This window comes from Eleutherodactylus coqui, chromosome 1 (genome assembly GCF_035609145.1).
Source record: "Eleutherodactylus coqui strain aEleCoq1 chromosome 1, aEleCoq1.hap1, whole genome shotgun sequence".
Taxonomy (NCBI): Eukaryota; Metazoa; Chordata; class Amphibia; order Anura; family Eleutherodactylidae; genus Eleutherodactylus; species Eleutherodactylus coqui.
In genome coordinates, this window is record NC_089837.1 from 334,162,518 (window position 1) to 334,448,632 (window position 286,115).

The 286,115-nt window shown below is 44.2% G+C and overlaps 3 protein-coding genes across 7 annotated transcripts; 1 reads left to right on the forward strand and 2 right to left on the reverse strand.

Annotated features, from left to right (window-relative positions):
- Positions 1-21,823: 21,823 nt before the first annotated feature.
- On the forward strand, positions 21,824-94,013 carry RAI2 (retinoic acid induced 2). The gene is made up of 2 exons (XM_066575766.1): positions 21,824-22,128; positions 91,823-94,013. The coding sequence occupies exon 2, from the start codon at positions 91,936-91,938 to the stop codon at positions 93,601-93,603; it is 1,668 nt and encodes a 555-aa protein (XP_066431863.1). The 5' UTR covers positions 21,824-22,128; positions 91,823-91,935; the 3' UTR covers positions 93,604-94,013.
- A 2,696-nt stretch (positions 94,014-96,709) lies between these two features.
- SCML2 (Scm polycomb group protein like 2) lies at positions 96,710-172,343 on the reverse strand. Of its 5 annotated transcripts, none has more exons than XR_010786376.1 (15): positions 172,156-172,343; positions 152,171-152,263; positions 149,339-149,409; positions 143,858-144,092; positions 138,539-138,627; positions 135,621-135,864; positions 116,373-116,629; positions 114,451-114,574; positions 111,188-111,391; positions 110,735-110,917; positions 109,330-109,437; positions 108,075-108,359; positions 105,718-105,881; positions 101,347-104,070; positions 96,710-97,331 (listed from the first exon to the last, which is right to left on the reverse strand). XR_010786376.1 is itself a non-coding variant. In XM_066575733.1 (15 exons), the coding sequence occupies exons 3-15, from the start codon at positions 152,196-152,198 to the stop codon at positions 103,945-103,947; spliced, it is 2,118 nt and encodes a 705-aa protein (XP_066431830.1). In that variant the 5' UTR covers positions 152,199-152,263; positions 169,196-169,355; positions 172,156-172,343; the 3' UTR covers positions 97,355-103,944. The 5 variants fall into 5 exon arrangements, 4 of the variants coding, with proteins under 4 accessions (XP_066431830.1, XP_066431825.1, XP_066431851.1 ...); XM_066575733.1 differs by lacking the exon at positions 96,710-97,331 and adding an exon at positions 169,196-169,355 and having other exon boundaries at positions 97,355-104,070; XM_066575728.1 differs by lacking the exon at positions 96,710-97,331 and having other exon boundaries at positions 97,355-104,070.
- An 87,677-nt stretch (positions 172,344-260,020) lies between these two features.
- SMG8 (SMG8 nonsense mediated mRNA decay factor) lies at positions 260,021-272,553 on the reverse strand. Its single transcript, XM_066575779.1, has 4 exons — positions 270,931-272,553; positions 268,344-268,489; positions 264,705-265,586; positions 260,021-262,190 (listed from the first exon to the last, which is right to left on the reverse strand). Exons 1-4 carry the CDS (start codon positions 272,459-272,461, stop codon positions 261,993-261,995), a joined length of 2,757 nt encoding a protein of 918 aa, XP_066431876.1. The 5' UTR covers positions 272,462-272,553; the 3' UTR covers positions 260,021-261,992.
- Positions 272,554-286,115: the final 13,562 nt, after the last annotated feature.

The window sequence follows — 286,115 nt, forward strand, 5'->3', positions numbered from 1 at the left end:
GCGCATGCAAAATTTGCATGTGCAATATGCAGAGAATAGAACCAATCAATGGTTTCATTCTCATTCTACTTTGTGTGCACTTGCTCACCAAAGGGCCCCATAGAAGGGCCCCATACCTAAGGGTATGTTCACATGGTGGATTCTGCTGCATAATTTTTTCTGCTGAATATGCCTGGAGGAATGCAGCAGAAATTCGTGGCTACTCTGACACGACTACACACGTGGACTGAGCCCTGTTAATGGATTAAAAATGAGCCATACACACAGTATCACTGTAATCATCAGGCCCGTATAATTAGTTCCATACTGTCACTCAACTAAATTCCTGAGGCCAACATTACCAATAGTAACACTATAGAAGGGCCAAATAATCCCACAATACCATGATCACACACTATCATCACATAGAGATTAAAGGCCCATTTACGCTGGATGATTATCGCTAAAAATTCGCTAATCGGCGATCGTTTTAGCGATAATCGGTGCGTGTAAATGGGCGCAGGACACCCGCTTTTTGGGCACTTTTTGCTGATCCTTAAAATCAAGCTCACCTAAAAATCATCACTCACTTTTATCAGTCGTTCTCCACGGGGGAGGGCTGATAGCATTGTTTCCCTGTGGAGAACAAAGGATCTGAGCACAGATAATAGCCTGGGGCTATTAGCTGAGTTCAGGGAAAGCTTCATTTACATATATAATTGGTATTTAAGTAGCTGAGTAGCTACTTAAATACCAATTATTTTTTATGCAAAATAATCGCTCAAAGCTGTCACTCAAACTGTCATTTGAGGGATCTTTGAGCGATTATCTGCTCCTGTAAATAGGCCTTTATACAAACATATTGTCACTGAGCAAAGACCACTACAAAGATAGATCAATATTATCAATAAAACACTAAGTGAGGGCCAAATAATACCCCTAGGCTGTGACCACACACTGCCACCATAGTGTAACTGAACAAAACACTATACAAGGACCAATATTACCCCCCCCCCCCTCCCCATACAGTACATATAGCAGTATATACTAGGTCTACAGAAGCACTTTGCAGATCATATAAATGCTAACAGTACTATTATATCCAGTGATCAAAGGTGACATCTCGTCTGACAGGAGTCGTTCACTTTCTCTTTTTCTTCATCTGTCCCAGACCATCATAATGACTTCTCCCAGTAATACCATGTCTCTGGGAAATTTAACTCCTCAATTTTCCAGGGACCACAAACATTACAAACTTCCACATTATCTTCCCATCCATAGTGCCCCAAATACCGTAGTAGTAATGCCACCTGAGGTGACCAACACAGTAATAGATTCTCCCTTTTTGTGCTCCTTGTAGGTCCCACTTAGTAAATGACACTGTTCATGTTCCACACAAAATAAAAGTGCCCACACTCAATAATAAGGCTCCCCTTATGCCTTCACCCCAAATAGGCTGCCATTTAGTATTAATCCCCTCACAGGCTTCCATTCAGTAAAAATGGACCATATAGGCTCCACTCACATATAGCACCCCATATTGGCCCCCAGTAATAATACACACTCCGTATAAATTCCGACTGAGTAATAATGCCCCATATAGGCTCCCACTCAGTAATGATGCCCCTCACAGGCTCCACTCACCCTGTCATAAGCCCCCATTCAGTAATAATGCTCCATATAGGGCCCCACTTAGTAATTATCTTGCTCACAGGCCCCTACTCAGTAATCATAGCGCTTAGGATGTGAGTGCCGATGCCAGGAGAAGAGGCGGTGACACTGCAGCCTCTCATTGGCAGCAGTGATCACCTGTTTTTCTATGACATTATATATCACAAAAATCACTGGAACTGAAGCAGGCTGCAGTGCTGGATCCTGGCATGCGTGCCATGGGAGGAGGGAGGTGTCAGTACATTTCTGTTTATTGTTTTCATGCAGCCCCTGCTATTGGAATGGGGTTATCCAGTAACTGGATAACCCTTTGCGAGAGGGCCATTGTTTGAGGTAGCTAAGCCAAGAGCAGCTGCTAGGAGAGTTTCTATCACTGCAAAAACTCAACACTTGTGTTCATTACAGAGAGAGCGTTGACCTCAATGGGCGCCATGAAATAGAATACTTTACTCACCCTGCGTTGCTGCTTAAGAGAAATCGAACATTTTCTGCCAAATGTTTCTACAAATTGCAGCTAATCACTGGGGGGCCCACTAGCTTGACAATCAGCCTATTTTCAGAGGACCCTTCTAATAAAAATATATAGAAGTAGTTAAAAGAGAGAAACACCTCTAAACATGATGAATCAGACAATGCAGGATTAACAAATTAGCTCCTGTTTATGCAAAGTTATAAATACCAAATTACATTTTCTGTTGATTTTCTAAGGCTGTGTTCACATTTGCATTAAGAGGCTCAGTCAGTGTTTATATTGGCCTATGTCTTCTTGAAAATGGATCTAGCTCTCATGGATCCCTTATAAACAGAAGCCAAGATCGCACATTGAATTAAGCCTACATGAAAAAGCGTTCTGAGACAAAGATATTGATGACTTATCCTATGCCTGCCATAGACTGACTGCTATACCCCTTCATCATATGCCATGGACCCCTATAACTCCCACCCCAGAAGTGCCCCGAGCCCTAAAATCCCAAGCTCTGATCTACCACCCCTATCCCCCTATTCCTATTTTCTAATTGCTTTGGCAATACTGATGTCTTTTTAGTCCTGTCAATAAAGCTTCTTTGAATCTTTTATACAGAGACACATGCTTCGGTACGCCTATATATTTAATATCTGAATAACATTGCATAACTGTTTATACAGACTACATAATAATGAAAGGTCATTAGTGCATATATAGCTCAAACAACGTGGGTTTACCTGGATATGATGGATGGGCCTACATGTTTTGTTCAGAATATACCCTAAGAACATTGCATTTTTATGTAATTAGTATATATAAAAGTTATGCATTTTTATTCAGATATTACATGTGTGTAAGTGCTGTTACCTGGTGTTTTTGTTTATACTGTATTGTCATAGCCATGGCTTTTGTGCACCTGTGCATTTAGCCTATTTTCCCTAAATCCATTTCAAGGCTTTTTGGCCCAAAGAAAGGTGTCTTTTAGGCCTCATGTCCACTAGGAAATTCGGGCCGGCGCAGATTCTCCATGCAGAATCCCGCAGCAAGACCCTCCTCTCCCACGGACATGAGGCCTGAAAAAAGATTTAATTCACCTGTCAGGACACTGCGGGTTCCCGTTCGTTGCGGCCGGATCTTCTTTCCCTCTTCCCGACAGATGTGCTCGGCACACCGGCTACGTGCCGCGCGTATTCACCATGCACTCTTTTTTTTTTCTTTTTGAACTCCTGTTCTCCCGCGCCGGAGAGCAGAAATTCAGCTGCGGGTGTACCACGGGATCGGACGGCTTCCATAGGCTTCTATGGAAGCCTGCAGGAGCCGTCCGCGCGGGAGACTCGCAGAAAATGGAGCATGCTGCTTTTTTTCTCCCACACGTGAAAAAACGCAAATCCATTAAAATGCAAATTTCAATTTAATTGACCGTGGATGGCCAATGATTCCCTATGGGCGGAATCCGCAGTTCAATTTTGCTAGTAGACATGAGGCCATAGAGTTAGGAACCCACTAAGTTTCTAACTCTACCTCATCAATACCTTAGTCCCAGAAAACCTCTTTAACGCAACCTCTACAGAAAACACACTTAGATAACATTTTTTTTACAAAAACGCTTACCATTTGGTGTTGCTGGCAATACTAGCGGGTACTGTGTGACTGGCACTGTTAGGGCTTCTACCCACTAGCGGTTTTTTTTAATGCTGCGATATCGCTGCGTTTTTTCAATGGGACTTTATAATGTTAAAATCGAATGGCACAAAAATCACAAGTTTGTGTTTTTGCGATTTTTGTGCGATGCGATTTTAACATTAGAAAGTCCCATTGAAAAAAACGCAGCGATATCGCAGCATTAAAAAAAAAATGAAAATAGTGGGTAGAAGCCCTGAAACAGCAATGCAGGCAAAACTCTTTCTGTTTTATGCCTAGTGTAGGCCTGAGGGGGACATTACATCAGTTTCGGGCATATCCCCTGACTGGCACTAGAGAGAGGAGGATATGAGGTTTTTAGGGTGACTGTGAGTGTATGCTGCTCTCTATATTGTAATTTGAAATCTGAGACAATCTGCTGTTTTTCAGTTTTTACAATAGGTAGGAATCCTGGAATATCCACCTGATTTATGGCATATACTGTCAATATGGCATACATGTGCTAGTGGGGATGCCCCTTTTAATTTGTATTGCAGACCTTAGAGGTAGTAGAATTTGACAATGTGGCCCTTGGACCTGAAAAGGTTGTGCATCCCTGCTCTATTGTGTGAACCTGGCCTAAAGGAAATATACAAAGTCTGTTAAATGTCTACAACAGGCCTGCACAACTTGGCAGTGGGTAGACGCGAAAATTGAAATCAGCAAACCTCTTGGGGCCGCAGATAGGTTTTTAGCAGCTCATATTGTAAGTAAGCTACTGAAAACCTATTCTATACTGTAGTTTAATGATTAAAGTATTTTGCAAACCCCAGGATGCTCTGTCTGCCAGTGAATAGATATGAGCACTTAGACTCAGAATGTGCATGCAAGTTGTATAGAAACACTATTATTGTGCACACTGCTGCAATATATACTTAGGAACCTAAGAAAACCCCCAAGCAGAATCACATAAAACTTTTTACCCCACAATGCACTTAATGCAGCATATACACACGGCTCCAAATACTGTAGGACAGGTTGAAAGACTCTGCCGCACCGCCGCTCCAGAGGCCTTCAAGACCTTCCCTGACTTGAGTAACAGTCATGCAACTGGCGGCACGTTGCACAACATTCACTGTCATTCAATGAAAGTTCTTTATTCTGCAGTCATGTCACGCTAGTCGCCACTGCTGCTGGCCGCTAGTGGTAAAGTTTAGGCTAACCTCATAGTCATGCCACAGTCCGCCAGAAATTCTTAGCTGCGCTGCATGTGGCCCATGGGCCGTATACTATACAAGCCTGGCATACAAGAACATTATTGAAGGCTGTGATGGTTGCACTGTTATACAGCTAAATATCAATATAGATTTGCATATATTTATTTTACTCATTTCTATATTCTAAGCAAAGTGCAGAGATTGCCATCATTTAAATTGGCCTCTGTCCTCAGCCTGCAGCAGCGATAGTTGAAGATAATGATATAACTGCTGTGTTATTGTACTGCCACAGTAATTGTTGCTACAAGCATGATGAATATGGCCTGCAGCTTGGTACCTGGAGCACAATGCCCGGAGTGATGCTCATCTCTGTTACCAGCTGCTTTGTTACTGCTAGTACAGGTCACATAGAAGCTTGTGTTTAATGCTGTTCTAGACAAATCCAGAGAGAATTATTTCTGCTCTTATATATAGTAATAGAAATATAAACCGCTTGTTTACAATCAGAATGGGTTAACTTTCTCTTTTTCTACGCTAATGATGCTTTTGTCATTTTTGAAATTTTAATTTAATTTGGCTTTTCAGTGCTGCAAAAACACAGCCCTGCTTTCTTCAGTAAAAGGAGATTTTGAGTTTAGCATTTTTTTTCTTCTTCAAGGGATAATTAAAAAGACAAACCACTGTAATCAACACAGTAAATAAGTTTGGGTTTTGGAATAAATAGATACGAATAATGATATTGGTAAAACAAGAAGTTGTAGTAAGAAAGAATCATTGAAACATTCTACTACTATGATCAGCATATTCCCAAACGACCAATATTTCACAGCAGGTTTTATTTAATCTCATCATAAATCAGCTTATATGACGTTTTAACAACACGCTGTCAGTTAAAGAGAACTCCTCCTAAACGAGTGGGGGGAGATAGATGTAATAAAATAGCTAAATATTCTTCATGTCCATCCCCTTGACTGTCTACTATGATGGATCACTTTTCAGATTCATTCTATTCACGAAGAACCATATTCTCCCCTGGAAGGAATGTTTCTAGGGCACAATTCTGTCAATAATTGGGATGTGATGGAGCATAATCCCAATGGAGATACAATATGGGCCCAAAGAATTTTATGGGGTTTGTATTCGCATATCCATGTGAACATTAGCCTTGTAGCCATCAAATGTAAATGTGATGTCTTTGTGATATATCTTCATTGCCTTTCACTTATATTTATGGTCATTTTTACTAACATTTCCTACTGCTACATTGAAAATGTCACTAAGCTATTGAGGAATCTATTACTCTTAGATCTTGTGCCCCCAACTGTATTCTAGATCTGTGTGATAGGGATCCCAAATATGGTGGTAATTAGAGATGAGCGAGCGCACTCGCTAAGGCAAACTACTCGAGTGAGTAGTGCCTTATGCGAGTACCTGCCCGCTCGTCTCTAAAGGTTTAGGTGCCGGCAGGGGAGAGCGGTGAGTTGCGGGAGTGAGCAGGGAGGAGCGGGGAGGAGAGACTGAGAGAGAGATCTCCCCCCTGTTCCTCCCCGCTCTCCCCTGCTGCTCCCCGCCGGCACCCGAATCTTTAGAGATGAGCGGGCAGGTACTCGCATAAGGCACTACTTGCTCGAGTAGTTTGCCTTAGCGAGTACGCTCGCTCATCTCTATTGGTAATGCATTACTATGGAGGCACTGAATATGTAGTTTTATTTGTGCAAAGTCTGCATAAAAATGCCTCTAAGGTAGAATATAGAGCAACATGTAGCACACAAAATGTAACCATGTAAACTAGTGCGGTGCACAATATGATTATGCATGGTATTCTACAAGGTCATCTGCATGAGACTTTATTATGTGGCTTTATTTAGCACCTTGAGAACATAATTGTAAGCTCTGGCTAGGAATGGCTAATTAACACCTTCAACTCCCTGCTTCAGCCATGCTTATTTTCATAAGAATACACAGTGGAAGAATAATATATTTACATATTCATCGACATTCCTTAGTTATTTATGTGTTAATGTGCTAAACAGTGGATTTTATTTTGGCATACAAGTTATGATTTAAATAAGCCATTATAAAACACATCAAGAGAGCTAGCATGCTTGATGATGTTTTCCTGGATTAGGCCTCCTGCCCACACAGTGGAGTCCGCCATGGCACCCCCCAAAGACCCCATACCCACCTCTCTGGATAGGCTGCACGAGTCCCGTCCGGTAAGCCGCCGCACATGCGCAGTGCAGCGCATGATGCGCCGGCGGTGGGCGGTGACGCAGAATCATGCAATACTTCCGCTGTGCTCACAGTGGAAGTATCGTGTGACGGACGGCTTCCATTGACTACAAAGAAAGCCGGGCGTGAGTTTTTCCACTGCAATTAGAGCATGCTGTGATTTCTTTCACACTGTGGAATTCCATGGTGGTATTCCGCAGCATGAACATTAAAAGGCAGAAAGCTATTAGGTTCAATAGAACCTAATAGCTGCGGGATAACACTGCGGATTTTCGCCGCGTTAAATGTGGCAGAAATCCATCTGTGGGAATTAGCCCTTAGGCTTCCTTCACATGGGACATATTTATTAATCTTGTTTAGACAGAAAGAAGGTGCTTTCACATAGTGTCTGCTTGAAAAAACATGGCGTTTTTTGAGGCAAAAATGTATCCAGGTGATGTTAGTTTATAGGCAGTAAGGAAAAATGAAACGCAAAACATCGTGGGCTCTTTTTTCGTGACTTTTTTTACTTGTGTGTTTGTAAGGGGTTAAATACCCATGCATATACATCTGTGTGTTATTGCTGAGTTTTATATCTGTCAGAGAGGTCACATGACTGTTTTTTCCCTCTACTGTAACTTTACCACTGTGGATTAACAGGACCTGAGTTGCAGGTTCACTAGCTGATGGGCAGGGTATAAAAGGCAGGCTAACGTGTTAACTCAGCAGTTTTTGCAGAGAGCTGAGAGCCTTATGAGGTGTGATCTGCCCCACTGCTACTGGAGAGCTGGGTTTTCCTGTATCAGAGATAGTATGTAACTTGGATCTCTGGAGTGGCACTACCCAATTGTCCAGGCAAACGTCGGCTGCGGTTACCAACTGGAAAACTGAGTCATCACTGGGAGGGAGACCATATACAAGAGCAGATAGGCCGAAAGCCAGTATTTGGATATTCAAGTTTTGGTAGTGTGTAATTGTGACTACCATCACCCAGGGTCCTCACCAATAGAATGGACAGTTTGGAGTTCTTCACTATTCAGCCCCCCCCCCCCCCCCTACCCCAGAGGTACTGTGCTAATTATAATTTGATCAGGAGACAGTCACTGTATATTTCAGTTAGCAGATTTAGACAGGCTTCACACGGGCGAGAAAATAGTGCGAGATTTCTGTGTTGCAAGATGCACAAATCTTGCACAAATATGAACCCCATTCTTATGAATGGGGCCATACACATGAGCGATTTTTTTTATTATTGCATGGTTCTGCGATGTGGGAATCAAATTGCGGCATGTCCTGTCTTGTGTGTGCTCTCGCATTGCACCGCCTATTGTTTTCCTATGCAAACTGCACACGATGCAAGGACTCCCTTTAAAAACAATGGGAGAAACTCTGCGAACCTCCGCCACGGCCGACAGCCTCCTGCATCCCAAAAGTGATATGAGACTGTTTTCACATGAAATCACCTCGCATCCTCTGGGATTTCACATGTATGGTGAGGGCAATATTGTGTAGTTAGCCTTACTCATTTGTTTAATCAAAGTTCCTGCAAGTCTAAATTATTTCAGAGGAGACTTTTATTTTCATATAGCATCTGTGGAGGTATATGCCCCCGGCTAGGGTAAACCATTTATTGACTATGATAATTATACATTGCATAACCACATAGTGGCGAGGCCTGTTTACTCCTTAATAACCAACTATTTTTTTATTACCGTTTTTTCATTGTTGCATTACTAGATCCATAATATTTTATTTTTTCTGTCAACATAACCATTTTGAGGGCTTTTTATTGTTGTATTTTTTAATGGCATAGCTTTTGGGTACATATAATTAGAGATGAGCGAGCACGCTCAGACAAAACAGTTACCCGAGCGAGCATCGCTCTTCTCAAGTAACTGCTTACTGGTCCGAGCAGGCTTGGGGGGGGGGGGGGCGGCAGGGGTTAGCAGGGGGAGAGTGAGAGAGATCTCTTTCTCCCCTCTCTCTCCCCCCTGCTGTCACCCACCGCCCCCCCCCCTCCGAGCCTGCTCGAGTAACTGCTTCATCCGAGCGTGCTCACTCATCTCTACATATAATGTATTGTATATGGTTTATTAATTTTTTTAGGGGGATGTGGAAAGAAAAGAAATTCTGCCATTTGTTGTTTGGATTTCATTTTTATGGCATTCAGCATGCAAAATAAAAAATGATGTGATAACATTATTCTCTGGGTCAGCACAATTCTTGTGATATCAATAGAGATGAGCGAACGTACTCGTCCGAGCTTGATACTCGTTCGAGTATTAGCGTGTTCGAGATGCTCGTTACTCGTGACGAGTACCACGCGATGTTCGAGTTACTTTCACTTTCATCTCTGAGACGTTAGCGCGCTTTTCTGGCCAATAGAAAGACAGGGAAGGCATAACAACTTCCCCCTGCGACGTTCAAGCCCTATACCACCCCCCTGCACTCAGTGGCTGGCGAGATCAGGTGTCACCCGAGTATAAAAATCGGCCCCTCCCGCGGCTCGCCACAGATGCATTCTGACAGAGATCAGGGAAAGTGCTGCTGGTGCCGGAGCTGCTATAGGGAGAGTGTTAGGAGTATTTTAGGCTTCAAAAACCCCAACGGTCCTTCTTAGGGCCACATCTAACCGTGTGCAGTACTGTGGAGGCTGCTTTTTGCAGTGTTGCACTTTTTTCTTTTTGTATATCGGCTGTGCAGAGCATTGCGCCCTGCAGTAACTATACATAGTGCAGGGCCAGTAGTGGTGAGGCAGGGACAGAAGACATATATTGTGAGGCAGGGACAGAAGACATATATTTATTGAATATAGGCAGTGGGCCTTTGCAAAAACATTTGGGGAAAAAAATCTATTTGGGCTGCCTGTGACTGTCCTCAGTGCACTGGGTCTGTGCTGGGTGTAGTTGTCCTCCTAATTCATACGCAGCCTGCTAAGTGTTACAGCAGGCTTGCGCAAAATTATTTCCTGGCTCTGTGTTGCCTCTTACATCACCGCTGTATTCCTGTCCACAGTGCAACAGTCTGCAGTTATTTTACATACTCCAGGGCCAGTAGTGGTGACGCAGGGACAGAAGACATATACAGTGTATATAGGCAGTGGGCCTTTGCAAAAACATTTTGGGAAAAAAATCTATTTGGGCTGCCTGTGACTGTCCTCAGTGTTCTGGGTCTGTGCTGGGTGTGGTTGTCCTCCTAATTCATACGCAGCCAGCTAAGTGTTACAGCAGGCTTGCGCAAAATTATTTCCTGGCGTTCCGTAAGCGAAGTCAGCCTCCAACCACAGGCCAATAAGCAGCACATTTAATTACAGCGTTCTGTTTCTGCACTACTGGTAATACACCATGCTGAGGGGTAGGGGTAGGCCTATAGGACGTGGACACGGGCGAGGACGCGGAGGCCCAAGTCAGGGTGTGGGCACAGGCCGAGCCAGTGCGGTGGCCAGGGGTAGAGGCAGGGCCAGACCGAATAATCCACCGTTTCCCAAAGCGCCCCCTCGCGCCATGCCACCCTGCAGAGGTCAAGGTGCTCTACAGTGTGGCAGTTTTTCACAGAGACGCCTGACGACCGACGAACAGTGGTGTGCAACCTTTGTCGCGCCAAGATCAGCTGGGGAGCAACCACCACCAGCATGCGCAGGCATATGATGGCCAAGCACCCCACAAGGTGGGATGAAAGCCGTTCACCGCCTCTGGTTTGCACCACTGCCTCTCCCCCTGTGCCCCAACCTGCCACTGAGATCCAACCCCCTCTGAGGACACAGGCACGAGTGCCTACCGGCCTGCACCCACACCCTCACCTCCGCTGTCCTTGGCCCCATCCAGCAATGTCTCTCAGCGCAGCGTCCAGACGTCGCTAGCGCCACTGTTTGAGCGCAAGCGCAAGTACGCCGCCACGCACCCGCACGCGCAAGCGTTAAACGTGCACATTGCCAAATTGATCAGCCTGGAGATGCTGCCGTATAGGCTTGTGGAAACGGAGGCTTTCAAAAGCATGATGGCAGCGGCGGCCCCACGCTACTCGGTTCCCAGTTGCCACTACTTTTCCCGATGTGCCGTCCCAGCCCTGCACGACCACGTCTCCCGCAACATTGTACGCGCCCTCACCAACGCGGTTACTGCCAAGGTCCACTTAACAACAGACACATGGACAAGCACAGGCGGGCAGGGCCACTATATCTCCCTGACGGCACATTGGGTGAATTTAGTGGAGGCTGGGACAGAGTCAGAGCCTGGGACCGCTCACGTCCTACCCACCCCCCGAATTGCGGGCCCCAGCTCGGTGGTGGTATCTGCGGCGGTGTATGCTTCCTCCACTAAACCACCCTCCTCCTCCTCCTCCTACGCAACCTCTGTCTCGCAATCAAGATGTGTCAGCAGCAGCACGTCGCCAGCAGTCGGTGTCGCGCGGCACGGCAGCACAGCGGTGGGCAAGCGTCAGCAGGCCGTGCTGAAACTACTCAGCTTAGGAGAGAAGAGGCACACGGCCCACGAACTGCTGCAGGGTCTGACAGAGCAGACCGACCGCTGGCTTGCGCCGCTGAGCCTCCAACCGGGCATGGTCGTGTGTGACAACGGCCGTAACCTGGTGGCGGCTCTGCAGCTCGGCAGCCTCACGCACGTGCCATGCCTGGCCCATGTCTTTAATTTGGTGGTTCAGCACTTTCTGAAAAGCTACCCACACTTGTCATACCTGCTCGGAAAGGTGCGCCGGGTCAGCGCACATTTCCGCAACTCCAAGACGGACGCTGTCACCCTGTGGACCCTGCAACATCGGTTTAATCTGCCAGTGCACCGATTGCTGTGCGACGTGCCCACACAGTGGAACTCTACGCTCCACATGTTGGCCAGGCTCTATGAGCAGCGTAGAGCTATTGTGGAATACCAACTCCAACATGGGCGGCGTAGTGGGAGTCAGCCTCTTCAATTCTTTACAGAAGAGTGGGCCTGGTTGGCAGACATCTGCCAGGTCCTTGGAAACTTTGAGGAGTCTACCCAGATGGTGAGCGGGGATGCTGCAATCATTAGCGTCACCATTCCTCTGCTATGCCTCTTGAGAAGTTCCCTGCAAAGCATAAAGGCAGACGCTTTGCACTCGGAAACGGAGGCGGGGGAAGACAGTATGTCGCTGGATAGTCAGAGCACCCTCATGTCTATATCTCAGCGCGTTGAGGAGGAGGAGGAGGGGGAGGAGCATGAGGAGGAGGGGGAAGAGACAGCTTGGCCCACTGCTGAGGGTACACATGCTGCTTGCCTGTCATCCTTTCAGCGTGTATGGCCAGAGGAGGGGGAGGAGGAGGAGGAGGATCCTGAAAGTGATCTTCCTAGTGAGGACAGCCATGTGTTGCGTACAGGTACCCTGGCACACATGGCTGACTTCATGTTAGGATGCCTTTCTCGTGACCCTCGCGTTACACGCATTCTGGCCACTACGGATTACTGGGTGTACACACTGCTCGACCCACGGTATAAGGAGAACCTTTCCACTCTCATTCCCGAAGAGGAAAGGGGTTCCAGAATGATGCTATACCACAGGGCGCTGGTGGACAAACTGATGGTAAACTTCCCATCCGACAGCGCTAGTGGCTGAAGGCGCAGTTCCGAGGGCCAGGTAGCAGGGGGGGCGCGGAGATCAGGCAGCATGTACAGCACAGGCAGGGGAACACTCTCTAAGGCCTTTGACAGCTTTCTGGCTCCCCAGCAAGACTGTGTCACCGCTCCTCAGTCAAGGCTGAGTCGGCGGGAGCACTGTAAAAGGATGGTGAGGGAGTACGTAGCCGATCGCACGACCGTCCTCGGTGACGCCTCTGCCCCCTACAACTACTGGGTGTCGAAGCTGGACACGTGGCCTGAACTCGCGCTGTATGCCCTGGAGGTGCTTGCTTGTCCTGCAGCTAGCGTCTTGTCAGAGAGGGTGTTTAGTGCGGCTGGGGGAATCATCACGGATAAGAGTACCCGCCTGTCAACCGACAGTGCCGACAGGCTTACACTCATCAAGATGAACAAAGCCTGGATTTCCCCAGACTTCTCTTCTTCACCAGCGGACAGCAGCGATACCTAAACAATACGTAGGCTGCACCCGCGGATGGAAGCATCGTTCTCTATCACCATCAAAAACGGGGACCTTTTTGCTTCATCAATCTGTGTATAATATTCCTCCTCCTCCTCCTGCTCCTCCTCCTGAAACCTCACATAATCACGCAAAACGGGCAATTTTTCTTAGGCCCACAAGGCTCAGTCATATAATTTTTGTAAACAATTTTTATACGTTTCAATGCTCATTAAGGCGTTGAAACTTGCACCCGAACCAATTTTTATTTTAACTGGGCTGCCTCCAGGCCTAGTTACCAATTAAGCCACATTAACCAAAGCGATTAATGGGTTTCACCTGCCCTCTTGGTTGGGCATGGGCAATTTTTCTGAGGTACATTAGTACTGTTGGTACACCAATTTTTGGGGGCCCTCGCCTACAGTGTAATCCAATTAATTTTTAGCCCACCTGCATTACAGCTGACGTTACATCAGCTGTGTTGGGCACTGCAATGGGATATATTTATGTACCGCCGGTGGGTTCCAGGGAGCCACCCATGCTGTGGGTCCACACGGAGTTGTAACTGCATGTGTCCACTTCTAAAGAACCCCAGTCTGACTGGGGCATGCAGTGTGGGCCGAAGCCCACCTGCATTAAGCACGACATTACCTCAGCTGTGATGGGCAATGCAATGGGATATATTTATGTACCGCCGGTGGCTTCCTGGCACCCACCCATGCTGTCGGTCCACACGGAGTTGTAACTGCATGTGTCCACTTCTAAAGAACCCCAGTCTGACTGGGGCATGCAGTGTGGGCCGAAGCCCACCTGCATTAAGCACGACATTACCTCAGCTGTGATGGGCAATGCAATGGGATATATTTATGTACCGCCGGTGGGTTCCAGGGAGCCACCCATGCTGTGGGTGCACACGGAATTCCCATTGCGGAGTTGTACCTGGCTGTGACTATTTATAAAAAAACGCGGTCTGACTGGGGCATGCAGACACCTTGACAGAATGAATAGTGTGTGGCACATAGGTTCCCCATTGCTATGCCCACGTGTGCAGCTCCTGATGGATGTGGCACAGGATTGGATTTCTCATTGCTTCTGTACAGCATTGTGGGCTATCGCCCCGCCCCTTTTAAAGAGGGTCGCTGCCTAGCCGTGCCAACCCTCTGCAGTGTGTGCCTGCGGTTCCTCCTCATGGCAGACGCACTTATAAATAGACATGAGTGTGGCGTGGCATGAGGGCAGCTGAAGGCTGCGCAGGGACAGTTTGGTGTGCGCTGTGGACACTGGGTCGTGCGGGGGCGGAGGGGGTTGGGCAGCATGTAACCCAGGAGAAGTGGCAGCGGAGTTTCATGCAGGCAGTGATTGTGCTTTGTTGGAGGTAGTGTGGTGCTTAGCTAAGGTATGCATTGCTAATGAGGGCTTTTCAGAAGTAAAAGTTGTTGGGAGGGGGGGGGGGCACTCTTGCTGCTATTGTGGCTTAATAGTGGGACCTGGGAACTTGAAATGCAGCCCAACATGTAGCCCCTCGCCTGCCCTATCCGTTGCTGTGTCGTTCCCATCACTTTCTTGAATTGCCCAGATTTTCACAAATGAAAACCTTAGCGAGCATCGGCGATATACAAAAATGCTCGGGTCGCCCATTGACTTCAATGGGGTTCGTTACTCGAAACGAACCCTCGAGCATCGCGATAATTTCGTCCCGAGTAACGAGCACCCGAGCATTTTGGTGCTCGCTCATCTCTAGATATCAAGGTTATACAGTTTTTTGTATGTCTTGCTATTTCTGTACACTAAAAGCACTTTAAAAAAAACTGTTTAGAGTGTTTGCACATTCCAAGAGCTGTAGCATTTTTATTTTCCTCTTTAAGAGCTTGTTTTTGCTGGGTGAACTCTAGTCTTCATTTATCCAGTTTTTGATTGTATTTTATTCCAGTATTTTTTAGAGCCAAGATTAACAAAATCTGCAATTCTGGCATTTTTTGTCTATTTTTAACAGCATTCACCATACAGCATAAATAATATGTTAAATTAATTCTGCAGGCCAGTACGATTATGTCAATATCAAATTTATAAAGCTTTATTTAGTGATCCTGCACTGAGCAGGGGGCTGGACCCGATGACCCTGGAGGTCCCTTCCAACTCTACCATTCTCGGATTCTATGACTTATTTTCACACTTTAAAATATATATATATATATACCTTTTTATTGGTGCAATCAAAGACCCCGTGTGAAGTTAACCACTTCACACAGGCGAAGGTGATATCGGGCAGTGAATCGTAGCCCGATATTGCCCTCACCATCCATTTAATTCCCCAAGGATGGAATTGCATGCACTTTGCAAATGGTGCGATGCTGCCGCGTGCCCCATTGAACATAATAGGCGGGGCCATGAGAGAGCACACACAAGGTAGGTTATGCTGCAATTTGATGCGTGCATAACATCGCGGTGCCATGTGGGAGAGAAAAAAACGCTCATGTGTATGACCCCATTCAAAAGATTAAGGTTCATATTTGTGTGTCTCACAATGCACAAATCTCGCATGATTTTCTCGCACATTTTTTTCCTCAACTGTGCTTCGTGAGGGATAAGTTATACTTTACTGGTACCACTTGTAGATCCATATGTTGGTTTGATCGCTTCCTATTCCGTTTTTAGTAGTGAGACAGGCAAAATTAGCTATTTTTGGCACTTTTTTGAATTTTTTTTCATGGAGTACATTGTGTGGGTTAATATTCTAATTTACTTCTCTGGGTCAATACAAATGAAACAATACCAGATTTGTGGGGTTTTTTTGTTTTCCCAATTTTTTTACATACTATGTTTTTTAGACTTTTTTTTGTCCTACTATGGGACTTGAATATCACAACCTTTTATCATTCTTGTAATACACTGCTATCTTCAGTAGAGCAGGGTGTTATACAGCCTATGTAGCTCAGCCTTAGGCTGAGTTCACACGGGGCGGATTTGCCGCGGAAATTCCGTGCGGAATTTCGCCGCTGCAAATCCGCATGCGACCGCTAATCCCGGGATTAGCCAGCCATGTGGACGAGATTTCTCAGAAATCTCGTCCACACAGGACGGCAAATCCGCTGCGGCTAAGCCGGCAGAAGCCACTGCTGCGGCGCGGATTTGCCGACCGCAGCATGTCCTTTTTTTTCCGCTGCGGTCGTGCTCTCCTCTATGGGAGTGCCGGCCGCAGCGGCAGAGTGAGCGGCTGGGCCGCTTCAAAGCCGCTGCGGGTTTTGCAGCAGCGGTTCTCCCAGCGGAAATCTCGCGGTCTTTCGCTGCGGCCAAACCGCAAGATTTCTGCCGAGAATCCGCCCTGTGAGAACCCAGCCTTAGGGCTTATTCACACGTCCGTACATGTATTCAAATACTTGTTACTAGCACTATCTGCTTGAATAGTCCTTGAAAGTGAACAAATCATTGTAGTAGATAAACGATTTGGGGCCCTGGAAACCAACAGTACTATCAGGTTTGGAAATATCTTCCCTCAAGGGATAGCTTACTGGTTCCACGGGACCAAAATCGAACAAACTGACAGGGGATGGGGGAGGGAGATCATCCCGAAGGTAGAGGGTGAAATGGAAAATGTCAGGGTAGAGGTGAAGGAGGAGGGAATAAAGAGGAAAGGGGAAAGAAAAGAAGAAGGAGAAAAAGGGGAAAAGGAGGGAAGCACCCCATACGCCCCCTCCTTTATTTTTGGGGGGGAAAGGAGTATGGGAGAACATGCATATTTTTAATGTGTCTTCCAGTCCTATAGAGAAGCCAATGGGAAAAATCATGGACAAAAAGGCATACCACTGACCCAAAATACACAACAATGGTAGCAATGGAAAGACACCCCCAAAAATACACTGTTTTTAGTGCATTTTATATTTCAATATTGGCTCTAAGCTAACATTTGGCTATAGTGTTTTTTGAAAAAAAATATGAAAGAAAGAAGCCAGGAAAAACACTGCAAAAAGTGTTTTTCCTAAAAACACAGTGGGGATATTTATTGAGACTTTTACACCAGTTTGTGGCAGAAAAAAAATGGCAGAAAAAGGGGCATAGCTGGTCAGGGGAGCTGAAGCATTTATGGACAATTTATGCTAGAAACTGGCATAAATTATACAAAATAAGTGCACCATATTGGATCTGGTATACATTTCTGCATATGTACATAGACGAGCCGAGCTGTACACCTCTTTATACATTAGGCGCATTATGTGTCGGCAGAAATTATGTTAGAACTGTAAAACCACCCTAAGACCGCCTGCAGACAGCTGGGTCGGATCCCCCTGCAAGAATTCTCGGACCCGTGCCCATGCAGTAACTCCTTGTACTACTTTACACTGAAGATAGTTCTCAATGACACTGGCTGTATGTTTGGGGTTGTTGTCCCACTGCAGAACAAAATTAGAGTCAATCGAATACCTTCTATTTTTGAAAGAAGTTCTTACTTTCTCCCTACCTGCCTAAAACTTTTGCACTTCACTGTATATTGTACAGATATTCTGCAGCAAACTCCATTGTACAAATTCGGCAGCATGTACATTCTATGTGACCATGCCCTAGATTTAACATCTTCTGAAAGGACTTGGTATATCCTCCCAGTGTTTGTGTGGGTTTCTTCCATGTTCTGCAGTTTCTTCCAAAATATGCTGAGAAGGAAAACTGATTCTTATCAAATTGGCCCTAATGTGTGTCTGAAACATGAAAAACTAATAAAGATTTATTTTCATGCAATACTTCTATGAGAAACAAGGCGTTCCGAAGGATGTTGGTTTCCTGGGTATCTTGTCCTCAGGGCAATTTCCACTTAGGGTTAAAAAAAGAGCTCTGGTTAGAAGAAGTATCCAGTAAATATGGAACCAATTCTCACAGTGAAGATCTGAAAGGGAAAGTAAAATCAATCTTAACCCCTTAAGCCTAATGCCCACGGCCGGATTTCCACCACGTAAAACGCGTCGGAAATCCATGGCGTTTTGCCACAGCTACTAGGTTCTATTGAACCTAACAGCTCAATTTACACGCTGCGGAATTCCACCACGGAATTCCGCAGCGTGAAATTACCAGCGGCATGTTCTATTTGCCGCGGGCATACGCGCGGACGGCTTGCATTGTAGTCAATGGAAGCTGCCCGTCACGCTATGCTTCTGCTGTAGCACAGCAGAAGTATAGCGTGAATACGCGCCCTGCTGGCGCGTCATGCCGGACTTCGCGCAGTGGATCTGGAGGTAAGTATGAAGTCTTTGGGGGGGCGTCGTGAGGGACTCCGCTGCGGTATTCCGCTTGCAGAGCCCGTCACGGCCGTGTGCATAAGGCCTTAATGACACAGCCTTTTTTTCCTCACCACTTTCAAAAAATCTTACCTCTTTTATTTTCCCATCGAAGTAGCTGTTTGAAGGCTTTTTTTTTGCAAGACAACGTGTATTTTTCAGTGGTACAATTTAATGGATCATATAATGTACTAAGTGGAATGAAATGGGAAAAAAAACGCCATTCCATTATCTATGAAGGGGTCTTGTTTTTACAGTGGATTGCTGCAAAAATGACAAGATTACTTTATTTCGTTGCTCAGTACCATTACGATGACCCCAAATTTCTATCGTTTTTTTTTCCGCTGTACTACATAGAAAATAATTTAATTTTTTTCCAAAAATATTGAATTTTTTCAGACAGCAATAACTTTATTTCTCTGTCAATATAGCTGTGTGAGAACTCTTCACTTTTTCTTCCCCACCTTCGTGTAAAGATCACATTGTGATGTCCCTAGTGAAAGCAGAGGGGAAGATGATTTATGTAGCTCCATAAGACACTACTGCGCATTGCAGCAGAAAATCGCATGAACTAGAGGCAGCCGCGACCAAGGAAAGGGGGGGGGGGATTTAGTAGAGCCGCCGATAAATTCCCTCCCACCTCCCTTTTCCGGCAGCTCTCATAGGCTCCCCTAGAAGTCTATGGGACCGATCGGTGTATTCCAGCAAAAGATAGGTCAGCATAAAAGCAGCCGGACGGCGTTTTATCGTGGCAAAATAGGCGCAATAAAACGCTTGTGTGAAGGAGCCCCAAAGGTTATTTTTTAAAATTTACCCAGTTTGAAAAAAAACCTTTTTTTTATTTTGTAGAAGTGAAGTAAAATAAACCACACACACAGAATCATTGTAATCATCATGGCCCTTATAATTACCTCTATACTGTCATTTCACAAACCTCACTATTCCAACATTACCAATAATAACACTATACAAAGTGTTCCCGTCGACGCCAAATAATCCCGTCGTACCATGATCAGACACTACCGTCACATAGGGATTAATGCCAACATATAACACTATATGAGGGCCAAATAATACCACAATCAGACCTTAACCACATAATACCACCATAGTGTTGCTGACAAAAAGACTATACAAAGCACAACCATACCGCACACACACACACACTGACCATATAGGAGTATATAGTAGATCTGCGCAGGCACTTTGCAGACTGTATAAATAATTACACCACCATTACATCCAGTGATCACAGGTGACATCCCCTCTGCCTGGAGTCTTTTATTTTTTTCTTCATTCGCTCCTGGTCGCGTTTTCGTGCGGTGCAACAGAGAGGAAGGCTCCATAGGGAAACATGGGCTACAAAACCTCACGTGTTGCAGGCATATCGCCGAACCCGTGAGGTTTATGTGTCGGGTTGTTGCATGCTACAAAACATCGCATGTGTGATGGAACCCACAAGAAAGCATGGGCTTCACATACATGCGATTTGTAGCATTATAGCAACGTGACAAAATCGCTCGACTTTGTCACCCGTGTGAAGGAGGCCTTAGCGTGTATGCTAGGACAATCTTCCAACATACATGATAAGGCCGCTCTCACACAGACGTGTTTTTCTGCTGTTTTTAGTGCAGCGCTAAACGCTGTCAGTCACTACCATTGATTTCAATGGGGCTTCTCAGACAAGCGTTAGGCCTTCACACAATGTTTTTCAGCGTTTAGCGCTGTCAGAGGCTCCCATTGTCTTCAGTAGAGCCTCTCAGACTTCCTCGGGCAGCCGCTCGATTGCCGCGCTGGAAAGTGGAGTCAGTTCTATTTTTTGGCGTTTAGTGCAGCTCATCATACACAAAATGAAGGTAAAAGGTGGCAAAGCTTTGCGGTTTGCCGCACTTATGTGTGAGGGAGGCCTTAAAACGCAGAGTTTTTAGCGCTGCATTTTTCAAGCTCTGTCTGTTCTATTTTCATACGTTTCTGGGTTTTAACATACAATGCTTTGTCTATTAAATGAACGGGGTGTGTGCAGCGCTGCTGAAAACACGCTAGGATGGGGCTACCGCGATTTTTCAGTTCTGGCATTATCACCTCGCTTGGCTGCGTTTATAACTGTACTGAAAACGCTGTCAAAAGCGCTGCGTTTTTACAAATGCATCTGTGAGAGTAGCCAAGGGCCTCCCTTACACGGGTGCTTTTTTCCACTATTAACGCGCCATTTTCAGTGCCGCGCTAATCGCGGTATACCGCTCCCATTGTTTTCAATTGGGCCTCTCAGACAGCCGCTTGATTTTCAAGCGTAGTCTGTTCTACGTTTGACGTTAGGCGCACCTCATCTATGATAAGGTATCAATACTCTGCTGTTGGGAGCCTCCGCCAAAAGGGAAAGGAAATCGCTGCGCTTTCATAGAATGGTAGAGTTAGGCTGCCTGTCCACGGGTGTTGCAGTTTCCCGCGGCGGGGAATGCAATTCAAACCCCCCCATGGACAGGCAGCCTTAGAAGGGACCTCCAGGGTCATCGGGTCCAACCCCCTGCTTAGTGCAGGATCACTGAATGACCCCAGACAGATGTCTGTCCAGCCTTTGTTTGAGCACTGATGAAGGCCTGTGTGAAGGAGGCCTAAGTGTTATCCTTAGAGCGCCATTCACCAGAGGGAGATCTAAAGAGTGTCCCTTTAGCAGCAGCAGGGGGCTCCCTCTGCCAGCCCATCATCGTCCCTGCAACATGATCACTTAGTTCTTAGCTTGGTCCTGGTACTGTATGTATTGGTACTATATTCAGTCAGTAAGCTGGTGGGGGTTTGCTCCTACCTTGCTGCCTTCTGTACAAGCAGAATACAGGTGACTGCTCATGGCTGCAATATATATATATATATATACACACATACATATCTTGTTATTTTATAGCAAGATATATATATATATATATATATATATATATATATAAATATATATGCTGTACAAATGACATATATATATATATATATATATATATATATATATATATATATATATATATATATATATACACATATGTATAAGCCCATGAGCAGTCACGTATGTATATATATTTTATTTTATTTTTATTGTGATTATTTGCTTATGCCCGGTAGGTGGAGATGCCAGGCAGACAAGTGCCCGTTTCTGTGCCCAGTACCGGTTTTCGTGGCTGCTCGTCGCCCCTCACCTCAGTCCCGGCATGAGGTGAAGCAGTCACCTGTGTGACAGGACACATGGAGGTGACAGGACAAAGCCCCGAGCATGGACTCCTCATATATATGGGGGCATGAGGGGCCAGTATACGGCGGGCTGTGAGGTGACCGACATTGTCCACTACGTGAGGTGTGAGGAGACGCTCCACAAAGAGCTGTGTGAGGAGAGCTGCCGAGCCGGAGGAGGGAGACAGACGCCTAGGAGTCGTCACATAGACGGCCGGGCGGTGCCAGAGACACGGAGACAGGAGAGGGCGGAGCGGAGAGCGGCACACAGCGCAGCTACAGCGGGCGGACGGGCGGCAGCGCCGGGCTAATGGATGGGGAGCAGCCGTAGCACCGGCCACCGTGCTTCCTCGCAGGGCTTCCTGCCGGACGAGACACCCCTGAATTACTGTGAAGGGCCCGGCCAGGATACAAGTGCCAGTGCATGCCAGCTACGGAGCAGGTGAGACAGGGCACTGCCCACCCGCTGGCATATCATGGCAGGGGAGTTGGGGTGTTCTTCATGCATGTGACCGGGGTGCCGGCATCATCCCCGCCGGGAGGGCGAGGGAGGTGAGAGGAGGATCCGGCGGCTGTCATGTAGAGGAGGGGATGCCATGGATGGGGACCAGGAGCTGTGCAGATGTTACCAGGAGGGGCTGCAGCCGGCATGGCAGGGACCGTGCCCATATTAGCGGGCATTAGCTGGTGACTGGGGCAATAGATGCCGACGGATAAAATAAAAATGAATATTAATTAATGAGCTTAATTACAGAAAAATGTGCAAAATGAAAGCATTATTGGACAATTCTTCCTATGTGCAGCTGATGAGCCCAAGCCTAGCAGAGATGCCATATACTAAGCCGTGCCGTCCGAAAACCCACATACCCTCTGCTAAAAGTCATCCATAAGGGGTTAACGCGACCTATAGGGTGTGAGGGACCTCTCGCATGGGACGCAATCGCTGCGCTGATGCGGATTTTGTCAATTAGTGCGGATTTTGTTGCGTTTTTAACTGCAGAATTTTTTTTTGCATTTTTTTCGAATTGCGTAATTGGATATATTCTGTATGTAAGAAATCCGCAGCAGCAATTCCGCAATCTTTTCTGTTGCAGAAAAGAATCTTGCGTTTTTAAGTAAGAACACGTGGATTTTAACAGGTGCGGAGGGCAAGCCTATAGGGATAACATTGGGACGCAGATATGTCCGCGCGGACTAATTCCGCCCCGTGCTATAGGTCCCTAATAAGGTTGCACCGCGATGTGTCACCTGCAGCTACGTCCTGTACCTTCCACATCATGCATCCTGGGGGGATCACACGACCGACATGTAGCCAGAGACCCCCGAGGTGAAGAGGCTCTGATTGGTGGAAAATATTTTTCATTGGTTAACCCTTCAAACACCATAAAACTGTATATGATTGATTGAAGATGCCATATTTACCCTTTATTTAATATCGCCAGCCATAGATGGAATCATTGTTGTCAGTCATCTAAACCAGGTCCCCTCTTATATCGGGGCGATCGCCTTGTTTCTGTTTGCCACAAGCCCTGGTTATTGTCTGGTGAAGCTATGTATTATTATATGTAACACCTGGTCCTTTATTACTGGAGCTGGCCTTACTCTAATCCATTAATATAGGGTCCCCCAATATGGCGTCTATGCGCTGTCGGGATATGACAGCCCCAACAGTGGCAAACATGAAGTTGTGGTTTGCTGACACTTCTTATTACTGGAGCTGCTTTCCAATTCTTCTCCGTTGTCAATGTATCATTCTAGCACTCCATCCGTTACCGGCATGTGGAGCTATGGCATGGAACAATATGGCGAAATTCATTGGCATTATGCAGATATCTTTGTATGAATATTCCCAGAGGGCATTCTGATGGCGACAAATATAAAAAAGCTGACTGGATCCCAGAGAAGAATCCGCCAATCTCAGTAAACACAATGTCACAGTTGCTGGTTAGGATTTAGCAATGTTGCCAAACAGCTGCTGCCTTGTGCTGTCCCAGAGGTGTGCTTCTGACAGCCAGATATATTTGGCGGCTCCATAATAAGACGTGGGGTGAAGGGGACCGAGGAAGATGATTTCATTCACAGGAGTCATCAGATTTATTTATTAAGGTTGTCCTTACGTTCACAATGCAAATAAACAGTAGAACAATCATTACCAAACATTGTGTAGCAACTACAATGCTGTATTGTTTTATGCTAGGGTTGGTATGACATAGTGCCAAGAATAGGATGCCAGTTTGTGGAAAACTTGTATCAATGTAAGAGTCTAGTATTAGCAACTGCTAGGATCTAACCTCTAAGTACTTACAGTCATGGGAAAAACGAAGTACACCCTCCTTCTATGGTTTTACGTATCAGGACATAATAAAAAGATACATCTGGTCCTTAAAAGGTCTGAAGATTAGTCAATGTCAACCTCAGATAAACAATAGTACCAGACAAATTGCACCGTGTCATTACTTATTTAACAAAAACTAGACCAAAATGCGGAAGCAGTGCATTAAAAATTAAGTACACCCTTACTGTTTCCATATGAATTAAGAGGGTAAGTAGCAGCCAAATCCTGCTAATTAATTGCCTTTGATTAATTGATTATCAGCAAGTGTAACCACACCTAAAAAAGCAAATGTTTTGGCAGTTTGCTGGTTTGGAGCATTCAGGCATCTTATCACAAAGGAAAGACTTCGACCATTATGGTAGGGAAGCCATTTTTGCTGCCCATCAATCTGGGAAGGGTTATAAGGACATTTCCAAACAATTTGGAGTCCATCATTCCACAGTGAGAAAGATTATACACAAGTGAATAACATCTAAGACAGTTGACAATCTTCCCAGGAGTGGATGTTTTAGCAAATTCACCTCAAGGTCAGACTGTGTAATGCTCAGACAATTTGCAAAAAATCCCAAGAGTTACTTCTCAGAGTCGAAAGGCTGGAGTTAGCGTGTTACATGTTCAAGTTCAAGATAGTACGATTAGGCCGAATGCCCACGGACGGATAGTCGCTGCGGTATTCGCTATCAGACACCCCCGTCACAAATCCCGCAACAATAGCTGTCCATAGACATGCAATGTTAACAGATTCTCCCCTGCCCACGAACGGAAATCAACTGTGATTTTCCGCTCGCGGGGGACAATCGCAGCATGTTCTATTCATCGTGGAAAAACACGCGCACGGCTTCCATTGCAGTCAATGGAGGCCGTCCATCCTGTGATACTCTGCGCTGTGAGCACAGCAGAAGTATTACGGGAAATCGCGTCACCGCCCAGCAGCGGCGCGTCATGCAGAGACTTTCGCTGCGGATCCGGAGAGATGAGTATGGGGTCTCTGGGGGGCGCCGGGTCTGATTCCGCTGCAAGATTTCGCAGGCGAAATCCGACCCGGCCGTGGGCATGAGGCCTTAAAGAAGACAGAGCAAGTATGGCTTGTTTTAAAGGGTTGCCAGGAGAAGGTCACTTTCTAAAAAGAACATGGCAGATGGCTAAATTTTGTAGAGTTGCATCTGAATGAACCACAGTACTTCTGGAACAATGTCCTTTGGACAAAGGAGACCAAAATGCAGATGTTTGGCCATAATGCTCAGTGTCACCTTTGACAAAAACCAAACACAGCATGTCAGCACAAGTGCATCATACCAGCTGTCATGCACAGTAGTGGAGGGGTGATGATTTGGGCTTGTTTTGCATCCACAGGACCTGAGCACCTTGCAGTCATTGAGTTGACCATGAACTCCCCTGTTTACTAAAGTATTCTACAGTCAAATGTGAGGCCATCTATCCAAAAGATAAAGCTGGTCAGAAACTGGGTCATGTAAGGTGACAATGATCCCAAGCACACCAGCGAATCTACATCACAATGGCTGAAAAAGAAAAGAATCAAGGTGTTACAATGGCCCAGTCAAAAGTCCAGACCTCAACCCAATTGAAATGCTGTGGCAGAAACTCAAGAGAGCTGTGCATAAACAAATGCCGACAAGCCTCAATGAACTGAAGCAACGTTATAAAGAAGAGTGGGCCTAGAACGATGTGAGAGACCGATAAAGTCATACAGAAAACAATAGCTTCAAGTTATTGCTGTTAAAGCTGGTTCTACAAGCTATTGACTCTGGTGCATTTAATTTTTCACACACTGCTTCTGCATTTTTTAAGAGGAAGTACTTAGCTTTTCTCATGACTGTACCGTAGCTCCCACAGAAACTCTTATTTTTTTAAGGAATTTCTTTAAGGAATGGGCTGCTTCTTGTCAGTCATGGATTCCCTACCTAAGCAGGTTCTACAGCATCAATCCTGAGAACTGTCGTCTGTAGGACCTCATCATGCACCTTCCAGCTGCTACAGAACCCTGTTGTTAATGGGAAGCTTCATGTCAGCCAGTCAGTGATTGACGCTCTCCTGGCATGGGTACTCATACTTTTATATGATTTGGTGACCTTGGTATGTAGCTCTGTACAATTGTGGCCATTCACATTTGACGATGCAGACAATACATTGTTGTTCGGCTGCAGTTATTTTCCTTTGTGTCAAGTTGAAGACAATACAGAGAATTCTCAGTGCGGAGGTAAGGAACAGTGTAGCTTTGCCAGCGTCAGATGAAATAGAATTCCCTGGCTGTTTGGATCCGGCTGCATGTAGTGACGTTTTTGGCCTCCTTGGAGTTCAAGGAGGAAGTATTCCTGCATCTTGTATTGTGAGCAATGGGGGGCAGGTTATATGTGGTGCATCAGTAGTGAATTCAATGTGAAAGGTTGGAGAGGTGCTATGCATGATGTGGAGGGTAGTTTTGGTTGTGTTTCTAAGATCGTACAGAGAATTACCATAGATAGTGGATGTTGCTTTGATGTTGCGATAGCTTATAGAGCTACAGATGTAACTCAATAGAATAGTTGTCACTTTGTCTTCAGATGTAATTTCACAAAGCTGATATATTTCAAATACAATGAGGCTCATAAATCCATATGTTTCAGTCAATAAAGTACACAAATATAGTTTTCAGGAACACGCACCGATAGCCAACCTTTTTATTCCGCTGTTAGAAGAGGGCACGGTGACATAATTGTACATCATGCCACAATCAAATTGATCCGACAGATGTTACTGTGTGCCTGACAGCAGCAATCGTTCTAATCAATGCTTCAGTTTCTATTAGGCCCAATGTCCAAGCGCTGTTTTTAATTACAAAATCCGTGCGTGTTCCCTACGCGGGAGATCCGCAGCTCCAGAAGCCCATAGGGATGCATTAGAATCCACAGGGCAATTTAAAGGATGTGGATGTGGGGTTTTTTTCCTGGCTGGATTTGGACAGGTAAGAAAATGTCTTTTTTGTCCATGTCCGCGGGCACAGCTGATCAGATACTGTATATATGTTCTAATGTTGTTTCCTCCGTGTGTCCCAGTTTGTCAGGACTATTTGTCAAAGACTGATTGAAATTCATGTTGACATTTAAAAGCGTACCAGTCATTTCAGGTGATGTTTCAGAATAAGCTGATGTGTGTGCATGAAGATTAGCACGATTTCTCACCATTATATGACTTGCATATGAAATTTTCACCAGTTTCCCCCCATCTCTAATTCTCAGTTTTCCCTGTGCTGGTGGGTTGAGAAAACTGCAATGATGTCTCCTATACACTTCACAAATGGAGAACACCCTGCTGCATCTTTCTGCTAGGCTAGTCTCACACTACTAGGTTTGAATGGCAAAATCCACGATCGTCACCCACACACATTACAGAGATAGGACACGAAAAGCGTTTGGTACCGTGTTAGCCAGTAGAGCAAAATGTAATTAAGAGAAACCAATTAATCATGTAGATGTGATACCTTTTAATGGCTAACAAAAATACATGATGTGATAGCGAGCTTTCAAACCTCTCAGGGTCCTTTCTCAGGCTAAATGTAATAGATCAGAAGAGGTATATTATCTATCTATCTATCTATCCATCTATCTATCTACACATACATATATGTATGAAAAGGCACAGACATGGTGTGATTAATTTGCACTTAAAAAATACCTTAGCAGAATAAACAGAGGAATAAATACTTAATCAGTCCACTGATAAGGAATGTGATGATAAGAAAACATTCGCACATCCGCTCACATAAGCTGACAGAGAGGCCTTAGTCACACGGGCGTTTTTTCGCGCGATTTGCGGATCGCATGACGGATGCGCATCCGCAAATCGCGTGACCGGGGCCAAAAAAATCGCCCGAAAAATCTGCTCCTAGCCGCGTTTCATTAGAAACGGGCCGGAGCTGTCCAGCGCATTGAATTCAATGGAGTCGGCAATACATGAATGGAGCCATGAATTCATGAATGGGTGTGAGTGAGACCTGCCTCTGATTGGCTCAGCGCTGAGCCAATCAGGGGCAGGTCTGACTCACACCCCCTTCACACCCACTGCAGGCCGGCCGCGCTGAACTCCGTCTGCCGGGACAAGGTGAGTATATGTATTTTTTTTATTTTTACACATTTCTGGATGAATTGCAGGGAAGGGCTTATATATTTAAGCCCTTCCCGACAATTCATCGTGCGATCGCCAGCAGCCCATTGCTTTCAATGGAGCCGGCTGTATTGCCGGCTCCATTGAATTCAATGGGCAAACATCGTTCTTCTCTGCCACAGCTGTTACAGCTGTGGCAGAGGAGAATGATTTGTCTACTATATGTTCTCAATGGGGTCGGCGCTGATGCCGCCGGCCCCATTGAGCGCATATAGAGAAGAGAACAGGAATCGCAGATAGGTGCGATCTGCGATTTCTGTTCTATAATTTATTGGACGAGAGCGCATAAAAAGCGCTCATGTGTCCGATACCATTGCAAAGCAATGGTTTTAAAAAAATCGCCGGACGCATGTGCATGCGCAAATTGCGCGAAAAAACGCCCGTCTGACTAAGGCCTGATTGTGATTTCCACGAGCAGAAATTAAAGCAGCATGTTCTATTTTTGTGCAGATTCTGCACAGACAGCTTCCATTGAAGTCAATTGACATTGCGGATAGGTCGACTTCTATGGGTAGCATGTAACCTGATTGTTCAGTGAGTTAATATCTGTCTCTTAAGGTGGTTTTAGCAGTGAATTAAGATTGAATGCTCAGTGCAGGAGGCCGTAGGGGTGGTGATGGTGAGAAGGAGCCTGGAAAGTGGGAAAGAAGCCATTCTCTCTGCTGAAATGTACTGCAACATTTCTTATATTCGCCTGTATTGTTGATTGAAAGCTTGTTGAAAGTACAGTGCCTGTATAATACATTTCATATTTTGAGTAGAGGACTTCCATTGCTCATCATATTTCACTGTATTCTCTAGTGTTCCATAAATCGTCATTTCTAGGGCGTTCTATCGCAAGCATAAGATTATGACCTCCACTCAACACTGTGGCAGAATTCATTTATCTGAACTGTTGAAAGCTATGGTGTATGCATGCTGTCTCTGGTATTTATCTAGTGCAAATTATGTTCACCATGTTCGTGCCCTCCCATTTGATCATGTATATTTATTAAATACGTCTGTAGATCTGTTCCATTATGCCCGAGGAAGGACCCCAAGAGGTCTGAAAGCTTGCATTAACATCATGTATGTTTGTTAGCCATTAAAAGGTATCACATCTACAGGATTACTTGGTTTCTCTTGCTGGGAACAATCACATTTTGCTCTACTGGCTAACACGGTACTAAACCCCTGTTTTAGTGCATTATTTAGGACCCCTATTATTAAGAAATGCTAATACGTGCTCTGATGTTGAGCGATTATTCTGAGGATGGACAATTGGTGGTGATATTTTAGAGTAGCGCACCAATGAAATATTTGTGGAAAATAATTCTAACACAGAATAGCAAAATGCAATGCGTACTGGCTCCCCAGCTCAAGGATTTGTGTAGACTTTTGTTATGGTGATTAAACCCTGTTTACAGTGGTGCTCACATGGTGTAGTATTTGCCATGTGGAAATATGATTTTGTGTGTTGACTATGGCATGTGCCCGCGGGGTATCTATCTGCATCAGAGCACATTAATATTCCACACTGCTAGAAGTCATCCTGTCGGGGAGATCGTTTGGCACCATCTTTACACATGAACAAGAATTGGCTTGGCACGTCTGTGTAATATTTTATACATTTTTAAATATACCTTCTAAGGGGAAGTTCACACTGCGACGTAGGCCACCTGCTCACAAGCAGGTTTGAATTGTGGAATCCGCGATCGTCTCCCGCGCAAATAATCCACAGCATTCCGCACAAATTCAAAGCAGTGAAGAATCCGCATGTACACTCACACAGACGGACAGCAACTGCAATTTTCCGCTTGTGGAAAAAAAAAATTACATGATGTTCCATTTTTGTGCGGATTCCACTGAAGTCCATGGAAGCCATCCAACCCGCGGCCTGTCCACAATTGACATTGCGGAAAGGTCGCTGATTCCACGTCATCGTTACTAGATGATGCAGGAAAAGCAGGAGTTTTCTATAAAAAAAAAAAATCAGTACTGTGCATGTCCGACGGCGAGCCGTGCAGACCATTTGCAGTACAGATGAAGAGAAAGAAAGACTGGATGCCGCTGTTGCCAGGGTCGGGTTCCACTGTCGGTGCCTGCATGCGGAGTCCGGCTGTGCCGTGTGCTGGCGGCCTTAGCTCTTCGTTGAGTTTTCTGGGAGGGGGTTTCATTTGAATACCTGAAAATAATGTTCAAATGGAAACATTCACTTTAGTGAAGCAAACAGAGTCCATAGCGGAAAACTATTAATCCAACTTCCTCTGCTGGAGCTTTGGAGCCCTTCACTGCAGGATCCAACACTGCAACGTCCATTCAAGTGCGGTACTGCAGCTCAGTCTTGGTCAACCACTTATCCTTGGATAGACTGAGCTGCAATCGAGGTTTTAACAAATTACAGCAGTTCCCTTATACATGGTATAGTCAAAAATACAGATCCAGTGCTATGTGCCAATACTAGTGTCCTGTATTGACTCGAAGGACAGCATGGATGCACTACACAATGGTATGGCGCATGGCCTCTTGGGGACCCTGGAAAATGGATTTCAATTTTCTGTTGTGGCTTCCGTAAAAGAGAGTAAAACTGAATTGCAAAGTTGGAGTAGCATGTAAGAAGCAGGAATCCACTTTCTGTGTCTCCTAAATCCGGTGAGACCGGTGCTATGCCTAAAGTAAGGAAAACGTACTCAAAGTGGTCTCCATCTGCTATGATACATGCATGAGGCAGTTCTACAATGCAGTCCAGGGTGACGCTATCAATGTAGGACCGTGTTAGTGAACAATGAAGCACCAATTCAGTTCAGTGCAGATGCAATGCACATTACTAGTAAGAGTAGCACCCAATCACAAGTCAATGTAAATTTCGGCATGAACATGAGGCTTGAGTTTGGCACGATCTCCATGCTGGACCTGTACTCATTCCAGGGACTCTCAGGACAATTTAGTACCTGAATCTCCGGCAGATGACGGTAGATGACTTTCTCAATCATCTGCGTCTATCATAGCAGAAGGAGACTACTTTATAGCAGCGGTCCCACAGGTCATTGAGAAAAGCAGAAAGTGGATTTCTACTTCTGACAGGCTACTCTTCAATGTTGTGATTGGGTTTTACTCCCTCTCTCTTACAGAAGTAGAAGCACAAAATTGAAATCCATATTTGGGGCCCCCAGCCGCCTGTGTGCCATACCATTGTGTAGCATGTCCATGCCTTCTTATTCAAGTACACTTTTGTTATTTCCAAATAGGTCACCGGCACTGAGATATAGCGCTGGATCCGGCTTTTTGACTAGACCATGTAAATACCTTCTATGTGAATTGTTTCCTATACATGAATGAGGAAAGAGTAATAGGATAGATCAGACACTGGGACATTCGATTCCCCCGGCACATCCAGACGGCTCCACAACCTCTTCTAATTAACTGAATAGAGGTGCTTTACTCCCCCAAATTCCTACTATATATATTAGTCTTATTCATGGCAAAATCAATTTACTGCTACATTATGCAAGTGTTCTCTGTTATTGTCTACCTGGGTAAAACCACATGCAGTAAATGGCAGGTATAGAAAACCTTATACATATGCACAATGGTTGAAAGTAGAGGATTTCACAGTAGCCCTTCTAAACAGCTTCTAGGAGAAAAATACCTTATTCATAACATTGGTAACATTATCATCTGTTCTTCTTTTACTCAAAGAACTTCATATTAATTAAACATATTGGTTAGAGAGCGGGCGCTGCTCGTCTCTGCAAATAACCTCTTATCTTCGCTTGAAACATGGGAACTGAGATAAAGCTTAATGTTTAAAGCCCTTTTATCAGTGATTGGGATAAAAATTGCTGTGGATCCTGGTCTTGGAATCTTACAAATTAGGTTTCCATCTTTTATACCCAGGGGAATACCTGCCAACATTTAGAAGTTCAGAATGTATGTACTCCCCCTAACACCAATCAGTTCAGGACAGAGCCAATTGAGTAGCTGTGTCTCAGGAAGATACATGTGATTTTCAAGATCTCAAATATTTAGCATAGGCAGTTTTAGGATTGATATTGGGCACATTATTAGTAAATGGAGTAGGGGATCTATAATGTGTTTTAGTAATAGGCTGCCCTCACTCCAATACAATAGTGATTATGGGATATTAGTTACAGAGCTCTCGCTCACGACCTGAAGGCTGCAAGTTCAATCCCTGCATGGTTCAGGTAGCCGTCTCAAGGTCAACTCAGCCTTCCTAAGTCAGTAAAATGAGTAGCCAGTTTGGTAGGGGGTAATAAATAAATCACCTGAAAGCACTGCGGAATAAGTTGGCGCTATACAAGTAACGAGATTTAGTGTAACCAGTTGTACTAGGGGTGACCGTAATCCTTGTAATACACGTCAGCTGGTGCAGAATCACTTTTTGAAGATTGAGGGGTCACATTCTAGCTCCGAATTTCAACTAGGGGGCATTGTTTCTTTAGTTTAAAAAGGTCCCAAATTCAGTGTGTTTCCTGTGCTTTTGATGCCAACCCCCACCACTCTTTCAAAACGTGGGCAACGCATAGCTTTAGGGGGTGTGACCACACACAACCCATCAGATTTACTAAATTATAAGGCACAAACTCCAGGCAGGTTTAGGTTTCCATCTGGCATATGTAGGTGCCTCCAGATGTGACAAATGTATTAAGATGTGCATGCATATTAATATACTTGTGGCCGGAACGCCAGTGCATAGTTTACTTAGACCAGCATATGAACCCTCTGGTATCAAAATACTAATGACGACCTGTTTGTCCGTGTGTGCGTGAGTAATGAGTGGGTTTGTGAGTGACTTACATGCTCCGCCACTGATCACATGACGGTGACATCATCATAAGTCCTGTACGTAAATGGCTGCAGTCTGGCTAGGTATTCGTTAGTATTCAATAGCAACTGAGGCCACAGGGTGTTTGTAGTCCGCCCATAATCTGCACAAGGATGCAGGTCCTACATAGAATCGGAGCTATGGTGCTGATGAACCAAGAGTGATTTAGATGTTGCGACCATAATATGGGAGCAAAAAAAATCACTCATTTCACACCCGTCTGAAAGCAAAGACTGTGAATGCATTACATTAGGTTAGGGATTTCCAGGGCTGCAGTTTGTATAGGGGAATGGAGAATATACAGTACTATAACCCCCAGTTCATTCTGCCTGCAGAAATAGTTTAGCACAGTCCTGTGGTCTGGGCTATTTACCACACCCACTTGTCAATGATGACATGTTCGATACCTGTAACTCTCCACATCTCGCAGTTTTGTGCATGTTAATGTAGAAGATACATATGGTGGTACCTGTAAACTCTGAACACAATCATTATTATTTTTACACAGTTTTGTGTCCATAACTCTGCTTGCATGTGAGGTAAAAATATATTTTTTGGGGAAACTATTTCTATTTGTCACAAAGTTACATGAAGTTGGACATAGCTGTCAATAGCAAAGGAAATAGGTAGGGTTAGGGGTGCACTTACTTATTAAGGTGTGCATTTCCTGTGTTTTATAAGCTGTTACTTTTGAAACATTTCTAGATTATAACCAGATTTTTGGTCTTTTCAGTTCTGGTGATTTTATGAAGATGTGTGCATGTAGATATAGGCGTAAGGCTACCTACACACGGACGAGTGTGATGTTGGGCCGAGTTATTGCTCTCGCCAACGTGTGTTTTCATGCCAGTGCAAGGCTTTTTTCTGGCAAAAATGCCTCCCATCATGTCTGTGAATTAGCGATCCTCCGGCAGGGTTTTCAGGTGCGTTAGAGGATCAGCAAGGGTTTCCTTGGCAAACATGGCTTCGTACTCGCGTGCACATCGCATGCAATGTGTTTTACTTTCCCATTGAAAAAATATGCTATGCGTTCCGAGGAATGCGAAAAGACAGGACATCGCTCATGTGTATGACTCCATTCAAAAGATTGGGGTTCATGTTTACAAAAGTTTTGAGAGTCTTGTAACGCACCAAACTCATGTGAGATTCTCGGCCGTGTGAAACCGGCGTAAGTAATAATTATGAACTCTTCACCTGTTGGATTCTTACCTTTAGCAGGTATTTTGCGTCTAATTTCTGCTGGCATCACAGTTTTAATTTGTAAGCGTTTTTGATGGAAAAAAAAATAATAGCAATTAGAATGAAGGTGCCCGTGTGTATGAAGTGCCGAGTGCCTACCTGCTGAAAATATATGGCTACCGGGGCTTAGCATCATTTTTCATTTTGATTAAAATATGCCTCAAAAGCTGGATGGATGCAGGTCTTACCTTTCTTAAGATCTGACCCCATCCTGGGTGTATGCAATAGCTATAGTGGTTGTGACTATGGAAGCAGCCAAGCAGATATGATATGCTTCTGTAACTCTATTGGAGGTAAATGGAAGTTAGGCCGGTTTCACACCGCTGAGAAAATCGTGCGAGATTTGTACGTTGCGAGATGCACATCTCGCGCAAATATGAACCCCATTCTTCTGAATAGGTTTATATACATGAGCGATTTTTAAAATTTATTTATTTCCTTTCCTTCATGGCACCGCACTGCAATGCTATGCAGGAAAAAAATCACAGCATGTTTTATCTTTTTGCGATATCGCCCATTGTTTTCAATGGGGTAGACGTCAGCAGCGCCAGTTGAAAACAATGGGAGAATATCACGATCCTTCTTCGCAGCTGTGATAGCCGTGGCAGGGAATTCATTCAACCCCGCAGGAATGCAAGGCTGTTTCCACATGGCATCAAGGGGTTTCCCATGGATTGCGAGGGTGATATGAGGATGTGATTCGAGGATGTGATTCAGGCCCAATATCGCCCTCACCCGTGTGAAACCGGCCTTACAGAGACAGTTTGGCCCCCTGCACACAGGCGGAAATTCTGCGGCAGGATTTCCTGCAGAATGTCCGCCTGTGGAAGCTGCCATAGGATTGCATTAAAAAACGCAATCCTAGGCAGACGGCCGCGGTTTGTCTGCATGAAATCACACGCAGAAAACAAATCGCAGCATGCTCTATTTCTGAAATGTCACTCCTGGGCTGCCGTCCCCGCTCTGCGCATGCGCTGGCTGGCCAGCACATTAGAGAGCTGGAGCCGCGGGAGAAGGTGAGACCTGCACTGGTCCCTGCAAGGGGGCGGGTCGGGTCCCGCTGCGATAACTCTCGCAGGGGATCCGACATGGCCGTCTGCAGGCGGCATTTACCACAGCGAGCTACAGTGTTTCCACAGTTTCTGAGTTACAGACACAGGGCTACACTGTTTCCATAACCTCCATTCAGTTGTATCAGAGTGACAGTGACAGTGTAGCACACTCTACTTGATTGTTTACATACTTCAAGCCATCCTGGCTATGGCTTACAAAGGAGTATTCTCATCTTTGCAATGATGGGCCAAAATAAGAGTAGCACTTTAACCCCTTAGTGACCGGTCTATCGTGTTTTTACGTCCTGTATCGCCGGGCTGTGTATGAAGAGAGATTGCGCAGCGATCTCCCTCCATACATCGCAGCTGTGGGCTGTTTCTTACAGCAGACACCCAGCAGCAACAGCTCCAATAAGCTGTGCGGATCATTGGAGCCGTCAACCCTTTAACCCCTTGAGTGGCAGGTTTCCTACCACCCTGTCGTGCCCACCAGGGCAGGTTTTTTAAAATGGTCTAATCATTGAATTTCAACTAGTTTTGCAGTTGCGTCTCAAGAGCCATAACTTTTTCATTTTTCCATTGACATGGCCATGTGAGGGCTTGTTTTTTGCGGGACAAGTTGTGATTTTTTAAACAGGGGGGAGGAAAAAAAGAAATGGGGAAAAAAGAAAAAAAGGGGCCATGTCATTAAGGGGTTAAATAATGTATTAACTTCCTTCTCTGGGTCATTACGACGCACACGGATACCACATGTGTGATTGTATTTTTGATTTTTTACAAAGTAAAGGGAGACAAGTGTTTTTTTTATTTTTTTTATTATTTTTTTATTTTTTATTTTATTTTTGTCCCTTTAGGGGACTTCCACAGGGACCCATCAGGACCCCTGATCACATTCCGGGGGTCCGATGGTGACAGCCCTTTACATGCTGCAGTGACAGCCCTTTACATGCTGCAGTCACATAGACTGCAGCATGTAAAGGGTTAACACAGCAGAGATCGGAGGTTTTCTCTGATCTCTGCTGTAAGAGCTGGTACCTAGCTGTCCTCTGACAGCCAAGCACCAAGCTCTCCCTGCCACAGAGACCATCGGCTTGCTTCTGACAAGCCGATGGTCTCTATGGCAACTTATAAACAAAGCAGGACATTGCCGGCATGTCGGCAATATCTTCTTCTGGTTTTTCAAAGCCCTTGCTTTGTTCTCTGTGGGTCTGTGCAGGCAGAGCACAATGTCACAGCTTGTGGCATTGTGCTCTGCAGCTCCCATAGTGATACATAGCCCGGAAATCTTCCGGGCTATGTTGCTATGAGCAGTGGAGCTCGTCCCGGAAATTTTCCGGGCGTGCCACTCAAGGGGTTAAATGCCGCTATCAATTCTGACAGCCGCATTTAAATCCCGCGAACAATGAGATCACAGTGAGCCATATGGGTGTCATGGCAGCCGGCGGCCTTCTGAAGGACCCTTGGACTGTCATGGCAGAATGCCTATCAAGCTGACCCTGTGGGGTGGATAGACTGCCTGTCAGATCGCAATATGATGTATTGCTATGGCCTTACATGATACTGCAGGAGCGATCAAAGCATGGACTAAAAGAAAAAAATGAAAGAATAGGATCAATAAAGTTTTGCTATTTATTAAAAAAAAACAACCTTTTGCCATATTCATAATAAAAGAATCTAAATAATAAAGCAAAAATACATATTTGGTATCGCTGCGTCCGTAAAAGTCAGATCTATCACAGTAACGCATTATTTTTCCCGCACGATGAACATCGTTGAGAAAAAAAATAAACAACATCAGAAATGTTTTTTGGTTACCTTGTCTCCAAGAAGAAATGCAATAAAAAGCGATCAAAAAGTAGTATATATTCCAAAGAAGTACCAATGCAAACTGCAGGACTTCCCACAAAAAATGAGCCTTGGCACAACAATGTCGACGGATAAGTTAAAAAGTTATTGCGCGCAGAAGATGGCGGCAGAAATTAATTTAATAAAATTTAATATCTTTGAAAAAGTACTACAGGAAAAAAGCCCTATATAAATTTGGTATCGTAGGAATCGTACTGACCCATAGAATAAAGTTATTATCATTTATGTTGCAGTTTGTGCGCCGTAGAAACAAGATGCACCGAAAGATGGCGGAATGTCATTAGAATTTTGTTAACGTTTTTCAGTACATTATATGGTACATTAAATAGCACCATTGAAAAATACAACTCGTCCCGCAAGAAACAAGCCCTCATACAGCGACATCGATGGATAAGTAAAGGAGTTACGATTTTTTAAAAGGGGGGAGGAAAAAAAAAATGGAAAAAAAAAAAGCTTAGTCAGTTAGGGGTTAAACAAGAGTGGCGCTCTTTCCGAATGAAAGCGGCTATATTTTTTACATATTTATATCTTCTACGAGCCCCTGAAATGCAGACATATGCCGAAGAGAAACCACGGACTCTTGTAGATATGATACTTTGTAACGGCTAACAGAAGGTATCATATCTACCAGATTACTTCCCGCTCTACTAACACGGTACCAAACTTTTTCCTGTGGTCCCCCCGTTGAAGGGATGCAGCGTGTTGTGGTGATGACATATATCTGTTGCCCCCCGGGCTGCAGCAGGCTGATACATGAGAAGCTTGTGATCTGCTGCTTGTATTATTCAGCAGAAGTGTAAAGGAAGGAGCGCACAAGCAGGCGCTCTAAGTCTGCACGCACTGCTCTTCATCACATTCATAATTTAGCAGATATGCAGATATGTTTTGTCAGAAGAGTTCCACCCGGCTGGCTCCCTCGAGCTTCTGAACTGCCCATCTGAGACTGCGGCATCTGCGTGTAGATTTAGTTTCTCCCTTGACACCTATTACTCTTTAATGTACCAATTATATTTGCTGGGGCTTATTATGTAGAGTAGATATTTTAAATACTCAGTCGTGCTGCTGCAAAACTAGTTTGCGTGTTGAGAGAGGAAACATTGCAATCAGCGTGAAAGAACAGAACCTGCAAAAAGTATAACATTTAGAAACATATCACTGCTTATCTAGGAGATTTTAGTGAACGCACATACAGATCTCTGTAGGAGCACCAACACACAGGTAAGTGTGAAAAATACCATCCCGCACTCCTAGGAACATGCTTTATGAGCGCCAGAGCTTAATTTGTAGTCGGTGACTGGTTCCCTTTAAATTGGTTTTATGATAAAGACAACTTCTGTCTGTATGCCCTCATCACCTCCTAGAGGGTATTCCTCTCTGTAGAGCGGCACCTGCTGGCAGACCCCGTTCGTCCATGCAGTACACTGTTATGTATACCTATGCTACATTTCACCTGCATCTGGCCAAGCGTGGCTTCTTCCAGCAATAACATTCGGAAGACAGAAATTTCTATACTAAACACTGAAGAAGAGTCCTTAATTTTTGCGCAGTGTTCACAGTTTAAATCAACTAAAAGTTAAGAGACAGCAGAGATACTCTCTTATGGCCCCCTGCACACAAGCGGAAATTCCGCGGCGGGACTTCCCGCGGAATTTCCGCCCCTGGAAGCTGCCATAGGATTGCGTTAACAAAATCTTGCGCGGCAAACAAACCGCGGCATGCTCTATTTCTGTGCTTTGCGCATGCGCCGGCTGCCCAGCAGCCAGCACATGAAAGAGCCGGGGCCGCGGGAGAGGTGAGTGCCCGCACTGCTCTCTGCAGACGCTCGGGTCGGGTCCCGCTGTGAGAATTCTTGCAGCCGGATCCAACCCGGCTGTCTGCAGGCGGCCTAAATAGGTACATTCAGTGTGAACTGTTTTCTCCAAAGACTCAAAAGAGATCTAAAGGAAAGTTGGTATAAAGGAAACCTACCATGTTGGTCAAAAGAAAATCTACTCTTCTGCCATTCATAAACCTGTACAGGTATCTTACAGATGTTGTGCTCTCCCCCCATAACAGTCACAGGAGTTCTGCTCCCTTAGTAATACTGTAGGTTGTGCAGTTGTATCCCTCCAGACGGTAATCACAATAGCTAGGCCCATCTCATCACACTAAGCACAGCAGTCCCCATTCTCCCATATATCACTGGTAGCAGTCCCCCAAGTCCTAACAGCAATATTCCACTCTCTCTTCCAGAAATAGTAGTAGTGTTCTTCCTTTACTCAGGTAGTCACAACTGTTCCTTTCCCTCACCTTCTCGCTGCAGTCACTACAGTGCTTCCCCCTGGTTCCCCAGTAGTCACAGCAGATCGTTCCCAACCCCTCCCTACCCTAAGGCTGGGTTCACACAGGGCGGAATTGCCGCAAAATTTCTGTGCAGACTATCTGCACGGTAATTCCATGCGCGGCTTTTATAGCTTTGGATAAACCAGCAAAGTGGATGAGATTTGCAAAAATCTCGTCCACATGTTGTGGCCAAACCCCACGAAAACTGACATGTGGCACGGAATTCAAAGCCACGGCTTGTCAATTCTTTCCTAGTTTCTGTAGTGGCCTCTCTCCTCCCTATGGGGAGAGATTGCCGCTGCGTAATGCCGACGGCGAAACGTAAATGTCATTGGGACTTTCTAATGTTTAAAGCCCATCACACAAAAAATCGCAAAGCACAAACTTGTGATGCGTTGTTAACATTAGAAAGTCCCATTGACATTCGCAAAAAAAACCGCAAATGTGTGAGAGCCCTTAGTTGCGATATTAACCCTTTCCAATCCAATTTCTTTCCTTGTTTTCCCAGGGGGCTTACTCTTTTTCTGCTGTTATACAACGGCGCTATCTGCTGGCTAAAGCCAGTACTGCATAAGGGGACACGTTGGATAGGCTCAGACAGCAGAGACACTGGCAATATACAGTAAGAGAACCCCGACGGATGTCTTCCAACATTTGAGCTGTACAGCCTTAAATCATAATGTCTTCAGAGGTCAGACAGTGGATTGGAAAGGGTTAATTGTGGCTTGCAGTTGGAAAGGTCCCTAACACACTGCCAGGAGGCTTTATATGAACAGCATATTGCCCCATTACTGCTTATACCCGTTATCCAGAATGTGCCAGAATGAATGGGGCCACAGCTGTCGGTGAAACCCCGGGTTTATGCCTCTCGCACCCTGTGGAAGCCTAATTCACTAGATGACTTGAGTTTTTCAAAACTTTGTTTTAATGTTACAATAAGGCTGGGCTCACTCGGGTAGATTTGTATTGCGGGATTCCGCGATCGCCGTCCACGCGGGAAATACACAATAAAACATGGGCATTGAAAGGCATGCATTTTCGCTTTTTTGTTCACACTCATGGACATGAATTGCGTATTCTGCGAGCGCAAGAAGATTCGCCTCATGCTCTCCATACGCAATTAAAAATAAATCACCCTATGTTGATGTGATTGCTGCGAATCTCCTAGTGCTGTGGGTGGAGGTGGTCTATCTGTGGTCCCTAGAATATAATGACTTACAATGCTTTAGGACAGCTGACAGACATATTTTAGTCATTGGAAAGCTCCTTCATCTTCTGCAGTAAATGCAGTAATACACGGTTTAATAGGAGGAAGGAGGGAATAATTATGTTACAGGACCATTAAACCTTGGAGCAGTATGAATCAAGCAGTCTGTGTGTCACTATTTACCGAGCTACAAGAGGATTAACATGGCAATCTACCATAAATGTAGCTTTATTGTATTCAGTGCAGTGCTAGTACTAGAGAAATAGTCAGAATGAGCAGAACTCCCACCCCACAAATCACTACTGTGATGCATACTTGTATACGAATAGCATCCAGACCCCTTTGAAAGTCCCAAGTGGAGTCTGGATTACATAGATGATATATTTTCCAACAGTAGTCCAACCTACCGTCATACAGTAATGACCTGGAGTAATGGCCCCTTAAGATGGATCCATTATCGTTCCAAAAAGTGGGCGATCATCGTTCACACCAATACACCAACACAGGGGAAATGGTCTATGGACTGATAAAGCAAGAGTGGAACATTTTAGCACAAATACATGAAGAATACCTCATTGTGTTTGTGAAGCATGGTGGACGGAGCGTCATGGTTTCAGGCTGCTCTGATACTTCAGGGTCTGGATGTCTTGAGATCATTCAAGGAACAATGAATTCTAAATTGTATCAAAGTACTTTGTCGGAGAATGTAAGAGCATCAGACTGAAGAGATGGTGGGTGTGCAGCAAGACAGTGACCCAAAGCACAGAGTTAAAGGTCTGTCTAGTCCTAACAATTTCTCATTTGAACAAGTGAATGATGTCCGAGTTCATTCATTCTCTCGTGCGGCCTATCGCTATTTCAACCGAACGATTGGTGATTGAGCCAACAATGATTTGTATGCCTGCATAGAATGAACAATGAACGAAAAGCAAACGATTTATCATCCGTCATTCGATTATTGGCAGCGTTTACTCTAAACGATTCGTTCATTCTCGCTTGTTTGAATGATTTTTTTGAATGATAACACAGTGCAACAAATTTTTAAATGTTTTCATAACCGAAAGTAATTAATGTTTCTGTAAAATTAAAGCTGGCTGCACACAGCTGTGACGGGCTCCGCCGCAGAATATTCCGCGGCGAAGCCCGTCACGGCGCCCCCCAGAGACCCCATACTTACCAGCGGATCCGGCGTCCTGGTCCCGCATGACGCTTGACGTCCTGGTCCCGGCGTGACGCCGCAGCGTCATGTGACACGCCCACAGCGTCACAAGACACGCCCACAGCATCACATGACGCGGCCGGCCGTGTCATATGATGCGCCGGCCGCGTCATATGAAGCGGCGGCGGTGGGCGGAGAGGCGATTTCACGCTATGTTCCGCTGTGCTACAGCGGAAGATAGCGTGAGCGGACGGCTTCCATTGACTGCAATGGAAGCCGGCCACGCGTACACCCGCGGCAAATAGAGCACGCGTGAGGTCGGGTGATTTCACGGTGCGGAATTCCGCGATGGAATTCCGCACCGTGAGCATTGAGCTGTTAGGTTCAATAGAACCTAATAGCTGCAGGCAACCCGGCGGATTTTCGGAAATCCGTCTGTGGGAAGGAGGCCTAAAACCTGCTGATTACACTGGTAAAGCTGAATAATAGCAGCACGTCTCATTTTCTAGTTATTTAACCCCTTAGTGACCAAGCTTTTTTTTTTTTTCATTTTAGAAAATCGTAACTCCTTTATTTATCCATCAATGTAGCTGTATGAGGACTTGTTTTTTGCGGGACGAGTTGTATTTTTACAATCGTACTATTTAATGTACCATATAATGTACTTACCATATAATGTACTTAAAAACCTTTAAAAAGTTTTAAGTGGAGTATAAAATGAATAAACAAAATTCCGCCATCTTTCAGTGCCTCTTTTTTCTACTTTATTCTATGGGTCAGTATGATTACTATGATACCAAACTTATGTAGTTTTTTTTTTTTTTGCTGTACTACTTTTATTTTTTTTTAAAGACATTTAATTTTTTTCTAATTATTTTCTACTGCCATCTTCTGCGCGCAATACCTTTTTTATTTTTCTGTCAACATAGTTGTGCAAGGGCTCATTTCTTGTGGGACGTCCTGTAGTATGCGTTAGTAGCATTTTGGAATACATACAGCTTTTTGATTGCTTTTTATTGCATTTTTTCTTGGAGACAAAATGACCAAAAAAAAGCACATTTCTGGTGTTCTTAATTTTTTTTCGGACAACGCTCTCCGTGCGGGGTAAATAATGCATTATATTGATAGATCAGACTTTTACAGACGCAGCGATACCAAATATGTATTTTTGTTTCACGATTTTGATTCTTTTATTTAGTCTAACTAATGACCTGTAAAAACACAGTTCATTAATTACAACTTACTACTGGATGATCCATGGAAACATACCCTATATGTTACATAAACCTACCCTTATTGTGTTCACTCAGAACACAGAGGGTAACGGTTATTATTAATTAGCAAGGTTAATGATGAGCCAACTGGATTAATTGCATAGGCATATTTAAAAAAAAATACAATACAACGGCAATTGGATTACATTATTCCTCATAACTGTAAAACCTTACGTGGCAGAAAAAAAAACGGATATCATATTTGAATTTAGCGCACTAAAGTTATTGTAAGCCACCTATCTGCTTATCTGTTAGAAAAATTGTGTTGCACAGTGTAATCGTTTAGTGTAAAAGGGCCTTTACTCAACTAAAGAATGGTTAAAAAAGATATGTGTCTTGGAATGGTCAAGTCAGAGTTCTGAACTTAAAACTATCAAGTTTCTGTGGCATGAAGTAAAGAGGGTAGTGCATACAAGACATCCCAGAAATATTGAACTAAAACACATTTGCAGTGAGGAATGATCCAAAATCTAGATATTATAAAATTTAAAGATTTAGTTTTTTCTCCCTGTATTGTAGATGTTTGCTCATTGTGCTCAATAAAAGGCATTAACCGTAGAATTGTTTGTTTGTTATTGGGTTACTTAGATTGTGATTGTTTACAATTGTGTTTTAGATAGCAATGAGACCACGTTTTATTAGCAATCAATGCAGAAATCCATGCAAGACATCTATATTTACTTTAGGCCTCCGTCACACAGGCTTTGTTGCGTTTAAAAAAAAAATTAAAAAAAACTAGTTAAAAAACTTGAAAAACTAGTAATTGGTTCCAAAGCCCCCCAATATGTCAAACTAAAATAATAAAAAAAAACAGGGATTAAAGAAAATATGTGGATAATTAATAAAGATAAAGCAAGTTTTTACATATAAAGGCAGAAGGAGCTGCTGGAAGATGGTAAGTCACCTTCTATGTCTAGGACAGAAGCTTCTTTAGGGTCTGGTAGTTACATATAGCGTTACAGGTGAAGAGCAATACAATACATGGTACGCTAGTAGCGTACTGTACTATATGAAGACTACTAGACAGTCAATCCGTGACTGCGTGTACTTCAGTCAGGCCGGGCTCATATGGGCAAACGGAATTCAGTCTGTGAGCCTGGCCAGCAACCTTGTGTATCTGCTATTACTGTATTGCGAATGACTGTGGCGGATGCGGGTCATGCGCATTAGAGTTTTTTCCCCCCGTTTATTTGTATTTCCTGCACCGTCGCTTAATGATGATGCTAATTGCATATGATGATGTTAATTGCATATGGCTGCGAGTCGAACTGCCTCCATTGACATCAATGGAGGCCGTATGCATGGATTTCGCGGCAAAATACAGCATGATGCGAGTTTTCTTTTGCTCGCGGAACACACAATTCATATCTATGAGTATGAAACAAAAAGCGAAAATGCATGCCATTCAATGCCCACGTTTTACCTGTGTGAGCCTGGCCTAATACTGGGGTTTGACCAATGAAGTGCCTTAGATCCTGACTGTCTAAAGCCCCATTTACACAGGACGATTATCGCTCAAAATTCTCTCAAACAATGTCTTTTGAGCGATAATCGTTGAGTGTAAATGGTATCATCGTTTGCTTTTTGTCCGAACGATGATTTTTAGTTTAGAATAAAATCCAGAGAGCTGATAGCAGGAACCACATGCTCTTCTCTGCATACAGCACATGGAAGCTCATTTACATGCAATAATAAGCTGCTAACAGGCATTAGTGTCCATTAGCAGATTATGCAAAATGATCACTCAAAATTGTCATTCTCCCGATCTTTTGAACAAATTTTGAGTGATCATCTTTGCGTGTAAATGGGGCTAAAGACATTGTATGTTGAATCTGGTTTCAAGTTATAATAATTCCAGAACGACCGTTGTAGGATGAAAGTATTGTAACTGTGTATGATTTTCTTTCACTGGGACAGAGAATGTTTCTCATTGTAGTCTTGATCTTATCTATAGTTTGCTCACTTGGTTCCAGCTCGACCTTACACGTTGTCTGCTTAGTGTCATCTGACATCTGCAGTTTATAACCTGCTAAAACTGAAAGTGACTCCCTCACAAAACCAGATGTGACTCGCTGTATCAGTTTATGAGACGCGCTAGGCTCTGCTATAGTAACCTGTTGCCAAATCTGTAACTTTCAGTGCACGTTTAGCGGACCGGCATACAACATTCACTAGGGCAGTTTATAGGCCAACCATTAAAAAAACCTATCATTTTATTGTTTCCTCTATGTGCCTGCTGAGTGACTTTTATAAGTGATTCTACCAATGCATCAAACAGATCCATTTCCTGTCTGGCCCTACTCATAAACCAAAGCAAAATGCAGAACGAGTGTGACCGCCAAAATGTCACAAATAAAGTGTAACAGTAAGAATGGGCCCCAACCCCGCCTCACTCACATACAATGTATCAGAAGTGACAGTACGTATGCCGAAACATGAAATGTCAGCTCTGTTGCAGATTCATGCTGTGACCATTGCTGACAGTTCCAAATAAATCAATGCAAGTTTATAGGCTGCAAATGCCAGGCTATATGTATGTGCCATCCTTCAATCCTCATTATATGGGATGAATCTGGAGGTCATCTATATGGGGATCATTTACCTCCTTGGGAACAGCCTCTTCACCTAGATCTTTCCATCTGGATTCCTTGGAAAAGCCAGAAAATCTCCACATGCCTACCCAGATTTTTATTCACATCCTACAAGCTTACCTTTCCCAATAAAAAAAAGAGAAACAAGCCCAAGAGGTATAGAGATCTGCAGCTGGCCTGGGCAATTACAGTGTCCAATTACACAATATCTAGAAATGCAGATGTTTCCAAGCCTGCATCCACCTGCTGATTATGTGGTTCCGGTGAGGTTTAGGCTGCAGTCACACGCGAAAGAAATCCTGCGGAATGACCGCACGGAAAAAACGCGAGATTTCCGCAGGAGAAGCGCAGCTTCAAAACCCACTGCCTTTATCCGCGGATTTTGAAGTGGCTCGCCGCCTGCATTCTACTGCGGTCATCTCTCCCCACAGAGAGGACAGAGGTTGCTGCGGAAATGAAAAAAAAATTTGACGTTCCGCGTTTTCTTTCCGCGCCGCATGGCCATTTCAGTGCGGCTTCGCCGCAGCATGTGGGTGAAATTTTTGCAAAATATTGTCCACTTTGCTGGCTAATCCCAGGATTAGGAGCCGCAGGCGGAATTGCCATGCGGACATTCCGCACGGAAATTCCACGTCAATTCCGCCCTGTGTGAACCCAGCCTTAGCTTCAAGGAAGAGACTCACGAGGAGTTATTTTTTCATAGAGGAATCCCTGTGTGTCCCATCTCCTCATTGTATGCTGCTGATGCAGTATATTATAGGGGGATTCAAAAAGGAAAGCTTACAACATACAACAGAAATGACAAGAAACGATGCACTTTGCAGATTCAATGTGGGCGCCATTGGTGACACGGCAGATGGCAAGTCTGTAGCCCAGTTGTGCTCAGATGCTGCTCAGCATATCCTCGGTTATCCTCCGCAGCGGGGTTGAGTTGTTTTAGGTGGTCCAGTGTCACCAGCGGCCCCACAGGGAACATCTGTAAGGTACATGCTATGATGTGCCACACATTGCTCAGAGGGGATGCCTAGAAGTATGACATGTGATCGCTGGCGCTTCCTATTTCACAGCATACAGACGGGCAGAGGACCATCAGCACCGGAACAATGGAAGATTGAAAAGATGAGCAATGAGCACTTTCACACGGGCAACAATATTGCGCGATTTGACACGATGCGACAGTGCTATAAATCGCATGTTTTTCTATGGGTTCTTTCACATTACCAAAGTTTTTTAGGCTGCTACATTGGGAGAAACAAAATCATGGCATGCTCTATACAGCCGCGATTTGCGCTATTTTGCGCTATTATGTTTCCCTATGGAGCTTTCCTTTGTGTTGCATCGCATCACACGAAAGCGACAAGTTAGTGACAGGCACAGTCTTAATCTGTGCAGTAGTTTGGGAGAAACTTGCATGTTCTTAGTGGCACCCAAACACAGAACTAGTCCTCCATATTCATGACCTGCAGGCTATCTACACCCACCCCGTCCTCCAGCCAATGATTGGCAGATCTCTCCATGCACAGTAATAGGCAGACAGCTTAAGGGCCAGTGGGTAGTACTAGCCTGCAGCTCATGAATATCCACGACTGCTGTGATCAGTGTGACTGTCACTACTTTGTGCAAAAAGATGGAGACAGTCTTTTTAAGTTATGATAATAGATTTCTGCCATGCAACATACCGTAGCTCACATGGTACAAATTAACTAATCCCAGTCTCTCATTTAGGCCGGGCGAAAATAGGAACGCGCCATGTTCTATTTTACCACATATTACGGGTAATAGAGCCCTCTTGTCCTCTACGGGTGTGTACAAAAACGCTGTACATATGTGATTACTTTGCATATGTACGGTGTTTTTACACAACTTTGCTAAGAGACAGTAGAAGGAAAGTTAAAAAAAGAGAATAAGATGTTGGAGGAGGACAGCGTGCGTGAGATATGCTGTCATGCACAGGCGTTCGCCATCACAAATGCGGTGATACGCAGTTCCACAAGCTGGTAAAACGCAGAGATTTTTACCCATCATTTTACCATAGGGTCGTGTGGGCCGGGCCTTACTGGTATAATCTTATTTTTATTTTTTTGCCCCCAGAAAATTGAACCCCCACAGTGAAACGGCTGTTATTCTTAATATGTTTAGTAACCTATAGATGGGGCGGATTTCCAGCGGAATTCCAGTGGTTTGGCCACACCGAAAAAAACGTGGAAATTCTGCTGGAAAAGCACAGCTTCAAAACCCGTATCGGATTTTGGAGTGGTTCGGGTGCCGGCATACCGCTGCAGCTTTCTCTTCCCATAGAGAGCAGCGAGGCCGCATGCTGCATCTTCTGAATCCGCACCACATACGGATCTGCCCGGCTTTTCCTCAACGGATTGGCTGCCCTGTGTGGACAAGATTTTTGACAAATTTCGTCCGCATGGCTGGCTAATCCCGGGATTAGCGACCACAGGCAGATTCGCAGCAGTGAAATTCCTGCATCAAATCCGCCCCGTGTAAACCCAGCCTAAGGCAATAAAGGTACAGTAGGACGCCATATAACCGTATGGATGTTGTATTACAGCGCTATACAATGGGCAGTCTGTAATACAATTATGGAAATCTGCTGCAAAGATGGAAATCTGCTGCAAAATCTCCATGTGGACTTTGTTGGTGATTTTGCTACAACAGTATCTCGAATTGTAGGACATGTTTTCAATTTCAATATCTTCTCCATTAAGCCTTATCCACATATCCCCGCTGGACTGGATATTTGCTCCAGAGAGAAGCAGCGCTCACACCACCCTCATATAACTGGTGAGTTATCTCCTTCTAGACCTTCAGATTCCGACAGTGTCAAATACACACTGGGAAATACTGACTAATGCAAAACAAGCTTATGATATGAGCCACGGCAATAGGATCCTGACATGAGGATTGTGCGCCAAGTACATCAGCTCCGTAGGTCTCGTTCACACGTTTATTGAGGTACACCCTAAGTGGGTCCAAAACACAGAAAAACTCTAATGGAAAGATCTGCTTGTCTTCATGTTTTTTGACCCATTTCTGGTTTTGGTTTACAAAACACTGCAAATACTGCCATGTGAATTAGGCCTTAGGCTCAATGTCCACAGGCGGATCTTAATTATAAAATCAGCGCGGGAGACCCGCACCTCTAGCCGCCCATAGGGATGCATTAACATCCGCAAGGCAATTTAAAGCATGTGGATGTGACTTTTTTTTTCCCGGCAGGAAGAAATTGTAGCATGCTCCATTTTTCTGCGGATTCCGCAAGGACGGCTTCCATTGAGCTGCGTGCTCTTGCATTGTACCACCTATTGTTTTCAATGGGTCTGGTGGGAGCATTGAACCACGTGCTAGGTGCGTGCGATGCAAGCTGACAGCCGCAGCAGAGGATTGCTTCTTCTCCAAAGTGATGCAAGGCTGTTTTGCCATGAAAACACCTAGCATCCACGGGGATTTCATATTGATGGAAAGCGCGATATGGGGGCGGGATTCATGGTCCTATATTGCACTCGCCCCTGTGACGTTAGTTAGGCTGGTTTCAGACAAGCGTATGAAAATACATCTCTAATATGGATCCGTTTTACAGACGTGTTCCAAAAGACATTACGTCGTATCATCCATTCTTCATCCATATTTGCCTCCATATGTTTAATATTTTCTATTTAGCAAATAGTGATCTGTATTTGCCCCATAGAAAAGAATACAAATATGGAGGCAAACACATAAGATAACAGATCACAATGCATTGTAGAAATACATCTGTAACAAATTAGGCAGTGATCGGGTCTATAGATTTATATTAGCTCTTTATTACAGTCCCCTCCACACGGACGTACCGTAATACAAACACACTTCTAGTGTAAACCAGGAGTATTGGTTATAGAGGCTTGTTCAGTACGTGTGCCCAGATGATGTAGCAGTGATAGCTGGTTGGCATGTGCCCGGGTATTGTGCTCGTGCCACTGCTTATGCTGATGAGCAGGGACTGGAAGATTTCAGCCTGCGCTTCTGTCAAGGATGATTTGAAGGCTTTGTTTTCTGGAAGGCGTTTACAGCGAGCTAAGGCCAAGCATATCATTATAAATTATTAGCTCCATGGGAATACATCTTTAAATGTCAGGCTGATTTTAAAATTGTCAATTAGTGTTTCGCTCAGCATATTCCAGCTGTGTAACAATGTTGAAGGCATACAGGCTGAAATTCATTTGCGGCATCCACCAAAAATCTAGTAGAAGTGAAGAACAGTTTTACCCACACTGGAGTACTAATAATATGCCGAGTCCAGCATTACACAACAATACATGATAATAGCTTGTTGTTTATAAGCTACACTCTGAGTCTATTTGGGGCAAAATCCTGCTTATGACTGTTATTACCCTGTTTCCCTGAAAATAAGACATATCCTGAAAATAAGACATAGCATGATTTTCCAGAATTTTTGAGGATGCAAAATGATTTTTCAGGCTTTTTGAGAATGCTTGAAATATAAGCCCTACTCCAAAATTAAGCCCTGCTAACAGTTAATTAAAAAAGTCAATTTAAATAGTGTCCAGGCAGCTATACATGTAAAAAAGTTAAACCTTTTTGAACAAAAATTAATATAAGACACTGTCTTATTTTCGGAGAAACACGGTAGTTATTCTTTTGTGTTGATGGGTTTAATCCAAGGACATTTCCCTGATAGAGATGAGTGTTACCATTACCTCTACAAGTATTTTACTTTGTATCTTATTTTATATGTCATATTTCACATTTTATATTAGTCGTATTTTAAATGCATTTTTTTGATCACCATTCCCTAGATCATACCATAGTAACATAGTATGTTAGGCTGAATGAAGACAATGTCCATCTGGTTCAGCCTGCTTCAACCTCCTTGTTGATTCAGAGGAAGGCAAAAACCCCAAGAGGCAGAAGCCAATTAGCCCTTTGGAGGGGAAAATTCCTTCCCAACTTCATAATGGCAGTCAGAATAATCCCTGGATCAACCTCTGATAGTTCCTACCTGTCTGTAAGAGCCGGATCAACAACCCGCTGGTCACTTAATGTCTATATCCTGTAATATCATAGCGCTCTAGAAAGACATCAAGTCCCCTCCTAAACTCCTCTATGGATTTTTCCATCACCACGTCCTCGGGCAGAGAGTTCCACAGTCTCACTGCTCTTACACTAAAGAACCCCCTTCTGTGTTGGTGATGAAACCTGCTTTGTTTTAGACATAGCGGATGCCCTCTTGTCACCGTCGCAGTCCTGGGTACAAAACAGATCTTGGGAGAGATCCTTGCAATTTGACTTTATGTATTCATACATAGTTATTTGGTCATAGCCATCTTTATTCCACGGTGACTAATCCCAATTGTGATAGCCTCTCTGGGTATTTCAGTCCTCCCATTCCATTTATTAATATAGTTGCCATTCTTTGATGTTTCCTTTATATGTGGCATCAGCGCCTTTTTATAGACAGAACAGTGATGGAACAACAACAGTCCATCCAATTTGTTCTTCTTTGAAACGCCTGCTACAACCGCTGCCCTGAGCCTCCACTGATTTCACTGGGGCTTCTCAGACGAGTGTTTTAGCACAACGCTTCTAACGCGCGCTAATTGAATGCTGTATGTTCTATTTTAATGTGTTGCGGAGCTTCTTAACGCACCACATCACCCACTGCAAAGAGAAGTGCGTTAAAAACGTAGTTGAATGCATTTAAAAGCATTGTTCTAAAACGCTGTAAGATGCTGCAATTAAAAACACAGCATTTTTACAAACACCAATTTGAGAGTGGCCTAAGGGTGTTTTCACATATGCACTGGGGATTCCCTTTTTCTGCTCCTTTCGGGGAGCAGGAAAGGGGAATCCCCCCAGCTGAACAGTTCAGTATGTGGACGGAACCGAACAGCGTTGGGTGGACCCCATTGACTATATTGGGGTCTGCCCACTCTCTTTAGGATTGCATGCAGCGCTTTTTCTTCCAGTATTTTCAGCCAGATCTGCGACTGAACCTCCGGCCGGAAGTTCCCATGCAGATGTGATGGATGTTCATCTCTGATACATTTATTTCCATCAGCTGGATGCTTATTGACATAACATTATGGCTGATCGTTAAGGGCTCTCTCACACAAGCGTAATGTACCATACATGGTAACAAACCTTTTTTCACGCTAACATGCAATTATTGCATTGCCACAACATTTTTATTGTTCTGCCAGCAGAGCTTTATGAGGTCTTGTTTTTTGCGGGATGAGTTGTAGTTTCCATCGGTACCATTTTAGTGTTAGATACTTGAAGGAAACTCAACTCATCCAGAAACTCAGAAACATATTAAAATCATATTATAATTCATAAATATTAAAAAAGTGGTGGGCACCACTTCAGAAACCGTCTGGCACCTAACTGCGCCCTGAGGCCTAGAGCGTTGAGAAACCAACACACCCTTTTTAAAAAATCATCGATCGCAAGCACCTGAACATGACGGACAGGTCACACGATAAGAAGAGTAGAATAGCCAAAAACATAAGCACTAATATATTATCCAAATACCGCGTATAAATGACCTTCAAGTCCAGCATCATCTGTTAGAAAGTCAGCCTTTGTGACCTTTAGGGCTCTTTCACACGGGCGTCTTTTTCACGTAGAATAGGTGCGTCAAAAAATCGCGTCTAATAGAACCAATGGTTTGCTATAGAAACATTCAGATGAAGGAATATTAGACGCGCAAAAAGCTTGCACCTTAAAAAGATAGGAAATACGTGACTGCAGTGCTCGCATCTAAGGTCCGTGCTGCGTGAAAAGATAGGACCGGACCTATATTTAGTGAGCGCTGCGCAGGAGTCTCCATAGACTCCTATGGGAGCTGGAGTTAAGTTGTGTCCTACGCTCCGAAAAGAAGATTAGATGTCATTAGGAGGATTTCTGCCGACCGAGGGAATTCCAAACAGCAGCGGCGCCGCGAAACCCAGAAGCGCATTTTAAATGTCCCATTGTAAACTCTTGTTAGTTCCCTGTACAAAATTGCTGCCATACTGGGCAATAGGCCGCCTCACCACCAGCTCCACACCGGTAAAACCCTGCATGACTTACGCAGGCTTTTACGCATCAGTCGTGTGACAAATGTGATTGTAACTAACCTGTAGCGGGGTATACCTTTTACAGGTCCCAGGGTTTGATAGGCTGGCCTTTATGAAAGTGCCGGAGGCCTTGATCAGGCCTCTAGCTGCTATAGGAACCGCTTGGCGCTTCACAGTCATCTTTCTGGTTGCTGATGGCGATGGGTGACAGCGGGAGCACCCTCTTCTGTCAAACGCTTATATGATGTAAGAGGTTAAATGTCTGGGATGTGTAGTTTCTCTGCACCTGGCTGTTAGAGCAGGAGCCTGGCTGTCAGTAGATGTAAGGGCTTGTCCTCATCAACAGTTTGCTTTTTTTAAAAAAATGAAACAGCAAAATAGATTGCAACCGGATTTCTACTAGCTGCTTTACCAGGTCTTGTATGTTTGCATGGTCTCAGCAGGTGTGGAGATCTGTATATATGCTGTGACCATGTAGATGCACAAGACAAGCAGCTAGTAAAGGTCAATCCAATAACATTTCTGCTGCTTTGCCCACAGCAAACTGGAGAGACATATCGGGACAGATTTAGGAACTCTCAGTCACCTAGATTTTGGTCTGCAATACAAATTTTTTTAGTGTAAGGCTGGGTTCACACGGGGCGGATTTCCTGTGTTTTGCCGTGCAAGCCAAAGTCAATGTGTTTTAGCAGAAAGCTGTTCTCACAATGCGGAATATTCCATGCAGAAAAACCGCACATAATACGCAACAGTAAATGCGATAACCAACTGCACTTGTCAGCAATTTTGTTGCATAAGCGGATTGCGGAGTGTCTCATATTGTTTTCATTGGGGAGACCTCGCATTGCAGTTGCATGCATCTCACACGCCATGCAATGCCTTTCTGGCCCCATTGAAAACAATAGGCAATGCAAGGGCACCCCTATAGAGAGGGCATGCCATGATTTCTTTCCCACGTTGCACCGCAATGTGCGGAATAAAAAAAAAAAAATCGCTTATGTGTATGACCCCATTCAAAAGAATGGTGTTCATATTTGTGCATCAGATTTCGAATGTGGGATTCCACATCCGACCCGGTGCCCGGCCGGTGGCCCCTGTGGAGCCCTACTTGCCTGTCCACAGTGTTCTTCGTCAATAATGCGTATGTTCCGGCTGTCAAGCCGGCGCTCATGCACAGTGCAGATAATGTAGCGCCAACGCTAAGCGATGATGTGGATTCTGGGGCCTGTCCGAAGTGACAGCTGCAGATGGGCCGTGGATAGGACAGCTTTCATGGACTTCAAGGGAAGCCGTCCACGCTGAAATAGAGCATGCTGCGATTTTCCCTTTGCGAGTGGCAAATGGCAATTGATTTCCGCTCATGTGCAGGAAAAAGCGATTTTCTATAGCAGGCTATGGGCAGTATCTACTGCAATGCAAATATGCCCATGTGCATTGGGCTTAAAGGGGTTGTCCCGCGATAGCAAGTGGGGTTATACACTTCTGTATGGCCATATTAATGCACTTTGTAATATACATCGTGCATTAATTATGAGCCATACAGAAGTTATTCACTTACCTGTTCCGTTGCTAGCGTCCTCGTCTCCATGGTGCCGTCTAATTTCAGCGTCTAATCGCCCGATTAGACGCGCTTGCGCAGTCCGGTCTTCTCCCTGGTGAATGGGGCCGCTCGTGCCGGAGAATTGGTCCTCGTAGCTCAGCCCCGTCACGTGTGCCGATTCCAGCCAATCAGGAGGCTGGAATCGGCAATGGACATCACAGAGCCCACGGTGCACCATGGGAGAAGACCCGCGGTGCATCGTGGGTGAAGATCCCGGCGGCCATCTTGCTAAGGTAAGGAAGAAGTCGTCGCAGCGCGGGGATTCGGGAAAACACTAAACGTTTTTTTTTTTAACATATGCATCGGGTTTTTCTCGCACCGAACGGGGGGCCTATTGAAAAAAAAAAAAACACGTTTCGGCGCGGGACAACCCCTTTAAGTCTTCTGTAGCTCAAGGTTAAACAGCACTTCTGTGATTAGCAGAAGCTGCACAGGGTATTGCAGGAGGTGAGTGTACCGGCCCAGTGGGATGGAGCGCCCTGTTTGCTACATCAGCATTGTATGTGGCTGAGACAGAATGCTAATGTAAAGATGGAAAGCCTCAGCCATCAATCATGTAATATAGGACTGGATGACCGTAGTGGCAAATGGTATCATTAGTATCATTTCTGGGTAAGGTAAACTTGGACTTCCACACACATAAATGGATTGCATCCGATTTAAAAAACATGGCTGCTTTATTCCAAAAACAGCGCCCCTCTTGACCATGGGTTGTGTACGGTACTGCAGCTCAGACTCATTGGGACCGAAATAGCAGTATTTTCAGAAAAAAGCTGCCATGTTTTTATCAGATCTAAATTAGGGATGAGCGAGTATACTCGCTAAGGCACTCCTTGCTCGAGTAATGTGCCTTAGCCGAGTATCTCCCGGCTCGTCCCTAAAGATTCGGGGGCTGGCGCGGGGCGGGGAGCTTCGGGGGAGAGCGGGCAGGAACGGAGGGGAGATCTCTCTCTCCCGCCCGCTCTCCCCTGCTCACTGCCGCAACTCACCTGTCAGCCGCGGCGGCCCCCGAATCTTTAGGGACGAGCAGGGAGATACTCGGCTAAAGCACATTACTCGAGCAAGGAGTGCCTTAACGAGTATACTCGCTCATCCCTAGATCTAATGCATCCACTTTAAGTAACCTAATGCTTGAGAGATTGGAGTCTGTTGGAGAGACATGAAATGTGGGTTAAGTTCTGCTGATCGGAGAAGCACATCCCTCTGGATGATAGAGATCCGGTTATTCTGTGCAGCACGACTATTTCCCGCACATTTATGAAGCATGCTAAAGTACGTAGAAGAATGACATTGGATATAGTGCTGTTGAATAAAACACTTGTTTCTGATAGACCTGTCACTTCTCATGCCGCCTGGAAGCAATGTGCTGAGTTATAACACTTATCCCGCAGTAGGGGCCAACACTACAGTAGTTCTCCAAATGCCAGATGATTTTCCCACAAGCATTGCTGACATTTGTAACTTTGAAGTACTCACATTAGTCCCTAGTGGTCACAATCTAGATAATAGATATTTTAGAGGACCTAAAAGGTGGATTATGAGCGTTTTCTTTATCTGTCGAAAAGTTGATCTGCTTTGCTTGCAGTCATTGGCAATATTTGGAAAGTCATTTGTGTCAAACAGCAGATCTGCACCCCATCAATAGAAGAGCAGTCTAAGGGCTCCTTCACATGAGGGACCGACGCGTGCCCAAATTCAGCATGTTAAAAAAACGCGGCTAACTACGCACAAAAACATGTGAATCAAGGATTTTTGTGTGTACAAGTGCCGAGCTTAATTAGCACTAAAATTACCCATTCACAGCGCTGCTGTTTGGGAGTTCAGGGCCGAGAGAGATCACAGCAGCCCCAAAGTCCCGAACAGCAAGTTTAAATATACTGCTCTTAGCTCCTGTTAGTACCTGCGGGGCTGGAGGGGACTCCCTGAGGGAATCCCCCATAGTGAGAAGGAGGGCGGGGCAAAGGGGAGCCCCACCCCCTCTCTCTCCTTGCTATGGGGGATTCCCTCAGGGGGTCCCCTCCAGCTCCGCTCTCTCTCTCCACGCTGTGGGTGAATTCTCTATAGCGGCGAGAGAAGGCTTACCCGGCAGGAGTTAATTACACTGAGGGCTCAGTCACACGGGCGATATGTTCTATCTTTTGTTGGTGCGATTTTTTTTTTTTTGATGAACGCAGTACGAATGTTTTAACGCGTAAAAAACGCCCGTGTGACTGAGCCCTGACTGTCATTATGCCTTTTAGCTCTTAAACTACCCATTAAGGTCTGTGCTGCTACTGGGTAGTTTAAGGGCTAAAAGGCATAATGACAGTCAATGTAATTACCTCCTGCAGGGTAACTATTCTCTCCCCATTATAGGGAATCCCTCGTTCTCCATTTGCTGGCCGCCTTGCATAGCCTCCCATAGGAGTCTATGAAAACTCCTGCTCCTGGCGCAACAAAGATGGACCGGCTCTTTCTTTTTGTGCAGCACAGGATTTGAGTTACTGAATTTCAGTCACTTTTTGCTGGCAGAAAGCTTTTTGGGCGCAGCTAAAATTCCTCTGTCTACATGTTTCCATAGGAAACCATTGGTTCTAATAGGTGTCATTTTTTTTGGCGCGCCTACATTGCGTCAAAAGCACGCTTGTGTAAAAGAACCCCCTAAGTCAATCCAAGTCACATATTATCCACAACCTGTACAGCAGTGCCTTGCGAGAAAACATCACTCATGTGTATGACCCCATTCAAAAGAATGGCATTCATATTCGTGCCAGCCTTACAGTATGTTCACATGGTGGAATCTGACAGGCATTTTTCAATGTTGATTCCATCTTTGAAAAACTAAGGTGCAAAAATTCTGCTCCGTATTTTGGCACAGATTTAGACATGGATTTTACCCATGTCTCCTCTTATCATAGATCTGCTTGGAATTGCATCAAAAATTCAACATGCAGATTTTGCCCATTGATGGGGGTTAAATCCACATGTTAATCCAAAGCTAAATCTGCAACAGAAGTTTGTGGCCTAGACGTGAATTACTGCCACAATTTTTAGAAGTGGTATCCACATGGAAAAATTTCCAGCAGAATTTCCACCCGTGGCTGCTGCCATAGGATTGCATTAGAAAATGCAATCCTAGGCAGACGGCCGCGATATGTCCGCATGAAAACACACGCAGAAAACAAATCGCGGCATGCTCTATTTCTGTGCGGGTCTCACAGATAGCAGAGAATGAGGATGCCGGGAGCGGGTGAGCCGCAGGTCTCTGCAGGGGCACGGGACCGCATCCCGCTGCAGGACTTCTCGCAGCGGGATCCAACCCGGCCATCTGCAGGCAGCCAAAGACATAGAAAATTCTGCACTAAAATCTGCATGTGTAAATGGGGGCTATAGAGCAGAAATCTGCAACACCAGATTAAGCTGTGTCTCTAGGTGCACTTGTGAAAGGTCTCCAATACAGATGAAGCACATTGTAATACACTCATTGTCCAAACAAAAATCCTTCCCCTAGACCAAGTTGTCAGAATGGAGTGACACTTTCTCTGTGTGATTGTAAAGTTCATATAAGTGATTACAATATCAGAGCAAAAGGATCATTTATAGCAGAAAAATTAACTAGTTCCCTGTTGTACCGCCTCTAGCTTGGATGTGTGATGTAATTCGGGTGGGCATGGAGGCTCTAGTACCCTGTTGTACCACCTCTAGCTTGAATGTAAAATGTGATACAGACAGACATTGAAGCTCTAGTATCCTGTTGTACCACCTCTAGCTTGGATGTAAGATGTAATATGGGCTGGCATGGAGGCTCTAGTATCCTGTTGTACCGCCTCTAGCTTGGATGTAAGATGTGATACAGGCGATCATGGAGGCTCTAGTACCCTGTTGTACCACCTCTAGCTTGGATGTAAGATGCGATACAGGCGGGCATGGAGGCTGTAGCACCTGTTGTACCGCCTCTAGCTTGGATGTAAGATGTGATACGGGCAGGCATGGAGGCTCTAGTACGCTGTTGTACCGCCTCTAGCTTGGATGTAAGATGTGATACGGGCACATAAGTAACCTCTGAGTCTTTTTATAGGCCAAGGGTGGAACCACTTTTAGGCCTCATGTCAACGGGGAAATTCAGGCCGGCTGCGGATTCTTCATGCAGAACCCCGCCGCAGGTCCCTGCTTTCTCGCGGACATGAGGCCTAAAAAGAAGAATTACTTACCTGTCTGAACGCTGCGGATCTGTCCTCTGTCGCGGCTGGATCTTCTTTCTTCGGCCCCGCAGATGTGCTTGGCACGCTGGCAGCGTGCCACTCGCATAGGCCGTGCACTCTTATTTTTCTTTTGAACTCCTGCTCTCCCACGCCGGAGAGCAGAAATTCAGCTGCGGGTGTGCCGCGGGACCGGATGGCTTCCATAGAAGCCTGTGGGAGACCCGCACTAAAATGGAGCATGCTGTGGGTGTTTTTCCACACACGCAATGCTCGCCTCAGGGGAAAATGTCATCCGCAGTTATTTAATTACCTGCGGGTGTCCAATGCATCCCTATGGGGTGCGGATCACACGTGCGGGTGATCCACTCCAGATTTTAAATGTTATTTTAGCCGTGGACATGTGGCCTTAGGGCCTCAGGTGGCAAGACTGTTCATCTAGTCACGCCACAACTCTAATCATTTGTATATCTGCCTGAGAGGTAACTGCATGCAGGGTTTTACGGCAAAATGACAACTCCTTATAGGTGCTGATTTTTTTTTTTTACAAAGAGTGTAATTTAATGTAAAAACAAAAAGCAAAACAATAATCTCTCTCTCTCTCTCTCTCTCTCTCTCTCTCTCTCTCTCTCTCTCTCTCTCTCTCTCTCTCTCTCTCTCTCTCTCTCTCTCTCTCTCTCTCTGTATATATATATATATATATATATATGATTTTTTTTTTACTTTTAAAGTTTATTTTTCTGAAATATATATATTTTTTTATTTCACATATTTTTGCTTGTTTTATTTAGTCCTGTAAGGCAGTGTTCCCCAACTCCAGTCCTCAGGGACCACCAACAGGTCATGTTTTCAGGATTTCCTCAGTATTGCACAGGTGATGTAATTATTGTCGGTGCCTCAGACATTGCCACAGGTGTTCTTACTATAGGAGATCCTGAAAACATGACCTGTTGGTGGTCCCTGAGGACTGGAGTTGGGGACCCCTGCTGTAAGGGACTATGTGGTTGACTTACACCTGTCTGAGCGAGCCTTTATTCATACCGAGTTCTAGATTTGAGGTGTTGATTGTCCATCAGGGCAGAGCGGGGCGGTCGTACTCTGCATTATTAGTCCAGGAAAAGATACATTATCCACGGTAGAGTGAAATATGGTTAGTACTAAATGAAGTGTATAATTCTTGCCAGCTGAATTTAGCGCTTGCACATTTACGTGTCCTGGCAGCGTGCTTAATTAGAATTTCTGAAATGAGGATAACTTCCCTGAACACCTAGGCTTGTTGACACGCAGTCTGACTCTAGGATAATGCTGACTTTAACTTGGCTGATGTGAAAAAATGAAGCTCTAGTTATACCTCTTGTCAGCAGATGCAGTGGAGCGTAATGACAGTGGTGTGCCCCCTAGGGGCGCGAGCGCTGCATCACCAGACCGAGCATTAACAAGTTTACAAACACAACTGGTTTAGCTTTCCTCAAACAGCACATGCTTTCTTCTGCTCCATTCTTGTAGTCAGAGATTTGATCAGAATAAAGGGGCCTGAATACATTTTTTGGGGTATAATAACAAGAACTAGTCATGAGATTACTGAGAAGGGTTGTTATTTATTCCGATGCCCAGATTTGGAGTCGGAAGGAATTTTTCCATAAATGTATGTTTAGATGGTGGAATCCACTTTGGATTTTTTTCAAGTAGATGGGGGCTTGGGCAGAAAAGTGGCAAATGAGGTTTAGCACTGATACATGTAAGGTTATAGCCCAGACCTAAATCTGTGGTTGACCTGAAGAGCGCGCTACACACCAGATACCCTCACCAATCTAACAGATTTGGAGCACTTTTGCAAGGAAGAGTGGGCAATGATTGCCAAGTCAAGATGTGCCATACTGATGGACACCTACTCAAAAAGACTGAATGCTGTGATAAAGTCAGAGGATACATCAACAAAGTATTAGTTTTAGGGTGCGCATATTTATGCAACCACATTATTTTGTGGGAAGGGAGGGGGAGTTGCATCCTAAAAGATTTCAGTTTTGGTTTTCAATTAAATTGTACTTGGGACCAGGGGTGTAATACAGGGGATGCAGTTGCACCCGGGCCCAGGAGCCTTACGGGGGCCCATAAGGCCTCTCTTCTCAATGTAGGGAGCCTAGTAATATGAATAAAGCATTATAGTTGGGGGCCCCGTTACAGGTTTCACAGGTATTGTTATATTTTGTCTCCACCATGAAGAATGGGTGGAGACAAGATGAACCCCCCCAATTTTATTGACTGGCCTGGAGAATGGGTGGGCATTATCTCCCCTCCAGCCTCGTATCACTCAGCCCTCCGGCGCTGTGCCTTCCACCGGCTTCTGCGCCATTCCTCCCCCCCCCCCCCCCTCTGCTTCATTCCCCCAGGGGAGCGTTCCGGTACTGCGTTCGGCCGATGTCATTCCCCCCCACCCCCTGGCGTCCACTGCAGTCTCCCAGCTGAGCGGTCTGGTACTGCGGTGCTCCTGCTCTCTATACAACGGTACAATCAGGGGGTTCTGGCACGGGGACGAACGTCAGCCGCACGTCGCTGTTTCTGGGGGGCCAAATTTCCTAGCAGGACTGCTTACCCGGTTGAACAGCAGCACAGGTGTCGCGGCTGCAGGTGAGCCAGCCAACATGAAAAACTTTTTCCTCTGCTGCTTGCGAGACAACATCGGGAAGTCCACAGTGCAGGAGCCGGTACAGGGCAGCTTCCACCTAGCCCGCAGACAAGAGACCAGAAAATACATTATATTTACCTGTCCGGACTCTGTGGGGCTCTCCTTCGTGCAGGCAGGATCTTCTTTCTTCTGCATGGCAGATGTGCTTGGGACACCGGCAGTGTGCCAGGTGCATGTGCCGTGATGTTTTTTTTTTAAACTCCTGCTTTCCCGCGGTCCCGCGGCACGGGCCCAGTGACAGCTGCGTCTGTACCGCAGATCCGGGACGTTTCCATTGGCTTCAGTGGAAGACGTGGGAGCCGTCTGTGCGGGAAAACCGCACAAAAATGGAGCATGCTGCGGTTGTTTTCCCGCATGTGTGATTTGCATGCTGGCGGAAAATGATATCCGCAGGTATTTATTTACCTTCGGGTGCGCAATGATTCCCTATGGGCCCGGATTGCGCACATGGGTGACCCGCACGTTTTTTAACATTCCATTTTTGCCGTGGAGCAACTGGAGCAACCAGTGACAGGCTGCTGCTGCCAAGGCAAATTGGATCATGGGGTGCATCAAAAGTGGTCTAGGGGCACATGACAAGAACATTGTTCTGCCTCTTTACAAACCACACATAGAAAATTGTGTATAGTTTTGGGTATCGGTACTCAAGAAGGGCATATCAGAGCTTGAGCGGGTACAAAGCCGGACAACTAAAGTAATAAATGGAATGGGCGGACTACAATACCCAGAGAGGTTATCAAAATTGGGATTATTTAGTTTAGAAAAAAGACAGCTGAGGGGTGATCTAATAACTATATATGAATATATCAGGGGACAATACAGAGATCTCTCCCATGATCTTTTTTTACCCAGGACTGCGACGGTAACAAGGGGGCGCCCTCTACGTCTAGAGGAAAGAAGGTTTCTACACCCGCATAGAAGGGGGCTCTTTACTGTAAGAGCAGTAAGACTATGGAACTCTCTGCCTGAGGATATGGTGATGGCAATTTCACTAAAAGAGTTTAAGAGGGGCCTGGACTCCTTTCTTGAGTGTAATATGATATGTTATAGCCACTAGATTACTTCAGAAGGGGCGTGGATCCAGGGTTTATTCTGATTGCCAGATGTGGGACAGAAATTTCCCCAAAATGGTGATTTTTGCCTTTCTTTGGATTAGCGCTGGGGGTGTGTGTAGGGGGTAATAGGCTGAACGGGATGGCTGGATGTCTTTTCCAGCCTTAGCCTCTATGTTACTAATTATTTTCTGCTGATAATGGCAGGAGAGGTCCAGTCATTTGTTCTTGCCTTCCTCTTTGGCTGTGTATTATAATGCACTGGGTTCGCATGGACATTTCCTTCTCTCACCTAAACAATTCTGTGACGTTTCCTTCTGAACTCCATTATTTGACAGAAGATGGAAATGTTGTAGTAACGCTGGCTGATCCGTCCCTTATGTGAGCTCCGCAGTCACTACCCATCTGTGCTGCTCAGTATAGCCGGGCACAAGAAGACGGCTCCACCTGGGAACACAGATTTCAAGGTCACAGATTTCACTCGTAAACGGAAATCCACCTTAAAATGAGCCGTAGGAGAATTCTGTTAGTAGTCCTAATAATATCCAACTTGTTTGACCCTAGTTGGCTGTGTTATCTCAGGGGTGGCTGTAGAAAATGATTCTAAAATCTCTTTTAAAAATAATCCACCAGTTCCCATCGATCCACTACTTCCCAGTCCCATTATCTGTCAAAGATGGAAGGAGCAATCTTCAGACTACCCGTCCACAGTGCATTGGTAGTGTTAGGGGGTCTCATACAGATGGATTCCAATGACGGAATCCTTGATCACTGTCTGTGCAGGGAATCTACGGCAAATTGCACGCATTGCAAGGCATGAACTTTCAGTTTTTCCTTCATACTCGCGGATACAAACTGCGTATTCCGTGAGCGGAAGAAACATCACAGCATGCCTTATTTTACCGCAGATGGTCTCCATTGAAGTCAATGGAGGCCGTCCGACCCGCAGCCAAACATTTCCTGCAGCAATGGTGCGGGAAATGCAAGCCGCTGTGGTCATATGCAATACAGTGGAACCAGATATGCGGGGTGGCTGGGCAGGCTCACAGACGGAATCCGCTGCATCCACGGGTTCCACATGGATGACAAGGGCGATGTCGGGGTGTGATTCACAGACTGACAGCGCCCTCGCCAGTGTGAAGTCAATAATAACACAGCATGTAGTAACTGTCTACAAGCCCCTCCTGGTGACAGCTGCAGGCAGCATGTTACTGTATGTTTTACATCTATGTATGCAGCGGATTTGGAACTTTGCACCAGAAAATTAGACCCCAGACTGCTATAAAGGTATATTAACTTCTGCACTGTACACTGTTCGGGCATAATCTATACACAGAGTATTGTCTATGACTGGCAGCAGTGGGACCCTGTAGCACAAGGTAGTGACAGTCACACTGGTTACAATGATATGTCTGCAATGTGTATCTATGCAGTTGTTGGAGAGAAATTAGTATTTTAGGCCCAATGCCCATGGATGGATTACCACTGTGTAAATCGTGGTCAGACAACCGCCGCAAATTCCGCAGCAATGACCGTCCATAGACAGGTACAGGTGTATCTTGTCTACATCAGAAGCTAGGGGTTTGATAGCACTTAGCAGGAGGGAACACCCTTGTCAGGCCCCTAGCTGCCGAGTCGCTGCAGTCAGCACGCTTCAGCATTGCTGGCCGCGGCCGTTAACACACTGACAGCAGCCAGCAGGCTGTGGAGGGAGACGGGGAGACTAAGCGGCTGTCTGCCGCAGGCAGGCCAGATGGAAGTGGCCCATGGTGCTTTTGGTTCGTCCGGCGGAGTGAAAGCGGACCAGGGAGGACACTGCGCAGGCACACACACTTACAGCGCAGCGCTCAGCACAGTTCCGACGCTGAGAGGAAAGAGTCACCGTCTGGGTGTCCACAGGCTGCCGCCGGGAGGGACGAGAGAAAGTGCTTAGACATTGTGTAGGACCACCCTCCAAGCCATGCATCTATCGTTTCGAGCCTATCGGGGAGCAGGGCAGCACAGACTTCCGATATCTGCCGGCCACAGTCCATTATAGGGTGCCGGCAAGAAACCACAGCCAGACAAGATAACAGCAGACACGCGGGCAAAGGGCAGATCCAAGTACATATCGCACCCTGTCAGCAGCAGGGACGGGAGGGCCAGCGGGGAAAGTTACTGGCTGCATCAGCCAATCGGCACCTGTGGTCATCTGCAACCCGTCCTCTGTATGTCAAGCAGGCTAACCCATGTCTCCACCCATTCTTCCGGTGGAGACAAGATACACCAGTACCGTATCTCCTTCCCTCCAACCTGTGTCATGCCATCTCCCTAGGATTGTCTATTGGGTAGCCTTTACTGAAAATCTTGTGTAAGCTTTGGCTATGTTCCCCTTTGGGAAGCGGTGGTTATTTTCTTGAATACTTCCATGTCAGTGTAGGTATTGATGCCTCCAGGAAAAGAATAGAACTGATGTAGAAGTTTCACATTTTCATACCTCTTGCTCGCGTAGCTTCCATTTGACCTTGGCTTTGTAGCTTAACGGGCATATTGTTTTGCAAGCAGGTCGGCTTCCCTCCTGCTGGTTTCAGCTATCTGTAAATAAAATAAGATTCTTTCTCAGCTGCTGGAGCTGCTTAGTCAAGTTAGGAATAGTTGAACCTCGCATGAACTTGTGTGCTGTTTAGTATAACCTTCCAAGCACTGCCATAAAGTGCACAGTTATCTGAAAAATGTCGGCATTGCTACGCAGACAAGTGTATTCCCTGCATGCTTTACGTTTAAGAGAATGAAATAACCTGACAATGGACTATATGTTTGCCTGTCTTACAGTGCACTCTCCATGTTACATGTGCAAAACTTCAAACACCAATTATAGGGCTGCCAAAAGCCTTGGCTGCTTTAAATCTTGGGAACAATCAGATTTGGTCCCACAGGACATTCTGCCTGTTTACGGTCATGTACTTATTTTACTGCTTTGCGATGGACATGATCAAATCTGCTGAAATGCTTTGATCTGTGTTGTATATATTGGAGCTTTCAGTTATTCAAGTTCTGAAGGACAGTGTAGAAGCGGGGTAATTGGAGAAGAGTTGGATTAGGGGATGTGATAAGCCTTCCTATAGAGAGGTTTTTTCAGGGCAAACTTAAAAGTGTGTGTATTTGGGATTTACCTGATTGTTTGGGGTAGCGCGTTCCAGAGAACTGGTGCAGCTTTGGAAAAATCTTGGAGACACCAGTGGGAGGTTTGGATTAAAGAGGAATTTAGGGTGCTTTTACATGGAATGATTTATTGTTGGCACGAGCGAACAATGACGGAGTACGCTTGTTCATTTATACAGCCTGTTTATACAAATTGTTCACTTGCTATTTTTTCAGTCGGTCATATTCACTGTGTCAGAACAACTGAACAATCGGTATTTAAATCGAATGATCAGCGAATGAGCCAACAATGATTTTCACACTTGGCTGAAATGAACGTTGTGCAAAAAAACAAACAAATTATCTTTCATCATTCGATTGTTGGCTGCGTTTATACTAAACGATTAGCATTCAAATTCGAACAATCTAATTATTCTTCTGAATGATCAGTTTCAACACGCCTTTAGTTTAAAATAACAAGCAGAACAGAGATCATGGGTAGGCTATAGACAGAGATGAGCCGGGAGATGTAAGGTGCTGCAGCACTGGGGAGAGCTCTATGGATGAGAATGTTGAGTTTATATCGTATTGTATAAATGGACAGGCAACCAATGCAGTGACTGGCACAGCGTGGAGACAGCAGTGAAGCGGTTGAACAAAAAGGTGAGCATAGACAGTGCCTTTAGGATTAGTGTTGCTCTCTGTGATTGGCCAGGCAATAATCAAGATCGGGTCCTCCAGACCTAATTTTTAGCAAAGATCCACTGGAAATCAAACTACTAACAACCACTTGTCTGTATGTATGTGTGTGAGTGAGTGATTCTTATGCTCTACCCCTGGTGACATCATCACTCCACCCCCTGGTGATGTCCTACAAAACATATATATAACACCGAGTCTGACCGACAGACGAACATCACAGTTAGGACTCTTGGAAGGGGAGGACAAAAATAACAGACTGAGAATACACCTAAGCCGTTATCTCAGAAGACACAACTCAGCGGTCCTGACAGAAGACAACAACCTACTAGGGTTGGGACATCGACACAAAAATATTGATAGTCTACTAGGGTTGGGACATCGACACAAAAATATTGATAGTGGATAGTATAGACTATCGCTAAACAAACTGTCGATTATTGTAAAATATTGGTGAAAAACTATCGATATTTCGACTTTTTAAAATTCTGTATAAAAATAAAACAGGTCTAGGGTTAATAAAGCAACAAATCAACAAAAAAAATAGTTTTCTTTTGAAACTTTCAACTGTTGAATTTATTATTAACTTCTAACTATTAATAACATGAAAATATATTAAAGTCACAAATAAAAATAAAAAATTACAGATGAAACATAGAATTAAAATTAGGTATATGAAAAGAAATTTTTATCGTTGGCCCCAATAATCGTTATCTAATGAGCCAACAAACGCACTGAAACAAGGAAGCCAGAAGATGGCCGCTGGACCTGACGGGATGTGAGCATGATCTCTGTGTGTTTGTGGGGCTGCGTGCCCTGCATTTTTTCAAGTTGCCGCTGAGGGACCAACGGTCTCCATGACAACTTGTAAACAATGCAGGGCCTGGTAACGCGAACGCAGTGCCCCGAACGCAATTGTAATTGTGTTAGATGGGTCGCCTATCTTTTCTATGGGCACTGCGTTCGCGTTAGATGCTGAACACACGACATGTCGCATCTCGTTTTCTGGACGTGACCTTCGTGCGTTCAGCGCAGCCCTCCATCTTTCATTTAGAATGCATTGCCCACAGCCATCCCGTTAGACGCACGTGTTCAGAGCCTGCGTCCAACGCGATGAACAAGCATGTGGAGAAGGGGCCGAAGACCCCACTTCTTCTGAGAGTCGTTTTGCCTGGAGCAAACCTTATTGGTGACAGAGTGACCTCACACTTTCCAAAAGTTTCTAGAACTTGTTTATAAGTTCATTAGTGCCTCGAGCAAAACTACATCCTGTACAACACAAAGGAAAGGGCAGAATGTAAAGAAAGAACATCTGGTCACCTGACCACAAGACACGTTTCATCTTTGCAAAAATCGATATTATATCGCCTTAAACTATCGATGTTACCGATATATCGGACATAGCAATATCGATGAAAAGTATCGCCAAAGCGGTTTTCAATGTCCCGACCTTACAACCTACTACCACAGAGATCCGGTGGGCTAAATGACCTGTGGTGATGTCACTGCTGTGGGAGGAGCCAAGCTGTGTTTGTCTTTTGTGGTAATCAAGCTGCTGAATGGGATGTGCCACTAGAAATTGCTAGTCATTTTAGAAATATGAAAGTGTGTGTGTATATACCCCTTTTTCTTTGTTAGCACTCTAAAGCTTTTTAGTGCTGGGGTCCTAGATTCAAATCTCATCCAGGCCACCATCTACATGACAGATTGTTCTTGGTCAGATTTGAACCTACAACTCCAGCACTAGAAAGCAGCAATGGTAACAACTGAGCCACCACAGTTATCCATTCTGCTGTGGTCAAGTAGAAGAACAACAACAAGAATCTACACAAAGAGAATGTAAAAAAAATCCAAATTTTGCCCTTGGTCAGAGTTGAACCTACAACTCCAGCACTGCAAAACAGCATTGCTAACAACTAGGCTTTTTGTTACAGAGGAGGAGAACAGAAAGAATAAACATAAAGGGAACATTGGACAGATTTAAACCTAGAACTCAGCAAGGCAATGGTGCTAATAACTGAGCCAGCATGCTTGTTCTCCCTTCTCCTTCTACCTCTTTCTTTTTCCTCCTCCTCCTGGAGGAAGGGGGAATGGAGGGAAATAATAAGGAAGTAAAAGAAAAGCAGTAGTAGGAGAATAAGAATTATAACAAGGAGAAGAAAGAAAAGAAAGATGATAAATGAGACTCCTGCTTCTTCTACTTCTCCTCGAGAGAAGAAGCAGTAGGAGAAAGAAGGAAAAAACTTGGTGGCTCAGTGGCTAGAACTATTGGCTTGTAGTGCTAGAGTTTAACCCCTTAACGACCAGCCCATAGTGTTTTTACGTCCTCCCGAAGTGGGCTCTATTCTCTGAGGACGTAAAAACATGCTTCCTGCAGAGAATAGTGCCCCTCGGGCTGTGGACGTGACAGCTCCATGCTGTCGGTGTCCGCAGGTAGCTGACAGCATGGAGCTGTCATCCCGGGCTGTTCGGAGCCCCCCCCCCCCCCCCGGCATTGCGATCGGCGCTATGCAATGGATAGCGCCGATCGCAAAAAAAGTTAATAAAAGTACATAAAAGTTAAAGATTCAGCTGCTCTGATGGATCGGATCCATCGGAGCAGCTGAAATTACTCACCGAGGTCTGGCACGCTGCTCCCCGCTCTCCTGCCGCTCCGGGGCCCGAAGCCGGTCTTCTGCGCATGCGCGCCAGGCGGCATTACGTCAGCCGCATGCGCAGAAGGCCCGGCGGCGCGGGAGATTTAAAATCTCCTGGCTCCCGACTCCTGTAGGTAGCCGGGAGGCAGGAGATGTCAGCGGGGACTGCGGTGAGCGGTCCCCGGTACCGCGATCGCCGTTATCCAATGGTTAGCGGCGATCGCGAAAAAGTTAAAAAAAAGTTTTAAAAAAGTCAGTTTCACCTCCCCTCATGGATCCGATCCATGAGGGGAGGTGAAAATACTCACCCCCAGTCCTCAGCGGTGTCCCGATGTCCCGGGACCCGAATCCCCGTCTGCACATGCGCGCCCGATGATTGACATCGGGCGCGTGAACAGACGGGCTCGAGCCCCGGGAAATTTAAAATCCCTCTGCTTCTGGCTGCCATGTGTAGCTAGGAGCAGAGAGATTATACCGGGGACATGATCACTGTCAGCCAATGGATGACAGTGATCATGTAAAGTGAGAAAAAAGTGTAAAAAAGTTTTAAAAAAAAGTAAAAAAAAGTTTTTAAAAGTTTAAAAAGCGTACGTTTCATCTCCCCTCATGGATCATATCCGTGAGGGAGGATGAAAGTACGTACCTAAGGCCCCCAGATTTATCCGCGGACCTTACCACAGCTTCTGTACACGCGCCCGTCGCCAAAATGGCGGGCGCATGCGCAAAAGCTGTGGATTGCCAGGATAATTTAAATTCTCCCTGCTCCTGGCTACAAAACGTAGCCAAGAGCATGGAGATTTAATGGGGGTCCGCGGTGAGCGGTTCCTGGTCACGTGTTCGCCATTATCCAATAATGGCGATCACGTAAAAGTAAAAAAAAAAATTTGAAGTTTCATCTCCCCTCACTGATGCGATCGGTGAGAGGAGATGAATCTTTTTACCGGAGGCCTGCGTATTTGAATCCCGACGCGATCTTCCTCCGTGGACCTTCCAGGATTCTGCACATGCGATTGCCGGCAAAAAGCCGGACACATGCGCAGGAGTCAGGGAGCCCAGGAAATTTAAAATCTCCTTGCTCCCAGCGACCAACGGTCAGCGAGAGCCTGGAGCAGTGACGGGTGGCCTCGTTGAGCGGTCCCCGGTCACGTGATAAAAAGGTAGCGATCTACCTTAGGCCGGTCTCACATGACCGGATAGGAATGACGGATTCCGCATGCGTCTGATCCGTGGTAATACGCAGATCAATCGCATTGGATTACACAATTCCGCTCACATTAGCAGGTCAGAATTGCGTAATCCACTCGCAGAAAAGAGAACGCAGCAGGTTCTATTTTACTGCGGATATCGGCAACATAGAGCCCATTGTGCTCCATGGTCGCGGATATACCCGCAGCCCATACGCAACTACGTTGTATACGGGCTGCGGGAACCCGTGTCATCGCTAAGCGATGGTGCGGGAAATACAAACAAAGGTGTACTGTGCATGACCGCCTGTGTGAGTACGCAGTTATGCGCAGTACATTACGCAGCCGTACGCAGGGTCACAGCCGGGCTCACAGATGGGATCCGCTGTGGGCCTCCGCAAGCGGATTCCGCCTGCACCCGCGTGAGCCCGGCGTTATTCAGACCGCTACCTGTGATACGTATTTTACAAGAAGCCCCGGGAACGCTCGCTTTCCTGCAGTTCCAGGAGCACCTTGTTGAGCGCCTTCTGTGTGAGACCGCCGCACCTCATCAAGCTTACGGAGACTCACGGAACGCCACTTTTTACACCCCATACCCGCCACTGAGGTCATGAAATACCCCCAAAAAGCATGAGAGGAGGGGGGGGGGGATACCCGGTTTTATTGCCCCATGGGCCCATTCCAACCAGCCTCCGTAATTACCCCTGTCTTCGGAAATACTACACAGTTCACATTTTTACTTTTATCTAAGATTTGCGAACGCCAAAAAGGGCGCGGAGGGGGAGGGGGGAATTTTTAGGGAGTCAATCTTTATTCTGTACAAATAAGCAATGGGGCCTGGAATTTATTCAGTTGTGCCCTGAAATCCAACAGGTGTTCCGTCCTTTATAGGCCTTGCCATGCGTCCTGTAAGTAGATTAGGGCCACAATGGGTATGTTTCTGAACATGGGACAAACGGGGGTATCCATTTTGGGGTGAACGTCTTCATTCCTATGTGCACTGTACAAAAAAACTGTTTTTAAATTGAAAAAATTGCCAAAAAAATTGAAAATCGTAACTTTTTCCTTCTGCTTTGCTTAGATTCATTCAAATACTGTGGGGTCAAAATACGCAGTACACCCCTAGATGAATTCGTTAAGGGGTCTAGTTTTCAAAATAGGGGTCATTTGAGGGGGTTCTTTATAGTTTTGGCCGCTCAATGGCTCTTTAAGTGGGCAATGGGGCCTGAAATTTATTCAGTGGTACCCTGAAATCCAACGGGTATTCCTTTCATTGTAGGCCTAGCCATGGGTCCTGTAAGTCTATTAGGGCCACAATGGGTATGTTTCTGAACACGGGACAAACAGGGGTATCCATTTTGGGGTGAAAGCCTTCATTTATATGTTTGCTGTACAAAAAAAACTGTTTTTAAATTGACACAATAGCCCAAAAAATGAAAATCCTATTTTTTTCCTTTTGCTTTGCTTAAATTTATTCAAAAACTGTGGGGTCAAAATATGCAGTACATCCCTAGATAAATTCGTTAAGGGGTCTAGTTTTCAAAATGGGGTCATTTGTGGGGGTTCTATATGGTTTTGGGCGCTCAAGAACTCTACAAGTGGGCAATGGGGCCTAAAAGGACTTCAAGCAAAATCTATGTTCTGAAAGCCACCGATTACTCCTTTTATTTTGGGCCCCGTTGTGCATGCGGACATAAGATTAGGGCCACAATGAGTATATTTCTGAAAACAGCACAAACAGGGGTATCCATTTTGGGGTGTAAGTCTTCCTTCATATGTGTGCTGTACAAAAAAAGCTGTTTTTATAATGACAGAATTGCCAAAAAACAAAAATCCAAATTTTTTCCTTTTGCTTTGCTTGAATTTATTCAAAAACTGTGGGGTCAAAATGCGCAGTACACCCCTAGATAAATTCGTTAAGGAGTCTAGTTTTCAAAATGGGGTCATTTGTGGGGGTTCTCTATGGTTTTGGGCGCTCAAGAACTCTACAAGTGGGCAATGGGGCCTAAAAGGACTTCAAGCAAAATTTGTGTTCCGAAAGCCACCGGTCGCTCCTTTAATTTTGGGCTCCGTTGTGTATCCAGACATAAGATTAGGGCCACAATGGGTATGGTTCTGAACACGGGACAAACAGGGGTATCCATTTTTGGGTGCAAGTCTTCCTTCATATGTGTGCTGTACAAAAAAAGCTGTTTTTAAAATGACAGAATTGCCGAAAAAACGAAAATCACAATTTTTTCCTTTTGCTTGGTTTGAATTCATTCAAAAACTGTGGGGTCAAAATATGCAGTACACCCCTAGATAAATTCCTTAAGGGGTCTAGTTTTCAAAATGGGGTCATTTGTGGGGGTTTTCTATGGTTTTGGGCGCTCAAGAACTCTACATGTGTGCTATGGGGCCTAAAAGGACTTCAAGCAAAATTTCTGTTTTGAAAGACACTGACTACTCCTTTCATTTTGGGCCCCGTTGTGGACTCAGATATAACAATATGGCCACAATGGGTATATTTCTGAACACGGGAGAAATAGGGGTATCCATTTTGGGGTGTAAATCCTGATTTTCATGTAAACTATAGGAAAAAAATATGTCTTTAAAATGACAGATTTGCAAAAATATGGAATTTTACTTTTTCTCCTCTAAATTGAATTAATTCCTGAAAAAAAACTGTGGGGTCAAAATACTCATGACACCCCTCAGTGAATACATTAAGGGGTGTAGTTTTTAAAATGAGGTTATTTGGGGGGGTATCTATTATTCTGACACTCATGAGCCTTTCCAATCTCGGCTTGGTATAGGAAAACAAAGTGTTCCTCAAAATGCTAAAAAGTAATGTTAAATTTGTACGTCTCCTAAATAGTTTAAAAAAAACGAAAGTTTTTCCAATGTGCGCCCAAAATAAAGTAAACGGGTGGAAATATAAATCTTAGCAAAAATTTCTATATTATGTTTGCACATATTTAAGATATTGCAGTTGGAAATGTGAAAAAATGACGATTTTTTCAAAATTTTCCCAATTTTGGCGCTTTTAATAAATAAACACAATTTCTATCGGTGTATTTTTTCCGCCTAAATGAAGCACAACATGTGGCGAAAAAACAATGTCAGAATCGCTTGGATATGCAAAACCTTTCTGGTGTTTTTCCATGTTAAAGTGACACGTCAGATTTGCAAAATTTGGCCTGGTCATTAAGGCGCAAACAGGCTTGGTCACTAAGGGGTTAAGGTTCATGGCTGATTATGGACAATATCTGTATAGAGTTTGTATGTTCTTTTTATGTTTATTATTCTTTTCCATCTTCCTCTCCTCTGGAGAAGTAAGAATAAGTGTGGTGGCTCGGTTGTTTGCACTGCTGCTTTGCAGTGTTAGGCCTCATGTCCACTTGCATGCACAGATTCCACTGCTGAATCTTGCATCGGAATCCAGCTGTGCCTGGACGAGAAAATACAGTTCCTTACCTCTCCGAATCCAGCTCGGGTCTCCTCTGTCACGGCCGGATCTTCCTTCTGCAGCACGGTGGATGTGTCTGGGCACTGGCCTACACAGCACGCGCAGTGCCATTTTTTTCTTCATTCTCCTGCTTCCCCGCAGACCCGCGGCATGTCCACAATGTGCCGCAGATCGGACGTCTTCCATTGACTCTAATGGAGGCCATCCCTGCTGGATCCGCAGGAAAATGGAGCGTGCTGGATTTCTTCCCGCGTGTTCAATTCACACGCCGGGAAAGAAATTATTGCTTGCGTTTTGTAATAGTGAGACTGTGATGTCATGGTAAGGAGTGTATAATTGGGTGTCATCAGACTACAGATAGACAAACTGATTTGGCTTTCAGTACTAATAGGGGTTGTGTAGTTGGAAAAGAGGACCTAGAACCAAAGCCTGACAAAGCTCAACATTAAGATGAAGAGAAGTAGCAGAGTTGGTAAATGATACACCGAACGAGCTGTCAGCCTGGGTTCCCACGGGACACTTTCCCAGTGGAAATCTCACGGTTTTGCCGCAGCGAAAAAAACATGGGATAAGTGCAGCTCCAAAACCCGCAGCATGCTTTTCCGTTGCGGCCGGCTCTCCCATAGAGAGGAGCGAGGCCGCAACGGAAAAAACAAAATTGACATGCTGCATCCCAGGAATCCGTGCCACAGTGCCGGCTAATACTGGCTTTGCCGCGACGGATTGTCCGCCCCGTGTGGATGAGATTTTTGACAAATCGTGTCCACATGGCTGGCTAACCCTTGGATTAGCGGCAGGGAAATTCCATGGCAAATCCGCCCTGTGTGAACCCAGCCTCAGAGCGGTAAGAAGAAAATCCAGAGAGAGCAGTGTCCTGTAGGCCAGTAGACTATAGTATATATTGAAGAAGAGTGGCCTCCAGTATCAAATGTTGCAGAGAGATCCAGAAGGATCAGTAGAGTGTAGTCATTAGATTAAGGCCACTATCACACACAGTGTCAGCAAAATGCCGCGATTTTGATTAGTGCGTCCGACAGTGTTTTTTTGACAAAGTGTGTTAAAAAGCGCGAAAACGCAGCAAAATAGAGCAGACAGCGCTTGAAAATCATGGTGTTAGAAAATGCCGCGTTTGACCAGGTCTGCAAGGCCCCATGGAAATCAATGGGAGCCATATATTGTGATTGCCACGGCGTTCAAAACTCTGCAGTAACAAGCGCAGGTGCGACAGCAGCCTCAGCCATCAGGGTATCATCTGACACTTTAGTAAGGGCGTGTTCAGTAGAAATATAGAGCATGATAACCAGATTGTTGGGGGCCAGAAAAGCTTTATCAGAGAGATAGGTTATAGGCGAGAATAGACTTATGATAGGTTCCTATGGGACGGCTTCACCACGGAAATCTTGCAATTTTGCTGCAGCGAAAAACCGATTTCTTAGCCACGGTTTTTGGAGCATCTTCGCCGCATGCTTTTCCGTTGTGGCCGGCTCTTCCATAGATAGAAGCGAGGCCGCAACAGAAAAAAAAAAAAGAAATTGACATGCTGCGTCCCGGGAATCCACGCCACAGCGCCAGCTAATGCCGGCTTTGCCGCGACAGATTGTCCGCCCCATGTGGACGAGATTTTTGACAAATCTCGTACACGTAGCTGGATAAACCTGCGATTAGCGGCTGCAGGCGGATTTGCCGTAGCAAAATTTCACTGCAAATCCGCCCTGTGTGAACCTAGCCTAAGCGTTCCATGAGTTTGGAGATGGAAGAGAAACTAGAGACGTGTTGGTAGGTAGTGCAGGGTGGATTAAGATATTTTATTTTTTAGTAATGGGGATATGAATTAATGTTTAACCCATTAAGAACCAAGCACTGTGAATTTACGACGCTTGGTCCTGGACTTTAATCCCAGCCGATAGTAAATATACGGTGCAGGATTAAAGCCCCTCTTTTGCAATCAATCAGAAGCGGGACGGGTTGTCAGTAGTTTTAACCCCTTCTGCCTTCTCCTTTCTCTAGTATGCAGCGTTCAATGAGCACTATGCACTAGGAAGTGAAAGTGGAAGTGTTTCTTCCACTATGCGAGCTGGTGGTCACATGACCGCCGAGATTCTCTGGCACGGCAGAGCTGCAGGATCCTATCATTCCCTGATCAGCTTTGCCAGCGACTATTGTACAGTGGCCGTTATGGGTATTAGTGTATCTTGATGCCACCAGAATTACAGGTGGAGCCAAGATACAAGGAGTTTGACAGGGGGTTGACGCCCCCTGTTACTGAGTGGCTGTCCTGCATTTCAAGTCCTCGCCCTCACAGGTCCTGTAGCCACCGCGACTTAAGGGCGAGCACCCACTGGCGTTTTTTTACCTGCGTTTTGCGTTTTTCCTGCACAGGCATAGAGATAACATGTGTTCCTGTCCACTGGCGTTTTTTTTGCGTTGCGTTTTTAACATAGGAACTGTCAGTTGCATATGTGTCCTTATTTTTCTCCATGGAAATTAATGGAAAAGCCGCGAAAACGCCGCGAAAAAAACGCGGGAAACGCGGCGAAAACGCTGCGTTTTTTCCCCGCGGAAAACGCAAACGCCAGTGGGTGCTCGCCCTAAAAGTGGTGCTGGGCAGCGGACGAGGGCACGGAGGAACATGAGACTGTTCGGTCTGCACTCCGCAGTGCTGCTGTGCGAGGGAGCAGTGACCGGCGGAACGGCCTGAAAGAGGCAATCTCCGCCGCTCCTCTGCTGAATGGACTTACCAGGTTGTCCCGCATAGCTGCGCTGACACTTCACTCCTCAGTTGTCGGCTGCTGCTCTCCTACCTTACTCACTGTGACAGGCGACGTGCACAGCAGCAGGACTGGTAACAACGCTGAGGTCAGGACGCCAACAGGAGGAGCCGCCGCAGGAAGCGGCATGCTGGGAGACTGGTGGCGGGGAGAGCCTAATCAGGCCCGCCAGCAATCACAGCTGCGGGGTGCGCGGAGCTGAGACACTGCCGTCGGCTACAGGCACAGCAGGTGCGGCATGAATCCGGCGGGGATCATCACAGCAGGAGATGAGAGACTGCAGCCAGGGAGAGGCACAGCAGCACCGGCATCATATACTCCGGCGGTGCGTACAGGACCTGTGAGGGCGAAAACAGGGCACAAAAAGGGACAGCCAATCAGTAACAGGGGGCGTCAACCCCCTGTCAAACTCCTTGTATCTTGGCTCCACCTGTACTTCTGGTGGCGCCAAGATACAACAATACGTCATGGGGGACATAGATACCATGTTTCCCTGAAAATAAGACCCTGTCATATAAATTTTAGCTCCAAAAGAGACACTAGGTCTTATTTTCGGGGATGTCTTATTATACTCACCTAGCAGGCTTGGTCTAGGTCTCTCCTACTGCGGTCCGGAACTCTGGAGTACTGAGCCGCGACATTGATTGGCCAATTCTTAAATCCTGCCTCCAATACATGATGACTGTGATTGGTTCTTCAATCGATGCTCAGCCAATAATTGCAGCACTCCTTGAACTAATCGGAGCCATCGCTTCTTGGAGATGGGATTTCTGACTCCCGTAACCAGGAGGACCTGGACAAAGCCTGCTAGGTAAGTATTCCTTTTTCATGTAATGCAGCAGGGGTTATTTTCGGGATAGGGCTTATATTTCAGGCATCTCCCAAAATTCTTAAAAAATCTGGGTAGGTCTTATTTTCAGGGAAACAGGGTAGTAAAACAAAATTACAGAATCAAATAAAAATATATACATAAGAAAGAAAATAACCCAAAGCCGATGCCAACCAAGACAGTCGCCGTATGTGCCCTGTAAACCATATGTATATCAAAACATCAGAAACAAAATGAGGAACCCGTTCCCCGTCCCATTCTTTATTTTAGCGTAAATATACTAATTTAAAAAACAAACAAACTATAAATGTTAAATAAATAATTTTTCTTAAGCCTTTTACCCCCAATAAAATGCAGCAAAAATAATTTTGGTAGCTGAAAGCAAAAAGAATAGGGCAGTTGAACCACCACATAGGTAGAATCTCTAAAAGGTGTCTGGTCCTTAAGGGGTTAAGAGAGGCGGGAAATCTACTAGAGGATGGGTTGAATATTGTTGTGAGGTGACCGATGACATCTGAGGAGAGAGAGTGGGGGAGGTGTAAGAGAATAGGGTCACTAATGCAAGTAGTGGGGCCAGAGCAAGAGAGGAACCTGGAGATGGCTTCTGTTATTGGTCCAAATGCTGAGAGTGAATTAGAGGAGGTGCAGGTGAGAAGGGGCTCAAAGCTACTTGAGGATTGGGGGATTATTTCCTACCTATTGATAGTCAATTTTTTCTTTGAAATAAGTGACCAGGTCTTCAGCCCTTCAAACTGTCATAGGCGACTGCGCTTTACGGCTGAGGAGGGAGTGAAGTGTCACTCCCTTGGGATTATTGGGTAGTGAGGCTTGTTTGCCATGGTGAAGAACACAGTATTAAGTTCTGAGCATGAAATGGAGTAATGGAGGAAATCTGCTATTGTCTGTGATTTTATCCACAGGTATTCAGCACACCTAGAACACTGCTGAAGGAAACATGTTTAGTAAGGGAGGAGATTGCCAACATGGTCTTAGCCTGCGGCAGGGGGGTCAGAGTGTAGGGAAACTACTTGGTCGGGGGCACTTGAGAGTTTCGTTATGTTTGTCAGCTAGCTAAGGACAGAAGAAGGAAAAGATTGGGATCAATAAATTGTAAGAAGTCTATGAATTGCTGAGTATTAACAGCCTGTAGATTTCTGTGTGTCCTGAGAGAGACAAGAATACTTGATAGTAAAGGAAGTTGTGGACAGAGAACAGGAGAGAGGAACGTACAAGGTCAGAGATAGAACAAAGCCAAAAGTAGACAAACTGTGTGGGAGAAGCAGTAAGTTGTGAAAAGTCTAGGGAGGTGGTTGGTGTTAGAAACCGAGAGGCAAACTGGGAGATTGGATTGTAAGGGAAGATGTTAAAGTTACCCATGAGTGTTGAGATTTCATGAGATAGAAAATAGGGAAGCCAGGGGGCAGTATGATCCAGGAACTGGCAGAGAGGGCCCAGTGTGACCCAGGAACTGGCAGAGAGGGCCCAGTGTGACCCAGGAACTGGCAGAGAGGGCCCAGGGGGCAGTATGATCCAGGAACTGGCAGAGAGGGCCCAGTGTGACCCAGGAACTGGCAGAGAGGGCCCAGTGTGACCCAGGAACTGGCAGAGAGGGTCCAGGGGGCAGTGTGATCCAGGAACTGGCAGAGAGGGCCCAGGGGGCAGTATGATCCAGGAACTGGCAGAGAGGGCCCAGTGTGACCCAGGAACTGGCAGAGAGGGCCCAGTGTGACCCAGGAACTGGCAGAGAGGGTCCAGGGGGCAGTGTGATCCAGGAACTGGCAGAGAGGGCCCAGGGGGCAGTATGATCCAGGAACTGGCAGAGAGGGCCTTTGGGGCAGTGTGATCCAGGAACTGGCAGAGAGGGCCCAGGGGGCAGTGTGGTCCAGGAACTGGCAGAGAGGGCCCAGGGGGCAGTGTGGTCCAGGAACTGGCAGAGAGGGCCCAGGGGGCAGTGTGGTCCAGGAACTGGCAGAGAGGGCCCAGGGGGCAGTATGATCCAGGAACGGGCAGAGAGGGCCCAGGGGGCAGTATGATCCAGGAACGGGCAGAGAGGGCCCAGGGGGCAGTATGATCCAGGAACGGGCAGAGGGCCCAGGGGGCAGTATGATCCAGGAACGGGCAGAGAGGGCCCAGGGGGCTGTGTGATCCAGGAACTGGCAGAGAGGGCCTAGGGGGCAATATGATCCAGGAACTGGCAGAGAGGGCCTTTGGGGCAGTGTGATCCAGGAACTAGCAGGGAGGGCCCAGGGGCCAGTGTGATCCAGGAACTGGCAGAGAGGGCCCAGGGGGCAGTATGATCCAGGAACTGGCAGAGGGGGCCCATGGGGCAGTGTGATCCAGGAACTGGCAGAGAGTGCCCAGGGGGCAGTATGATCCAGGAACTGGCAGAGAGGGCCCAGGGGGCAGTGTGATTCCGGAACTGGCAGAGAGGACATGTTAGACTTAAACCAGTATGTCTTTCTTCTGCTAGAAGAGCATTCATGCTTATGAGGAGGCGTGCTGCATAGCTGCTTCGTGTTCCAGACCGGACACTATTTCTGTGTCTTAGTGCAGGCGCACGTGAGCGTAATTTAATAGGGTATTATGCGCTCTTAATACGCAGTGAATGGAGTCAATGAAAGTACATTGATTTTTATTGATCCACTCACACTTGCGTATATTCAATGTGCATAATATGTACGTAAAAAGAACGCGGCATGTTCTATTTTACTATGTATTATGCGCAATAGAGCCATATTGTTCTCTGTGGGCGAATTATAACGTTGCTAAGCGACAGAGCGGAAAATTATAAAAACAAAACAAGGAACACTGTCATGCGCAATCAAAACTGCTGCCATACGCAGTGATAGGCCAGCTCACACGGCGGTAAAACGCTGTACTATACATGCAGCGTTTTACCACACACTCGTGTGAGCCCGGCCTTAATCTTGCCTCTAGAAAAAAATGGACCAAAAAGGAATAATAATTAGAGTTGAGCGAACATACTCTGCCGAGCTTGATGCTCATTCGAGTATTAGCGTATTTGATGGTGCTCGTTACTCGAACGAGCATCAAATCGTGTTCGACCCCGCCCCAGTTTTTGGCCCCTCCCCACCGGAGAGAGACAGACAGACAGAGAGCGAGAGAACCAAATAAAAAATAAAAATGCTCGAGTCTCCCATTGTAGCCAATGGGGTTCGTTACTCGAGTAGAGCTGTCGAATTTTACGAAAAGCTTGACTTGAATAACGCGGACCCGAGCATTTGGGTGCTCGCTCATCTCTAATAATAATGTTATATGTTCCCAAAAATCAGATAAAAGACGACTAGAGCTCAGCCCGCAAAATACAAGACCTCATAGAGCTCTGTTGATGGAAAAATAACAAATGCTCTGGCTATTGGGATGAGTCAACACAAAAGCCAACCTTTTAAAGGGGTTCTGACACAAATCAGATTTTTATGCTTTAGCAGCCATTGTTCCCTGGTCTGCCTAATGGACACAGGGAACCCACGGTCAATGGCTGCTAAAGCATAAAAATCTTACACTTACCTTTGTTCCTAATGTTGTTCTGCAGCAGGGTCATCTCCCAGCAGGCTCCTCTCCCCCCCCCCCCCCCCCCCCGGGAATCCGCGCATGTGCAGTGGAGAGGTGCCCTATGACAGCAGCCAGGATGGGCCACGTCTCCACTGCGCATGAACAGAACTCCGACTTCAGCCAAGACGGACAGGCGGCCCACGGCAAGCACTGCTTGTGACGTGCTTGCTGTGGGCGGCCCGTCCGTTCACCTCGGAAGTGGCTGACGGACGGAGCAGAGCAGGAAGCGGTCATTTTGACCGCTCCTGCTCTGCTTCTAGAAGCCACCGAAGAAGATGCCCAACGGAGGGGACATGCCTGGCGATCGGTCCTGGCCAGGCAAGGAGAGTAAAAAAACGGGAATTTTTCTTACCGATAATTCCCTTTCTTGAAGGCATCATGACAGCATACACCTGGAGGTTGCTCACCTGCTGACCTGATGGGACAGGAAAAGGCAGAGCATAAAAGAAACCTCCCCTCCACCAAACACCAGTGTGTTCCAAATAACCACAGTGACAGAATACTTAAGCAGAAGGTGTGTTTTTGTTGACATCACACACCTCAGACAAAGAAACATAAGCATACACATTACCTCATGTGTTGGACAAACAATGGTAACCGTGTCGGTAGGGGGGGAAAAAGCCCGTATGCTGTCATGATGCCTTCAAGAAAGGGAATTATCGGTAAGAAAAATTCCCGTTTTCCCTTCGTCATCATGACAGCATACACCTGGAGGAATACCAAATAACTGGCATGGGCTTTTTTAGGGAGGGATTACCGCTTGGAGCACCTTCCTACCGAAGGTTGCGTCCTGACTACATTTAAAGTCCAGCCTGTAATGTTTAATAAAAGTATGGCCAGAAGTCCACGTGGCTGCGTTACAAATCTGCTCGATTGACGCGTGCGCTCTTTCTGCCCAAGAAGATGCCACCGCTCTCGTCGAGTGGGCCTTCAATCCTTCTGGAGGAGGGATGCCCTTGGCCTTGTAAGCCTCCTGGATGGCTCTCCTGAGCCACCGGGCGATCGCATCTTTAGGAGCGGCCCTTCCTTTGGCCTGCCCCTGAAATTGAAAGAAAAGTTTACCGGTCTTTCTGAAACTTTCCGTTGCCTCAAGGTACGCTAGTACAGCTCTTTTGACATCTAGATTATGGGGCTTCTGCTCCTTTTCGTTTTAAAATCTTGGCAGAAGGCTGGAATGACTATTGGCTGGTCTCTGTGGAAATCTGACAAGACTTTAGGCTGAAAGGACGGGTCTAAAGAAAATACTATTTTGTCTGGGTGAATAGTCATATATGGGGCCCTTCGTGAGAGGGCCTGGATTTCACCCACGCGTCTAGCCGACGTGACTGCCACAAGGAGGGCTACCTTATACGTCAGCAAGGCGATGGATAGATCCCTAATAGGTTCAAAAGGGGGATCGCAGAAGGCCTGAAGGACTATGGTCAGATCCCAGGGGGGTGCCGTAAGCCTTGTAAATGGATGCAATCTACTTGCCCCTCTAAGAAATCTCCTAATCCACCTGTGCTCCGCAAGCGCGAGATCAAAAAATGCCCCCAAAGCCGCAACTTGGACTTTGGAAAATCTAGGATTTTACGGATGTCTGGCTGATCTAACTGCTGGATGACCTGGCCTATCCACTCTGAGAATTTTTCCCAGACTTTGGAATAGATCTTTTTTGTCGAGGGTTTAAGGCTTTCACTAGTAGTGGAAATTACGTTAGGAGAAAGACCCTTCCCCAAGAATTTTACCCATTCAAGATCCAGGCCGTAAGCCTGAACTTGTGAACCTCCGGGTAAAGAAGAGGGCCCTGCAGCAATAGGTCGGGTCTTGGTGGAAGGTGGAAAGGCTCTCCTACTGACAGAGATCTCAGGAGGGGAAACCAAGGTCTTTTGGGCCAATAAGGTGCTACCAGAATTACTGACATGCTTGACCGCAGTAATTTCCTTAGTAGGAGCGGAATTAATGGTAAAGGTGGAAAAGCGTACGCCAAGTCCCAAACCCAGGGGTGAGAGAGAGCGTCCGTGCCCAAGGCCTGTTTCTCCGCGCCTCGGGAAAAGAGAAACCGGCACTTGGTATTTGCGCTTGACGCAAATAGGTCTATTTCTGGTACCCCCCATTTCGTCACGAGCAGGCTGAACACCTCGGGATGGAGTTCCCACTCTCCTGGGTCCACTTTCTTCCTGCTTAGAAAGTCCCCGACTGAATTCTCTGCTCCTTTTATGTGAAAGGCCGACAGTGACTTGGTTGTGAGTTCCGCCCACTGAAGGATCCTTCCCGCCAACTGCTGCAGTAGAGGATTCCTGCTGGTACCCTGGTGGCAAATAAGTGACACTGTCGTCATATTATCTGAAAAGATCCTCACATGCTTCATCAACTAAAAGCGATTGCAGGCTACGTAGGGATTTCCACACCGCATTAAGCTCTCTAAAATTAGACGAATCAGATCTCTCATGAGCGTCCCAAGTACCCTGTATATAACCGCCTTCAAAGTGGGCCCCCCACCCTTTGGCGCTGGCATCCGTTGGGATTATTATTGCAGGGTCCAGGAACCATTCAGATGCCCGTGACAGGTTGTCTGATGACAACCACCAGCGGAGTGAAGATCTGGCTTTAGCAGAAATAGAGATTGTCTGGTCGAGTGAGGACTGTAACTTGTCCCAATTCTGAAGGATTAGTGACTGGAGACCGCGACTATGGAACTGAGCCCAGGGAACCACGCCAATACACGAAGTCCTTAGCCCCAGGATCCGCATTGCGTCTCTTACTCTAGATTTTTTATAGAGAGTGGAGCATTCCTCTAAAATATGCTGTTTCCTTAGAGGAGGAAGGGACGAATTTTGGAGACTGGAATCCAGAATGACTCCCAGGAATTTTTTCCTGGTTTCTGGTTCCAAGTTGGATTTTAGATCATTAATAATCCAACCCAGGTCCTTAAACAGTTGAAGTGTGGAACCCAAGTGTGACCTCAGAATAGTCGGGGAATCTGCCACCAACAGGAAGTCGTCCAAGTAGGGGACGATAATAATCCCACGATTGCGCCAAAAGGCAACCATTTCTATCACCACCTTGGAAAAAATTTGCGGAGCGGAGGAAATTCCAAATAGGAGGCAAATAAACTGAAAGTGACAGATTTCCCCTTCCATTCTCAGCGCAAACCTCAGGAACTTTTGCGCGTTGGTGTAAATAGGGATGTGAAAGTAAGCATCCTTTAGGTCAATTGTAGCCATTACATTATCCCTGGCAATTAGGGGAGTTGCAGTTCTGATAGTCTCCATTTTAAATTTTCTATACTCAATGAATTTATTCAGTTCTTTGAGGTTAATTATTGTGCGGTGGGAGCCGTCTGGTTTGGGAACCAGAAAAAGGGGGGAATAAAATCCCTTCCCCTGTTCCTTTTTGGGGACGGGGATAACCGCGCCGAGATCCAGCAGGTTCTGTACACCTCTCAACAGAGCCTGCTCTAGGGCTGGAGACTGGATTAGGGTTACAATAAATCTGTCAGGGGGGCGAGATTCCAGTTCGATCTTGTACCCCTCCGCCACCAGGTGTAGCACCCACTCGTTAGTCGTTATGTTACGCCAACCAGTGGAAAAACGAGCCAGTCTACCGCCCACCGGGCACGAAGATGCGGGCTGAGGGATGATAATAAGAGTCTTTACCCCCTTCCACCCTTCGGATAAGACCATCTTCCGGTCTTCCCTTTCCCAGCGTATGTAGACGAGGGACGTGGAGTGAAGGGTCTTTTGGGCGGTCTGATGGCTGGCAGTCCCTGGTTCTTGTCAGCTGCTTTTTCCAGCAGGCGATCCAGGTCCGGTCCAAAAATGCGTGCACCCCGAAAGGGTAGGGCACACAGCTTGTTTTGGATGTTAAGTCCCCCGACCACTCCTTTACCCAGACTGCCCTTCTGGCGGCCTGGAGACTTTTTGGTCGATTAGGGACACAAGCTGATCCAGCCAGACCGCCATGGAGCGAGCCACAGAAGTGGCCGCGATATTGGATTTTATAATAAGGCTGGACGTTGACCAGGCCTTGCGCATGGTCACGTCCACTTTATTATCCAAGAAGTCCCTTAAGTGGGACATATCTTCAAATGGTAATGCAGACTTCCTGGACACCATAGCGATAGCCGCATCTACTTTCGGCATTTCATCCAGAAACGCCACCTCGTCTCCCGCAAATAAAAAGGCGCTCCTTGAACTCCCTAGGGATTAGCGGAGTCTCCCAATCCCACTCGTTCAGGATTAGTTGTTTGAGCGTGGCATTTACAGGAAACGAAGATTTCCGTTGTGGAAGCAATCCCGTAAACATATCGCGTGCGGGGTTGCTGCACATCTTCCTCCACCTGCATGGTTCTACGTACAGCTTTTAAACGTTGATCCATGTCAGCGGTGGAAAAAAGGTACTTTTTCTCCTCCTGCAACACTTCCCCAAGATTATCATACTCCAAATCTTCCGCCATGTCAGAGTCGGACTCTGACACAGCCGGAGCAGACCTTCGTGTAACCCCTGAGGGCCTAGGTTGGCGGTCCGAGAGGGAGGACTGAACTTTTTCCCGGACGACCGACCGAATTTCGGACATGAGGGAAGATTTTTCCTCCTGCAGAACTTTTGCAGAACAAACGGCACATAATGTTTTGGTATAGGAGTCGTCGAGTTTGCCAAGCACACTGGACACTTTTTACTCCTCCTCCCCTAGGTTTTTGAGTATCCCTGTCCCGAAATGACAAGGGGGAACTCTGTTAGTAAGGAAGTGTATGTAGTGCAGGTGTCTGTAGGTTGGCCCACTGGACCACTTACAGTTTGGAGATTCTCTGGGTCCTCTCTGGCCGACCTCCTGCGCTTGTGGGATCAACTCCTGTACTTAGGATCGATTCCCGGCGTGAAGACACACCAGCTGCTTCCCTGGTGTAGAGGCGCTTTAGAAATTTGAATCCGGCGCTAAGCCACGCCCACTTTCACGCTAGGCCACGCCCCCTTGCGGAGCGTCTGCCGTCACTCCCGGAGCTCCGCTGAGGCCACGCCCCTTGAGGAACGCTGCTGCTCGGCCCTGGACCCAGAGATGGCGGCCGCCGCCGAAATGACGGCCGCAGTGGTGCCGGCAGCCCGTACTTGGACCCCGGCCCACGCAGTCCCCGGAAAGCGCCCAGATGGGGTCCTTCCCACTGGGGTTGCCGGGGCTGCCCGAAGAAAAACGCCGTCGCTTCGCCGGTAAGTCCTCCTCCGGCATGGGACAGCGTCGCTGGAGCTCTGCCGTTGCTGTCCTGAAGGGACAGGAAAAACACTGGTGTTTGGTGGAGGGGAGGTTTCTTTTATGCTCTGCCTTTTCCTGTCCCATCAGGTCAGCAGGTGAGCAACCTCCAGGTGTATGCTGTCATGATGACGAAGGGAAATTTTTTTTTTTCGGGTCAGAACCCCTTTTAAAAAAGAAGTATGTTCTGTGTAAAAAAATTAAATTGCACAAAATACAACTGTATAAACCTGGTATCGCCTGAATCGTGCTGAGCCAGATAATAACGCATCACATTATTTATTTTGCACACTGTAAAAATGAAATCCAAAAAAGAAAATAGCAGAATTTTTTTTTCCTCCAATCCCTTAAAAAAAATTATAATAACAAAATACAACTTGCCCCACAAAAAACACCCTCATATGGCTGTTGATGGAAAAATTAAAAAGTTATGGCTTCTGAATTGTGACAATGAAAAAAAACTGAAAAATTAGTTTGTCATTAAGGCGCAAACAGGCTCCGTCACTAAGGCCACTCTCACCCTAAACGCTGTAAAACGCCTCCATTGATTTAAACGGGGCTTCTCAGATGACAGTTTGAATGCAGCGCTTTGAAACACAATCTTTCACCCATTGAAACGAATGGGAAGTGCTTTCAACACTGTCATACAGCGTTTTACCATGTTTTTTGAACGCAGCGTTCATTGCCAATGGGAGGGAAAATGAAAGCAGTGACGTCATCGGTTTCATCACACTGAACGCTTTACAAATGCAGCGTTTTTACTATCGCCTGTGTGAGAGTGGCCTAAGGGGTTAAAAAGCCACTTGTCGCTCCTGGCCAAGTTTACAAGGAGTCTGAAGCTTCCTGTGTGGTGCATGAACATAATCACATTTAATGCATTAGTTGCTACATTTAGTTCCACATTAAGGATATTCAGGCAGAATGTTGTGGAGTGTTCACAAAAGGCATGAAACATGTAGTGGGGTCTCATTAGATTCCGGAATAGGGTCTTTGTAATCCTCCCTTCTTTCGCTGCTCTTTTAGTTTGAACGTTTTTATTCGATTACCCCGATCACTCAGTCCTGTTGGCATCTTAAGGGCAAGTTGGTATTTTTGCTGTACAACAAAACAAATTTATAATCTTCGTGAATAAAACGAAAATTAGACTTTAGAAAAATCACCCATATCACTTGAAAGTGTCAATAAAAAGTATGTAATCTAGATGGCAAGGACATAAAAAAAGTGAACAGTTGAAATCAAGCATCTCCTCTCAACACCATTAAAGGGGCCATCATGTATATTCCCACATAATGTGACATTGAGTGGCATAGCGCCAACAGCCTGATGATGTACTCCTTGGAATCATCAAGAACCGGTTGCTGCGCTATGCTCAGTTAGTTGGAGGCTCCGGTGAAACATGGCAATATATTATATCTTGGATCTAGGTATATAAATGCAGACTGGGCTGCCCGGTGCTGCAGATTGGTATGGGCCCAGCCAATGATAGACAAGCACATAAATGACACTGACTGCAGTTGGGACTTGCTGTGAAATGATGTGATGTGTGGATTAGCGGTGAAGCTGGATTAGCATTTACTGAAGGTCATCACAGTTTTAGACAACTGACACTGAAAAGGTCACTAACAAGTTAAGGTTTGTTTCTGTTACAAGGAACGGGCCTGTCAGTATTGGTCTTCCGCATGACTCGGTGGTAACTACACTGCTAATTTGTGATGCGTGTCGAGTTTAATATGCCAACTCCTTCATTCCTCTGCGGCAGATGATTAAGATCCCGCAAGGGTTATTGTTCTGCTAGGAGAGCTTCTTGACAACACAGCCTTACCTGGAAGTGTAGACAAGCATCTCAAGTGATGAATGTGTACAGAATCATATAGTCTGCCATGGGGGAAGGAGCAGAGGCAACCTAGGAAATGAATAAGGGAAAGTACATTCCTAAATAACATACTACAATATGTAAAGCTTCTCACACTTTCTTTATTTTCATTGTCTCCAGCGTTTCTCCTCAATACAATAACACATACAGCCAAATTAATGAAGCTCATCAGCATCTGCAGCTCGCAAGGTTGGGGGGTTAGAAAAACAATGAACATATTATTTCCAGTATTGTATTATTATCATCCTACGGTACTTGTTCGTATGGTGTTGTCATAGCGATAGTAAATGTATATTATATAGCAAGTATACACTTGGGGGGGGGGGGGGGGGGAATCGAGCACTAGCAGTTGTCATTTTGCTGCCAAACTCAGCATGCAGTTCCATCTCAGGCAGATATGCAAATGATTAGAGTTGTGGTGTGATTAGATAAACAGTCTTGCCATCCTAGGCCCTAAAAGTGGTTCCACCCTTGTCCTATAAAAAGGTTCTCAGAGGCTCCTTGTGTGTAGTGGGCCTCTTTTTTATCTTCTGTAGAGCTCGTTTACCACTAGACGCCTCTACAATGCAATTGAAGAGATTTCGCCAAGTTAACAGAGTTTGAGAGGAGGTGCTTTATTGGAATACAAGAAGCTGGATGGTTGTATCGATGAACTGTCCGCCACCTGAGCCGCTCTGACCAGACTGTTAGGAGATCTTAGAACCAGTTGATATATGAGGGCAAACACACAAGGCAACTGGGCTCAGAACGCCCTCGACGGGCCACCGGTAGAGATGATTTTCTGATAGGCACAAGCAGCTCCAACTGCTTTGTTGTCCACCATCCAAACAGGTGACACCATTGTTACAGGTCCCTTAGTCTGTTGGAACCATTTCCAGGCGCTTGGCTGCAGGACATTTGGTCTTACAGTGCCCATGACATGTACTGCCTTTACAGTGGTGTCGTGAACAACTAAATTGGACTGCTATGGAGTCGAAACGGGTCGTCTTTAACAACAAATTCAGGTTTAGTTTGGGCCTGACGGGCGGGTATGTTTTTGTCTCGAGACCTAGGGTTGAGCCCCTCAATCCTGCCTTTGCTGTGGAGGGGCACACTGCCCCCACTGCTGGTTTGATGGTCTGGGGGGGCATTGCATACAACAATTGGTTACCCCTAGTAGTGGTACGGGAGACAATGACAGCTCAGCGGTATGTTCAGGATAATGTCAGCCACACACAGTGTGTCACAGAAATGCTTCCAGAACACTGCCACACTTCTGTGGTCTTCCTGGTTGGCAGATTTATTGCCAATAGAACATCTATGGGACCATCGGAGATTCCACCTTTGACAGCCTGCGAGTTTGCATGATCTAGAGGCTCAGTTAAAATCACAGAGGTAAGAAAAAATGCTCAAAGCCATAACTCACAGAAAAAGAGGCCAGGTACAAGATATGTACTGCAGGAAATGCTCAATCGCCATGTACCCTGATAACATGCAGTAAGCCAGACAGCTATATAGAGGAGTGAAAATGTTCAGGTGCCCGCTGATTGATCAGCCACTCAACTCAACCCAGGGTGGGGGAGAGGCGAGTGCCAACAGACCCAGCCCGCACCATATGAACCGATACCAAGGATGACCGCCATAGATATGTGTGCCACTGACTAAGCAGTGGATTGCCCTGCATTAATAAGTGTGCCACACTGGGCTCCTCCAGCATCTATAGCAAACTGCATCCATAAAAAACACACGCTGATAAATGCGGGTGTTAGTATTTTAGGCCCAAAACACGTAATCTGGCGGCCAGGCCACCACACGTACGCCAGAATCTATGCACTCTAACAATTAACTACATAAAATCACAGAGGTGAGAAATGCTCAAAGCCATAACAACAGAAAAAGAGGCCGGATACAAAATATGTACTACAGGAAATGCTCAATCGCCATGTACCCTGGTAGCATGCAGCAAGCCACATTGCAATATAGAGGAGCAAAACGTTCATTTGCAGACTGATGAGCAGCCACTCAACTCAACCCAGGGTGGGGGAGGGGTGACTGCCTATATAGCAATCTGGCTTATTCCATGCTTTGAGGTCAAATTGCGATTAAGTATTTCCTGCAGTATATATCTTGTATCTGGCCTCTTTTTCTGTGAGGTAGAGGGTCAGTTAAAGCCAATATGCAGTGATAGGCCTCAGGATACCATACAGAACCTGTATGCCTCCATGCCCGCCCGTATCACATCTTGTATGCAAGCTAGGGGTGATCCAACAGGGTACTAGAGCCTCCATGCCCACCTGTATCACATCTTGTATCCAAGCTAGAGGTGGTACAACAGGGTACTAGAGTCTCCATGCCCACCTGTATCACATCTTGTATCCAAGCTAAAGGCGGTACAACAGGGTACTAGAGCCTCCATGCCCGCCTGTATCACATCTTGTATCCAAGCTAGAGGCGGTACAACAGGGTACTAGAGTCTCCATGCCCACCCGTATCACATCTTGTATCCAAGCTAAAGGCGGTACAACAGGGTACTAGAGCCTCCATGCCCGCCTGTATCACATCTTGTATCCAAGCTAGAGGCGGTACAACAGGGTACTAGAGTCTCCATGCCCGCCTGTATCACATCTTGTATCCAAGCTAGAGGCGGTACAACAGGATATTAGAGCCTCCTTTCAAGGGGTGAGTTTTCTGCAATAAATTCTCCTTCAGCTCTGATATTGTAATCACTTACTAATATCAATATTACAATAACATCTGGAAGGTTTCATTCCATTTCGACAACTCCTTCTAGACGCTTCATGGTTTTTTTTTTACAATGAGTGTAAAGGGCACACTGATTCAGGACACGCTTCTGTCAGACAGGTCAATGGGAAATGGTATTAGTTGCTTTCACTAGGATTTATAAAATAATATTGTACAATTTTTGACAATATTTTCATCATTGCCGAGCGTCAAGGTAATGTGTGTCCTTAAAGGGGCTGTCTACTTGATGAGCTAATTACAGGAGGGAGTCCTGATTATGTGATCCCCGAGATTAGCTGTCATCACCAACCAGAAAAATAATGCAGGTTGCCTTAGTTTTTCTGAAGAGGTGTTTGCAGCGCCTGTTGAAGTCAGTTATCCATTAGTGCAATGTTTATGGATGCACTGCTTCTTTCAGGGGGGAGAGCTGCTCTTTTTGGTAGCATACAAGAGGGTGGTCTTAAGTATGGCATCCCCTTCTGTATCATCAATGTGATTTCACAGGGCATAAATAAAAGGGTTGTGAAAAGATGAAAGCTCTATTAAAAGGAAGAGTTCACGTAAAAACAATAAAAAGACATCATTTTGTGTGAAATAAAAGTCCTGCTCACCCTCGAGGAGGCCTAACAACTTATACATTTTGACTGCATTGGAAAATCTGCAAACTTGCTGTTGGAGCTATAGCAGTAGTAATTTCTGTTCTATGTGTGGTATAAGCAGCTAAAAGGTCCTGCTCATCACATACAGAACAAGACCTTCTGGGTCTGGGTGCAGGTTTACCTCAGACCAGGTCCTCTAGCTATAAGGGGTACAAAGGTGGCACTCGATACCGAGCCTTAAGGTCTCTCTATTACATAAAAAACCACCAGTATTATAAATGGCACATGGATGGTTAAGCCATATTACAAAACTTTTATTGGGGCCCCCTACATTTAGTTTCTGCCTGATATTTTAAGGTTCTAGTAATGCCCGTCTGCTAATGTTGCATCAATGGGCTTCTTCAGAGACCCAACGATGTAGAGGAAAGTTGTAGGGGGGCCCCCATGCTGAACTTTTTCATCTGGGCCCCTGAGCCTTTAACTACGCCTCTGCCTCAGACTGTTCCATCAACCCTGCAACAAAGCAGTTCTCATCTACATTATTATTGGGACTGTTTTTATATCAGGCATCAGCAGAGATATAGTGTAGCAACTAATTTTTTCACATGTTGCCTAAGATCCTGGCCATTCATTTTTCCTTGTCCTTGCCTGATTTTACAACGGATATCTAAGGTTTATGTAATGTTACTGTAAGATCAATTGTAGAGCTGTTGCTAGAATGCAATGGTAAACTGTGGTATAAAGCTTCTTGTTCTTTATACTTCAGTTTTCTATAACTAGTGCTTTTAAAAAAATCCCATATCATCTGGATTCTAACACTTTTTCCATTTTGTTTTCTTCTAAAGCCATTAAGAGGACGCATGGGTTCCCTGCAGAGCTGGATGGACTGTTGATTCCACAATGTCATGTAAACACTAGTAGCGGTTAACCCAAGATCAGTGGGAAAGCAGAAGGAAAAATGGAAGAACTCTATAAAGAAACACCAGACCTGCAGATGGACTTGAATAGCAATCCCTCCACTATTCCGAACAAACTGGAGAATGGGGTCACACAACTGATCACTGCAGAAGCCTGGAATATCAATCCTACAGGTCTGATGAAAAAAGCACTTTCCCCCCTTGTGACTGTGCCAGCTACCCCGATCCTTAACCCCTCATCTGAGTCCCAGAGTGGGGTAGCTCTGAAAGTGGCTGCAACTGTTCTTCAGCCTATTTGCTTGGGAGAGAGCCCAGTGGTTCTGCCAATACATTGGCAAGTTGCCGGTAGCACACCCCCTCAGATGAACACCAACAGCAGCAGCACACCCTATGTTATAACAACACAAGGTCCTATACCACTGCCGGTGCTTTTGGAGCAGCATGTTTTTCAGCACTTGAATTCCCCATTGGTGTTGCCTCAAGCACCTCCATGCCCTGGCTCGACCATCCAGAACCACCTCTTCCCAGGAACTACTACTACTACTGTTGGTCAACCACAAATATTAGACCAGAAGACTTCCAGTCCTGTACAGGAAACTGTACTTCCACAAGTCTTTCAAACACCAGGCTTTTCCGCTGTACTTCAAGATTTGTTTCCACCACCAAGTTTAGGAACACCTCCTTGTCATTCGGCTCCAGATTATGCCTCTGCTAATATAAACTCAGTTCCCCCTCAGGTCTTCAACTCCCCTTTATCTCCTTTAGTTCCACCTGCCACACTCCTCGTACCATATCCGGTTATTGTTCCCCTGCCAGTGCCTCTGCCTATACCAATCCCAATACCATTCCCAGTGCCACAGACTGAAAAGGACTGTAAGGGAAATGTGGACCTTCCTAAACCTACTGTTGAAATCCTTAAGATTTGTAAAGCCACCCAAACCACCCTAGAGAAAGAAGAGGTTAAACCTTTCGAATTCACAGCAAAAACTGAATTTCCACAGTTCCATCGACACTCAGTCATTAAAATTAACGAAAATGAAGCACTTGATCTATCACTGAAAACGGAGCCACTGGTTAATAATGAAACAAGTCCTGAGGTACTTCAGGAAGATGGCGTATTAGATCTGTCAGTCCCTGTGCACAAGAGATGTGCGAGCACCAGTACTCAAGTTGGTGCATCCGCATCCAGTATGTCTCAATGTGACCCTGTGAGTCCTTCAACAGGTAAGAACTTCCCTGCTACGTTTAACCCATCTGTAGTCCATAACGAGCTGACACAGAAACAGGACAGTCGTGTCATCTGCACCAACACAGCTGAGGTGTTGCGCCAACAAAAATGGGTTTCAGAGCCAAGCAGTAGAGCTAGTTATGAGCCGAAAATGTCCAACAATATTGAGCTGGTGAGTAGTTCCCAAACGGCAAAAGTCATTGTTTCTGTGAAAGATGCCGTTCCGGCCATATTTTGTGGCAAAATAAAAGGACTTTCTGGTGTGTCGACTAAAAACTTTTCCTTTAAGAGAGACTTGCCACAGGACTCTGTGATGCAGAGCTACGATATGAAGAGTCAGGCAGAAGCAAGGGAGAATGCCGATGCTTTACGAAAGCCAGTGAAAAACCGAGGCATGAAGCTAAAGAAAGTGAATTCCCAAGAGATACATATCCTTCCAATCAAAAAGCAGAGACTGGCAGCTTTTTTCCCTAGAAAATAGTAGTTGTCCAAATGCGCAGTCCAAAAAGGTGCTGCAAGAAACGTGGCGTTTACTAATGCAAAGACGAGGGATTCTTCTAATGCTGTCTTGTTGACACTTGGACTACAGAGACAGCAGTTTTTTATTCATTTTGTGAAGGTAAGAACAGAATCTACTCAGACAGCAAGTGAATACCTTTACATTTGTAATTTATTACATTGGGGAGAGCAATGGGAAATAGCTACAATATCTACTATGGTTTTTGTAACTTGTAATGGCCCACAAAACTTATTTTTAAGCAGATTGCACATTTTATGCAGCTTTTACTAGACTGATGGGTTGGCCAATGCGGTTTTTACTGCCAAGATTTACTTATATGCTGTATTTAATATGAATAGCTACATTGCATATTTAAAATAAATGTTCGTATGTGTTCATGATCCTCTGTCTTGTGCCTGTGTTATGTTGGCTGAAAAAAGGGTTAAAACTGTATATCTAATACTCTCCAAGCCAGGGGAAGCAAAACAGGATAATCGCATTTACGGTTTTTGCAGAGATTAGTGCAAATTAGTGCAGTGGCATAAATAGGGACTTGTGCCCGCTATTCAACAAATAAAACAAAAAATATACCTTGACACAGGGCGATCATCGCCCAAATTACTACAAGAAACAGCAAATTCGGGCGATAGTCATCCTGCATACAAGCTTGAGTAAACTTAGAGTAACTGCAATTTTTCTAAAATTTTGACCTATCATAGCAACATTTCAAAAGCTTTGATCAGTGGAGATCAGAGGGCTGAGACTTTCACTGATCGCCAAAATAAAGGAGCAGAAGCAGTCAGTTAAGTGGGTGATGTTCTGCTTGAAAACCTTGGGTCCAGGTATTCATGGACATTTTGCTTAGACATGTACCACCTCCCTAAACATCATTGGAGACTACATGGCATGGTTGTCTCTTTCAGCAGGATAATGCGCCATGCCACACGGCAAAAATTATTCGAGGCAGAGGAACATTTTTTGAGGAACATGACAAAGTTCAAGGTGTTGACTTGTCCTCCCAATTCTCCAAGGTTCTCTCAATCTCATCTGAGCGTCTATGGGATGTGCTGGAAAAACAAGTTTGATTTGTACAGGCCCCATCTTGCAAAAAATGAAATCTGCAGTGAAAATCCATAACATAAGTTGACATGTTGGGGTTTAAAATCTGCACTGCAGGCCAATTCCATGGTGATAATTTATGAAGGGCAAATAGATTTGGTAAATTCTCATCCACATTGCTGCTACCATAAATAAACACTGCGGATTTTCTGCTTGCAAATTTGCAGCGTATCCACCCCTATGTGGCTGTACCCTAAGGCCTCATGTCCACTAGGAAATTTGGGCCCATGCGGATTCTCCAAGCACAATCTGGCAGCGGATCCATTTTTTCTCGCAGACATGAGGCCTGAAAATTGATTTCTCTTACCTGTCCGGACGCAGCGGATCTTCCCTCCATCGCGGCCGATCTTCTTTCTTCAGCCTGGTGGATGTGCTCGGCACGCTGCGCGCATGCGCCGTGCACTCCTTTTTTTTTTTTTAAACTCCTGCTCTCCCGCGCCACAGAGCAGAAATTCAGCTGTGTGTGTGCCGCGGATATGGATGGTTTCTATGGAAGCCTGCAGGAGACCCGCAGAAATCTGAGCATGCTGTGGGTGATTTCCCGCACGTGTGATTCGCACGGCAGGGAAAAAGGACATCTGCAGGTATTTACTTACCTGCGCAAATTTTTTAATTATAATTGTCAGGTGGACATGAGGCCTAAGGGTGCTTAGAGAAGTATTCCCATCTTGTAAAGTGATGAGATATCACCAAGATATGCCAAATACTTTTTCCCTATGCAGTCTGCTTCCAGCTACCAGGCTGTGCAGGGAACAGGAGTGTGTTGTAGTAGATTGCACAGCTGGTGGATGGATACAGCACTAAATCAGTGTTGTGGCCTCTTTTAGTCTCAGGATTAGTGGAGGTCCCAGAGGTCAGTGAGTGAAAGCATATTCTAGCATTATGCCATCACTTTAAAAGACCCCTAGTAACCGTGCAGTGCCCTACTATAAGAGGTCATAATTAAGAAAGGAGTACCAGAATATGAAAGAGCAAGTTTAGGTCTACTCACACAGATCATGATCAGGGGTATATACGGAGTTAATTTGATCCAGAAATATTATCCGGCTGCCTTGGTGGAAGGAATTGGCTCACCCTCCATAAGGAAAAACTGGATGCGGTTGTCTAAGAGTATTTTTTCTCTCTTCTAAATCAAACAAACTGAACCGAGAAAGATTAAACTTTATCTCTACCTCCATGCAACTTTGTATGTTTAGTTCTGAAAAGCTGTGCCCAACTGTTGAACGCATGTAGGGTATGGCATACAGGAAACCTGGGAATTAGTACATATAAATATACCTGCTATTTCAGTGCCTTATCTTTCTCTGCCCTTCCCATCTGGTTTATTTTTTCCTCATTCTTCCTGCCCGAGTCCTTTGACAGATCCGGCTTGTTCAAGTATTACATGAAAAAAAAGAAGCCTTCTACATAAGCTCTTACCAGTCAGTAATAATCAGGGAGTGATGAAACCCCCAATTCATTTTAATGAAGAAAAGAATAGTTGTCACCATTAATAAATGGAACCAATTGAGTTTTGACAGAGATTCTAATACATGTCTAATCAAAATGCAAAATGGCTCTTTAGATACAAAAGAAGAAAAATGAAAGTAATACAGGAATTCTATCTTTTGGGAGCAAGGAGAAGCTCCGTTCACATCACATTTATGGCTTCTATTCAACTACACTTGTTCAGATTTTTCAGGTGGAGGTCTAACGGACACTCTTTTAGCCTTCCATAGGCCAATAGAACCCTATGGACATGTTTAGCACATATATTGGGAGCTATTCCAGTGTATACACTGCCATAGATCACAAACAGGATGTGAACACAGCCTAAGGCCTCCCCCTCACACCGACATTTTGTTAGCGTTATGCGCTGCGCCTTCAGCACTAAACTGTTAGAGGCTCCCATTGTTTTCAATGGAGCCTCTCACACAGCCTCAGACAGCCGCTCGATCACTGCGCTTTTCAAGCGGAGTCTGTTCTACTTTTGAGCGTGTAGCGCTCCTCATCAATGATGAGGAGCGCTGAAAGCTGGCGTAAGCCGCAGCATTACTGCGGCTGAAAAAAGGCGTAAATCACGGCGCTTACTGCAACGCTTGTGTGAGGCAGGCCTATGGACCCGTTTACATGGAAGAATTATTTTATTGCTGAAATGTGGGAATCTGAATAATAATCATCCGTGTAAGCGCTGACAGCGACTGAACGACGAACAATTCGTTCGCTTATTGTTCAGTTTAGGCAGGCATAACAATCAAATGGCGATCGTCTTGTTTACGGTGAATGGAGCCATGCTGCTGGGAGCGATCTCCATTCATTGAAGGATTATTGCTACTGTGTAAAAGGAGTGATAATCGCTGGGACGACGGTCATCCCATCTACAAGGCCAGACATATCTTCTGAGATCTAACACTGGAGAACGATGTGTAATCAGGTGCGGCATATTTTTAAGTTCAATTCTATGTTGCTTTACTGGATGACATTGACTTACGCTGAATTACAATATGCTTTGTTGCACTTGTCCACCACAAACCAAACCACCGTGCCTGTAGCGTGTGAGCAGCGCTTACAGCTCCTACGAAGTATCACGGTATGATCGATGTGGTTACCGTCTAGGAAATAAACAGCCCAGATGCAAAATTGAAAAACTGCAATTTATCACAAGATTCTCAGAATAGAAGCATTCAACTGTTACATGATAAACATTATCTCAAAAAATTCATAAAATAGCCAATTTGTGAAACAAAGATAAGTACATCCAAATTAAATGAGGTTAAACATAAGAAGAGCATCACCTGAATGGCATTAAGGACTTGTGCGGGGACTCCAAGTGATGGTTCTCAATGTTTTACACGTACCAATACGAAGATGATGCACATTCACAGAAAATATTACAAGGTTTATTTTATGGATTTGGCACTATGGGAAGGAGGAAAGCTAAACATATGCTTGTGTTGACTCATTTGTTGAGTCAGTGAAGGTCTAGTGCATCCAGCTACCCTTAGATTATACAATCAAGTAGTGCCTGTAACCAACGGGGCATATTTCTTGCGAGAAATAAGAGATAAGACTGGGTTTTCAGCCTTCACTGATAAATCTCATTCTAGACAAAAATAAATGATACCTTTGGGTAGAATATCATTTTCCAGTATTCACTGGTGAAAAGCTTAGGGTATGCCACTCAAGCAGAAGGAATGATTGCACCCACTAAACAGACTTGCTGACCAATTGTTTGAAATACACACCCTGAGGCGAGTCGTGTGACCCCATTTCCTACAGTCCTATGAAACAAAAAGAGAGAGGAATTTAATGGATGCAATTCGGTCTACTACTTCTGCTTCGATGGCGTACCCAGGTGACGTAACCTCAAGGGAAACTGTCTTGGTGACAGCCTCTTAGTTCTTCGGCCTTAACTTCACAAGTATTGATGAACTATCCTCAGGATAGGTCATTAATAGTTGATCAATGGGGGTAATGCAGGCACAATTCCCACTGAATTCATTGGCCACTACAATATGTATGGAGTTATTAGCAGTCAGGACAACAGTTGATTGATGGTCTGGGCTCCTGAGCGTCAGACCCCGCTGAAAAGCTGTTGATGACCTATCCCGAGGACAGGTTATCAATTATTTACGGCTGGACAAACACTGTAATTCTGGAAGGAAAACATCCAGTAGTATGGATGTTTTCCATCCTTGGCTTCCTGCGAAAACTGAAGGTGCTGGACTAGGGTCGTAGCCCAAACAGTAGAAAACAGAACTTCACACCCAGTAATGCTCTTACACCGTTTTCACGCAGCGAAGAAAATTATGCAAGATTTGTGCGTTGAGAAACCCCATTCTTTTGAATGGGGATCATGAGCGATTTTTTTTTCCTGCATCGCGGCACGGAGAAAAATTGCAACATTTCCTATCTATCCCTCGGAACACATTGCACCGCATCTTGTTTTCAAAGCCCGACACAGCATCGCATGGTGTGTAAGATGCACGCAAATACGATGCAAGGTTTACCCATTAAAAACAATGGAAAACACTCCGCGATCCTACTTCCCTGAAGTGCGGCAAGGTGGTTTTAAAACAAAAACGCCTCGCATCCACGGGTACATCGCATGTTGGCGAGCACAATATTGGGCTGAGTTTCACGGCCCAATATAGGACTCACCCTTGTGAAATTAGCCTCAGAGTAAAGTGTTTTATTTTGCATTGGTGATCCACACTCATGTAATATTTCGGTCCAATATGGACCTTTATCATACACTGAATAAATTGACAAAAAATATTCTGAATTACCAAAGGAAGTCATGGAACAAACTATTAATATGATCATATACATAAGTGCATGTGTATCTACTTCCTATTACAGATGAGCGAGCATACTCACTAAGGACAACTGCTCGATCGAGTAGTGCCTTATTCGAGTACCTGCCCACTTGGGAGCAAAGATTCGGCTGCCGGCGGCGGCGGGTGGGGAGCGGCGGGGGAGAGCGGGGAGGAACAGAGGGGAGATCTCTCTCTCCCTCTCTCCCCCCTGCTGACTGCCGCAACTCACCTGTCACCCGTGCCGGCAGCCCAACCTTTTCTTCCAAGCGGGGAGATACTTAGCGAGTATGCTCGCTCAGCTCTACTTCCTATGCATTATTCAGCCATGTATACAGTCCCTTTAATACTCTGTTACATAAGATCAGTTGTAATTCTGTATAGGTTGGTCACTTTATTTAGTGATATTGGACCGAAACCTCACAGGAGTGTAATGACCATTACAATATAAACCACTTTACCATACTGTGTGTTCTAAGTTCTGTCTTCCAAGGAATGCAACATCAAATTTTTAACAAAACGTGAATTTAAAATGAAATGCTTAAAAAAGAAACACAATGAAGAACAAAGCGTTAACAGAGTGAAGAACATTACAACACACATCTGCTGGAACCTGAGAAATAACTGAAGTAAGTGTTCCCTCACGAGCCGCTGTAGAAAATACACATTAACTTCCTGTTTACAAATACATTATAGGACTTGTATGTACATATACAAAAGGCAGTACGAAACTGAATACAAATTCATGTTAACACTGCAGATTCCTGTAAGAAATAGTCCGGTCCCTAGCTGCACTATTACATACATTCATTGTTCTCTTGAAACGCAGTGCACATTCTTGTCCCTGATCTAGAAAACCATTGGCAGCGACATGACCCCCACGGTGCTCGGAGATAGGTGTCCAGGCGAAATTCTCCTTAGCAAAGAGCTTATAATTACTAGCAATATGGATGAACAGAGATGAAAAATTGGCCACTATGCATAAGAACAGAAAGTACAATATATACAATATACACCTTGTATACAAACTGGAAACCTTAGCGTATTGCATAGAACAGGGTATACTTTGCCAGGAACAGATCTTCAAGCTGAATGCATCAACGGTTCAAAGTACAGTACAGAATGTCCTGCATGTCTGCAATATGTGCACTCCACAGATTATTGCTATGGTTCTTACACCACCAGACGGTAATTGGTTTTCATAAACCAATATGTTCTCAGCAGCCCCATAAATATACCAGAGGAGAGAAACCATCATATACGGCAGAACACTAGGCAAACGTCACAATACATTGACAATAGGTTTCATGAAAAGAAAAGAAAATCCCAAGATCTCCTTTCCAATTAATAAGATGGGACAAAATGAAAGACACATACTGCATATCATTTGTTTTCCGTTAAACTATTGCAATCAAAGGGGATACATTTCTCTTGTACATAAGGACTCGCTTACAGAAAATAGCTATGACACTATCAATGCAGGACGTACAGGAACAAGCAGAAGCATTATATAATGAGGTCCTGTCCTCTGTGTTTCCTGCTCATTGATTGAACCCCGGGTCCAGTGACAGTTTATGTCAGGAGTCCTGTCAGTTCATCTTTGTCACATGGACATTGTGTGGATCATTATCCGCACAGCTCCTAATATAGCCAGAATACTGATTTGGATCCATACAGTGTCCCTTGGACACAGGAGCAGAGACTGCCTGTCACCTTAATTGATGACATCTCAGGGACTTTTATACGATCCTTGTGCTTGTTCTTGGAGGAGTAGATTAGGAGGAGTGACTACAGGCGGCATTTTTCAGTGAGCTTGGGACATCATACTGACAAATTCTGCATTGCAGTAGTAAGGTTTGCCCACCAGGATCCATACACTTATATTATTAGGAAAGTGCACATAGTGTGTAGATACTGGAACTTCAGCACTAACAATCTGATATATAGTGGAACTTCTCCACAATAACCCCGCAGAATCCAAGCTGTTTATAGCCTCCTGTATTCCACATACAGTGGACTGTCAGAGATGCGCCTGATAGACCGAGAAGCTGCAGTCACTCCAGAAAGGTCAATGCTGACATTTCTGGCAACGATAGTCTATGAAAAAAAGTCTCGGTAACCCTAAGACAAGGATACTCTGAAGACATGTTTCTCCAATACTGAAAAAGATGTAAAAATAAGGACAGCCAGGCTGTAACGCTCCAGCTCAGCAGGGAGATGTACTGCGTACCGGAAGGATGCCACAAGACATCTCCAAACGAGAAGCGCTGCTGTAATTGGCAGGAAAAAGCCCAGACGACTACTGACTAACCTGGTAATGAAGGAAGGTAAAACTTCTGGTCAGGAAACGGTTAATACATCAAAGCTCATTAGATGATTGCCTCCTTTTATCGGCATACCGATTATATTGTGACAATATAAGAAGGAAAACAAAATGGTTAAAATGAATTCCAGTACCGACTTCTAAGATGCCTACTAAATAGGCACAAGTCTTCCTCATTTGGCCACAGGACTGCTCTGGATAGGCTCAGCAGATCATGCAGCTCCCATTACGTAGTCCTAAATCGGACCCGTCGTGTAGCATAAGCAATCCTATTTGCTGGCAGCTTGTTATAAAGCAGGAGTAGCTGAGCAGATTAGGGCCTTGTTCACACGAGTGTGGTTTTAGCGCAGCATAAGCGCGTGATAAGATCACGTATAATACAACCAATGGTTTGCTATGGAACCGTTCAGATTAAGGAATTTTAGATTTGCAAAAACCTTGCACCTAACAAAGGTAGAATATGCAACTGCAAAGCTCGCATCTAAGGTCTGTGCTGTGAGAAAAGATAGGACCTGACCTATCTGTGGTGCGTGCTGCGCTGGAGTTCCCAATCGTGTGAACGGGCAATTTCACTGCTAATTAAGCTCGAGACTTAATAGCTGCACTAAAACCAGTGAACAAGCCCTAATATATAGTTTTATGGGGGAAAAATTCTGTATAACATGTCATTTATTGTCTGCTCATTCTAGACTTGGGAGTCCAGCAGGCGATCCTATTCAGTGCCTTCCTGTATAAGAAATGACTGTTAGGACGGCCCACTGGACCAAATGACCAAAATAAATGCCAAGTTAGAAGCAGTATTTTTCCATAAAACTATATACCCAATTTCTCCCCAAATAAGACCTACCTTGTAAATAAGCCCTAGCATAATTTTTCAGGATTTTCGGGAAGATTGAAATATAAGCCCTACTCCAAAATAAGCCCTAGTTAGTTCATTAAAAAAAAGTCAATAGGAATACTTTGGGTGCGTGAAAAAAGCTGTAAAAACACAATTGCTGCATTTCTATAGCATTTTTCACGCAGGTCAGCTGAGTCACTTACCCAGTGGACTCCGGCCAGATCCTTCCCGCTACTCTCCAGTCCCAGGCTCAGCCAATCAATGCAGCTCTCAAAGAACAATCACAACCATTGATTGTGGAGGCAGGATTTATGACTCCTGTACCCAGGAAGTGATCCTGTGTCGGCGGCCGAGGGCTGTGTCGGCGTTTTTATTGCTCAGTATACACAGTAAAAACGCCAACAACAACAAATGTCTGAGCACTTGTGTGAACAACCATAAAGGTTGGAAATACCAGGCTACACACACAGATCGAGTAGTCCTGCTGTGGTCAAAATAAGACATCCCCTAGAAATAAGCCCTAGCACATCTTTTGAGGCAAAAATTTATATAAGACCCTGTCTTATTTTCAGGGAAATTGCATCAATCTGCTAGAGCTCATCATTCTCTATAACATACTGCCTGCAGATGCAATAGGTTCCCTTTAAGGACTGATAACAATAGTAATACAAGTCATTAGCTGAAAGTCATTTCATAATTCTTAGTCTGTGGTGTCCCCAACAAAGAGGAGCATTAGCAATTTAGTTTATATCAGCAGCTGTGATAGGTCATACTCCAGAGAGGAACGGAAAGAAAACTTCCTCCACAGGGTCTACGCACAGCTGACAGGACAAAGTTAAAAGAAACACAGAAAGCCTGCCATAAAATGGAAAGGAAACGTAATCCTGCCACAGAAATAGTGACAATAAGTAAGCTCACTCACATTACAGGTCTGTGATGCATCACCAGGAGGCTAATGTGTTTCCAATGTTTGAGCCTTGAGATTGCAGAACAATTATAAAACAATGAAAGCAAAGATCAGTCACAGCTTTCTTTTGTTCAGAGGAACTGCAAATGTCAAGCACTACCTCAATGTTAAAGGGAACCCGTCACCATCATCTCAGCCCTAGACATAACCTCACTGACCAGCAGGGGAAAAAAAATCAGCAAAGAAGAGTCATCTGGCTGAGAAGAGTCCAGCTGCTTAGTGAGCTGCTGAGCTAATTACGCCCCCTTTCCATTGACAGATGGGGTTTGCAGTGTATTAGAGGATGTAACAAGTGGTCTATCAACAGAATGAGGTGTGTTTGGCTTTGGAACTTAATTGTGGAGGCACATGGGCTCACTGGATAAAAGAGAGGGCATTAGAAGTGACTGATGTTTCATCCCATCGGCAAAAAGTCAGTTCTGGGTTGAGATAGTGATGACGGATTCCCTTTTAGCTTTATAAACGCCACTGCAGTCAACTTCCCCTCACTACAATGGGCACCGCTTTGGGAATTAGCCTTTTGGTTAAAATAAAAAACGTTTGGTGAATAGTTGTGCACGGATTTGTACTCAGATGTTACTTGATTGCCACCTACAAGCACCACAGTGATGACAGACAGAGGAATACTGAGGTTTACAGAAAAATACTTTAGATATTTAGTGTCTGCATTAATTTACAGAGGAGGTATATTGTAGCCGCTGCAAGCTCCTGGCTCAAGAGGAATCAAAAAGGTAGAGACAGCTCTGAGGTAAATCCAATAATGTCACTTGTGCCCAAACTCTTAGTACTTTCCTTGTTTGAGTCTTTCAATATGATAACACAGCTTCAAAGCTGGGCCAAGTTTCAGTCCCATATATTTCATTATCATGTCACTCCGAAGTAACAAAAAAGCAGGTCCGTCAATTTCCTGAGGAGAGAAGAAAAAAAAGTGTACAGAGTTCATTTATGGTCACATAAACGGATTAGCTCTTTAGTACAAGGTTATGCCTCTTATTAGGAGGCACCATGCAGATCGCACCATCTAAGCAATTGGAAGGGGGGCTCCTCTAGTGTACTTTCTTTCCTTCCTCTGTGACGCAATTGCAGGATTCCAATTGGGTGTCATGGCAGCCTGGGGTCTTCTGAAGGCTCCCAGGCTTGCCATGGTTTTCAACCAGTTAAGCCCCGCGGCAGGGCATAATAGTCTACCAGTAAAAGTTCAATATACTGCAACAGGCCCCCTGCACACGGGCGGATATTCTGCCGCGGGATTTCCCGCAGAATTTCCACCTGTGCCTGTCCGCATAGGATTGTATTAGATAACGCAATCCTAGGCAGACGGACGTGATTTGTCCGTGTGACAACATACGCGGAAAACAAATCGTGGCATGTTCTATTTCTGTGCGGGTCTCATAGAGGCCCGCACAGAAAGGTCAGTGGTGATGGGCCGGCTTCTCTCTCTGCTATGCGCCAGCTGGGCAGCAGCCGGCGCATAGCAGAGAAAGAAGGCGTCGGGAGCAGGTAAGCCGCAGGCCTTTGCAGGGGCATGGGACCGCATCCCGCTGCATATTTGACAGTGAACGCTGTAAATAAACAAAAATGTAATGCCAAAATTGTAGTTTTATGTCTTAAAGTAGTAAAACATAATAAAGGCTATAATAAGGGCTCCCTCACACGGGTGACTGCGATATCGCAGCAAAAAAAAATCGTAGTTCTGTTCTGCCGATTTTTGAGCGCCAGCGATACTTTTTCTTGTGAAAAATCACGCTTTGCTGCCGCCCACGATTTTCTCACTTGAAAGTCAATTGGAGTTTCTAATGTTAAAAACACTTTGTACGAAAATCGCAGGTTTGTGCATTACGATGTGATAAAAAGGAGGATAAATAGGAGAACATGAGCTAGAAGGAAAAAAACAGACAAACAGGGAAAAAAAAGACAAAAAGATAGGACATGCTGCATTTTTTTTCCCTACACCACATCACATAAGTGAAAGCATTGTAAATAATGATTTTATGTATACCTGTCTGTCGTCTTCTGTGAGCGCTGTGGATGTGCCTGCCGGCACTGCTTTGTGCATGCGCAGTAGCTGCTGGTGCTGAGGGGGGGGGGGGGGGGGGGGGGGGACACGTATCCCGCAATACTTTCGCAGTACTCACTGCGGAAGTCTTGCGGGATGGGCGGCTTCCATTGACTTCAGTGGAAAATCGCAATCAATTTCCGCTAGTGGAGATAAAATGGCATTTTGCCATTGAATGCTACTGGGCGGTATTTGCTGCGGAGTCCGGAGGTGGACGCCCGCCGTGGACTCTGCAATGCAAATCCGCCCGTGTGCAGGAGGCCTTAATGTGGTATTGCCATAATAGTGCTGACTCACAGTATAAAGTAAACATGTCATTTTTACTGTACTGTGAAGACAGTCATAGTTCCTTGGTGGAAAGCAGATGGCTCCTCACATCTGCATGCATCAAAGTTTGTCAAGTGAATCATGTTTTTAAAACATATGCGTGACTTTCCCCAAGAAAGACAAAACAGTATTACACTGGGTAATTACGTTTATCACTAGCACTTCTCTTACGTGTTTCCGAAAGAGTTCGGCATGAGGCGCCAATGTTTGGGGATCTGCTTCCTTTACGAAGCGTATGACCTCTTCCACAGACCAGGAAGCTGGATCTTTGCTTTGTGTTCTGGAGGATTCACGCTCGGCAGAGATGAGGTCCGGCCCTGTGGTAGAGCTTGCAGCTAAAGACAAGAGATTTAGGTTTTCATTGTAGTCAATTTGTATTTCTCATTTATGCAAGAAGTGAATTATAGTTGCAATTTCAAATAAATATATAAATAGGTCCAAACTGCAAGAAGCTTATTAATGCATCACTTTACTGTCCAACCTTTATTACCCTTCTTAGAACAATTTGTGTCTCCTCAGTTCCCACTCACAAAGCTCCTAGTAATTACTAAAGCATCATACAGACAGGGAGAATGAGCATCCTCAAGAAACCTGTGGTTTGCACTCCATTAACATAATGCCTCTCTAATCTGCATTGTAGCTTTGCATATAAACCACTGCAAAACAAAAGCAAAAAAAAAGAAAGGCACTTTTATCCCCAAGGTCAGAATAATTAACCCTTTGATGACAACCTATTTTTTCCCATTTTCAGTTTTTCCTCCCCACTTTCCAAAAAATCATAAATCTTATTTATCCATTGACGTCTCTGTCTGGATTTTTTTTTAATGGGCAGAGTTGTATTTTTCAATAGTACTATTTAATGTACCATATAATGTACTGTAAGACTTTTAAAAATGTCTAAGTGGTGTAAAATGAAAAAAAACCAAAAACACGGCTTTGGGTGGAGAAGACATTAGGGACCTCGCAAAACCAATCACAGATTTTTAATTCTGCTGTCAGAACTGACACTGGAATTTACAGTTAACAGCCATAAACAGCACTGATCGCAGCTCTTGCTGGCAAGTGTTAGATGCGAGAAACACCCAGAACCCATGTATGGAGTGGGTTTGACTCACTATCCCCCTCCATACAAACCCTGAACGCAAAGAACATCCTGTGCCATAAAGGCGCTAAATAACTGATAGTAATAAATCAATTTCATATAATAAACAACAATTTGCAGTTTTATAGCGCCCAAAAAAAACTGAAGAACTTTACAAATCTGAAAAATTCTTGGCTCATTTCTGGATAAATAATGAAAAATTGATTTCTTGCCATTGTTCATTAAAAGTAAATAATAAAGCACCAGCTTTCTATGACCTGCAACTCCGCTTCCTCCTTGATACTGCAGACTGAAGCGTCTGTTCAAACGCAGATGAGTGTCCACCAGCCTCTACCCACTGGCATGATACAAGGAGACTATTGACATTCAAGATAAATTGTTTTAAAGGGAACCTGTCACTTTGGAACAGCACCGTAGACTAAAGGTCCTTTTACACGGGATGAATGTTGGGCAAACGATGCCCGACACTCGTCCCTGTGTTTCCTCGCTCCCGTGCTCCTGCAGAGCAGGCTGGCTCACAGAGCGGCCAGCAGGAGGGGTTGGGGTGGGGGGGCTGTTTAAACTGCACGATGAGCTTCATCGCTGATCTTTTATGCAGCATAAACGATGGACGATCAGCTGATCGCTCACCGTTCATTCTGTTGTCTCAATGGATGGGGGCGTGGGAGCAAGAGGAGAGAAATCTCCTGCACGATCTTCTCCCATGGTGCACCGTGGGCTCTGTGCAGTCCATTGCCGATTCCAGCCTCCTGATTGGCTGGAATCGGCACACGTGACGGGGCGGAGCTACACGATGACGCGTAGAAGGGGGCGGGGCCTAAACACCGCTTGTGCCCGGGCCGACCAGAAGGGAGAAGACCCTTCTGCGTAAGCTCGTCTTAAAAAGCAAGAAGACCCCGAAATTAGACCGAGCCATGGAGACGGGGACGCCAGCAACGGAGCAGGTAAGTGGATAACTTCTGTATGGCTCATATTTAATGCACGATGTATATTACAAAGTGCATTAATATGGCCATACAGAAGTGCTGAACCCCACTTGCTTTCGCCAGATAACCCCTTTAAGTTATGGGAATATTCGGGGAGGTAACAGAGAATCGGCGTATGTACTTTTTCTATATTTTTCCGCTTCCCTGTTCCCCAACTGGCAACCGGTGAAGTCTGAAAATTTGACTCTTTTCAGTCCGATGTGCATATATAAAGGTCTGTGGGAGAGCCCATGCATAGCGGTCTGAAAAAGAGTCATTGGCCAGTCACTTTAAAGTTTAATAATGGCTTAAAAAGCGACACATCATTAAAAACAAACTAACGTTTCTCTGGTAATACAATACGATTTGTTCGGTCTTCTCTAAGGCATATAAATCTATTCTTTTGTTACTTCGAATGTAACGGTCACATATATAGTAGTGCATGATTCTGCCAAGTTTACCTTCAATCCTCCTGTGCATCCGGTTTCTGCCAGTTTCATAGTAGCAGCTGTTTCCTGCTGAGCTGGAGGAGGATCTACGTACTAAAGGAGTAGTGTTTGAGGTAGGAGTCATAGGCTGAAGAGAGGCCCTGTAAAATGCAGGCGTATTGCCTGTGGAACGGTACTCGGCTGTGTTACGGGGAGAAGAGCTGGGTGGATTAACAGCATTGAGGGCTGAATCCATGGATTCTTCTGAGTATCTGTGATCTTTTAGAGTTTCATTTTCTTGCACTGGCAAAGTTTCAGCTGTTGGTGGAAAGGCAGGACTAAAACTTATTTACAAGTACAATATTACAGCAAAATCATCACAAAAACAAAGTACCCCCCCCCCCCCCCCCCCCCCCAAAAAAAAAAAATCAATTTAAACCATATTTACACAGGTGAGTTTCAAGTATGAGTTCCGCCTGATAACAATATGGACAGAACTCGCTCATGAAAATAACACAATTTCAATGTGTTTATTTACATGAATGATTTTTCTCTCGGAACGATGGTCCGGGATAGAGAAATGCCAGCAGGTCCAATTTTGGAGCGTTTCTGTTACAGTTACAAACCAAAGAACCATAATGACTGTGAATGATGGACAGTTTTAGGCCTCATGTCCACTAGAAAAATACAATCCGCGCAGATTTCTGCAGCAGATTCCGCACAAATTTGCTTTAAATGGTATTCTTTTTTCATGCGGATATCTGCACCTATTGATGGCAATGGGATAGCAATGTGGCCGATCCACGCGGTCATCCGCGGTAAAATGGAGCATGCTGCGTTTTTTTTCCGCGCATGAAAAACGCGAATCAATTAAAATGCCATCCGCGGGTGCAAAATTCAATTTAATTGACTGCGGATGGGCCAATGATTCCCTATAGGCAAAATTGAATGTGCGGAATCCGCCATTCAATTTTGCTAGTGGACATGAGGCCTTAGACTAGCAAATAATTAAATAGGTTGTCTAGTTTGGACAATTTGCTGTAGAGATCATCTGCAATTAGCGGTTACCAGTGTGTAGCAGGATCAGGATCCCAATTTCGCGCTCTATAAACTCTGACACTGGAGGGCGTACTTGTACGCCCAAAAGTGTCGAGGGGTTAATGAACCCTATTAGCCTATCAAATTGATCAGGTTATTGTGTGAAAAAAATATCCAGGGCAAAAAAATCCATATATTATTGTGGCTCAATGGAATCAAGAATTATCCCCCGACAATCATGGCATGCTACCTTCTGATGGGTGAGCTTCTGCCCTTGGTAATTTTGGAGAACGCGGAGCTGTGTAAGGGGGAGACTCCTGTACAATCCTCTTGTTCCTGTCTAACATTTCTTCTTTTGCTTTAAAGAGAATATAAAAGTGAAATTTTAAAAAAGCAAGCATTTCTTAATTTCACGTCATTTCTATTTATCTGCAAATTTTAGTGTGTAACCCTAGAAAAACAGAAAATCTTATATAAGTTCGACCCATCCACCTTGGTCTTACCGAGCCAGTTACAGAGGACATAATGGGCCTCATTTATCAAAACAGTCTAAAAAAAAAAACCCCAAACAATCTGTTGCCATAGCAACCAATAGGTTTTCTTTAAAAATAAGCACTGGTGGGTAAATAGAATTTAAAAATCCGGTAGATTCTTCCAAAAAAAGGCTATTATGAGGAAAAGGCCTGTAAATAGGTTTCTCCCTAAAGTCCGCCCTTTCTGCCCGGCATGATGATCATCAGCTGCCACATCCAGGCGATAAATAAATGGTAAGAAACAATTTGATGACAAATTCATGATACACTGGTAAACATCTAGGCCACCAAAGTTGTTCTTTGGCTAATTACTAGGTTGTACCATCTTGTACGGAAATATCTGTTGATAAAGTATTATAGGACGTAACCGTATATAGAGACATACTGGTGTGCAAGCTGTTTCGTCAGCATAAGTAAAGTTTACCAAGTCTAAGGCCCCTTTTACACAGGCCAATAAATGGTTAGATTCCCACAACCCAGAGTGAATATGAACTATTATCGCTCAGTATAAATGCACGCCTCAACTGAACGGCGAACGAGAATTTGTTTAATTCTCATTGGTTGTTCAGGTTCTGCATAGAAAAAACTGCACAGCGTATCGTCCCATGTGAACAGGCAGTTGTTTACAGTGATTGGGAGCAGGTGGGCCGGAACGGTCTCTGGCCCCCCACCTCCATTCACTATTGAGGACTGTTCCTGTGTAAAAGCACAGGGATGATCATCGTCAGGCATCTGAGCCTGACTGGTTATCACGTGTAAAAGGGCCCTAATATACAGATGGCGAAAGATATAAAGAGCTGAATAAGTATCATTGATGACCAATGTATAATTCTCATTCATGGCATTTAAATTCCAACCTGTTCTATAAGTACTAGTATAAGTATCTTACACCAGTTTTAACAGTTGGTGGTGGTAATCTTTATGATGGCAGCGTGAACTTTACTTTTATCTTCCGTAGGGGATATAGTAGAATGGTAAGTGGGTATGCCTCCTTCCTGATGAAATGTCTTGTTAGCAAACAACATGTCATCGGGTTAGAAGAAACAAATATTGCACTAATGTTATCCCATCACGACTGCTTCTTGACATATAGAGTATACAAAAGAGAGCTTGGATTCTTACATGTTTTGCTTCTGTCATAGTCCGCTGGGCTCTGTGCTCCCCCCATGTATGGGCTGAATGGTTGGCTACTGAACAGATTATCACACTGCAGGCTGTGGCATAATTTTTCCAAAAAGCGCAATACAAATGATGCACTGTTGACGGATGGCAGATGAATAGAGTGCATCTCACCATCAAAAGCAGCTGTGGAAATAAAGCAAGGTGATCAAAAACCCAAACCTAGCATTGCCAATGAAATCAGTTATTAGAATGAGCAGAACAGCCAAAATGGTTTTGTTGCATACAGAATAGCCATGCAACAGCTTGGCCATTTCAAGTCTCCTGTCTTGGGAACGATCATATGATTGAAATCCAATGTCTATGAAGGCATAAGAATTGTATTAAAAGAATGAATGTAAGTGTTTGCTAGTCTATATTATGCGGCATGGAAGGTACTGGAACGAGTACACATACCTGTTATAACTTCGCCCCCATGCTGACCAGACTTCAGGAAGCCAAACACTACTTTAGAGTGGTGTGCACTGTCCACACAGGCCTGCACAGCCAGCTGCATCACTATGTTCACTGGACCCGGCCCAAAATGGTCTGGAAGTTGGAGAACCTTCTTCTTATCCAGGTGAGGGCCACAGTTGCCATGTTTGTTCACGTAAACACAAACTAGATATAAAAAAATAGTTTTCATATTAACATGTGCATCAAAAGAGGTCTAGGGTCACATGACAAGAACAATGTTCTTCCTCTTTACAAGTCACTGGTCAGACCACACAGGAATATTGTGGACAGTTTTGGGCACCGGTACTCAAGAAGGACATATCAGAGTTTTTTAGCAGGTACAAAGGCGGGCAACTAAAGTAAAAAACAAAATGGGTGTACTACAATACCCAGAGAGGTTATCAAAACTGGGATTATTTAGTTTGGAAAAAAGATGGCTATGGGGCGACCTGATATCTATGTATGAATATATGATCTATTTATACCCATTACTGTGACTGTAACAAGGGGGCGCCCTCTACATCTAGAGGAAAGAAGGGTTCTACACCAACATACAAGGGGGTTCTTTACTGTAAGAGCAGTGAGACTATGGAACGCTCTGCCTGAGGATATAGTGATGGCAAATTCGTTAAGGAAGTTCAAAAGGGGCCTGGATGTCTCTCTTGAGTGTTACCATATTATATGTTATAATCATTAATAACTTCAGAAGGGTCGGTGATCCAGGGATTATTGCCAGATTGGAATCAGGAAGGAATTTTATTCCCTTACATGGGGAAAATTGTCTTCTGCCTCTTTTTTCCTTCCTCTGGATCAACATTGGGGAATAATAGCCTGAACTGGATGGACATGTGTCTTTTTTCGGCTTTTTTACATACTATGTATGCACTCATATAGTCTATGCAGATATGCAGCCTCTTTTTACTAGTTTAGTAACGTATATCATAAGTAGTAAATACAAGCATTTACCTTATGCCTGCTGGACAAAGGTCCTGTATAGCTAAAACGTGAATGTGTACTGCTTTGGATTTTTAAAGGATAAGATAAAAACAGCATTTTATCTCAGATATCTCTGGAGCCTTGGACTTTTCTCCATATATTATCACAAATATCATTTAACTGAGCTCAGCTTCATTGGCATAAAAAGATGTAGACTCAAGATCAATAGTACCACACACCTATTCCAGGTGCTCTGTGGAAGGATTCCTCAACCCAGTCACATTTGTGTAGAACATTCCTGGGACATTTGAACTCTTAAAGGAGATGTCTCGAGGAAGCAGTGAAAGTTTTTTTTTGCCCAGTCCCCCTTATTAAGCATACATTACTAATCACCCATGTAAATGACTTTTCTAGCTGGTTTGTACTTACAGTTCCAGCGTTTCAGCAACTTATAAAAAGTTTCCCCAAGATGGCCGCCGGCTCTTTTCCCGTCGCTTGCTGTAGCCCGACGTGCGCGCTCCCGAGACGCTACCAGCTGTGTCTCCCTGACAACCAGACGCCCCGCAGCCGCCGACCGGACCCCGGGATTGAACGTGGCGGACCAGTCACCCACCGCCAGGCAGCAGGTAACCGGCGCTGGGCCCCGGCTCCCCAGCGCTACGCCTCGGCTCCCCAGCGCTACGCCCCGGCTCCCCAGCACTACGCCCCGGGGGCCCAGCGGTAGGCCCCGGGGGCCCAGCGGTAGGCTCCGGGGGCCCAGCGGTAGGCTCCGGGGGCCCAGCGGTAGGCCCCGGGGCCACAGCGGTAGGCTCCGGGGCCACAGCGGTAGTCAGTCACGCGTCACCCCCGTCAGTCCGTCACCCATCACTTACCTGGGCGGCTGGGCTGCTGGGCGGCTTCTCGGCACGGCTGGGCGGCTCTGCACCTTCCTCTAAGAGAGGATGGTAGCAGAATGGCCGCTCCAGCGCGCTCCCGAGAAGATACAGCTCGTCTGCGCATGCGCAGAAGAGCTGTAGCGGCGAGCACACTGAAGCGGCTCATGCTCAGAGCAGAAGACCAGACTGCGCAAGCGCGTCTAAAAAAGCAAGCCGGCAGCGAATTTAGCCGGAACCATGGAGACGAGGACGCTAGCAACGGAGCAGGTAAGTGAATAACTTCTGTATGGCTCATAATAAATGCACGATGTACATTACAAAGTGCATTAATATGGCCGTACAGAAGTGTATAACCCCACTTGGTTTCGCGAAACAACCCCTTTAAGCCCTTAAAGATGCAGAAATTTTTCTTTCTTTTATCATTGCCACATTCGAGAAATAAATAATTTTTTGACACCTCTGGTGCCTTGCACTTTTCTCGATATTACTATAAAATGGTCATTTGGTGGAAAGACCACACCGAATCGCAAGGAGGAACAGGTGGTGCATGGGAAACGATTCTGCTTGCTAACCTTATCGTGATATGATGACTTTTATATAGTTTAGAACATAAAGATCGGGCAGCACACTCTCCTGTGGAGATCTTGGGTCCCTGCTCCTCATCTCTCTGACTTGATAAAAAGCTGGCAGCCTGAAACACTGCCTGCCTTATGCTTGTGCATCTGTAGCTTTTCTAAGAATCCAAGATTATGTATATTTTCAAGTGTGTGCCGTCCGATCTCTACACTCTATTAGTTCTGAAGTCTATGACAGTGTGACATCTGACATTGCAGCCCGTCTCTATCACCATAGGGGAGTGCTAACACTTATACGGTTTAGGACTGCAGGTCGTCAAACTAAGTTTATATAAGGGCCATTTACAAGGGACAATTATTGCGCAAAATTTGTTAAACGAACGAATATGCGTGACAATCATTACATCTAAATGCAAAGCCATCGTAAACTGTTTGTTTGTCTCTGACTTTCAACCAGCATAAAAATAATTGCTGGTTCGCTCACTTATCGCTGCGTTTAAATGCTTCCCCCTCGGTTTTTACATAGAACGTAAACCACTAAGCGAGGAGTTAGCGACAAGCGAGTGAATGTAGGCAATGAGCTGCCCGTCTAAATGTTCTGCAAAAGCGCTAACAACTTGCGGTTACGTCACCCACTTGTGCAGATCGATTACTCACTCCATGTAAATGGGGCAATAGTGAAAGACGATGACATTGAATGACAAATTCAATGATGCTACACCAGTATACATTTAGCCACCAAATCTGCAAGACAGGTTGTAAACACATAGTGTAGAGAGCAATTTCTTGAAACATACGGATCAAATTTTCTAAACTAGATACAGCTGAGAGATATTACCTGTAGAAATCACAGTCATTGAAGAATTGGTGATACCAACACCATCTTTCATCATCTGAGATTTACTTAGGTCTCCATCAGAGTTGGCAAACGGGATAGTTGAATGCAATGGCGAGATCTCTTTCTGGAAAGGCGGAAACAAGAAACAGTCAGCAGTATAGTCAGCGGAACACTTTCTAATATTATTTCTAATTAGAGAATAAACGAAGGTGAAATCTGCACACTTATACATTATCAAGAAGAAATGTGTGGTCACAAGAGCTATTATCCAGCCCTTGGCAATGGAAGACTAGAGAGGATGTTCAATAGAAAGTTTTTATGTCTTTTGCCTGAGGGGCTGGCAAGAACACACAAAGCAATTACTGCTGCTTAGTTGGCGGAGAGAGTGGGGGGGGGGGAGAGACGGCATGCCCCGGATAACAAAACATCTATTTTTAAAGTTCAATTTCTTTAAGTATGGATTTGCCAACATCACCAACTGATGAACAGTAAGCCTGCTGTGAATGTGAAACAGACCCGTACTTTTTGTATGAGGGTATCAGTATGACCGCCCTATATTCCTAAATTATCTTTTAAACTGTGGCACATACTGCATAACAATACTTGCAGCTACATAATGAGATTGGGAAAAGGTTGTCTGTGTGAGCAAGCAGGCCTCACAATCGCCTGTGTGCAAATAATTACAGTACTTTTTGCATTAAATTACTTTCTTTCCATCATTGGCTTCTAGAACAGCAGAATAGGGATGAAAGCAGAGCTTGTAAGTTTCCCTCCAGCTACTTCTACAAGATTGTTGACTTTTCTAGAACCATTAAGTCTGTATTAATAGGTGCAACCAATTCCTAGTCATAAATAAGTGAACCGCTCTGTATACAGGACATTGTCCTACAGAGCCAGGAAGAAAGCAAGTTGTCCCCTGGCAGACAAGCAGCAGTTCTTACTAATCAAGGATGGATGCCAAAGCACACGTGACCCTGAGAGCCACTACCATGCTTGTTTCTACTGGGGAAGATTGCCTGGCAATGAGAAGTGTAAGGTGATTTTTCCTTTTTCCAATCTCTATTAATGGGGGTATTCCAATCTTCTAAAGTAATGGTGTATCTAGAATATGACATCATATTATAAATCGGCATGGGCCTGACCTCTAGGACCTTCTACCTGTTTTCCCAAAGAGCGATGCCCTGGCCAACGGCTGTGCAGACAATTGCAACACAGCCCTGTTCATGTGAATGAGGCTGACCACAGCGTCCCGCAAAGTTGGGTGTGCCACTGTGCAGGGGAGACCTACAAGGGGATGCATTGCTGCACCAATGCTGTGTCCTCTTCATTCTCAGGATCAGTGTGGTCCCAGTGGTCAGACCCACACCGATTATAAAGTGAAGGCATATTCTAGTGATATTAGCCAGAAAATACATTTACAATTGTCAAATCGCTGAACGAGTGACCCATGGAGTCGGGAATCTAAGTTGTATACTTACCTTCCCCTGTTGTTCCCCCAGAGTCAGTGCTGTAAGCTGCCGCTGTAATGCATGGAGTGGCGCTGCTGAGTAGTCCGCCCATTATAACATTAGAAGACATTTAGCAGCAGCCTTCAGTGCTCACACCGGGGGAGGTAAATATAACACATCCCCAGACTCCATGGGTCACCTACTTTCAGCCCATAGCTTAGCTTACAGGGCTAAAAGTAGGTGATAGATTCCCTTTAAAGGGGAAAGTCCTGATTAAGATCAACTATTACCTAATAAGTTTCTAATATACTTTGTGTTTCAATTGCTCACAATCATCAATATCTCATTCACTGCAGTTACCGTGTAGTGCCCTTTCAGTGGGAAATATAATTGCACTGCCAATCACTTAAGAAACAAATTGTGTTTTACCATCTTCAGAAATACAGGAAAAAATAAAACAAAAGAGGTCATCACCTTTCTTCCAGGTTTTAATCCCCTTCCCCTTGTTCTTAAATTATCAGCATTCAGCACATTTCTTGCCAGTGTTGCGTTTTTTGGACGCTTGCCCTTCCTTGGAGGTGGAGGAGGTGGAGAAGGAACTTCTTCAAGGGGTTTGTCTCTTATAGGTTTCCTCCCCTTCTGTGCCAACACAGGCTTCTGGGGGGACTGCATGGAGCGTCTGATGCCCTTTACAGGAGAGGCCGAGGCAGTTATAGTCTTTGATAAAGAAACTGAATGGGAATAAAAAGAATAAAACTGCTATCAAAGCACTTATTTGATATAAATTAATGTTCTATTTCTTGCATTATAGATCAAGTATGAAAAGTGAAAATTCTCAGCATTTTAGGTCTTAAACATAATACGACACATTTTACCCATCATGGCATTCCTTCAGTAAAGAGTTACGGTTAGGTCGTGTTTTAGTGCACACCCAGCCTTTCTGTCCTGGAGTTCCTTCTATATCAGGCCTGCACAACTTGGCAGTGGGTAGACGCCAAAATTGAAATCAGCTAACCTCTTGGAGCCGCAGATAGGTTTTTAATGGCTTATATTGTAAGTAAGCTACTGAAAACCTATTCTATAGCCTAATGATTAAAGTAGTTTGCAAATATATACTTAGGAACCTAAGAAAACGCCCAAGCAGAATCACATAAAACGTTTTACCCCACAATGCACTTACTGCAGAATATAAACATGGCTCCAAATACTGTAAAGGTTCATTCACACTGAAAGATAATCGCTCAAGCGACAGTTTGAGCGACAGTTTTGAGTGATCATCTTTGCATAACTGTTAGTAGCTAATTAGCTACTTAAGAGTTAATGCAGGCGGAGCGGGATACCACCGCGATAGCTCCAAGAACAAAGCAACTGTTTTGTATATGTAAAGAGCTGCATTGTTCTTGGAGCTTTCAGCTGGTGTCCCGCTGAGAACTACTATCAGCGCCGGCTGCTGAGAAAATCAGCATGCAGCGCTGATAACAGTCATCTGTTATTTCTAGCTTGCTAGAAATCACCAATGAAGGAATAGTGCACGAAAAGTGCACGATAGCCACACGTTTAGACGCAACGGTTATCGCTCAAAGCATGGCTTTTGAGCTAATTTTGAGCGACAATTGTTGGGTCTAAAAGGGCCTGAAGACAGGTTGAAAGATTCTGCCGCACCGCAGGTCCCGAGGCCTTCAAGACCTTCCCTGACTTGAGTGACAGTCATGTGACTAGCCACACGTTGCACAACATTCACTGTCATTCAATGAAAGTCCTTTACCCTGCAGTCATATCACGCTAATTGCCACTGCTGCTGGCCGCTAGTGGTAAGGTTTATGTTTTACCGCTAGCAGCGGCTAGTGTAACTTGATTGTGCTGCAGACTGTATCATGACTATGATCTCGAGAAGCTAGTGACTAACTTCTTGACATCATATTCATGTCACAGTCAGCGGGCCACCAGAAATCCTTTGCTGGGCAACATGTGGCCTGTTCTTTATCACTGAAAACTGCATCCAGATGGACCCATAAGCTTTCATTACTAAAAAGGAAACCAAAGCTGCAATCTCCGGGCTCCTTTAAAACAGGTTTCCCTTTCTTTCCAGCATTCCTGATGGACAGAATAGTATAGTCATTTCTGTCAGGCAGAAATGCCGAAAAGGAACAGAAACCTTATTGGTCCCATAGCAATGAAAGTTTATGATTCCATCCAGATGCAGTTTTCAGCGATCAGAAGGAACCCAAGAATGGAAAGGTTGGACACACTGAAGAAACGTGACCTCAGCTTAAGGTGGCTGGACATGGGCCCAATGTGCCACAGGAAGACTTTATATCAAGCTGAACATCCATGTATACAGGGCTTCATTTTAATTAGAACACTGAGATCAAATATAAATGAATATGTTCTCTCACATCTCATCAGCAGAATGATTGGGACATTGAAGCAGCAGGATCCTTGTACTTCATCTGAACCTGTATATTACTATATACACTGACAGCACACTTGGATAACCACTTCAATTACTGTGGGTTATGAGCCCAAAACTGCCACATTGAGCAAAGATTTTGTGCAGCTCAGTGCAGAAAAGTATAGTCACCCCTTGTAATTAATACCGTAGTTGTCCATATTGTTAAAGGGGGTTTCTGGAACAATACTGATGACCAATCCTCAGGAGAGGTCATCAATATCAGGGTGGTCGGGGTCCACCACGGGCAATCCTTGCTGATCAGCTAACTGAGGAGGCCACAGCCAGTGACATCATGTTCCTTCTTCCTGTGGCCTGAATGCTGCTCAGTCCCATTCAAGTGAATGGGATTGAGTTGTTATACCACACACCACCACTATGAAATGTACAGTACTGTACCTAGTATGCAGTGAAGAGGCCACGGCACTCACCCAGGAGGACCTCCACCATACAGCTATTGATGACCTAAGAAGAGGTCATCGATATTAGAGTTCCTGAAAACCCCTTTAAGCCATAGACCACACATTTGTCAGTCTAGCAGCTCTCCCCCAAATCACATATCAGGGGGGACAGGGGAATAAGTCCTTGCCAGACACTCCTGATGGTCATTTATCTCACCACACACAAATGCTGAAATCTAACTTGCTCAAACTTTCTTCACTCGATGTTTGCTGGTGAGGAAGGGTTAGGCACCACTGTAATGGTTCAGTGCTCAGAACTGCTTTGAAGGAAACTTTACGTATGGCTAATGGTTCCTCCAGGTTGTTTAGTGCATTAAAGCATGTTGCCTTGTACATACAATTACTTACACATCGCATCATTTGACAGATGCTGGCAAACATGCCCAGTTCAGTTGCTTTCCAAGTGTCATTCCCTGCTGTAACCCCAAAGCTTGGCACATGAAGAAGGTACAAGGCACTCTATTACCATGTGAATAAGGCTTTCAACTCCTTCCGTGCTTCTACAACAATATCATTGGGAAGCCGCTGTAAGAGAAAGTTATTACTGCTTCTGTAAGGTTACCCTTATTTTTCTTTCCAATGATCTTTATTGGTGTTTTCAATAACGTGACATACAAGTGTATTTATGGTTGTGGACATCAGAATGAAGCACAATGGATTGTTATACAGCATATGGTCTGTGTATACTGATTTTTTACATCTGTTTATCACCTGAATTGTACAGAATGTTTTATTAGTAACATTGTTAATGTGTGAACCAAGAACCATTAAACCAGTGTACACCATTTTGATAATTATTATTGAGCCTTGGGGTACTGACGGAAGGAGTTAAGTTTTTAGATTGGCGGAGGGTAAGGATTAAGCCATATCTTCCATTTGTCATCTTCTACTTTCCCACTTTTGACTGCTAGCATTTATTCGTAAAGGCAGTTGTTTGAAACTATCAGTGTTATATCTTATATGGAAGATATTCTATTGCTTTTCCACTTACGTGCTAATGTAAGACAGGAAGCATGAAGAACATGGGATGTGATAAGTTACCCTTATTTTTAACAGATCCAATTTACTGAAGAATTCCTTGTGTGCAGATAAAATCCTTTTGTAATTTTCCTATTGGAGTTAGCTGTTTTGCTTGTCCATTTTGCCTCACATCCGAGGAACAAGATCACGTTTCGGTTGAAGCATATGTCTACTAGGGGTATGACAGACACCACTTTCCTGCTAAATATTTCATTGGAAAGTCCTTTCTCCGGTTACACAAACTAAAAAGGTAAACAAGGTCTTTGACTGTCCTTACATATACACCATTACTCATATTAAATGTGACCTTGCTTTCACTGGAGGAAGAAAAAACAGCCCTCTTGTAGGAATGTTAAGTAGAACATAATGAGGCATACATCTGTGCTATCTGAGCAGCTTTACCGGCTCCTACCAGATCCTATGTGCCGGGCAGCGGGGCCAACGCTTGTGTGGGATATCTGCAGTATCATAAAGATATAGTCACAGACAATCTCTTATTATAACATTTACACTACAAAAGCACAACAACTGTCCGGTTAGAGAAAGGTTAGGCCCCCTGTCCACGGCCGTTGCAGAATGTTACCAGCGATATTCCGCCACGGGGGAGCGCTGACAGGTCTCAGCGTTGAGCCTATCTGCGTTTTTGGAGGAGAGAAACAAAATGGGAAAAAGTGGAAGTGTTTTTTTCCCCATTGACACGTTGTTTCCCCCCCTTCCCAAAAATAAGCAAAAACGGAAACACTTCTATTCCATTAGGTTTCGGCTTTTATGGACAGTAGAATAATGCAGTCTACAGCTTTATATATCCATCCAAAAACGGAAACCTGACGGAATGGAAGCGAACAGAAGCCTTTCCATTTTTCTTTTTTCTTCTTTTGAAACCACATTAAAAGCAACAGGGGAAAAAATACGGATCCACTTTTTCCAGTTCAGTTCCAAAAACGCAGGAGAGAAACAAAAACCCTGAACTGACCCTAACGCAGCTGTGAAAGCAGCCGACCTCTGGCCCTTGATTAGGGCTTTGAAAGGGGAACCTTCTTTGAGTACAAAATCCCATGTGATCATTTCAATTATGCAGATGCGTCCCCAGGAGACTCCCCACTATATGACGTGTACCACCAGGAGTAGATGGACGCCTGCTCAATGCTGGAGGGACTGCAAGAGTAAAAGCTCTGCCATTAAATGGGCATTAGAAACCTTTCCATCAGATACTTGGGCTTCTTACCAAACACAGTATAAGGCTATGCTCACACGCAGCATAAATGTGGAACATTTCACAGCAAAATCCACAGCATTTCCCCATCAAAAACAGTCAAAATCCAAACCACTGGTGCAAATTTTGACTTAAAATCAGCAGCAGATCCACAGTTCATTTCAGCCCGTGTAGCGCTCCTCTCACCTCCCAAATACTGCCTGTACCCAGAGTCCACCGGGAACTGCTACTGAGCGCCACTGCCGGTCATGTGATGTGGGAGTGGCATCACAGGACCGGTTCATCACATGAACACCAGAGGGGCGCTCAGAAGCAGTTCAGTGTGTGCTGCACCCTGGGTATGGGGCAGTATTTGGGAGGGGAGAGGAGCGCTGCACAGGCTCAATTCCACTTTTCATATAGAACTGCCATGTAACAGTGTTAGTGGCACCTCATGATGATAGTCTGACACGTCTGTTCTGTAGAGGACTTTTCAATAATCATTAGCATGACAGGTAACACCTGTATTACACATTATATCTACATACCCACTGTAAATAACATTAGTACAGGATCCACTCTTCACAATAGGTGATGGTCACAGCTCACCTCCTTCCCCTCCCTGCACAGGTCACAGAGCATGCCTAGAACAGTCTCTTAAACATTTGATGAGTCCCCTCCCGCCCATTGTGTGAAAGGCCCACAAGTCAGCTGTCAAGAATCTTAACTGCAGCTCAGGCAAGATGGCATCATAGACATGTACAGAAAATAGAAGCAAAAACAAAACTTGCAATCAGCCAATAAAGGTCAATGAGAAAAACTGAGTATGTTTCACTAACTGGTTTTAATTACCACTAACTGATAAAAAAAAAAAGATACAATATATTCCCTTTAAAAAGAAAGTCCTACTTCTACAAGCGCAGCCAGATAGGATTATCACAGTGTAAATTACAATTCATAGAAATGCTTGTAGTTGGACATGGACATTTTGTAGACTGTTCCCAAGTGATGACACAATACCCTTCCATCCGGCGTAGTAATATAGTGACTATAAAAGAAACAAGAGGATACATTTGATTCCTGTCCTGCAGTATAACCACATAATGAGACCTTACAAGTGCGGGACGCAGGGGATGTGAAGTTACCACAGCAGAGTATCTACTTCCCTGTATGATGGAAATGACCCCCAATGATGCGCTCTACGGCAGCTTCTTGGGAATGCGTGGCAGGAATTGAGTGCATTACAACAATTATGTATCCACCTACAATAAATATGGATCCCTTGGCAGGATGTCTTTATTTGGTCCTCTCATCTCTCAGTAAAAGCCAAGTGCCCTTTTTGATCATGATCTTCCACCTTCCGAAAATCTACTCTTCTACTGTCTGCAATTTTCAGTTTCATTACTCAAGGTTTCTTAAGTTCTGAGCTCTATGAGGACAATGAAAACCTTAGCAAACTTTATTGTAAGAAGCCAAAGAAGGATGCTCCGTGCTTTCTATGTCCATAGAACGCTACAATAGACTTGTTCTAAAAAGCTGCTACAGTAATGGCTTAGCACTGGCCCCCTACAAGCACAAGTCCATGGCAGCAATAAAAGTAGGATGTGTGTAAATGTCCTACCTTCTAAATGTGTGTAGCACTGCACATCAGATAGTCCACAAATGCTCACTTGCACCAGGACCAAAACAGACAAAGCCCCCTGCTGCCGGGAGCAGCCCTGAGCCCTCTCAGCAAATGGCCATTCACAGATCTGCATGTGTTACTGGATGGGAGGGGAGAAGACCGGTAGTGGGGGAGGGAGAGAGGGAGCAAAGAAAGAGAATGGAAGAAAGAGGAAGAGAAACTGCTCAGTGCTGTCATATTGTGTGCCACTCTCAGTGACAGCGCTCATCAGTCACCTGCCCTCCGGCCTGGGAGAAGGAGCAAAGGTTGTGCGGGGTCAGAGGGGCTGCAAAGAGATCAATGCAGGAGGGAGCAGAAGGGGAGATACAGCGGCACACACCAGCTGAAACTCATCAACTTACTTCTGGGGCACAAAAGATGAGAAGGGGATTACAGAAATCACATAGTCAATGTTTCAGGGCACTGAGAGCCCAACATCAGACAAGGTGCCAAACCCCTCCTGGGAAGGGGCCAGCAAACACCTTTCGGACAAAGTTAAGCGGGGTGCATCACATCCCCCCTCTGCGCTGCACTCCGTATGTACCTATAGAAAGCACACAATCCACACTACAAATACAAGTCACAAGGGATGTTGTAAAAGGTGTCCTGTTCATACATATGGCGGGGGGAACTCGTAAAGTGATGCACGCAGAGCAGTTATATCGCCGCCAGGCAGAACAACACTTACGATATATTCTAATTAAATATCCTCACTTGTCAAAGCGCTGCGTACGATTTATGAATCGGCTACATGAGCGATGGGGTGTAAGGAGTCTGCAGATGTAATCAGCTTCATGTGAACGCTGAGGATTACAAAAACTCTGCTGCTTTTATCTTCTTTAGGGCTAATTCACGCGGCCGGGATTTCACCGGTGAATGGAGTCAATGAAAGTACATGGATTTTCATTGATCCATTCACATTAGCGTGTAAACACTGTGTATGCTCTATTTTACTGCGTATCACGCAGGGACAGCCCTATGCATGGGATACGCAGTCATGCGCAGCGCACTCACTGCCATGGGCGAAAACAGCCGGCTCACACAGGCTGGTAAAGCACTGTGCTATCCACGCACGCCGTCGTGTGAATGAGCCCTTAGGCCAGCCTCACACAGCCATAGGACTACCGCGTATTATGGGCACACTGTACACCCTTGTGATACACTAACTAGCAGGCAATCAATCACATTGCCTTACGCAGTACCGCTCACATTAGCGTGTCGGAATTAAATAATATGTGAGTGCAAAAAAGAATGCATGATCTATTTGGCGGTGTATATACATGCGGTAGAGCCCATTGTTCTCTATGGGTGCTTACATATGTACTGCTGTATGAAATATAACATATATGAGGTGCGCGGTCATGCGTAGTACAGTGGCCCAGTCACTGCCAGCTCCATGCAGTGTTTTACACTTACAGCCGTGTCAGCCTAGCCTTAATCTAATGAATCTTTATATAGGTGTTAATTTAATAGAAGGCATTTGCTGTTTCTTTAAGGTGCCTTTACACAGGCTGTAAGACACCCAAATAATTGCTCAAAAGAGTGATTACAGGCATCTGTCAGCCCGGGTACACACGGCCCCCAGCAGGGCACGGAGCGATAAGTCACTCAGCTGTTGCCAGCCGTTCAGTGGCGGACTGACTACCGAGCGGCTTGTCGCTTCGGGTACACAGGAGGCGCTCAGTCTCTGAATGGAGGCGGGAAGATCTCCCACAGCTCCGCCTCCATTATCTGGCACCTTATCGCCCCTATATAAGAGTACAGGAGGGATAGTCGCCGAGACAGCGGTCAGGCACTTGTGCGTCCTACAGTCGGCCCGTGTGCAGGGACCTTAAAGCAGAAGATAGGGAACAGTTACATCTCACAGAACCGACTGACAAAGGCAGGCATCTAGATAACACATGGGGTATCCTCAACATCTATGCTAAAGGGCTAAAATGTTCCATTCATCAAGAATTTTCATGTATTTTTCACACGGTCGACCACAATGCTTTAATGAGCAAGCTGCTTTTAAACAAAGACTCTGAGAATGATGGCGTCCTCCTCCGCCATGTAGTGACAACCACTGCGGGAGCACGTCCGTCACTTGTCAGCATCCAGGAGGATGGCAGATTCAGAATGCAGAACCTAAACCACCTCAACTTTACGCAAATAAGTCTGTGCTGTGAGCATTGTATTATTCCAACTGCCAAAGGTACAAAATACCCGTAGGTAATATCCCCTAAAATATAATCTAAATACCTTATTATTCACAAAGACAACATCAAATAATATTTAAAATAAAGGGGCAAATGGCAACAAATGAGATGTGACCAGCAGTCATCAGTTAGTATCAGGAGTGTAATTGTGTAATATACACACTAAAACAGGCCTGGGTGGCCAACTTCCAAAAGCCTACGTGGGGATGATCCGTGCCCCAACTTCAGACAATCTCTTTTTAGGTTGATGGGAGGATACGCATATCTTTTCAGATGATATGGAGGAAACTGGCAAACACATTTTTTTTGGGGGGGGGGGGGTCGTTACATTGACAATATCCTTTTAATTTGGGAGGATTGATGTACCAACCTAATTTCCTTTTTGGAGGGATTGAATAATAACTTGATCAGCATGAAGTTCACCTAAGAGATTGGGGATCATCGTGCTAATTTTCTTGACCCTACTATCAGACTTGAAGATAATGGGTGTATTCATACTAACATCTATCATAAACCAACATCAACCATGGCAGAGCCACCACTCAACCGCTTTGAAGAAAGGGATACCAGTCGGTCAATATTTAAGAGCTAGGAGAAATTGCTTGGGTATGGTCTCTTTCCAAGCTGAATGCGATTCTCTATATGCTAGATGTAAAGCTAGGCGATGTCCTACTCACTTTCTGAAGCAAGCATATAAGCGTGCCTGCTCGGATGACAGAGATAGATTTTTGAGACCTATTACAACTACACAAATGGAATCCCAACAAATCAGATGTATTGGTACATTTGATGGATACACCATACAGATTACAAAAATTCTCCGTAAATACTGGTCTATATTACTCGCTGACCCCCAATTGAAGGACGTATTACCCGAGCATCCTGGCATTACATTCAGAAGGGGCACGAGTTTTCATGATTTACTAGTTAAGAGCCCACTTGGTGTCGGAGTACTCTGACATCAATGATATACAATGTAATGCCCAGACTGGATGGTCGCCTTGTGGAAAGTGCATCTTTTGCCCCATGTTAATTTGACCAACACCTTTGTGAACCCTATTAATGGCAAAAGATACCATATCCAACAGCCCATAAATTGTCGTAGCAGGGGCATTATTTATATTGCCTACTGTAGCTGCCTGAAAATTTATGTTGGAAAACCTATCCAAGAAACGAGGAACAGAATGTCAGGACATCTCAGCACTATCCGGACTACAAAGATACATCAGTGGCTCACCATATCAATAGAATTCATGGTGGTGACCTTAATTGCCTCAGATTCGATTGGGACCTCGTGGTGGTAATTTGGGTCGCAAATTGAGACGTGAGGAATCCAGATGGATATTTAGGTTGAAATCCATGAGCCCTGCTGGTCTTAATGAAGATTTTCTATTGTCTCCATTTATATAATCCTTCTGGCTGTTATCAATTTCCAATATATGGATTGAGCCGATATATTATGTTTAAATAAATTATTGGACGTTTACGTCTTTTTTAGCTGTAGTCTGCTGTACTTGAGAGCGGATGTGTTTACCTTTACATTATTCCTTTCTATGGCCTATGTAGCCCATAAAATATAACTTTATAAGGATAGTGATATCTGAGACAGTGATATTCGCTAGCATTGTTTGTTTGAGTATGCTCAGTCGACGTGGATAAAGCATTGCAATCTTTCTAGGTGTCAGTAGACGTTATTGAGATAGTCGCATTGCTATATTTTCCAAGTGTTCAGCAGCACTCAATTTTTAAGTCCCTGGGCATGCTCAGTTGATGCAGACAGCACTTAATTTTGCTAAGGCTGTATCCACACGGGCTACAAATCCTCACTACAAAATCATCGCTACAATGTGAAGCCCATGATTTCCAATGGGTTCTTACACACAAGCCATGTTTTGTAGCCCGTGCGGGTGCAGCCTAAGCGTCTGCACACGTTCTATGGAGGCAGCTGTGCCTATTCTGCACTGGACATGCTCTGGCAACACACTATGATTGGTGGATCAATATAGGATTGTTCAAACTATAGCACCATTAACTGTCTGTCAAGATTTTCTCACATCATTATTTGCTGCCGTCTTGTCTCTGGTCTAGATTGGCTACTCAAAGAATGTTCCGCCTCTCTTCCATGTAAGAGTTATCAGTTCAGCACTCGAATCACTAGTCCTGGCTGTTGTTCCTCTTGAGGATACCACAAGGCGAAACATGTCAAGCTGGCTACAGATTAGATTTTAATAGGGTTTTGGTGAAGTTGATTTACTAATCTCTACATGGGCTTTTGGAGGTTGGCTATCCAGGCCTATGTGTTAGTGTGTATGTGCACAGTTACACATGTATAAAATCCCCAATAAATGTTTCTTTAAAAAAAACACATTCACCTGATCATTACACCCTTTTGGCGGTGATCTGTTTCCCTTTCAAGTGCTGACAATGTGCTGTATGGTATACTTTCTATGGCTCCATACTTTGCATGCTACGTTCTTCGAGACGCAGCCATGCAAAATTGATCAGAGTCAACAAGCCCATAGCCTTCAGCTGAGCACTTCAGCCCTTCGCTTCAAAGACCGGTGGGGGTCTCAGAGCCAAGGCCATATCAGTAGGTGTCAAAAGTTTTAGCAAACAATTACACTGCAATAAATACCTTCACAACATATACAAAATCAGGTAACTTTGTTATAAATGTTAATTAAAAATGTCCTGCTCCTGTTTCTGCAGTTTCTGTGCAGCCATGGTAATGGAGAAACTCTGTAGATGATCCTGCAGTCATACTCCCTACTCTCCATCCTCTACCTCTATCTTACCTACCAAATATATATTAGCACAAAGTAGGGCACAAACGGAAAAACGTATGTGAGTGTAGGACTATACTACGCAGAATTTGTTGTCTGCCATCATATTGTAGAGTCAGCATTGAAGCTGTAGAAACAAAACTATAGAGCATTTTCTAACTAAAACCTATTGCAAAGTTGCTTCATTCTTTTTTTAGTTTTATCCACCAATGAGCAGTGTGAATGTGCCGTGGCGTTCACAGACTCTGTCTACCAGGAACAGAGTTGGTAATGTTGTAGTGGTGCTGTTATTGCAGCTCAATCCCATTCACTTAAATTTGATTCAACTGCACAAAAGCTATGAGACCAATGAACATGAGGTCATCGGCTAAAGACATGGCTGCAGTGCTGTGGCTTCTTCAAACAGCTGATCAGTGGTGGTGCTAGGGGTCAGCCCCACGGATCGGATATTATTTTATTGTATTACGATAGACCATCAATATATCCAATCACAGAAAATGGCCATATACTTACTGACTAAGGAGGGCAGGTAACTGCATTCCCTCAACATGCAGGTAGCAGACTACCAAATGAGAGAGCTAATTGCACCTGTGAGGGACACCGATGAGACAGCCACTCACACAGCCCCTTAATATAGAGGGGGTAGCTACTTGCTGTATACTCCCACACAGAGTAGATACAAAATGGCAGACCTTCTGATACATGTAGTCCACCATGCAGACCAGCAACCTATTAATGACGCCATAATAGTTCAGTGGGGTGCCCTGCACCTCAAAAAGTGAATATATCAATATATCCAAGGCCTGGAAAACCCCTTTAAGGCTGTCCATAAACATATCAGATTGCTGAATCTGTGTTCATAGTCTCCAGCCAAAAATGGAGATTATAACACTGAAGATTAGTATTCCTTTAATATAGGACACATATTAGGAGTTATGTCAGGGCTCGAACCAGTCAGTGGCTCTCCCCAGTGAGCTATCCAGCCTGCTGGACAAACTTCCCTGCATAACCTTGTTCTTATCCCTAGCTCCTGCTTCCAATTGGCTGCTCCCTGCTTTGATTGCACTTCCATAAAAACCTGGCCCTGCTGCTCCCTCAGAGCGTGATTATTCTGCTCCCCATAATTGATTGATCAAGCTCCACTTCTGCCTGCTCCTCTGCTATTGTGACAAGACCTCCTGATATCGACTTCTGGCTTCCCTTATGACTACATTACCCACCTCATCCATTTGTACTGGAAAATGAGACCTCCCGTTGCTGTCTCCTGCCTCGTGCCTGATTACCCTCCAGACCTGTGACTATTTCACCTGAGGCGCCACCTTATTGCCTGAATTCACTACAAGCCAGGTTGCCAATGTCCCCAAAAATGTAAAGCAGATGCCAAATAGCTCTTTTCTACTAAGACCAGTGGAAGTATGTACTGCTAAAAAAAGGAAGCCGGCTCTTTGAGTTATACCCCCATTAAAGGTGAATTCATTATATGGCCCATGGCATTCTCTTCATGGAGAATCGTTAAAAAATAAAATAAAATAGAAGTTCTTGGTGGACAAGACATAAAAGGTTAGTGAAGAAGTACTGTACTATGAGAAGCATTCCCCTCCTGTCTCCAGCCACAGAGGAAGTTGTATGCTTCAATTACAATCAAGGTAAGAACAAAACACTTGCTTAAAAGTAACAAATCCCATCTCGCACTGACAGATAATCCTTAAAACAGGAAGCCTAGAACAGTAGAGACTAGATAAGACTTCTTGTACATACCAGATTACTGTCAGGATGAGAAATCACGGCTCATTAGTAATGCAAACTGAGAAGAGGACAACTTCAGCAGGAGTTTTTACCATTCCAGCCATGATAACACGCTGCAGGTCAGCCAGGTTAATTTCACAGCATCTGACTCTACTCAAGTGTTCAGCATGAGCTCTCACACTGTAAAGCAGAAAACACTGCCCACAGCTGGCTTAGTTATTGAAATTATACAAAAAGCCAGCACCCCGCAAAGCCGTCACCAGCAATCAGAAGGTGGAGTAAGACTTGCAACCATGTGACAGGGTCAGACGTGGCGGTGCCAGCCCCACCGGATCATACACCTTCCAAAGTAATTAGGAGCTAATCGGATCTACATTATGTGTAGCATGCTAGTGTTTGCATGTATGTTTCTTTGGCTCTTGCATTAGTTCATGTGTAAAACCAACACATATTTAGTTATACTTTGGTAGGATATGGTGGCTCCCAGGCTGGGCAGGCAAGGCATTTATCACCATAGTAATGCTGCAATGCTTTCCAGTGGTCTTGGCCTACGCATGAGCTCAATGGCTTTTCACACACGTCTATGGGCTGTGTCTCTATGGTGATGTGTAACACACCTGCATGATGCATGCATGGGCTGCATGATGGGGTACTTCCATGTAGAACATGTGTGCGAACTGGCGACCAGGAAACAGGACGGACATCAATGTGCTAATACTACTCTTTCTAGCACTCATTTCTGGGTAAAAGTATTTTTATAGAATGAACTTCAAATGTGTGATTGGAATCTGATTTGAGATTGATCATTGGTCAGTAATAGACATGGATTGTCTCGGGCTTCTAATTATCGTTCATTTTATGTGTGTCATCATGCAGTGTCATGTGACCTTGATTTTAATAGTTCTAAATGGGTGGAGGAGTTGAATGTCATTATGCCATGACTGAGAGCACAGTGTGCAAATCAAAACGTGAAGAACTATTGGCCTAAAACCCCATTTACACACAATGATTATTGCTCAAAATTCGTTAAAAAGATGGCTTTTGAGTAGAGATGAGCGAGCATGTTCGCTAAGGGCAATTACTCGAGCGAGCATTGCCCTTAGCGAGTACCTGCCCGCTCGGAAGAAAAGATTCGGCTGCCGGCGTGGGGGAGCACTGAGTTGCGGGAGTGAGCAGGAGCGAGCGGGGGGGAAGAGGGAGAGAGAGCTCTCCCCCCCCGCCACTCCACGCCCCCTGCCGCCACCCAAATCTTTTCTTCTGAGCAGGCAGGCAATCGCTAAGGGCAATGCTCGCTCGAGTAATTGCCCTTAGCGAGTATGCTTGCTCATCTCTACTTTTGAGCAATAATCATTGTGTGTAAATGCTACGATCGTGCAGTTTTTATGATGATTTTTAGTTCAGCATAAAAGCCATTGTTCAGACTGCACGCTGGGAGCAGGACATAACATTGTATTCTCTCTGCAGCCCCTGGCTGAAAACAGCCAGCAGGTTAACTCCACGGGAGCTAGAGATTACATTGCTGGCTGAATGATGGAGCTAATTGCAGAGCTCAGACCTCCTGCTGAATTCTGCAACAGCTATGGGAGGCTCATTTGCAAGCAAATGCAGCGGATAAGTTACTAATGGGCATTAGTGCCTATTAGTACTTTATGCAAAATGATCACTGAAAACGGTCACTCTCTTATCCTTTGAATAAATTTTGAGCGATAATCTTTGCGTACTGAGGGGGCTTTAATGTGAAGTTTTATCTGGATTAATGTGTCTTAAAAAATGTTCCCTGAGTTGGACTTCTATAATCTCATTTAGTGCTTTTCAAGAGGCAGCCTGCACTCTGGAATACGAGGAGGATGAATATATAGTGAGGTGGATTTTGTTTCTGACAAGTATTCTGGCTGCCTGGATAACCCCCTTTTAAGTGCATCAATTTCTCATCACTGATAGCAAGCGTTAATGACAGCGCTCCACACTAGGGGAAAAAAAATTTACCTAGGGAACAATGGCTCCTAAACTGAGAAACTAAGCTGCCAAACAAAAATTTTGAGTTACCAAATTTAAATACATATAAACGGGTATGTTCGCAAAGTGGAATTCGCCACAGAAACTTCCACGGCAAATTCCGCCTCAAAAACTCTGGCTTTCTTGCCGCTATAATAGATTGATTGGTAGTTGTCACTGTTGATTCAATTTAAAAAAAAATTCAGTTTTTGCCAATTCCGTTTTCCTAGCTCTAATTTTGGATGCGAGAGAAGTTTCACAGCTGGAGAATTTATATTTAAATTAAATCTAGGATAGTTTCCAATGAAAACTGAATTGCAGGATCACACGTGCTTTCTCCTTTTCCTCAATGATATCCAATAAGGATGAAAAAAAACAAAATGGCTAGGCATGTCAGAAAATTTAAAAAAAGACCATACTCACCTATCTTCAGTCCCCCAGGAAACAGCCTCCGTCTGAACTCTTGGCATCAGTGCTCACATCCTGCATGCCAGGAATTCAGGATGGTGACAATGTGGGGGGGGGTGTTAAAACCAGATGAATATATAGGGTTATTAAAAATGATCTTCCCAATTTGATGCGCTCATAACTCACGTTTAATGACACTCAGATACACTCAGATATATACAATTGATAAAAATGGAAACAGAACCTCAGTGTCTTGTTGCACAAAATCAAAAATGTTTTTCACATCAGAGATGTTCCATGTGAGCCCCTTTGTCGCTCCACACATAACAACCCTGTAGTCAAGTTCCTGCCATACACATTGTAGTGTGTCATAACTAAATGATGCAATGGCTTCTGTGGTACGTACTTGCATGGTGGGTGGTATACAGACTCTAACACTCCCCCAGAGGAAAAAACTACAAGGTGTAAGAAGAACATGGAGGCCAAGGAAGAATTTCACTACTGTCAAGACCTGCATGATGACCAATCCATCTGTTTGGTAGTCGCCTATTAAGCTCACTTCTTTCTTCATAGTGAAAATAGGGGGTTGCCTGGGCCTGTTGGAAGATGAAACCTGGGATTTCCTGTTCCAGCTGTGGCAGAAGCCATATGTGTAGCGTGTAAATGTATGAAATCCCCGTGATTGTTTCATCATGGAAAAAGAAGGGGCCGCACACTTTCCTACCGATTATAGTGCAAAACCCATTCACCCATTCCACCCTCCTGATTGGCTGGAATCGGCACGCGTGACGGGGGCGGAGCTACGTGATGATGCTTAGAAGGGGCGGAGCCAGAATGCCGCTCGTGCCGGACCGAACAGATGGGAGAAGACCCTTCTGCGCAAGCGCGTCTAATTGGGCGATTAGACGCTGAAATTAGACGGAGCCATGGAGACGGGGACGCCAGCGCAGGGAAGGTAAGTGAATAACTTCTGTATGGCTCATATTTAATGCACGATGTATATTACAAAGTGCATTAATATGGCCATACAGAAGTGCTTACCCCCACTTGCTTTCGCGAGACAACCCCTTTAATTTATTTTTCTCTTATAGTGGGAAAACACCTTTAATTCTCCCCACTAATATTTCCCCCTCCCTCAGTCATCACATTGCTACCCCCTCAAGCGATCACAGGGTGCCCACTGGGTTGCCCTTACAGTCAAGTGCTGCTGAAGGATTCCCAGACCCACATGCATCAATGCATATTAAGCCCTGTCTGTGGCGGGGCTTAAAGGCATAAATTAAAAGTATCGGTTACTGTAATCCAGAAATATTACAATATATAGAACAAGTTAAAATGACTGAAAAAATGATTCAACCTTTTTTTACTGTCAATTTTAAAAGGGTCATTGAATAAATTTGGCATTTCTGTAATCGTACTCCCCGCATTTTTACTGCGCTGCGATCATAAAACCAACCTCCCCATCTAGAAAAAAATGCATTAGGTAAAAACTACAACTCGTCCTGGAGAAAAAAAATAGACTTCATAACTAGGTCAATGGAAAAATAAAGTTATGGCTCCTGGATAGCAGGGACCAAAAACAAAACAATCTTTTGTCGTGAAAGGGTTAAAAAAAATCATGACAAGACACCAAAAAAAACAGTTCAAAAACCACAGGATATGATCTGACAGTAATCGACACGCACGCACGCACACACACACCAGTTGTTATGCAAGTCTATCTTTCTGTTCTAAACTCTCTGTGGCAAACTAATGCATCAATTCACAGACATATCACAAAGTGTCCTTGCCTAACTGATCTTGCATCACCACTACTAGCTAGTGTGCTCCCTACAATCCTTATACATAGAAGTCAAGGAGTACTGGCAACGACTCGCAACGTAAGAAAATAAACATTAAAAATGTAATGCATTGTGAATTTTGACGTGAATTGTGATACAGATCTACACAAAAATCTAAAGTGGAAAATTGGCTGCGTGTGAATGTAGCCCAATAGAAAAAAATAAAAAAACACATTAAAAAAAGCAAAACAAACACACACACTATAAAGCCATTAAAAAAATGTTTTAAAAAAAGGTAGAAAAAATGTGGTGTGGGGGGCACATCTCAGAAACTCCTGCATTTTAAGTTTTGGTGTTCTGTGAACAAAAAAAAAATGTACTATGAACATTTTTCTAGAGCCCCTTGTATGCTTTTGAACAATAGATTTTATTGCTAGTCCACAGTAAATTAACATCCACGTTTTCCCTGATCTTACCAACTGGTATCGATTCACACACTACAGGTTATTTGAGGGAAAGAGAAAAGATCAGCTCACTTATTCTTCTATACTGCCATCTAGTGATGTATTTGTATACTGCGCCTACATTTTCTAAGAATAATGCTAAAAGCCCTTTTAGACAGAAAAATAATCTTGCGATTCTTGTTGGCCGAGTGAACAAGCTGGTGACGTCATTACCAGCTCGTCCGTGCTCAGACAGCCCGTTTAGACTGCACGGTTCTTGTTGAGAATCGTGCAGTTCTCATTTACTTATCTTCAGTGTTTCACATTCTTATGTGCAACATTAAACGATGAGTGTTCAAACTGCCCGACAAGTGAACGATCCGACACCATTTTTTTTAAAAAACTAGTTTCATTGTGGAATTAAAAAAAAACAAAACATAAAATCATATTGCTCAGTGACCAAGCTGAATGTAACAAGTATAAGAATAAAGTGCACCTACATAGAACAATGCACACATTTTGTAATATTCAAGATAAAATCATCATACCTGTAAAAAAAAAAAAAACAAACAAAAAAAAACACTATAAAAAGGTACCTCATTAGGTCAACCAAATGCTGAAATGCACTTTGTGTGAGTTGTGGTTGTTGATCCACACCAAATTCCCCAAATTTTGTTAATTTTATCTGGCCATTTTCTATTTTTATAAACTATCTTTTAGTATAGGAGAATAGATTAACTAGGTTACACCATTGGGGGAGCGTCAGGGGTCTCCTATACATCCAACGTAATGCCCCTGCCTTACAAGCCAGAAACAGCACTTCACTAAGAAAAATGCAGATATGAGGCTGCCACTGCTCTTCATCCAGTATACCTAGCAGACATACAGCGGGGTGTAGTGGAAGCGGCACCCCCAATAATTATCCCAGGAAGTCTGTAACCTCTGTCCAGAAGGAGCATATCACTGTACAGCTCCACATCACATGGTTAAAGTTAGCATTGTTTGTCTGACAGCTATGACATTGCATATTTGGGATTCTATTCATTATAAAGAGTCTACTCGGTGTAAGATAACATTGATGTACAATATGTAATTGAACTAATTTATTATTAGCTGCCGGTGAGACCGAAGTGTAAGAGGACATTGCAGTAGCCGGCTCATGCTGAATCTGAATGATCGCTCATTTGAATGATTTTGTTCAAGATAATCGTTCTGTCTAAATGCACCATTTTCTTTGGATCTTAAAAAAAAAAGAAGGGTAGTGGTGGGAGACTTACTGATTACTACACTGAAAGCACATGGTCTTCTCTCCCAAGTAAATTGTACACATTGTAAATGCATTAGATACCAGACATAATTTTCATTTACAACTTTGTACAGTAAAAATAGGGGGCTACCAAGTTGACCCAAAAATCTACCTTTACTTTTGTGTCACAGATGCCATGTGCGTAGGTCTAGGTGTGAGACGGTCTTTCATACACATTTACAAAATGACAGCAATAGATGCGTTTTACATTCCCATTTCTCAAGCTCCCACTCCATACATTTGTACAAATCAGATGACAATCACTTATGTCACCTACCAGTGTTTCCAGGAGGCTGTAAAGAATCTCCTGTTATACTACACCACCCCACAGGAAAGATGTCACGAGACTCGTATTTGCACCAGTAGTCAAACGCTCCCCTCCATCCATCAAATGTGATAAATATTTCATCTCCTTTCACATCTCCCACACTGGCTGGGCAGATCAAAAATGGATTCTTTTTGTCCACGGCTTCCAGTTTCAATCCAACTTTAAATAAGTTTGGAGACGGCTTCTGTGGTTCCTGTTGAAAATAATATATATTTTTTTTCAATGTTACTAGAGAAGTGACACAAAGACTTTACTTAGATAAAGTTCCAGGTAATTAGCACAAACAATGTGTGGCAATCAAAGTACTACTTCTTTTATTTAATGCAGCTTTTAGGGAAATGGTTACAAAGCTATTCAGTGACACTACAAATGGAGAACTGGCACTTTAAGGGAGACAAAGCCAGTGACAGGTCTTCATCCCTGCAATACAAAGTCAATGATTCAGGAATATGTTACGTTATCATGCTTGCGTTGAGTTTAATTCACAACTTACTTATACAAGTTGGCATCTAAGTTAAGGCCCATTTAGACAACGATTATTGCTCAAAATTCGCTCAAAAGCCGTCCTTTGAGCGATAATCGTTGTGTCTAACTGCACTGACATCATGCAGTTTTCGTTAAGCCGTTGCTCATCATTGTCTTTTAGCATGCTGAAAGACAACGATGAGCCTTATCAAGGATTCACAGCGGGATACAGCTGATACTATTGTTTCAGCTGTATCCCGCTACCCTGATGACAGGCTGGGTATGAAGAACAGAGCGGCCCAGCTCTGCTCTCCATACCCCGCACAGAGCGCTCGGCTGTATAACAGCCAGGCGCTTCGTGCAGAAAACAGCTGGATGCAGAAGACAAGCATGGACACCCCGCTTGCCTTCTGCATCCTCCGCTCAGAGCGCAGGCGATCATCTTGCGCTGTAAATGACACGACGATTGTCGCTCAAAAGACATCTCTTGAGCTATAATCGTTGTGTCTGAATGAGCCCTTTACATGTTAAAGAGGTAGGACTGGAAGGTCTTGTTTTTTTACCATGGAACTACAATGTTCCATCACCAGAGTCATATGTGAGCAACAGATTATAAGATTATAATGTGGTTTTAAGACCCAGTTCACATGTTTAGCATTTGATGAGGATTTGGGTGTGGATTTTGCAGCCTAAATCCCCATGAAAGCTGCTAACATTTCACATGCATTCCAAGTGGATAGGCTATTTTGGTTTTTATACCCTACTCAAATTCTGCAGTAAAAATTTGCACAGCTGTTTGTCCACACAAAAAAAACATCAGGAGAAGGAATGAAAAAGTTCATTATTCTTGCAGATTTCACATTGAAAAGCCACAAGTTCATCCTAATATATGACAATGGAATTGAAGCCTCATGCGGATCTGCCAGAACATCCATTGCAGAAATCCAATTGTCAGCCTCCGATTTCTATAACAAATACTCTTGTAAGCACACGTTGGATTCATTGTATGAGATTACATGACAACACCTTTCTCTTCTCACCTTCCTATAGTCTACTAGTAACTATCAGGACATTAGAGTCCCAGCGTTTCTGGTGGCACATCACACACACAGTAGCTTGATTACCACACAAGACAAAACACAGATTGCCTCCCACAGCAGTAACATCACCCCAGGTCCTTCAGCCCACAGATCTCTGTGGCAGGTCAAGGTGTTCTGTCAGGACTGCTGAGTTGTGTAGGAAACTATCGTACCAGTGTTTCGGGTGGCGCAATGCGCCATACAGCTCTACCACATGCACACACACACAGCTCTACTACACACCACACTCACAGCTTGGCTCCTCCCACAGCAGTGACATCACCACAAGTCCTTTAGCCCACTGGATCTCTGTGGTGGTTGTAGGTCAGTGTCTTCCGTCAGGACCGCTGAGTTGTGTCTTCTGAGATAACAGCATAGTTGTATTCTCATTGTGTTATTTTTGTCCTCCCCTTCCAAGAGCTCTAACTGTGTTGTTCTTCTGTCGGTCAGTCTTTGTGTAGGATCTTTGATGGTGTGGGGTGGAGCATGAGAAGCACTCACATACATACATACAGACAAGTGGTCGTTTGATTTGCCTATATTGCAGTTATTATTTTCATAGTTACGACTTTTATTATTTGGTGTTAATGTTTTGATAAGTGCGCAATGAATTTTGTACTTGCTGGTATACATACAGAAGTGTTTCTGACAAATAAAATTCCCAATTAGCATGCCTTTATTACAGGTGTGTAGTTTTGTAGGTAAAGGCCCATTTAGACAGGACAAGTGTCGGGCAAACGATGCCCGACACTTGTCCCCGCACATACAAGCTCTCGTGCTCCTGCACGGGAGCTACTGTCGCTGGCTCACAGCGGGGTGGCAGGCGGAGATTTCTCTCCTCATGCTCCCCCGCCCCTCTCCATTGACTTAACATAGCGTCCTTTAAATACTGAACGGCTGCTACTTACTCTGAGCTGCATAAACGATGGACGATGAGCTGATTCCCGATTGATCAGCGTAAATAGCAGCTGTTCACTACTGAATGGCCGCTATATTAAGGCAATGGAGGGGCGGGGGAGCGTGAGGAGAGAAATCTCCTCCTGTTGCACCACTGTGAGCCAGCGATACTAGTTCCCGTGTAGCAGCACGGGAGCTCGTGTGTGGGGACGAGTGCTGGGCGTTGTTTAAATGGGGCTTTAAAGTGTGGTTTATCTGTACGACCACACAGACTATATCAATGTGAAAACCAAGCCAATTTGTGGTGAAACCACATAACAGCATGGTTTTTGGCCGCTATGTGTGGACCCTAAATGTACCTATAGAAGCGATGCAGAAAGTCTCAACCTCAATCACATAGAAAGAATGAAAACTTTTATTTCCTACCTTTTTGAAGTATAAAGCTGGCGCCATTTCTGCTCCATTTAATGTTCTTAAAAGGAACATTGGCCAGGAAGAGGCGTTCATCCGGAATCCTTTAATAATAAAAAATATATATATACCACTGCAAAAATGTATTAAACATTTTTTTTATTTTGATATACTATATAAACTTATATAATCTATGGTGTACGTAAAACAAAACAAAAAAATAACAGAGAAGATTTCTAAAAATTGTTGCTGTAAAAAATGCTGCATGTATTTATTTGTTTTTTGCGGGTCAAGTTGTACTCTTTAATGCCATAATTTTTAAACGCATGTATGTATTGTATAATTTTTATCAAAATTTTTTTTAGCGCATTTGGGGAAGAAAAAAAGCTGCTTTTTTTTGGGATTTCATTTTTATGGTGTACATTGTGCAAAATAAACAAACAGTGTAATGACATTCTCTGGATCAGCCCGATTCTAGCGATGCGAAGGGTATACAGTTTTTTTGTGTGTGTATACAAAAAACACTTTTTTTTTCCTTTAAGATTTGCTTTTCTGTCGCTGCATCCCAAAAGCCATAGCATTTTTATTTTGCCATCGACACAGCACTATGGGGGATTTTTTGCGTGATGAACTCTAGTCTTCTCTTGATTGCTTTTTCTCAAAAATTTTCTAGTTGACAAGATTAGCAAAGCCTGCAATTCTGGCATGTTTTTGATTTTTATTTTTAACGGTGTTCACCGTGCAGTATAAATGAAATATTGTATTAATACTGAAGGTCAGCACGATTACACCAATACCTAATTGATATAGTTTGGTTTTTTGCAAATTTGTCATGCTTTTTAAGAAAAAGGGTTTTAAAGGAAGCAGCAGAGGTAATTGCTGAACCACTTGCTGTAATCTTTGAAGATTCCTAGAGAACAGGAGAAGTCCCAGAAATTTGGAAAAGGGCAAATGTTGTCCCCATCTTCAAAAAAAGGGGAAACGGTGCATCTAGGAAACTACAGGCCTGTGAGCCTGACTTCTATACCGGTAAAGATCTTTGAACAAATTATTAAACAGCATGTATGCAAGTACTTGGATGAGAATGGAGTAATTAACCAGAGTAAGCATGGGTTTGTAACAAACAAGTCATGCCAGTCAAATTAAATTTTCTTCTATAACAGAATCACCATCCTTATTGAAAAAAAATGACCAAATATGGGATTGACAAGGCAACTGTTAGGTGGATTCACAACTGGCTGAGTGATCGTACTAAAAGAGTGGTCATAAATGGTTACACATCCAAGTGGATGAATGTGTCATATGTGGGTTACATAATATGCTAACGTCTTTCTCTGGGTTATTACGAATGCAGCAATACCAGATGTGCGTTTTTGTTTTTTTTAATAGTAAAAGGGGAAAGGTGGGATTTAGCCATTTTTATTTTTTTTACTTTTGTCCCACTAGGGTATTGAATATGACCATATTGTATCATTCTTCTAATACACTACTCTACTTCATAATAGGAATAATCAGTTGAAATGTTTGGGCTGTAACTAAGGACTGTAAAAAGATATGCCATTTTAACTAATCTCCCAAAACATCAACCTACGCTCATCTGGATGCAGGAGACACATTTAACATCTGATAGAACTCACTACTTATAAAAAAAGGTGAGTTAGTTATGCATCACATTCCACTTTTCCACCTATTCTAGGGGAGTTATAATACTTGTGCATAAAAATATCTATAAATATATTATAGAGGAATGTGATAAAGACAGGCAGTATGTTTGTTAGTTATGCAATATCTATAGCCTGCAATATATCGCTACATATATTCAGGGAAAGTAGTACAGAAAGTAATGGCATTTGTGACTTGTTTACCTGATTTTTGATACATAGGGGATTTTAATAACATTCCCGATTCCAATTGGGGCGAAAATAGACAAAGTGCTCAGGTATCCGATGCTGCTCCTACTACTCCCTTTGTGGCATTACTTAGGGAACTAAACCTTTGGGACTTTTGGAGACTTCGCCATTCCAGTGCTCCTCCCCATATGCTTCGCTGTCCAGGATTGATCTTGCATATGGCAAGTCCAGTATTTTGAATATGGTGGATCAGGTGGAATACCTGCCCAGACTTTTCTCCAATCACTCCCCTTTGAAAGCAAAGTTACAACTCTTCATTTCTTCGGGACCCAGACGAAAACTGTGGTAGTTAAACCCCTTTTGGATGCAGATCATAGATGTTAAAGGATCTGTAGCTACTCAGTTACAGAAATATTTTGAGCTGAATGTAGGGATGGCCTCACCTAGTGATGTTTGGGAAGCAATGAAAGCTTACCTTCAGAGTTCATTACTAACATCTATAAGTGTTACTAATTCTAAGAACAGACAGATGGATGATGCCATTTTACAAGAATTTCATAATGCTGAATAGGCGTTTCTTGCTGACCCCTGGCATAGAACTTAGAGTAGATTTCGAACAGCACAGGATCTAGCGAATAATAATCTGCTGTAAACTGCCTCTAGGAAGAGACTTTTTGTGCGACAAAACATACTGGATGGGGAACGAGCAAGGCATTTACTATCAGTGACTGCACAGAGGCAGAGCGGTCAAAAGCCTATACCATTTATAAGGGATGATAATAATTCTTATTCAGATACAAGTGATATTTTATTGGGATTTCACTGATTCTACCAATCTTTATACTTCTCCGAGGCTAACCCGACAGCTGATCAGTTGGATGCGTTTTTTGGAAATCTAGATATTCCCACATTGAGTCCAGCAGATGGAGTATTCTTAGATGAGCCGCTTTCTCAGGATGTGCTGGAGGAGGCGCTACAATCCTTAGCCAATGACAAAGCCCCAGGATCTGCCGGCCGGCCAGCTAAAGTACACAAATAATACATTGAGATACTCCTTTCTCAATTGCTATAGGTGTTTAAATATTCATATTATTCTGGTCAGCTCCCGCCGTCTATGCAGTGGTGCTCCAGCCAGGAAAGGAGCTTGGACTTGCTGAGTCTTAATCAGCCGACTTTGGATATCAAGTTTTTATCAAAGGTCTTGGCGAACAGGTTGGTCCGGGTGGTCACCTCAGTTTTGTCCCACTGCAGTAAAACATCAGGCGTCTTATTCTGAACCTGCAGATCACACCAGACAATTTGGGGACCTGAGTAATACAGTCTCTTGATGTGGCTAAAGCATTCGGCAGTGTGGACTGGTCCCATATGCTGGCCACTCTACGGAATATGGGATTTGGTCTACGATAGATATCCTGGCTGCATTGTTATAGGTCTCTCCTACAGCTCTTCTAACTAGTAGTAATAGAGCCGCCCCTGGCAATAGCTATTAGGCAGCATTCAGGTATTAACCCTTTAATGCCCCATGTTGTACAGTTTCGTTATGAAGGTTTTGGGTTTGTATAGTGAAGAATCGGGAGCAGATTCCGCTACATACAATGCAGGAGTTGGCTGACACCCGCCGGCAACAGCTGCGATCAGTACTCCTGCTGATGGCAGCTGTTAACCCTTTAAGTGCCACCAATTCTGACAGTGGCATTTAAATGCCCCAAATGACCCCCTGCAATGAGATTGCGGCGTGCCATTCAGTTCCCATAGCAGCCGAGGGTCCTCTGAAAGCCCCTAGGGCTCCCATGCCTGTGGTGTGGCTTGATAGATCGCTCCTGCAGCATGATCTGAGAAGCAATCAAACCATTGCAGGTTAATGTCTCTTATGAAGACTAAAAAAATAAAAAATAATTGTAAAAATCAGTTTTTAAAAAGCTTTATTATAAATTTTAAAAAAAATTAAAGGTAATAAGTTTTTTATAATTTAAATCTTAAAGAGAATCCACCCAAAACATATTTGGTATTCATCCATAAAAGTCCAATCTATCTCAGTGTATTATTTACTCCAGATGGTGAATGTCATCATAAAATAAACAAAAAACCCCACAAATTTGGTATTGTAATAATCGTACAGACCCATAGAATAAAGTTATCATGTCAGTTTTGCTTCAGTGTCTGCACCATAGAAACGAAACCCCCCAAAGTTGGCAGAATTACACTTTTTTTCCCCAATTCACTACACTTAGAATTTTTTTTAACGTTTTTCAGTACATTATATGGTACATTAAATAGTACCACTGAAAAATACAACTCGTTCCACAAAAAACAAGGCCCTCATTCAGCTACATTGATGGCTAAATCAAGTTATGATTTTTATTTTATTTTTTTTACAGAGGAGGAAATGTCAAAAATAGGGGGAAAAAAGAGCTGCATCATTAAAGGGTTAAAGGCTTTCAGTATGGGGATCAGAGGGAAAAAGTATCACTTTATGCCAATACATGCTATTATTTATGGGAGGGCCTGGCTAGCTATGTCCCTGATAAATCGGTTTGGGTTACTTTTTGGCTTTAATACAAATTGGAATAAAACCTATCGCCAGTGGGTAGGAACCCTTAGGGTGAGAAATGGAGTGGGATGAAGATGGTAAGTTATGAGGGAGATTGTAGAAAAGGGATTAAATGGAGAAAAATTATATCCGAGAATAAGGTAGGCCAAAAGAAATGTGTTTTAGGGCACGTGTAAAACTGCCGACAGACATTCACTGTAATGCCTGGTTTAGACACAACGATTCTCGCTCAAAAGACATATTTTGAGCAATAATCATTGTGTGCATTTACAGGGCAAGGTGATCGCTCAAATGGCAGTTTAGTTGACAATTTTGACGGATCACTTTGCCCTCCGAGTGTAGTATACAGAAGAAAGCTGGAGCGTTGTCTTCTGTATACTCCTTCTGTGTTCACAGAGCGCACAGCTGAGCACTCCAAGCGGGGTACACAAAAGACAAGTGGGGCCGCTTGTCTTTTGCATCCAGCTGTTCTCTTCTCGGAGTGCTCAGCTGGTATACAGCTGTGCGCTCCGTGTAGAGTATGAAGAACACAGCTAGAGCGCTGTGCTCACTGAGCGGGATACAGCTAAAACAATAGTATGTCAATAGCATGCTGAAAGAGAACGATCAGCGACTCGTTAACGAAAACTGCACAATGACAGTGCAGTTAGACCCAACGATTCTCGCTCAAAAGATGGCTTTGAGCCAGAATTGTTGTGTCTAAACCAGCCTTTACTGACATCAAGCGGCAACAAATTACCGCAAAGCCAAGTAGCGCCGATTAGGTAGAGCACCTCAGACACCAGCCATAAGTTGCTATGTATAGTCTTATGACTAACTCTGCCTTGCTACAACCAGTACTTATCTTTAGTGGTAAGTGTTAACCAAGACTCATTTATTTATTTTTAATATATACATATTACATATTTTAATTACCTACACTTAGCCTCTTACCCAAGGGTGGCTGCAGCATATCTCCCACTTTCTCACATGTACCAATTTCCTGGATGTCAGAGGAGTCCACAAGTCTCCAGAAGTCATTTTTATCATCGCTGCCATCCAGTCGTAAGCGAAGGCGAGCTCCAGAGATTCCTACGACAGTGGCTATACAAACGGAGGTAACATTTCGAGGGTCATGAGCTTCCAGTTTCATGCCAATTTTAAATTCATTATTGGGAGGGATCCTAGACTACAAAGAACATAATATGAAATCCTGGTTTAAACTGCAACACAATATGACAGGTAACTTTATAACAGCACAAAATAGCATTTAACTGACAGTACATGGGGACTAATTCTGGGTACTTGCTCATTCCCTTTTCAGGTGCACTGACTATCTCCACCTTACTCGGTATCTTACTACCCTGTCTCCCCGAAAATAAAACCTACCCTGAAAATAAGCCCTAGTTAAACTGCATTAAAGAAAACAAACAAACAAAAAAAACCCCAGAGAATACATTACCTAGGAGGCTCGGTCCAGGTTCCTCCCGCTGCTCTCTAGAGGTTTAGTGCAGTTCCTGCCGTCCTCAGCCGCTCATACATCACCACCTGGTAATGAGATTCATAAATCTCAGATCCAGGAAGCGGTGACTGTGATTGGTTCTTTGACCGCTGCTCAGCCAATTCAATGTAGCCCTCGATAAACTAATCACAGCCATCGCTTCCTGGAGGTGGGATTTATGGATCCCATAACCAGGAAGTGATGTGGTATGAGCAGCTGAGGACTGTGGGAATCACGTTGGAGCTGTGGAGAACAGCGGGAGGGACCTGGACTTGGACCGAGCCTGTTAGCTTAGTATATAATGAGACCCTCCCCCTAGAATAAGACCTAGTGCCTCTTTAGGGTCTTCTTGAATTCTGATATCCTAGAGTGTATTATATCAGCTTGTATCTTGCTTAATGGTAGGAATTGCTTTATTAATGGTACCAATATCAGCAGAGTCTTTTTATGATTACAAAATAATTCGGACAACATGTATGATTCTTATTTTGAGGTATATTGATACACAAATTATACACATTTTACTTTATCTCATGAAATGCTGATGTCTAAGGGTCACCACAGTTTACAAAAAAAACTTGTGAAATGTTATGTCATGTCAGAAGCTTGCATCAATTGGAGTCTGGGTGCTGACGGTCCTGATTGTTAGAAGTAAGGGCTCATTCATATGAGTATAGATACACAGCATATTATGCGCGCGTAATACGTGGTGAATGGAATCAATGAAAGTACATTGATCTATTCACATTTGCGTATATACACTGCGTATAATGCGCGTGTGAAAAAGAACGCAGCATGTTCTATTTCATGGCATGGAACACATGTACAGCCCTACTGTTCTCTATGGGTTGCATATTAAAAGCTGTATGTGCAACATTTAATATAATGTCACTATGAGACAAAGTGGGGAATTTAAAAAAAAAGTGAAACACTGTCATGCGATAGCCGGCTCACATGGCGGTAAACGGCTGAACGTGTGAGCGGGCCGCAAGAAGCATAAGTGCCCTGCTAAGCATTGCGTCCAATCGCCTCTCATTAACTTATTCAAGTTCTCCTTAGAGAACCAAGCAGAATGGTGGTACAGACTAATAGAAGTGTGTACTCCACACGTGGCTAAACCGGCCTGTCCTGGAAGAGTAGGTGAGAGCACAGCGTTCAACCAATCAAAACATTTCACATGTCAAAAGGTTTTAAAAACAATGTGGAGAGATGAAGAACTTTATAGGAACATCAGTCATCAGCGTGTCTTTAGATCAATCAAATTAGAATAAGAATATACTGTACAATGTAAGGGTAATCTTCCTTAATTTATTGGACTGTGCATCATTACCAAAATGCTCGCTCACAAATATTAATTTGGCCTTTGAATGTACTATCTCTCTGGTCAGTCATGTGATCCCATATATACTCAGTGCTGAGCATCAGTGAAGGAGATTGCTCTCACTGAAGCGCCAGTTCTAAGCAAATGCTGAAAAACTTCTCAGAGGAAGAAAAAAACTAAACAAAATATCATCAAACTGAAAATCCCAAACAGAATATATTGTAAACATAAATAAAAAATATTGATAGATTTATTTTACCACGGACAGCAGTTCTCCTCCAATAAGCATGGCAAGGAGCCACGGCCAATGCCTGAAGTAGAGCCAGCCATAGCTGGACATCTATCTTAGTGAAGTAAGTCCTAAAAGTGACATTTTGTATTGACAATGTACAGCTGCAAAAGAACTTAGATAAGCTGGGGACTTGGGCAGAAAAATGGCAAATGAAGTTCAATGTTGATAAATGTAAGGCCATGTACATGGGAAGGAGGAACGGATGTCACCAATATACACTGAATGGGGTACTGCTTGGCAAAAGTGATATGGAAAAAGACCTGGGGGTGCTAGTGGATTGTAGATTTAACTGGAGAAACCAATGCTAGTCAGCTGCTGCAAAAGCTAATAAAGTCTTGGGGTGCATTAAAAGAGGTATAGGGGGCGAAGGATGGGAACATTATTCTTCCACTATATAAGGCACTTGTCAGGCCTCACATGGAATACTGTGTACAGTTCTGGTCACCGGTGCTCACGTAGCAGTGCTTGAGGGGGTTCGAAGACGGGCAACTAAATTAATAAATGAAATGACAGACTATCAAAATTGGGATTATTTACCCTGGAAAAAAGACGGTTAAGGAGCAATTTCAAATAACTATGTATAAATACATGAGGGGACAATACAAGGATCTCTCCCATGATCTGTACCCAGGACTGAGTCGGTAAGAAGGCATCCGATACGTCTAGAAAAAAGCTGGTTTTATTACCAACACAGAAGGGGGTTCTTTACTGTAAGAGCAGTGAGACTGTGGAACTCTCTACCCGAGGACGTGCTGAGGCCCCTCCATACACAGTGGATGTCATCTGTAAAAGTGCACACCTGGCTGCAGCGACTAGGATCAGAGATTACTCCAAGACTGGCCATTAAACCTTTAGATGCCATGGTATGCGCTGACTGTATTTCAATGACTTATCAGAGGAAGGGGGATTTCCTCTGTTCCCTGTACGGACACCACGGCTAGAACATGGGGTTCAGTTGCCACAGTTCTCAGCCCTGACATGGATTTCAGCCTATGACCCCTGCCTTAAAGCAGAAGTACAATATATTGCAATACAAAATTATTATACTATATTGTACAAATGATCACAGGGTGCACTTTTACTTTTACTTATAGTCAAATTCAGTCTATAATTAAACATTTTTGTATTTACACTTGTTAAGAAAAAAGGTTTCTATTCCCAGATATTCCAGGACTAATGCTAGAATAGCGCAACCCACTGTTTCTATTACAGAGCTTTTTTGTGTCCAGTCCTCCGCAGTAAGTATTCCAATGTTGTCCCACCTACTCAAGCTTGTTTCTCTGTAGTAACGCTCATCACTTGCACGATATCTCTTCTGACATGCGAGGAGGCACAGCAACTTCAGAAGCAGTCACCCATCACACCATGGATTGCTCCACATACTCAGTGGAACAGAGAGAGAAGCAACAATGAGCACGTGTGACCAACTTGCAACAATTACAAAGATGGACACAATAGTGACAGCAGGTGGCACCATTTTAAAATGAGTCCTGTAATATCTGGGCCTAAGGGCTCATGTCCACGGGCAAAATGACATTTAAAATCCGCAGCGGATCTCCCGCGCGCGGATCCGCACCCCATAGGGATGCATTGACCACCCGCGGGTACATAAATACCCGCGGATCGTCAATAAAAGTGATTTTAAAAAAAATGGAGCATGAAAAAATCTGGACCATGCTCCATTTTCATGCGGGTCTCCCGCGGGGACGGCTCCCGCGGGCTTCTATTGAAGCCTATGGAAGCCGTCCGGATCCGCGGGAGACCTAAAATAGGAATTTAAAGCATTTACTCACCCGCAGCGGGCCGCGAAGCTCTGCTCTTCCTCACGGCTGCATCTCCCTTGCTTCGGCTCGGCGGATGTGCCCGGCGCATGCGCGCGGCACGTCGACGACGTGCCGGCGATGTGCCGCCGGCGTCAGGAATTCATCCGCCGGCCGAAAATGAAGATCCGGCCGTGAGGAACAGCTGATCTTCGCCGTCCGCTACGGAAAGGTAAATGCTTTTAAATTGCTATTTTCAGCCCTCATGTCCGCGGGGCAGGAGGGACCCGCTGCAGATTCTCCATGTAGAATCTGCAGCGGATCTGATTTTCCCCGTGGACATGAGGCCTAAATCTTAAGCAATATTTTTTTGGGTGGAATAATTCCTGTGACACATTTTTTTTTCCAATGCTAAGGAAGAAAAGTGTGTTTTTTTTCCACTTCAGCCCACTAAAGACATGTTTTACAACATGTTATATAGTATGTTAAATGGTACCATTAAAAATTAGAACTCATTGTGCAAGAAAAAGCATTCAAGCGGCTATGTCGAAATGAAACAAAATGTTATGACTCCTGGAAGACGAAACTGAAAACCCAAAAAAGTTTGTGATCTTGATACAGGTAAATATGTCATCCCACCAAAACACCTTATTACCTAACCACAAAACAGATAAGCATATGATCAGTGGGGGTCCGACCACCGAGTCCCTCACTGATCTTGAGAATGGGGCTTCAAAGTCTCCCTGTATGAATGGAGCACTGATCATGTCTGCGCACCTCTTTCATCTCTATGGAAGTGTTGAATGTAGCAAAGTACAAGTGCTCAGCTATCTCCAGCAGTCCCACACAGATTACTGGAATAAAAATGTGCATGTGTGACCACTGCTCCACTCATATGGGGATACTCGGGACCCCTCTTCTCACAATCACCTGACCTGCACCGCTGCACTCACTAGAGGCTGCTAGATGTCAGCATGCACTGACAATGCAAATGATTAAGGCCCCTTGTCCACGGGCGTGATTTCGATGGCGCTAAATCGCCGGCGAATCACACCGTCTGAAGCTTTCCATAGTGTTGCTATGGAAAGCGCCGGCACCCTGTCCACGAGCAGAGAATCATTGTGATTCTCCACGGTCAGTCGGCAATTCGCAGCATGCTGCAAATTGCCGCGATTTTTCACGGTCAGCCTATCTGTCAAATAGGCTGACAGTGGAGATCCGTCTGCTGGTTCCTGCTTCCACGGCGGAGATCCGCTGCGGGATAATGCAACGCCTGTGGACTGGGGGCCTTAGAGGTGAGGGGGAAGCGCTGTGGCTGCTAAAATCAGTTCCAAAAATGCAGCTAATTTCTAGTCAAATTCCGGAGCATATCCGCTATGTGTGAACATCCTCTTAAAAAGTATTTTCTCAACTGAGCATTCTTCTAGTATTTTCTATACTTATCCTAAATATATGAAATAAAAAACCACTAACACTGTGTAGTGATAGACCAACAGAGCTTCACAACCCCGGCTTACATGGTTAATACAAAAGAACTGAAGCCACTGGGAGAATAGCGTACCTGTCTGAAGTAGTGAGATGGAGCAGCAACTGAACCAGTTTCCTTTAAGTATTCATCCCAGTTAAACTGTTCTGAAAAATACATGAGAGTTTACTTGACACAACGCTAAGAGGCCCCTGTCATGATATTCATTACATGTATATAGCACTAAATCAGTCCCCACTTATGGAAAATATTTTCCACTTATCAGAACCAGTATGGGACTGGTTTCATTTTTTTTTTCTTATAATTAGATGTAATAAATAGAATATGTATATAACAATTCACTGAAATTATATATGCAATAGTCTAATACAAAAAACTAACTGAACCCCAAAAGTATCATGCTTGTTAGGTTCCGAATGTATGAATCTTTGAAGGGAATCTGTCACCTGATATGAGCCCTAAAAGCGAAGCTTATGGGCTGAAGGCAGGTGCCCCGCTGAGTCGCTGTGTTATGCTTACCTCCCCTGTCATTCCACTGATGCGAATTCTAAAAGCCACATCAGCATGGTATTAAGACACATCGTAGCCACCTCTGTGTGCTTGTACCCTTGGGGCTTAGTCACACGGGCGTATATCAGCCGTGTTTTAACACGTTAGCCTATATAAGCTGCCCCCCTGATGTATTGGCTTACAATGCATCAGTGCACAGGGGCGTATTTCTGCGGCGTAAAAGCGCCCAACTGGGCGCCCCTACGGCAGCTGCATAGACTCCTATGGGAGCCTATGCAAGCTGCCGGAGAAGGGAGGGAGTTTAGCAGCGTGACTGGACTGGTAAACTCCCTCCCCCTTCTCTTCTCTTCTCCACCCCTTGCCACTGTTTGCAATGGGAGGGGGCGGGACAGGGGCAGAGCTAAGCTCCAATCGTTCCAATTGCTGGCTGTGAACAAGCGGTGGGAGCTTAGATCTGCCCCCGTTCCCTTTCATTGCAAACGGTCGGAGAGATGAGGTGAGCCGGTGTGGGGGGGGGGGGGGGGGTGAAGGGAGAAGATCTCCCCAGGCCCCGCAGCATTACGGCCTTGGCGTATATGTGTCGGGCCCCTTGGCGGCGGGCGAACGTAAAATGCCTACGGCCGTGTAAATGGGCCTTTAGTGGGATGAAATCGCAGATATAAAAAACAGTGATGTGTCACATCAAACAGTGCATATTGAAAGAAAAGTGGTCTATGAAAATAGGTGAACCTTCTAGCCATTTCCGGCAAACTGATTATCTGGTGGCATTTATTAGAATTGAAAATGTATTCTAATGTAAGACCTTTAACCCCTTAGTGACCAAGCTTTTTTGTTTTTTTCTATTTTCATTTTTTTCTCCCCCCTTTTAGAAAATCTTAACTCCTTTATTTATTCATAAATCTAACTGTATGAAGGCTTGTTTTTTGTGGAAAGAGTTGTATTTTTCAATGGTACTATTTAATGTAGCATATAATGTACTGAAAAACTTTTTAAAGTGGAAAGAAATGGAAAAAGAGTGACATTCCGCGATCTTTCAGTGCGTCTCGTTCCTACGGCGTACAAACTGCAACATAAATGACATGATAACTTTATTCTATGGGTCAGTATGATTACTACAATACCAAACTTAAATAGTTTTTTTTTTTTGCTGTACTACATGTATTTTTTTTGTAAAGATATTTTTTTAAAATACTTTTCTGTCTCCATCTTTAGCGCACAATAACTTTTTTATTTTTCCGTCACATAGTTGTGTGAGGGCTCATTTCGTGCGGTAAGTCCTGTAGTTTCCGATGGTACCTTTTTGGTACCATTTTTTAAAACATATGACTTTTTAATCGCTTTTTATTGCATTTTTCTTTTTTGAGAGAGGGTGACCAAAAAAGCGCATTTCTGGCGTTCTTTTTTTTTTTTCAGGCGATGTTCACCGTGCAGGGTAAATGATGCATTACTTTGATAGATTGGACTTTTACGGACGCAGTGAAACCACATATGTATTTTTGTTTTGTTATTTAGATTCTATTATTGTAAATATGGCAAAAGGTTTTTTTGGTTTTTTTTTTTAAACTTTATTACTTTTTTTTTTTTTTTTTTTATCATGAGTTAAACTTCATTGCTCTTATTTTTACATTTTCTTTTAGTCCCACTAGGGGACCATAACATGCAATCCTTTGATCGCTCCTGCAATATGATGTAATGCCGTAGCATTACATCATACTACAATCTGACAGGCAGTCTATCAGGCCACTCCACTGAGACGGTTTGAAAGGCATACTGCTAAGACAGCTCTGGGGCCTTTCAGAAGGCCGCGGCTGCCATGTCACCCGCACAGCTCCCTGCGATCTCATCGCTGGGGAACCGTACGGGACCGCTGTCACAATTGACAGCGGCATTTAAAAGATTAACAGCCCCTATTGGCCACACGGCTTGTTGGGGCTGTTGCCCGCTGTAAAAAAAAGCTGACACCCGTGATGTATGCAGGGAGGTTGCAGCATGATCTCCCTCCATACACGTCCTGCAGCTGCAGGACGTAAAAACACTATAGGGAGGTCTCTAAGAGGTTAAAACAATTATCCTGCTAGTAGGAAATTAGCTTATGACTGTAGAGCATTTCATATGTTGACATACTAAAGATAAACTCTACTCCATAGATGGTCAGTATCATACTAGACAGAGTAAATCTTTATAGGCATGTTCTGTAGCTTGCTATTCTATTCGTAAACTACTTCGATCTGAAAGCGTATGGTTTTAGGTCTCTCACTTTATTAGCCATATTTTTTTCTACAATGAAGAAGATTAAAGTAACAATCAGCTACACAAAAGCAGTGTTTGAAGTGGTAAAAAATACCCTCCCAAACCATAAAACCACTATAACTGGGGGTGGACATAGGAGAGGCCTACCTTTTGTTCTTTTGGTTGTAGTCTTCATAGTGAATGCTCTTCAAACAAAGCTGTCTGGGAAGAAGCAGGTTTGTGCTTTAATGGCCCTCTTTTCTGTTTAGGAAAAAAAAAAAAGAAGGATTGTATAATTAAAACTAAACATAATCAAGTTATAACAGGAGATGTAAATATCCAAAGGGCTGCTCCAGCTTAGCATCCGTTTACACCAAACGATTTCTCGTTTGAACGAGCGAACAATGTCGGAGTCCTCTCATTCGCTCTGGCAGGCTGCGTTTACAGGCAGATACATCGTTGGTACATTCCAACGGGAACTCGTTCAGTCGTTCACATTCACTGTATGAGTAAATGAAAACGATTGTATTCAAACTGCACGATTAGTGAATGATTTATCATTCCTTGTTGGCTGCATTTAGAGTGAACGATTACCGTTCATTTGAACGATTTTTTGAATCATAATTGTTCCGGTTAAAAAGGCGTTTACTCCGTATTTTGGGTAGGTGGGTATTCGTGTCATCCCTAAGTGAATGCATGGGAAATTTAAAAAAGCAAAAAATAAACAAACAAGTTTACTGCGGATGGCGGCATGAACAAGTATATACTCTATTCAAAAGAATGAGGTTCATATTCGTGTGAGATTTATGCGTCTCGCTACGCAAAAATCTTGCACGATTGTCTCGGCAGTATGAAAGCAGCTTTGGGCAGTTGAATCTGCAAATTTCCCCATGCAGTGTCTGGTGGACGCAACAGCAGACTTTTGCCAGCAGTTTGGACAACGGAAGCCCGATGAAGGGGAAGAGTGTAATTTATGATGTAAACAATTTTTAAAAAAGTTATCAGAAAAGTTAATTGTACTTTAAGGTTTTTTTTTATACCCCCTTTTTTGTTGCCCCCATCACTCTCATTAGGGCTTGTAAAAATTGCCATGAATTTCATGTGTTTTACAACCATTTTTTGACCCTTTTATTCAAATATTTTAGACATTCCATTGGCGCCTCTACTGGAACAGAAAGTGTATAACGCCCAATTAATAAAACTTAACACATCAGGCGTGGCAATACATGCAATACAATCATATAGGCAACTTTACACTTGACAAACAGCCTCATGTGTACTTCTGCAGAGGCATAACTACCACCGTAGCAGGACCCATGTCTCAGAGGAGCCCCAAGACTTTCGGACCCCCGACCATCTGAAACATTGGATTCCAATACATTTGTTTAGAAGGATGATTTTCCAGTGCGAAAAATAGGCAAGCCAGAAAAAACAACCTATGAGAGCTGTCAGAAAAGGGAAGGGAGAGGGAGTTTAGCACAACTAGCTCTGCTTAGCTCCCACCGTGTCCTCTCCCCTCGCCGGCAGCCATCAAGGGGCGGAGAGGAGAAAGGAGTTTAGCACACTAGCTCTGCTAAGCTCCCGCCCCCTCCTTTTGCTGGCAGCAAGCAAGGGGCGGAGGGAGCTTAGCAGAGCTGAACTCTCCCCTCCCCACCCCCCAGCCGACGGTATTTCGGGCTGTAGCGTCTGAATAGGCGAGAAAATGTGAGATGCAGCCGCAAGTTGGCCGCAAGTCCAATTAGCTATTATGTGCAACCAACTGTGTAAACTGCTTTCCTCTGCATTTGTGGAGTCACCTACTATATGTAACTTCTTGAAAACTTGCACAACATCATAGCCATATATACAGAGTATGATGTAAAATAGGTTTAGAATTGCCTAAATTCCCAATTTATGAAGGAATAATTGTTAGAAGTTATAGTAAAGGTTTCCTTGCATAAATAGTTAGTTTTGTACACCATGCATGCCTATGTATTGTTAATTTTGATTATTGCAAATTGCATACACAATACTTGGCTAAAATTACTCAAAAATACTGGGAGAAATTTTTTCACTCTTCTGGGAATTATGTAGTGTGACCTTTTCACCACATCTAGAATATGCCGCGTTTCCGAAAAGGCTTGTAGTGCCTTTCATACTTGTCTACAGCTAAGATCTGTCTGTATCACTGAAGATACAAACTGTGTCTGTGTATTTACATATTTTTTTCCTAATACTGAAGGCAGATATTTGCTTAATTCAATAGACAAATATGAAATGTACTACGAACTTTTTGTCAACCACTTAGATGCCATCACTACTACAAGGTGGTTAAACTGTCAGCAATGGAGCTCTCTGCAGGAGCCTAGCTATGTATATCAGCTGTGCTTTAACAGCTTATTTCCTGGGTACAGCAGCAATACCAGGGAGATCCGGAGACCCAGCCTCCGGCCTGCCAAGACTGCACACCATAAGCTACACAGGCAACTTGAGTTACAAAGTGAGTCCGCATCTTGGTGAAAATATTTAAAGTGTCCTTCCAGGCATATTTACTAACATCATGCATGGAGAGATGGCATTGCCCACTACTAGGTGATACAGTTGCCAAGGGAACTGTATACCACTTAAAGGAGTACCATGCACGATACAAATAATAAGACCCATGCGTGATAATTGGCGAGTGTAGTACAGTTGCACACATGGGCAGACGTGCAGTTGTCTCTCTCCATGTCCAATGTCACATAGGGCAGGCAAATGTGCCTGGAGAGATAGTAACTTATTGACACTTCTGGGCCTCTGACGACCCACCATATTTTAAATGTTAGGATATTATGTAGGACAGCAGTTTCCAATTTCAGTCCTCTTGACCCCCCAACAGGTCAGGTTCTCAGGATTTCCTCAGTATTGCACAGGTGATACAATTATTGTCAGTGCCTCAGACATTGCCTCAGGTGTTCTTTCTGTAGGATATCCTCAAAGCATGACTTGTTAGAGGGTTGTGAGGACTGGAGATTAAAAAACATACTTAAAGGGGTTCTGTCATTAAAAACAAAAAATTTTATACTTACCTATTGCTCCCCAGGCAGCCTGCTTACCTCTTCTTCTTATCCCAAATCTTCTCCTGGAGCCGCTTGTCAATTCGGTCACGTGACCTCCAGCACCCGATTTTCTTCCATCCGGTCAAAAAGCGTACACTGCCTACCTTCCGCTTCCTTCAGGTCAATGTACGCATACGTCACTAGTGACGTGTGCGTACATTGTCTTGTGAGGAAGCGCGGAATGAAGGTAGCCGCGCGAGACAACGGCACGACTGCGCACGCGCGAGACAGCGGCACGCGACTGCGCATGCGCGAGTCTGCGGCGCGCTCGCGCTCGCCTGGGAGCGCGGCACACGACTGCGCATGCGCGAGTCTGCGGCGCGCTCGCCTGGGAGCACGTTACACGTGCACACTCTCTGCCAATAGAAATGTATCCCTGACACTGTTGTCAGGCAGAATACATTTCTATTAGCCAATGGAAATGCAAGCTTCTGCTGCCTCTCGGCCAATAGAAATGTATCCCTGACACTGTTGTCAGGCAGAATATATTTCTATTAGCCAATGGAAATGCAAGCTTCTGCATATAAGCATATATATATTTTATTTATATAAATATATATATATAAATAAAAGTATATATATAAAAAAGCATATATGTGTGTGCATATATAAATATATGCATATATAAATATATGCATATATATATATGTGTGTGTGCATATATATATATATATGCATAAATATATATATGCATATATATATATGCATAAATATATATATGCATATATATATATATATACGCATATATATATATATATACGCATATATATATATACACGCATATATATATATACACGCATATATATATATATATATATATATATATATATACACACATATATATGCATATATACATATATATACATATATATATATGCATATATACATATATATATGCATATATATATATGCATGCATATATGCATATATATATGCATGCATATATGCATATATATGCATGCATATATGCATATATGCATGCATATATGTATATATATATGCATGCATATATGTATATATATATGCATGCATATATGTATATATATGCATGCATATATGTATATATATATATATATATGCATGCATATATGTATATATATATATATATATGTATATATGCATATATGTGTATATATATATATATATGCATATATGTGTATATATATGTATATATATATATATATATATATATATATATATATATATATTTATGCATATATATATATATATGCATATATATATATATATATATATGCACACACATATATGCTTTATATATATATATATATATATATATATATATAAAAATAAAAGTATATATATAAAAAGCATATATGCATATATGCATATATATATATATATATATACATATATATATTTATATGCATATATATGCTATCTGTATCTGTCTACCCGTCTGTGTCTATCCGTCTGTATTTATCCGTCTATCCGTCTGTATTTATCCGTCTATCCGTCTGTATTTATCCGTCTACATTTATCTCTCTATGCATCTGTATTTATCCATCTATCCGTCTGTAATTATCCGTCTGCATTTATCTGTCTGCGTCTGCCCGTCTATCCATCCGCGTCTATTCATCTATATGTTTATGTGTATATACACACATATATCTATCTAGCTTTATTTGTCTGTGTGTGTGTATATGGCGGTTTCAGGCGAATGTAATTTTCTTCCCTTATGCGGCCATGATTGTCACGGCCGTATATTGGGACAAAACTAAGCCTATGATTACTGTGGTTTCTCTCTCGTTAATACTTGACCGAGAAAATATAGGACCTCCCCTATGAATACTATGTGCGTGAAAGATCAGGCGGCCGCCGTATTCCCACCATTTATTTTGTTTCTTACAGTTGCTCCTACAGCGGTGTGTGTGTTTGTATGTATGTATGTATGTATGTGTATATATATGATACACACATACGCACATCACAAGGCATTGTTCTTACAAGGCGCACTGCACTGGCAGACACACTCGCATATTTGCCATGCAAGATATTTGTCTGAGTTTCTTGGGCTGATATAGTGCTCACTTGTGTAAAATCAGCCACAGAGAATGAATTTAACATCACCAAAGACATAAAGCTATACATTGCCCTCTATTGTCAGCATGCTGTTATCCTGACCCCCAAGTGTCAATGCATAATGCATCCCAAGTGGCAGCGTGCCCACCCATATCACGTCTTGTAGCCAAGCTAGAGGCGATACAACAGGGTCCTAGAACGTCCATGCCCGTCCGTTTCGCATTTTGAATCCAAGCTAGAGGTGGTACAACAGGGTACTAGAGCCTCCATGTCCACCCGTATCACATCTTGTATCCAAGCTAGAGGTGGTACAACGGGATACTAGAGCCTTCATGCCTGCCTGTATCACATCTTGTATCCAAGCTAGAGGTGGTACAACAGGGTACTAGAGCCTGCATGCCCGCCCGTATCACATCTTGTATCCAAGCTAGAGGTGGTACAACAGGGTACTAGAGCCTGCATGCCCCTTGTATCACATCTTGTATCCAAGCTAGAGGTGGTACAACGGGATACTAGAGCCTTCATGCCTGCCTGTATCACATCTTGTATCCAAGCTAGAGGTGGTACAACAGGGTACTAGAGCCTGCATGCCCGCCCGTATCACATCTTGTATCCAAGCTAGAGGTGGTACAACAGGGTACTAGAGCCTGCATGCCCCCTGTATCACATCTTGTATCCAAGCTAGAGGCGGTACAACAGGACATACATATATACATACAATAGGACCAGCTTTACACAGATGTAAGTGCAGTTGCGCACACTTTTGTGCACTTTTTTGTCTCTCTGAGGGCAGCCGCACATGGGTGTAAGCGTGGAACGTACATGTCCTATGCAGTGTGTAGATATATTACTATACATATTATATGTGTGTGTGTGTGTGTGTGTGTGTGTGTGTATGTATGTATGTATGTATGTATGTATATATACACACACATATATACACACACACACACACACACACATATCTATACACACACATCTTGATACATATACGCATAGATAAATGTATATATACATACACTCATACAATACATTGCATGGGGAATATTCCTGTTTTTACCATGTGGAGTGACTACTGTGAGTGATTTTTATGAGTGACTGCTTTGAGTGACTGCTTTGAGTGGCTACTGTGAGATTGCAGGGAAGATCTGGAGGCCCTTGGGAAACTCTGGGTGTTCAGAGACCCAGGGAGAAACACTAGCAGATTTTGGTAGACTGCAGGCAGGACTATTCACTGCACTGGATGGGCGGAAGTAGCTTTGTGAGGGCGGAAGTGGTCAGCACAGCAAGGGGTGCTGGGAGATGACCTCCTAGCAGGAGGGGCTGAAGATGTAAACAGAGCATGGAGGTGAAAAATGGGGCCTAGGTAAGTACTACTTCTGAAAAAAACGTTTTATATGTGTTATTTACCACAGGTTGTGCCAGCGGGGCAGATTTACTGGAGAAAGAAAATACAGATTGTAATGACAGAACCCCTTTAAGGAGCGGTTCCCATCTTAGCTAAACATGGTCAAGATGGGAATACCGCTGATTACATAGTTGTGGGAATGAGGGAAACAACCAAGATTAACTGACTACACGGTTTTCGTCATTTATATAGACTTTAATGGGAGCTCTGTAAACTGCATAGCACAGCAAGCTACTCTGTATCTACAGCTTCTGAGTTACAGGCACAGCCCAGTTAGCTGCGTTACGTTGTCAGCGTAACTCCCGCGGTCTTCAAGGCAAGTCATAGGAACAGCATAGAGCAGCTATATCTGACCTCCCAAGCACCCCTGGCCACCACCAGATTCAGAACGGTCAGGGGTGATATGGGCTCTAGGTCCAATTAGGTGCAGGAGATTCAGAGACGGGAATTCCCCTTTAAATCTATAACCTTTTACTTCCTACCTGGCTTAAGTAGTAACACATATGCATTTACACTGATGTATTTGGCTATTTTAATTTAGTCAAGCATTCTATGACAATGGAGACAGGTTAAAAGAATAATCTCTTAATGCAAACTTGGGCTTTGGCCCGTACAGAAGAGAATAAATAAGTAGGATAAGTAGTAATACAGAGAACAGATGAGGTGTTAAAGGAGATGTCCCGCGCCGAAACGGGTTTTTTTTTTTTTTTAAACCCCCCCCCCCCCCCCCCCCGTTCGGCGCGAGACAACCCCGATGCAGGGGTTAAAAAAACCACCCGCACAGCGCTTACCTGAATCCCGGCGGTCCGGCGTCTTCATACTCACCTGCTGAAGATGGCCGCCGGGATCCTCTGTCTTCATGGACCGCAGGGCTTCTGTGCGGTCCATTGCCGATTCCAGCCTCCTGATTGGCTGGAATCGGCACGTGACGGGGCGGAGCTACACGGAGCTACACGGAGCCCCATAGAGAAGAGGAGAAGACCCGGACTGCGCAAGCGCGGCTAATTTGGCCATCGGAGGGCGAAAATTAGTCGGCACCATGGAGACGAGGACGCTAGCAACGGAGCAGGTAAGTATAAAACTTTTTATAACTTCTGTATGGCTCATAATTAATGCACAATGTACATTACAAAGTGCATTAATATGGCCATGCAGAAGTGTATAGACCCACTTGCTGCCTCGGGACAACCCCTTTAAGTATAACAGAAGAGAGTGGGGTAGCCGGGATAGAAACAGGTAATATTGGCAGGAGGAATGTCTGAAATTAAATATCACCAAATATTAGTGTGTTGCAGAGACACAATGTAATACATAACAGTAGGAGTAGCACACTTTTTCCGCATTGTATTTAACAAAGTTTTGGGTCTTGCTTTTAAGTGTGAGTTGCTTCAGGATCAGGGGATTTCTGCTTGTAATCAAAGGATTCTGATGTTTCACATCAAACCGCTCTCTCCTTTGAAGCAACTTCTGAGTTAGTTATTTGTATTCCAGCTCTCACATGTTTGTGATTCTTTACACTCTCTAACATATGTCCTCCAACACATTCAGGGTCTGCGGGACATGTTGTGTGGCTCGAATCGAAGGTACAGAAACAGGCTTTATAAAGCTATTGAAGTGCTACCATTCAAGAATGGAAAATACTGAAGAGGAAAACAAAAAGCTTAATATATGCGAGTCACCTTAAGTATTTACAAATTTTTGTAAACCTACACAATGTAACATAATCTAAGCATAAGGCCGCCTGCAGACGAGCGGGTCGGATCCGGCAGCGAGAAATCTCGCCGCGCGATCCGACCCCAGAGCCTGCAGGGACGAGCGCGTACTCACCCGCACCTGGCGGCCCCGGCTCTTTGATGTGCCGGCTGCCTCGCAGCCGGCGCATGCGCAGACCGGAGCCGGCGGCCAGGTGAGTGCGTGCCCCGCAGGAAATTAGAACATGCCGCGGTTTGTTTGCCGCGCGAGATTTCGCGCGGCCAAACCGCGGCCGTCTGCATAGGAGTGCGTATTGTAATGCACTCCTATGCAGGCTTTCAGCGGCGGAAATCCCGCGGCGGGATTTCCGCTTGTCTGCAGGCGGCCTAACTAGTGTTAACAAGAAAAGGTGTAAAAATATACACACACCGAGGGAAGATGACCAAAATACCAACTGCAAGCAAGTTTTAAGGCCATAGCTGTAGTATACCTTAGGGCTCCTGTTCACAGGCTTTCCTGTGAACGCTTTCCATAGTGTTGCTATAGAAAGTGCTGCCCCGACGTCCACGAGCGGAGAATCATAGTGATTCTCCGCTCGCGGGATTCAAATTGCGGCATGCTGCGATTCTCCACGGTGAGCCTGTCAGATAGGCTCAGCGCGGAGACCAGACAGCTCTGCCCCCTGTAAAATATCGCTAGCGATAGTCCGTCACGGCCGTGGACAGGGGGCCTTAGGGTGCTTTTACATGGAATGATTCGTTTAAAAAAATACAAATAAATTGCGGGATTGTTTGAATTTGAAGGTTAATCATTCAGTGTAAACACGGCCAACAACTGAACCGTGAACTATAATTCGCTTCCTTATCGTTCATGTCATGCAAGCATGAAAAATCCTCATTGGCTCGTTCGCTAATCGTTCAGTCGTTCTTATTCACTGACAAGATGAACTTAACGACTAAACGATCTTGTAAGAAAAGAAAACAATTATCTTTGTGTTTAAACTGACTGCCCCAGCGAACAGACTGATTGTCACTACGTGTAAAAGCACCCTATGTACCTGCTTGCGATTACATGGAGGGTTGTGGGGGTCCTGCACACAACGGGTGTCTCTTTTCCTCTTTGCTAGAATCCATTGTCCCAAGAACACAGAGAAATGTAACCCTACAGGGAACCCGAACATGTAAGCTATATACAATGGCTGGCTTTTCTTTATATTTATGTGCTGGTAGTATCACATCACTCAATGCCCTGCAATATTCTATTACACTACTTAGATTTTACTCCAATTTTTACTTAGTTGAAAATGTAATAAAAATTAGTTAGAATATCCAAAAATACCTAAATATTATGCACAGCACTAAGGAGACATAATAAGCAGCAATATAGCAAATAGCAACAAGACAGGTGTCCCAGATGTGTAACGGGGCAAGCAATTAAAGTCAGGCTACATTTACACAGGCGAGTGCGATATTGGGCTGAGAAGCTCGGCCCGATATCACGCTTGCCAACATGCATTTTACACACAGATGTGAAGCGTTTTTCATTCAAAATGCCTCGCATCACTTCTGTGAAACTACGATCCTCCGATGTTTCACGCAAATCGGAGGATCGCAAATGTTTCCCATTGTTTTCAGTGGGAAACATCGCAATCACATCGCACAGAATGCAAGTGCATGCTATGACTTTAAAGGTCATATTGATAATAATGAGCCAGACGTTCAAGGAAAGCCAAAAAATAGGACATGTAGTGATTTTTAACTTTGCAACATCACTGTGAGGGGGAAAAATTGTTCATGTGAATAACGGCATCCCAGTCTGTGTTCTCAAGGAGCCAAAGCAGCCTGCGGCTGACACTATACAAAGCTGTAGTTACCAACAAACGGACAGTCTTGCTGCCATTATTAGGAAGATCCTGTGGCCATCGAATGCCGTGGCTGAATGGCGTCTCAGCTGCAGAAAAAAAAATGTGGGTGTGCACCGTCTAGGCACACATTACACACGCGCCAAGTGTATGGAGATTGGTGGTACGCAGCAAGAACGCATGTCATTGTGAAAATGAATGATGAACGCATACTGCAATACCACGTTTAGATGCATTTAAAAAAATTTTTTTACTAATTTTGCACAATAAAAATACTTTTTTTAAAGTAAAATAATTGTATTTGCATTGCCGCATTCCAACACCCTTAACAATTTTATTTTTCTGGCAGCGCTATGTGAGGTCTTGGTTTTAGGAGGAAGACTTGTTTTTATAGGTACCATTTTGAGGTACATATGACTGCTTTTTATTATGTTTTTTTGGGAGGTGAACAAAAGAAAGATAGCAATTCTAGACTTAAAGGTAATCGGTTGAAATTGTCGCCATTTCCCTCGTTAGCTGGATCTCTTGGTAGAGTTTATACGTAAAGATAAGTGGACAATTGTTTGCTCAGGTGGGAGTGTGTATATGCGAAGAAAAAATGTTGGTATTGTGCAATTATGTGGATTGGTTTTTGGAAGAATCTCTAGGTGGGCGTTTTTCATTAGTACAAAGAAAGAGCCATTGTCTACTGCTGCAGTATGCGGGTTGGCTTTTGAATGAATCACTTTGTTTAGCTGGGCATGAATAAATTATTGCAAAGAAAAAAAACTTGAAGTATGTAGACGGCTATCACAAAAACTGCTTCGTCTATGGACTATATAGTGTATAAATAATCACTCTATTCCGTAGGCTTTTGCGTGAAAAAGCGTAACAAACATTCAACAAATGCCCGCGAAAACGTGAATATGATCTGGTTATTGCAGTGAATGGGAGGGGGCAGGGAGTACGCCCTGACAAACAATCACCCCCCTAGTGCTGTTTGAATGACTGAACAACTGCTGTTTAAACCTAACAACTATTTTTATGCAAGCTGCAACTCAGTGACCCACAGCGAGTGAATGAATAGTGCTCGATGGCTCCAGGTTTACATGTAACGATTATCGCTCACTTTTGCTCGTATAAATGGGCCAGTACATGCTGCAGTTGCTATTGATTGTGACATGTGAGGGGTTGAACTGCCAGGATTTGAGATTTCTCCCCTCCCAACTATTAAAGCAGGAGCGTTGCGGTTAGTAGTCAGCCAGTTAAGCTACCACCTTAAAAAGTTGTATGTGCAGGTTTAACCCCTTCATGACATGGCCTATTTTGGGCTTAAGGACGCAACAATTTTTGGCGGATTTTCTTCTCCGTTTATCAAAAGCCATAACTTTTTTATTTTTCCGCCGACGCGGCCGTATGAGGGCTTGTTTTTTGCGTGGCGAACTGTAGTTTTTATCGATGCCAATTTTGCGTACATAGACTATATTGTAAATTATTATTTTTTTTTTTTAATGATAGCAGAGAGAGAAAACACATCAATTCTGCCATAGATATATATATTTTTTTTTTTACACCGTTAATCATGCAGCATAAATGAGACTTTCCATTTTTTCTGCAGACCGGTACGGTTACAACGATATCAAAATTCTAACATTTTTTTTAGGTTTTCCCACTTTTCTGCAATAAAAAGCCTTTTTTTTGGAAATCTTTTTTCTATTCTAAATTGCTGCATTCAAAGTCACGTAACTTTTTTATTTTTCGATGTACGGCGCTCTATGAGGGCTTATTTTTTGTGAGACGAGCTGTAGATTTTATTGGTACCATTTTGGCGTACATACGGCTTTTTTGATCACTTTTATTGCGTTTTTAGTGAGGCAAAATGCTAAAAATGAGCATTTTGCCTCAGTTTTTTAGCTTTTTTTTTAGCGTTTTTTTCCGTGCACAGTCAAAAGCATGTGCAACTTATTGTACGCATCGTTACGGACGCGACAATACCAAATATGTGGGGTTTTAATTTTTTTTTACCTTTTTTTATGCTAATCTGAGAAAAAGCATAAAAAATGTTTTTTTTACTCTTTTTTTTACATTTTTTTTAATTCATTTTTTTAATCTTTATTTTTTTTACACTGTTTGTGTCCCTCTGAGGGACTTTAACCACTGCCCTGATGATCGCTGTCATAAGGCATGGCAGAGCTACTGCTCTCCCATGCCTTATCGCTCATACAGCGATCTCAGGCATAGGCAATACAGGACGCCAGTGTCTGGCGTCCTGTTGCCATGGTGACAGGCCGGGCTCTCGCGATGACATCGCGAGTTCCGGCCGGAGACACAGAGGGAGCCGCGCTCCCGCTGTGAACGCTTTCCCTGCCGCGATCTACTTAGATCGCGGCAGGGAAGGGGTTAACAGTGGCGGGCGCATCTCTGATGCCCCCCCGCTGTTGCAGCGAGACGCCGGCTGTGACTGACAGCCGGCTCCCACTGCGGGATAGCACGGGATCATATGTGATCCCGCGCTATCTCCAGGACGTAAGTTTACGCCCTGTTGCAGGAAGTACCCCGCTCCCAGGACGTAAACTTACGCCCTGCAGCGGGAATGGGTTAAAGCCCATACAGTAGGTCAGTAAAAAGGTGTATTGCAGTCACAAAGGGGTTAGGCCTCATGTCCACGGGGAAAATCAGGACCGCCGCGGATTCTTCATGCAGAATCCCGCAGCGGGTCCCTCCTTTCCCGCGGACATGAGGCCTAAAAATAATTACTTACCTGTCTGGACGCTGCAGATCTTCCCTCCGTCGCGGCCGGATCTTCTTTCTTCGGCCCGGCGGATGCGCCGTGCACTCTATTTTTTTTTTATGAGACCAAGTTCAAAATTTGTCCATGAACCCAAAGGACCCTAGTTATATCTGGCATGTTACATTTTTCACCACTGAATCCAATAAAGGAAAAGGCAATATTGGCACAGCAAAATACAAATATCTACCAGTATGGTTGGATTCACACAGGGCGGATTTGCCACGGTTTTGCCACAGCAGATCCGCCCGCGGCAAAACCGCCTACGGCCGCTAATCTCGGAATTAGCCAGCCATGTGGATGAGATTTCTCAGAAATCTCGTCCACACCGGACGGCTAATCCGCTGCGGTAAATCCGGTTGAAACCGCGGCTGCGGCCGCCGCGGTTTCAAAAGAAGCAGCATGTCTGTTTACGTTCTTTTTTTGGTTTATTTACGTCGCGGCCGCACTCTCCTCTATGGGAATGCCGGTCGCAACAGAAAAGCAAGCGGCCGGGCCGCTTCAAAGCCGCCGCGGCTTAAACCGCGGCGGTTCTCCCGGCGGAAATCTCGCGGTTTTTGCTGCGGCCAAACCGCGAGATTTCCAACGGGAATACGCCCCGTGTGAACCCAGCCTAATAACCCCCACTTGCCTCCCTCCACTGTGTCCCAGGTATAATAAATATAGCAGGCCCCTGTGCGACTCGTCATGAATCTTCCCCTGTGGTGACACAGACACTCGGCATGATTGGTGACATAGTAATCCCTTCCACTATAACTCTAGTATACAACTGGGTTTCCATGTACCGTGCGCTATAACCACATGCGTTAAACCGGGAATTGTGATGCAGCTATTGGCCACTTGGCATGATAAAAACCATGTTTCTTATATATTCCATTTCAAATATATCGTTACAAAAATCGTCCTGGGAAGCTTTACTTGGCAAAAGAACCCCTAACATCCCCGAACACTCTTATAAATGGATACCCTACTGTTTCCTAGCTGAGCGTCTAGCAATCGCTCGCTCCTGGAGGAAAACATCAGTTAGCATTGATTTAGTAAAGACGAAATTGTCATGGATTATGGTCAATGAGAGACTGGCGGCTATCCTTTCAGACAGTGAAATGGTATATAAAAAAACCTGGTTGTCTTGGTACCAATACTCGCTCACTAATCGTCTATGGAAGCCAACAGCCAGATGTTTGACCCTCCCAGGGGAATCTAGTTCACCATCAAGTATATCCTCTTCTCCCCCTACAGATCTATGAGGCCCTTTGACAGAGCTAATCAACAGAAGAGATTACCTTGCCAACACGGGTGCACCGACTTGACAAGCTACAAGCACAGCCCAACTCCCTTCACCCCATGATCGTCCCCTTAACCCCTTAATGACATGGCCTATTTTGGGGTTAAGGACGCAACAATTTTTAACGGATTTTCTTCTCCGTTTTTTAAAAGTCATAACTTTTTTATTTTTCTGTCGATGCGGCCGTATAAGGGCTCGTTTTTTGCGTGGCGAACTGTAGTTTTTAATCGGTGCCATTTGGGGGTACATTGACTATATTGTAAAACTTTTATTATTATTTTTATGATCACAGGGAGAGAAAACGCATCATCAATTCTGCCATAGATTTTTTTTTTTTGCAGCATAAATGATACAATACATTTTTTCTGCACGGTTACAACGATACCAAAATTCTTACTATTTTTTAGGTTTTTCCCCTTTTCTGCAATAAAAATCCTTTTTTGGAAAAAAAAAAAATTTTTAAATTGCTGCATTCAAAGTCCTGTAACTTTTTTATTTTTTTATGTACGGAGCTTTGTGAGGGCTTATTTTTTGCAAGACAAGCTGTAGTTTTAAGTGGTACCATTTTCAGGCGTTTTTAGGGAGGCAAAATGCTAAAAGTTAGCATTTTGACTCAGTTTTTTAGCATTTTTTTAAACACTTTTTCCATGCACAGTCAAAAGCATGTGCAACTTATTGTACGCGTCGTTACGGACGCGACAATACCGAATATGTGGGGGTTTCATTTTTTTTTTACCTTTATTTTATGCTAATATGAGAAAAAGCACGAAAAAGGGTTTTGTAACTTTCTTTATTCACTTTTTTTTTTTTTTTTTTTTTTTATATACACACAATTTGTGTCCCTCTGGGGCACTTACAGTATAGCACTGATTATCGCTGTGATACGGCATGGCAGGGCTACTGCCATGCCTTATCGCTTATACAACGATCAGATGTTAATACAGGACTCGCTCCCTTTGTGAACCCCTCCCATGCCGCGATCTACATAGATCACGGCAGAAAAGGGGTTAACAGCAAAGGGGCACATCTCCGATGCACCCCCCTGGTGCAGCGGGAGGCCGGCTATGGCTGACAGACGGCTCCCGCTGCGGGATAGCGCGAGATCATAAGTGATCTCGCACTATCCCCAGGACGTAAGTTTATACCCTGTTGCGGGAAGTACCTCGCTGCCAGGACGTAAACTTACGCCCTAGAGCGGGAAGGGGTTAAATGTTCCCCCTACTGTCTTCTATATTTGTCTTTTACTAAGGGCTTATTCACACGAGTGTATATAGGCTGCCGTTTCAACAGCCGGCCAATATACGCTACGATCTGATGCATCAGATCACACAGGCATATTCCTACGGTGTAAAAGCGCCTGGCTGGGCTCCGCCCTTCCCACTCCCATTGCTGGCTGCGACAAGGGAGGGGGCAGAGCTCCGCCCCCTCCCATTGCAAGCAGACGGAGGGGAGGAGAGAGAGGAGGTGAGCTGGCAAGGGTGAGACAGTGTAGCAGAGCTATGCTGTCTCCCTCCGCCTGACGGCATATACGTATGCTAAGCCCATGCATCACATGGTAGCGTATATTGGCCAGTCATGAAAACGTCAGCCGATATATGCTCATTTGAATAAGCCCTAAATGTTACTTTTGATACTGGTCTACTGATGCTGATTCTATTTTAATTTATTTTACTATGGTTTTTTATAATAAAGAAACAGAAGAAGTATTACATGGTATATAATTATGGGCTTTGGCACAACTTTGTAACCCCCTGACTAAAAATATGAATATAATGTTAAAAGTCATGATTAATATGCTTTGGCCTTTCTAAAAATCAATAAAAATTTTGTTAAACCAGAAACCATGTTTCACCTATAAAAAAATATATAAAAAGTACAGTCAATAACCACATTAAAAAAGGCGTTAATATTAACACGTGGTAACAAACTGAGCTGCACATTACTGCTGTTGGTCAGCCTAGAAACTCCTCTCATGGACTCACAAAATGGAATAATCTTTCTTACACTTGAGTGAACATGTATGTGTATTTTGAGAATAGGAATACATAAAAGCAAGCTGTCATGTCTGATATGTATGCTCCTCTGGGTGATATCTCACTGGCACACTGTCCTCTGCAATGTATGACCAGCAATAATCATCTGAAAGCATAGACATATCTCCTATCACACATGCACAGTGTGTTATAGTAGTCATATCTCACCCCATCAGGAAATCTTCATGCGATGTGGATTCTGCACCGCCTTTTATAATACAGACACTTCTGATGGGACGTCAGGAAACACTCGCCTGGCGTAAGTTATTGTGGAAGCCACGGCCAGTGCAGATTTCACGCTCCCATGCCCGGACCGGCTAGACGTGCCATCATCTATTAAGAGGCATGACTCTTAGTAAACTTGGTGCACTCCGTGGTACTTTTTACTTTGACGTATAAATATTGGTATAAGTTAATTTCCCCCTATGTAAATTCACTATCTAAACTACACTGCCTTCCTTCAATCAGCTGACACCACAGAAATCCATTTAAAATGTGAGAGTCCATCGCTATTCATGTTGGAACTATTATAATATAATTATGTATACAAAGAATCTAATCCAGCGAGTTATCATTCTGAACCGACGAGGAAAACCTGAAATGCAACTTGAAAAGCAACACTTACAGTAGATCACATGTACAGGTTGTCTATACTGCATCCTCAGTTACAGAGCATGGCAGCTAAGGAAGGGGATGTTTGTCTTAAGATGACCCCTTCTGCAAGCCCTACTATGGCAGATGTCATACAAGGGGGTCTTCTGCTCCTGACTCCCCTCTATCAGGGCTCCTTCACACAAGCATAAATACACAGTGTATTACAGTGCATAGAGCCCATTGGTTTCAATGAGTTCATTCACCGCTGCATACATGACTTTTGGTGACAAATCTGGTGACCCGGCGGCCATGGAAGTATGACAATGTTGGTGAGGCATTCCTGTGACATCCTTGTATGTGCGGCCGAGTATCATCCTGCTGGAGAATGCCTCCTGGTAGCCCCGAGAGAACACATGTGGGTGCAGGATGTACATACCGCTACTAGGGGTGTAAAAGCAAAGCAACCATCATCACATGGGTGACTTGTCAGACATCTGCGTCGCATGCAAAAGGACCATCTGATCCCTGGCCAAACACTCTGTTGGGTGATAAGGAGCGAACGAAGTGGATTTTCCTGCCTGAATCCTTCTGCTTTCCTTTAAGAGAAACAAGGTGTCAAGTAGACGAAGTTGAGTGCTTAGACTAATTCACACAATCATCCCTTCAAGTCAATGGGGATGAAACATTAAAGTAAAAAAAAAATAATAGGCAGCTCTCTGATGCCATAAATAAAATAAATAAGTAAATCTTGTTATTTGTATAGCGCCAACTTATTACGCAGCGCTTTCAGGTAGTTTTTTTTATTTATTACCCCCCCACCAAGCTGGTTACTCATTTTACCAACCTCGGAAGGATGGAAGGCTGAGTCAACCTTGAGCCGGCTACCTGAACCATGTGGGGATTAAACTTGCAACATTCAGGTCGCGAGCGAGAGCTTACACTCTGCCCCACACGAGGCTCTCCATAGGTAGGACACGCAGAAAAAAAAAAAAGAATTGTGGCCCATTTACTTTTTTTTTTGTGGATGTGAAAACAGATGACATACAGAAGTAGAAAAGAAAAAGGACAAATTGACCTGTACAAAATATCCGTTTTTTTAGGGACAAAACATGGACCAGTTTTTATACAAGCATGTAAATTCGGCCTTAGAGTATAGACCATAAAGCTACAAACATGGACATACTTTGAAGTCAATAATTGACATTGCGGATAGGCAGCGGATACTGCCTAGTGACGACGTGGGAAAAACAAAGATTCAAAATAAAATTAAAATCTGTCCTGTACATGACTGACGGTGAGTGCCCGCGGTCTGTCCTGTACATGACTGACGGTGAGTGCCCGCGGTTATCTGCAGTACAGAACAGCAAAGGCACGCGGGGTTGCCAGCTGTGGGCAGAGGCGGATTCCGCTACAGCTCCAATGGGATCAGTCTCAATGGAAAACGAAAAGGACTGGAACAGAAATAAATATCAGACAAGCAACTAAGGGGCTGACTAAATCACGTTTTTAGGGTGACTACCCACTACAGTTCTTTTTCACTGCGAAGTTCGCAGTGCTTTTTTCTCTAGGGGTCTATGGGACTTGCTAATGTTAAAATCATGATTGCGCAAAATTGCGGTAAATTGCGGTTTTGCGCAATCGCGATTTTAACATTAACAAGTCCCATAGACCCCTAGAGAAAAAAGCACTGCGAATTTCGCAGTGAAAAAGAACTGTAGTGGGTAGTCACCCTCAAAGGTAACCTGTCACGTGCCCACAGCATTATGAACTAAGTAATGGTGCTGTTATTAGACATGACAGGGAGGCGGGTGAGCTATTTTTTATACTCAACCACTTCCTGCGGTGCCCCACGCGGGCACGGCTACTCTTACTCTTTTTTATTGCTGTCTGTGCGCTCTCACATACAAGGCTACATAAAGTATACCCGCTTTCACAGTAAACTCTTTAAAAAAGGAATCCCACAAAAAAGAGTAACTGCAATTTCAGATAAATTTGGACATATCAGTATCGATCAGTGGGGGTTCTGGTGTGGAGACCTCCTCTGATCACTAGAATAGGGGGGCTGCAGTACTTGGCAGTGCTGGGCCCCCTCCACTATGTTCACTCCTTTTTGGTTTCCTCCGAAGACGGCCTCATAGAGGTGAACAGAAAGCTTCTAGGACATGTCCAAAGTTTTGGTGCAGGTCCTGTTTAAGATCAATGTATATGTTAGAAGTATGGAAACAGAACGCGTAGAAACATAAACGCGTTTCCAATTGTCTGTAATGTATAAAAAATAGATGGTGAGCAGAGAAGCGTGGCGCGGCGTGGCATGGCACGCTTATCTTTGCCACGCAAAAAACGTACACAAACATAAGGGAGACACTCCTGAGCTACGTTTGAGCACTTCTAGTCTGGGGGTACTTCACGCTATTGGTTTTAACAGCCTTTTTTATTAAAACATAGATATAAAACCGTATATGCTCCATGGATGGCGAAGAGGTGACGCGTCCGAGCGAAGAAGAGAAAGAGTGAAAAGAAAAAAACTATTTCCTTTTCCACTGTTCAAACTAGAAGTGTCAGACATGGCACGGCCAAGAACAACCCTTGGGCTCACTTCACACGGGTGATCACGATATCACCTCAAGAAAATTGCGGCAAAAATGGCGCTTTTGTCCACGAGATGTCTGAGCGGCAGCGGTGATTTTTTTTGCATCGCTGACGCTTGCGATTTTCTCGCAAAAAGACAACAGGAGTTTCTAATGTTAAAAACGTATCACAAGAAAATCACATAAAACGAAGGCTCTACAGGGAAACGTGCCAGCTCCGTGACCCCGACACGTCGCTCGTGCCGTACGCCATGCAGACCACCAACTGCCCCACCATTTACCTGCGGAGAAAAGTGAAGAAGAACGGCAGGAAGGACCTCATTCAGGTGCCATGTCGAATAACACGACACCCGCACCCCATTAGATAAAAGTCAGGTTCCCATGGCGGCAAACAGCTTGACATGTGTCAGGGGGGCCTAAGAGGCTGCGGTTCTTCCCCAACTCCATAGCCCTCCCTTGTACTCTAGTGAGGGGGGTAATGTCTGCCCCCCCTGAGCCTCCATGACAGACCCCCATGCAGGTCCCACCTCACCTCACAGGACTCGGACATGATGTGACTGGATGACACCTGATTCCTGGGGTCCCTCTTGTTTGTGTATCTAGGACGCCAGTCACATGGCTCCACTATAAACAGTCGGCCAGTATGGCGCTGGCGTTATAGCCCACCTGTCACTGCACACCCCTACCTCCCCGGTACCGCACCGTGTGGCCGGCCGTGTACAGGAGGCCGCAGCGGGCTGTGTACAGAGCGCTCACCTCAGCGACAGGCAGCACGCTGCCCGGTAATGTCCGAGCCGCCACCAATTACCTCTCAGCTGCCGCCTTCTCTGACGGTCACCGCGGCCCTCTCCATCCACACGTCCATCCGTGTCCCGCTCTGCCGCCCGCCTCTACAGCTCTCCCGTGTCTCTTCTGTGGGAACCTCACGACGGCGCCGCCATGTTGTCACTGAGCGCGCCCCCGCCTGTGTGCATGAGGAGAGGAGGGGGCGCTCAGGGGTCTCTGTACACACAGGGATGGCAGCAGCCCTTTTTCCTGCCGTACACCTCAGCCGTGGGAGGTGTGTGCTGCATGCAGGCTGGATATCTGCAGAACCACATGTGTCTTCTTACTCATTCATACCAATAAATACAAAAAATTTTAGGTCGCAGGGTCCCATACAGCGAGACCACTGCCACATAATGTGCTGCCAACAGCACCCGCATTCCCTGCAACCACTGCCACATGACAGCACCCCATGCTTGTGACCACCACCACATAAGGTGCCGCCCAAAGCACCCCAATTCCCTGCAACCACTGCCACATGACAGCACCCCCATTCTTGTAACCATCACATGAAGTGCTGCCAACAGCACCCCAATTCCCTGCAACCACCGCCACATAATGTAGTGCCAACAGCACCCTCATTCTGTGCGACCACCACCGCAAAATGTACCGCCAACAGCACCCTCATTCTGTGTGATCATTGCCACATAATGTGCCGCCAACAGCACCCCTATTCCCTGCGACCACCGCCACATAATGTGCTGCTAACAGTACCCCCAGTTCCTGCGACCACTGCCACATTAAGTGCCACCAACAGCACCCCCATTCCCTGCGACCACCGCCACATAATGTGCCACCAACAGAACCCCCTTTCCCTGAGACCATCACCATACAATGTTCTGCAAACGGCACCCTCATTTCCTGCGACCATCGCCACATAATGTGCCGCCAGTAGCACCCCCATTCCCTGCGACCATCGCCACATAATGTGCCGCCAGTAGCACCCCCATTCCCTGCGACCATCACCATATGAAGTGCCACCAACAGCACCTCTATTCCATGCGACCACCGCCACATAATGTGCTGCTAACAGTACCCCCAGTTCCATGACAACCATGATTAAGACCTAAAAATGGGTCAAAACGTTGTTGGTGTTTTTTTTCTGGAGGAATAAAGAATATAAGTTTACTACATCTTATGCTGCCTGGGCTACTTATCTTTCCTTGGATGAATTACTGGTCTTGGTCCGGACCTTACAACTGGGCTCTGCATTTTCCCTCCTTGCCTTATGATATAGGCATATATTCACCAGGAGACCTTGGTGGCCTCCAGTTGCTGCTGTGTTCACTATTTTCTACATAATGTGACGACAACGGCACCCCCATTCCCTGCGACCACCGTCACATGAAGTGCCATCAAGAGCACCCGTATTCCCTGCGACCACCACCACATAATGTGAAGACAACAGTACCCCTCCCCCCTGCGACCACCGCCATATGAAGTGCCCCCCAACAGCACCCGTATTCCCAGTAAACTCAGCCACATGAAGTGCCGCCAACAGAACACCCATTCCCTGCGACCACAGCCACATAATGTGTCGCCAACAGCATCCCCATTCCCTGCAACCACCGCCACATGAAGTGCTACCAACCGCACCCCTATTCCCTGAGACCACGACCACAGGATGTGCCACCAACAGAATCCCCTTTCCCTGAGACCACCGCCACATGAAGTGCCACCAACAGCACCCCTATTCCCAGTGACCACTGCCACATGAATTGCCGCCAACAGCACCCCCATTCCCCGTGACCACTGCCACATGATGTGCCACCAACAGCACACCTGGACCGCATACAACCCTCCATTCCATGGTTGTGACCACATTCAGCACCATCCACAGGAGGTGCCTTTACACAGGCAATTATTACGCCAATTTTGCTGGAAAATGTGAGCGATAATCGCCCTGGGTATGCGGCACCAACAGGACAATGAGTGACAGACTGCTCGCTTGTGGGAGGCACAGCAGAAGTAAAAACCTATCAACTGTAAACAGGTAGTCAGCTATGAAGAACTGTCTGTTTACTGTGACTGGAACAATCTCCGGCCCGCTCTCCTCCATTCACAGAACGACGATCGATCCTCTCTAAAGCTACCTTAAAGGGGTTGTCCCGAGGCAGCAAGTGGGTCTATACACTTCTGCATGGCCATAATAATGCACTTTGTAATGTACATTGTGCATTAATTATGAGCCATACAGAAGTTATAAAAAGTTTTATACTTACCTGCTCCGTTGCTGGCGTCCTCGTCTCCATGGTGCCGACTAATTTTCGCCCTCCGATGGCCAAATTAGCCGCGCTTGCGCAGTCCGGGTCTTCTCCTCTTCTCTATGGGGCTCCGTGTAGCTCCGTGTAGCTCCGCCCCGTCACGTGCCGATTCCAGCCAATCAGGAGGCTGGAATCGGCAATGGACCGCACAGAAGCCCTGCGGTCCATGAAGACAGAGGATCCCGGCGGCCATCTTCAGCAGGTGAGTATGAAGACGCCGGACCGCCGGGATTCAGGTAAGCGCTGTGCGGGTGGTTTTTTTAACCCCTGCATCGGGGTTGTCTCGCGCCGAACGGGGGGGGGGTTTAAAAAAAAAAAAACCCGTTTCGGCGCGGGACATCTCCTTTAAGGACTCTTTCACACAAGTGTTAGTTTAATGCTCAACCACACTAAAACATCATGGCTACCGGAGCGTAAAATCATGTGAACAAATAGCAGCCATTCCCGAGTATGCTGCTCCCCGTCCTTTTGCCAGTCAGCTCCCATAGGAGTCTACGACAGCAGTTGGCATGGTGTCGTCAAAAGATAGGATTTGTCCTATCTTTTGACGGAGAGAAATCTCAGCATTAAACAAAGAGCCTATTTCTTATCATTTGATGCACGATTTTTTTTGGTGCAGCAAAACATTGTTAATCTGAATGAACCCATAGGAAACCGCTGGTTCTTTTAGATCCAATTTTTAACATGCCTACTCTGCTTCAGAATGTCGCTCGTGTGAAAGAGACCTAAGGGCTCACGCACATGGACATATGCTTATGATGGATTAAGTTGAAGCATACATGTATTAGCTGTGTATGTTAACCCCCCCAGCCTAAATTGGTGCGTAATCTGCACGATAAGGCTTCATGTCCATTGGGAAAATCAGGCCCACCGCGGATTCTTCATGGAGACACTGCGGACATGAGGCCAAAAAATAAGAATAAACTCACCTCTCCGGACGCTGCGGTTCTTCTTTCCTTCCCGGTCGGATCTTCTTTCTTCGGCCCGGCGGATGTGCTCGGCATGCCGGCAGCGTGCCGCGCGCATGCTTCGGGCACATCCGCCGGGCCTAAGAAAGAAGATCCGGCTGGGAAAGAAGGGAGACCTGCAGCATCCATGACAGGTGAGTTTTAATTATGGTACGGGTGTTCCGCAGATCCGGACGGCTTCCATAGACTTCAAAAGAAGCCTGCGGGAGCCGTCCCGTGGGAGAACCGCACTAAAATGGAGCATGTCCGGATTTTTTCCCGCACGTGGATCCGCGCCTGAAGGGAAAAATGACATCCGCAGGTATTTAACTATCTGCGGGTGTCCAATGCATCCCTATGGGGCGCGGATCACGTGCGGGAAAAACGCTGCAGATTTTAACCCCATCGACATGAGGCCCTAAAAAGCCCATTGATTTCTATTTGGCCACTCACACTTGGGGTTTTTCACATGCATATTATGTGCATGAAAAATAATGCAGCGTGTCCTATTAGCACAGCGTAATACACAGGTGATATACGCCGTGTGAGTGAGCCCTTACTGATGCACTCACATTGATCTCAGCAAGTCATGCTAAAATTTCAGGATTACCTCAATATTTCTTTGTGGGAAAAAAAAGTCACAGGCGACCCTTCAAGCATCACAATGGGCTGATGTTCTCACAGCGCATAAACTGTATGTCTCATTCTTTCTTCTCCAGACATATGGCTGATCCATAGGTCCAAAAAGTTTCAATTTACTTTCATCACTCCACAGAACAGTATCCCAAAACTTCTGTGGCTTATTTATATGATTTTGAGCATACTGAAGTTGACGTCTCTTGTGCTTTTAGGTCAGTAGAGGTCTGCGTTTAGTATGCTCCTTACTGTAAAAACAGTAACCCCAGTGCCTGTTGCCGCCAAATCTTGCAGCAGGTTTTTTCTGCAGTCACTCAAGGGTTTTTGACCACCTCAGTGTAAGAGAACTGGGGTCCAGGTACTGGAAGTCCCTGAAACTGCCCGCAACCCCTGTCTCTACCTACTTGAGCTAAGCCCCAGGGCGACAACTGGGTGACAGTCCCTAGACTTTTTAGGGATGAGGGGCGAGGAGTCAGACTACAAACAAACACTGAGACAAACAAACACAGAGGCTGGTCAAGCAATCCGGGTCGCCAACAGGAGGGTACGCAGTACAAGGGGTCAAGCAAAAGTGAAGTCAGGGTCCAAACAAGAAGTCAGACAGGGAGTCAGAGCATGCTAGTGAGAGTGCCATGGCACTGGGGACATGGCGCCGGCCAGCACCCGCCACGTCCCCAGCAACCTGGTTACCCAGGCGCTGCCCCTTGAGCAGGTTATGCTGCCCTTTTTTTGCCAATGTACTTCTCTATGGCCACGGGATGCACATGATCAGTCCTTACTGATATGGGGGCTTTTAGCCTCCTCTTTCCCTGATAACCATGACGGAGGCATTGTGGTTTCCATGACCACGGCGTCTCCCTGTCCTGGCAACATCAATACACTGACGTACAGGCATTTCCAGGCTATGCACTCTGAGGCCTTAGGCCTCATGTCCACGGGGAAAATAATAATTAAAATCCGCAGCGGATCACCCGCGCGCGGATCCGCGCCCCATAGGAATGCATTGACCACCCGCGGGTAGCTAAATACCCGCGGATGGTCAATAAATGTGAATTAGAAAAATCATGGAGCATGAAAAAAAATGGACATGCTCCATTTAGGTGCGGATCACGCTCCGGATGGCCCCATTGATCTCTATGGGGTGCGGGAAATCCGCTGCGGGTGTTAAATGCCATTTATTTGGGTGCGTGAAATCTGCATGCGGATTACAAGTTTGGCTTCTTTTTCAGTGGCCTTGCATTTTTTTTCACGCGCAGATGCAAAAATGCCATCCGCGTGCATACACGCGTGAAAAAAAACGCATCCGCGTGTCATCCGCATGCAATAAAATACTATTTTAAGCTCATCCGCACTGCATCCGCGGCCCAAATCCGCGTTACAAATCCGGAGCAGATTTGATTTTCCCCGTGGACATGAGGCCTTAGTCAGACGGGCGTTTTTTCGCGCGATTTGCACATCGCATGTTGCATGTCGCATGCGCATGCGCAAATCGCGTGACCGGCGGCGAAAAATCGCGGGAAAAATCTGCACCTAGCCGTGTTAATCGTCGCAGCAAAACGCCCGTCTGACCGGAGAAAAATCGCCGTGCGCATCAAAATGCGCATGAAACTTAGACTGACCGGCGAAAAAAATTATTTTGGTGCGCACATAAAACGCAGAACGCAGATAGGCACGATCTGCGAATCGTCGTGTCCTATAATTTTTCGCATATCCGCATAAAAAGCGGACATGTGACCGATACCATAGCGAACCATTGGTTCTATATATGCGCAAATCGCGCGAAAAAACGCCCGTCTGACTAAGGCCTGAGTCTCACATTATCTCGGGGCTCTGGCACATGCGCACTGCTGACACTTTTGATATGTGGGGCCGTGACGGGTGGAGCCAGCGCGGCACCCAGTGATGACATCTGACGCCGCAAGCCTTGCCACTCACCAGGATGGAGACAAGCGGTCGGGATACAGCACCTGCAGTGGTGAGGTTGTCCATTATTCTCAGCTGTATGTGGGCGTTTTTTAAATTAATCATGTATGTGGTTATTGGTGGGGGTGTCTTATATATTGTCTGCACAGTGTGTTGTCTGTTATGAACTTGAAAAAGACCCTTGCATGGGTCGAAACGTCGTGTTTCTTTTACTGGATGCAATAAAGAGGAGTCTTATGATGCATTTTTAAGAAGAACCCACTCCTGGCGCTGCTCATTTGCATGAACTCTGCTGGTTACGTTTGGAGGAGCCAAGGGAGACTGGCTCCTTTTGGTGAGCTGTGCACATTATCTTTGCTACCTCCTACTTTGGCGGTTTTGTACTGAGGAGTGCTGCTATGATATGCTTTTGGAGGATTAAGTATTGTTATTTAGTCTGCACCCTGACTATAAGCAGCACAAACCACTTGGCTGACAGCAGTTTTTGAAGCAATTGAATGGCAGCGACAGATGTTATACAAAAAAAGTGAAACCTTTTTTTACTATGTCATGGCCACATCTTGATTTATGCTTCCTTAGGTACCCGTCCACGGTTGTCTAGTGACAGATACAGGCCTACCAACAATGAAAGTAACATTCAGAAGAAGATTAAATGACTGTAAGGCCAAACCACCCAGTGACCAACTGCCTACAACAAGCTTGGGGAACCGAGTCCTTATGTATAGGTTTCCCAGCCACAGCATAACGAGCTGCACAAGACATCACTGTCATCACCATAGCGGAGGGCAGGGTTTAGGAAACTCCTGCTGTCTCCATCTAGACATGAGCCTGGGTGGTCCTCCACCACACCATCCAGCCTGCAGGTTCAAACAGGCTTCCTGATCCGTTATTTTATATAAGTTATTATTTGCCGGCACCAGATAGCCAACTTGCCACATATTCCTGCCTTAAGGATGGATTAGACGCAACGATAATCGCTCAAAGGATGTCGCTCAAGCGACTTTTGAGCGATCATCGTTGTGTCATTTACTGTGTCATTTGCTGTGTTATACAGCCCGGCGCTCGGAGCGGAGGATACAGAAGACAAGCGGGGTGTCCCCACTTGTCTTCTGCATCCAGATGTTTTCTGCACTGAGCGCCCCGCTGTTATACAGTCGTGCGCTCCGTGCCAGATATGAAGAACAGAGCTGGAACACTCTGTTCTTCATACTCAACCCATTATCAGAGAGCGGGATACAGCTGAAACAATACTATCAGCTGTATCCCACTGTGAATCCCTGATAAGACTCATCGTTATCTTTCAGCACTCTGAAAGACAACAATGAGCGACAGGATAACGAAAACTGCAGGATGTGTGTGCAGTTGGACAGAACGATTAGAATTTTGAGAGATAATCATTGTGTCTGTCTAAATGGGCCTTTACAGCTCTCTGTGTACCATCCTCAGTATCTCTGGATATAAATCAGAAGACAAAACTGACAAAATGCCAAATTAACTGAACCAATAGAAAGTGCAGGGGTTAAAAAGGTAATTTATCCAAGTAGTAATATATCCAAGTTCAAGAATGTACAGTATGACAAATTGTATCTCACCCCAGAGAACAACATGGCCGCAGCTATAAATGGCACTAGATGGATAAAGATGAAAAATATAAGGGAAGGTTTAAGTATCCATTGAACACCATAATATATGAGCCTGGAAGGTGAGATGATGGGAGTGCGGCCTCCCTCTACATTTACTGCTGTGTGAACCATTGTGACAGGTGCCACCAGCAACAGCCAATAGGATCGCAGGATTTGCTTTCAAGCCGAGCAAGAAAACGACAGTTGGTGCCAGTCAGCGATTGCTCTTTCAGAGTTCAGATTGGCTCCCTATTGCTCCCACTTAAGAGATTTTAGCGACTTTTCAGCGACTTTAAACACTTCTTTCTTCGACTGAGACCCGGATGTACATCACTGTGATGGACTATTCACCGCCCGTTGTCCGTGAGGAGGGGTAAGAACCGAATTTCATGCATGGAATTGCTGGTTTATATATGAATAAATATGGACATGAGTGTATTTATCATGCTTTTGTATGTAATGTATCTTGTATTGGACAGTTTATTTGTATTATTTATGTATTTATCATGCTTTTGTATGTAATGTATCTTGTATTGGACAGTTTATTTGTATTATGTATTTATCATGCTTTTGTATGTAATGTATCTTGTAATGGACAGTTTATTTGTATTATTTATGTATTTATCATGCTTTTGTATGTAATGTATCTTGTATTGGACAGTTTATTTGTATTATTTATGTATTTATCATGCTTTTGTATGTAATGTATCTTGTATTGGACAGTTTATTTGTATTATTTATGTATTTATCATGCTTTTGTATGTAATGTATCTTGTATTGGACAGTTTATTTGTATTATTGTATGTATTTATCATGCTTTTGTATGTAATGTATCTTGTATTGGACAGTCTATTTGTATTATTGTATGTATTTATCATGCTTTTGTATGTAATGTATCTTGCATTGGACAGTTTACTTGTATTATTTATGTATTTATCATGCTTTTGTATGTAATGTATCTTATATTGGACAGTTTATTTGTATTTATGCATTTATCATGCTTTTGTATGTAATGTATCTTGTATTGGACAGTCTATTTGTATTATTGTATGTATTTATCATGCTTTTGTATGTAATGTATCTTGTATTGGACAGTTTATTTGTATTATTGTATGTATTTATCATGCTTTTGTATGTAATGTATCTTGTATTGGACAGTTTATTTGTATTATTGTATGTATTTATCATGCTTTTGTATGTAATGTATCTTGTATTGGACAGTCTATTTGTATTATTGTATGTATTTATCATGCTTTTGTATGTAATGTATCTTATATTGGACAGTCTATTTGTATTATTGTATGTATTTATCATGCTTTTGTATGTAATGTATCTTGTATTGGACAGTTTATTTGTATTATGTATTTATCATGCTTTTGTATATAATGTATCTTGTAATGGACAGTTTATTTGTATTATTGTATGTATTTATCATGCTTTTGTATGTAATGTATCTTGTATTGGAAGTTTATTTGTATTATTGTATATATTTGCACTTTATCTGTGTTTTGTATCTGCATCTATGATGAATTTTGTTGTAATAGTCACAATATACTATATGTTCATTTTACTTAACATACGTGTGCATGCTTTCATTAAGTTAGTTGAGAGTCAATTAATCTATTATTATAGACCCTGGTGCAGAGGTTCATCACCCCCCTTTCCTACAACCCTCCACCCCTTACCCCTCACACACAACTTCTCTCCATGCCCACTGGCCAGGGCCTGCCTAAAAGACATTTTCCATGAAAATCATTTTATCATCTATCTGCAAGATAGGTGATAAATATATGATCATTGGGGTCCGACTAGGGGGACCTCTAGGGATCCTGATAATAGCATACTCCAAATCCCACAAAGCAATTAGAGTGATCACTGCCATTCCCTATGCATTGGTCATCATGTATGCCACCTCCCTATTAAGGAATACTTGGGGTGTGCAGTCTTTCTTATCCATGGAGGTCCCAGTGGTTGGACCGCCAGCCACCATCCAGCCAAGTTCTTTTAATTTTTTCATCAACTTAGCAATATGAGGGTTTGATTTTTTTGCGGGACAAGTAGTGTTTTTTAATAAAATCATTTTTGGGTGCATATAATGTACTGTATAACTTTTATTAAATTACTTTTAGGGGGATTGCGGGAAAAACATTCTGCTGTTTGTTTTTGATTGTAAATTTTACAGCATTCAATATGAAAAATAAACATGAAAACATTATTCTCTGGGTCGGCGCGATTCTGGCGATACCAAGTTTATGCAGCTTTTTTATGTCTTGCTATTTTTGTACACAAAAAACACTTTTTTAAAAAAGATTTGCTTCTGTGTTGCCGCATTCCAAAAGCCATAGCAATTTTATTTTTCCATCAATGGGGCTTATTTTTTGCAGGATGAACTCTAGTTTTCATTTAGCCATTTTTTTGGTAACATATAACATTTTAATTGCTTTTTATTCCATTTTCCTGCAATTCTGACATGGTTTTTATTTTTATTCTTAGCGGTGTTCACCGTGCAGTATAAATCTGTTAAATTAATTCTGCTGGCCGTTACAGTTATGTCAATACCAAACTTTTTTTTTGTGACATTTTCACGCCTTTTAAAAAACAAATGTTTTTTTATTTTTGTTGTATTCTAAGACCCCATAACACTTGTCCTTTTTTGTCAGCGCTGCTGTGTAAAGGGGGATTTTTGTAGGATGAGTTTTATTTTTTAATGGTACCATTTGTTGGTTCATGCAATGTTTGGATCACTTTCTATTCTTTTTTTTGTGAAGTGAGATAGGCAAAGTTAGTTGTTTTCGCCATGTTTTTAAAAAATGTTTTTTTCATGACATGGCTTAAATAATGTATTAACTTTTTATCCTAAATGATTACTAATTAGAGATGAGCGAACATGTCCGTTACGGACACATCCGCACCCGGACACCGGCTTTGCCGAACACTGCAGTGTTCGCGCGTAAAGGTCCGGGTGCCGCCGGGGGGCGGGGAGATGCGCGGCGGCGCGGGCGGCAGTAGCGGGGAACAGGGGGGAGCCCTCTCTCTCTCCCTCTCCCCCCCACTCCCCGCCGCACCCCCCGCGCTGCCACGGCGGCCCCCGAACTTTTTTCGCCCGAACACTGAAGTGTTCGCAAAGTTCGGTGTTCGGGCGAAAAAGGGGCGGGGCCGAACGTGTTCGCTCATCTCTATTACTAATGCAGCGATACCACATGTGTGATGTTGTTTTATTTTTTTACATAATAAAGAGAAAAGGTGGTGTTTAGAGATGAGTGAATGTGCTCGTTTAGGGCAATTACTCAAACAAGTATCGCTTTTTTCAAGTAACTGCCTACTCAGGCAAAAAGATTCAGGGGAGGTCGAGAAGCGGGGGGGGGGGGACAAGGTGGAGCAGGTGGTAGCAGTGGGGAATAGGGGAGAGCTCTCTCTCTCCCCCCTGCTCTCCCCCCCCCCCCCCCCCCCCGCAACCCCTCTGCTCACCCTCGGCGCCCTCCGAGTCTTTTCGCACAAGTAGGCAGTTACTCGAAAAAAGCGATACTCATTCGAGTAATTGCCCTAAACGAGCAAGTTTGCTCATCTCTAGTGCTGTTTTGAGATTAGTATTTATTATTACTTTTTAAATTATTTTTTAAAATATTTATTTCAAGTTTTTATTTTTCTCCCACTAGGGGGCCTTGAATGTCCCCATATTTTATCATTTATAGAATGCAGTATTATGCTTCAGTTTAGCAGTGTATTACAAGCGTATGAAGATCAGCCAGTGGCTAAGTCTCATGGGCCCTCATAGCTGGCAGACCCAGTGACCACATTCAAGCCATAGCAACCCATCGGAAGCCCCGTGATCACATTGTGGGGGTTTCACGATTTTGTGGCGCTGGCATGCCTTCGCTGCCTGGACTTTTTTACTCAGCGCTGCTGTCTTCTCCTGGAATTGTATTTTAGATATTTGGGTGACGAGGAATAAATATGGCGCTGTGTTAATAACTGTTTTATTGTAGTTTAATGAACAATATTAACATGTTCTTTCTTGTTTTCTGTGTAGAAGAGACGACGTGAGCACCTGGTAAGCTATGACGTTCACTATAGGGGGTCAGTTACTATACAGGGAGGGACGGGACATATACACATAATGTAACGACAGGTCTATAGGGACTGCACTGGGATCTATATGTATAACTTAGTTACACTGGACACAGAAACGATCAAGTGTTTGTCCTAATAATAACCCCTTTTTATTTCCCCTGTTAAGGATCATGGACGGCGTAGTGAGATTCCTGCGTATGCTGTTCCGAAGAGACGACAGAGGGCGGAAGAGGAAGCGAGATCCCAGCCCGTGCGAGGAAGACCCCCAGAAGAGGAGGAGGCATGACCCAGCCCAACAGCAGGAGGAAATGGCAGCATTCTTCCATGTTCTTGGTAAGATGCATTGGGGGACATTCAGAAAAGGTTTTATGCCAGCCTTTGGCATAAAAAAACTTGTAATTCTTCACACAAGTGAGGAATTGTACAAAAAGTTGTAATTTTTTACTATGTACACCAATGTTTATCACTATGAACGCCGATGTTCATAACACCCCCACCCACAAAGGGAACATGGCTTGGTGGGAAGGGGTGTGGCCTCCTGGACCGACACATTTATGTATAAATTATGCCACAAACTGGCATAAATTATACCAGAAATGAATGCCAGATTGGATGTGATATGTCTAACCTACTTATCTAGTCTGCAGCGCTATTGGTCCTCTAAAAAAAGTCAAACTGAAAGGATAAAAATGGAAATATTTCCATTTTTTTCTATCATTGATTTCAATAGGAAAAAATGGATCTGTTTAAATTCAGATTAACTTCAGTTTCTCTATTCTAAAAAATGGAGAGAGAAACCGAATGCCCTAATGGAACCTAAATGTAGATGTGAATGGGGCCTTATTGCTTCTTTCAGTGTTACATGATGGAGGAGATTATGTAACTTTACTGCAGTCACTAAACTAATTCATAAAACTGATTCATTTATTAAAGAAAATTTGATATATGTCCTTTTTGTTCTAGATTATGGACAACACTGGACGTTTCTCGCATCTGATAGCTGCATGATGATATCCGACAAGGTAATATAAAAATGTGGAATATGTGGTTCTATTCTTTACTTGTTAGTAGTCGCAGCCTCTAACTGTCCTTCTTCTCACTCTAGTATCTGCTGGCGATGGTGATGATCTACTTCAGGAGAGCCGGACTGCACATCGAGGAATATAGAAACAACTTCTTTCCAGCTTTGTGAGTTGCTTTATTATAACAGATATGTATTTACAGGATGATGTATAAATCTAATAATGAATACTAAAATAAGTAACAGGAAAATGAAAGTAAAATATGGTGAAGACTCCAGGATCCCATTACTATAACTAGTGTTCATTTGCTCGCCCCTTTTCTCCAGTTCTCTCCTCTTCTGACTTGTTCATCATCCAGTTTCATTTTTTTCTTCCAGGTTTTTAGCCAACCAGATGGAGGAGGAATTCTGCTTCCGATGGGAGATCTTCCCCTGGACCTTTGGACCGACCTGGATGGAGAACAGACAGCAACTCTTCAAGCAACGAAACCAGCTACTTATCCGGATGGGATTTAGAACTTGGGTGGACCGAACCACTTGTGATCTCGTTAGTAGAAATAATATAAAATACTCCAGTCTATGATGAAAAGTCTGTGGTGATAATGATATTCATACTCTGTTTAATTCTAGGTCATGGCAGAAGCCCCTTCCCATTGGGCGTGGACAAGAGAGCGGCAGAGCCATCACAGCTGGGCTCTTCACATGTTCAGGAGAGGTGCTGAAGACTTCACCATCAGCGGCCCACAGTTAAACCGTCCAACCTGCTCCCTCTGCAAGTTCGTTCACCAGAATCCATCGATGATGAAAGTGTTCCAGGCACAGGAAGATCTCTACAACGATCTCGACGTCAGCGGCGACCGATGAAGACCGGTAACCTTTTTATAGTTCTACACATGCACATAGACACTGTGTCACGTATTGATGGATCATACTCATACATGTACACATGCACACACCCGCACGCAGTCACTGTAGATAGTCACATGCAGTCACTGTAGGTAGTCACCCCCCCCCCCCCCTCACACATTTTATAGTGTTACCCTCCCTTAGTATGCCCGGAGGAAGGGCAGTACAGCAGCCATGGTTTCCCTACAGGTTTCCTCCACAGGGGGTTTTTCCTGTCCTGCGTGTTGCTGTACCCTCCTTGTGAGTGATGGGAGGTAACAACCAAAACACATATAATAAAAATAAATTTTACTTTATTTAACTTACTATATTTGGTCTGAGTCATTCTTTTTCTATTTCTGTGTATGATAGTAAAATCTCATTTACAGGGGTCCTGTGTGGAGATGACCGAGTATACTCGCTAAAGGCAATTGCTTGAGCGAGTATTGCCTTTAGCGAGTATCTCCCCCGCTCGAGACTGAAGGTTCGGGTGCCGGCGCGATGGAGCGGTGAGTAGCGGCTGTCAGCAGGAGGGAGCGGGGGAGATACTCGCTAAAAGCAATGCTCGCTTGAGCAATTGCCTTTAGCGAGTATACTCGCTCATCTATAGTCCTGTGTAATAATACATATTGCCTCGATGTGCCATCAGTATGTGATTGGTGCTGGTCGGGCCATTGGGATTCCAACTGTTCATGGGAATGAAGGGGCTGCTGTACTTGGCGGGTCTGCATGTGAAGGTAGAAGAGGATATGAGAGTAAGAAGATATGATCTGTCGACAATTCTGCTTTTTGTTTCCACACAAAGGACATCAAACTGTATATACTTCATATAAAGATTGTCACTGACTGCTATGCTTTGTGCCTCTTGTGGAATAAATTATTCTTCATTACTGACGTTGTCCGCCTCAGTTTTTGCGCCATTATTGAGCATTACAAGTGGGTCAGGTGCCACACATTAAACACTGACCCATTTGTACATTCAAATTGTAGCAACCATGAAGGATATGTATCTGCACCCGCACATTATTTGTTAGAAAGAAGTATCCATGCATTTCTTTCTGCACAGAACGGTCTCTGCAGCAAATCCCCCTGCGGCCACTAATCCAGGGATTAGCCAGCCATGCAGACGAGATTTGTCAAAAATCTTGTCCACACGGGACGGCCAATCTGTTGCGGCAAGGCCAGCAGAAGCCAGTGCTGCATTGTGGGTTCCCCGGCAGCAGCACGTGAATTTTTTTTTTCTGTTGGGGCCACGCTCTCCTCTATGGGAGCGCCGTTCGCAATAAAAAAGCATACCGTTAAGCTGCTCCAAAACCCGCAGCTAAGTGCCACGGGTTTTGAAGCTGCGCTTTCCCAGCAGAAATCTCGTGGTTTTCCGCTGCGGCCAAACCGCGAGATTTCAGGCGGGATTTTGACTTGTGGTAACCCACCCTTAAAGGGAACTTCTTAGTGCCAAACAGCACCGTAAAACTAAGTCTTTTTTAATAGTCACCTGCTCCATAGCTCTCGCAGTGCTCGCTAATGAAGTCTACTCACAGTCTTAAAATCTGACTTTTTTTGGACCACTGTGCACACACAGTCTCAAAGAAGTGACTATAAAAAAAATTCCCTCCCCAGCTCCCCACTTCACTGTACAACATTATAATTATTTATCGTGACGTTCGGTTTAGAGAGGTTCCCTTTAAGTAAAGTTGTAACATTCTGTAACAAGGCGAATAAGGTAACAAATTAACTATATCATAGAACAGAAGCCACAGAAGACATGGGTATGCTTTTAAGTTCCTTGTTAGCTCCTTAGTGACCAGCCCATTGCCGTTTTACGTCCTGGCCTGCTGGGCTGAATTCCCAGAGGACGTAAAAAACATGCATCCTCTGGGAGTGACAGCCCTGCAGGCTCAGGATGTGACAGCTCCATGCCGGTTACCGGAAGTAGCCGACTGCATGGAGCTGTCATCCCGGGCTGCGGGGCCCCACTCCCGGTCAGTGGATACTGGCGATCGCGTTAAAGTCTATGGGTGTTTAAAAAAAAGCTATGTTTCAGCTCCCCTTACAGATCGGATCTGTAAGGGGAGCTGAGAATACTCACTCCTCGTACTCTGCGCCGTCACGCGCATGCGCAGAGGGCCGGGAGGGCCGGGAAATTTAAAAACTCCCTGCTCCTGGCTAGTATGAGTAGCCGAGAGCAGGGAGCTGTCACCAGGAGCCGCTGCATGCGGTTCCCGGTCACATGATCACTGCTATCCATTGGATAACAGCGATCATGTAAAAGTTTTAAAAAGTTTTAAAAAGTTAAAAAAAAGTGTTATAAAAAGGAAAAAAAGTTTGTTTCATCTTCCCTCATGGATCATATGGAGGGGAGATGAAATTAGGTACCTAAGGGCCACGTATTTATCCACAGACCTTACCCCAGCCTCTGCGCACGCGTCCGTCGCCAAAATGGCAGACGCAGGCGCAAAAGCTGCAGGAATCCGCTAAGAAGTTTTGTCTCCTCTCACTGATTGCATCAGAGAGGGGAGATTAAACATTAACTTTTTTTTAACTTTTAAGTGATCACTATTATCTATTAGATAGCGGCGATCATGTGACCAGGGACCGCTCAACGTGGCCCTTGGTCACTGGTTCAGGCTCTCAGCTACCTTCAGGAGCAAGGAGATTTTAAATTTCCCGGGCCCTTTCTAGCTTCTGCGCTTGCGTGTCCAATTTTGCGAATGGACGCATGTACATTACTGGAGGCCTTAGGTAAGTAATTTCACCTCCCCTCATGGATCCGATCTGTGACAGGAGGGAAAACAAACTTTTAATTTAATTTTACATGATCGCCGTTATCCAATTGACCAACAGGCGCATGCGCAGAAGCCGGGGTAATGTCCGATAAATCCAGGGTGCCTTAGGTACATAATTTCATCATCATCCTCATGGAAGAAACTTGTTTTTTACAGTTTTTTTTACTTTACATGATCGCCGTTATCCATTGGATAACAGCTATTATGTGACTGAGAGCTGCATACCACGGTCCCCGGTGACATCTCATTGCTCTCAGCTACTCATGCTAGTTAGCAGAGAGATTTTAAATCTTCCAGGTTTCCAGCCTTCTGCACATGGGCCCAACATTTTCCGTCTGGCACACATGCGCAGAAGACAAGCTGGGGTCCTGGAAGGACCATAATGCAGCAGGACATCATAGAGGATGGAGGTGAATACTTTCAGTTCCTCTAATGGATCTCATCTGTAAGGGGAGCAGAAACTTTACCTTTCCTATTACTTTTTATTCACTTTTATGTGATCTCTGTTATCCGACCGTGTGAAATAAGGCCCAGCTAGTGAGGCCATCAAAAAGCATATCGGTGGTCACTAAGGGGTTAATAGAATGCCCCATCAGGGTTCTATTATATGAGTACTAGAGCTCGCATCTTCCCCAAATTTTGCAGGCTAAATTTTCAAGCACAGGTGCAGCCCAGCAATTAGAGCTATGACCTGAGCATTTTTGAAAAATCCGTGTTTACATACTAGCTAGATATTTAGCTACACAGTTGGACAAGTTCAAGGTTTAACCCCTTAGGCCTCATGTCCATGGGCAAATTCGGATATAAAATCCGCAGCGTTTTTCCCGCACGCGGATCCGCGCCCCATAGGGATGCATTAGACACCCGCAGGTAGTTAAATACCTGCAGATGTCATTTTTCCCTGCAGGCGCGGGTCCCGCGTGCAGGAAAAAATCCGGACATGCTCCATTCAGGCGCGGGTCTCCAGTGGGGACGGCTCCAGCAGGCTTCTATTGAAGCCTATGGAAGCCGTTCGGTCTTCCTTCCTTTGCGGCTGGAAACTTCTTTCTTCGGCCCGGCGGATGTGACCGGCGCATGCGCGCGGCATGCAGCCGACGTGCCGAGCACATCTGCCGGGCCGAAGAAAGAAGATCGGCCGCGACGGAAGGAAGACATGCACGGACCGCTGCGGGTAAGTTTATTCAGATTTTTTGGCATCATGTCCGCGGGGTAGGAGGGACCCGCTACGGATTCACCATGGAGAATCCGTAGAGGGCCTGATTTTTCCCATGGACATGAGGCGTTAGTGATCAAGCCTGTTTGCGCCTTAATGACTAGGCCAAATTTTGTAAATCTGACGAGTCACTTTAACATGGATTAACTCCATAAAGGTTTTACATATCCAAGTAATTCTGACATTGTTTTTTCGCCACATGAATCGATGCAAAGCAGAAGGAAAAAATTACGATTTTTGTTTTTTTGGCAATTGTGTCATTTTAAAAATAGGTTTTTTTGTACAGCATACATAGGAATGAAGACTTTCACCCCAAAATGGATACCCTTGTTTGTCCCGTGTTCAGAGACATGCCCATTGGGGCCCTAATCTTCTGTCTGTAAGCACAACGGGGCCCAAACTGAATGGCGCATGAAACTTTAAATGTCGTTTAATTTTTACGTGATCATCATTATCACCATTATCCATGGATGGTGATCACGTGACCAAGGAACGCTCACCATGGCCCCCCGTAACATCTCCAAGCTCTCGGCTACCTTTAGTAGGCAGGAGCAAGGAGATTTTAAATTTCTCCTTGCCCTACCCAGCTTCTGCGCTTGTGTCCGCCATATTGGCAACGGGCGCATGCGTCAAAGCTGGGTAGAGGTCCACGGATAAGGATCCTGTCACCGGCATCATAGCTAAGCCCCGGGATCCATTTTGAGGTGCAAGTCTTCATTTAGATTTGTGCTGAGATCAAGAAATACCCCCCAATAAGGATGAGAGGAGGGGGGATACCAGATTTTTTTGCCCCATGTACCCATCCCAACCAGCCTTCGTAATTACCCCTGTCTTCGAAAAAAACCCACACAGTTTACATTATTACTTTTATCTAAGATCTGGGGAATGCCAAAAAGGGCACCGAGTGTGTGGGGGAGGGGGGGATTATTTTTAAGGAGTCAACTTTTTTTTCCGGACAAATGAGCAATAGGGCCTCGAATTTATTCAGTTGTGCCCTGAAATCCAATGGTGTTCCCTCCATTATAGGCCTTGCCATGGGTCCTGTAAGTAGATTAAGGCTACAATGGTATGTTTCTGAACACGGGACAAATGGGGTATCCATTTTGGGGTGAACGTCTTCATTCCTATGTACAAAAAAAACAGTTTCTAAATAGACACAATTGCCAAAAAACTAAAAAACGTTATTTTTTCCCTCTGCTTTGATTAGATTCATTCAAATACTGTGATGTCAAAATATGCAGTACACCCCTAGCTGAATTCGTTAAGGGGTCTAGTTTTCAAAGCGGGGTTATTTGTGGGGGTTCTTTATCGTTTTGGCCGCTCAATGGCTCTACAATTGGGCAATGGGGCCTGGAATTAATTCAGTTGTACCCTGAAATCCAATGATTGTTTCTACCATTATAGGCCTAGCCATGTGTCCTGTAAGCAGATTGGGACCGCAATGGGTATATTTCTGAATACGGCACAAACAAGGGGATCCATTTTGGGGTGAAAGTGTTCATTTATATGTGTGCTGTACAAAGAAAACAGTTTTTAAATTGACACAATTGCCAAAAAAATGAAAATCGTAATTTTTCCTTCTGCTTTGCTTAGATTTATTTAAAAAATTGTAAGGTAAAAATTCTCAGTAGACCCCTAGATAAATTCGTTAAGAGGTCTAGTTTTAAAAATGGGATCATTTGTGGGGGTTCTTTATGGTTTTGGCCGCTCAAGGGCTTCACAAGTGGGCAATGGGGCCTAAATATCCTTCATGCAAAATGTCTTTTCTGAAAGCCACAGACTACTCCTTTCATTTTGGGCCCCTCTGTGCATCCAGACATAAGATTAGGGCCACAATGGGTATATCTCTAAACACTGGAGAAACAGGTGTATCCATTTTGTGGTGCAAGTCTTCATTCATATATATGCTGTACAAAAAAAGCTGTTTTTAAAATGACAGAATTGCCAAAAAAACAAAACTCATAATTTTTTCCTTCTGCTTTTCTTGAATTTATTCAAAAACTGTGGGGTCAAAATAGGCAGTAAACCCCTAGATAAATTCGTTAAGAGGGTGTAGTTTTCAAAATGGGGTCATTTGTGGGTGTTTTCTATGGTTTCGGCTACTCAATAGCTCTACAAGTGTGCTATGTAGTTTTTAAAATGGGGTCATTTGTGAGTGTATCTATCATTCTGACACCTATGAGCCTTTGTAATCTTGGCTTGGTGTAGGAAAACAAAATATTCCTCAAGATGCGGAAAAGTAATGTTAAATTTGTACGTCTCCTAAATCGTTAAAAAAAACAATAGTTTTTCAAGCGTTCATTCAGAATAAAGTAAACAGGTGGAAATATATATCTTAGCAAAAGTTTGTACAGTATGTTTGCACATATTTGAGATATTACAGTTGAAAATGTGAAAAAAATGACAATTTTTTCAAAATGTTCCCAATATTGGCACTTTTAATAAATATACACAAGTTCTATTAGACTATTTTAACACCTAAATGAAGTTCAATATGTGGCAGAAAAACAAAGTCAGAATTACATGGATATGCAAAGCCTTTACGGAGTTATAATATGTTAAGTGACACATGTCAGATTACCAAAAGTTGGCTCCGTCACTAAGGCGCAAACAGGCTTCGTCACTAAGAGGTTTACAATTAATGGGGGTGTAGTAGTCAGACCAACAGTATTTTAGCATTTGTCTAATGAGTGATAAATATTTGGGGCTGGATTACGCATCATTGTATAATAATAAAAATCATATGCAACATTTTAATATTTGGTTTTCCAATGCTTTACCATTAACATGTCTCACTGAATTCTGCTCGTTGAATGGAATTTTTCTTGTTTACATTCGAAGGCTAAAAATGTATACAAACTTAGGGTCTGTTCACATCTGCACTATGTTATTAAGCTGTTTGGGTCAATTATGAAGTGGAGCTGAACTATGAAAATAAGTGTTAGAACAGGCACATGTCGGACTGAATTAGAGCATGCCAGACCCATTGACTGTAATGGGGTCCAGTAGGCTTCTAGCATTTTGCCAGATGAAATAGTGTAGATGTGAACAGAGCCTTAGAGTGGGTTTACACGCGGCAGCTGTCAGGTCAATAGTGGCTGCAAATAGTTGCTACAGCAAGTTGTTAGCTTACAAAGTTGTTGTTCTGTACCTTTACATAGAGCGATTGTTTATGTTTGCGGTTGCTGAGGCACACACCTCCCTGTAAAGTTTATTGGATATTCCTTAAAAGCCGCCTTCACACAGGCGGATTTGCAATCCAGAGCGGGATTCCACCTCCAGATTCCGCAGCAAATCCAGCCCATAGCATGCTATGGCAATTTGCGATTTCCTGCCCACAAGCAGAAATCAATTGCGATTTTCCCCTCGCAGGTGAGAAATCACAGCATGCCGCGATTTTATGTGGGTTATGCACGGCCGGCTTTTATGGAAGGCAAAGGAAGCTTCGTCCCATTGCACTTCTGCAGTGAGCACTGCATAAGTATTGCCGGATACACGTCACTGCAGAGCGCTGGTAGCTACTGTGCATTCATATGGAGTGCGGCCCTGGCACATCCGCAGCGCTGTACAGAAGCCGCCGGAAAGGTATGCAAGGCTCACTCACTGGGCACCAAGACAAACTCCACTGCTGGAATCCTGCATGCGAGGTCCGACCTGCCCATGTGAAGGCAGCCAAAGACAGATGGTTGCCTGTTTACACCAGAACATGATTAACCAGTTTAATTTTAGGTGAACTAGAATGAAGCAACTAGTGACTAGTGAAAGAATTAGCGCTCATCACCCTGCTGGTGGCTGTGTTTCCACAAAACAACTATTGCTTACATTTACTCGATTGAAATATAATTTGGTCGATAGTTATTCCGTGTAAAACCACCCTTACTTGTACTAAGGCCAAATGTCCACTTGCATGCACGGATTCCACTGCTTAATCCCACAGCGGTATCCGTGAGTGCCCACAGACAAGGACAGAAAAATACATTTTCTTACCTGTCCAGATCCAGCGTGAGTCTCCTCCGTGCTGGCTGGATCTTCTTTCTTAGTCAAGATTATATCAACAGCAGCACTTTAGGGATAAATCAAGACTCCCTGGTGTTTTTCAAAGGAGGGGAATAATGCAGAGCCCAGCAGGATCCGGACCATGACCCACCACAGAATTCCTAAATAGAGTATAGACCAGGCAGCATCAGATGTATCCAAAATATTTTCTTTATTCCTCCATAAAAAACTGGTGACGTTTCGACCCGTCCTAGGGTCTTTATCAAGCTTGATAAAGACACTAGGACGGGTCGAAACGTCGCCAGTTTTTTATGGAGGAATAAAGAAAATATTTTGGATACAGCTGATGCTGCCTGGTCTATACTCTATTTAGGATCTTCTTTCTTAAGCACGGTGGATGTGTCCCGACATGCTGGCGATATGCCGGAAGCATGCGCAGTGCAATTTATTATTTTTTTTGCTTTTCCACAGATCTGCGGCACATAGACAGTGACAGCTGTGGCTGTGCCACAGATCAGACGGCTTCTATTGACTTCAATGGAAGTTGTCCTGCGGGATCCAAAGAAAAATGGAGCATGCTGCAATTTATTTCCTGCGGGTGCGATCCGAGCGCCAGGCAAAAATCACATCCTCATTCTGTAAATTGTTTTACGGATGCTTATGCATCCCTATGGGCGCCTAGCACTGTGGATCTCCTGCGCGGATTCTGTAATTAAAATCTGTCGTGGACATTGGGCCTAGCACAGAACTGCAGATTGATACAATGTATCAATATAAATATGAACAGTCTGCAGTTCAGAGCAGGATAGATATTTATTATGCTGCTATGTTTAGATCAAAAGGCATTGTCTACGTCAGTGTTTCCCAACTCCAGTCCTCGAGGCACACTAACAGGTCCTGTTTTCAGAATATCTTATAGTAAGAACACCTATGGCAATGTCAGAGGCACGGACCATAATTACATCACTTGTGAAATACTAAGGAAATTCAGAAAATATGACCTATTGGGAGGACTTGAGGACTGGAGTTGGGAAACACCGGTCTACACTGTTTGGTCACTTTGCATCAAACTATGGCCACTTTTACCCGATAGTATTTCAGTTAGTATTTTGCATCAGAGTGGGACCTACATGGAGAGAAATATATGGAAAGGTTTTCATCTCTTCTGTATTTGGGATGCACTCCTCATTTTGGCTTATGCATACTGACACAAAATACTGTGTTAAAATGGCCTATTATGTAAGAAATAAGTGTGTATGTACAGACATTCAGCCTCTAAATGTAAATGTTTTAAGGCACAGAAATAAGTAGAGATCTTGAAAATGGTGAGGTATGACAACAAAGTTAACCTTTTAACATGATAATATGCAACATGACAATGCCCATATACAAAGCTGGCAACCCAGGGAGGCCAATTATCTCAGGTGTGGGAACCCTCTCTGAAAAAATCTAAGGATTGGTGAGGACCACAACTAGCTACTTGCAGGACACCACAGACCTTCTGAACAAACTGTCAACCATAGGTCCCCTCCCATATGATGCAATCCTGGCCACCATGGATGTGGAGTCCTTATACTCCAACATCCCACACGAAGATGGACTAACCACCTGCCAGGCGCACCTTGACGCCAATGGAGTTACCTTTGAGTCGTTGTTACACTCACAAGATTTATAATCACACACAACTATTTCTCCTTTGGCAAAGAGATATTCCTGTAACTCACTGGAACCGCCATGGGCAGGAAGATCACACTGAAAACCATATTCCCGGACCCTCCCCTCCTATGTTACAGACAAGCTCCTAATTTGAGGAACCTTATAATCAGGAGTGCATTGCCCTCGGACACACAAAAATGAATTTATCCCTGTAATGAAAGGAGCTGCAAGACCTGCTCACATGTACTGATTGCAGACAGGATACGGATCCCCAGCACACAACAGGACTATGAGATCACTGGGACATTCACATGTTACACATCTGATGTTGTGTACCTGATCCTGTGCAGTGAATGTCCTGTTGAAAGGCTTTATATTGGGGAAGCAGGACAAAAACTGAGAGCCAGGATGAGATCTTATGGTCACTCAATTAGAGAGGAAAAAACGGAATTACCTGTGGCAAAACATTTTTGTGGTCAGGACCATAGCATAGAGCAGATGAGACTTATCATACTGAAGGGCAACTTCAAGTCAGATCATAGAAGAATTTGGGAGAATAAGTTTATGGCCATGTTTGATACTATCAAGAATGGAATGAACCTTGGCCCAGGATTATCGCATAAATAGAGAATATGAAAGGTCTGAAGGAAGTCAAGAGGGGTGTCCTCTTCGCAATAATTTTTTTTAATTTAAAAATTCAGAAATTGATTTCTAAGAATGTTGCCATCCAATAGGTGGTGCTGCAGAGGTAGTGTTTTCATATCTTTCTATGTGCAGATTTTAAAGGCGAGACAACAGACACCATAAAACTGTCACATCTCTTAGCTCAGTGGACTGATTGAGTATTTATCTCTTTGCTCAGTTTATCTGATGTTAATTTAAGTCTTGAGTGCGAAACAGTCTCAAATTTCTGTGTGTGAACATTTATTTAGATCAAGAGGGGTGTCGTCTCTGCATTTGTACGTTTTATTTGTGCCCTATCCAAACCAGTATAAGTTTAGCCTGATAAAGGGTCGATAGAAGAAACCAAAAGCTTGCTGTAACATCCTGTATTTTTGATTGCCAATAAAAGGTATCATATCTACAATCTTACTTGGTTTCTCTCACTGAGAGCAATCACACAATGCCCATATACAGGCCATTGCATCCATCAAATAATACATTTTTTAAAAGGGTGAATATAGTAGTAATTTTACCAAAATGATGTCAGAGACTGGTAGATAGTTAGAAGAAACACTGATTGGAAGTTGTTTCTACCAAAGGGGACACTGCCAGGTATGATAGCCAAGGTATATTAGGTTTAGGAAATATCATCTCCGAACTTTTATTTCATAAATTAGTTTAAAATCAATGGTTGTGTGAAGGCATTTACAATACTGGAGGTGGGTGCTTATTCAGTATCACCATTGTGATAGCCCTTCAGTGATCCACTTACTTATGCAAAGCGAGGGCGTGGCTTGCTGATGGCAGGATAAGACACACTGCAGCTCAGCTCCTGCTCCGTCCACAGAATCCATCACACCAGGCTTCATTATTTCTCTCTGGGAGGCTTTCCCCATCACCATGGGCAAAAAGAAAATTTAGCCCGACTCAACAGCGACAGGAGAGAGACAGTGGCAGTATTAACCACCTCTTCAGCCCCGCAGCTTCCACGGACAGAAAGGCAGTGGATGCAGAGGCGCGCGCTCCTGGAACAGCTCTTACTCCTGCACAAGAGCAGAACCTGATAGGAGGCAGCAGCGGGGACGACGGTTCACCTGGAGCCGGCGGTGAGAGTAAGGAGAAAGGAAACGTAAGTCCTACTGGAGCGCAGATGTCAGAGGCGGCATGAAGGCCTGCGTCACCCCCCTCCCCCCCAGACAGATCAGAGGTACATGCGGCCTACAATGGCAGTCTGCCAAAACAGCAGAAAAGCCCGCTGCCAGACCAGCAGGGAGTGTCGAGGGAGGGAGGAGAGAGGTCAGAGGCCCAGAGAGAAACAGCATTACATACCTCTGGGAAGGCTGCAGGTCTCAACATGGTGGCGCAGCATATCTCCCACACACATGGTCCCAGCAACAGACCCCGCAGAGAACAAGACACACTGCACAATTCTCCAGGAGCCAGCCTGGAGACATTGTGAGTACTAGGGGAGAACCTCCAAGCACATATGAATCCCCTTTGATATCACACCAGAGCTCCCTGCACTGTATTGGGGCTTATAGCTCTCCTTTCTGGCACTCTTCTCCTGCCCTGAACTCCAGGGGGACATAGGCTTCATACGCTACCGCTCCAAACACTATTACGGTGGAGGATGATTGGGATTGGAAGGTCCATATTAAGGCTCTTCCCACAAACGCAGAAATTAATTCTTCATTCTCACGGCTTGAAGAGGCCCAGAAACAAGCGACAGCGAAGACCCAGAAAGAAGTTCAGCAGATAAGCCACAGAGTGCATGCCTTAGAGAAAAATCAGATCAAACTGCTGCAATTCTTGATGGCGAACCTTTTAGAGTCCGAGTGCCTAAACCACAATCCAAAAGCCACATATTTATGGCAAAGTGCCAACATGTCAGGGGGCGGGGCTTATCACGACGTATAATTTTACCCCTGTCATTCTAAAAAGGACAGGGCTGCTTTCAAATAGACAGCTTGCTGACTGTGACTGCTTTTCGGATGCAGAAATACTGCAGAATGTCCTCAGTGGAAATTTCTGTGGACAATTCTGCAGCATTTCTGCATCCAAAAAGCAGTCAAAATCTGCACGCTGTCCATTTTGAAGCGACCCTGTCCATTTCCGCCACATGTAAACATACCCCAGCGGTAATAGTCACCCTCCCCACCCAGAGATAATAGTTACACCCCCCGACGCAGTGACCCCAGCGATAATATTGCCCCCCCCCCCAGTGACCCCAGGGATAATAGTGACCCCCCAGCGACCTTAGCAATAATGGTGACCCCCCCCCCAGCGGCCCCATCAATAATAGTGACAGCCCCCAGCGGACCCCAGAACAACAGCGACAGCCCCCAGAATAATAGCGACAACCCCCAGTGGCCGCCAGCAGTAACAACGACAGTCCCCAGCAGCCCCCAGAATAACAGTGACAGCCCCCAGCAGTAATAGCAACACCCCCCAGCGGCCCCCAGCAGTAATAGTGACACACCACAGCAGCCCCCAGCAGTAATAGCGACACCCCCAGCAATAATAACGACACCCCACATCGTACCCCAGTAGTCATAGCAACACCCCACAGCGTACTCCAGTGTAATGGTGATACCCCACAGCAGCCCCCAGAATCATAGTGATACCACACAGCGGCACCCCATCTTCCCCCCCAAGACCCACATACTTACCCCCTCTTCCTCTGCTCAGCGTTGATGCTGTACCTGATCCAGGTGGCATATTAACATTTTCCACAACACTTCTGCCCTATTCAGTGCCCGCTGTGATGTCACAGTGTGCTGCCGGACACCTCCTCCCCCTGCTTTCGCGGAACCTAAGAGGAGACGTCAGGAGAGGGGGGAGGAGGATCCCGGCTGCACACTGACTTCGCAGTGTGCGCTGGGATCAGCGCTGCTAGCAGCGCAGCTGAGTGGTTAGTGAGCGGCTGATGGTGGCGCGTGCCAGTAGGGAGGGCTCTGCGTGCCATCTCTGCGGGATCTGCGTGCCATAGGTACGCCACCCCTGACCTAGAGAATAGGCACAAGAGGAACAATATTCATATTAGGGGATTACCAGAAGAAATCACTAATGCGCAGCTGGAGCAATGGGCTCAGGACTTCTTTGGATCCATTACCCAGAGATCTCAAGACAAACCTGTCAAAGTAGACCAAATTCACAGGGCACTGGGCCCCAAAGGTCTTGACTCAAAACGCCAAAGTGATATGTGCCATATCCACTTTTTTATAAAGACAAGAAAGATACCCCAAAACAAGCTATGAATGCTGAAAACTTGTTATATCAGGGTACTCCTATTTTGCTCCTGCCAGATCTAGCAAGAAGAACCCTACAACTTTGCAAGGCTCTAAAGCCATTATTGGATGCTCTCAGAGGGAGGGACATTCCATATCGATGGAACTATTCATTGCAAATGGTAGCCTGTAAGAGCGGTAAATCTGCTACCCTTCGTACCTTAAGAGACCTGCCAAATTTCCTCTTCTTCGTCTTCATCTTCCTGTTTTCCTATCTTTCCTCCCTAGAATAGCATTATAGAGTTATCTCTGTATCTAACCTGATTGACTCTAGCCCCACTCCACTTACTTCTGCCTTTTCTTCGGTCTAATGGGCCGAGCCTCCTGAAACTTCTTCTATAAATCTGCCCAGTTTATGTTATCAGGGTAATAAAATTCTTTCTAAGTACAGCACCAATCAGGCCCACCCCACTTGCCCCGTTGCCGGCGGTAAGAAGAGACACCACACAGGGATCTGGTATCATTCCTCACACGGGACATGGCTCTCGGCTGTGCCGACGTGCTTTATTACAGATTACATGAGATCTTATACCCTTTGTCCCCTCACCAACAAGGGGTGATGGGCTTATAACCATATATGGGCAGTCCGGATTTTCGGCCTGAGACAGTGAAAATTATGTACATGGTTGAACATCTTGATATCTTGTTCCAGCGCTTCTGGGAAATCGGCCAAGTACACGCGGCCTTGTGTCTGGTTCCGTATCTTCTCTGAATTTCTAGAACATCTCTCTCAGCCTTCTAAAGCCTTGGAATATCTGATGTTAAGGCGACAGATTAAGTTTTTTTTCTTATTTGGAATTGAATAAAACTTGCATATAGGTATAAAAGTATAAAGAACATATGGCAATATATATATATACCCTCACAAACCCCCCTAAAAAACTTAATATGGAGATCAAGCATCAGACTTTGCACTCTTCCTCGGTCATCTCTCCCTTGCGTCAGGGTTTCTCCACTGCCCGTAAGTCCCTACTCCTAAAGGGGAGGGATCCCTACCTCACCTCAGAAGGAGGCCATGGATTCCCTGGGCTTATTTCCAGGCATCCATACCCTCTATCTGTACAAGTTAACACCCCGCAGGGTGTGCCCTCACCGGAACCTAAGGTCTTCTGCACTTTCCCTAGGCAAATGGGAAGTCCACTGACAGTCCATCTTATGAGACTGAGGCAGGCGCAGTACTAGTCCATCTCTCCATTCTTCTGGTAACGTATCTGGTTGGCATTATCGGAACTGGCTCTTCATCTTTTTCAAACAAGGGAAACGTTGGTGTCACATTATCCAGTCCCTTACTCATACTCTTTTTGATCAAAGGGAAAATACACATACAAGAAATTACATACCCCACCTCTTTCTGCTAAAATCATATCCAGGGCCACTCTATTTTGGAACGCCATGGATGCAGTGGGCCCTAACTGGTCAGCTAACCCTTTCAAAAGCATCTCTGGTGTAGTTTACAAACCTCTGCTTATTGTAAAAGATATAATTCATCCAATCTACATTATTATTAACAGTGACAATAGCAAATAAGGACTCAAAACCTGCTTTAACCTGATCTCTAGAATTAAATTCATCTGGCACCCCCCTTGGCACTCCTATTGCATCTATATATACGTGTGGATCAAAGTTACCACCTGGAGCATCAACTTCTCTCTTAGCACGATGCGGTGTTGGATTCTCACCCTCAGTGTAGGCTTCATATTGCACATTTCATTGTATTAATTTGTTCTGAAACAGGGGGCTAGTGTACAGTAGTCAAAGGTGTGTGTTAGAGGAATTGTACCACATTATAGCATGTAAAGGATATGCAGGATCATTAGTTTTTTCAGTGCGAGGTGTGGATCCAAGTGGGCTTTCCTTCGAGCTTGACTGCAGTTGGGTGAACAACATCTGGTAAGGACATTCAAACCGGGTTTCTCTCTCAAACTTTTTCACATAGACCCTGTCACGTGGTTTTAGATTGTGACACTCATCTGTAGGACCTGGGAGAAAAGCAGAGACTGCAGAATGGATTACTAACAATTCCTTAGAGGGACCCATGACAAAATTAACAAGAAAATCATTCCCCAAACTCTGCTACTGTGACATGTATCCTCCCAAGAAAAAGAAAAACTAATGGAAGACACTCAATTCAAGATTTTACCATTTTCTCTATTGTCTTTTGTATCTACTTTCCCACTACTCCGCGGACGGTAGGGTGTGTGAAAAGCCTGAAATATACCCAAAGCAGACATGATGTGTTGCATTATTTCACCTGTGAAGTGTGTACCTTTGTTTGACTCAATCACTTCCGGTACCCCGTATCTGCGGATTACCTCATTCATGAGCTTCTGTGCGGTTACCTGCTTATTTACTTTGGTAACAGGGTAGGTCTCCAACCTGAAAAGAAATCAACAACAAGCACATATTCATGCTTCCCAACAAGTAGGAGCTGAGTGTAGCCAATTTGCAATCCCTGAAATGGGTAGAGTGGTCCCGGCAAGTGTTATGTGGCAAATTTACTTCTGCCCTGTTGCTTACGGCAAAGATCATGCAAAATTGGACAAATGATGCAGCAGCTACAGAAAACCCAGGAGCCACCCGTCCTCGTTCAAGCGTCGACATCATTACTGCTTTGAGAGGTGCGTCTTTCCGTGCGTCAGCTGGGCCATCATGGGGCACAGGGACTATGGTAGGCAAGTTCTGTTGACTGTTCACCATACGCCGTCCCTTTTTAGTCCATTTGTCTTTTTCTTAACTGTAAAGTCTTTAGCATGTCAAAGTCCTTATCAAAGTCCAAGTTCAAATCAAAGTCCAAGTTCATTATCAAAGTCCAAGTTTATTATCAAAGTCCAAGTTTATTATCAAAGTCCAAGTTTTTATCAACGTCCAAAGTTATTGTCAAATTCTTCTTTCTTCTGTTCTTCCACGGCTTGAGGGCCGCTGCTTTTGCTGTGTGGTCTGTGATGGCGTTGCCTCTCGCTTCTCCGGTGTAGGAATTGGTGTGAGCTTTCCACCTTGTCAGGTAGAAGTAGGGCCTCCATGAGACTGCACCGCTGCAACATTCTTAATTGGCTGTCCTGCTGAGGTAAAAAACTGTCTGGCCTTCCATGTTGGGCCGTAATCATGAGCTATGCCAAATGCATACCAGGAGTCAGTGTAAATGTTTGCCGTCTTACCTTCCTCCACTCTACACGCCTCAGCGAGGGCTTTTAGTTCCGCTTCTTGTACTGCGACATGCGGAGGCATTCTGCTTTTAGGACATCTTGTTGTGTAACCACCGTATATCCAGTGTGGAGTCGTCAATCACCCTGGGTACCATCTATAAAAAACAACTCAAAATATGCATTATTAACAAGGGCTTTCGTAACTTTTTTTTTTTTTTTTTTTTAAACTTAAATTTTTTTGTTGCATCAATGCTAGACAATCAGGCTGATATTCTATTTGAAAAAGATCAGAATCTTGTTGCAAAAAATTTAACAAATTTAAAAATGACTTGCAAAAAATTTAAAAATGGCTGAATTTAAAAATGGCTGACTTGCAATACCTAGATCACCTATGCCTTCTCCTCCCCCCCTTTAAACCAGGGTACTCAATTGGAACAAGGGTACCCTGTTTCAGGTAGTACAACATTGTAAAAAGATTTGATGGAAGCAGATAAGGCCTGTAAAATGTTAGCACCTATAACAGAAACATGAGTTACACCGGGACAGAATAATCTACAAACATCTATTCATATTTGAAATGTGATATCCCTTTAAGTGAATTCATTATTAGTCTGTTCCTGCCTGCAATTTCTTATCAAATCTGAGACAGGAGAAAAAACAAAACAAAAACAAAAAACTTTTACTAGCTGCTCAAAATCCTCACCCCTCCCTTGTGGACAAGAGGGATGAAACATTACGTACTATTACATCATCTAGCTCCACCCCTTCGATATTGGCTCCGTGCGTCCGTCTTCTCAGCTCCATTTCAGCGTAACAGTCCACACGTCCACATCTCAACCAAGCAAAGTCCCATGCATGGGGAGGACTTTTATCTCCAGTCATTACCTGCATCACACATTCCACCACAGCTTGAACACGGGTCACTAACTCTCATCCATCCATGCTCTCAAGTCTGCTCCGTCACCCCCCATTGAAGGTGTACCAGTACATACAGATGCACGGACAAAAAAAGTTTGACAAACATACATCATCAATTGAAAAACATTGAGGTGAGTGCTATGATCTTATAAAGTACATGATTCTATTGAGATGAGATTGTGAATGAGCGCTATCTTTGACAAATTATGTGAAAAAGTTTGCTGAGTGACTGAAATATTCTATATTTCTTATCTACTGAAGCTATTATATGCTGTATTAAACGCTAAAGTATTTTAGAATCTGTAACCCTGAATTTGGAGTGAATTCTGAAAGCTCCCACTCTTTTTTTTTTTAAAACAAACCGTTATCTCTCCGCGAATATGAAACACAGACTGAATAAGTTTTAGCTTAAACTATTGCCTGCATTTTGAAATCATAATTACAGCGCAACATGTTCTTCATTTTCAACCCCTGTATAAGTAAGAATATAACTTAGAAATTGCTATATTTCCTGTCTACTACAACAGTATAACTAATTAAATTCATTTCAATTCATTGTAAGCAAGCAACGATATTAACCAAGGTTGTTATTGCATTTTCTCTCTCGCTGTTATCTTCCGACATTGGAAAGCTTACACAGACTCGCAGCTACATGTCAACAAAACTCTTCTCCCCTAAAAGCAAGCTCAGTTAACTATTTGCACTATTTGCACATACAGTGTATACATATATATATACACACATATATATCCACCTGGTATGGATTATACATATTATACACCTTTTACTCTCTCTTTGCCAACAAATCACATGCATTGTAACTTTCTTATCGACTTTGCCTGCTTCTCATACTTCTCTCCCCTACCTAACTGCCAATATAACCTTCAATAGACACTCTCCTGACGCCCTCTTGATCACTTACTGTACTTTTCAACATTTCACTTACGGATACTTTCTTAAACAAATAATGTGTACATACCTAACTTACTCTGACTATCTATCTCTCTCCTCCTCCTCCAGCATTTTCTAGCAAACCTTGGTCTTCCAAGGCACCTCTGGGTCCTAAAGACCTCCCTCCCAGACACCATTTTGTAATCTGCCGTGCGGGTCGGTGTCACACATTTTCATTAGAGTTTTCTTACATTTTACAGATTCATCCACACGGCGGCAGCCCTTGAGGGGCTCTGTCTTCTTTAATAAGATCTTACGCATATTAGAACAACAACAACAATAAAAATAACACGCTCCATAGAATGCATCCCTCTTAATTTTCAAATTGTCAGCCCCTTATATACTGGCAAGACAACCGAGGGTCCCTTCTCCTTATGGAACCAGCCCCATAAAATGCATCTCTCTGAAATCAGATCGTTAGCCCCATATATAAGGCAAAACGACCGAGAGTCCCTTCTCTTATGAAGCCTATCTCACAAAATGCATCCCTCTCTGCTAAACCATTAACAACTAACTAAACTAAACTGAGGGTCCCTTCTCTTGTGAGATTAAATGAAAAGAAAGAGAGAAAAAAAACTTCTGCAGATACAACAATCTCCACTATTATTAAAACGTTAAAACTTCAAAGTACAAATAGACTACAGACTAGTTTCTGGGTGACCGATTGGTGCGCATATCATGGTCAGTGGTCCATGACGGCAAACCCGGAGCCCACACGAGTTACCGTGTAGAACTCTTAACCCAACCCGTCCGGTCACAAACCACAGATAGTCAGTCCTGCTGCAAGACTCTCAGCGTAAAACACAACATAAATATATGTTTGTCTTACCTGGAGTTCTGTGAGTTGATCAGGCTCGGTTTGCAGCAGGACGGCTTCTCAGTAGCGTGGATCCGGGTGAATTGCGCTGTAAGCTCCTGGTTTTACCGCCCCACGTTGGGCGCCATTTATCAGGGTAATAAAATTCTTTCTAAGTACAGCACCAATCAGGCCCACCCCACTTGCCCCATTGCCGGCGGTAAGAAGAGACACCACACAGGGATCTGGTATCATTCCTCACACGGGACATGGCTCTCGGCTGTGCCGACGTGCTTTATTACAGATTACATGAGATCTTATACCCTTTGTCCCCTCACCAACAAGGGGTGATGGGTTTATAACCATATATGGGCAGTCCGGATTTTCGGCCTGAGACAGTGAAAATTATGTACATGGTTGAACATCTTGATATCTTGTTCCAGCGCTTCTGGGAAATCGGCCAAGTACACGCGGCCTTGTGTCTGGTTCCGTATCTTCTCTGAATTTCTAGAACATCTCTCTCAGCCTTCTAAAGCCTTGGAATATCTGATGTTAAGGTGACAGATTAAGTTTTTTTTCTTATTTGGAATTGAATAAAACTTGCATATAGGTATAAAAGTATAAAGAACATATGGCAATATATATATATACCCTCACAATGTTCACATATTCCATATGGGACATTACGTTACTTGTTTGGGACAGGTGGGAGCTCTTCTCCTGCTTTCTCTTTCCACCTCCTCGATTAGGCTGGACTACATTGAGTGTAGTCCACTTCAAGGTACTATTCTGGGACTAGCCTACCGAGTTCCAGACTGGATTCGACTGTACAGTTACTTCCTATGTTGTCTGTTCCACCCCCTCTCTCCTTTCCCACACTTAGCCTTCAGCGACAGGAGCTTATTCTTTGAATATATATCTATGGATAATGTAATATTTTGTTCTTATAATACCAGGAGCCTAAACAAGTTATCGCAAAGAGGTCAGATTCTCAAACATCAGCACAAAAGCTTCCTCAAGCTATCTGTTGCTGCTAGATTTTTAACAATCGCAAACATTTATTTCCCCAACCACGCACAGGTTTCCTTCGGTCTCCAGATCATAGACACACTCTTACAGTTTGCTGCTGGATCACGAATAATCCTAGGGGGAGACTTTAACCTATGATTCAATTCTGAGCTGGACTCTGCGGTGGGTAGGTCCAGGGTCTCTTTCTCTCTTACATGCAAACTCAGGAAGGCCTTGGTCTCACTGTATTTGGTAGACCTTTGGAGGCTTTTACATCCAAAGACAAAAGACTATAGTTACCACTCATTTGCACATAATAGTGTGGGAAGACAGCTCGGTAGATTGCAGGTTTGCAGCAGTCAGAGATTGAGACAAGTATTTAAAGTCCAAGTACAGGAGTGACCTGTTTATTTCAGTCCAGAAAATCAAACAAATCCAGCCTTAGCTTTAGGCAAGAAAATAATAGTCCAGCATTAGGATAATAGGCAGTCCCTGCCTGTACAGGTCACGTTCTGCAGGTGCACCACACAGCAGGGCTTTTACCTCCAGCAGGTATCTCAGGCTGCCTGGGTCCAGCAGCCATCCAGTCTCTCCCTGTGTCAGTGCACACTGCTATTTATATACAACACTTCCTGGCCCACCCTCAGCACCTGTGCTGATTAACCTTGCACTTATCCTGGAGTGGAGGAAGTGGAATGGATGGCCCCACTACCAACCTGCCATCCATTCCAAAAATCCAGGCCCAAAGATTTTTAAAGAGACCACCTCCAGCAACTACTTGCTGGAGATTACATTGCATTCCTGGACTTTCATGTCTCTAATAGCAGGACATGGACTTCCTCCAGCCCCACTAGGCATAATAACGGAACCTAGGGGTGACGTAGCGACCATCCACTATCACGCCCCTCAGTACCTCACATACCCTCCCCCTCTGCTTAAACCCGTAGGGGCGAACATTTTTACTAACCAAGCAGTGAGTTCGGGATAACGCATCAGCATTACCTTGTAACTTCCCTGCCGTGTGCTCTACGATAGTTATAACCGTTTGGATTATCTTTTTGAATCACATGATCTCCTAGACTTGTCCCCCTCTAGCTCAATGGGAATATTTCACTGGTTGAACCACAGTCCTCTACTATGGGGTTCTATGGGGTTACTCAGGAGGGGGGGTGAGCCATTCCTGGCATCTTAACGATAATCTCCTTAACAACCCACTATATCTAGAGTAGGTGATGTAGACTATACACAACTTTATTTCAGATCACGAAAATGATTCTTCATCCTCGCCCATCCAGTGGGAGGCCCTGAAGTGCGTGATGAGGTAAACATTAATTTCTCACAGCTCTAGACAAAAAAGGGAACGCGCTCAGGGACTACAGGATCTACTGACAAATCTGGGTTATCTTAAGTCCTGTAACAAAAGGGCTCCCTCAGATGACCATAGGGCAGATATTTCTGAGACTTGAAGCTCCTTTCCATTCTAGACCAACATTCACTCTGGGCCAGGGAAGGGTTGCATTGGGGCCTCTACGAGCATGGCAACAAATATGGTCAGTGGTTAGTCAGTGCTCTCCATCCCAGGACCTCTACTCCCTATATAGCATCACTAAACTCCCTCTCCAAGGGAATTATTCATTCTAATATGGATATACAAGAGTGTTTTAAAGTATATTACAAAGACCTCTATAATATATGCGGAGGATGAGAGGGAGCACAAATCCTAGAGATCTAAACAATAGATGAATATCTAAATACGCATGCACCAGGGGCACTGCCTGAGGGAGATACCGATTGTTTGGATACCTGACCAAACTTTGTAAACTCTCAATATAATTTGTGTGGGGAGGTAAAAGACCCAGGGTCAAATTCAAGACCATCATCTGAAGAAAGAGAAATCGGGGGGTGGGGATGGGATTGCCCTGCTTTGCTCTCTATTACAAGGTGGCCATATGTAGATGTGTTCTAGATTTTATACACAGTGGGTCCTCTAAGTTGTGGGTGGAGATGGAGTGTGAAGGTTTCCGGGACATGGTAACGGGCTCGTTTTGGCTCCTGCCCATGGTAGCTAGCAGGGCACCCATGTTGTGCCCTCTTCTGAGACAGGTCTTGGCTGCCTGGAATGGCTTTGCCTCATGAGAGGGTCTGGTTTCACGTCATGGCCCCCTCACCCCTTTGGTCGGCAACCCTGATCTCCGGGCCTTCCTGGAGGGCTCTTCCCTCTGGGTGGGGGGTACCCCTGCCCTCAGAGTCAACAAGGAAGAAGTGGCAGCATCCGTTGAGGGTTTTAAAGTAAAATCAGCAACTTTATTACTCCGTATTCAAAGCGGTGTAGTAGACATGATGATTAGTTAGCATAAAATGTCTATTGATTTGTAATGAACTGGAAGTATTATGCAGCTGTAGTGATTTGACTCTATAGAGGCTAATGACTGCATAATTTCATTATGGTAGTTGCTGGACAATGGCATGGTGAAAGATGTGTGTTTTGTGACTTCAGCCAAATGTGGAGTTCTGCTGCATAAGGAAAGAGTTAAATCACAGTGCTATATGTATTGCTTGTGTTCATCTTGGATGTTTCCCCAGCCCTGCCCCCACACAGAAATGTCTTAAATAACACAGAAACTACTTAAACAATGACTTGTCACGTACACTGAAATTCCTTCAGCTAGACTGCATGATGAGAGGACAAAGTCCACACTACACAGGACTTGAGAGCAAGAGGAGAAGGAGGCTGGGGATTCTATATGACCCAGCGAATAAGAATATGTATATGTTACTGATGTAATCTGTTGTACGCCCATAAAGGGCAGGTATCATGTGTTACAATAAAGACCCGAGGCTCTGTAACTCGAGAGAGAGCTGGTTGAGATTCAAGGCTGATGACTTGTGTCTGACTGGATTCTTTCTTTATGTGAGCACATCATACAATTAGGAAGCTACAGAATACCCTGAAACCTGCTGGAGGAAAATATGATCCAGTTCAATTGGTGTCCCTGGGTGAGCGGGTGGATTTGTGAAGAGTCAGAGTCTGGAATGTATGGAGATCGGCAGATAACACGCGGAACTCAGGGGCCCGAAAATCTACAGAACACGGTAAGATTACTTTATGTTAATCTACCGATGTGAGCTGACTTCTAACTGTTAATCTGCCTATATCTGATCCAGACTAGACCTTCACTGAAAGGCAGGTAATAACTATAGTTCTGTCTACCCAAAAACCACCGTGTAACCTGCCTAGGGGTATTCTGTATGCTGTGTCTGAGATGGTTAAAAATTGTGTATACAAGACCAAGAGACAAATTCTGTGAGGGTTAATGTGTGTAGACAGGCGGACTTGAGTGTATAGCAGGACATAGTCTGTGTTCCTATATGCTTTGAGGGCGCACGCCAGAGGGGCGCACATTCCTAGGTAATAGTGTGAGGTCAGGTAGATTTAAAATATGCGTATTCACCGGTATGATCGAGCGTGTTATGTTCTCATATGTGAAAAAGGATACGCGGGAATTATAGCCGTGATGTGACGGCTGAAGTCTCCGGATATTGTTGAGGTCTTGGTCACTGAATATAATCGTCAGTCTCTGTGTATAGCTAAATGTCCTGTCCAAACTGTGTGCAGGGAGTGCTGTTGGGGATTACTAGTAGAGGGTGGGCTGTTGCAAAGGTAGGGGAGATATATACCTTGAGCCGTTGTGGGTATTCTCCAGTAATCACGTCTGTCCCGTCTGTTCGGTGTTATAGAATTAATGTGCATTGTGATTTGCGAGGGATATAAGAAGAAATGGGTGGAATTTGGTAAAGGAGTTTTCCTGTGTCCAGAAATTTCAAATAGGATAGAATAAGCAGGCAGAATTGAATACGGGATCAGTGCAGGATGTTTTGGAATATGCAAAACATGTAGAAATGTTTCACAAAGAAAAGGATCAGGAAAGTTGCTGAAAGAAATGAATGTTGGGCTTTAGATAGACAGAAAGAATGTGTTAGAAAGATAAGCAGGAGGCCCAGCAAGCAGAAAAGGTGCTTTAGATTGCTAGGAGGTTGTGTAATGTAGGAAAGGGATTCACAAGGAGAGAGTGTAGTGGGGGATGTGTATTGCCTGTATCATGAGCAATGTAATGCCTTTGTGTTGACTATAGCCCATCCCTATAATGGCGGCCGCACTTGCAATGTTTAAAACCCCACATAGTGTGACTCTGCAGCAAGTGTGGTGAGCCCTGCCCCCATCCTGAAATTACTTCCCCCCATGTGCTCACTTTCAGGGTGCGTGATGTTACTTCCGGCCATTCCAATCCGGGATAGGACTAAGCCCCGCCCCTTCCTCCTCCAGCAGCCATCTTGCCTCACTTGTGAGATTTGTAGCCCCACCCCTTTCTGCCCTTTGGCGGCCATCTTGCTGCACTTGGGAGGCCTACATTTCCCAATGCCACTGTATCCAGTGCTAACATCATGATTGTCTGAAGTAAGGTTTTGTTTGACCAGACTTTGTTACACTCCAAAATGTGGCCACCTTGGATGTGTGATAAGTTCAGGGAAACAAACCTTTGTTCTTTGTGAAGATGCAGCCTAGGACATAGTAGATGACTAAGCTGGTTTATAGTGTATAGAAGATTGGAGTTGATGCATGGGAGACAGAGGCCAGGGACCCATGAGCAGGGGACGCCCTCTCATGGTGTGTTCCCAGGGGCTCTGTTTTCCACTGCCTGCTTCTCCGATGGATGTTCAGACAGATCATCTTAAGGAAGGAGTAATAATGGATGGAATAATTTCCCTATAGTCACCCAGCAAACTTTTTCACGCAATTTGATGAAGTAATTTTGGTTTTTATGTGAGAAAGAGGGACTGAATTGCTCAGAGAAGGATGTCAATTCATCCGTATTCTTTAGTTTTTTTCCTTATGTCTTTGTATATTCTAGTGTCAGTCTACACTGAAGCTATAACTATAACTATATTCCGACAGGAGAGTGAAAGTTAAAGATTGAAATTCCCTGAAATACTATTACATTGGGTGACTGTAAATTTTGCTTGTGTTGTGTTCCCTTGTGTTAAAAATGCTAACTGGAACCTGAAAAAAAGAAAAAAAATCGAAAGGATATTTTCGCTCAGACTTTGCTGCATACAATGTCACCTTGACCTACAAAGTGCTTGTTTTTGTGCCTCTTGGTTTCCTTTTTCAACGTTGTACTAGTTTGAACGCAATTACTCTTTTTTCCATTGAGTATTCAGGATTGAGTATTCAGAGAGTTCAAAAGGGGGGAGGCATAGGTGATCTGGGTCATAGATGATCTAGGTGTTGTAGATCAGCTATTGGGTTTTTAAAATAAATAAATAAATAAATGAAGTAAGATAAAAAGAAAATAAATGACTTTGTGCTATAAGATTCTGATCCATGTGAAATAGAACATCAACACGATTATTTAGTACTGATACAGTAAGAAACTGCAGGTATGCAAACAGTTACCGGAATCTCTGTTGACAATGCATATGTTGAGCTTTTTGCAGATGGTACCAGGGTGAGGATTGATGACTCCACATCGGATATGTAGTGGTCACACAACAAGATGTCCTAGAAGCAGAAGCTCTGCCTCCGCATGTCTCAGCACAAGAAGCAGAACTGAAGGCCCTCACTGAGGCGAGTAGAGTGGCGAAAGGTAAGGCGGCAACCCTTTACACTGACTCCTGGTATGCATTTGGCATAGCTCATGATTACGGCCCAATATGGAAGGCCAGACAGTTTTTTACCCTAGCAGGACAACCAATTGAGAATGGTGCAGCGGTGCAGAGTCTCATGGAGGCCCTACGTCTACCTGACAAAGTTGAGTGCTCACACCGATTCCTACACTGAAGAAGCGAGAGACGACACCCTCGCCCACAGCACAGCAAAGGCAGCGGCCCTCAAGCCGTGGAAGAAAGAAGAAAGATACTGACAGCATGAGTCAGTGGCAAAAACTTTGGACATTGACAAAATTTGGACTTTGATATGCTAAAGACTTTACAGTTACACGCCAGCAAGGAAGGAAAGGATAAATGGACTAATATGGGAGCAGCAGAAACAGGACAGCGTATGGTGAACAGTCAACAGCACTTGCCTACCACAGTTCCTGTATCCCATGATGGCCCAGCTGACGCAAAGAAAGACCCACCTAGTAAAGCAGCAATGACGTCGACGCTTGAAAGAGGACGGGGCGACTTCTGGGTTCTCTGTAGATGCTGCATCATTTGTCCAGTTTAGCATGATCTATGCCATAGGTGAGACAGGGCAGAAGTAAATTTGCCACATCACACTTGCCGGGACCACTCTACCCATTTCAGGGATTGCAAATTGACTACATTCAGCTCCCACTTGTTGGGAAGTATGAATATGTGTTTGTTGATGATGATGTCTTTGCAGGTTGGAGGCCGACCCTGTTACCAAGGCAAACAAGTAGGTAACCGCAAATAAGCTCATGAACGAGGTAAACTGTGAATATGGGGTACCAGAAGTGATTCAGAGTCAGACAGAGGTACAAATTTCACAGGTGAATGTAACATGTCATGTCTGCTCTGGGTGTATCCCAGGCCTTTTACACACTCTACCACCCTTAGAGTAGTGGAAAGGTGGAGAGACTTAGTGGCACGCTAAAAAGTAAGATATTTAAAATGACGCCGAAAATGGGGCTACTTTGAAAAGACAGTCATCCAATAGCCCTATTCAGTGTTAAATATGAACCCAGGGGGGATCATGCATTATCTCCCTATGAGATTGTTTGGGCTAGCCCCAAGGCTAGGTTGCTACTATCCTCAGTAGTTACAATTACAATCTGATGTGTTGACTAAGCATGTGATTTCCGTTGTTAAAGCACTAGCCAAAGCCTATGCACAGGTGTTCTCTTCCAGACTCAGAGGCAGACACTGGGATACATATCTTGCAGCCTGGGGATTGGGTGTGTGTCAAGAAGTTCGTCAGGAAGCACCCTCTTGAGCCCCTAGTTGATGGTCCCTACCAGGTGCTTCTGACTACTGCCACAGCTGTGAAACTAGCCGAAAGACATACATGGATCCATGCTTCATACTGTAAGAAAGCCTCAGATCCAGGAGATCAGTCTTAGTTATGCTGTGGACATTACTCTGGTTAGGGCTAGTGAGAGAGGAGGGTGGCAACTGGAATCCTTAGTCAGAAGGATATGAGGGTATGGTTACCTTCTGGTATAACTCGTCCAACACTCAAGTGGCCGCATACTCCTTCGACTATTGTACTGTGGTCCCGTGTCTAGGCGCAAAATCCCACCGCAGGCTAGATTTAGCTCAGTTCAGCTGGTTATATGACTAATATACCCGGGGAATACAATATGTTCGCGCCACTGATAATGTCTGGGGAGAAGACTGCCGTTATTGGGGATCAGTGGGGAGGAACACAGGAACAGACTGGTCCTATAAACCGCGAAGTGCCTTAAATAAGAAAGATAAGAGCGGGAAATCCCTAATTAGCCTTAAAAATAATGACAGAGGGAATTTACAATGCTTAATGAAAGGAAAGCATTACTATTATAAAATAATTTCACCCTGTGTGGCTGGACAACCCCTTTAAGTATAACAACTCTCATATGTTCTATGTTGTGTCCGTGACTTGAAAAGTGCTCAGCCACAGGGAAGTCTGTCTTTCTCTCTCTAGTTGTGTGACAATGAGATCTCATCCTGGCTCTCAAGTTTTTGTCCTGTTTCCCCAACATAAAGCCCCCCAACACTGGATCAGGTATATAACATTGGACATTGTACATGTGAATGTCCCAGGGATCTTATAGTCCTGCTGTGTGTTGGGCATTTGTATTCTGTCCGTGGTCAGTCTATGTGAGCAGGTCTTACAGCTCCTTACATTACAGGGATAAGTTCCTTTTTGTGTGTCAGAGGGCAATGCACTCCTGATTATAAGGTTCCTCATATTAGGTGGTTGCCTAAAACACAGAAGCGGAGGGTCCGGGAATATGGTTTTCAGATGGTCATCCTTGTGTAGGGCATGATAGAGTTTCTTTGCAGTTTTCCTTAGTATCTCTAGCTGTGAGTTGTAGGTCACTACTGCGAATTTTCTGTGGCATTTACAGTACAAACCATGTGGATGAGATATAACAAATCTTGTCCAAATGGTGCAGAATTGACATATATTACTTTACATATAAAGATCAGTTCTTTATTCAAAAAAAAGATACAGCGATGGGCACAAAATTTGCGCCAGTTTTGCAAACTTATTTATGGGCGCTCTAGAAGAAGGAATCCAGGAGCCAAAAATCAAATTCTATCATCGTTATATCGACGATATCTTGCTAATATGGAAAGGAAAAGAAAAGGATCTAAAAAAATGTTATAAAAAATCTCAAATCGAACGGTTGGGAGTTAGAGTTTACAGGAAATTATAGCCGGACAAATGCAATATTTTTAGATGTCAAAACTTTTATTGAGAATAATATAATAAATACAAAAAATTATTACTAACAAACTGACAACTAACAGCTACTTGAAATACACTAAGCTGCCATGCAAAATCATGGAAAAACAATATCCCATTTGGACAATTTGTCCGCATACGAAGAAATTGCACCAAAACCAAAGATTTCATTTCCCAATCATCGATATTAAAACAAATTTCAAGAAAAACATTACCCAATTCAACTAATAGAATCTGCATATAAAAAGACTCTGATGCAAAGAGATGATGAAGAAACAACATCAATACAGAAAATACAAGCAAAGAAGAAAAAGCCCTCCCTTGTATCGTTCTTTAGTTGATGCGGTGGAGACGTGATTTGCTGATCCTAAGGAGTTGACACTTCAGGGAGGGGGATTTCTGGTCATCACACCCCCCCCCCCCCCTCCTCTCGAGTAAGTGTCTTTCTTTTTTCGGTCTTGTGACAAAATTGGTCGTTTAGTCTGACAGTTCAAGAGCGCAGATCCTTTTTATTAATAGTTTTTTTCTATAATTTCCAATTTTGGGGAGGCTCTCTGTTAAGAGAAACGCCCAATTGTTTCTGCAGCTCTCCCCATGCCTGGAGGATAAGAACTGTCCTGTCCAAACAACCAACTTGTGATCCTGAGGCGCTTTCTGAACACCAATATTAAGAATTCCTCGGGCAAAACACGGATGGGATGTCCAAGTGCTTTTTTTTTACCATATTAGATTTTTTATTGAAAATTCAATCAAAGATAAACAATGACAAATTGACATTCAAAGAGTTGTAATCCATGAAATTAAATAAGCAAAGTAACAGTGTTCTTCAGACGTGCCTTAAAAATGCACCTCTTCATAGGTGACCGAGAGTTAATCATCACCTTTACATAAACTATAGAAATTGTTCAGCATTGTTTCATAATCAATCACTGCAATCTATCTGTAAAAGTAATATAAGCTGTACGGTCTTCTTTTTGAGTTGTATTTATAATATACTCATGTTCGTATACCATGAAAATTTCAATAAAAACGAGTTATTAAAAAAAAAAAATGCACCTCTTCAGGGAAGCATACCAAATCTCCTGACCTAGTCCCCTGCCCCTCCCTATGGTGCCCAACCCCGTTTGCCTTCTAAGAATTGATCTGCACATGAAATTCCCTATTGCCTGTGTTCCCCATGCCTTTCTCCTACCCCCCAACCTTTGCACCTCCTGTACCACCCCCAACCCATTTGTGTCAAACCCAATGTGCCTCACATTGTAATTGTTGTATTGTTTTGCATTTATCCATGCCTGAAAGCGCTGCGGAATAAGTTGGCACTATACAAATGAAGATTATTATTATATTATTCTTGTATGCATTTAATTTAGATCTGTCCAACAAAACCTTACTATTAATTGTTTTTAATCTATACAAACAAATGAAATATACTCTTAGTTACTTTTGATATTACCAGCGGTTCGAGAAAAGAATAACAAAACATAATTAAAACTAACTAGGCATCGTTATATTATCTCCAAGTAGCATGTATTAATGTAGAGATTTCCATTTTCCCCAAGCCTCATCGTATTGTTTCATGGAATTATTACGACATGCTAGCCACCTTTCAAACATACACTGTTCTGCCATCTGACCCATGAATTCTCCCTTTGTTGGAGGGGATGTCTATCTCCAGTGCTTACAAACGATTGTTTTCGCTGTCATTAAGGAGTGTCCAAGTAAGTATTTAATGTATTGAAACCTTTTCAAGTAAAATCAATTTAGCGTCTCTAGGAATAAAACATCTCAGCGTGTTGACCAGTTCGCCAAGTACTTCACTCCAGAATTTATTTGGTTTAGGACAAGACCAAAAGATATGAGACAAGGAACCCTTCCGACCACAGTCCCTCCAACACATAACTGTTCCAGTTTTAACCCCTTGAGTGGCACGCCCAGAAGATTTTCCGGGCTATGTATGACTATGGGAGATGCAGAGCACAATGCCACAAGCTGTGGCAGTGTGCTCTGCCTGCACTGTCCCACAAAGAACAAAGCAAGGGCTTTGAACAACAGAAGCAGAAGATATTGCCGATATGCCGGCAATCTCCTGCTTCTAAGTCTCCTGCTTTGTTTATAGGTTGCTATAGAGACCATCGGCTTGTCAGAAGCAAGCCGACGGTCTCTGTGGCAGGGAGAGCTGGTGCTTGGCTGTCAGAGGACAGCCAGGCACTAGCTCTTAGAGCAGAGATCAGAGAAAACCTCTGATCTCTGCAGTGTTAACCCTTTGCATGCTGCAGTCTATGTGACTGCAGCATGTAAAGGTCTGTCACTGCAGCATGTAAAGGGCTGTCACCATCAAACCCCCGGAAAGTGATCAGTGGGTCCTGATGGGTCCCTGTGGAAGTCCCCTAAAGGGACAAAAAAATTTAAAAATTATAAAATAAAAATAAAAACACTTGTCTCCCTTTACTTTGTAAAAAATTTAAAATAAAATCACACATGTGGTATCCATGCGTCGTAATGACCCACAGAAGGAAGTTGGTACATTATTTAACCCCTTAATGACATGGCCCCTTTTTTTCTTTTTTTCCTCCCCCCGTTTAAAAAATCATAACTCCTTTATTTATCCATTGACGTCACTGTATGAGTGCTTGTTTTTTGCGGGACGAGTTGCATTTTTCAATGGTACTATTTGAAGTACCATATAATGTACTGAAAAACTTTTACAAAATTCTAAGTGGAGTAAACTGAAAAAAAAATGACATTCCGCCATTTTTCAGTGCGTCTTGTTTCTATGGCGCACAAACTGCCACAAAATGACCTGATTACTTTATTCTATGGGTTGGTACGATTACTACGATACCAAACTTGTATAGTTTTTTTCTTTTTTTGTTGCTGTAGTACTTGTATTTTTTCAAAGACATTTGATTTTTTAAAATAATTTTCTGCTGCATCTTCTGCGCATGACTTTTTGTTCGCTTTTTATTGCATTTTTTCTGGAACACAGGGTGACTAAAAAAGTGCATTTGTGGCGTTCTTTATTTTTTTTTTGGCCTATGTTCACCGTGCGGGGTAAATAATGCACTACTTTGATAGATCGGACATTTATGGACGCAGCGATACCAAATTTGTATTTTTCTTTTAGGCTTTAGATTTTTTTATTATAGATATGGCAAAAGATGGGTGATTTAAACTTTTATTCCTTTTTTTTTTTAAGTGTGAAAAAGTCATGAAAAAAAAAATTACTCTTACAATTTGGTATTGGCATAATCGTACTGGCCTGTAGAATTAATTTAATACATTATTTATACTGCTCAGAGAATGCAGTGAAAAATAAAAATAAAAAACATGCCAGAATTACAGATTTTGTTAATCTTGCCACTAGAAAAATGGAATAAAAAGCGATCAAAATTTTAACTGTTCAAAAAAAATAGATAAATGAAGACTAGAGTTTATCCTGCAAAAAACACAGCCTTCTAGAGCGCCAGCAATGGAAAAATTAAATTAGTACGGCTCTTGGAATGTGGCAACACAAAAGCAAACCTTTAAAAAAAAAAATGCTTAAAATGTACAAAAATAGCGAAACATAAAAACTGTATAAACTTGGTATCGCCGGAATCGTGCCGACTCAGAGAATAATGTTATCACACTCTGCATGTTGAACACCTTAAAAATGAAATCCAAAAAACAAATGGCAGAATTTCTTTTTTCCCCCCAATCTCCCTGCAAATGTTTTTACAAAAGTTATGCAATACATTATATATACCCAAAAATGATGCCATCAAAAAGTACAACTTGTCCTGCAAAAAACAAGCCCTCATATGGCCTGGTCAATGGAAAAATGAAAAAGTTATGGCTCTTGGAACGCAACTGCAAAATTAGTTGAAATTCAATGATTAGACCATTTAAAAAACCTGCCCTGGTGGGTACGACAGGGTGGTAAGAAACCCACCACTCAAGGGGTTAAATCTGTTTTCTAATAACAAGGGAGAAAGATACCATCTTAGTTGCAATTTTGTTTGAGTTTCTAATATTCCCATCCTTTCAGTAGATTTTAAAGAAACTCTATATGCCATACCATGTCAGATTCAATTTAGACAGGTACTTAATTACGTAAATTGAGGCTTGATCTTCGCAAAATATTGTTGGGTGATTTTGATAGAGAAGTTATTGCTCATAGGGCAAATATTTATTCGTCCTTAAACAAACCCTCAAGATGTCCTGTCAGACCTGCCCCCTGTCAGCGCTGAGCCAATCAGGGGGCAGGTCTGACTCACACCCCCTTCACACCCACTGCAGGCCGGCCGCGCGGAACTCCGGCTGCCGGGAGCAGGTGAGCATGTATATATTTTTTATTTTAACACTTTTCTGGATGAATTGCAGGGAAGGGCTTATATATTTAAGCCCTTCCCGACAATTCATCCCGCGCACGCCGGCAGCCCATTGCTTTCAATGGAGACGGCTGTATTGCCGGCTCCATTGAATTCAATGGGCAAACATCGTTCTTCTCTGCCACAGCTGTAACAGCTGTGGCAGAGAAGAAGGATTTGTCTTCTATATGTTCTCAATGGGGTCGGCGCTGCTGCCGCCGGCCCCATTGAGCGCATATAGAGAAGAGAACAGGAATCGCAGATCGCAGATAGGTGCGATCTGCGATTTCTGTTCTATAATTTATCGGACGAGCGCATAAAAAGCGCTCATGTTTCCGATACCATTGCAAAGCAATGGTTTTAAAAAATCGCCGGACGCATGCGCATGCGCAAATCGCGCAAAAAAAGCCTGTCTGACTAAGGCCTCAAAATGCTGAAAAGTAATGTTAAATTTGTACGTCATCTAAATGGTTAAAAAAACACAAATTTGTACAGTATGTTTGGACATATTTGAGATATTACATTTGAAAATGTGAAAAAAGGACAATTTTTTCAAAATTTTCCCAATTTTGGCGCTTTTAATAAATATACATAAATTATATCGGTCTCTTTTTACAACCAAAATGAAGAACAACATGTGGCGAAAAAACAATGTCAGAATCACTTGGGTATGTAAATCCTTTACGGAGTTATGCTACGTTGAACGACGCATGTCAGCTTTCCAAAATTTGGCTCCGTCACTAAGGCGCAAACTGGCTTCGTCACTAAGGGGTTAAGAAATTAATTTGTTTTGTGTTCGGTACATAGACATTAACTAATGTAATTAAAGTATTTTTGAGGGAACCCACCAAAATTATATAACGACCTTTAGTGTCACATATTTGTTTATCTATAGCAAAAGTAACATTATCTTTAAAGGCAATCATTACCACTGCGTGTTTTTTAGGAGCACTCAGGATGGAAGCATTATGAGGAACAGACTGTCGTTGCCTCTTGGGATCTGCAGGTTCAGGAGGCTGCAGAGAGACCTGTGGCGGTATTCCCCATAATGTCTCTAGGGCTGTCCACTTTGAGGTATTTCGGACGCGGCAGACGGTGTGCTCTATCTATCATTAATTCCTGATCAGGGGTATTGGGGAGGAGTTTTTTCATGAGACGCGTAACATAATTGTGTATTTCAGCGTTACAAACTTTCTTAGATACCCCTGATTCTAAGGTTGTTACGCCTGTTTCTATCTTCAAGATCTTTTAATTTGTCCTGAAGTTTGGAGACTTTTTCTTCTAGATCATAATGAGCGTCGATAAGGGAATTGTGAGATTTAAAGGGGTTGTCTCGAGGCAAGAGTGGAATTTTTTTATTGCCCAGTCCCCCTTTTTAAGCATACATAACTATGCACACATGTAAATGGGTTTTAAAGCTGGATTCTACTCACAGTTCTTGTATTTCAGCAACTTATATCACGTTTCCCAAAGATGGCCGCCGGTTCTTTTCCCATGGTGCACCGCGCTTGCTGTAGCCCGACGTGCGCGCTCCCGAGACGCTACCAGCTGTGTTTCCCTGACAACCAGACGCCCCCCAGCCGCCGACCGGACCCCGGGATTGAACGTGGCCGACCACGGCACACAGTCACCCACCGCCAGGCAGCAGGTAACCGGCGCTAGGCCCCGGCTCCCCCGCGCTAGGCCCCTGACAACAGACGAAGGCTCCGGGGCCCAGCGGCAGTCCCCCCGGCCCAGCGGCAGTCCCCTCGGCCCAGCGGCAGTCCCCCCGGCCAGCGGCAGTTCCCCCCGGCCCAGTGGCAGTCCCCCCGGCCCAGCGGCAGTCCCCCCCGGCCCAGCGGCAGTCCCCCCGGCCCAGCGGCAGTCCCCCCGGCCCAGTGGCAGTCCCCTCAAGACAGGTGAAGGCCCCGGGGCCCAGCGCTAGGCTCCAGGGCCTTCACCTGTCTTGAGGCTCCCCGACCCATCACTTACCTGGGTGGCAGGGCGGCGGGACAGCTGGGCGGCTTCTCGGGACAGCTGGGCGGCTCAAGTTACTGCACCCCACTCTAAGAGAGGATGGTACAGAATGGCCGCTCCAGCGCGCTCCAGAGAAGTGACAGCTCGTCTGCGCATGCGCAGAAGAGCTGTAGCGGTTGGCAGGCTGAAGCGGCTCGTGCTGAGAGCAGAAGACCGGACTGCGCAAGCGCGTCTAAAAAAGCAAGCCGCCAGCGAATTTAGATGGAACCATGGAGACGAGGACGCTAGCAACGGAGCAGGTAAGTGAATAACTTCTGTATGGCTCATATTTAATGCACGATGTATATTACAAAGTGCATTAATATGGCCATACAGAAGTGTATAACCCCACTTGATTTCGCGAGACAACCCCTTTAACTATTTCTTCCATTTTGTTTTCTGTTTTTTTCCACTCTGTTTTTAACTTCAAGGACAGATGCGTTCATTTCTGAGGACAGGCTTTTTATATCAGAATGGATAGTGTCTCTAAGGGCCATCACTATCTCTTTAATATATAGTTCAGTGGCCGGTCTGTCAAGTGCTGAGAGATTTTCTATATCCTTCTCTCCAGCCTTCTCATATAGCAGCACAGCAATATCATTTAAGTCTTCTGCAGAAGACATTTTCTGGCTCTGCTTTTCTGGGCTGCCGGTGGCAGAAGAAGAAGAGCAGCCCAGCGACAGCATGGTCGGCGCCATCTTGTAGGGTGAGAGCCTTGCATTTGTGCCCCCCTCCTTCACCAACCTCTCCACATCAGCTTTCTCTGACTGCTGCAGAGGGCCACTGCTAGTAATGGAGACCTCCTCGGCAGCTCTCCGGGTCCTCTCCTCCTCCAATACACGTGCAGTACTGCCGCCCGCTCTCCCTCCAAGGAGCCAGAAGATGGAGTGTCGCCTGCGGCCATTACAGCAGTGGTCCCGTGCGCTGTGAAGAACGTCTCCAGCTTAGAATGGACGGACTTGGAAGTCTTCCTCCTGGACATTCTCCTTGACATTGATGTTGCTGGGTTGTATAGGCAGCTTTCCCCTCCCCTGTAGCATATAGGTGGTATACGGAACTGCACTCAGATGAAAGAAAGTTAACCTTTGGCAGAAGCAAAGCAGATGGGTTTTTTAAACACTCATATGAATTTGGTGATATAGAAGCTCAGCTAAACTGTGGTGGTTCTGTGTCTGTAGGCAAGATTGTTCACCCGCAGAACTGTGAATGCTGCTCTGGGTCACATTAGTGGTAACTTAGGATCAATGGAAATAGGTAAGGCAGTATATTTACAAAGTTTAAGAGAACTTGTCAGCTCCTTAACCCCTTGGGACGCTTTAACACTAGCATGTGCGGGCACATACCATGCTCGTATCTCCTGCGCAGGAAGCACGCAGAAGTATGCAGTACACTGCGTACTACTGTGTGCCGACAGATCCACATACACTATCTTATCGCATAACACGCGCCAAAGTAGAGCATGTCCTTTTTATTGGTACGCATATAATATAAAGTTAGTTACCGCGTATTATGAGTGCAAAACCCGTGCGTGTGTTACACTGTAAGAAATGCTAATGTAAGAGCGGCCTTAGTGACCAGCTATTTTGCCCCTTAATGGCCAGGCACGTTTTTCCCATTTTTTGGGTGCTTACCCTGCAGTATAAATAATATGCTAACTTTATTCTTTGCGGCAATATGATTATGGAAGTACTACATTTATATATTTTTTCTTGCAAAAAAATTTAATAATAAATGTATTTGCATCGCCTCCTTCTATGACCCATAAGATTTTTATTATTTTGCCAAATGAGCTGGGGGGAGGGGCATTGTTTCTTGTGAGACGAGCTGTACTTTACATTTGTACCATTTTAGGGTAAGAACAAGTTTTTGATCACTTTTTATTGTGCTTTTTAAGAAGAAGATAAATGAAAACAAAATTTTTAACATTGTTTCTTTGCATTTTTTAAACTATTTACCTTGTGTTGTAATGTAATATCTTTATAGGGTTTTTTCTATGATAAGGAGGGTTTGTCGAGGAAAAGTGAGGAGTTTTTCCTTTTTTTTAACTTTATGGAACTTTTTTTAACACATTTTTTGTCAGTCAAATGGACTTCTTATGAAGTGCCGTGTAGTGTCCATTTGACCTAACAGCAATGAGACCCTGTTGGAGGTAATCAGGCCTCCGGTTAACATGGGAACCTATCAACACCCTGCAATCCAATCACATTGCAGGACACTGACGGATGACAAGAGGTTCTACCTCCCCAGTAGAGTTATCCGCTTACATGCCATATGCCCCCAGCCAGAGTCATAACTTGAAGCTTCTGGGCCCCAATGCAAAACCTGTAACAGGGCCCCCAACTATAATGCTTTATTCATAGTACTGGGCTCTCTATATGGAGAATAGAGGCATTATGGGACCCCTAAGGCTCCTGGGCCCGAGTGTAACTGCATCCCCTATAGTTACGCCAGTGCCCCCACCCATTACTGTAGCATGCAGGCTAACACCTGACACTTGGGGTCCTGTTTCTTCCAGCACTGGATTTCAGTGCGAGTCTTCAATTAGGCCGTTATAAAAACATGGCAGCCTAGCCTTGGGCCCCTTAGTGACTGCCGTAAAAATCCATATAGCTGGTCACTAAGGGGTCAAAGCCTCATAAACTAAAGTTATAGGTTCATAGGACATGCACACAAACCAAGAAAAGTTTACTATGTTAATGGAGTTTTCTGAGATTTAAAAAAAATAAAATAAAATTCTAGAGGGATTATAGTTTTAAGGTCAAATTACTTTGTCATTAAAAAGGTTTTATCAGGAATATTACATTTTTTGCAGCAGCAGGGTCAGTTATAAAATAAAAAATACATCATACTTCCCTCTCCGTGGACCCCTGAAGTGAAGCTGAGCGTCTCACATTGCCCCGGTTTCCAGGTAGACGGCCGGGCAGAAGCATATAACAGCTGCGGCCAATTAGAGGCTGCAACATCACGTGCCCAAACTCCTGGCATAATGGCACCCAGGATATGAGCGCTGATGCCAGGAGCGCCAACGGTGACGCTGCAGCCTCCGATTTGTTGCTGAAGTCACGTGCTTTGGGCCGGCTCAGATCCACTTTGGGTGTCTGAGGAGAGGTGAATATGATCTATTTTTCTATTTTATAATCGGCTCAGCAGCGGGAAAATTTGTATACTTATGGAAAAACCCTTTAAGGGGTCAATTAGTAAATACATATAAAAGGTCAGATTGGATGGACGTCTTAGCCCACTATCACACATGGCATCGGCAAAATGATGAGATTTTAACAATGTTTTTGGATGCAGGTTACTGCCTCAGAAAGCGTTTTTTAGCTCACTTCATCATTGTGATAGGTGATGAGGTGCGTTAATGCGGCAAAATACAGCAGACAGCGCATTCTGCTTCCTGCAGGTCAGTGTATGCTACATCACTAGTGACGTAGCCTTCACTGTCTAGGAGGGATTGCAAAATCCTTGGTCGCCTGCTTTAGTGCGACTGTGCATGCGCAATGTCTCACTGCTAGTGTTTCATATACTATTCATACTGTAAGAAACACAAGCGTCAAGATATCGCACATAAGGCCCTAAAGCAGGGTGCTAAGGGTTCGGCATTCCCTGCTAGGCAGTGAACGCTACGTCACTAGTGACCGGGTACACTGCCCTGCAGGAAGTGAACTACCGCTAATGGACGCTCCAAAACAAAAAGGAGAGAATTCGGACGGCTGGAGGTGAGGTGACCCGGAGGACTGGAGGAGCCAGGAGAAAATAGGAGGAATAGGTAAGTATTGATTTTTTTTTTCTAATGACAGAAACCCTTTAACGTGTCAAACAAGTCCATGAAGTTTTACTTACCTGAACAGCAGCATTCAGGAGATGCTTTGCCATTCTCTTCTAGACAGAAGCTAATGTATTACTCATGGTGCCTGAGCAGTGTCATCACCAGCCATTTAGGAGTCAATATAGACAATATTCAACTTGCTATGTTGTGCACTCCTAATATAAACTATACATTAAAGACACTCTGTCACGTACCTCTAGCCCTGCTATAATATAAGCTCATGGGCTGAAAAATGCCTACCAACCCGAAGCTTGCAAGCCTTATGTGGCATGTAGCCTGCCGACCACGGTTTTTTGGGGGCGCATACAGATTTCTGTCTCTATGACGCTGGCACCTTCCTTGTTGAGAAGTAAGTGGGGAATAAATAGTGCAGTTGACACAGGTCTAGGTTTATCTCTTCTCATGAGTCATCACTTCCAAGCATTAGTATGGTTCCTAATCATATTCCAGATAGTGTTGTAACTATATGTACTGCAAAGGTTGCAGTCACACCACTGGTGTAGGAATAAGGGCCAGATGGGTTGCAATTGCGAGCCAGCCTCTAAGCGAAGGTGGCCCCAAGGCCCCCCTCACTACTTAAATCACTGCAAGGCTCTGTTTCACACACATGCTGCTTGTCGCTCGACTCCTCTGGCTGCAGCGCTGTACATTCTCACCGCTCAGTTCGATCAGAGAGTAGAACAATTCCTCGTCCTTCGCCTGATGTCACAAAGTGAACAGAAAAAGGGTTCGAGCGATAAGCAGAGTGTGATTGTGCGCAGCACTACTGTGTGAAACAGGTCTTACTGTACACTAATTTTTCGGCCAGACGGAAGGCATTAGGGTTTTTTTTGGAGGGGGTCAGGACACAGGAGGGTTTTAGTACACTATAGAGTCGCAGGGGATATATTTATAGAGGTGCAGGGGTCTCCATTACCTTGAAGGGAAAATTGGGACCTCTGCAGCATTCGAGGAGCAGGCCAACAGCCGAGGAGACAGCGGGGTATACGCCACAGCTATTCCTTCAAATCAAAGTGACTTTATAAATAGTCTTATCAATGATTGGGAATAGGAAACCTGCCATCCAATAGATGGCGCTGTAGAGGTATTTTTCCATCTTTGTTATTTGCATAAATTTCCCAGAGGAGCTAACATGGCCTTATAAGTCTCCTTACTTGTCTTTTAGGTGCTCTCCTTGGGGAAAGATTATACTATCTCCTGACCCACTCACTCCTTCGGTATCTCCACACACTTTTTGAATGCTCTCCTTAAGGAGACACTACACCACTTCTGACCCACATCATATGCCCCACACAGACTAAGCCAGAAGCCTGCTGCATACTGATGAGGGGCGATCACTCCTAAACAGTCTGTCATGGGTTTCTGTCTTGGTTTTCTATTCTCAATCATTAATAAGACTTGTTATAAAGTCTCTTTTATTTAAAGGAATGCTGCCAACCAATAGGTGGCGCTGCAGAGGTATTTTTCCATCTCTCTTATTTGCATATTTTTCAATAGACAGTTGCTGAGGAGTCTAGAAAATGCTTATCTGCATCTCACATACCAATAGGGTTACCTTAACGTACGTGGGGAGTCTTAAAACATATTTATTCGCCAAAGAATTAGTTTTCTGCCAGCTGCTATTGCAACGTCCCGTAGGGAGCGTAAAGTGTTGGCTTGTCACGGCGGCACTTACCAGGCTCCCTCCCGGAGGGACACGCGTAGCCAGGGCCAAGGCAGCGCTGGGCCACTTACCGACACCCCCGACATGGGTATGCCCGATAAACAGGGTAACAGGTGCAGAGGAATTTGTCACATGTGACGCCACCGTTCCAATACCCTCCAGCATGACCATCGGCAGGGTAAATAAATGAGCCACAGACAGCTTAAGTACCTCAGGTCAGGGCCTGGAAATAACTTTACTGTAAACTTCACTTTGGTAATACAAAGCGTAAATTCAAATGATACACTAGTGCAAATAAGACAGAGGATCTGAGGTCAGGGAGGAAACTCAGGATGACACCGGTCCTGCAGTCCACGTTATCTGTCAGGTACTGCTTCAGGACGGAGAACACTCCAGAGGAGGAAAGGGGTAGGGTCACTCCACAGACACTCTGACAAAACAGTACCTCCATCGGCGGTCCCAGACTTCAGAATACGCGGGTGTGCAACACAGAAAATTGAGTGCCTCTGCACTAGCCCTTGACTAAATGAACTTGCGCTCTGGTCACTCCCTCTCTCTTTGGGGTTCACTTATAGTCCATGCAGATCCTTGCACTCGGGAAACCTCTCCTCTTTTTCCATCTTCAACACATGGCAGGAACGAACTGATGCATTCACAGGCAGGCGGCTCATATTTTGCAGACATTAACCCATCACTTACTGCAGCTGTGCAATACACACTACAGAATGACAAGACATTTCGCTCAATGCATCAAGACAAGACATTACATGTATGACATTATGGAGTGGGCCAGGAAAGCGAGTACTGGGCCACTACACTGTGTTTAAATCCAATAGTGTTTGACAGCAGGGTTAGCTGACCAACTGTGACCACTATGCCTGCTATAGGCCGCCTGCAGACGAGCGGAAATCCCGCCGCGGGATTACAATACGCACTCCTATGCAAACGGCCGCGGTTTGGCCGCGCGAAATCTCGCGCGGCAAACAAACCGCGGCATGTTGTAATTTCCTGCGGGGCACGCACTCACCTGGCCGCCGGCTCCGGTCTGCACATGCGCCGGCTGCGCGGCAGCCGGCACATCAAAGAGCCGGGGCCACCAGGCGCGGGTGAGTACGCGCTCGTCCCTGCAGGCTCTGGGGTCGGATCGCGCAGCGAGATTTCTCGCTGCCGGATCCGACCCGCTCGTCTGCAGGCGGCCATAGTCTTGTTTAAAAGTGTTTTTATTAATTTTCAATATTCAGTTGTACAATCAATTTCAAAAACGTTTCAGCAGCATCTATTACTTTCTTGCTCATTAACCTTCTTGCTTGTGCTTAATAAAAAATTTTCATCCCGCGCACCCCTGCTAATTACACTTATAGTTGCTTCTAGTAAACTCTTATGAACGTCTTATTCTAAAACTTTGTAACAGTATGGAAGGGAAAGGGGGTAGGAGGGGTCTAAGGTGGGTTAGAAGTGGGGGGGTAGAATGTTTGAGACATGGGGTAGGGGCTGGTCCCCATCCTTGCCTCGGCATCCCCTGGACCCCTAATAGGGGGGTTGGCGGGGGCGCGGAGGGTGGCAGTTGTGGACCACGCCTAATTGTATGCGTGTGTTGCGCAAGGGTCTATGAAGCGTTCAGAGAGATTGGTGTAGGGGAGGGGAGGGGGGGGGGTTCTTGGCTCCGGGGCTGTTTTGCACCCTTTCAGGTTTGGTTCTAACTAGGTAGTATTCCACTTACCAACCATTGGTCAAAACTTGGGGAGCTACGAAATGTTAGCCAGGGTTCACATGTGGCGTGGTATACTGAATATTTCGTGTCGTCTTGTGCTTTCAGTTCTTCCATGCGGCCTATTTCATCTAGGACAGTCACCCACTGCACTTTAGTAGGGGGATCCTGGGATCTCCACAGTCTGGGTATCACCGTGCGCATCGCTAGGAGGTAGAACCTGAGAGAGCTTTTCCTATTGCTTTTTAGTGACCCCGGGAGGATCGATAAGAGGGCCATCTCAGGGGTCCATACATAGGATCCCTTGTTCAGCGCCTTGTACAGTGCTTCTATTTCCCTCCAGAGTGTCCTAACCTGGGGGCATGACCACCATATGTGTGAGAGTGTGCCAGCCTCTCGTAGGCATCGCCAACACAGGTCAGACACCCCCCCCCCCCCCCCCGTACTTGGCCAGCCGCACTGGTGTTCGGTACCACCTCATTAATAGCTTATAGTTAAGTTCCTGGTGGCAGCTTGAGATCATCATTTTGTGAGTCAAGCATATGGCTTTGTCCCAGTCCTCCTCTGATATTTCCCTCCCTAGTTCTCTCTCCCAAGCTCTCCTGTGCCCCCCTCCGGAGTCCAGTCCATCCCCGGCTACCAAAAAGCCATAGATCGCGGAGATCTCTCCTTTAGACCTCTGAGGTTGATCACATAGCATTTCAAATTGTGTGTTTGGTGCCATCAGGCCTGATATTGGTCCTAAGGATCGTATATAATGGCCTATCTGGTAGTACTGGAACCACGCACCTGTCGTCTGGTTTCCCACCCCCAAGAGGTCACCCAGCGGTTTTAGACCCTCTCTGTCCATCACGTCTCTGACCTTACGGAACTCCACATCCAGATCATCCAGAAGGGGTAATCCCGAGTCTCCCTGAGGGAAGTCTGGGTTCCCCCTCAGCGGTGTCCACGGGCCCGGTACTTTTACCAGCTCGTGTCGTGTCCTGAAACCGTCCCATATTTTCAGTAAGGAATTTATGAAGGGAGATACTCTGATGCCTCTCCTGCCTAACCCGCTTCGCAACCACGCAAGGCCCCTAATTCGCCCTGCCGTTGTCTCCCTTTCCAGCTCAACCCAGTGTTTAGTGGTCCCCTTGTGTACTAGGTCCAGGACTGTCTTGCATATGGCCGCTCTATAGTAGAGGAGTAGGTTTGGCAGTCCAGTCCCTCCTCTCTCCTTCCTCTGGGTTAGTAGTTTGTAATTCAGGCGCGGTTTGCTTCCCCCCCACACAAATCGTGTCACTGCTTTTTGTAGCTTGGTGAAAAAGTTCTGCGGAACTCGTATGGGCAAGGTTTGATATAGGTATAATAATTTGGGCAGGGAGTTCATTTTAACAGAATTTATCCTGCCAAACCATGAGAGGGTTGTCGGTTTCCATCTCTCAAAGTCTTTTGTTATGGTGGAGAGCATGCGTTCGTAATTTAAGCTGTACATTTTCCTGGTGTCTGCAGGGAGAACCACCCCTAAATATTTGATGTTGTCTTCCTTCCAGCTCATGGGGGTCAGGTGTTTAAGTTGTGCAATTTCTGATGCCGGGAGTGTAATGCTTAAAAGGTCTGATTTACTCAGATTGATCTTGAAGTTACTAACATAACTGTATCTTTTAAATTCTTCTATGATTGCAGGTAAGGCCTGTCTGGGGTTGGTGATATATATTAGTAAATCGTCTGCGAACAGGGCAGTCTTGTGCTCCTGTCTGGCTTTTGTATATCCTTTTATCTCCTTATTTTCCCTCAACGCGTTAGCCAGTGACTCCATTACCAGGATGTAAAGTGTCGGTGGCAGCGGGCAGCCCTGTCGCGTTCCATTTTTTATGGTTATTGGTGCGGAGAGCTTCCCATTAACCCGTATCTGAGCTGTGGGGTTATTATAGAGTGCCATTATCCAGCCAATCGTCCTATTGCCCAATCCTATTTTTTTTAGTGTAGCCTCTAGGAACCTCCAGTTTACGCGATCAAAGGCTTTTTCGGCATCAGCCGACAACAGACATAGTGGGCTTTTTTCCTCTTGTGCTCTCTCTATCAGGGAGATGGTCCGTATTGTATTATCCCTGGCTTCGCGTCCTGCCACAAAACCCACTTGATCTCTGTGGATGAGCCCAGGGACAAGGGGACGGAGGCGGGAGGCTAATGTTTTAGCAAATATTTTAGTGTCGACGTTTAGCAGGGATATTGGCCTGTAGTTGCTACATGACATGGGGTCTCTGCCCGGTTTTGGGATTACTGTGATTATTGCTTGCAGAGCTTGGGATGGGAGTGGGCAGTTTCCAGATATCGCGTTAAAGGCTCTACTGAGCATTGGGGTCAATAGGTCTCCACATATCTTATAGAACCGGGGCGTGAAGCCATCTGGTCCTGGGCTTTTACCGATCTTTAAGCTTTTAATTTCATCCATTATCTCCTGGTCTAATATGTCGTCCTCCAGCTGTTGCGCGTTTTCCGTCGGGATCTCTGTCGGGGCGTGTTTTTGTAGGTATTGATCTATCACCGTTATTTCCTCTACCCCCTCTATGTTATATAGCTCTCCATAGAATTCCCTAAAGCATTCCAGAATGTCTTTTGTGGCATGCACCTTGCTTTTGTCTGCTTTGTTCAGTGCCAAAATGTATGACTGGTTCTCCCGGGGGTTTAACGCTTTCGCCAACCAGGAGCTGCATTTGTTTCCAAATTCGTAGTACCCTTTTTTTATTCTGTCTCTTATGTGTAGGTATTTTTGGTCCATGATCCCAAGTATTTGTTGGCGCAGGGCCGAGATCTCCGCCTTTAGGGTCGGGGAAGCACTAGCCTTATTGGCCAACTCCATTTTTTCTAGTCTAGTTATCAGGTCAGCTAGCTTCGCTACTCTGTCCCTTTTTAATCTTGATCCATGGAAGATGAAGACTCCTCTTAATACACATTTTAGGGCCTCCCACTGGATAGTCGGTGAAGTAGTGTCTGCCCTGTGGGTCTCCACAAATGTTCCTATTGTCCGCCTTATCTCCTCTAAGTAGCACGCGTCACCCAGGAGATTGTCGTTAAATCTCCAACTGTTTAGGCCTCTTGTTGTCTCCCCCCCCCCCCCCCCCCCCCCCGCTTAAGGCCCCATAGACAGGTGCGTGGTCCGACCATATGAAGTTACCTATTGAGCATCTGGGGCTCCAATCTAGAAGGCTATGTGATACAAATATGTAGTCCAATCGCCCATAATTGTTATGGGCCATGGAGTGGTGGCTGTAGTCCTTGATCTCTGGATGAAGTGTTCTCCAGAGATCAACGAGCTTCAGTTCGGATAACCTTCTCCGCAATCTATGTAGGGCCGTGTGGGATAGACTGAACTTACCCGTTGAGGTGTCAAGAGTAGGGTCCAGGGCCGCGTTGAGGTCCCCGCCTAGTACGATGTGTGAGCCTTCCGCGAACCTTGTCAATTCTCTCAGTATCCGACAGGCGTAGGCGACCTGACCTGTGTTGGGAAGATAAACGTTAGCGATTATAATTATACGATTTCCCAGGTCCATTTTAAGAAAAAGGTATCTGCCCTCCGTGTCCACCATGGAGTCCAGGACTCTGTGGGGGAAGTTCTTGTGTATTGCAATGGAAGTGCCACAGACTTTCTTGTCTGGGTGTGTGCTATGGTACCACTTTGTGTAGTATCTGTTGTTACCCTTAGGGATGTGGTCTTTCTTATAGTGCGTCTCCTGAAACATAGCTATTGCAATTCTTTTTTTGTGTAGATGTGCAAGTATTTGGCCCCTTTTGGCCGGTATGTTCAGACCTCTGGTGTTGTAAGTGCAGAATGATATGTTAGTCATGATCGTTTACTGGCATGCGTGGTGGCATCTTAGGGTACCACAGCTCCCGGAGCCAAGGTTGGGAGGGAAGAAATAGGTTTAAGGACACTTGAGAGGGAGGAGGGGGGGGGGAGGGGGAGGGTGACAGAAAATAAACCATCTGTCGACTAGGAAGTATATTCCCAGTTCAACTAGTGGGTAACCAACCTACGGTCAGTTGTAGACGACACTATTGTGTCGTCCCCCCGAGTAGGAGGAGATGTTGCAGATACCCGAGCATCTCAGGGCCCCCTCCGCCCCAACCGGCATAACATTCGTTCAGGAAGCTAGTTATATTACCAGGCACATTAATAACATTTGTAACATTTATAGCATTAGGATCGTATACGTTTGGCGATCAGTCAGCTCAGGAAAATTTTCGGCCACCTGGTCACATGCCAGGCGAATTTAGAGCTTTAGCCGCTACTGTCCAATAACTTTAAAGAACTTTAAGTAGGACCATGTAGGGTCTAACCACTCGTAATAAAGCATCTTATCTGTGAAGGACTCCTTCGGACGCTTCGGCCTGCACAGGTGGTCTTGGTCAGGCCGTCTGGGTGGGATACAATCAGCGAGGCGGTCTGTTGGCGCGGCCGCGAGCTTTCGCCTCCGGCGAGCCTGCCTCGTGCCAGGTTTCTCTGGGAACGGGGGTAGGTAGGGATGGCAAGTGTGGCCAGTCTGGCAGTGTCACCTTTGGCAAATCCAGAATGTCCAGAAATCTAGAGAGATCGGCAGGGGATCTAAAAGTCCCTGTCCTGCCGTTTTTCGTGGCCATTAGCTGAAAAGGGTACCCCCAGCGGTACAAGATTTTGTTGGATTTCAGGACTTCCAGTAGTGGCCTTACTGCTCTGCGCAGCTGCAAAGTGCGCCTCGCCAGATCTGAGAATATTGCAATGGGGGTGCCGTTATGGGTTAAAGTGTCCCGTTCTCTGGCGCTTTTCAGAATCGCTTCTTTCTCTTTGAAATAGTGTATGCGACAAACAACATCCCGTGGCCTTTTAGGGTCTTCTGGTCTGGGCCCCAGGGTTCTATGTATGCGGTCTATCAAAACCGGTTGGTCCACGGTGCGATTCAGTAGTGAGCTAAAGAAGTTACGGGTCCACTCCTCCAATTGTGAGGGCTCCACTTTCTCTGATAGTCCCCTTAGCCGTAGGTTATTGCGCCTGTGGCGGTTTTCGAGGTCGTCGATGTGTGCTAGGATGTCTGTTATTTGTTGGGCTTGTGCGTTTATTACTTGGCTATGATCATCAAGCGTAGTGAGGACTTTTTCTTGGGTCTCTTCCACCGTGTCGAGGCGATGGCCTACGTGCTTAAGCTCTTGTTGTAGTGTGAGGGTATATATATATATTGCCATATGTGTTTTTTATGCTTTTATACCTATATGCAAGTTTTATTCAATTCCAAATGAAAAAAACTTATATGTCACCTTACATCAGATATTTCAAGAGAGATGTTCTAGAAATTCAGAGAAAACCACCGAACCAGACATGAAGGACGCATGTACTTGGCTGTTTTCCCAGAAGCCCATATCAAGATGTTCAAATGTACATAAGTTTCACTGTCTTAGGCCGAAATCCGGACTTCTTAGAATTGAGTGGGTGATTCTTTGTACTGGAGTTAATTGAATACGTGATTTTCTGTACGTAAGCCAGAGGCGCCAGTATCAAGATAATGACTGTTATATGATTTTCACTGTCTCAGTCCGCAAATCCGGACTTCCCATATATGGTTATGAGCCCATCACCCCCTAGTGGTGAGGGGACAAAGGGTATAAGATCTCATGTAATCTGTAATAAAGCACGACGGCGATGTGGGCACAGCTGAGAGCCATGTCGCGTGTGAGAAACTATACCAGACCTCTGTGTGGTGTCTCTTCTTACGGCCGGCAACGGGGCAAGTGGGGTGGGCCCGATTGGTGCTGTACTTAGAATTTTAACCCTCATAAATGGCGCCCGAACGTGCGGCGGTAAAATCGGAGCTTACAGCGCAATTCACCCGGATCCACGCCACTGAGAAACCGTCCTACTGCAAACCGAGCCTGATCAACTCACAAGAACTCCAGGTAAGACAAACATAAATTTATGTTGTGTTTTACGCTGAGAGTCTTGCAGCAGGACTGACTATCTGTGGTTTGTGACCGGACGGGTTGGGTTAAGAGTTCTACACGGTAACTCGTGTGGGCTTCGGGTTTGCCGTCATGGACCACTGACCGTGATATGCGCACCAATGGCTCACCCAGGAAATTAGTCTGTAGTTTATTTGTTGTTGAAGTCCGTAGCGTTTTAGCGATAGTGGAGATTGTTTGATTGTTTGGTGTATCTGCAGAAGTTTTTTTTTCTCTTTCTTTTCATTTAATCTCACAAGAGAAGGGACCCTCAGGTTAGTTTAGTTAGTTGTTAATGGTTTAGCAGAGAGGGATGCATTTTGTGAGATAAGGCTTCATAAGAAAAAGGGACTCTCGGTCGGTTTGCCTTATATATGGGGCTAGCGATTTGATTTCAGAGAGATGCATTTTTTTGGGACTGGTTCCATAAGGAGAAGGGACCCTCGGTTGTTCTGCCGGTATATAAGGGGCTGACAATTTGAAAATTAAGAGGGATGCATTCTATGGAGCGTGTTATTATTTTTGTTGTTGTAATATGCGTAAGATTTTATTAAAGAAGATAGAGCCCCTCAAGGGCTGCCGCCGTGTGGATGAATCTGTAAAATGTAAGAAAACTCTAATGAAAATGTGTGACACCGACCCGCACGGCAGATTACAAAATGGTGTCTGGGAGGGAGGTCTTGAGGACCCAGAGGTGCCTTGAAAGATCAAGGTTTGCTAGAAGCAGAGAGAGAGACAGTCAGAGAAAGTATGTACACATTATTTGTTTAAGAAAGTATCCGTAAGTGAAATGTTGAAAAGTACAGTAAGTAATCAAGAGGGCGTCAGGAGAGTGTCTATTAAAGGTTATATTGGCAGTTAGGTAGGGGAGAGAAAGTGCTGAAGGAGCAAGCAAGTCGATAAGAAAATTACAATGCACGTGATTTGTTGGCAAAGAAAGAGATGAAAATGTGTATAATACAAGATAGATAATAGATAATATGTATAATCCATACTAGGTGGATATATATGTGTATATATATATACTGTATGTGCAAATAGTTAACAGCTTGCTTTTAGGGGAGAAAAGTTTTGTTGACATGTAGCTGCGAGCTTGTGTTTAGTCTCCAAGGTCAGGAAGATAACAGCGAGAGAGAAAATGCAATAACAACCTTGGTTAATATCGTTGCTTGCTTACAATGAATTGAAATGAATTTAATTAGTTATACTGTCTTAGTAGGCAGGGAAATATAGTCATTTCTAATGTATATTCTTACTTATACAGGGGTTGAAAATGAATGTTGCAAGGTCCCAGGATATGTGTTAATTATGATTTCAAAATGCAGGCAATAGTTTAAGCTAAAACTTATTCAGTATGTATTTCATAGTCGCGGAGAGATAAGAGATGTTTTAAAAAGGTGGGGGCTTTCAGATGCACTCTGAGCTCAGGGTCACAAGGGGGGCTGAAAAATACCCAGAGAAACTAAATACTTCAGCGTTTAATACAGCATATAATAGCTTCAGTAGATAAGAAATATAGAATATTTCAGTCACTCAGCAAACTTTTTCACATAATTTGTCATAAATAGCGTTCATTCATAATCTCATCTCAATAGAATTATGTTCTTTATAAAATAATAGCACTCACCTCGGTGTTTTTCAGCTGATGTATGTATGTTTGTCAAACTTTTTTTTGTCCGTGCATCTGTGTGTACTGGTACACCTTCAAGGGGGGTGACGGAGCAGACTTGAGAGCATGGATGGATGAGAGTTGGTGACCCGTGTTCGGGCTGCGTGGAATGTGTGATGTGGATAATTGACTGGGGATAAAAGTCCTCCCCATGCATGGGACTTTGCTTGGTTGTGATGTGGATGCTTAGACGGTTAAGCTGAAATGGAGTTGAGAAGACGGACGCAATGTGCCAATATCGAAGGGGTGGAGCTATATGATGTAATAGTACGTAGTAATGTTTCATCCCTCCTCTTGCACAAGGGAGGGGTGAGAATTTTGAGCAGCTAGTAAAAGTTTGTTTTGTTTTGTTTTTTTTTCTCCTGTCTGAAATTTTGATAAGACTGCAGGCAGGATCAGACTAATAATGAATTCACTTAAACGGATATCACATTTCCAATATTAATAGATGGTTTGTAGGTTATTCTTCCCCGATGTAACTCATGTTTCTGTTATAGGTGCTAACATTTTACAGGCCTTATCTGCATCCATCAAATCTTTTTACAATGTTATACTAACTTAAACCCGGCTACTATTGTTCCAATTGCGTACCCTGGTTTAAAGGGGGGGAGGAGAAGGCATAGGTGATTTAGGTATTGCAAGTCAGCCATTTTAGGTATTGCAAATCAGCCATTTTTTAATTTTTTGCAAGCCATTTTTTTAATTTTTTTAAATTTTTTGCAACAAGAATCTAATCTTTTTGAAATAAAATACCAGCCTGATTGTCTAGCATTGATGCAACAAGAAAATTTAAGTTTTAAAAAAGTTACTGAAAGCCCTTGTTAATAATGCATATTTTGAGTTGTTTTTTATAGATGGTACCCAGGGTGATTGACGACTCCACACTGGATATACGGTGGTTACACAACAAGATGTCCTAAAAAGCAGAATGTCTCCGCATGTCGCAGTACAAGAAGCAGAACTGAAAGCACTCACGGAGGCGTGTGGAGTGGCCACAGGTAAGACGGCAAACATTTACACTGACTCCCGGTATGCATTTGGCATAGCTCATGATTACGGCCCAACATGGAAGGCCAGACAGTTTTTTACCACAGCAGGACAGCCAATTAAGAATGATGCAATGGTGCAGAGTCTCATGGAGGCCCTATTTCTACCTGACAAAGTGGAAAGCTCACACCAATTCCTACACCAGAGAAGCAAGAGGCAACGCCATCACAGGCCACACAGCAAAAGCAGCGGCCCTCAAGCCGTGGAAGAAAGAAGAAAAGAAGAATTTGATAATAACTTTGGACTTTGACTAAAACTACAAATGGACTAAAAAGGGACGGCGTATGGTGAACAGTCAACAGAACTTGCCCACCATAGTCCCTGTGCCCCATAATGGCCCAGCTGACGCACGGAAAGACGCACCTCTCAAAGCAGTAATGATGTCGACGCTTGAACGAGGACGGGTGGCTCCTTGGTTTTCTGTAGCTGCTGCATCATTTGTCCAATTTTGCATGATCTTTGCCGTAAAGCAACAGGGCAGAAGTAAATTTGCCACACCACACTTGCCTAGACCACTCTACCCATTTCAGGGATTGCAAATTGGCTACATTCAGCTCCTACTTGTTGGGAAGCATGAATATGTGCTTATTGTTGTTGATTTCTTTTCAGGTTGGAGACCTACTCTGTTACCAAAGTAAATAAGCAGGTAACCGCACAGAAGCTCATGAATGAGGTAATCCGCAGATACGGGGTACCGGAAGTGATTGAGTCAAACAAAGGTACAAATGTCACAGGTGAAATAATGCAACACATCATGTCTGTTTTTGGGTATATTCCAGGCTTTCCACACACCCTACCGTCCGCGGAGTAGGGGGAAAGTAGATACAAAAGACAATAGAGAAAATGGGTAAATTTTGAATTGAGTGTCTTTCATTAGTTTTTCTTTTTCTTAGGAGGGTACATGCCACAGTATCAGAGTTTGGTGAATGATTTTCTTGTTAATTTTGTCATGAGTCTCTCCAAGGAATTGTCAATAATGCATTCTGCAGTCTCTGCTTTTCTCTCAGGTCCTACAGATGAGTGTCACAATCTGAAACCAGGTGACAGGGTCTATGTGAAAAGGTTTGAGAGAGAAACCCGGTTTGAATGTCCCTACCAGATGTTGTTCACCACCCCAACTGCAGTCAAGCTCGAAGGAAAGCCCACTTGGATCCACACTTCGCACTGAAAAAACTAATGATCCTGCATATCCTTTACATGCTATAATGTGGTACAATTCCTCCAACACACACCTTTGACTACTGTACACTAGCCCCTGTTTCAGAACAAATTAATATAATCAAATGTGCAATATGTATCCTACACTGAGGGTAAGAATCCAACACCGCATCGTGCTAAGAGAGACATTGACACTCAAGGTGGAAACTTTGATCCACACGTATACATAGATGTAATAGGAGTGCCAAGGGGGGTGCCAGATGAATTTAATTCTAGAGATCATGTCAAAGCAGATTTTGAGTCCTTATTTGCTATTGTCACTGTTAATAATAATGTAGATTAGATGAATTATATCTATTACAATCAGCAGAGGTTTGTAAACTACACCAGAGATGCTTTTGCAAGGGTTAGCTGACCAGTTAGGGCCCACTGCATCCATGGCGTTCCAAAATAGAGTGGCCCTGGATATGATTTTAGCAGAAAGAGGTTGGGTATGTAATTTCCTGTTTGTGTATTATCCCTTTAATGTGACACCAATGTTTCCCTTGTTTGAAAAAAAATGAAGAGCCAGTTCCGATAATGACAACCAGGTACGTTACCAGAAGAATGGAGAGATGGATTAGTACTGCGCCGTCCCAGTCTCATAAGATGGACTGTCAGTGGACTTCCCATTTGCCTAGGGAAAGTGCAGAAGATCTTAGGTTCCGGCGAGGGCACACCCTGCGGAGTGTTAACTTGTACAGATAGAGGGTATGGATGCCCGGAAATAAGCCCAGGGAATCCATGGCCTCCTTCTGAGGTGAGGTAGGGATCCCTCCCTTTTAGGAGTAGGGACTTACGGGCAGTGGAGAAACCCTGACGCAAGGGAGAGACGACCGAGGAAGAGTGCAAGGTCTGATGCTTGATCTCCATATTAAGTTTTTTAGGGGGGTTTGTGAGGGTATATATATATATTGCCATATGTGTTTTTTATGCTTTTATACCTATATGCAAATTTTATTCAATTCCAAATGAAAAAAACTTATATGTCGCCTTACATCAGATATTTCAAGGGAGATGTTCTAGAAATTCAGAGAAAGCCACCTAACCAGACATGAAGGACGCATGTACTTGGCTGTTTTCCCAGAAGCCCATATCAAGATGTTCAAATGTACATAACTTTCACTGTCTTAGGCCGAAATCCGGACTTCTTAGAATTGAGTGGGTGATTCTTTGTACTGGAGTTAATTGAATACGTGATTTTCTGTACGTAAGCCAGAGGCGCCAGTATCAAGATAATGACTGTTATATGATTTTCACTGTCTCAGTCCGCAAATCCGGACTTCCCATATATGGTTATGAGCCCATCACCCCCTAGTGGTGAGGGGACAAAGGGTATAAGATCTCATGTAATCTGTAATAAAGCACGACGGCGATGTGGGCACAGCTGAGAGCCATGTCCCGTGTGAGAAACTATACCAGACCTCTGTGTGGTGTCTCTTCTTACGGCCGGCAACGGGGCAAGTGGGGTGGGCCCGATTGGTGCTGTACTTAGAATTTTAACCCTCATAGTAGGAGGGACAATGCTTCTTTATGTGAGGCTTCCAACCTCTGAAAGTCCCTTTTTGTTGGGAGAGACCTTAAGTGCTCTTTCCAATCCCACTCATCATCTGTGGAATAGCTGTCTGGGGAGGCTGCAATGGGTCGTGGGTTTCTGCCCGACACAGGGGTGGCTCTTCGCGTTATTTGTGGTAAGTCACTACCTCTGTCCGAGCTGGTCGGTGCGTCTCCTGCGTGGTGCATTTGGTGTGGTGTCCGGTTTCCACCAGGGCCCCCCCCTCAGGCCATGAATGGGGAGAGCTCCTGGTGTACTCGGGACTCCCACTACCTGCGGGGCATGTGGCATGTCCCCCTGTATTTTGTGGGGGCCCGGGCTCCTTTCTGGTGCGGTCTGCTGTCCTATGCTGGGCATCTTTTGGCTGGGGGGGTGGCTTAGCTGCTCCCACAGTCACCTCTATCTGGGGGTTGGGGCCTCCACCGATCCCACCACTGCTGAATCCCCTTTTGGGGTTTATGCTGTACTTATCTGTCCCTGGTGGTGCTAGTGGTGTCAGCATCCCCGGCTCCTCCGCGATGCTCGCCCCTCTGCTGGATCCACTCCTCCTCTTCTGCCGCTGGCGCACATAGTCCGGCGCCATTTTGGATGCAGCCGCCGGGGGCCCGCGGCTGCCACTCCCGCCACCGCTGGGCTCTCCCTGGGGGATTCATTGCGCCCCTCCGTCTCCGGCGGCGCTGGCGCTCTTGCCTCTGCAGCGCCGCTCGTTTCTCCACTGGCTCCACTTGTTTCTTCCCGCCGCGGGCACACGTGGTCCGGCGCCATCTTGGAGGTGGCCGGCGCGGGCCCATAGCTGCCGCCCCCGGCACCCCTGGGGTCTCCCCTGGGGGGATTGTTGCGTTCCGCTGCCCCTGGTGATGTTGGTAGCGCCTCCTCCGCGCCGCTCGTCTTGTCCATTGCCCCGCTCGTCTCCTTCTGCCGCGGGCACTTGTGGTCCGGCGCCATCTTGGAGGCGGCCGCCGAGGGACTGCGGCCGCCAAAAAACTTTTCTATTGACTGCAGCTCGTCCTTCGCCGCCTCCTGCGCCCTTGCCGTGGTCCTTCTCTTCCCCATAGTCCTGCTGCTTGATGTTCACTGGTGCTGTTGGCCCGGTAAATGCTTTTGGCCTGTCAGTGTGTCGGGAGCCCCGCTGGAGTGCGTCTTACTCCGGCATCAGCTAGGCTCCGCCCTGCCTGCTATAGTCTTACTTGTATCAGACCCAGCACATACTAGGATCACCAGCTTATCTCCATAAACTGTAACAACTTTTACCCTTACTGGTGATGAGATAAGTTTTATCTCTTTTTGTGGTTTCTCCTTTATTGTCTTTTTATAATATGAATTTCCTGTTTAGGATAATTTGCAGATTTGTTGCTACACATTTTTACGCCCAGAAGGAACCTTATTTTCTCATCCTTTTTGACCAGGCTTCCTTCTACACAAGTCAAAAGCGTAACAAAGTCAATACTAATTTAATACAAATCTGAAATCTTGATGTTCCTGCTCTTTGTTGAGTAAAATGCAAGTTATCCCCTATATTCACAGGATAGGGGATAACTTGCCTATAGACGATCTCTAAAATGGGACTCCCGTGTCCAGTTCTGCCTGTCACTGCAAGGTACCCTTCTCCTCCCGCAGGGATGACAGTATGAAGAGAATGCTGGCCAAACATGTACGTTCTCCACCCTAATTCATTTCCATAGGGCCAACGGAAATACCCAAGCAGGTATTGCTTGGGAATCTCCGCAGCTCCATTGAAAGTGAATAGTGCAATGGTGGGCTTGTGTGACCAGTGCTCCATTCAATTTCCTCCTCACTGCATGGAATGCAGTGAGCCTGCAGTGAGGAGGATGGAGCACAGAACACCCGAACTAGAGACTAGTGGGGTTTCAGCAGTGAGCCTATCTTATGGATAGGGGGTAACTTCTTATATTGGTAAAACGCCTTTAAGGGATGAGTCAGTGAAAAAAAGCGAGTCCCCCAAATACCACACCAAACCATAACCTTTTACAAACATCTTTTTTTATAAGTCAATCCATGATGGGTTATCATTGGATCAGCACTGGAGGCTGTGTCCGTTGACCTCACCAGTCACATGAATGCAGTGTGGAAAAGATACGCAATGTGGCTCACCTGAAATCTGTGAATCTTACAGTACTGTGAAGAAATACCATCTGCAGTTCTTCAGCGTTTTCACAAAGACTGGATTAAATGCAGAAGGATGGACACATCAAACATGTCAGGCAAAGCACTTTGTAAACTATCGCCCTCACTTAACTCCTAAACAAGTAAAGTTAGGGCAAAACTGACATTTTAATGTACTTTTGAGTAAATCCTAAACAAGACTGATATTTCACATGACCCCCATTAGAAAAACCTGAGCTGAATTCAATATGGAGGATTTCAAAATGACCACCAAAAAGTCTCCTCCACCAAAAAATACAGCCTCCCTCCCAATTAATCTTTTCACACATTAGATGTTAATTCTCTTTTTATTACACCAGTTGAAATGATGTGTCCAGACTTTTTCTTCAACTTGCTTTATTAGGTATGTTTATGTTCATGTGAATAAAGCCTACAGATGAAATCTGTGACTAATTTGAAAAAAAGGGCTCTGCTTTTGTCGAAAACAACAGTAACCCGTCCTATTGGCAGTCTCTGGTATTGCATTTAATTCCTATTTAGACAAATGGGGAGGGAACGGTGTGATAATATTGCTTGTTTTGGCTTTGATTAGTTATATATGATCTAGTTATATTGTTGCAAGTTAGAATTCTTTTGGATTTGGGAAGTAATTCGCTGTAAAGCCATCAACACTCAAATCCTGGGCGCCATGATGCCAGGAATTCAGGAAGGTAACGCTGTGGCCTTTGATGGGTTTTGGTCATAATTGGGTAAAGGTCCAGTAAATATCTTCCTATTCATTCAAGCCGAACCTATTTTCATACTCACTAGCCAAATCCATGGGCAAAGTCAGGCCCCCTTGTGTTTTACCAATCCTACAACCCCACCAAAGCAATCTTTTGAAACATTTGATCTCTAAAGTACCTAATTATGTGGAAAGATATGCATTAGTATCATCATTGCCTGTTCATACTCAGGATAGGTGGGAATGTAGCTTATTGTAATCCGTCTAATTAATCCAGAATCTTCTCCAACTAAATTGAATAATTTGGGATTTATTTATGTTGTATCACTGACAATAATATATGCAGCAGAATGAAGTCATGATTAAGTCATGTGAACATCGCATCGTAAGCAGAAGGACACAGGCTTTCCAATAAAAAAAAACTACTGGACTATATTACACTCAAGCAAAATGGGCAATAAATATTCCTAAATCTGTTTGTATTTATGTATACGCCTATATTTGTGGAAGTAGAACTGGTCTGCAAAATGTTCTGAGTGGTCACTTTATTAAAGATCCTCATCTAGTAATGTGTTGGACTTCAGAACCCCAGCAGTTCATCATGACATGAATTACACTAGGTGTAAAAGTTGTTCTGTAGGAATATTGCCCCCTGCAGGCAGCATAGGGTCTTGCAGTTGCCCTCCAATCAGCACGGTGCAACAGAAGTCTGGATTCATCTGACCAGGCAATGATTTCCCGCTGCTCAGTGATCCTGTTTTTCTTCTCTCTTGCTCGGCGGAGCCCTGCCTTTCTGTTTCTCTTATGTGTGTATTTATATGGGTGATTTTCCCTAATACACATCTCATGGGTTAGAGCGACTCTCTGGGCCTGGAGAAACAAAGATGGCTGCACTAGCTTCTCTAATTACACTGTACATTAGTATGCATCATTCTGACTTTTTCACATGGGCGAAAATCTTACGTGAGTTTTGTGTGTTGCGAAACGCATAAAACTCGCATATATATAAAGTCCGTTCTTTTGAAAGGACTTATTCACATGAGCAAATTTTTTTTTGGTTGGTTGGTTTTTTTCCCCCTCGCGGCAATGCTGCGTGTTCTAACTTTGGATGTCCCCACAGAACGTCTCACCCATTGTTTTCAATGGGACTTTAAAAGACATCACACGGCACTCGCATGCAATGCAATGTGCATGCGAGTGTGATACTATGTTTCATATTGAAATTGATGAGAAACACCTGCAATCCTCTGATGCGGGTGAAACATGTGCCTGCAGATCGCAAATTCACAGAAGTGATGCCAGGCATTTGTCATTCAAAAATCGGTGTGAAAAACACACGTTAGCAGCGCATGCCCTTGTGAATGTAGCCTCAGACAAGACACTACACCTGCTTTGATTAACCAGTGTTGTCCACATGCAGCATAAATGATGAGCGATGAGCTCATCGCTCATCGTTCAGCTTAAACAGCGGTTGTTCAGTGGTGAGCAGCCGCTGTGTTATCTCTATGGAGGGGGGCGGCGGAGCCAGAGGAGAGAAATCTCCTACACTGCTCCGCCCCCCTGCTGGCCACTCCGTGAACCAGCCTGCTGTGCTAGCTCCCATGCAGGAGCACGGGAGCGAGGAAACACAGGGACGAGTGTTGGGCATCATTTGCCCAACATTCATCCCGTGTAAATGGACCTTTAGACTACTGATACATACTATACACAGTGTGCATCATCAGGTATACAGACTACATGGTACAGGACGGGTCAGCTACATGATAGAGGAAAGGTCAGCTACATGGTGCAGGACAGGTCAGCTGCATGGTACAGGACGGGTCAGCTGCATGGTGCAGGACGGGTCAGCTACATGGTGCAGGACGGATCAGCTACATGGTGCAGAACGGGTCAGCTACATGGTGCAGGACGGGTCAGCTACATGGTACAGGCTGGGTCAGCTACATGGAACAGGACAGGTCAGCTACATGGTACAGGCTGTGTCAGCTACACGGTAGACGATGGGTCAGCTATATGGTACAGCATGGGTCAGCTACATGGTGCAGGGCGGGTCAGCTACATGGTGCAGGATGGATCAGCTACATGGTAAAACACTAAAACATCACAGCTACTGGAGCATTAAATCATATGAACAAATAGCAGCCACAAGCATATCGCAGGTAGTATTATCGAGTATGCCGCTCCGCCTCCCTCTGCCAGCCAGCTCCCATAGTGGTCTACGGGAGCGGCTAGCGTGGTGTTGTCAAAAGATAGTACTTGTCCGATCTTTTGACAGAGAGAAATCTCACAATTAAAAAAAGAGCCTATTTCTTATCTTTTGGCGCACAATTTTTTTGGGGGCAGCAAAAAATCGTTCATCTGAATGAACCCATAGGAAACCGCTGGTTCTTTTAGATCCAATTTTTTGACATGCCTACTCTGTGTCAGAATGCTGCTTGTGTGAAAGAGACCTAAGGGCTCATGCACATGGACATATGCATCTCATGGATTATGTACGTACTTTTCAAGCACATAAAATGTGAAGCACACATGTATTAGCTGTGTATGCTAACCCCCCAGCCTGAATTGGTGCGTAATATACGACAAAATAGGACACGCTGCATTCTTTGTCATATTACCATTGCCGATCCTCAGCATCTCTGTATATAAATCTGAAGACAAAACTGACAAAATGCCAAATTAACTGAACCAATAGAAAGTGCAGGGGTTAAAAAGGTAATTTATCCAAGTAGTAATATATCCAAGTTCAAGAATGTACAGTATGACAAATTGTATCTCACCCCAGAGAACAACATGGCCGCAGCTATAAATGGCGCTAGATGGATAAGGATGATAAACATAAGGGAAGGTTTTAAGTAGCCATTGAAAACCATAATATATGAGCCTGGAAGGTGAGATGATGGGAGTGCGGCCTCCCTCTACATTTACTGCTGTGTGAACCATTGTGACAGGTGCCACCAGCAACAGCCAATAGGATCGCAGGATTTGCTTTCAAGCCGAGCAAGAAAACGACAGTTGGTGCCAGTCAGCGATTGCTCTTTCAGAGTTCAGATTGGCTCCCTATTGCTCCCACTAAAGAGATTTCAGCGACTTTAGCGACTTTAGGAACATTCTTCTTCGACTGAGACCCGGATCTACATCACTGTGATGGCGTATTTACCACCCGTTGTCCGTGAGGAGGGGTAAGAAGAACCAAAAACTATAATACAGGGAATTGCTGGTTTATATAATCTGAGATTGAGATTATTGATCAATGCTTAATAATAGCAAATTATAGCAGTGGGTTTAATCAGAATTTGGAACAACTTGGGTGGTTATTAATAAATATGGTTATTAATAAATATGGTTAGTTTTGGTGATAATTAATATGAAGATATTTGGGTTAGTGAATATATGTGAATATATAATGGTGATATTGAATAAACTGAGATATTTGGATGACTATGAATAAATATGGACATGAGTGTATTTATCATGCTTTTGTATGTAATGTATCTTGTATTGGACAGTTTATTTGTATTATCTATGTATTTATCATGCTTTTGTATGTAATGTATCTTGTATTGGACAGTTTATTTGTATTATTGTATGTATTTATCATGCTTTTGTATGTAATGTATCTTGTATTGGACAGTTTATTTGTATTATTGTATGTATTTATCATGCTTTTGTATGTAATGTATCTTGTATTGGACAGTTTATTTGTATTATTGTATGTATTTATCATGCTTTTGTATGTAATGTATCTTGTATTGGACAGTCTATTTGTATTATTGTATGTATTTATCATGCTTTTGTATGTAATGTATCTTGTATTGGACAGTTTATTTGTATTATTGTATGTATTTATCATGCTTTTGTATGTAATGTATCTTGTATTGGACAGTTTATTTGTATTATCTATGTATTTATCATGCTTTTGTATGTAATGTATCTTGTATTGGACAGTTTATTTGTATTATTTATGTATTTATCATGCTTTTGTATGTAATGTATCTTATATTGGACAGTTTATTTGTATTATTTATGTATTTATCATGCTTTTGTATGTAATGTATCTTATATTGGACAGTTTATTTGTATTATTTATGTATTTATCATGCTTTTGTATGTAATGTATCTTGTATTGGACAGTCTATTTGTATTATTGTATGTATTTATCATGCTTTTGTATGTAATGTATCTTGTATTGGACAGTTTATTTATATTATGTATTTATCATGCTTTTGTATGTAATGTATCTTGTATTGGACAGTTTATTTGTATTATCTATGTATTTATCATGCTTTTGTATGTAATGTATCTTGTATTGGACAGTTTATTTGTATTATTGTATGTATTTATCATGCTTTTGTATGTAATGTATCTTGTATTGGACAGTTTATTTGTATTATTTATGTATTTATCATGCTTTTGTATGTAATGTATCTTGTATTGGACAGTTTATTTGTATTATGTATTTATCATGCTTTTGTATGTAATGTATCTTGTATTGGACAGTTTATTTGTATTGTTGTATGTATTTATCATGCTTTTGTATGTAATGTATCTTGTATTGGACAGTTTATTTGTATTATTGTATGTATTTGTCATGCTTTTGTATGTAATGTATCTTGTATTGGACAGTTTATTTGTATTATTGTATGTATTTATCATGCTTTTGTATGTAATGTATCTTGTATTGGACAGTTTATTTGTATTATTGTATGTATTTATCATGCTTTTGTATGTAATGTATCTTATATTGGACAGTTTATTTGTATTATTGTATGTATTTATCATGCTTTTGTATGTAATGTATCTTGTATTGGACAGTTTATTTGTATTATTTATGTATTTATCATGCTTTTGTATGTAATGTGTCTTGTATTGGACAGTTTATTTGTATTATGTATTTATCATGCTTTTGTATGTAATGTATCTTATATTGGACAGTTTATTTGTATTATTGTATGTATTTATCATGCTTTTGTATGTAATGTATCTTGTATTGGACAGTTTATTTGTATTATTTATGTATTTATCATGCTTTTGTATGTAATGTATCTTGTATTGGACAGTTTATTTGTATTATTTATGTATTTATCATGCTTTTGTATGTAATGTATCTTGTATTGGACAGTTTATTTGTATTATTGTATGTATTTATCATGCTTTTGTATGTAATGTATCTTGTATTGGACAGTTTATTTGTATTATTGTATGTATTTGCACTTTATCTGTGTTTTGTATATGCGTCATAGATATATTCATCTATGATGAATCTTCTTGTATTATTTCCAATATACTGTATGTACATTTTACTTCACATACGTGTGCATGACTTCATTCAGTTAGTTGCCAGTCCCCTAATCTATTATTACAGACCCTGGTGCAGAGGTTCAGTTTTGCGAGACAAGTTGTGTTTTTTAATAAAATCGTTTTTGGGTGCATATAATGTACTGTATACCTTTTTTTTGTTTTCGGTTGTAACTTTTACAGCATTCAATGTGAAAAATAAACATGAAAACATTATTCTCTGGGTCGGCGCGATTCTGGCGATACCAAGTTTATACAGCTTTTTATGTCTTGCTATTTTTATACACAAAAAACACTTTTTTTTATAAAGATTTGCTTCTGTGTTGCCGCATTCCAAAAACCATAACATTTTTATTTTTCCATCGACGGAGCTCTATGGGGCTTATTTTTTGCAGGATGAACTCTAGTTTTCAATTAGCCAATTTTTTTGGCAACATATAATATCTTGATTGCTTTCTATTCCATTTTTTTCTATAGCCAAGATTTAAAAAATCTGCAATTCTGACATGGTTGTTATTTCTATTCTAACAGTGTTCACCGTGCAGTATAAATATGGTAAATTAATTCTGCAGGACGATACAGTTATGTCAATACCAAACTGATATAGTTGTGTTTTTCTTTGCAACTTTTTCACGCCTTTTAAAAAACAAATGTATTTTTATTTTCACTGTATTCAAAGACCCCTAACATTTGTCTTTTGTCAACACTTCTGTGTAAGGGTGACTACCCACTACAGTTTTTTTTCACTGCGAAATTCGCAGTATTTTTTTTTTCTGCAGGGGTCTATGGGACTTGTAATGTTAAAATCGCGATTTTGCACGATCGCGATTTTAACATTACAAGTCCCATAGACCCCTGCAGAAGAAAAAAAACGCTGCAAATTTCGCAGTGAAAAAAACTGTAGTGGGTAGTCACCCTAATGGGGAATTTTTGCAGGATGAGTTGTATTTTTTAATGGTACCATTTGTTGATTCATCCAATGTTTGATCACTTTCTATTCCTTTTTTTTTTTTTTTGAAGTGAGATAGGCAAAATTAGCTATTTTTGCCATATTTATAAATTTTTTTCATGATATGCACTCTGTGGGTTAAATAATATATCAACTTTTTATCCTGAATGATTACTAATGCAGCGATACCACATGTGTGATGTTGTTTTATTTTTTTACATAATAAAGAGAAAAGGTGGTGTTTTGAGATAATTATTTTTTATTACTTTTTTTATTATTTTTTTAATTACTTTTTTAAATTTTATTTTTCTCCCACTAGGGGACTTAAATGTCACAATATTCTACCATTTTTAGAATACAGTATTATGCTTTAGTTTAGCAGTGTACTACAAAGCCTATGAAGATCAGCCAGTGGCTAAGTCTCATAGGCCACCATAGCTGGCAGACCCAGTGACCGCATTCAAACCATAGCAACCCATCGGAAGCCCCGTGATCACATTGTGGGGGTTTCACGATTTTGGGGCGCTGGCATCCCTTCGCTGCCTGGTCTTTTTACTCAGCACTGTTCACTTCTCCTGGAATTGTATCTGGGAATAACTACAGAGATATTTGGGTGACGAGGAATAAATATGGCGCTGTGTTAATAACTGTTTATTGTAGTTTAATGAACAATATTAACATGTTCTTTTCTTGTTTTCTGTGTAGAAGAGACGACGTGAGCACCTGGTAAGCTATGACGTTCACTATAGGGGGTCAGTTACTATACAGGGAGGGACGGGACATATACACATAATGTAACGACAGGTCTATAGGGACTGCACTGGGATCTATATGTATAACTTAGTTACACTGGACACAGAAACGATCAAGTGTTTGTCCTAATAATAACCCCTTTTTATTTCCCCTGTTAAGGATCATGGATGGCGTAGTGAGATTCCTGCGTATGCTGTTCCGAAGAGACGACAGAGGGCGGAAGAGGAAGCGAGATCCCAGCCCGTGCGAGGAAGACCCCCAGAAGAGGAGGAGGCATGACCCAGCCCAACAGCAGGAGGAAATGGCAGCATTCTTCCATGTTCTTGGTAAGATGCATTGGGGGACATTCAGAAAAGGTTTTATGCCAGTTTCTGGCATAAAAAACTTGTAATTCTTTACACAAGTGAGGATTTGTACAAAAATTGTAATTTTTTACTATATACGCCAATGTTCATCACACCCCCACCCACCAAGGGAACATGGCTTGGTGGGAGGGGGTGTGGCCTCCTGAACCAACACATTTATGTATAATTTATGCCAGAAACTGGCATAAATTATACCAGAAATGAATGCCAGACTGGATGTGATATGTCTAACCTACTTATCTAGTCTGCTGCGCTATTGGTCCTATAAAAAAAAAAAAACGGAATGGATTCTATCATTGTTTTCAATAGGAAAAAATGGATCTGTTTAAATTCAGTTAAACTTCAGTTTCTTTATTCTAAAACATGAATTATGTAACTTTACTGCAGTCACTAAACAAATTCATAAAATTGATAAATTTATTAAAGAAAAATTGATATATGTCCTTTTTGTTCTAGACTATGGACAACACTGGACGTTTCTCGCATCTGATAGCTGCATGATGATATCCGACAAGGTAATATAAAAATGTGGAATATGTGGTTCTATTCTTTACTTGTTAGTAGTCGCAGCCTCTAACTGTCCTTCTTCTCACTCTAGTATCTGCTGGCGATGGTGATGATCTACTTCAGGAGAGCCGGACTGCACATCGAGGAATATAGAAACAACTTCTTTCCAGCTTTGTGAGTTGCTTTATTATAACAGATCTGTATTTACAGGCTGATGTATAAATCTAATAATGAATACTAAAATAAGTAACAGAAGAATGAAAGTAAAATATGGAGAGACTCCAGGATCCCATTACTATAACTAGTGTTCATTCGATCGCCCCTTTTCTCCAGTTCTCTCTTCTTCTGACTTGTTCATCGTCCAGTTTCATTTTTTCTTCCAGGTTTTTAGCCAACCAGATGGAGGAGGAATTCTGCTTCCGATGGGAGATCTTCCCCTGGGCCTTTGGACCGACCTGGATGGAGAACAGACAGCAACTCTTCAAGCAACGAAACCAGCTACTTATCCGGATGGGATTTAGAACTTGGGTGGACCGAACCACTTGTGATCTCGTTAGTAGAAATAATATAAAATACTCCAGTCTTTGATGAAAAATCTGTGGTGATAATGATATTCATACTCTGTTTAATTCTAGGTCATGGCAGAAGTCCCTTCCCATTGGGCGTGGACAAGAGAGCGGCAGAGCCATCACAGCTGGGCTCTTCACATGTTCAGGAGAGGCGCTGAAGACTTCACCATCAGCGGCCCACAGTTCAACCGACCAACCTGTTCCCTCTGCAAGTTCGTTCACCAGAATCCATCGATGGTAAAAGCCTTCCAGGCACAGGAAGATCTCTACAACGATCTCGACGTCAGCGGCGACCGATGAAGACCGGTAACCTTTTTATATTCCTACACATTCACAGAGACACTGTGTCACATATTGATGGATCATATTCATACATGTACACATGCATACACCCGCACACAGTCACTGTAGATAGTCACATGCAGTCACTGTAGGTAGTCACACACCCCCACCTTGCATACATTTTATAGTGTTACCCTCCCTTAGTATGCCCAGAGGAAGGGCAGTACAGCAGCCATAGTTTCCCTACAGGTTTCCTCCACAGGGGGTTTTTCCTGTCCTGCGTGTTGCTGTACCCTCCTTGTGAGTGATGGGAGGTAACAACCAAAACACATACAATGAAATAAATTTTACATTATTTAACTTGCTATATTTGGTCTGAGTCATTTTTTTCTATTTCTGTGTATGATAGTAAAATCCCATTTACTGGGGTCCTGTGTAATAATACATATTGCCTTGATGTGCGTCAGTATGTGATTGGTGCTGGTCTACCATTGGGATTCCAACTGTTCATGGGAATAAAGGGGCTGCTGTACTTGGCGGGTCTGCATGTGAGGATAGAAGAGGATATGAGAGTAAGAAGATATGATCTGTCGCCGATTCTGCTTTTTGTTTCCACTCAAAGGACATCAAACTGTATATACTTCATATATAGATTGTCACTGACTGCTATGCTTTGTGCCTCCTGTGGAATAAAGTATTCTTCATTACTGACGTTGTCCGCTTCAGTTATTGCGCCATCATTGAGCATTACAAGTGGGTCAGGTGCCACACATTAAACACTGACCCACTTCCACATTCAAATTGTAGTAACCATGAATGATATGTATCTGCACCCGCACCTTATTTGTTAGAAAGAAGTATCCATGCATTTCTTTCTGCACAGAACAGTCTCTTTTTATAAGGCCCCTGTGGGAGCAATGATGCCACTAAGTATGACACATTAGCCAGGGCTTTTATTAATTCACAATTATAACTTTTTTTGTCTTTGTTTTCTTTCAACTCTACCAGCGGCATACACAAGGGGCTGGTTACACGGATGAAACTACCCCCTTACCTCTATGGGAGGTATTTTAAAATCAAAGAACAGCCAGCAGCGCTCAGATGTTCCCAGCACTCAGGAAAAGTCAGCTTCTACTCCGCTCAGCCATAGAGGGACTGTGCGGCTCTACAGTTAAAGCTGCACGGTTCTATTTCCCCTTGTACTCATCCCTATGATCAGTGCTAGGGGAAATAGAAAGTTGGGTTGCTGTTTGGAAGGATTCTTTTATGTTGGCATGTGATTACAAGCTCTGCCAAGTCCTTTTTGGAGGGGATGGTTTGTTTTGGATCAACACCTTGTTTTTTAGATGGATAAATTAAATGCAAGTCCAGAATGGGACTGAAGTTCAGCTCTGGCATTTGAATGCAGACGGGCCCACTAGCTATATGTCGAATGAGAAATATGTTTGTGCGATTATATATGACATACTGTGTTAAAAATACTACTCGTCCCTCAAAAATAAAGTCCTTATATAGGTATGCAGATAAAAAAAATAAAGTTATGGCTCTTGGAATGTGGCCATTAAAAGCATTTAAATAAAGCAACAAAACATAATAGTAGAAGTTATAGAAACAAGAGCTAGAATCCTAAGGGACCTTTCACAAAGGACAGAATAGGCTGCACAACGCACCGTAACCCACAGTAAATTCATGTGGCTTGAAAATGGTGTAAAAACTACCTGCAATTTCGCATCAGAATGTGCAGTCAGACCTGCAGATTCTGGTGTGGAATGCTGCAGCTGTAGAATTGGCTTTGACCTGTGTGATCATAGTAACAATCCCCCGTTGATGCAGAGAAAGGCAAAAATAAAACCAAAGAGTCGGAAGCCAATTTAGCCCATGTGGGGTAAAAACTTCCTTCCATGCTCCATAATGGCAGTCAGAACAATCCCTGGGTCAACATTTTCAAAGTTCCCACCTGACCACAAGACCCGGATCAACAACCCCGCTGGTTATTTAATTTCTATTACCTGTAATATCATAGAACTCTACAAAGGCATCTAGTCCCCTTTTAAACTCCTATATCGATTTTGCCATCACCACGTCCTAAGGTAGAGAGTTTCACAGTCTCACCGCTCTTACAGTAAAGAACCCCCTTCTATGTTGGTGATGGAAAGTTCTTTCCTCTATCCGTAGAGGATGCCCACTTGTTACAGTTGCAATCCTGGGCATAATCAGATCAGGGGAAAGATCTTTGTATTGTCTCATAATGTATTTATACATAGTTATTTGGTCACCCCATGGCCATTTCTTTTCCAAGGTGACTAATCACAATTTTGATAGCCTCTCTGGGTATTTCAGTCCTCTAATTCCATTTATTAGTTTAGTTGCCCTACTTTGAACTCCCTCAAGCACCGAAACATCTTTCGTGAGCACCGGTGTCCGGAACTGTACACAGTATTCCATGTGGGGCTTTAGGCCTCAAGTCCACGGGATAATTAATATTTAAAGTCCGCAGCGTTTTTCCCGCACGCGGTTCCGCGCCCCATAAGGATGCATTGGACACCCGCAGGTAGTTAAATACCTGCAGATGTCATTTTTCCCTTAAGGCGCGGATCTGCGTGAGGAAAAAAAACGCGACATGCTCCATTTTCGTGCGGGTCTACCGCAGGGAAGGCTCCCGCAGGCTTCTATTGAAGCCTATGGAAACCGACCGAATCCGCGCAACACCCGTACCTGAATTAAAACTTACCTGTCCGGACGCTGCGGATCTTTCCTCCGTCGTGGCCAGATCTTCTTTCTTCGGCCTGGCGGATATGCTGAGCACATCCGCCGGGCCAAAGAAAGAAGATCCGGCCGCGACGGAGGGAAGATCCGCAGAGTCCGGACAGGTATGTAAATTCTTATTTTTAGGCCTCATGTCCGCGGGAAAGGAGGGACCCGCTGTGGGATTCTGCATGGAGAATCCGCGATGGGCCTGATTTTCCCCGTGGAGAGAAGGCCTGACAAGTGCCTTTTATAGTGGAAGAATAATGTTCTTGTCCCTCGCCCCTATACCTCTTTTAATGCACCCCAAGACTTTATTTGCTTTTGCAATAGCTGACTGGCATTGGTTGCTCCAGTTAAGTCTACAGTCAACTAGTACCCCCAGGTCTTTTTCCATATCACTTTTCCCTAACAGTACCCAATTTAGTGTATATTGGTGGCATCCGTTTCAGCAGCAGCAGCGCCCCTATTAAGAACATAGGGATAACATTGCGATCTTCTGCCAATGCTGTGACAGCAGTGGCAGGGGATCCCTTCCTCTCCGCCAGGAGTCCCCTCATCACTGAACACTGTGACAGCAATTGTTCACCATTGCCTTCAATGGGGCTGGCACAGCTGTACCTCATTGAAAGCAATGGGATGAAGGGATTGTGCCCCACACAATACCAGCACCCATTTTTGTGCCCCACATAAATAATGTGTCCCTTTGTAACCAATACACAGTAATAAATCCCAATTATGCCACTTCGTTTGCCTAAAAAGTAATACCCCTCTGTGCTTTCACCAAGTGATAGCACCTTCTCTGAGTTCCCAGTAAACAATAGATCCCCTTCTGTGCCTTCATAGGTCTCATAGTGGCCCTCTCTGTGCCCCCATAGTGGTCCCTTTTGTTCCCTCACAGTTCTCATACTTGCTCCTTGAATGGCCCCAATGGTCACATAGTGGCCCCCTCAAAGTAAAAGACCCCAATAAAGGATTTACATTGCAGATGGTAGATCTCCTTTGGAGTTAAAGGGGTTGTCCCGCGCCGAAACGGGTTTTGGTTTTTTTTCAATAGCCCCCCCCCCCCCCCCCGTTCGGCGCGAGACAAACCCGATGCAGGGGTTTAAAAAAAAAACTGATAGTACTTACCCGAATCCCCGCACTCCAGTGACTTCTTACTTACCTTGCGAAGATGGCCACCGGGATCTTCACCCTTGGTGGACCGCAGGTCTTCTGTGCGGTCCATTGCCGATTCCAGCCTCCTGATTGACTGGAATCGGCACACGTGACGGGGCGGAGCTACGAGGAGCAGCTCTCTGGCACGAGCGGCCCCATTCAGAAGGGAGAAGACCGGACTGCGCAAGCGCATCTAATCGGGCGATTAGACGCTGAAAATTAGACGGCACCATGGAGACGGGGACGCTAGCAACGGAGCAGGTAAGTGAATAACTTCTGTATGGCTCATAATTAATGCACGATGTATATTACAAAGTGCATTATTATGGCCATACAGAAGTGTATACCCCAACTTTGTTTCGCGGGACAACCCCTTTAATTAGGATCTGAACCCTGCCTGTATCAGTAATGGATACCATTGCTGACTGTGCACACTGCGATCTACTGGACAAGTAAAACTACTCAAGAAGTATGTTTTTCTGTAAAAATAGGAAATAATGTTGTGAGCCCCAGTCCCAAATCTTCTACTCCTCCGGACCTCCAGCAAGCAGTAAAGAGGAAACTTCATTGTTAAAGACATGCTGCTGCCCAGCATGCATACTCTGACTCCTACCCATGGTGCTTTAAAGCAGATATGGCACTGAAAGCAGAATACAAGAGAGGAGTTGGAGTATGCACACCAGGCAGCAGCATAACTTCAGTGCTTTCCAGAAGCCCAGGCCAGTACGCGGTTCAGGGCGTAGGGTAGGGACGGCATCAAAGCCAATGTGGTAAAGGGGGACACTAACTGCAAGTCATACACCAATGTTTTGGTAATTTACCTAACACAGGTTATAGCATTAAAGCCAGAAGGAAAACTCCCTTGAACCAGAAGTCCATGTTTAGCTGCTTCTCCATAGGTGGAGGAGCAGAAAGGTAATAGGTGTTGACCCTACTGGGAGAGTAATCATAATAGACAGCTCATGGGTGCCAAGAAATTTAAGGTCTCCCAGTCACTTAAATAGTGCTGATTTGCCCTCACCTTTGACACTGGGGTGAGGCCCCCACCATAGGGGAAGTCTTTCTCTTTCAGAGCGGCAAGTAAAGGCCTCCGTGCTCTGTGAAGCTGGGGAGTACATCTGGCCAGATCACGGAGAATAGACATGGTAGCTCCTTTGTATGTAATGGGGTCCTTCTCTCATCAGTCTCAGTATAGCCTCGTCTTGCTATAAGTGATTCCTGTATATGACCTATATCTATAGGAACACACTGCAACCAGAGAAAATTATTTATTCCTTCCAAATACAGAAATTATTTTTGAGTAAATGCACATGGATTTAAAAAAACGTAATAGAAGCTATCCACAGCCTTTAAGCCGGCACAGGTCCAGATTCACGCAGTCCAGATATAGCACTGTTAACACAAAAAGTAAGAGGGCATAAAAAGACCCATCCTGAAAAACAGAATGTGATAAAGATTAACCCCTTAGTGAGGGCCACATAGTGCATTTATGTCCTGCCGGACGCTATCTCCCTCCATACAGCGCGGGCGTCAGTTGTTTATTACAGCTGACACTCACAGGCAATAGCTGCAATCAGCCGTGCGGCCGATCGCAGCTATTAACACTTTAGATGCCGCTATCAATTCTGACAGTGGCATTTAAATCCCCCTACCAGTGTTTGGGGGTCCCCGCGTGCTGAGATCAGGGGAGCCGTGCAGGTGTCATGGCAGTCGGGGGCCTTCTAAAAGGCCCCAGGGCTGTCTTGACAGACAGCCCATCAAGCCGCCCCCCTAGCATTACATCATACAGAATGCTGTATTATGTAATGCTATGGCATTACATCATACTGCAGGAGCAATCAGAGCATCACATGTTGTGCACCCCCACCCCCGAGGACTAAAAGAGAGTGTAAAAATAAAAACAATAAAGTTTTACTAATCATTAAAAAAAAGTAATAAAAGTAAAAAAAAAACCAAAAACCTTTTGCCATATTTGCAATAAAAAAAATCAAAATATTAAACCAAAAATTAATATTTGGTATCACTGCGTCCGTAAAAGTCAAAGTAATGCATTATTTACCCCGCACGGTGAACGTCGTCCAAAAAAATGCACTTTTTTGGTCACCCTACCTAGGAGAAAAAATGTAATAAAAAGCTATCAAAAAAAGTCAATAGTACGCAAGAAATAGTACCAACAGAAACGACAGGATGTACCGCATAAAATGAGCCCTCACTCAACTATGTCGGCAGAAAAATAAAAAAGTTATTGTGGAATATGGAGACAGAAAATTTAAAAAAAGGACATATCTTAAAAAGAAAAATACAAGTAGTACAGCAAAAAAAAATAATAAAGAACTATATAAGTTTGGTATCGCAGTAATCGTCCTGACCCATAGAATAAAGGTATCGGGTCATTTTTGTTGCAATTTGTGTGACAGAGAAAAAGGACGCACCGAAAGATGGAAGAATGTGGTTTTTTTTCCATTTCTCTCTACTTGGAATTTGTTTTTACGTTTTTCAGTACATTATATGGTACATTAAATAGCACCATTGAAAAAGACAACTCGTCCCGCAAATAACAAGCCCTCATACAGCGATGTTGATAGATAAATAAAGGAGTTAAGATTTTTTTAAAAGGGAAGAGGAAAAAACAAAAATGGAAAAAAGCTCCGTCACTAAGGGGTTAAGAAGTTTTTAAAAGTGTGAGAGTACTGTATGTAGTAATAATGCCCAATAAGAGTGTGTGCATATGTAGCTGAGAACATCCGCAGTAAGGCCGGCTGTACACGGCCGTGACGGGCTCCCCTGCGGAATAATCCGTGGCGAAGCCCGTCACGGCGCCCCCCTAGAGATCCTATACTTACCAGCGGATCCGGTGTCCTCGCTCCCGCAGGACGCTTCCCCGCCCACCGCGTCATGTGACACGCCGGCCGCGTCACGTGACACGCCCACTGCGTCACATGACGCGGTATCGGGGAAGCGTTTTCACGCTATCTTCCGCTGTGCTACAGCGGGAGATAGCGTGAACGGACGGCTTCTATTGACTGCAATGGAAGCCGTCCGCACGTACACCCGCGGCAAATAGAGCATGCCACGGGTGAGGATGGGAGATTTCACGGTGCGAAATTCCGCGGAGGAATTCCGCACCATGTGCCCTGAGCTATTAGGTTCAATAGAACCTAATAGCTGCGGGCAATGCAGCGGATTTTCGCCACGAATTACGCGGCGGAAATCCGTTCGTGGGAAGGAGGCCTAAATCCGCATCATTTGATGTGGACAGACAAGAAATTTGCACCAATGTTGTGGATTTTATGCAGACTTGCTGCACTGTTTCTCTTATGTAAAGCATGTGGATAATCTGCTGCAAATTCACCCCCTGTGAACATAGACCAACACGGGATTCCTACCTCTATCCATAGGCTTGGTCTTGGAAGGGGTGAAATCTCAGATGAAGGCAATTGGGAATATTGTAACATTGTTGCATAGTCTGCAGCACAGTGAATCATGATGATGTTAGGGAGTCTTCATGAGACGTACATGCTGCAGAAATGTCCACTACAAGCCATGGGGGAGAGAGGTTTAAAAATCACATCCGCATGGAGCGCAAATATTCTAAAGCAGATTTGAAATTCAAAGGTTTGAACCTGCATCATTTCGGTGTGGATTTGGCCCCTGCTGCCAATTTTCCGCTGTGGAAAGTCAGCAGATATGTCCCCGTATGAAGGAGCCCTTAGGGGATATTTCACATTGCAAACTTAGCCATGGAATTGTCCACAGCAAATTTCGCCTGAGAAAGCGTTTATTTTGGCGCAGTTCCTCATGCAGGATTTTTCCTGCCAATGAACAAAATCCACACGCGGCATTATGATGCAGAGTAAAGTGTTTCCACGTCATGAAGTGGCACGTCACTGATTGTCCCATCAGAATTCCGCCCGTGGATTTTGCCCATTACCAGGACAAATTCCGTGTGCAGAGCCGCAGATTGACACGTTTTTTGAGGCAGGATTCTTTGTGGAAAACTCTACGGCAAATTACACCTGAAAAAAAGGTCAAAATCTGTTGTTTTTGTCGCAGATCTGTACGTGGAATTTGTTCTGTCAATGGACTAAATCTGGACGCAGAATTCTGATGTGGAACCAAGCATTTCAGGGTCAAGAAGGGACATGTGACTTTGTGATGCGCAAACATGATTTTCTGATTTTCCTTCTCGGAATTCCACACATGAATTTTGCCCACTGACTGGCAAATTTTGCATGCAAAGCCCTGGATTTTTCTGTGACTTTTGAGACAGGATATGCCTAGTATGTGTATTTTAGTGCTTACTTTATTTAGATGCATGGACTGACGCAGAGTTGTAAGGAAGCAGAAATACAATCCTAAGCTCTCACTCATGACCTGAAGGTTGCGAGTTCAATCCCCGCTTGGTTCAGGTAGCCGTCTTAAGGTTGACTCAGCCTTCCATCCTTCCGAGGTTGTTAAAATGACTAGGCTGCTTGGTGGGTGGTAATAAATTACCTGAAAGCATTGCGGAATAAGTTGGCGCTATACAAATAACAAGTCCCTTCCCTTTTATTGTTTATGCACATAGCACTTTGCTGCTATATTGTCAATACCTTATTTTTGGATTGATTAGCTGAATATTTATCTTGACAGTGTTGCATATATGTAGTATGGACGTCCCTGCATAGTATTTTAAGTGTTATCTTACGGTTATGCTTGATTACATTTAGCGTTTATATTTTTATGCATTATATTCTGTATGAGTTATAATATGTTTAATAAAAATCATTATTTAGTCTGTACTTAGTTAATGTATTATTGGTGTATGGGTGGATTTATATACTTCTCTATGATAGTGTGTCTGATCTGTTTACCAGTGTGATCACCCAGCACCCATTATTTAGATAAGGTGTTCATCGGGTAGCACCCACAACTTTTCTGATACATTTTGATCAGATGTGGAGAATGCGTACCTGGACTGTAAGTTCTATGGTTACCAGAAATGCAAAACCCTCCCTTTCACTACAACAGATCACGTACCCTTCTCAGGAATCTGGTCGATGGAACAGAATGCACACATATTAATTTACTTCATGAACTACCAACTTTACATTCCATTCAGATACTACAAGATACAATCTCATCAGCGATTTCAGAGAACACTGAACAATTCATAATTTAGTTATTTACATAACGCAGAAGACAACAATGACGCTGTTAACGGACAGAAAATGCCACTTACACGTTAGAGGAAAGCGCTTTACTTTACAGTGTAAAACCACACAATTACTTGTATATTACATGTGCACACAATACCATATTTAATGCATGATGATTAGCATGTTTTATAGCCCACTCATGGCCTACCCAATCACACAAAGTAAACATTGTAAAGCAGTAATCTTACAGAGAACAAAATCACCCCTCGGCCGGGCTCACACGTCCAGAAGCGTAAACCGCTATTGGTGTCCTACAGGGCTTTTGTAGCTGTAGAGCCGGCTATTACCCTGCGTGCTGCTGTACATGGCGGCGAAATTGCACTGTGCATAACGGCGTACTCACGCATAGTACACCTAATTTTTATTTTTTGTTTACATTTGGTGTACCGTTGCTTATTAATCTAATTGCGTATAGGCGCACGTATATATGAACCTATAGACAACAATGGGCTCTATCTCATGTATATACACAATTCTGACATGCTAATGGGATTGGAACTGCGTAAGGCAATGCAATTGATTGCCTGCGAGTTACCGCATATCACGCAGTAAACAGACGGTAGTGTGAGCCCGGCCTTGGGGTAATTTCACACCTGCGTTCAGGTTCTGCTTTCCTACTCATTCAGGGATTGCTTTTTCTTCCAGTATTTTGAGCCGGAGGTTCCAACACAAATGTGAGATAGGCTTAAGAAAAACATACTAGACAGGCAATGTGCACTTTATTTTACTTGTAATGTTTGGGCTAATTCTGTAGCCATCCCTCTTTGGTCTCAACATCATGCGTGGCCAGAAGGCAAAGAAGCATAAACACAAATGGGATGGCTTTCGGCAGAGATCTGCGTTAATTAGGTTTTCTGCTGGGTGATCCAATTTTGGACAGCCCGCTCAAAATTATTTTTAAAATGGGAAATGCTGTGCGATCTAAGAGCTCTATGTAATGGAGTAGGAAATGATGAGCAGATTGATGTATGGTACTGTAGGAATAGATAAAGGAGAAAGTTAAGCCTCTGGCATATGAGCATGTTTGGCTGTACATGCTGAAACTATTAATTTACAGGCAGCGTACAACACACACACACACACACACACACACACACACACACACACACTATAGCCTATGAGGCTATACATACTGTCGTCTTAATAAAAAAAAGAAAAAACCACAACTCATCATGTCCTATTCTTGTACATATCATGGCCGAGAATTAGGACATACAAAAATACATATAAACGTGCACGCCGACTGTTTATTGGACAGCACACTGGCATGTGTCCGATGCCAGTTGTGCCCGAAGCTCTTGGGCGCAACCCGCAAACACAGCAATTGTACGCCCGACCTTATTGAATTTTATTCCTTGAAATCCTTACTCTTACTATGATCATCACCAATAAGACAGCAAACTGGGTGTCTAAACAGTTTTCTTGGTAAGCAGTCATAGGGAAGGCTGTCAGTCACTGATAGAGCCACCCGCTGGTCTCCTAACCATAGAAAGAGCAGGGATTTCAGTAAAATACCATTAATACTGAATCTTTCCCCACAAACCTATACATCACTCTACTCGGCTTCTCCTTCTCTATAACATGATACCTGCAAATCAGACTCCATATTGAGTGTGGCACATTCACTTTTAAGGGTATAGGAAGCCCCAGTTGCAGACCGCTCCCCTATTCCTTCAAGGCGAGAACTATAGCAGAAAGTCACAGGCCAGGCACAGCGGACCATATTCTCTACAGCCGACAGATTATTTTCTGATTTAGTCCATTAAATTATGTAACTGTACAAATAATACATAGTGAATGACAAATCAGGAAATATGACTAAACAAAACTGGAAAACTTACTCCTGTTAGTGGGGATTGGGATTTAGAAATGAGCCAATAGTATAACTGATTATGCAATTATTAAGTCACTCATTTCATCGATCCCAATAAAAGAATATCATTCAACAAGGACAACAGAAGATGTGAAGCAGCGGTGGGCTGCAGGATGTACTACAGAGTGACCACTTTTAATATCCCCCTCATTGCTTTGTAAGTGATCAGTTGTTGGTTTTCTTTTGGAGGGTAACATGGTCCTCGTTCCGTCACATACGAATAAGGGAACCTTAATACCCATAATCCATCAGCTGGCAGAATAATTTCCTGCTTTTCAGGATGAAAAATAGGACATAGAGTCGGTCCGGGCTGCACCTAGAAACAACAGCAAACAAAGGTTAATTCACATTCATTGTTATAGCTGACAACTTTAGTTTTTGACACGTTTTCTTTAAAAAGTACAACCGTGCATCCTTAATGGTAATGGGCACATTCACCAACTTTTTGTTAATCCAAGTATTTTCGCATACAAAGCTTTAATAAACAATCGCAGAAGTGATTTAATTAGGTTTACTTTCTATGCTTCAACATGCTGCACTGTTGGAGGACGGAGATTGTTGCAGAACCTCTCAGTGAAGCAGATTGAAACTAATCATGGGGGTGGGTGTAAAATCCTGGTAACAGCACTTCATTTAGCGAATCTAGGCCTCGAGTCCGCGGGCAGGTCGCATTCCACATGCCAGAGGCCGCAGCGGAATCAGACCCTGCCCGCGGACGGCAACCACACGTACCTGTCCTTTTTTTCCGGTACTGCGGAAGTTCCGGCCGGTGGACACGTGCAGTACAGGTTTTTGTTTTTTTTTTTTAAACCCCTGGTTTTCTGCGGAATCTGCGGCCCGTCCACAATGTTAGCTGCAGACAGGCCACGGATTGAAAGGCTTTCTTTGACTTCAATGGAAGCAGTCTGCATGGAATCTGCCCTAAAATGGAGCATACGGTAATCTGTTTTTCGCATGCAGAATCTGGAAAACAAATCCGCATGTTTTAATTGAGGTATGTACACCCATGCTACCCTACGGGCGGCTTAAATTGCGGATCTTCAGCAAATCAAATCCACCCATGGATATTGGGCCTCATTCTCTTCAACTACAAAGTCCTAGCCGCTAGCCAATGCCCAATTTACACGGGACGACTGTCTGTAAACGACTGCACAAGCAGGTGATGGCACTGCTAGCTGTTCACGGTCATGTAGAACATTTAGGCAGGCAGATCACTGCTGAGCATTGCTGAATTCTTGGTCAGCACTTCACATTCTATGTGAAACATTGAGCAGGGAGCGTTTACACGCAGCGAGAAGTGAGCAAAGCCCAATCTCTAGAGACGATTTTCTAGTTGCCATTGAGACCAGATTTGGTCTAGCCCCGAATTAAGGGGTCCTTTGCTATAAGGTGTTAGCGCTACATAGATTTGACCACTACGCTACTACATGTTTATTCTACTCTTCCTCCGTAAACAGTTGGCACTGCTTTGAGGAAAGAGATAGCCGAGAGCTCTGAAACAAACCATTCCCGACACACTCCCCAGTGATCACTGGTATCGCTCACAGCGCTGCCGGCATGGAGGCGGTGCGGCCGGGAACCGCTCTCCCTGGCCCGCCTGTATTCACTATAAGCAGACAGTCATTCAGAAGTGACCGACTGCTGTTCACACTGTAAAGCACACGGTTCAGTTTTCTGCATGCAGAAGGTGAATGACTGAACAACTCTCGTTCAGTCGCTGCATGCATTTACACAAATCGATTAGAATCCCGCAGAAAGGAGCCATTAGACCTTACTATATACAAGATATGAGGGTGATAATACAGTAACTGATAATACACGTTGGGTTGGACAGTGCAGCATCCACACAAACAAGAGGGTCATAAATACTAGTAAGTGAGCCAGTGACTTGGGAGTGATCTGTACCAGCAGAAAGAGCTTCGAGGAGTGGAATATGAATTGGATTAAGATCAGACATTGCATTAGGGCAAGTGTTGTTAAGGCGGCCATATACCAGAAATAGCCGTCAGCTGGACAGTCATTCAGCCAACATATATTCCTCCTGATCTCCCCATACGCAGGCAGAGTGAGCTTACATGTGTTCTCCATGGAGAGAGGAGAATAATCCACTGACAAATGATTCTGGCAGCAACCCATTCCCTCCAAGAACAAATAAGCCCGGACTTACACAAGTGTGTCAGTAATGCGTATACCACTTGTACGTTTTGCATGCAGAATATGCTATACCAGTCTCCCATAGTTGGCCATGGTACCGCTCACACAAATTGCGTAAAAACTCACACGCAAAAAAGAAACTCCCAGCATGCTCTATCTTGGTGCATATTACATGCGCATACACGCCAAGATAGTACATGGCAATGGGCGGCATGCAGCCAGTACACAAGGATTTCAATAGGAAACATCGCACAGCATGCGAGTGCCATGTGTTGTCTTTAAGGTCCCATTGAAAATAATGGGAGATGCAGCGAGTTTTTTACCTTGCACCATCACTATGAGGAAAAACATGGCTCATGTGTATGACTTCATTTAAAAGAATGGAGTTCATATTTGCACTTATGTGAATGTAGCCTAAAAGTAGGTCAGTTTAGCAATAAAGACAAAAGAGAAGTCATGTCAATCAACAAGCAGTATACCACTATATGGCATTTCGGAGCTGTACCAAAGCGGATTGAAATATGTACTTTCAGGGCTTATTTTAGGCTTTCCTCACATGGTTGTAGGACGGCTCCTTTTACAAATAAATACCAAAATCTAAACACAGCAAAACTGCCACTTTCCACCCATTCCAACCAAAAATTTCCTAAAGCAAGAGCAGTATTTGAGACCTTACCTGGGGGTTCAATACAATTTGTAAAGGAGCATCAGGAACCACAACAAACAGTCTCATGAGCTGGGCATAATGAGGTTTAAGACCTCGCCCTTGAGATGGCGACAACATGTACAGAGGCATGTCCGTGTTGAGGGCTTTAACTGCAGATTCCTTAGGCCCATTGCCTAGAACTTTCATTATTTTATCCGGACCAGAGCTCATAAACCTGCGCCCTCGCGAGTCCTCATACTCAAAGCCAACAAATCCTCTTGCGATATCATCCCTTCTCCGACCTCTTCCGGTTACGGCTCCACTTCTTTTCCCAGGTACTGACTTGTTAGGAGCCGGCCAAGAGTTAGTGTCTAGGTCCCCATCATCTTCTGGTTTGGTACGGATGACAATGTCCCAAGGCATCAGATAATTGGTCCCTGGGATAAATCCAAGTTGATCTAACCCTGTGTGGAAGTTATAAGACTTGGCAGGGCCAAGTTTTACTAGCGACCAGCTTGAAAATTTAGGAAGCAGGCCTTTTGGACAGTTTGAATGCATCATACCAGGGAGGTATTCAACAGTGGATGCTTGACGATCCACTAAACTGGGCCTTTTCTCCCCTTTTTCCTCTGTACCATGTCCGGGAGCATCAACATTATCTCCGCCTGCTTGGGGGTCAGCTGGGTACGTTCCAAGGCTATCAGTGGACTGGCCCAAACTAAGGGCAAGGCTCAGACTAGTACTTTCACCCTGTGTTTGAGGTTCCTTATCTTTCAACTTCTCCCCTTCTACATCCCCTTCTTGAGATGTAGAAGGTGCCTCATTTTTGGCGGGAGCAGGGTCTGGTGTGCTTGGCTCAAAAACTGGAAAATCAATGTGATCCAGCTTTCCACAGCATTTCTCTTCAAGCATCTGTGAAATATCACAAAAAGGAAAAAATACAGTGAATTAAAACGATGCAAATCAATACAATGCTACATTTGGAGAGTACTTATGATTGTCCTTTATAACTGTAGTAAAAATATGAAGATTTTATCGTGGATTAGAGGCATTACAAGTAGGCTCTGTGAACATCACTGCAAATCCCAAAGAAATAGTGCAGCATGCTGAGCTATGTAGTCTGGGGGCATGATGGAAACCAAAAGCGACCCCATTCTAGTCTGTGGGGTTCTTTCAATTCCATCACAGGATGGATTTAATCTTCCTGCTCTCATAGTAGAACAGGAGAATGGAAACCCTGAAAGCAGTGGGAATAGTCTTACTGCCATTTCCACAAACTATTCAGGAGTCTGAAAACAGTCAAAATGCTTTTATTAGCCCTTAAACATTATATAAAATATATATTTTTTCAAAGTAAAGTGAACCCGTGACCATTTTTTACGCTTCATCAACCACTGGCAGCATGAAATCGGGGCAGGCACCCCCACTGCAGATAAAAGATTTTATTCTGAAAGGCTGGTACACCTCAGAAGAGCCGCTCATAATGCAGGTCAGAGTTATGGCGCAGGGCCCTCCTCAGCCTCTCCCTGCTCTTGGATCACCTAGACTACCATTTCCCAAACTCTGGTCCCAGTGACCCCCCCTTTCCCCAACAGGCCATGGTTGAGGATATTCTCTGGAGAGAACACCGCTGGCAATGTCTGAGACAATAATTACATCACTTGTGCAATACTATTGAAATCCTGAAAACATGATCTGCTGGGGAAGTTGGGAGTTTGGTAAACACTGACAGGTCCCTCCGTATACACAAACAGGGAGGGTCCTGTTAATCTAGGTAGTGCAGATGGGTAGAGACCAGGAAGGCCCTTCCCCAGTGACTCTAACCCTCATTTCAGAGGGATTTTCAAAGTATGTTTTTTTTCTGAAACCACCATACATGACAGCAATGTGGCCAGTGGGTCAGACAGCATAAGCCTGGTGACACGTTCCCTATAAAAACTTCAGTTATTCACATGTCATAGAGTCAAGTGTCACCTCTTGATATCAATAACACATAAGATGCTTTAGGTCGGCTTCACACAGGCAAGAAAATTGTGCCAGATTTGTGCGCTGCAAGATGCACGAATATAAACCCCATTCGCTTGAATGGAGTCATACACATGCGCCCTGTTTTCCCACATTGCAGCTCGATGTGGGTAACAAATCGTGGCACGTCCTATCTTTCTGCATACTCTCGCATCGCACTCCCATTGTTTTCAATGAGGCTGGCGGTAGCATTGCACCACGTGCTTTGCAAGGTCTTCCCACAAAAAAAAAAATGGGAGAAACTCCGCGAAGTTCCACTGCGGCTGTCAGCCACAGCAGAGGATCGCTGCTTTTCCCAAAGTGATGCAAGGTGGTTTTGTTCCAAAAATGCCTCGTATCCACTGCAAAATCACATGCTGGTGAGCACAATTTCGGGTTGTGATTCACGGTCCAATATCGCGCTCACCCGTGTGAAGTTAGCCTTAGGCAGAAAAAAATGCATAGACCCTCATTTTCCCAACGGATGCCAAATTCATCCTCTGTTCTGGAGATTTCCATCAAGGTTTCTAGCTTTTTATTGAATGGAGCAGCGCAAGAGACCATGCTATTCCATACCGAGGAATACAGTAATAGACAATACATTTTTTTTTTTTCCACTTAGTGGAATCTGATAGATATATACATGAGGTTTGTGTCAGAAACCCTCCTGATTGAAACCTTGGAGGCCCCCCCTCAAACACGTGTTGCAGGAAACGCCACGATTTTACTTTTACTTTCGGACGCAGGGAGCTGAAGCAGACAGCAGAGTTTAGCATGCCTCATCATTGATAAGGTGCGCTAAACTGGCAAAAATAAAACAAACGCCGCTCGAAAATCTCGCCACTGGAAAGGACTGTGATCAAGTGGCTGTCTGAGCGGTCCCATTGAAAACAATGGGAGTGTTACACCACGATTAGCGCCGCACTAATTGTGGTAAAAAAACGTCTGTGTGAGGGAGGCCGGACACACTAAGGGTGCATTCAGATGACCATATATCGGCTGAGTTTTCACACCCAGCCGATATACGGCGTCCCTCTGCAGGGGGAGGAAGCTGGAAGAGCCAGGGGCAGTGCACTGAGCTCCCGCCTCCTCTCCACCCCTCGCAATGGGAGGGGCGGAGCTATGTCTCCGGGCATAGCTCTGCCCCTTCCCCCTCCCATTGCAAGTAGTGGCGAGGGGCGGAGAGGAGGCGGGAGCTCAGTGCACTGCTCCCGGCTCTTCCAGCTTCCTCCCCCTGCAGAGAGGGACGCCGTATATCGGGTGAAAACCCAGCCGATATACGGTCATCTGAATGCACCCTAAAGATGTGAAAAGAGCCTTACCTTCTAGAAGCATTGATCGAACCTGACTGCAGCAGCGAAGTCAACCACTTGTACATTCCCATATCTGTCACACTCATCATGGAATCCACTCACTAAAGTCCTGTAAACAGGCACCAGCAGAGTCCATGCAGAGGGTCCCAGAATACTTCTATCTCCTGCAGTCAGCCCCCCACACACTGAGTGACTCCTTTCTCTATGTCAGCTGGACAGGGCAAGTCTTCTCAGGCATTTACACAGCTGTCTCTTTAAAGATTGCATTGCTATTAACCTGGGCCCAACCTCTATCATATGCTGCCGAGCTGCCACGTCCGACCCACAATCATCATCATCTATTATACAATACCTGGTAGAAATCATAATTTGCACCCTTGATGTCAAACGGATCTTCTCTGGGCGCCTGCTTCTTCCCGCAGTTACAGTTCCCAGTAGACCTCGCTCGGCTGTTATGGTACAGAATAGGTGGATTTCTATCTGGCTCGATTTTTTCTCCTGCAATCATGACATGAAAAGGAAAAAGCCATTTAGTTTATGTAAAGCCCCACGAAGACAGACAGCTGTCCCCTCACATCGCTGTCATTACTTTATTGCATTACCTAACCATCTTGTACTGACAGTTAAGAGGACCCGTAATGTCCGCAGGTCAGTGGGGTTAGCTCCATAGCCTCGCAGCTGCGGCCCGCTGACTACAATTATGGCTTTTTGTTTATACTTACTCCAGTGTCCTGTGAAGACTTCCTAGATGCCTCTCCCAGCACTGTGAATGTGACAAGCGGGCAGTCTCACAATCACTGTTAATGGGTGACATCAGACTTGACTGACAGTGAGCTCCGCCCATCTGACACAGTCACAGTGCAGAACCCACATGGGGGAGAACATGATAATGGAAGACATCGCTGAAGTTATTGGAGCTGCAGCCAGCCCTGCTGACATGAGGACATGAAAGCTCTTCCTTAAAACATAATGAGACCTACAGGGGTGTTAAAAGTATAGATGTTATCTATAAAAACCTAACTTATAAAAATGGCATACAAGAGGTTCATTTGATGTAACTCGTTAAAAAAAAGGAAGGTGGAGAATAGTGGGGTTACTCCTAACAACCAGTATGTCATTCATCGGAAAGGGGTACTCCAATCTCAGTAAACCCTTTAAAACCTGTTTCTAGACCTTCAGATAGCAGTCCTATTATACAGGACAGTCATCTGTGCTATACTACATCAGAGGCCCTAGGTGGCTGCCCCAATCATCATTTAAAAATGAACAGGTATAAAGCCCTGTAAAAAGCCCCATTAGGGGTAGGAATCCCCCGTGCTGAACTTATACAATCAATGGCCACATCTGAAGCCTATAGAAAAGTGGCAGTCTGACCGCCATGAACTTGCAGTTACAATTAACTTCATAGTAAATACACACCACTTAGACTAGTTCTAATCTCCTTCAATACAGAACATTACCGAGGATCTGACACTTCTGACATGTCGGCTTTAAAGGGAATATGTCATCTCCTGTGAGCCCCATAAACCAAAGTTGGGGGCCGAAGAGCTGATTCCAGGGATGTGACACTCCTACTGATGTGCATGCACATATAGGGACAGAACTAGTCTTGTCCATCACGAAGTATAGCGCAGGATGCGCACGTCAACATCTACCATAGGACATCCTGTGTGATAGGAAGTGGTGCATACTAGAATAAAGTATGGACTGCACACTAGGACAGCATAGAATATAGAATTATACACACGAGGAGTGTTTTTACAAAATGAGTGACGTTACCTAGAATTGTTTTAAACCCCTACCCACGCGCAAATTTAGTTTTTTCCTCCTCCCTTCTTAAAAATTCATAACTCTTATTTAACCATTGACGTAGGTGTCTGAGGTCTTGCTTTTGCGGGACTATTTAATATACTATAGAACGTAATAAAAAACTTCTAAGTGGAGTGAAATGGAGAAAAAAAAAAAAGAAAAATTCTGCCCTCGGTGCGTCTTGCTTCTATGGCGCACAAACTACAACAAAAATGGCCTGATAACCTTTATTATAACTTTGTTCTATACTTTATTTTTCTGTCGACATAGTTGTGCGAGGGATCATTTTTTGCAGGACGTCCTGTAGTTTCTATTGGTACCATTTTGGAGTTCATATGATTTTGGGGGTACTCCATTGTTATTACATTTTATCTTGGAGACGAGGTGAAAAAAACCTCGCAATTCTGGCATTCTTTTTTTTCCCTTCTGATAACAGTGACTGAGCGGGGTAAATAATGCGCTACTTTGATAGGTCGGACTTTTACAGATTCAGGGATACCAAATAGGTTTTTTGGGTTTAATTATTTAGATTCTTTTATTATAAGTACGGCAAAAGGTTTTGTTTTTTTAAACTTACTACCTTTTATTTTTTTTTTAAATAATTAAACTGTTTTAAACAATTTCTATTTTTTTTTTAGTCCCCATAGGGAACAAGTACTTGCAATGGTTTGAGTGCTTTTGCAGTATGATACCACAGTCTGACAGGCATTTTATCTGACAGGCTTTTAGAAGGCCTCCGGCTGCCATGGCAACCACACGGCATCCCGTAATCTCATCGTAGGGGGGCACTGCAGGACCCTGAACACCGATCAGGACATTAAATGCCGCTGTCAGACTTGACAGTTGTATTTAAAGATGTAACAGCTCTGATCATTGGCACGGCTTATCGTCATCGTGCGATGGGGGACCTGCGATCTCCCTCCATACAAACTGTGAGCCTACACGGCGTAAATGTACAGCCTGTAGCATTAAGAGGGTCAGAAAAAAAATTATATATATGTAAAAAAAAAAGGTTCAAAAACTATATTAAAGTATTATTGTACTGGCACCATATGAGACGCATTTTAGGTGATCACGTTGTAGACATCAGCTTGACTCCTTTTGAACACCCCCTCCCCCCCAGCATTTACCTGCTTTGGGAAGCAGGTGGAACTTGTGCACACAGTGCTGATCGGTCAGACTCCTCTCCTCGCATAGTTGGTGGCCGCTACTCCAGAACTTGTAGCAGTCTTCGTTGAGATGGATGGCGTACTTCTGGAAGGCCGGCCCCCGCGCCTGCTGGCTGTACACCCTGAGCGCTTGTGCCAGCTGGTTCTTATGGACCGTGGTGGTGTAGTTATGGGGCAGGTTGGACTGGTAGGCGCTGTGCGCCATTGGAAGAGCTTTTTGACATCTGTTTTCCGAAAATTTCGTATCGGCATCCAAATAGCCTTCCAGTACTTTCATGTTGGCGAGCAGCTTTGGAGGATAGCCCCCCGGGAAGGCTGGAGGGTCGTCATCTTTATTCTCTATGATCACCTCGTACAACTTCAGGGCCACGTTGGCCCACTTCAAGTAGGTGGGCAGCTCAAAGTGTGAGGGCTGCGGGTTCCTGCCCACGCTGTCATCAAAGCCCTTCTTGGTGAGCACCAGCTCCACATGCTGGAAGAGGAATTCCCGCAGGGTGCAGTCCACCAGCTGCCCGGACAGCCCTGCACTGCTTTCCGCCGTGAAGGACAGCTGCTGCCGGCTGTGCCTCATCATCTGGAAGCGGCGGGGCCCGGAGATGCTGCCGGGCTCAGGGTCCCTAACGGTGCAGTTGTGCCGCAGGCCGTCCAGCAGCATGCCCACTGGGTCATCATCCTGCTCGGCCACAATGTACACGAAGGCCTGGTTGGCGGGCACGGTGAACAGGCAGTTGATGCTCTGGTTGGTCAGGACGCGGCTCTTGCGGAAGATGCGGTAGATCTGATCCTCCAGGGCGTGCTGCAACCTCCTCTTGGGCGAGTGCTTCTTGGGCTTCTCGGTGGCGGGCTGCCCAGCACCCCGGGTGGGCTCAACCCCCCGGAGGGCTCCGTTCAGCTGAAAGACGAACAGCAGCCGCGGAGGGCATGGGCGGGCGTTCAGCTTCCACTCCAGCCCAACAGGGCACTCCTTTAGCGCCGGCTTGAGCGAGGGCAGCAGCTTCTGGCGCACGCTGTCCAGCGCCCGGAAGAGCTTCTCGTAGGCAATGTCAAAGCAGCAGGCGGGGTGCAGCAGCAGCAGCAGGTGGCAGACAGAGAACAGGTAGAGCAGGTGCATGCAGTGCAGCTTCTCCTCGTCCTTCCACCACTCGTGGGCCTCGGCGTGCGACACCCCACGCCCCAGCTCCTCGCACGCCCGGGACAGCTGCCCCGTGTCGCTGATGCCGGTGAGCAGCACGTACAGCACCCGGGACTCCTGCTCGTAGTACGCCTGCAGCACGCTGCGCTCCCGGGGTTGCTGCGGCGGCTGCTGGAAGAGCGGGAACACATGGCGGTCACACAGCGAGTTCACCAGGCAGCCCTTGTCCCAGCCGCCCTGCAGCAGCGCCGTCTTCCCGAACACCCCGACCACGCACACCTCGTCCTCCTTCCAGCCCGGCTCCGAGCTCAGCAGCTCCCGCAGCAGCGATGAGCCGACCGCCCCCGACGACGTCTTCATGGTCCCTTCTAGCCGCAATGACGGCTGGGGGACCCGAAATAAAGCTGCACACTCGTGGTGGCACTACTAGAAGCGTCCGGCTAGGAACAGGAGTGTAGAGTTAGCGTTCCAATGAGGCGCAGTGACTGCGAGTTGTGCAGAGCGCCCTCTGCTGTCAGCTAGCCCTCATTGCTATCCGGCAGCATTACATGACATAAGGGCGGCTGCCCTTAAACCGCATCCAAAAGGCGGCCTTGGTTTAATGGCTGCCCTCTCATGGAGCGTTTTTACATCTGGCGAAGAAATACGCGACATGATCTATTTTTGTTCGCATGTGCCCACCTCAGGCTTCATAGGAGTCTATGGGGGTGCGCAAATATGCAATAGTTAGGCTGCGATGCCTGTTCAAATATGGCACGGTTGTGTCCCGCGCCAATGTGAACAAGCCCGGCAGCGGAAAGAAGTGCAGTAACGCTTCCTTCACGCGGGCGAGTTTTACACGGTGCTGCATGATATTTTCCTGTCAAAAACGCCTCTCAACACTTCAGAAAAGTTGTGATTGTTTTCCATGGCGAACCTCGCAGGCCGTGCGATGTGTTTTACTGTTCCATCAATGGGCAATGTGTTTCGAGGAGCGTGAAAAGATGTAGCATGCCGCGCTCATGTGTATGACTCCATAAAAAAAAAAGGGGGTTTAGATTTGTGTTAAACCATCATCTGCAGGAGCCCTGAGGGCGGCGCCGCACGGGCGTATTTGTGCGCATAATACAGAGAATAGTGCCCATTGATTTCAATGGTTCATTAACATTTCTTTGTTTTTGCAAAGGCAATTCTTGCTTGCGCCAAAAATATAACATGCTTTGTCTTTCTGCGCAATTGTGCACTAAGAATCCCCATAGAAGTCTATAGGGGTGTGCGCAATATGCAGAGGAATACACGAAACACGTCACAATTCTGTGAAAAGAAGAAAACATGGAACTCAGGCTTAATAGCTTTTTCAATTGAGGCGTGTTTGTCTGCCGCACACAAATGAACATGCTCTGTGTGCGCAAAAAGTACTCTAAAATACGCTGAACCGCTTGCAAAAAAGACTAATAGCACAAATGCATTCCTCTGATTTGCGTAAAAACACATACATCTGTGTGAAGGAGCCCTGCGGCTGAAAAAACATGTCTATCCAGTTTAGCCTATTACCCACCCCCTTCCCCTCCGTTGATCCAGAGGAAGGCAAAAAACACCAAGTTTTAGAAGTAAATTTTCCTTTTTTAGGCCTCATTCACACGAACGACACGGCATCGGCGCAAGAAAATCGCAGTGATATCGCATCGCTGCAGTTTCTCACGGTGATACCGCAAATGAGTAGTACTACATGCTAGGATTTTCATGGGGAAGGGAGGGGGGTTAAAATATAAGCCCTACCCCGAAAAGTAGCCATAGCTGAAGAAAAAAAAAGTATACATCACCTAGAAGTGCTGTCCGTGGCTCCGCTGCATCTTCTTCCCTGCACTGGTCTTTTTCTTCTCTTCTGGACGGGGATTGAAAAATCACCGCCTCCTGGAAACGCTGGCTGTGATTGGCTGATACTTAGCCAATCACAGCTAGCACTCGATGAATGGCTGCGATTGGTTCATCGAGGGCTTGGCTGTGATTGGCTAAGCGTCAGCCAATCCCTGCCAGCGCTTTCAAGAGGCTGGGAGTTTTCAATCCTCGTCCAGAAGATGATGAAGAGAAATATTGTCAAAGTTGCATCGAACCGCACGAAAATTGCGTTTTCGTGCGATTCGGTGCAACAGAGAGGAAGGCTCCATAGGGAAACATGGGGTACAAAACCTCACGAGTCGCGGGCATATCGCCGGACCCACGAGGTTTTTGTGTTGGGTTGCTGCATGCTACAAAACATCGCACGTGTGAAGTAACCCATAGGAAAACATGGGTTTCACATACATGTGATTTGTAGCATTATAGCAACGTGACAAAATCGCACGACTGTCACCTGTGTGAACGAGGCTTTAAGGGAAAACATTCCTTCCTGACTCCAGTATGGCAATTGGAATAATCCCTGGATCACTGACCCTTCTAAAGTAATAAGTGACAAAAACATGTAATATTGTAACGCTCAAGAAAGGCGTCCAGGCCCCTCTTGATCGAGTTCACCATCGCTGTATCCTCAGGCAGAGAGTTCCATAGTCTCACTGCTCTTACAGTAAAGAACCCTCTTCTATGTCAGTGTACAAACCTTCTTTCCTCTAGACGTAGAGGATCCCCTCTTGTTACAGTCACAGTCCTGGGTATAAATAGATGATGGGAGAGATCTCTGTATTGGCCCCTAATATATTTATACATAGTTATTGGGTAGCCCTTCAGCCATCTTTTTTTCTAAACTAAATAATCCCAATTTTAATAATCTCTCTTATCCAGATCGTCTTGCAATCTCCTTGCGTCCTCTCTAGTGTTAAAGGGGTTGTCCCGCGCCGAAACGGGTTTGTTTTTTTTTTCAACCCCCCCCCCCCTTCCCGTTTGGCGCGAGACAACCCCGATGCAGGGACCTAAAGAAAAATCCGCACAGCGCTTACCTGAATCCCCGCGCTCCGGTGACTTCTTACTTACCGGCTGAAGATGGCCGCCGGGATCTTCTCCCTCGGTGGACCACAGGGCTTCTGTGCGGTCCATTGCCGATTCCAGCCTCCTGATTGGCTGGAATCGGCACGTGACGGGGCGGAGCTACACGGAGCCGGCATCCTGCACGAGCGGCCCCATTGAGAAAAGAAGAAGACCCGGACTGCGCAAGCGCGTCTAATTTGGCGATTAGACGCCGAAAATTAGGCGGGCTCCATGGAAACGAGGACACTAGCAACGGAGCAGGTAAGTGAAAAACTTCTTATAACTTCTGTATGGCTCATAATTAATGCACAATGTACATTACAAAGTGCATTAATATGGCCATACAGAAGTGTATAGACCCACTTGCTGCCGCGGGACAACCCCTTTAATTACTTTACATAGTTTTGGGCCATCTGCAAATATTGATGTTTTACTGTACAATTCTTCTACAAGGTGATTAATAAATATATCTGCTATCTATCACTGAGTCAGTTACTTACCCATTTACACACATTCTCACCCACACTAAATATTCTCAAATATTTATATACCAACTAGAGATGAGCATGCACACTCGGTCAAGGCAGATACTCAAGCATTGCTCTTCTCGAGTATCTGCATACTCATCCGAGCAAATGTGGGGGGCGGCGGGGGAGACCAGGGGGGGAGAGATCTCTCTCACTCTCCCTGCCGCTCCCCCCCCCCCCCCGCATTTGCTCGGATGAGTATGCAGATACTCGAGAAGAGCAATGCTCGCTCGAGTATCTGCCTTAGCCGACCTTGCTCACTCATCTCTAATACCAACCTTTTATGCGGCACAATATCAAACACTTTGGAAAAGTTCAGATATACGAGATCCAATGACTTTCCCCGGTCCAGTCTAGAACTTACTTCCTCATAGAAGCTGGTCAGGGTGGTTTGACAGGAGCGATCTCCCACAAACCCATGCTGATACAGAATTATACAGCCATTTTCCCTGAGGTACTCCCAGGATAGCATCTCTTAGAAACCCTTTAAACATTTTTTTCCACAATAGAAGTAAGACTTACCGTTCTGTAGTTTCCAGGCTCAGTTTTTGATCCTTTTTTGAATACCGACACCACATTGGTTATGCGCCACTCCAGTGGAACAAACCCCTTCACTATAGAGCCCTAAAAAATAAGAAACAAGGGTCTGTGTATCAAATTACTTCATTCCCTTAAAACCCTGGGGTGTATGCAATCAGGAACTGTCGATTTGTCCATTTTATTCTTTTTAAGACGGCTCTGCACTTTATCCTGGGTTAAACTGGTGATGTTTAGTGGAAAGTTTACATTATTTATTAAAGAGCCAACTCTTTCAGTATTAATCTTTTTACTATTTGTATAGTTAAAAAACAGTTTAGGGTTAGTTTTACTCTCTTTAGCAATAAGTCTCTCTGCTTCCATGTTTGCTGCTTTTATCTGCTTTTTACATAATTCATTTTTTTCCTTCTAGCTTTTTAATGGTTCTTCACTGCCTTCTTGCTTTAGTAGTTTAAACACTTTATTTTTGCTGTTTATTGCCCCCCCCCCCCCCCCCCCCTTTTACATCCTCATTAAGCCATATTGGTTTTCTCCTCTTACTAACCCTTTTATTCCTGGAAGGTATGAACCTCTCACAGTAAGTATTCAGGATGTTTTTAAAGGTTTCCCATTTTTTGTTTGTACTCTTATTTTTTAGGACATTATCCCAGTCATTAGGGTTAAGGGCATCACTAAGCTGACCGAACTGGGCCTTCCTAAAGTTTAGTATTTTTGTAACTCCCCCTATAAAACTCTCTCTTGAAGCACAAGTTAAAATGTATTACATTATGGTCACTATTTCCTGGTGCCCCCCAATCTGCACCCCTGTTATTCTGTCAGGTCTATTGGTTAATATTAAGTCCAAAATGGACCCCGTACAAGTTGGGTAAGGAAATTATCTTTAGTAATTAACAAGAAGTAATTATCTTTATAAGATCCGTAGGTTTCGGCTTCCCAGTCTAGATCCGGATACTTACAGTTTCAGGGCTATTTCGCATGGCCATAAGCATTTTTACGTGTGCCCACCGTAAAACACGTGAATTATTAGATTTGTGCGCCCGTTCAGATGGCACGGGCCCGATGCATATACGTCGAGGCCACAATGCCGTTGGGCGGGGGACACAGTTTAGCTTTGCTAAGATGTTCTCCCCCTTGCCAGCTCTCTGCCTCTCTTCTCCCCTCCGACTGTTTGCAATGGGAGAAGGTGGGGTGTAGCTAAGCTCCCGCTTCCTCTCCGCCCATTGTCCACAGCAAGCAATGGGAGCGGGCGGATTCTTTTGCTATAAATATGAAAAAAGCTTTTCTTTAAAACTTTTATTACATTTTTAATTGATTTTGATTTCCTTAGTCTCTCTAGAGGACATGAACTTGCAATGGTTTGATCACTCCTGCAGTATGATGTGATAGCATAGTATTACATTATACCACAATCTGACAGGCAATCAGCTATGGCAGCCCTGGGGGATTTCACAAGGCTCCCAGTGTAACCGAACAGCACCCCACGATCTCATCGAGGGGGCTGTTTGGGACCCCAATCTTAAGAAACAGCTGTCACCCGCATTGTATGGAGTGGGATCTACCCCCGATTCCCCTTATACAATCCCCATGATGTAAATATAGGTACGGGAGCGTTAAGTGGTTAAGGACAGAGCATGTGCCCACTTGACCAAACGTTGAACCTGAAAACTGTAGAATTTTGCCAGCTCATCCAAAACTTAAAAAGCAAATAAAATCAATAACATTTAGTCATCCAAAATGTTAAAAATGAACATTCACAACATTAGAAAGCTTTGACGCAATCCAGTACTGCATTGTACCAGAAACACGTCTGTGAACTTTTCTGATGTGGTTATTCTCCTTCATTTTTATAATATTTTAGATGAATAATGGTTACTGATTTTAAATGCACGGCTCAGTCTCCATGCTCCCAAAATCTACCTCGTAAAAGATTGTACATGAGATGAAACCAGGTCCTTCTGGGCCAATGAAGAAGGATCACTATGGCTTCTACCCTCTGGAATGAATAGGAACACCTATGCAATGGATTGAAACGTCATCTATGGCAAAGAGACGGTCTGACTTGGTGAGGTAGCAGAACCTTGTGCCTATGGCATCCAGAGTTCACCCATCCTTTTCATGGGGTTCTGAAGAACTTCTTCATTCAGACTCCATTTGCCTGGCAGAATCAAAATCTTAGTTAATCGATCTTTGAGTTCCAAGTCCTCTGAATATCTTCAGCTGAGATAGAGCTCAGGTAGATTTTAGCCCAATGCATGATTAGGTGGCATTCCTTCTGTAATAAAGGACTCATGGTGTCACCTTGTCTGTTTAAATATGATTGTGATGCTGAAGGGGAAGGGAGGCCGAGCCCCCCCCCCCCTTCCATTTACTGTTTAAAAAATTTTCAGTACATTAAATGGTACAATTGAGAAATATAACCCATCCCACATAATCAAAGCCCTCAGACAGCTATATCGAAGAGAAAAAAAAAGTTTAGATTTTTTTTTTGAGAGTGGGGAGTAGAAAACAAATGGAAAAAATGAAGTGGCAGTGTCATAAAGGGGTTAAAAACGTAGGACTAAAATTATATAATACAGCTGACATCCCTCAGGTATAAAGAGGGTCCCACCCTTACTCGTAGGAGCTCATGACATACAGTTATGCAGACGGGGGTTAGTAAGTGAAATGACAAATTAGTTTTACCAGTAATCTGGTTTCCGGGAAGTCTCCAGGACAGCACCACCTAAGATTGCCTCTTTCCTGATAGGACATGAAAGACACAGGTTTAAAGCTTCCTCCCTTTCCACCCTCCTCAATAAACATGGAAGGGTAGGAACTGAATTTCTAATTATATAGTAACATAGCATGTTAGGCTGAAGGGAGACAATGTCCATCTAGTTTAGCCTGTTTCCACCCCCCGCCTCCTTTATATCTATATCTTTATATCACATACACAGACACACACATTTGCAAAACAAATGTGAGAGAGGATATATTGGTGCTGGCATAGAGACTTCCAGGAAACTGGATTGACTAATTTGTTTTTCCCCAATTGCTTCCATGAGAGCACCACCTCAGAAGTACCGACAAAATAAATTATGGAAGGGGTTACTATAAAGAGGACTTTATGTCTAAAGACTAGGTCTTCATTTGCCCAAACATCTAGCCTGTAATGTTTGGTAAAGGTATGTAATTTCTTCCATACCGCTACTTTGCATATTTCATCAACAGATGCCGAGGCTTGTTCTGCCCATGAAGTAGACATGGCCCTGGTAGAACGCGCTTTAAGCCCTTCAAGGATTGGTTTATTGAGTGCTTTATACGCCTCAGCGATAGCAAGACAAATCCATCTGGAAACGGAGCTCTTTTTTTTCCTTTGTTATGACTCAAAAACTAAACAAAAAATTTTTGTCCTGCTTCCACTGGGCTGTGGATTCAATGTACTGGAGAATTGTCCTAATATCGGCACAGTAGAAACTATGTTCTTGGTCATTTTTTGGCCGTCACAAAAGGAGGAGAATATGATATCCTGAGATCTATAAAAAGAGGATACTACCTTGGGCAAGAACGAGGGGTCTAATTTGAATATAATTTTCTTCTCAGTAACCCTACAGGATGGCTGCTGAATTCGTAAGGCCTGAAGCTCGCTTAAGGTGCTTTTAGATGGTACAATTATCGTTCAAAAAAATCGTTCAAGCACGCAGAAGTGAACGATAATAGTTAGACCTAAACGTGAGCCAACAACTGAATGACCAACGAGAATAGTTTGCTTTTCATTCATCATTCATTTTATACCATTGTTGGCTCATTCACTTATCATTCGGTTTAAACAGCAACTGTTCAGTCCCTGTATTCACTTATACAGGGACTGAACAATTCTGAACGACTCTTGTTTAAACAAGCCAATGATGCATTCGCCCGTCTAAACAGGCTGCACGATTCAGCATCGACGTCACATGCTTGTTCAAATGAGAATCGGATCATCTAAAAGGGATCCTTACTCTTCTTGTAGTTATGGGAACTTGAAAATACGATTTTAGTTTTAAGGTTCTAACTGGGATAGAATCTAAAGATTTGATGGGAGCCGAAGCTAAGACTTTAAGGACTCAGTTGAAATCCCAGGATGGAAATAGAGCCTAGATTCCCGAATCTATCTGTTGCTTTCAGAAACCTAGAAACCCCTGTGATCTCAGAGTTTAGTATCGTAAAACACACTGAGCTCTGCTATTTGGTCACTTAAAGTATTAGGGGAAAAGCCAATGTCTAGTCAATTTTGAAGAAAGTAAAAATTAGAGATATACTTGGGGTTGAGAGTTTGATTCGCCACACCATGATGCAAATGTTTTCCATACTTTAAAGGTAAATCTTGGTAGTATCTTTCCTACTAAATAGTAAGGTTTGGACCACTCTCTCTGATGGACCCTTCTCTAAGAGTATGGATTTTTCAGTATCTATGCTAAAAGATGTTGGTATGATATATTTTAGTGAACTCTGGGTCAATAAATCTGAAAGGGTTGGAAGATGCACTGGTTCCTGGAGAACCAGCTGCTCCTGGGCCAACACGGGACTATAATAATCAAAAGGACAACTTTTGTGAAGCAATTTCTGGCGTACTCTGGGAATCACAAGAATCAAAGGAAATGCGTCAACTAGCTTGTATCCCCAATTTTGTCAACACAGGATGATCTCGTGAGATGAGTGAGAAAAATTAGTTACCTTTGCAATCGTTTCTGGTTGTGAATAGATCAATTTGAGTGACTCCACATCTGTTTAGTAGGTCCTGAAACTCTTTCTGGGAAAGGGGCCATTCACTAGATCCAGTATTTTGTTTAGGGTTTTTTCGGGTGAGTTGCTGAGATGGAACTCGCCTGAAAGCTCTACCCAACTGAATATCTGCAGGGAAGTATGCCTTGTGTCTCCTTGGTGACTAAGAAAGGCTACTGTTGTGATGTTGTATGAGAATATTTTTAGGTGTTGATTCCTGGTTATGTCTGCTGACTGCAGAAGAGTCTTCCATATTGCATAAAGTTTTCTGAAATTTGAGGACTGAAGCTTGATGTTTTAAGACCCAGTTCCTTATTAATAAAAGATCTTCTATATGAGCCCACCAACCGAAAGCACTGGCATCTATTGTGATCTGAACTGCAAGGTCGTGTAACCAACCAACCCCTTTCGTCAGATTGTGGTTCAATAATCACCAACATAGGGAAGCTTTTAAAATATCTCCATTACCATTTTTTTGTCTAGTGAAGCCTGCTTCTTGTCCCAGATAAAATGAATTGCGTGCTGTAGATCAGTGTTCCCCAACTCCAGTCCTCAGGGACCACCAACAGGTCATGTTTTCAGGATTTCCTAGGTATTGCACAGGTGATGTAATTATTGCCGATGCCTCAGACATTGCACAGGTGTTCCTACCATAGGATATCCCGAAAACATGATCCGTTGGTGGTCCCTGAAGACTGGAGTTGGGGACCCCTGCTGTAGAGTTCTTGTAGGAAACTGGGCCCATGCTACTGCTGGTGAGCAAGAGCTTAGTTTCCGTAGAAAAGACATAGCTGATCTGATAGAACAAGTCCTCAGTTCCAGAACATTTTTGATCTGAAGGTTTTGTAATGTTTCTGTGGGGAGAAAAGAACATGGTTTCTCTGAGTCCAGGATTATGCAGAGAAAGATGTCTAACTGGGAGTCATTTCCGATTTTTCCCAATTTATTATACAGGCCAGAGATTGAAGAAGCTACATGGTTATTATTAGATGGGAATTTTCTCCTTAGGATGACAACTAGTTTTGCCATTCTCTTTGTGAAGATTCAGGGGTTGGGGCAGAAGATATACCGAAAGCTAGACATTTGAACTAAAAATAATGTATTTCTCTCTCTGCAGTTATGGCAAATCTGAGCAATTGCTAAGAACTGGGATGGAGCAGGATGTTGACGTAAGCATCCCTTAAATCTATCACTGCCATAAAGGCCCCCTTCCTTACTAATTTCATTCTTGAGTTTATGGATTCCATCTTAAATCTTCTGTACCTTACTGATTCGTTCAGAAAGCTTTAGATTTATAAACCATACAAGATTTTCTGTTAGGCTTTTTTTTAAAAATAAGAATTCGGAATAGTGACCTCTCCTTTGCTCAGTTAAAGCAACTGCAACCCACTTGTAGTAAGTCCTGAACCCCCTGTTGCAATAGACTTGTTTGGGATGAAGGGGAAGAAAATATTGTGAAATCTTAAGAAAGGAGAAATGAGCTCTATGTGCTATCCCTCCTTTATGCTGTTTGCGATCCAGGCATTCTGGCAGATCCAAGGTCACTTCCCACTCCATAAACCTGTAGCCTTGCCCCTACTGGGCTGGCATCCTTACTGTGGTCTTTAAACATCCTTTTGGTTGGGGTTAAAAGAGAAAGTTTCTTCCTCTACCTCCTTTTACATAACTCCAGCATCCAGTTTTGCCTTTACCTCCCTAGTGAAAAAAGACAAGGCTGTGGTATGTTCTGATAGTTTGACTGACTTCTGTCATGTCTGCATAAAGACTTATGGCCATCTTGAGAACCAGTAATGAATCTAGAGTATGTTCACTGGGAGTGGGGGTGGATTCTGTTCTGCATATGTAATTCTAATTGGTTTAGCCATACATTAGGTGTCCTAGCCACAAATGTAGCTGAAGCCGCCTCCCGTGTCTTTTTTAGGTGACTCTTGACTTTTCGATCCATGGAATCTTTTAACTGTGTAGTGTCCTCAAAGGATAAGGAGAAATGCTTAGCAACTTTGGCTTCTGGGAAATCTACTTTTGGTATGTCCTCTCCAGTCTGCACAATCCTCCTCTGATGTTACCACTTCTCTTAATCTCTCTTGGAATAAAAGAGACCATTTCAGGCTTGTTCCATTCCTTCTTAATAAGTTTGTGAACATTCTTGTGGGCTGGGAAAGTGTATTTATGTTTCTCTCTCAGGCCAGCAACTATCTCATCCTGGATTGTTCTAGGCTTTTTTTTGGCTCATACACATTAAGAGTAGCTCTAATTGCCTTAAATAATTAGTCTACATTATTTGGATTGAAAAGAAATTTTTGTAGTCATCATTAATCAGCAGAATCAAAGAGTTTACACCTCCTCAGCCTCAGAGATTACACTTTTTTCAGACTTTGAGTAATTACTAGAGATGAGCGAACACGTTCGGCTCCGCCCCTTTTTCGCCCGAACACCGAACTTTGCGAACACTTCAGTGTTCGGGCGAAAAAGTTCGGGGGCCACCGTGGCAGCGCGGGGGGGTGCGGCGGGGAGTGGGGGGGAGAGGGCGAGAGAGAGGGCTCCCCCCTGTTCCCCGCTACTGCCGCCCGCGCCGCCGCGCATCTCCCCGCCCCCCGGCGGCACCCGGACACTTACGCGCGAACACTGCAGTGTTCGGCAAAGCCGGTGTCCGGGTGCGGATGTGTCCGTAACGGACACGTTCGCTCATCCCTAGTAATTACCAAAGCTTATTCTCTTGACAGATATTGGAACAGAAGAAGTAGGTGGCACAGTCTTTAAAGACGCCACAGTGGAATGCACTTCATGTCAACTCACTTTAATTCATAAAATCTCTAGGCTCTTCCTATTGTGGCTATACACATTTTGCATAAACAGTTTGTGTATGCTGGAGATAAAAAAAAATTTGCACATGACATACATTTTTTTCAGCCTGACTTTAGCAAGTTCTTGTCCCCCTTACAGCAGGAAAAGGGTCAATACATATAATACATACAAGCATAAACTGTATGAAGCACCCAAATAGGTTGTTAGATGCTGGAGTGCTCACAGATTTGCTAGCACTGCAGGCACTCTTTCCTTTATTCCAGAAATGGATTTTAGACAAGGTGGTCTTATTGTCACCTGCCTCCTGTCTTTATGCAGCTTCGAATGCTGGAGTACTGCTGATGTCATCGCCTCCAATTGCAGGCCCCACCCCGTGGTGTCAGCGGTGCATAATGTCGCATCAGAATGCCACGTCCATCCCTACAGCAGGGTCCATGTGTGCCTAGCAAGGCACTTAGGAGGGGAGCTCAAGCACAGCTGCCTCCACTTAAAGCCATCCTCAACGGCAGTGGAGATAGATCCTAGCTGTGGAGAACTGCCCTTGCAGCATCCCAGTATTATGGTAGTCTCTGCCGCATCCCATCCACCACAAAGAAAAGGTAATCTTCATGCCAGGAACTCCAGGGAGCTCTCAAGAAACTCTCTGGAAAGCTTATTGACAGGACAGGAAACACTGAGGTAGGGGGGAGCTTTAATCCCTTCCCGCTCCAGGGCATAAGTTTACGTCCTGGCAGCAAGGTACTTCCCGCAAGAGGGCATACACTTATGTCCTGTGGATAGCACAAAATCAGAAGAGATCTCGCGGGAGCCGGCTGTCCCTGATAGCTAGGCTCCTCCTGCAACAGCAGAGGTGCATCGGGACAGTGACCCCTGCCGCGATCTATGTGGATCGCGACATGGGAAGGGTTCATAGAGGGAGCACGCTCCCTCTGTTATATCATCGGACTCTTGCGGTAAAATCGTGGAGAGCCCGACTGGTTGCCATGGCAACAGGATGCCAGATACTGGCATCCTGTATTGCTTGTGCCTATGATTGTTGTAACGAGCGATAAGGAATTGCAGGAGAGAAGTCCTGCAATGCCTTATCATAGCGATCATCGGTGCTATGATGCAAGTCCCTCACAGGGATACAAATGGTGTTAAAAAAAATAAATAAAACTAATCATTTTTCGTGCTTTTTCTCATATTAGCATAATGGAAAAAACAAACAACCCCACATATTTGGTATAGTTGTGTCCGTAATGATGCGTACAATAAGTTGAACATGCTTTTTATCCTGCACGTCAAAAAGCATTAAAAAAAATACAAGAAACTGAGGCAAAAATGCTAATTTTTAGCATTTCGCCCCCCCCCCCCAAAAAAAGAAAAAACAGCCATTAAACAGATCAAAAAAGCCGTATATACTTCAAAATGGTACCAATACAAAAATACAGCTAATCTCGCAAACAAATAAGCCCTCACAGAGCTCCGGCCACGGAAAAATAAAAAAAATTGTAGGACTTTGAATGCAGCGATTTAGAAGAAAAAAAAAATTCAAATTTATTTTTATTGCAAAAAAGTGGAAAAACCTAGAAAAATAAGAATTTTGGTATTGTTGTAATCGTACCAACTCATAGAAAAAAAATGTATTGTGTCATTTATGCTGCATAATTAATGCCATAAAAAAAATAAAAAAAATAAAAAACTATGGCAGAATTGAGTTTTTTTCTCCCCATCATAAAAAAAAGAGATACAAGTTTTAAAATATAGTCTACGTACCCCAAAATGGAACCAATAAAAACTACAGTTCGCCACGCAAAAAACAAGCCCTTATATGGAAAAACAAGCCCTTTAACGGAAAGAAAATGTAGATAAAAAAAAAATCAGCCAAACATTGTTGAGTCCTTAAAGGGGTTGTCTCGCGGCAGCAAGTGGGGTTATACACTTCTGTATGGCCATATTAATGCACTTTGTAATATACATCGTGCATTAAATATGAGCCATACAGAAGTTATTCACTTACCTGCTCCGTTGCTAGTGTCCCCGTTGCCATGGTTCCGTCTAACTTCGGTGTCTTCTTGCTTTTTTAGACGCGCTTGCGCAGATGCATCTTCTCCCTTCGGCTGGTCTTGGAAGCATCGGCGTTTTGGCTCCGCCCCCTTGTACGCGTCATCGCGTAGCTCCGCCCCCGTCACGTGCCGATTCCAGGCAATCAGGAGGCTGGAACCGGCACACGTCATGGGGCGGAGCTACGCGATGATGCGTACAAGGGGCGGAGCCAAAACGCCGATGCTTCCAAGACCAGCCGAAGGGAGAAGATGCATCTGCGCAAGCGCGTCTAAAAAAGCAAGAAGACACCGAAGTTAGACGGAACCATGGCAACGGGGACGCTAGCAACGGAGCAGGTAAGTGAATAACTTCTGTATGGCTCATATTTAATGCACGATGTATATTACAAAGTGCATTAATATGGCCATACAGAA

Bases quoted from the DNA above. Each gene is read 5' to 3' on its own strand.
- SCML2 (XM_066575728.1), bottom strand. From the start codon at position 152,198: ATGAAGACTACAACCAAAAGAACAAAAG. The intron at 114,575-116,372 runs GTGATGACCTCT...CCGCCTTTCCAG, and splicing joins GATTAAAACCTGGAAGAAAG to AAAGAGATCTCGCCATTGCA. The intron at 105,882-108,074 runs GTAAACTTGGCA...TCTTGTCTTTAG, and splicing joins GATGCACAGGAGGATTGAAG to CTGCAAGCTCTACCACAGGG.
- SMG8 (XM_066575779.1), bottom strand. From the start codon at position 272,461: ATGAAGACGTCGTCGGGGGCGGTCGGCTCATCGCTGCTGCGGGAGCTG. The intron at 265,587-268,343 runs GTATTGTATAAT...GATATTTCACAG, and splicing joins CAAATTATGATTTCTACCAG to ATGCTTGAAGAGAAATGCTG. The intron at 262,191-264,704 runs GTAAGGTCTCAA...TGTTGTTTCTAG, and splicing joins AAATTGTATTGAACCCCCAG to GTGCAGCCCGGACCGACTCT.
- RAI2 (XM_066575766.1), top strand. From the start codon at position 91,936: ATGGAAGAACTCTATAAAGAAACACCAGACCTGCAGATGGACTTGAAT.